The following is a 288,358-nucleotide window of genomic DNA, read 5'->3' as shown; positions in this document are numbered from 1 at the left end:
ACAGAAGAAACTGTGCGTTACCCTTTAGAGTTCCCCAAGGAGAAGCCTTGCCTAGGTTTCAGCCAGCGTGAATGACTTATCTTTGGTCTTTGTCCTTGTGGAAGGCATTTAATCTCTGGCAGAGTGGTGTAAGAGAAGACTGCTCCATTGCCGCTTCCTGTGCTTGTGTTGGCCTGTATCTGCAAAAGGCAGAAGTAGAAACTATGTGTTACCCTTTTAGAGTTCCCCAAGGAGAAGCCTTACCCAGGTCTCTGCCAGAGTGAATGACTTATCTTTGGTCTTTGTCCTTGTGGAAGGCATTTAATCTCTGGCAGTGTGGTGCAGGAGAAGAGTGTACAGTTGCCGTTTCCTGTCCTGGTCTTGGCCTGCATCAGCAAAAGTCATAAGAAGAAACTATGTGTTACCCCTCAGAGTTCCCCAAGGTGAAGCCTTGCCCAGGTCTGTGCCAGTGTGAATGTCTTATCTTTGGTCTTTGTCCTTGTGGAAGGCATTTAATCTCTGGCAGTGTGGTGCAGGAGAAGAGTGCGCAGTTGTCGTTTCCTGTCCTGGTCTTGGCCTGCATCAGCAAAAGTCAGAAGAAGAAACTGTGTGTTACCCTTCAGAGTTCCCCAAGGTGCAGCCTTGACTAGGTCTGTGCCAGCGTGAATGACTTATCTTTGGTCTTTGTCCTCGTGCAGATCATTTAATCTCTGGCAGTGTGGTGCAGGAGAAGCGTGATCCATTGTGGTGTCTTGTCCTGGTCTGGGCCTGCATCTGCAAAAGACAGAAGAAACTATGCATTACCCTTTAGAGTTCCCCAAGGAGAAGCCTTGCCCAGGTTTCAGCCAGCGTGAATGACTTATCTTTGGTCATTGTCCTTGTGGAAGGCATTTAATCTCTGGCAGTGTGGTGGAGGAAAAGAGCGCACAGTTGTCGTTTCCTGTCCTTGTCTGGGCCTGTATCGGCAAAAGGCAGAAGAAGAAACTATGCGTTAGCCATGAGAGTTCGCCAAGGGGAAGCCCTGCCCAGGTCTGTGCCAGCGTGAATGACTTATCTTTGGTCTTTGTCCTTGTGGAAGGCATTTAATCTCTGGCAGTGTGGTGGTGGAGAAGAGTGTGCCATTGACTGTTCTTGTCCTGGTCTGGGCCTGCAATTGTAAAAGGCAGGAGAAGAAACTAAGTAGGAGCAACAGTCCGTCACGCGGGTAACCCCTGGCCAGGGCTCTGCAGGCAGACTGATTTAACTTTGTGTCAGTGCCCTTTGTAGAAGGCATTAAGCTCTGTCGGTGTAGCCGCGTAGAGGGCTGCACGATGGTTGGTCCATTCCCTGTGTGGACTTGTAGCTGAAAGGGCAGAAAGAAAGAGAAGAAATGGCATTAGCCGCGCTTGTTCTCATGTGGAACATCTGCGCCAGGCTCTGCCAGGTTCGATGACTTAACTTTGTGTCTGTGTGCTCTCTGGCTGTGTGGATGGGGACAGGAGTGCACCATGGAATGGTCCATTCCCTGTAAGGTTTGCAGCTGTTCAAGACAGGACAAGAATGCAGACAGCTGACACCCTGGCTCACGATGGTCATTCCTGCCTGTTGCTCTGGAAGAGAGAATGACTTATCTTTGGTCTTTGTCCTTGTGGACGGCATTTAATCTCTGGCAGTGTGGTGGAGGAGAACAGTTCTCCATTGTTGGGTCCTGTCCTTGTCTGGGCCTGAATCTGCAAAAGGCAGAAGTAGAAACTATGTGTTACCCTTCAGAGTTCCCCAAGGAGAAGCCTTACACAGGTCTATGCCAGAGTGAATGACTTATCTTTAATCTCTCTCCTTTCGGCAGTCATTTAATCTCTGGCAGTGTGGTGGAGGAGAAGCGTGATCCATTGTCATGTGCTGTCCTGGTCTGGGCCTGCATCTGCAAAAGACAGAAGAAAATGTGCGTTACCCTTTAGAGTTCCCCAAGGAGAAGCCTTGCCTAGGTTTCAGCCAGCGTGAATGCCTTATCTTTGGTCTTTGTCCTTGTGGAAGGCATTTAATCTCTGGCAGAGTGGTGTAAGAGAAGACTGCTCCATTGCCGCTTCCTGTGCTTGTGTTGGCCTGTATCTGCAAAAGGCAGAAGTAGAAACTATGTGTTACCCTTTTAGAGTTCCCCAAGGAGAAGCCTTACCCAGGTCTCTGCCAGAGTGAATGACTTATCTTTGGTCTTTGTCCTTGTGGAGGTCATTTAATCTCTGGCAGTGTGGTGGAGGAGAAGAGTGATCCATTGTGGTGTCCTGTCCTGGTCTGGACTTGCATCTACCAAAGACAGAAGAAACTATGCATTACGCTTTAGAGTTTCCCAAGGAGAAGCCTTGCCCCGGTTTCTGCCAGCGTGAATGACTTATCTTTGGTCTTTCTCCTTGTGGAAGGCATTTAATCTCTGGCAGTGTGGTGCAGGAGAAGAGTGCGCAGTTGTCGTTTCCTGTCCTTGTCTGGGCCTGTATCGGCAAAAGGCAGAAGAAGAAACTATGCGTTAGCCATGAGAGTTCGCCAAGGAGAAGCCCTGCCCAGGTCTCTGCCAGAGTGAATGACTTATCTTTGGTCTTTGTCCTTTTGGAAGGCATTTAATCTCTGGCAGTGTGGTGGTGGAGAAGAGTGTGCCATTGACTGTTCTTGTCCTGGTCTGGGCCTGCAATTGTAAAAGGCAGGAGAAGAAACTAAGTAGGAGCAACAGTCCGTCACGCTGGTAACCCCTGGCCAGGGCTCTGCAGGCAGACTGATTTAACTTTGTGTGAATGTCCTTTGTAGAAGGCATTAAGCTCTGTCGGTGTAGCCGCATAGAGGGCTGCACGATGGTTGGTCCATTCCCTGTGTGGACTTGTAGCTGAAAGGGCAGAAAGAAAGAGAAGAAATGGCATTAGCCGCGCTTGTTCTCATGTGGAACATCTGCGCCAGGCTCTGCCAGGTTCGATGACTTAACTTTGTGTCTGTGTGCTCCGTAGAAGGAAGTGACTCTCTGGCTGTGTGGATGGGGACAGGAGTGCACCATGGAATGGTCCATTCCCTGTAAGGTTTGCAGCTGTTCAAGACAGGACAAGAATGCAGACAGCTGACACCCTGGCTCACGATGGGCATTCCTGCCTGTTGCTCTGCCAGAGAGAATGACTTATCTTTGGTCTTTGTCCTCGTGGACGGCATTTAATCTCTGGCAGTGTGGTGGAGGAGAACAGTTCTCCATTGTTGGGTCCTGTCCTTGTCTGGGCCTGAATCTGCAAAAGGCAGAAGTAGAAACTTTGTGTTACCCTTCAGAGTTCTCCAAGGAGAAGCCTTACACAGGTCTATGCCAGAGTGAATGACTTATCTTTAATCTCTCTCCTTTCGGCAGTCATTTAATCTCTGGCAGTGTGGTGGAGGAGAAGCGTGATCCATTGTCGTGTCCTGTCCTGGTCTGGGCCTGCATCTGCAAAAGACAGAAGAAACTGTGCGTTACCCTTTAGAGTTCCCCAAGGAGAAGCCTTGCCTAGGTTTCAGCCAGCGTGAATGACTTATCTTTGGTCTTTCTCCTTGTGGAAGGCATTTAATCTCTGGCAGTGTGGGAGTGGAAGAGAAATGTGATCTATTGCCATGTTCTGTCCTGGTCTGGGCCTCCATCTGCAAAAGGCAGAAGAAGAAACTATGAGTTTGCTGATGACACAAAACTGGGAGGAGTGGCTGACACACCAGAGGACTGTGCTGCCATTCAGCGAGACCTGGACAGGCTGGAGAGTTGGGCGGGGAGAAACTTGATGAAATTTAACAAGGGCAAGTGTAGAGTCTTGCATCTGGGGAAGAACAACCCCATGTACCAGTACAGGTTGGGGGTTGACCTGCTGGAAAGTAGTGAAGGGGAAAGGGACCTGGGGGTCCTGGTGGATAGGAGGATGACCATGAGCCAGCAATGTGCTCTTGTGGCCAAGAAGGCAAATGGCATCTTAGGGTGCATTAGGAAGGGAGTGGTTAGTAGGTCAAGAGAGGTTCTCCTCCCCCTCTACTCAGCCTTGGTGAGGCCGCATCTGGAATATTGTGTCCAGTTCTGGGCCCCTCAATTCAAGAAGGACAGGGAATTGCTTGAAGGAGTCCAGCGCAGAGCCACAAAGATGATTAAGGGAGTGGAACATCTCCCTTATGAGGAGAGGCTGAGGGAGCTGGGTCTCTTTAGCTTGGAGAAGAGGAGACTGAGGGGTGACCTCATCAATGTTTACAAATATGTAAAGGGTAGGTGTCAGGATGATGGAGCTAGGCTTTTTTCAGTGATATCCAGTGATAGGACAAGGGGCAATGGGTGTAAACTGGAGCATAGGAAGTTCCACGTTAACATCAGGAAGAACTTCTTTACTGTAAGAGTGACAGAGCACTGGAACAGGTTGCCCAGGGGGGTTGTGGAGTCTCCTACACTGGAGATATTCAAGGCCCGCCTGGACAAGTTCCTGTGTGATGTACTGTAGGTTACCCTGCTCTTGCAGGGGGGTTGGACTAGATGATCTTTTTAGGTCCCTTCCAACCCTTGGGATTCTGTGATTCTGTGATTCTGTTACCCATCCGATTTCCCGAATGAGAAGCTTTGCCGATGTCTCTCCCAGAGTGAATGCCTTATCTTTGGTCTTTGTCCTTGTGGAAGGCATTTAATCTCTGGCAGAGTGGTGTAAAAGAAGACTGCTCCATTGCCGCTTCCTGTGCTTGTGTTGGCCTGTATCTGCAAAAGGCAGAAGTAGAAACTATGTGTTACCCTTTTAGAGTTCCCCAAGGAGAAGCCTTACCCAGGTCTCTGTCAGAGTGAATGACTTATCTTTGGTCTTTGTCCTTGTGGAGGTCATTTAATCTCTGGCAGTGTGGTGGAGGAGAAGAGTGATCCATTGTGGTGTCCTGTCCTGCTCTGGGCTTGCATCTGCCAAAGACAGAAGAAACTATGCATTACCCTTTAGAGTTCCCCAAGGAGAAGCCTTGCCTAGGTTTCAGCCAGCGTGAATGGCTTATCTTTTGTCTTTGTCCTTGTGGAAGGCATTTAATCTCTGGCAGTGTGGTGGAGGAAAAGAGCGCACAGTTGTCGTTTCCTGTCCTTCTCTGGGCCTGTATCGGCAAAAGGCAGAAGAAGAAAATATGCGTTAGCCATGAGAGTTCTCCAAGGGGAAGCCCTGCCCAGGTCTGTGCCAGCGTGAATGACTTATCTTTGGTCTTTGTCCTTGTGGAAGGCATTTAATCTCTGGCAGAGTGGTGGTGGAGAAGAGTGTGCCATTGACTGTTCTTGTCCTGGTCTGGGCCTGCAATTGTAAAAGGCAGGAGAAGAAACTAAGTAGGAGCAACAGTCCGTCACGCGGGTAACCCCTGGCCAGGGCTCTGCAGGCAGACTGATTTAACTTTTTGTCAGTGTCCTTTGTAGAAGGCATTAAGCTCTGTCGGTGTAGCCGCGTAGAGGGCTGCACGATGGCTGGTCCATTCCCTGTGTGGACTTGTAGCTGAAAGGGCAGAAAGAAAGAGAAGAAATGGCATTAGCCGCGCTTGTTCTCATGTGGAACATCTGCACCAGGCTCTGCCAGGTTCGATGACTTAACTTTGTGTCTGTGTGCTCCGTAGAAGGAAGTGACTCTCTGGCTGTGTGGATGGGGACAGGAGTGCACCATGGTATGATCCATTCCCTGTAAGGTTTGCAGCTGTTCAAGACAGGACAAGAATGCAGACAGCTGACACCCTGGCTCACGATGGGCATTCCTGCCTGTTGCACTGCCAGACAGAATGACTTATCTTTGGTCTTTGTCCTCGTGGACGGCATTTAATCTCTGGCAGTGTGGTGGAGGAGAACAGTTCTCCATTGTTGGGTCCTGTCCTTGTCTGGGCCTGAATCTGCAAAAGGCAGAAGTAGAAACTTTGTGTTACCCTTCAGAGTTCTCCAAGGAGAAGCCTTACACAGGTCTATGCCAGAGTGAATGACTTATCTTTAATCTCTCTCCTTTCGGCAGTCATTTAATCTCTGGCAGTGTGGTGGAGGAGAAGCGTGATCCATTGTCGTGTCCTGTCCTGGTCTGGGCCTGCATCTGCAAAAGACAGAAGAAACTGTGCGTTACCCTTTAGAGTTCCCCAAGGAGAAGCCTTGCCTAGGTTTCAGCCAGCGTGAATGACTTATCTTTGGTCTTTGTCCTTGTGGAAGGCATTTAATCTCTGGCAGTGTGGTGGAGGAAAAGAGTGCGCTGTTGTCGTTTCCTGTCCTGGTCTTGGCCTGCATCAGCAAAAGTCAGAAGAAGAAACTGTGTGTTACCCTTCAGAGTTCCCCAAGGTGCAGCCTTGACTAGGTCTGTGCCAGCGTGAATGACTTATCTTTGGTCTTTGTCCTTGTGGAAGGCATTTAATCTCTGGCAGTGTGGGAGTGGAAGAGAAATGTGATCTATTGCCATGTTCTGTCCTGGTCTGGGCCTCCATCTGCAAAAGGCAGAAGAAGAAACTATGAGTTACCCATCCGATTTCGCGAATGAGAAGCTTTGTCGATGTCTCTCCCAGAGTGAATGCCTTATCTTTGGTCTTTGTCCTTGTGGAAGGCATTTAATCTCTGGCAGAGTGTTGTAAAAGAAGACTGCTCCATTGCCGCTTCCTGTGCTTGTGTTGGCCTGTATCTGCAAAAGGCAGAAGTAGAAACTATGTGTTACCCTTTTAGAGTTCCCCAAGGAGAAGCCTTACCCAGGTCTCTGTCAGAGTGAATGACTTATCTTTGGTCTTTGTCCTTGTGGAGGTCATTTAATCTCTGGCAGTGTGGTGGAGGAGAAGAGTGATCCATTGTGGTGTCCTGTCCTGGTCTGGGCTTGCATCTGCCAAAGACAGAAGAAACTATGCATTACCCTTTAGAGTTCCCCAAGGAGAAGCCTTGCCTAGGTTTCTGCCAGCGTGAATGACTTATCTTTGGTCTTTGTCCTTGTGGAAGGCATTTAATCTCTGGCAGTGTGGTGGAGGAAAAGAGTGCGCAGTTGTCGTTTCCTGTCCTGGTCTTGGCCTGCATCAGCAAAAGTCAGAAGAAGAAACTGTGTGTTACCCTTCACAGTTCCCCAAGGTGCAGCCTTGACTAGGTCTGTGCCAGCGTGAATGACTTATCTTTGGTCTTTGTCCTCGTGGAGGTCATTTAATCTCTGGCAGTGTGGTGCATGAGAAGCGTGATCCATTGTGGTGTCTTGTCCTGGTCTGGGCCTGCATCTGCAAAAGACAGAAGAAACTATGCATTACCCTTTAGAGTTCCCCAAGGAGAAGCCTTGCCTAGGTTTCAGCCAGCGTGAATGGCTTATCTTTGGTCTTTGTCCTTGTGGAAGGCATTTAATCTCTGGCAGTGTGGTGGAGGAAAAGAGCGCACAGTTGTCGTTTCCTGTCCTTGTCTGGGCCTGTATCGGCAAAAGGCAGAAGAAGAAAATATGCGTTACCCATGAGAGTTCGCCAAGGGGAAGCCCTGCCCAGGTCTGTGCCAGCGTGAATGACTTATCTTTGGTCTTTGTCCTTGTGGAAGGCATTTAATCTCTGGCAGAATGGTGGTGGAGAAGAGTGTGCCATTGACTGTTCTTGTCCTGGTCTGGGCCTGCAATTGTAAAAGGCAGGAGAAGAAACTAAGTAGGAGCAACAGTCCGTCACGCGGGTAACCCCTGGCCAGGGCTCTGCAGGCAGACTGATTTAACTTTGTGTCAGTGTCCTTTGTAGAAGGCATTAAGCTCTGTCGGTGTAGCCGCGTAGAGGGCTGCACGATGGCTGGTCCATTCCCTGTGTGGACTTGTAGCTGAAAGGGCAGAAAGAAAGAGAAGAAATGGCATTAGCCACGCTTGTTCTCATGTGGAACATCTGCGCCAGGCTCTGCCAGGTTCGATGACTTAACTTTGTGTCTGTGTGCTCCGTAGAAGGAAGTGACTCTCTGGCTGTGTGGATGGGGACAGGAGTGCACCATGGAATGGTCCATTCCCTGTAAGGTTTGCAGCTGTTCAAGACAGGACAAGAATGCAGACAGCTGACACCCTGGCTCACGATGGGCATTCCTGCCTGTTGCTCTGCCAGAGAGAATGACTTATCTTTGGTCTTTGTCCTCGTGGACGGCATTTAATCTCTGGCAGTGTGGTGGAGGAGAACAGTTCTCCATTGTTGGGTCCTGTCCTTGTCTGGGCCTGAATCTGCAAAAGGCAGAAGTAGAAACTTTGTGTTACCCTTCAGAGTTCCCCAAGGAGAAGCCTTACACAGGTCTATGCCAGAGTGAATGACTTATCTTTAATCTCTCTCCTTTCGGCAGTCATTTAATCTCTGGCAGTGTGGTGGAGGAGAAGCGTGATCCATTGTCGTGTCCTGTCCTGGTCTGGGCCTGCATCTGCAAAAGACAGAAGAAACTGTGCGTTACCCTTTAGAGTTCCCCAAGGAGAAGCCTTGCCTAGGTTTCAGCCAGCGTGAATGACTTATCTTTGGTCTTTGTCCTTGTGGAAGGCATTTAATCTCTGGCAGTGTGGGAGTGGAAGAGAAATGTGATCTATTGCCATGTTCTGTCCTGGTCTGGGCCTCCATCTGCAAAAGGCAGAAGAAGAAACTATGAGTTACCCATCCGATTTCCCGAATGAGAAGCTTTGCCGATGTCTCTCCCAGAGTGAATGCCTTATCTTTGGTCTTTGTCCTTGTGGAAGGCATTTAATCTCTGGCAGAGTGGTGTAAAAGAAGACTGCTCCATTGCCGCTTCCTGTGCTTGTGTTGGCCTGTATCTGCAAAAGGCAGAAGTAGAAACTATGTGTTACCCTTTTAGAGTTCCCCAAGGAGAAGCCTTACCCAGGTCTCTGTCAGAGTGAATGACTTATCTTTGGTCTTTGTCCTTGTGGAGGTCATTTAATCTCTGGCAGTGTGGTGGAGGAGAAGAGTGATCCATTGTGGTGTCCTGTCCTGGTCTGGGCTTGCATCTGCCAAAGACAGAAGAAACTATGCATTACCCTTTAGAGTTCCCCAAGGAGAAGCCTTGCCCAGGTTTCTGCCAGCGTGAATGACTTATCTTTGGTCTTTCTCCTTGTGGAAGGCATTTAATCTCTGGCAGTGTGGTGGAGGAAAAGAGTGCGCAGTTGTCGTTTCCTGTCCTGGTCTTGGCCTGCATCAGCAAAAGTCAGAAGAAGAAACTGTGTGTTACCCTTCAGAGTTCCCCAAGGTGCAGCCTTGACTAGGTCTGTGCCAGCGTGAATGACTTATCTTTGGTCTTTGTCCTCGTGGAGGTCATTTAATCTCTGGCAGTGTGGTGCAGGAGAAGCGTGATCCATTGTGGTGTCTTGTCCTGGTCTGGGCCTGCATCTGCAAAAGACAGAAGAAACTATGCATTACCCTTTAGAGTTCCCCAAGGAGAAGCCTTGCCTAGGTTTCAGCCAGCGTGAATGGCTTATCTTTGGTCTTTGTCCTTGTGGAAGGCATTTAATCTCTGGCAGTGTGGTGGAGGAAAAGAGCGCACAGTTGTCGTTTCCTGTCCTTGTCTGGGCCTGTATCGGCAAAAGGCAGAAGAAGAAAATATGCGTTACCCATGAGAGTTCGCCAAGGGGAAGCCCTGCCCAGGTCTGTGCCAGCGTGAATGACTTATCTTTGGTCTTTGTCCTTGTGGAAGGCATTTAATCTCTGGCAGAGTGGTGGTGGAGAAGAGTGTGCCATTGACTGTTCTTGTCCTGGTCTGGGCCTGCAATTGTAAAAGGCAGGAGAAGAAACTAAGTAGGAGCAACAGTCCGTCACGCGGGTGACCCCTGGCCAGGGCTCTGCAGGCAGACTGATTTAACTTTGTGTCAGTGTCCTTTGTAGAAGGCATTAAGCTCTGTCGGTGTAGCCGCGTAGAGGGCTGCACGATGGCTGGTCCATTCCCTGTGTGGACTTGTAGCTGAAAGGGCAGAAAGAAAGAGAAGAAATGGCATTAGCCGCGCTTGTTCTCATGTGGAACATCTGCGCCAGGCTCTGCCAGGTTCGATGACTTAACTTTGTGTCTGTGTGCTCCGTAGAAGGAAGTGACTCTCTGGCTGTGTGGATGGGGACAGGAGTGCACCATGGAATGGTCCATTCCCTGTAAGGTTTGCAGCTGTTCAAGACAGGACAAGAATGCAGACAGCTGACACCCTGGCTCACGATGGGCATTCCTGCCTTTGCTCTGCCAGAGAGAATGACTTATCTTTGGTCTTTGTCCTCGTGGACGGCATTTAATCTCTGGCAGTGTGGTGGAGGAGAACAGTTCTCCATTGTTGGGTCCTGTCCTTGTCTGGGCCTGAATCTGCAAAAGGCAGAAGTAGAAACTTTGTGTTACCCTTCAGAGTTCTCCAAGGAGAAGCCTTACACAGGTCTATGCCAGAGTGAATGACTTATCTTTAATCTCTCTCCTTTCGGCAGTCATTTAATCTCTGGAAGTGTGGTGGAGGAGAAGCATGATCCATTGTCGTGTCCTGTCCTGGTCTGGGCCTGCATCTGCAAAAGACAGAAGAAACTGTGTGTTACCCTTTAGAGTTCCCCAAGGAGAAGCCTTGCCTAGGTTTCAGCCAGCGTGAATGACTTATCTTTGGTCTTTGTCCTTGTGGAAGGCATTTAATCTCTGGCAGTGTGGGAGTGGAAGAGAAATGTGATCTATTGCCATGTTCTGTCCTGGTCTGGGCCTCCATCTGCAAAAGGCAGAAGAAGAAACTATGAGTTACCCATCCGATTTCCCGAATGAGAAGCTTTGCCGATGTCTCTCCCAGAGTGAATGCCTTATCTTTGGTCTTTGTCCTTGTGGAAGGCATTTAATCTCTGGCAGAGTGGTGTAAAAGAAGACTGCTCCATTGCCGCTTCCTGTGCTTGTGTTGGCCTGTATCTGCAAAAGGCAGAAGTAGAAACTATGTGTTACCCTTTTAGAGTTCCCCAAGGAGAAGCCTTACCCAGGTCTCTGTCAGAGTGAATGACTTATGTTTGGTCTTTGTCCTTGTGGAGGTCATTTAATCTCTGGCAGTGTGGTGGAGGAGAAGAGTGATCCATTGTGGTGTCCTGTCCTGGTCTGGGCTTGCATCTGCCAAAGACAGAAGAAACTATGCATTACCCTTTAGAGTTCCCCAAGGAGAAGCCTTGCCTAGGTTTCAGCCAGCGTGAATGGCTTATCTTTTGTCTTTGTCCTTGTGGAAGGCATTTAATCTCTGGCAGTGTGGTGGAGGAAAAGAGCGCACAGTTGTCGTTTCCTGTCCTTCTCTGAGCCTGTATCGGCAAAAGGCAGAAGAAGAGAATATGCGTTAGCCATGAGAGTTCTCCAAGGGGAAGCCCTGCCCAGGTCTGTGCCAGCGTGAATGACTTATCTTTGGTCTTTGTCCTTGTGGAAGGCATTTAATCTCTGGCAGAGTGGTGGTGGAGAAGAGTGTGCCATTGACTGTTCTTGTCCTGGTCTGGGCCTGCAATTGTAAAAGGCAGGAGAAGAAACTAAGTAGGAGCAACAGTCCGTCACGCGGGTAACCCCTGGCCAGGGCTCTGCAGGCAGACTGATTTAACTTTGTGTCAGTGTCCTTCGTAGAAGGCATTAAGCTCTGTCGGTGTAGCCGCGTAGAGGGCTGCACGATGGCTGGTCCATTCCCTGTGTGGACTTGTAGCTGAAAGGGCAGAAAGAAAGAGAAGAAATGGCATTAGCCGCGCTTGTTCTCATGTGGAACATCTGCACCAGGCTCTGCCAGGTTCGATGACTTAACTTTGTGTCTGTGTGCTCCGTAGAAGGAAGTGACTCTCTGGCTGTGTGGATGGGGACAGGAGTGCACCATGGTATGATCCATTCCCTGTAAGGTTTGCAGCTGTTCAAGACAGGACAAGAATGCAGACAGCTGACACCCTGGCTCACGATGGGCATTCCTGCCTGTTGCACTGCCAGACAGAATGACTTATCTTTGGTCTTTGTCCTCGTGGACGGCATTTAATCTCTGGCAGTGTGGTGGAGGAGAACAGTTCTCCATTGTTGGGTCCTGTCCTTGTCTGGGCCTGAATCTGCAAAAGGCAGAAGTAGAAACTTTGTGTTACCCTTCAGAGTTCTCCAAGGAGAAGCCTTACACAGGTCTATGCCAGAGTGAATGACTTATCTTTAATCTCTCTCCTTTCGGCAGTCATTTAATCTCTGGAAGTGTGGTGGAGGAGAAGCATGATCCATTGTCGTGTCCTGTCCTGGTCTGGGCCTGCATCTGCAAAAGACAGAAGAAACTGTGCGTTACCCTTTAGAGTTCCCCAAGGAGAAGCCTTGCCTAGGTTTCAGCCAGCGTGAATGACTTATCTTTGGTCTTTGTCCTTGTGGAAGACATTTAATCTCTGGCAGTGTGGGAGTGGAAGAGAAATGTGATCTATTGCCATGTTCTGTCCTGGTCTGGGCCTCCATCTGCAAAAGGCAGAAGAAGAAACTATGAGTTACCCATCCGATTTCCCGAATGAGAAGCTTTGCCGATGTCTCTCCCAGAGTGAATGCCTTATCTTTGGTCTTTGTCCTTGTGGAAGGCATTTAATCTCTGGCAGAGTGGTGTAAAAGAAGACTGCTCCATTGCCGCTTCCTGTGCTTGTGTTGGCCTGTATCTGCAAAAGGCAGAAGTAGAAACTATGTGTTACCCTTTTAGAGTTCCCCAAGGAGAAGCCTTACCCAGGTCTCTGTCAGAGTGAATGACTTATCTTTGGTCTTTGTCCTTGTGGAGGTCATTTAATCTCTGGCAGTGTGGTGGAGGAGAAGAGTGATCCATTGTGGTGTCCTGTCCTGGTCTGGGCTTGCATCTGCCAAAGACAGAAGAAACTATGCATTACCCTTTAGAGTTCCCCAAGGAGAAGCCTTGCCCAGGTTTCTGCAGGCGTGAATGACTTATCTTTGGTCTTTGTCCTTGTGGAAGGCATTTAATCTCTGGCAGTGTGGTGGAGGAAAAGAGTGCGCAGTTGTCGTTTCCTGTCCTGGTCTTGGCCTGCATCAGCAAAAGTCAGAAGAAGAAACTGTGTGTTACCCTTCACAGTTCCCCAAGGTGCAGCCTTGACTAGGTCTGTGCCAGCGTGAACGACTTATCTTTGGTCTTTGTCCTCGTGGAGGTCATTTAATCTCTGGCAGTGTGGTGCAGGAGAAGCGTGATCCATTGTGGTGTCTTGTCCTGGTCTGGGCCTGCATCTGCAAAAGACAGAAGAAACTATGCATTACCCTTTAGAGTTCCCCAAGGAGAAGCCTTGCCCAGGTTTCAGCCAGCGTGAATGGCTTATCTTTGGTCTTTGTCCTTGTGGAAGGCATTTAATCTCTGGCAGTGTGGTGGAGGAAAAGAGCGCACAGTTGTCGTTTCCTGTCCTTGTCTGGGCCTGTATCGGCAAAAGGCAGAAGAAGAAAATATGCGTTACCCATGAGAGTTCGCCAAGGGGAAGCCCTGCCCAGGTCTGTGCCAGCGTGAATGACTTATCTTTGGTCTTTGTCCTTGTGGAAGGCATTTAATCTCTGGCAGAGTGGTGGTGGAGAAGAGTGTGCCATTGACTGTTCTTGTCCTGGTCTGGGCCTGCAATTGTAAAAGGCAGGATAAGAAACTAAGTAGGAGCAACAGTCCGTCACGCGGGTGACCCCTGGCCAGGGCTCTGCAGGCAGACTGATTTAACTTTGTGTCAGTGTCCTTTGTAGAAGGCATTAAGCTCTGTCGGTGTAGCCGCGTAGAGGGCTGCACGATGGCTGGTCCATTCCCTGTGTGGACTTGTAGCTGAAAGGGCAGAAAGAAAGAGAAGAAATGGCATTAGCCGCGCTTGTTCTCATGTGGAACATCTGCGCCAGGCTCTGCCAGGTTCGATGACTTAACTTTGTGTCTGTGTGCTCCGTAGAAGGAAGTGACTCTCTGGCTGTGTGGATGGGGACAGGAGTGCACCATGGAATGGTCCATTCCCTGTAAGGTTTGCAGCTGTTCAAGACAGGACAAGAATGCAGACAGCTGACACCCTGGCTCACGATGGTCATTCCTGCCTGTTGCTCTGCCAGAGAGAATGACTTATCTTTGGTCTTTGTCCTTGTGGACGGCATTTAATCTCTGGCAGTGTGGTGGAGGAGAACAGTTCTCCATTGTTGGGTCCTGTCCTTGTCTGGGCCTGAATCTGCAAAAGGCAGAAGTAGAAACTTTGTGTTACCCTTCAGAGTTCTCCAAGGAGAAGCCTTACACAGGTCTATGCCAGAGTGAATGACTTATCTTTAATCTCTCTCCTTTCGGCAGTCATTTAATCTCTGGAAGTGTGGTGGAGGAGAAGCATGATCCATTGTCGTGTCCTGTCCTGGTCTGGGCCTGCATCTGCAAAAGACAGAAGAAACTGTGCGTTACCCTTTAGAGTTCCCCAAGGAGAAGCCTTGCCTAGGTTTCAGCCAGCGTGAATGACTTATCTTTGGTCTTTGTCCTTGTGGAAGGCATTTAATCTCTGGCAGTGTGGGAGTGGAAGAGAAATGTGATCTATTGCCATGTTCTGTCCTGGTCTGGGCCTCCATCTGCAAAAGGCAGAAGAAGAAACTATGAGTTACCCATCCGATTTCCCGAATGAGAAGCTTTGCCGATGTCTCTCCCAGAGTGAATGCCTTATCTTTGGTCTTTGTCCTTGTGGAAGGCATTTAATCTCTGGCAGAGTGGTGTAAAAGAAGACTGCTCCATTGCCGCTTCCTGTGCTTGTGTTGGCCTGTATCTGCAAAAGGCAGAAGTAGAAACTATGTGTTACCCTTTTAGAGTTCCCCAAGGAGAAGCCTTGCCTAGGTTTCAGCCAGCGTGAATGACTTATCTTTGGTCTTTGTCCTTGTGGAAGGCATTTAATCTCTGGCAGTGTGGGAGTGGAAGAGAAATGTGATCTATTGCCATGTTCTGTCCTGGTCTGGGCCTCCATCTGCAAAAGGCAGAAGAAGAAACTATGAGTTACCCATCCGATTTCCCGAATGAGAAGCTTTGCCGATGTCTCTCCCAGAGTGAATGCCTTATCTTTGGTCTTTGTCCTTGTGGAAGGCATTTAATCTCTGGCAGAGTGGTGTAAAAGAAGACTGCTCCATTGCCGCTTCCTGTGCTTGTGTTGGCCTGTATCTGCAAAAGGCAGAAGTAGAAACTATGTGTTACCCTTTTAGAGTTCCCCAAGGAGAAGCCTTACCCAGGTCTCTGTCAGAGTGAATGACTTATGTTTGGTCTTTGTCCTTGTGGAGGTCATTTAATCTCTGGCAGTGTGGTGGAGGAGAAGAGTGATCCATTGTGGTGTCCTGTCCTGGTCTGGGCTTGCATCTGCCAAAGACAGAAGAAACTATGCATTACCCTTTAGAGTTCCCCAAGGAGAAGCCTTGCCTAGGTTTCAGCCAGTGTGAATGGCTTATCTTTTGTCTTTGTCCTTGTGGAAGGCATTTAATCTCTGGCAGTGTGGTGGAGGAAAAGAGCGCACAGTTGTCGTTTCCTGTCCTTCTCTGGGCCTGTATCGGCAAAAGGCAGAAGAAGAAAATATGCGTTAGCCATGAGAGTTCTCCAAGGGGAAGCCCTGCCCAGGTCTGTGCCAGCGTGAATGACTTATCTTTGGTCTTTGTCCTTGTGGAAGGCATTTAATCTCTGGCAGAGTGGTGGTGGAGAAGAGTGTGCCATTGACTGTTCTTGTCCTGGTCTGGGCCTGCAATTGTAAAAGGCAGGAGAAGAAACTAAGTAGGAGCAACAGTCCGTCACGCGGGTAACCCCTGGCCAGGGCTCTGCAGGCAGACTGATTTAACTTTGTGTCAGTGTCCTTTGTAGAAGGCATTAAGCTCTGTCGGTGTAGCCGCGTAGAGGGCTGCACGATGGCTGGTCCATTCCCTGTGTGGACTTGTAGCTGAAAGGGCAGAAAGAAAGAGAAGAAATGGCATTAGCCGCGCTTGTTCTCATGTGGAACATCTGCACCAGGCTCTGCCAGGTTCGATGACTTAACTTTGTGTCTGTGTGCTCCGTAGAAGGAAGTGACTCTCTGGCTGTGTGGATGGGGACAGGAGTGCACCATGGTATGATCCATTCCCTGTAAGGTTTGCAGCTGTTCAAGACAGGACAAGAATGCAGACAGCTGACACCCTGGCTCACGATGGGCATTCCTGCCTGTTGCACTGCCAGACAGAATGACTTATCTTTGGTCTTTGTCCTCGTGGACGGCATTTAATCTCTGGCAGTGTGGTGGAGGAGAACAGTTCTCCATTGTTGGGTCCTGTCCTTGTCTGGGCCTGAATCTGCAAAAGGCAGAAGTAGAAACTTTGTGTTACCCTTCAGAGTTCTCCAAGGAGAAGCCTTACACAGGTCTATGCCAGAGTGAATGACTTATCTTTAATCTCTCTCCTTTCGGCAGTCATTTAATCTCTGGCAGTGTGGTGGAGGAGAAGCGTGATCCATTGTCGTGTCCTGTCCTGGTCTGGGCCTGCATCTGCAAAAGACAGAAGAAACTGTGCGTTACCCTTTAGAGTTCCCCAAGGAGAAGCCTTGCCTAGGTTTCAGCCAGCGTGAATGACTTATCTTTGGTCTTTGTCCTTGTGGAAGGCATTTAATCTCTGGCAGTGTGGGAGTGGAAGAGAAATGTGATCTATTGCCATGTTCTGTCCTGGTCTGGGCCTCCATCTGCAAAAGGCAGAAGAAGAAACTATGAGTTACCCATCCGATTTCGCGAATGAGAAGCTTTGTCGATGTCTCTCCCAGAGTGAATGCCTTATCTTTGGTCTTTGTCCTTGTGGAAGGCATTTAATCTCTGGCAGAGTGGTGTAAAAGAAGACTGCTCCATTGCCGCTTCCTGTGCTTGTGTTGGCCTGTATCTGCAAAAGGCAGAAGTAGAAACTATGTGTTACCCTTTTAGAGTTCCCCAAGGAGAAGCCTTACCCAGGTCTCTGTCAGAGTGAATGACTTATCTTTGGTCTTTGTCCTTGTGGAAGGCATTTAATCTCTGGCAGTGTGGTGGAGGAGAAGAGTGATCCATTGTGGTGTCCTGTCCTGGTCTGGGCTTGCATCTGCCAAAGACAGAAGAAACTATGCATTACCCTTTAGAGTTCCCCAAGGAGAAGCCTTGCCCAGGTTTCTGCCAGCGTGAATGACTTATCTTTGGTCTTTGTCCTTGTGGAAGGCATTTAATCTCTGGCAGTGTGGTGGAGGAAAAGAGTGCGCAGTTGTCGTTTCCTGTCCTGGTCTTGGCCTGCATCAGCAAAAGTCAGAAGAAGAAACTGTGTGTTACCCTTCACAGTTCCCCAAGGTGCAGCCTTGACTAGGTCTGTGCCAGCGTGAATGACTTATCTTTGGTCTTTGTCCTTGTGGAGGTCATTTAATCTCTGGCAGTGTGGTGCAGGAGAAGCGTGATCCATTGTGGTGTCTTGTCCTGGTCTGGGCCTGCATCTGCAAAAGACAGAAGAAACTATGCATTACCCTTTAGAGTTCCCCAAGGAGAAGCCTTGCCTAGGTTTCAGCCAGCGTGAATGGCTTATCTTTGGTCTTTGTCCTTGTGGAAGGCATTTAATCTCTGGCAGTGTGGTGGAGGAAAAGAGCGCACAGTTGTCGTTTCCTGTCCTTGTCTGGGCCTGTATCGGCAAAAGGCAGAAGAAGAAACTATGCGTTAGCCATGAGAGTTCGCCAAGGGGAAGCCCTGCCCAGGTCTGTGCCAGCGTGAATGACTTATCTTTGGTCTTTGTCCTTGTGGAAGGCATTTAATCTCTGGCAGAATGGTGGTGGAGAAGAGTGTGCCATTGACTGTTCTTGTCCTGGTCTGGGCCTGCAATTGTAAAAGGCAGGAGAAGAAACTAAGTAGGAGCAACAGTCCGTCACGCGGGTAACCCCTGGCCAGGGCTCTGCAGGCAGACTGATTTAACTTTGTGTCAGTGTCCTTTGTAGAAGGCATTAAGCTCTGTCGGTGTAGCCGCGTAGAGGGCTGCACGATGGCTGGTCCATTCCCTGTGTGGACTTGTAGCTGAAAGGGCAGAAAGAAAGAGAAGAAATGGCATTAGCCACGCTTGTTCTCATGTGGAACATCTGCGCCAGGCTCTGCCAGGTTCGATGACTTAACTTTGTGTCTGTGTGCTCCGTAGAAGGAAGTGACTCTCTGGCTGTGTGGATGGGGACAGGAGTGCACCATGGAATGGTCCATTCCCTGTAAGGTTTGCAGCTGTTCAAGACAGGACAAGAATGCAGACAGCTGACACCCTGGCTCACGATGGGCATTCCTGCCTGTTGCTCTGCCAGAGAGAATGACTTATCTTTGGTCTTTGTCCTCGTGGACGGCATTTAATCTCTGGCAGTGTGGTGGAGGAGAACAGTTCTCCATTGTTGGGTCCTGTCCTTGTCTGGGCCTGAATCTGCAAAATGCAGAAGTAGAAACTTTGTGTTACCCTTCAGAGTTCTCCAAGGAGAAGCCTTACACAGGTCTATGCCAGAGTGAATGACTTATCTTTAATCTCTCTCCTTTCGGCAGTCATTTAATCTCTGGCAGTGTGGTGGAGGAGAAGCGTGATCCATTGTCGTGTCCTGTCCTGGTCTGGGCCTGCATCTGCAAAAGACAGAAGAAACTGTGCGTTACCCTTTAGAGTTCCCCAAGGAGAAGCCTTGCCTAGGTTTCAGCCAGCGTGAATGACTTATCTTTGGTCTTTGTCCTTGTGGAAGGCATTTAATCTCTGGCAGTGTGGGAGTGGAAGAGAAATGTGATCTATTGCCATGTTCTGTCCTGGTCTGGGCCTCCATCTGCAAAAGGCAGAAGAAGAAACTATGAGTTACCCATCCGATTTCCCGAATGAGAAGCTTTGCCGATGTCTCTCCCAGAGTGAATGCCTTATCTTTGGTCTTTGTCCTTGTGGAAGGCATTTAATCTCTGGCAGAGTGGTGTAAAAGAAGACTGCTCCATTGCCGCTTCCTGTGCTTGTGTTGGCCTGTATCTGCAAAAGGCAGAAGTAGAAACTATGTGTTACCCTTTTAGAGTTCCCCAAGGAGAAGCCTTACCCAGGTCTCTGTCAGAGTGAATGACTTATCTTTGGTCTTTGTCCTTGTGGAGGTCATTTAATCTCTGGCAGTGTGGTGGAGGAGAAGAGTGATCCATTGTGGTGTCCTGTCCTGGTCTGGGCTTGCATCTGCCAAAGACAGAAGAAACTATGCATTACCCTTTAGAGTTCCCCAAGGAGAAGCCTTGCCCAGGTTTCTGCCAGCGTGAATGACTTATCTTTGGTCTTTCTCCTTGTGGAAGGCATTTAATCTCTGGCAGTGTGGTGGAGGAAAAGAGTGCGCAGTTGTCGTTTCCTGTCCTGGTCTTGGCCTGCATCAGCAAAAGTCAGAAGAAGAAACTGTGTGTTACCCTTCACAGTTCCCCAAGGTGCAGCCTTGACTAGGTCTGTGCCAGCGTGAATGACTTATCTTTGGTCTTTGTCCTCGTGGAGGTCATTTAATCTCTGGCAGTGTGGTGCAGGAGAAGCGTGATCCATTGTGGTGTCTTGTCCTGGTCTGGGCCTGCATCTGCAAAAGACAGAAGAAACTATGCATTACCCTTTAGAGTTCCCCAAGGAGAAGCCTTGCCTAGGTTTCAGCCAGCGTGAATGGCTTATCTTTGGTCTTTGTCCTTGTGGAAGGCATTTAATCTCTGGCAGTGTGGTGGAGGAAAAGAGCGCACAGTTGTCGTTTCCTGTCCTTGTCTGGGCCTGTATCGGCAAAAGGCAGAAGAAGAAAATATGCGTTACCCATGAGAGTTCGCCAAGGGGAAGCCCTGCCCAGGTCTGTGCCAGCGTGAATGACTTATCTTTGGTCTTTGTCCTTGTGGAAGGCATTTAATCTCTGGCAGAGTGGTGGTGGAGAAGAGTGTGCCATTGACTGTTCTTGTCCTGGTCTGGGCCTGCAATTGTAAAAGGCAGGAGAAGAAACTAAGTAGGAGCAACAGTCCGTCACGCGGGTAACCCCTGGCCAGGGCTCTGCAGGCAGACTGATTTAACTTTGTGTCAGTGTCCTTTGTAGAAGGCATTAAGCTCTGTCGGTGTAGCCGCGTAGAGGGCTGCACGATGGTTGGTCCATTCCCTGTGTGGACTTGTAGCTGAAAGGGCAGAAAGAAAGAGAAGAAATGGCATTAGCCGCGCTTGTTCTCATGTGGAACATCTGCGCCAGGCTCTGCCAGGTTCGATGACTTAACTTTGTGTCTGTGTGCTCCGTAGAAGGAAGTGACTCTCTGGCTGTGTGGATGGGGACAGGAGTGCACCATGGAATGGTCCATTCCCTGTAAGGAATTCCTTCATTCCTGCATTCCTCTGCAGTGTGGTGGAGGAGAAGAGTGCGCAGTTGTCGTTTCCTGTCCTGGTCTTGGCCTGCATCAGCAAAAGTCAGAAGAAGAAACTCTGTGTTACCCTTCAGAGTTCCCCAAGGTGAAGCTTTGCCCTTGTCTCTGCCAGGGTGAATGACTTATCTTTGGTCTTTTTCCTTGTGGAAGGCTTTTAATCTCTGGCAGTGTAGTGGTGGAGGAAAAGCGTGATCCATTGTCTTGTTCTGTTCTGACCTGGGCTTCCATCTGGAAAAGGCAGAAGATGAAACTGTGCATTTACCCATGAGAGTTTCCTAAGGGGAATCCCTGCCTTGGGCTCTTGTAGAATGAATGACTTATCTTTGGTCTTTGTTCTTGTGGAAGGCATTTAATCTCTGGCAGTGTGGTGGAGGAGATGTGTGCTCCATTGTCGGTTCCTGTTCCTTGTCTGTGTCTTCTTCCACAAAAGGCAGAAGAAGAAACCGTGCGTTACCCATCAGAGTTCGCCAAGGAGAAGCCTTACCCAGGTCTCTGCCAGAGTGAATGTCTTATCTTTGATGTCTATCCTTGTGGAAAGCATTTAACCTCTGACAGTGTTGTTGAGGACAAGCGTTATCCATTGTCATTCCCTGTCCTTTTCTGGGCCTGCATCTGCAAAAGGCAGAAGAAGAAACTATGCTTTACCCATCAGAGTTCCCCAAGCAGAAGCTCTGCCCAGGTCTCTGCCAGCATGAATGACTTATCTTTGGTCTTTGTCCTTGTGGAAGGCATTTAATCTCTGGCAATATAGTGGAGGAATAGAGCGCTCCATTGTCTGGTCCTGTCTTAATCTGGGTCTGCAATTGTAAAAGGGAGGACCACAAATTAAGCAGCAGTAACAGTCTCTCACATGGGTAACACCTGCTCAGGCCTCTGCCGTTCTCTATGGCTTATCTTTATTTCAGTGACTCCCAGAGAATGAAGTGACTCCCTGGCTGTGTGGATGAGGAAGGGATTGCACCATGCTGCATTGTCTGTCGTGTTTGTCGGTCCGTTCCCTGTTGGGTTTGCAGCTGGTAAAGACAGGGTAAGATTGTAGACAGCAGGCACCCTGACTCACCATGGGCAGCACTGCCCAGGACTCTGTCAGCCTTGGTGACTTAACTTTGTGGCAATGTGTTTGTAGAAGAGTTTTAATATGTGGTGCGCTGCTGAGGATAGGAGTACACCATGGTTGGTCCGTTCCATATCAGGTCTTGCAGCTGAAATAGCAGATGGGCAAGCCACGGCTTCAGGCACCCTTGTTCACATGAGGAACCCCCACCCAGGGCTCTGCCAGACTCCATCACTTAACTTTGTGTCAGCATCCTTATGGAAGGTAGCAAATCTTTGCACGAGTGGCTGAGGACCAGAGCGCACCAAGGTCTGATCCTGGCCCGTTGGGTGCCTGTGGCTGCAAAAGAGAAGATAACTGCAGAGCAGCCACCACTGCCCACCACGCGCAACCCCTGCGCAGGGCCCTGCCACGCTCCAAGGCTTAACTTTGTGTCCTTGCAGCAGGAGGCGAGTGTCTGGCTGTGTGGCCGCGGTCAGGAGTGCGCCCTGTTCCGGTCCTGCCCTTGTGTGAGCTTCTGGCTCTGGAAGTGAAAGGAGGAGCAGCCACCATCTGCCACGCATGGGGCAGCCGCTGCCTCCCTGCCCGGGCCCAGCAGCCCGGCCCTCCCCTCCCTGCCTTCCTCCTGCCCTCTCACCTCAGCCCTGGCTCACATGACTGCTCCCCTCAAAGCTGGTCTGCCCCTTGTCACCGCACAGCCCTTTACGTGCCCGTCCTGGAACCTGGGCTGCCAACCCCTGTGGAATGGAATGGCCACCACCAACATTCCATTCACTGTGACACAGACACCACCAACATTCTATGAGCTATCATGGCTGCCCCATCACTGCGGCCTTCTGCTGCCATGGGGAAAAGCCTATCATTCTTTGTCCTTGTTATACTCAGTGGGATGGACAAACCCCGTAACTCAGGCCCATAAGGAAAACAGCCAGCAGATAGCCGACTGTCACTCCTCTCTGTGCTGGAACACAGCCTATTGATCTGGGCTCTCACTCTCCTGTTCCCCCTCAGTTCCCCTGGGCCTCCCCCCTGCTCTCAGGGCTGGGGCAGAGCAAAACGGAGCTCAGCATGAAGGTGCAGACAAATTAATGTTATGTCTAAACACCAGGAAGCAATTCAGGTGTTTGCTATACTGACCTAGTGCCACCTGGGCTGTCTTACAGCCCAATATCCTTTGGATCTGCATGATAGTTGCAGAGAGGATGAAGGACCTGGAAAAACACTGTGAATGCTTTATTTTAATTCCAGTCGTAACACGTAGAATTCTGCTGTCTCCATGCTTGAACAGTTCGCTCACACCTGGCTGCACAGAGCATGGTGCTGGCGTCTGGATTTTGTCACTTCAGGTGCTGCGAGGAGACTCACATGGGCTGTAGCCACTGCACCAGGACAGGTCAGGGCTGGTGGGAACATGGCACTGCACTGGCCTGCTCTGCTTGGGGTCTCAGACGCAGTGGAGACCTCCGAGTGACAGTGAGGACTTATGTGTTTGTTAGGACCACTACAGATTAATTAATGTGCTCCGAGTTTGGTCTCCAGTGCACTTCAGATATCCCGAGATGTCTGGCCTAGTCATAAGAGGCCACTTCAGAGACCTCTCATACACAGATCCTGAGTCAGACACGGCAGCTCTATGGCTGGGAGGAAGCAAAGCGGATGAGGGAAGTTAAGTCTGGAAAAGGCGGTGAAGGGGTGGCTTTAGTTTTTGTCTTTTGTCTATTTAAACTGGAAATAAGTTTTCCCAAGTGAAGCCTGTTTTGCTCATGACAGCAACTTGTAAGGGATCTCCCTCCATTTATCTCTACGCAGGAACTTTTTCATCCTGTTTCTGTCCTGGAGGAGTGATTGAGTGGCTGGTGGGTAACTGGCAGCCACCCAAGGTTAACCTGCCTCAGTAGGTTATGTACTGCAGTAATGCAGTTTGGAGTGTGTGTACTGCAGATATAAGGGGTGAGTGGTGGTCATTTTAGCTTATGAAATCTTTTGGTATATGGTTCTCAGATGGTTAGTGTTTCTAACCCTCTAGAAATTTTAACACATATATAAACTGTTTGCTTCTGTAGAATAGCTCATGTGTATAGAGCTGCTCAAGAGTACTTTATAATCATGCACTTTTTTTTTTTTCCTTGGCAACCATCCTTATCTACTGTCATCTAAAGATCTAACTCTCACCTTGCTTACTCGTGAGACTAGGATAAGATCTCAAAGAAAATACTGTTACAACTGTGCATGGTCAATCTGTGGTAAGACCCAGAGATTAATTTTTCCAGGAAAACTTTCATCAGAAGGAGGAGAATGATGCACTTGATTAGACCTGGGACTAATAACCAGAGTTGATGTTAGCTTTCCTGAACATAACTGAGCAGTCCTTCAGCCTAGTTTGTAAAAGGACACATGAACTATCTCTGTAAATATTACTCAATGTGCAGTTATACTGTATGCTGAAGAAATGGTATCTAGGTGGGTTGGTTTTTTTTTTTTATTTTTTGTTTAGTTGTTTTTGTTTTTTTTTTTGTCACTATGTGTTTAATAAGTGGTGCAATATTCTTAAAAGACAAATTAAGAAATTCCTGGTTGTAATCAGGTGAAATTCACGTGGTTGCCCACTTCAGACTGGAAATCCTCAGGCAGAATGACATCAAGCTCTCCTAAGCATTTGCTGCTGTTATTAATGTAGATACAGCCTGGAATTCCTGAATCAGGTAGCATGCCAAACTTGGCAAGGACACCAAAGTTACTGAAAAGTGAACTTTTAACCCATGTCTACTTTTCAGTTGCCACCGTCTTAAAATCTCCAGTCCCTAAAAGCAGTGACAGACGAGAAACTCCTGTTCTTCAGAAGAATGATTAAATCCTATACTGATCATTAGATACATTTTCCCCAAGCACTTCAGATTTTAATCTGCACATTATTCTTTCAGGGAGCACCTCTACCTTATAAACAATACAGGAAGCTTAAAGGGTAAGCAAGACATGGTGTTACTGAAGAATCAAAGTTCAACAGTACTGGCAAATTGAAAATTGTGAAGCAGCAACTGTATTTACGGGAGAAATTTGAAGCCATTTATCCAAATGCTGAATATCAGCTCCATTCATTTACCACTGAACTGAATGTTTCAAATTATAAGTTAAGATTATGGTCCCTTAAGTGTCTTCTTTGATACGAAAATGTCGAAAACAGTTAATTAGTAATTGTTACTTAAAATAACAGCCGATAAGTTGGTAAGATAGCAAAAGACAGGCCAAATTCTATTAAACCTTTCCTTGAAATTTAAGACTTTTATCCTGGAATGTTGGAAGAATCTGTATTGTGGGTGGTTGTATGCACATGCACATTTGTGGGTTTTTTTAATTTGCTAGAGCAAATGGAAATGGAATAATGACTTACATTTAGGGTGACTATTCACATTGCTGAGTTTCAGAGATTTCAGGCTGTGGAATCATCATTCAGTCCAATTCAGTCCTCAGTCCTGGCTCCATGACTGACTAGACGCCAGTATCTGCAACCTCACAAAGTGACTCTCTGCGTGCCTCGCAACCTGGCTTCAGCTCCATTATCTGTGTTAGGGGAAGAGAAATGAGGTCTGCATCCCAGAGCCCCCTCCCACCATGAAACAGCAACATTAGCAAAGCGTGTGCTGGCTTCTGGGAAATGTTCTCAAGTCCCAAAAAATTTCAATGTAGTTTTAAGCTCCTCGCATAGAAAAAAGAATAGAGTGGAGTCTTCAGGGCTTTTCCAGATCAATTTTGGAAGAGTCCAGGACTTTCCATTACCTTTAACAGGGGCAGAAGAAGCCGGGAGGGAGCAGAGACAGTACACCTGACCTGAACGAGCCATCCTCTTACTAGTTAACTACTAACTGCTAGTATTAAGTACGATTTCATACTACAGCGTGCTGTGCTCAGTATATAAAAAGGTAGGTTTCGCAGAAGGAACCAGTCGTGTCAGGCTAGGTACGGTAAGCGGGTGGTGAGCAGTCATCTTATGCATCACTAGTGCTTATAGTTTTGTTTTGTTTTTTTTTTCCTTTTCCTCTTTAGTTGTATATCACTCTCCGTGTTATTCAGCTTATTATTAGAAGTATAGTATTGTACTCTAGTTATTAAAGGGTTCTTATCTCAGACAGCAGGGTTTGCATTCTTTGGATTCTCCTCCCCATCCTGCCCAGGAGCGGGGAAAGGGAGAGTGAGTGAGCGGCTGCATGGTGCTAAGTTACCAACTGGATTTAAACCATAACAAAGAGTCATAGACCACTTCAGATTTTCAGTTTCAAGTCTGTCACTGCAGTTAAAATGAAGATGGTATCATTAGGAGATCTGTTATGTATTCGTGCATGTCACTTACCACAGCCAAATGACTCTTTGTTCTTTGTCCTTGAGGAAGGTATTTAATCTCTGGCAGTGCGTTGGAGGAGTAGAGTGATCCTTTGTCAGGCCGTATCCTGGTTAGGGCCTGCGTCTGGAAAAGGCAGAAGAAGAATCTATGCGTTACCCTTCAGATTTCCCCAAGGAGAAGCCCTCCCCAGATCTCTGCCAGAGTGAATGACTTATCTTTGGTCTTTGTCATTGTGGAAGGCATTTAATCTCTGGCAGTGTGGTGCTGGAGGAGAAGCGTGACCCATTGTGGTGGTATGTCCTAGTCTGGGCCTGCATCAGCAAAAATCAGAAGAAGAAACTATGCGTTACCCATGACATTTCTGCAGGGAGAAGCCCCGCCTATGCCTCTGGTATAGTGAATGACTTATCTTTGGTCTTTGTCCTTGTGGAAGGCATTTAATCTCTGGCAGTGTGGTGGTGGAGAAGAGTGTGCCATTGACTGTTCTTGTCCTGGTCTGGGCCTGCAATTGTAAAAAACAGGAGAAGAAACTAAGTAGGAGCAACAGTCCGTCACGCGGGTAACCCCTGGCCAGGGTTCTGCAGGCAGACTGATTTAACTTTTTGTCAGTGTCCTTTGTAGAAGGCATTAAGCTCTGTCGGTGTAGCCGCGTAGAGGGCTGCACGATGGTTGGTCCATTCCCTGTGTGGACTTGTAGCTGAAAGGGCAGAAAGAAAGAGAAGAAATGGCATTAGCCGCGCTTGTTCTCATGTGGAACATCTGCGCCAGGCTCTGCCAGGTTCGATGACTTAACTTTGTGTCTGTGTGCTCCGTAGAAGGAAGTGACTCTCTGGCTGTGTGGATGGGGACAGGAGTGCACCATGGTATGATCCATTCCCTGTAAGGTTTGCAGCTGTTCAAGACAGGACAAGAATGCAGACAGCTGACACCCTGGCTCACGATGGTCATTCCTGCCTGTTGCTCTGCCAGAGAGAATGACTTATCTTTGGTCTTTGTCCTTGTGGACGGCATTTAATCTCTGGCAGTGTGGTGGAGGAGAACAGTTCTCCATTGTTGGGTCCTGTCCTTGTCTGGGCCTGAATCTGCAAAAGGCAGAAGTAGAAACTATGTGTTACCCTTTTAGAATTCCCCAAGGAGAAGCCTTACCCAGGTCTCTGCGAGAGTGAATGACTTATCTTTGGTCTTTGTCCTTGTGGAGGTCATTTAATCTCTGGCAGTGTGGTGGAGGAGAAGCGTGATCCATTGTGGTGTCCTGTCCTGTTCTGGGCTTGCATCTGGAAAAGGCAGAAGATACTGTGCGTTACCCTTTAGAGTTCCCCAAGGAGAAGCCTTGCCTAGGTTTCAGCCAGCGTGAATGACTTATCTTTGGTCTTTGTCCTTGTGGAAGGCATTTAATCTCTGGCAGTGTGGTGGAGTGTGGTGGTGGAAGAGAAATGTGATCTATTGCCATGTTCTGTCCTGGTCTGGGCCTCCATGTGCAAAAGGCAGAAGAAGAAACTATGAGTTACCCATCCGATTTCCCGAATGAGAAGCTTTGCCGATGTCTCTCCCAGAGTGAATGCCTTATCTTTGGTCTTTGTCCTTGTGGAAGGCATTTAATCTCTGGCAGAGTGGTGTAAAAGAAGACTGCTCCATTGCCGCTTCCTGTGCTTGTGTTGGCCTGTATCTGCAAAAGGCAGAAGTAGAAACTATGTGTTACCCTTTAGAGTTCCTCAAGGAGAAGCCTTGCCCAGGTTTCAGCCAGCGTGAATGACTTATCTTTGGTCTTTCTCCTTGTGGAAGGAATTTAATCTCTGGCAGTGTGGTGCAGGAGAAGAGTGCGCAGTTGTCGTTTCCTGTCCTGGTCGTGGCCTGCATCAGCAAAAGTCAGAAGAAGAAACTATGTGTTACCCCTCAGAGTTCCCCAAGGTGAAGCCTTGCCCAGGTCTGTGCCAGTGTGAATGTCTTATCTTTGGTCTTTGTCCTTGTGGAAGGCATTTAATCTCTGGCAGTGTGGTGCAGGAGAAGAGTGCGCAGTTGTCGTTTCCTGTCCTGGTCTTGGCCTGCATCAGCAAAAGTCAGAAGAAGAAACGGTGTGTTACCCTTCAGAGTTCCCGAAGGTGAAGCCTTGACCAGGTCTGTGCCAGCGTGAACGACTTATCTTTGGTCTTTGTCCTCGTGGAGGTCATTTAATCTCTGGCAGTGTGGTGCAGGAGAAGCGTGATCCATTGTGGTGTCTTGTTTTGGTCTGGGCCTGCGTCTGCAAAAGACAGAAGAAACTATGCATTACCCTTTAGAGTTCCCCAAGGAGAAGCCTTGCCCAGGTTTCAGCCAGCGTGAATAACTTATCTTTGGTCTTTGTCCTTGTGGAAGGCATTTAATCTCTGGCAGTGTGGTGGAGGAAAAGAGCGCACAGTTGTCGTTTCCTGTCCTTGTCTGGGCCTGTATCGGCAAAAGGCAGAAGAAGAAACTATGCGTTAGCCATGAGAGTTCGCCAAGGGGAAGCCCTGCCCAGGTCTGTGCCAGTGTGAATGACTTATCTTTGGTCTTTGTCCTTGTGGAAGGCATTTAATCTCTGGCAGTGTGGTGGTGGAGAAGAGTGTGCCATTGTCTGTTCTTGTCCTGGTCTGGGCCTGCAATTGTAAAAGGCAGGAGAAGAAACTAAATAGGAGCAACAGTCCGTCACGCGGGTAACCCCTGGCCAGGGCTCTGCAGGCAGACTGATTTAACTTTGTGTCAGTGTCCTTTGTAGAAGGCATTAAGCTCTGTCGGTGTAGCCGCGTAGAGGGCTGCACGATGGTTGGTCCATTCCCTGTGTGGACTTGTAGCTGAAAGGGCAGAAAGAAAGAGAAGAAATGGCATTAGCCGCGCTTGTTCTCATGTGGAACATCTGCGCCAGGCTCTGCCAGGTTCGATGACTTAACTTTGTGTCTGTGTGCTCCGTAGAAGGAAGTGACTCTCTGGCTGTGTGAATGGGGACAGGAGTGCACCATGGAATGGTCCATTCCCTGTAAGGTTTGCAGCTGTTCAAGACAGGACAAGAATGCAGACAGCTGACACCCTGGCTCACGATGGGCATTCCTGCCTGTTGCTCTGCAGGAGAGAATGACTTATCTTTGGTCTTTGTCCTCGTGGACGGCATTTAATCTCTGGCAGTGTGGTGGAGGAGAACAGTTCTCCATTGTTGGGTCCTGTCCTTGTCTGGGCCTGAATCTGCAAAAGGCAGAAGTAGAAACTATGTGTTAACGTTCAAATTTCTCCAAGGAGAAGCCTTACACAGGTCTATGCCAGAGTGAATGACTTATCTTTAATCTCTCTCCTTTCGGCAGTCATTTAATCTCTGGCAGTGTGGTGCAGGAGAAGCGTGATCCATTGTCGTGTGCTTTCCTGGTCTGGGCCTGCATCTGCAAAAGACAGAAGAAACTGTGCGTTACCCTTTAGAGTTCCCCAAGGAGAAGCCTTGCCTAGGTTTCAGCCAGCGTGAATGACTTATCTTTGGTCTTTGTCCTTGTGGAAGGCATTTAATCTCTGGCAGTGTGGTGAAGTGTGGGGGTGGAAGAGAAATGTGATCTATTGCCATGTTCTGTCCTGGTATGGGCCTCCATCTGCAAAAGGCAGAAGAAGAAACTATGAGTTACCCATCCAATTTCCCGAATGAGAATCTTTGCCGATGTCTCTCCCAGAGTGAATGCCTTATCTTTGGTCTTTGTCCTAGTGGAAGGCATTTAATCTCTGGTAGAGTGGTGTAAGAGAAGACTGCTCCATTGCCGCTTCCTGTTCTTGTGTTGGCCTATATCTGCACAAGGCAGAAGTAGAAACTATGTGTTACCCTTTTAGAGTTCCCCAAGGAGAAGCCTTACCCAGGTCTCTGCCAGAGTGAATGACTTATCTTTGGTCTTTGTCCTTGTGGAGGTCATTTAATCTCTGGCAGTGTGGTGGAGGAGAAGAGTGATCCATTGTGGTGTCCTGTCCTGGTCTGGGCTTCCATCTGCCAAAGACAGAAGAAACTATGCATTACCCTTTAGAGTTCCCCAAGGAGAAGCCTTGCCCAGGTTTCTGCAGGCGTGAATGACTTATCTTTGGTCTTTCTCCTTGTGGAAGGCATTTAATTTCTGTCAGTGTGGTGGAGGAGAAGAGTGCGCAGTTGTCGTTTCCTGTCCTGGTCTTGGCCTGCATCAGCAAAAGTCATAAGAAACTATGTGTTACCCCTCAGAGTTCCCCAAGGTGAAGCCTTGCCCAGGTCTGTGCCAGTGTGAATGTCTTATCTTTGGTCTTTGTCCTTGTGGAAGGCATTTAATCTCTGGCAGTGTGGTGCAGGAGAAGAGTGCGCAGTTGTCGTTTCCTGTCCTGGTCTTGGCCTGCATCAGCAAAAGTCAGAAGAAGAAATTGTGTGTTACGCTTCAGAGTTCCCCAAGGTGAAGCCTTGACCAGGTCTGTGCCAGCGTGAACGACTTATCTTTGGTCTTTGTCCACATGGAGGTCATTTAATCTCTGGCAGTGTGGTGCAGGAGAAGCGTGATCCATTGTGGTGTCTTGTTTTGGTCTGAGCCTGCGTCTGCAAAAGACAGAAGAAACTATGCATTACCCTTTAGAGTTCCCCAAGGAGAAGCCTTGCCCAGGTTTCAGCCAGCGTGAATGACTTATCTTTGGTCTTTGTCCTTGTGGAAGGCATTTAATCTCTGGCAGTGTGGTGGAGGAAAAGAGCGCACAGTTGTCATTTCCTGTCCTTGTCTGGGCCTGTATCGGCATAAGGCAGAAGAAGAAACTATGCGTTAGCCATGAGAGTTCGCCAAGGGGAAGCCCTGCCCAGGTCTGTGCCAGCGTGAATGACTTATCTTTGGTCTTTGTCCCTGTGGAAGGCATTTAATCTCTGGCAGAGTGGTGGTGGAGAAGAGTGTGCCATTGTCTGTTCTTGTCCTGTCTGTGCCTGCAATTGTAAAAGGCAGGAGAAGAAACTAAGTAGGAGCAATAGTCCGTCACGCGGGTAACCCCTGGCCAGGGCTCTGCAGGCAGACTGATTTAACTTTGTGTCAGTGTCCTTTGTAGAAGGCATTAAGCTCTGTCGGTGTAGCCGCGTAGAGGGCTGCACGATGGTTGGTCCATTCCCTGTGTGGACTTGTAGCTGAAAGGGCAGAAAGAAAGAGAAGAAATGGCATTAGCCGCGCTTGTTCTCATGTGGAACATCTGCGCCAGGCTCTGCCAGGTTCGATGACTTAACTTTGTGTCTGTGTGCTCCGTAGAAGGAAGTGACTCTCTGGCTGTGTGGATGGGGACAGGAGTGCACCATGGAATGGTCCATTCCCTGTAAGGTTTGCAGCTGTTCAAGACAGGACAAGAATGCAGACAGCTGACACCCTGGCTTACGATGGGCATTCCTGCCTGTTGCTCTGCCAGAGAGAATGATATATCTTTGGTCTTTGTCCTTGTGGACGGCATTTAATCTCTGGCAGTGTGTTGGAGGAGAACAGTTCTCCATTGTTGGGTCCTGTCCTTGTCTGGGCCTGAATCTGCAAAAGGCAGAAGTAGAAACTATGTGTTACCCTTCAGAGTTCCCCAAGGAGAAGCCTTACCCAGGTCTCTGCCAGAGTGAATGACTTATCTTTAATCTCTCTCCTTTCGGCAGTCATTTAATCTCTGGCAGTGTGGTGGAGGAGAAGCGTGATCCATTGTCGTGTGCTTTCCTGGTCTGGGCCTGCATCTGCAAAAGACAGAAGAAACTGTGCGTTACCCTTTAGAGTTCCCCAAGGAGAAGCCTTGCCTAGGTTTCAGCCAGCGTGAATGACTTATCTTTGGTCTTTGTCCTTGTGGACGGCATTTAATCTCTGGCAGTGTGGTGGAGGAGAACAGTTCTCCATTGTTGGGTCCTGTCCTTGTCTGGGCCTGAATCTGCAAAAGGCAGAAGTAGAAACTATGTGTTAACGTTCAAATTTCTCCAAGGAGAAGCCTTACACAGGTCTATGCCAGAGTGAATGACTTATCTTTAATCTCTCTCCTTTCGGCAGTCATTTAATCTCTGGCAGTGTGGTGCAGGAGAAGCGTGATCCATTGTCGTGTGCTTTCCTGGTCTGGGCCTGCATCTGCAAAAGACAGAAGAAACTGTGCGTTACCCTTTAGAGTTCCCCAAGGAGAAGCCTTGCCTAGGTTTCAGCCAGCGTGAATGACTTATCTTTGGTCTTTGTCCTTGTGGAAGGCATTTAATCTCTGGCAGTGTGGTGAAGTGTGGGGGTGGAAGAGAAATGTGATCTATTGCCATGTTCTGTCCTGGTATGGGCCTCCATCTGCAAAAGGCAGAAGAAGAAACTATGAGTTACCCATCCAATTTCCCGAATGAGAATCTTTGCCGATGTCTCTCCCAGAGTGAATGCCTTATCTTTGGTCTTTGTCCTAGTGGAAGGCATTTAATCTCTGGTAGAGTGGTGTAAGAGAAGACTGCTCCATTGCCGCTTCCTGTTCTTGTGTTGGCCTATATCTGCACAAGGCAGAAGTAGAAACTATGTGTTACCCTTTTAGAGTTCCCCAAGGAGAAGCCTTACCCAGGTCTCTGCCAGAGTGAATGACTTATCTTTGGTCTTTGTCCTTGTGGAGGTCATTTAATCTCTGGCAGTGTGGTGGAGGAGAAGAGTGATCCATTGTGGTGTCCTGTCCTGGTCTGGGCTTCCATCTGCCAAAGACAGAAGAAACTATGCATTACCCTTTAGAGTTCCCCAAGGAGAAGCCTTGCCCAGGTTTCTGCAGGCGTGAATGACTTATCTTTGGTTTTCTCCTTGTGGAAGGCATTTAATTTCTGTCAGTGTGGTGGAGGAGAAGAGTGCGCAGTTGTCGTTTCCTGTCCTGGTCTTGGCCTGCATCAGCAAAAGTCATAAGAAACTATGTGTTACCCCTCAGAGTTCCCCAAGGTGAAGCCTTGCCCAGGTCTGTGCCAGTGTGAATGTCTTATCTTTGGTCTTTGTCCTTGTGGAAGGCATTTAATCTCTGGCAGTGTGGTGCAGGAGAAGAGTGCGCAGTTGTCGTTTCCTGTCCTGGTCTTGGCCTGCATCAGCAAAAGTCAGAAGAAGAAATTGTGTGTTACGCTTCAGAGTTCCCCAAGGTGAAGCCTTGACCAGGTCTGTGCCAGCGTGAACGACTTATCTTTGGTCTTTGTCCACATGGAGGTCATTTAATCTCTGGCAGTGTGGTGCAGGAGAAGCGTGATCCATTGTGGTGTCTTGTTTTGGTCTGAGCCTGCGTCTGCAAAAGACAGAAGAAACTATGCATTACCCTTTAGAGTTCCCCAAGGAGAAGCCTTGCCCAGGTTTCAGCCAGCGTGAATGACTTATCTTTGGTCTTTGTCCTTGTGGAAGGCATTTAATCTCTGGCAGTGTGGTGGAGGAAAAGAGCGCACAGTTGTCATTTCCTGTCCTTGTCTGGGCCTGTATCGGCAAAAGGCAGAAGAAGAAACTATGCGTTAGCCATGAGAGTTCGCCAAGGGGAAGCCCTGCCCAGGTCTGTGCCAGCGTGAATGACTTATCTTTGGTCTTTGTCCCTGTGGAAGGCATTTAATCTCTGGCAGTGTGGTGGTGGAGAAGAGTGTGCCATTGTCTGTTCTTGTCCTGTCTGTGCCTGCAATTGTAAAAGGCAGGAGAAGAAACTAAGTAGGAGCAACAGTCCGTCACGCGGGTAACCCCTGGCCAGGGCTCTGCAGGCAGACTGATTTAACTTTGTGTCAGTGTCCTTTGTAGAAGGCATTAAGCTCTGTCGGTGTAGCCGCGTAGAGGGCTGCACGATGGTTGGTCCATTCCCTGTGTGGACTTGTAGCTGAAAGGGCAGAAAGAAAGAGAAGAAATGGCATTAGCCGCGCTTGTTCTCATGTGGAACATCTGCGCCAGGCTCTGCCAGGTTCGATGACTTAACTTTGTGTCTGTGTGCTCCGTAGAAGGAAGTGACTCTCTGGCTGTGTGGATGGGGACAGGAGTGCACCATGGAATGGTCCATTCCCTGTAAGGTTTGCAGCTGTTCAAGACAGGACAAGAATGCAGACAGCTGACACCCTGGCTTACGATGGGCATTCCTGCCTGTTGCTCTGCCAGAGAGAATGATATATCTTTGGTCTTTGTCCTTGTGGACGGCATTTAATCTCTGGCAGTGTGTTGGAGGAGAACAGTTCTCCATTGTTGGGTCCTGTCCTTGTCTGGGCCTGAATCTGCAAAAGGCAGAAGTAGAAACTATGTGTTACCCTTCAGAGTTCCCCAAGGAGAAGCCTTACCCAGGTCTCTGCCAGAGTGAATGACTTATCTTTAATCTCTCTCCTTTCGGCAGTCATTTAATCTCTGGCAGTGTGGTGGAGGAGAAGCGTGATCCATTGTCGTGTGCTTTCCTGGTCTGGGCCTGCATCTGCAAAAGACAGAAGAAACTGTGCGTTACCCTTTAGAGTTCCCCAAGGAGAAGCCTTGCCTAGGTTTCAGCCAGCGTGAATGACTTATCTTTGGTCTTTGTCCTTGTGGACGGCATTTAATCTCTGGCAGTGTGGTGGAGGAGAACAGTTCTCCATTGTTGGGTCCAGTCCTTGTCTGGGCCTGAATCTACAAAAGGCAGAAGTAGAAACTATGTGTTAACCTTCAGAGTTCTCCAAGGAGAAGCCTTACACAGGTCTATGCCAGAGTGAATGACTTATCTTTAATCTCTCTCCTTTCGGCAGTCATTTAATCTCTGGCAGTGTGGTGGAGGAGAAGCGTGATCCATTGTCGTGTGCTTTCCTGGTCTGGGCCTGCATCTGCAAAAGACAGAAGAAACTGTGCGTTACCCTTTAGAGTTCCCCAAGGAGAAGCCTTGCCTAGGTTTCAGCCAGCGTGAATGCCTTATCTTTGGTCTTTCTCCTTGTGGAAGGCATTTAATCTCTGGCAGAGTGGTGTAAGAGAAGACTGCTCCATTGCCGCTTCCTGTGCTTGTGTTGGCCTGTATCTGCAAAAGGCAGAAGTAGAAACTATGTGTTACCCTTTTAGAGTTCGCCAAGGAGAAGCCTTACCCAGGTCTCTGCCAGAGTGAATGACTTATCTTTGGTCTTTGTCCTTGTGGAGGTCATTTAATCTCTGGCAGTGTGGTGGAGGAGAAGAGTGATCCATTGTGGTGTCCTGTCCTGGTCTGGGCTTGCATCTGCCAAATACAGAAGAAACTATGCATTACCCTTTAGAGTTCCCCAAGGAGAAGCCTTGCCCAGGTCTGTGCCAGTGTGAATGTCTTATCTTTGGTCTTTGTCCTTGTGGAAGGCATTTAATATCTGGCAGTGTGGTGCAGGAGAAGAGTGCGCAGTTGTCGTTTCCTGTCCTGGTCTTGGCCTGCATCAGCAAAAGTCATAAGAAGAAACTATGTGTTACCCCTCAGAGTTCCCCAAGGTGAAGCCTTGCCCAGTCTGTGCCAGTGTGAATGTCTTATCTTTGGTCTTTGTCCTTGTGGAAGGCATTTAATCTCTTGCAGTGTGGTGCAGGGGAAGAGTGCGCAGTTGTCGTTTCCTGTCCTGGTCTTGGCCTGCATCAGCAAAAGTCAGAAGAAGAAACTGTGTGTTACCCTTCAGAGTTCCCCAAGGTGCAGCCTTGACTAGGTCTGTGCCAGCGTGAATGACTTATCTTTGGTCTTTGTCCTCGTGGAGTTCATTTAATCTCTGGCAGTGTGGTGCAGGAGAAGCGTGATCCATTGTGGTGTCTTGTTTTGGTCTGAGCCTGCGTCTGCGAAAGACAGAAGAAACTATGCATTACCCTTTAGAGTTCCCGAAGGAGAAGCCTTGCCCAGGTTTCAGCCAGCGTGAATGCCTTATCTTTGGTCTTTGTCCTTGTGGAAGGCATTTAATCTCTGGCAGTGTGGTGGAGGAAAAGAGCACACAGTTGTCGTTTCCTGTCCTTGTCTGGGCCTGTATCGGCAAAAGGCAGAAGAAGAAACTATGCGTTAGCCATGAGAGTTCGCCAAGGGGAAGCCCTGCCCAGGTCTGTGCCAGCGTGAATGACTTATCTTTGGTCTTTGTCCCTGTGGAAGGCATTTAATCTCTGGCAGAGTGGTGGTGGAGAAGAGTGTGCCATTGACTGTTCTTGTCCTGGTCTGGGCCTGCAATTGTAAAAGGCAGGAGAAGAAACTAAGTAGGAGCAACAGTCCGTCACGCGGGTAACCCCTGGCCAGGGCTCTGCAGGCAGACTGATTTAACTTTGTGTCAGTGTCCTTTGTAGAAGGCATTAAGCTCTGTCGGTGTAGCCGCGTAGAGGGCTGCACGATGGTTGGTCCATTCCCTGTGTGGACTTGTAGCTGAAAGGGCAGAAAGAAAGTGAAGAAATGGCATTAGCCGCGCTTGTTCTCATGTGGAACATCTGCGCCAGGCTCTGCCAGGTTCGATGACTTAACTTTGTGTCTGTGTGCTCCGTAGAAGGAAGTGACTCTCTGGCTGTGTGGATGGGGACAGGAGTGCACCATGGAATGGTCCATTCCCTGTAAGGTTTGCAGCTGTTCAAGACAGGACAAGAATGCAGACAGCTGACACCCTGGCTCACGATGGTCATTCCTGCCTGTTGCTCTGCCAGAGAGAATGACTTATCTTTGGTCTTTGTCCTTGTGGACGGCATTTAATCTCTGGCAGTGTGGTGGAGGAGAACAGTTCTCCATTGTTGGGTCCTGTCCTTGTCTGGGCCTGAATCTGCAAAAGGCAGAAGTAGAAACTATGTGTTACCCTTCAGAGTTCCCCAAGGAGAAGCCTTACACAGGTCTATGCCAGAGTGAATGACTTATCTTTAATCTCTCTCCTTTCGGCAGTCATTTAATCTCTGGCAGTGTGGTGGAGGAGAAGCGTGATCCATTGTCGTGTGCTTTCCTGGTCTGGGCCTGCATCTGCAAAAGACAGAAGAAACTGTGCGTTACCCTTTAGAGTTCCCCAAGGAGAAGCCTTGCCTAGGTTTCAGCCAGCGTGAATGACTTATCTTTGGTCTTTGTCCTTGTGGAAGGCATTTAATCTCTGGCAGAGTGGTGTAAGAGAAGACTGCTCCATTGCCGCTTCCTGTGCTTGTGTTGGCCTGTATCTGCAAAAGGCAGAAGTAGAAACTATGTGTTACCCTTTTAGAGTTCCCCAAGGAGAAGCCTTACCCAGGTCTCTGCCAGAGTGAATGACTTATCTTTGGTCTTTGTCCTTGTGGAAGGCATTTAATCTCTGGCAGTGTGGTGCAGGAGAAGAGTGTGCAGTTGTCGTTTCCTGTCCTGGTCTTGGCCTGCATCAGCAAAAGTCATAAGAAGAAACTATGTGTTACCCCTCAGAGTTCCCCAAGGTGAAGCCTTGCCCAGGTCTGTGCCAGTGTGAATGTCTTATCTTTGGTCTTTGTCCTTGTGGAAGGCATTTAATCTCTGGCAGTGTGGTGCAGGAGAAGAGTGCGCAGTTGTCGTTTCCTGTCCTGGTCTTGGCCTGCATCAGCAAAAGTCAGAAGAAGAAACTGTGTGTTACCCTTCAGAGTTCCCCAAGGTGCAGCCTTGACTAGGTCTGTGCCAGCGTGAATGACTTATCTTTGGTCTTTGTCCTCGTGCAGATCATTTAATCTCTGGCAGTGTGGTGCAGGAGAAGCGTGATCCATTGTGGTGTCTTGTCCTGGTCTGGGCCTGCATCTGCAAAAGACAGAAGAAACTATGCATTACCCTTTAGAGTTCCCCAAGGAGAAGCCTTGCCCAGGTTTCAGCCAGCGTGAATGACTTATCTTTGGTCATTGTCCTTGTGGAAGGCATTTAATCTCTGGCAGTGTGGTGGAGGAAAAGAGCGCACAGTTGTCGTTTCCTGTCCTTGTCTGGGCCTGTATCGGCAAAAGGCAGAAGAAGAAACTATGCGTTAGCCATGAGAGTTCGCCAAGGGGAAGCCCTGCCCAGGTCTGTGCCAGCGTGAATGACTTATCTTTGGTCTTTGTCCCTGTGGAAGGCATTTAATCTCTGGCAGTGTGGTGGTGGAGAAGAGTGTGCCATTGACTGTTCTTGTCCTGTTCTGGGCCTGCAATTGTAAAAGGCAGGAGAAGAAACTAAGTAGGAGCAACAGTCCGTCACGCGGGTAACCCCTGGCCAGGGCTCTGCAGGCAGACTGATTTAACTTTGTGTCAGTGCCCTTTGTAGAAGGCATTAAGCTCTGTCGGTGTAGCCGCGTAGAGGGCTGCACGATGGTTGGTCCATTCCCTGTGTGGACTTGTAGCTGAAAGGGCAGAAAGAAAGAGAAGAAATGGCATTAGCCGCGCTTGTTCTCATGTGGAACATCTGCGCCAGGCTCTGCCAGGTTCGATGACTTAACTTTGTGTCTGTGTGCTCTCTGGCTGTGTGGATGGGGACAGGAGTGCACCATGGAATGGTCCATTCCCTGTAAGGTTTGCAGCTGTTCAAGACAGGACAAGAATGCAGACAGCTGACACCCTGGCTCACGATGGTCATTCCTGCCTGTTGCTCTGGAAGAGAGAATGACTTATCTTTGGTCTTTGTCCTTGTGGACGGCATTTAATCTCTGGCAGTGTGGTGGAGGAGAACAGTTCTCCATTGTTGGGTCCTGTCCTTGTCTGGGCCTGAATCTGCAAAAGGCAGAAGTAGAAACTATGTGTTACCCTTCAGAGTTCCCCAAGGAGAAGCCTTACACAGGTCTATGCCAGAGTGAATGACTTATCTTTAATCTCTCTCCTTTCGGCAGTCATTTAATCTCTGGCAGTGTGGTGGAGGAGAAGCGTGATCCATTGTCATGTGCTTTCCTGGTCTGGGCCTGCATCTGCAAAAGACAGAAGAAACTGTGCGTTACCCTTTAGAGTTCCCCAAGGAGAAGCCTTGCCTAGGTTTCAGCCAGCGTGAATGACTTATCTTTGGTCTTTGTCCTTGTGGAAGGCATTTAATCTCTGGCAGAGTGGTGTAAGAGAAGACTGCTCCATTGCCGCTTCCTGTGCTTGTGTTGGCCTGTATCTGCAAAAGGCAGAAGTAGAAACTATGTGTTACCCTTTTAGAGTTCCCCAAGGAGAAGCCTTACCCAGGTCTCTGCCAGAGTGAATGACTTATCTTTGGTCTTTGTCCTTGTGGAGGTCATTTAATCTCTGGCAGTGTGGTGGAGGAGAAGAGTGATCCATTGTGGTGTCCTGTCCTGGTCTGGACTTGCATCTACCAAAGACAGAAGAAACTATGCATTACGCTTTAGAGTTTCCCAAGGAGAAGCCTTGCCCCGGTTTCTGCCAGCGTGAATGACTTATCTTTGGTCTTTCTCCTTGTGGAAGGCATTTAATCTCTGGCAGTGTGGTGCAGGAGAAGAGTGTGCAGTTGTCGTTTCCTGTCCTGGTCTTGGCCTGCATCAGCAAAAGTCATAAGAAGAAACTATGTGTTACCCCTCAGAGTTCCCCAAGGTGAAGCCTTGCCCAGGTCTGTGCCAGTGTGAATGTCTTATCTTTGGTCTTTGTCCTTGTGGAAGGCATTTAATCTCTGGCAGTGTGGTGCAGGAGAAGAGTGCGCAGTTGTCGTTTCCTGTCCTGGTCTTGGCCTGCATCAGCAAAAGTCAGAAGAAGAAACTGTGTGTTACCCTTCAGAGTTCCCCAAGGTGCAGCCTTGACTAGGTCTGTGCCAGCGTGAATGACTTATCTTTGGTCTTTGTCCTTGTGGAAGGCATTTAATCTCTGGCAGTGTGGGAGTGGAAGAGAAATGTGATCTATTGCCATGTTCTGTCCTGGTCTGGGCCTCCATCTGCAAAAGGCAGAAGAAGAAACTATGAGTTACCCATCCGATTTCGCGAATGAGAAGCTTTGTCGATGTCTCTCCCAGAGTGAATGCCTTATCTTTGGTCTTTGTCCTTGTGGAAGGCATTTAATCTCTGGCAGAGTGGTGTAAAAGAAGACTGCTCCATTGCCGCTTCCTGTGCTTGTGTTGGCCTGTATCTGCAAAAGGCAGAAGTAGAAACTATGTGTTACCCTTTTAGAGTTCCCCAAGGAGAAGCCTTACCCAGGTCTCTGTCAGAGTGAATGACTTATCTTTGGTCTTTGTCCTTGTGGAGGTCATTTAATCTCTGGCAGTGTGGTGGAGGAGAAGAGTGATCCATTGTGGTGTCCTGTCCTGGTCTGGGCTTGCATCTGCCAAAGACAGAAGAAACTATGCATTACCCTTTAGAGTTCCCCAAGGAGAAGCCTTGCCTAGGTTTCTGCCAGCGTGAATGACTTATCTTTGGTCTTTGTCCTTGTGGAAGGCATTTAATCTCTGGCAGTGTGGTGGAGGAAAAGAGTGCGCAGTTGTCGTTTCCTGTCCTGGTCTTGGCCTGCATCAGCAAAAGTCAGAAGAAGAAACTGTGTGTTACCCTTCACAGTTCCCCAAGGTGCAGCCTTGACTAGGTCTGTGCCAGCGTGAATGACTTATCTTTGGTCTTTGTCCTCGTGGAGGTCATTTAATCTCTGGCAGTGTGGTGCATGAGAAGCGTGATCCATTGTGGTGTCTTGTCCTGGTCTGGGCCTGCATCTGCAAAAGACAGAAGAAACTATGCATTACCCTTTAGAGTTCCCCAAGGAGAAGCCTTGCCTAGGTTTCAGCCAGCGTGAATGGCTTATCTTTGGTCTTTGTCCTTGTGGAAGGCATTTAATCTCTGGCAGTGTGGTGGAGGAAAAGAGCGCACAGTTGTCGTTTCCTGTCCTTGTCTGGGCCTGTATCGGCAAAAGGCAGAAGAAGAAAATATGCGTTACCCATGAGAGTTCGCCAAGGGGAAGCCCTGCCCAGGTCTGTGCCAGCGTGAATGACTTATCTTTGGTCTTTGTCCTTGTGGAAGGCATTTAATCTCTGGCAGAATGGTGGTGGAGAAGAGTGTGCCATTGACTGTTCTTGTCCTGGTCTGGGCCTGCAATTTTAAAAGGCAGGAGAAGAAACTAAGTAGGAGCAACAGTCCGTCACGCGGGTAACCCCTGGCCAGGGCTCTGCAGGCAGACTGATTTAACTTTGTGTCAGTGTCCTTTGTAGAAGGCATTAAGCTCTGTCGGTGTAGCCGCGTAGAGGGCTGCACGATGGCTGGTCCATTCCCTGTGTGGACTTGTAGCTGAAAGGGCAGAAAGAAAGAGAAGAAATGGCATTAGCCACGCTTGTTCTCATGTGGAACATCTGCGCCAGGCTCTGCCAGGTTCGATGACTTAACTTTGTGTCTGTGTGCTCCGTAGAAGGAAGTGACTCTCTGGCTGTGTGGATGGGGACAGGAGTGCACCATGGAATGGTCCATTCCCTGTAAGGTTTGCAGCTGTTCAAGACAGGACAAGAATGCAGACAGCTGACACCCTGGCTCACGATGGGCATTCCTGCCTGTTGCTCTGCCAGAGAGAATGACTTATCTTTGGTCTTTGTCCTCGTGGACGGCATTTAATCTCTGGCAGTGTGGTGGAGGAGAACAGTTCTCCATTGTTGGGTCCTGTCCTTGTCTGGGCCTGAATCTGCAAAAGGCAGAAGTAGAAACTTTGTGTTACCCTTCAGAGTTCTCCAAGGAGAAGCCTTACACAGGTCTATGCCAGAGTGAATGACTTATCTTTAATCTCTCTCCTTTCGGCAGTCATTTAATCTCTGGCAGTGTGGTGGAGGAGAAGCGTGATCCATTGTCGTGTCCTGTCCTGGTCTGGGCCTGCATCTGCAAAAGACAGAAGAAACTGTGCGTTACCCTTTAGAGTTCCCCAAGGAGAAGCCTTGCCTAGGTTTCAGCCAGCGTGAATGACTTATCTTTGGTCTTTGTCCTTGTGGAAGGCATTTAATCTCTGGCAGTGTGGGAGTGGAAGAGAAATGTGATCTATTGCCATGTTCTGTCCTGGTCTGGGCCTCCATCTGCAAAAGGCAGAAGAAGAAACTATGAGTTACCCATCCGATTTCCCGAATGAGAAGCTTTGCCGATGTCTCTCCCAGAGTGAATGCCTTATCTTTGGTCTTTGTCCTTGTGGAAGGCATTTAATCTCTGGCAGAGTGGTGTAAAAGAAGACTGCTCCATTGCCGCTTCCTGTGCTTGTGTTGGCCTGTATCTGCAAAAGGCAGAAGTAGAAACTATGTGTTACCCTTTTAGAGTTCCCCAAGGAGAAGCCTTACCCAGGTCTCTGTCAGAGTGAATGACTTATCTTTGGTCTTTGTCCTTGTGGAGGTCATTTAATCTCTGGCAGTGTGGTGGAGGAGAAGAGTGATCCATTGTGGTGTCCTGTCCTGGTCTGGGCTTGCATCTGCCAAAGACAGAAGAAACTATGCATTACCCTTTAGAGTTCCCCAAGGAGAAGCCTTGCCCAGGTTTCTGCCAGCGTGAATGACTTATCTTTGGTCTTTCTCCTTGTGGAAGGCATTTAATCTCTGGCAGTGTGGTGGAGGAAAAGAGTGCGCAGTTGTCGTTTCCTGTCCTGGTCTTGGCCTGCATCAGCAAAAGTCAGAAGAAGAAACTGTGTGTTACCCTTCACAGTTCCCCAAGGTGCAGCCTTGACTAGGTCTGTGCCAGCGTGAATGACTTATCTTTGGTCTTTGTCCTCGTGGAGGTCATTTAATCTCTGGCAGTGTGGTGCAGGAGAAGCGTGATCCATTGTGGTGTCTTGTCCTGGTCTGGGCCTGCATCTGCAAAAGACAGAAGAAACTATGCATTACCCTTTAGAGTTCCCCAAGGAGAAGCCTTGCCTAGGTTTCAGCCAGCGTGAATGGCTTATCTTTGGTCTTTGTCCTTGTGGAAGGCATTTAATCTCTGGCAGTGTGGTGGAGGAAAAGAGCGCACAGTTGTCGTTTCCTGTCCTTGTCTGGGCCTGTATCGGCAAAAGGCAGAAGAAGAAAATATGCGTTACCCATGAGAGTTCGCCAAGGGGAAGCCCTGCCCAGGTCTGTGCCAGCGTGAATGACTTATCTTTGGTCTTTGTCCTTGTGGAAGGCATTTAATCTCTGGCAGAGTGGTGGTGGAGAAGAGTGTGCCATTGACTGTTCTTGTCCTGGTCTGGGCCTGCAATTGTAAAAGGCAGGAGAAGAAACTAAGTAGGAGCAACAGTCCGTCACGCGGGTAACCCCTGGCCAGGGCTCTGCAGGCAGACTGATTTAACTTTGTGTCAGTGTCCTTTGTAGAAGGCATTAAGCTCTGTCGGTGTAGCCGCGTAGAGGGCTGCACGATGGTTGGTCCATTCCCTGTGTGGACTTGTAGCTGAAAGGGCAGAAAGAAAGAGAAGAAATGGCATTAGCCGCGCTTGTTCTCATGTGGAACATCTGCGCCAGGCTCTGCCAGGTTCGATGACTTAACTTTGTGTCTGTGTGCTCCGTAGAAGGAAGTGACTCTCTGGCTGTGTGGATGGGGACAGGAGTGCACCATGGAATGGTCCATTCCCTGTAAGGTTTGCAGCTGTTCAAGACAGGACAAGAATGCAGACAGCTGACACCCTGGCTCACGATGGTCATTCCTGCCTGTTGCTCTGCCAGAGAGAATGACTTATCTTTGGTCTTTGTCCTTGTGGACGGCATTTAATCTCTGGCAGTGTGGTGGAGGAGAACAGTTCTCCATTGTTGGGTCCTGTCCTTGTCTGGGCCTGAATCTGCAAAAGGCAGAAGTAGAAACTATGTGTTACCCTTCAGAGTTCCCCAAGGAGAAGCCTTACACAGGTCTATGCCAGAGTGAATGACTTATCTTTAATCTCTCTCCTTTCGGCAGTCATTTAATCTCTGGCAGTGTGGTGGAGGAGAAGCGTGATCCATTGTCGTGTGCTTTCCCGGTCTGGGCCTGCATCTGCAAAAGACAGAAGAAACTGTGCGTTACCCTTTAGAGTTCCCCAAGGAGAAGCCTTGCCTAGGTTTCAGCCAGCGTGAATGACTTATCTTTGGTCTTTGTCCTTGTGGAAGGCATTTAATCTCTGGCAGAGTGGTGTAAGAGAAGACTGCTCCATTGCCGCTTCCTGTGCTTGTGTTGGCCTGTATCTGCAAAAGGCAGAAGTAGAAACTATGTGTTACCCTTTTAGAGTTCCCCAAGGAGAAGCCTTACCCAGGTCTCTGCCAGAGTGAATGACTTATCTTTGGTCTTTGTCCTTGTGGAGGTCATTTAATCTCTGTCAGTGTGGTGGAGGAGAAGAGTGATCCATTGTGGTGTCCTGTCCTGGTCTGGGCTTGCATCTGCAAAAGACAGAAGAAACTATGCATTACCCTTTAGAGTTCCCCAAGGAGAAGCCTTGCCCATGTTTCTGCCAGCGTGAATGTCTTATCTTTGGTCTTTCTCCTTGTGGAAGGCATTTAATCTCTGGCAGTGAGGTGCAGGAGAAGTGCGCCCAGTTGTCGTTTCCTGTCCTGGTCTTGGCCTGCATCAGCAAAAGTCATAAGAAGAAACTATGTGTTACCCCTCAGAGTTCCCCAAGGTGAAGCCCTGCCCAGGTCTATGCCAGCGTGAATGTCTTATCTTTGGTCTTTGTCCTTGTGGAAGGCATTTAATCTCTGGCAGTGTGGTGCAGGAGAAGAGTGCGCAGTTGTCGTTTCCTGTCCTGGTCTTGGCCTGCATCAGCAAAAGTCAGAAGAAGAAACTGTGTGTTACCCTTCAGAGTTCCCCAAGCTGCAGCCTTGACTATGTCTGTGCCAGCGTGAATGACTTATCTTTGGTCTTTGTCCTCGTGGAGTTCATTTAATCTCTGGCAGTGTGGTGCAGGAGAAGCGTGATCCATTGTGGTGTCTTGTCCTGGTCTGGGCCTGCATCTGCAAAAGACAGAAGAAACTATGCATTACCCTTTAGAGTTCCCCAAGGAGAAGCCTTGCCCAGGTTTCAGCCAGCGTGAATGACTTATCTTTGGTCTTTGTCCTTGTGGAAGGCATTTAATCTCTGGCAGTGTGGTGGAGGAAAAGAGCGCACAGTTGTCGTTTCCTGTCCTTGTCTGGGCCTGTATCGGCAAAAGGCAGAAGAAGAAACTATGCGTTAGCCATGAGAGTTCACCAAGGGGAAGCCCTGCCCAGGTCTGTGCCAGCGTGAATGACTTATCTTTGGTCTTTGTCCTTGTGGACGGCATTTAATCTCTGGCAGTGTGGTGGAGGAGAACAGTTCTCCATTGTTGGGTCCTGTCCTTGTCTGGGCCTGAATCTGCAAAAGGCAGAAGTAGAAACTATGTGTTACCCTTCAGAGTTCCCCAAGGAGAAGCCTTACACAGGTCTATGCCAGAGTGAATGACTTATCTTTAATCTCTCTCCTTTCGGCAGTCATTTAATCTCTGGCAGTGTGGTGGAGGAGAAGCGTGATCCATTGTCGTGTGCTTTCCTGGTCTGGGCCTGCATCTGCAAAAGACAGAAGAAACTGTGCGTTACCCTTTAGAGTTCCCCAAGGAGAAGCCTTGCCTAGGTTTCAGCCAGCGTGAATGACTTATCTTTGGTCTTTGTCCTTGTGGAAGGCATTTAATCTCTGGCAGAGTGGTGTAAGAGAAGACTGCTCCATTGCCACTTCCTGTGCTTGTGTTGGCCTGTATCTGCAAAAGGCAGAAGTAGAAACTATGTGTTACCCTTTTAGAGTTCCCCAAGGAGAAGCCTTACCCAGGTCTCTGCCAGAGTGAATGACTTATCTTTGGTCTTTGTCCTTGTGGAGGTCATTTAATCTCTGGCAGTGTGGTGGAGGAGAAGAGTGATCCATTGTGGTGTCCTGTCCTGGTCTGGACTTGCATCTGCCAAAGACAGAAGAAACTATGCATTACCCTTTAGAGTTTCCCAAGGAGAAGCCTTGCCCCGGTTTCTGCCAGCGTGAATGACTTATCTTTGGTCTTTCTCCTTGTGGAAGGCATTTAATCTCTGGCAGTGTGGTGCAGGAGAAGAGTGCGCAGTTGTCGTTTCCTGTCCTTGTCTGGGCCTGTATCGGCAAAAGGCAGAAGAAGAAACTATGCATTAGCCATGAGAGTTCGCCAAGGAGAAGCCCTGCCCAGGTCTGTGCCAGCGTGAATGACTTATCTTTGGTCTTTGTCCTTGTGGAAGGCATTTAATCTCTGGCAGTGTTGTGGTGGAGAAGAGTGTGCCATTGACTGTTCTTGTCCTGGTCTGGGCCTGCAATTGTAAAAGGCAGGAGAAGGAACTAAGTAGGAGCAACAGTCCGTCACGCGGGTAACCCCTGGCCAGGGCTCTGCAGGCAGACTGATTTAACTTTGTGTCAGTGCCCTTTGTAGAAGGCATTAAGCTCTGTCGGTGTAGCCGCGTAGAGGGCTGCACGATGGTTGGTCCATTCCCTGTGTGGACTTGTAGCTGAAAGGGCAGAAAGAAAGAGAAGAAATGGCATTAGCCGCGCTTGTTCTCATGTGGAACATCTGCGCCAGGCTCTGCCAGGTTCGATGACTTAACTTTGTGTCTGTGTGCTCCGTAGAAGGAAGTGACTCTCTGGCTGTGTGGATGGGGACAGGAGTGCACCATGGAATGGTCCATTCCCTGTAAGGTTTGCAGCTGTTCAAGACAGGACAAGAATGCAGACAGCTGACACCCTGGCTCACGATGGTCATTCCTGCCTGTTGCTCTGCCAGAGAGAATGACTTATCTTTGGTCTTTGTCCTTGTGGACGGCATTTAATCTCTGGCAGTGTGGTGGAGGAGAACAGTTCTCCATTGTTGGGTCCTGTCCTTGTCTGGGCCTGAATCTGCAAAAGGCAGAAGTAGAAACTATGTGTTACTCTTCAGAGTTCCCAAGGAGAAGCCTTACACAGGTCTGCTGAGGTGAGTAGCTTGAGAGAGGATGCCTGCAACACCGGAGCGGAGAGGGGAGAGATCAGCGTCCAGGAGCCTCACCTCATAGCGACAAGAGCCACTGAGGAGGGAGCCTCAAGTCCTCAACAGGACTTGCCCAGGACTCGGAAGCTCAGCTCCCGCGAGGGGCTGACTCACAGGGGGCGGAGCCAGGAGGCTCGGTGTCAGATTCAAACCGGCCATCAACGGCCACTCTCGATCAGTTGCTGAGGTGAGTAGCTTGAGAGAGGACGCCTGCAACACCGGAGCGGAGAGGGGAGAGATCAGTGTCCAGGAGCCTCACCTCAGAGCGACAAGAGCCACTGATGAGGGAGCCTCAAGTCCTCAACAGGACTTGCCCAGTACTCGGAAGCTCAGCTCCCGCGAGGGGCTGACTCACAGGGGGCGGAGCCAGGAGGAGTGGCACCAGCTGGGAGTGGCTAAAAAACCTTCCCAGGGAGCGCGGCGACCAGGAGCGCGGCGAACAGAGCCGGCAAACAGAGAGCGTCGAGGCAGAGGGTCGAGGCAGTTTGCACGGCAGCCGGCAAACAGAGAGCGTCGAGGCAGAGGGTCGAGGCAGTTTGCGCGGCAGTTCGCGCGGGCAGGCGAGCGGGCAGGGAAGCGTTCCATCCGCCTCATCGAGAGGACTCGCCTGGAGTACAGGAGGGGGAAGGAGTGCTGAGGGACGTAGACGGATTGATTGACCAGATAGATCATGGTTACAACACGATCGAAAGCTGTAGTGAGTACTAATGTGGGTATCCAGACTGAGCCTTCCTGCAGACATGCAGCTGTGCAGGTCTCTGGCTGCAGCGAATGCCTGAGCCTGGCACTTGTATTGGAGGGAGCCAGTGACACTGCTTGTGTTCGCTGTGAGCAAATAAATGACCTGCTCAGGCAGGTGGCTGAACTGAGGGAGGAGGTAGAAAGGTTGAGAGCCATTAGAGAGTGTGAAAGTGAAATAGATTGGTGGAACCACACCCTAAGGCAAGGGCAGAGGGAAGTGGTTCAACAAGCTATGGATCCCCTTCCCTCCTACCATCAGACAGAAGGAGAGAGCTTAATGGACAAGGATGGATGGAGGGAGGTTCCTCCTCGGAGAGGTAAGCGAAAACCCTCACAATCCCTTCCTCCCTCCCAATTGCCCTTGAATAACAGGTACGAGGTCTTGGAAATTCAGGGCCAGGTGAATGGAGATGGTGAGGCAAATCTATATAGTGAGTCACCCAGGGCTAGTCACTCACCCCCATGCCTCAGAACTTCCCCAACCAAGAAGAAAAGAAGAGTAATTGTGGTGGGTGACTCCCTTCTGAGGGGAACAGAAGGGCCCATTTGTCGACCGGATCCACCCCACAGGGAGGTCTGCTGCCTGCCTGGGGCTCGGATTAGAGATGTTAAAAAGAAGCTCTCTGAACTGGTGCAGCCGTCTGACTACTACCCACTGCTGGTTTTTCAGGTTGGCAGTGACGAAATTATTACGAGGAACATAAGGGCGATGAAGAGAGACTACAGGGCCCTGGGACGGCTGGTTAAAGGGTCTGGAGCGCAAGTGGTGTTTGCCTCCATACCTGTTGCAAGCGAGGGTGAAGGGATATATAAGAAGACTCTGCAGGTTAATGTATGGCTACGTGACTGGTGCCAAAGGCAGGGGTTTGGGTTTTTCAGTCATGGGCTGCTGTATGGGACACCTGGTTTGCTGGTGACAGGCGGGATACACCAGTCCCAGAGAAGAAAAAGGGTTTTGGGGCAGGAGTTAGCAGGGCTTATTGACAGGGCTTTAAACTAGTTAGGAAGGGGGGAGGGGATTTAACTGGGCCTGTTGGGGACAAGCCCAAGAGGAACATGCTAGGGATTGAAGGATGGCGGGCTAAGGAGGACTATCAATCTCTTGTTTCACTTGTGGGAAAGGATAGCTTTTTAGACCCTGTCCCGCAGGGGAAAAGGGGTACTAGGACTAGCTCCCTGAAATGCCTGTACACCAATGCACGCAGCATGGGGAATAAACAGGAGGAGTTAGAAGTCTGTGTGCGGGCTAAAGGTTATGATCTAGTGGCGATTACAGAGACATGGTGGGACAGTTCACATGACTGGAATGTGGTCATGGATGGCTATGTCCTTTTTAGGAAAGATAGGTCGGCAAAGCGAGGTGGTGGAGTTGCTCTTTACGTGAGAGAGCAACTAGAATGTATTGAGTTCTGTCCGGGGTCGGATGAGGAGCAAGTGGAATGTCTGTGGGTACGAATCAAGGGGCAGACTGGCACGGGTGATACAGTTGTGGGGGTCTATTACAGACCTCCTGATCAGGATGAAGGAGTTGATGAGGCTTTCTACAGGCAACTGGAAGTAGCCTCGCGACTACATGCCTTAGTCGTCGTGGGGGACTTTAACTACCCCGATATTTGCTGGAAGACTCACACAGCCAGTCATTCACAGTCTAGGAGGTTCCTCGAGTGCATTGATGATAATTTCTTAATGCAAATGGTGGACGTACCAACTAGGGGAGCAGCGCTGCTAGATTTAGTACTCGCCAACAAGGAGGGTTTGGTCGAAGTGGTGACGGTCAATGGCAGCCTTGGCTGCAGTGACCATGAGATGGTGGAGTTTAGGATCCTGTGTGGGAGGAATAGAATACCTAGCAAAGCCACAGTTCTGGATTTCCGAAGGGCCAACTTTGGCCTCTTCAGTCAACTGCTAAGGGAAGTCTCATGGGAAAGTGTACTAGGCGGTAAAGGGGCTCAAGATAGTTGGTTAGCATTCAAGGACCGCTTCTTCCAAGCTCAGGATCGGAGCGTCCCAATGAGTAGGAAGTCAAGTAAGGGATCTAGGAGACCGGCGTGGTTAAACAAGGAGCTGCTGGGCAAACTCAAATGGAAAAGGAGAATCTATGGATTATGGAAGGAGGGGCTGGCCGCTTGGGAGGAATATAGGACAGTTGTTAGAGGATGTAGGGAGGCAATTAGGACAGCTAAGGCCTCCTTGGAACTCAATCTTGCTAGTCGGGTTAAAGACAATAGAAAGGGCTTCTTCAAATACATAGCAAATAAAACTAACACAAGAGGCAATATAGGCCCACTGCTGAACGAAGTGGGTACCCTGGAGACAGAGGATATAAAGAAGGCAGAGGTGCTGAATGCCTTCTTTGCCTCTGTCTTTACTCCTGCAGACTCTCGCCGAGGGCCCCGGATTTCTATAGCCCCAGAAGGAGTCAGGACAAAGGAGGAGTTTGCTTTGGTAGATGAGGATTGGGTTAGGGATCAGCTATGCAAACTGGACATCTGTAAATCGATGGGTCCGGATGGAATGCACCCACGGGTGCTGAGGGAGCTGGCGGAGGTCATTGCTAGGCCACTTTCCATCATCTTTGGTAAGTCGTGGGAAACGGGCGAAGTGCCTGAGGATTGGCGGATGGCAAAGGTCACACCAATCTATAAGAAAGGCAAGAAGGAGGACCCGGGTAATTATAGACCGGTCAGCCTTACCTCCATCCCTGGAAAGATGATGGAACAACTTATTCGTGACTCCATCACTAGGCATATCAAGGATGAGGGGGTCATTAAAAGGCCAACATGGTTTTATGAGGGGGAAGTCATGTATGACCAATCTTATAGCCTTCTATGAGGAAGTGACTAGGTGGAGGGATGATGGTAGAGCGGTAGATGTAGTTTTTCTCGATTTCAGTAAGGCATTTGATACTGTCTCCCACAGCATCCTCATAGATAAGCTAAGGAAGTGTGGGCTTGACGATCAAGTAGTGAGGTGGATCAAGAACTGGTTGAAAGGAAGAAGGCAGAGAGTTGTGGTCAATGGCGCAGAATCTAGCTGGAAGTCTGTGACTAGTGGAGTTCCTCAGGGGTCGGTGCTGGGGCCGGTGCTGTTTAATATTTTCATCAATGACCTGGATGAGGGAACTGAGTGCACCCTCAGCAAGTTTGCTGATGACACAAAACTGGGAGGAGTGGCTGACACACCAGAGGACTGTGCTGCCATTCAGCGAGACCTGGACAGGCTGGAGAGTTGGGCGGGGAGAAACTTGCTGAAATTTAACAAGGGCAAGTGTAGAGTCTTGCATCTGGGGAAGAACAACCCCATGTACCAGTACAGGTTGGGGGGTGACCTGCTGGAAAGTAGTGAAGGGGAAAGGGACCTGGGGGTCCTGGTGGATAGGAGGATGACCATGAGCCAGCAATGTGCTCTTGTGGCCAAGAAGGCAAATGGCATCTTAGGGTGCATTAGAAAGGGAGTGGTTAGTAGGTCAAGAGAGGTTCTCCTCCCCCTCTACTCAGCCTTGGTGAGGCCGCATCTGGAATATTGCGTCCAGTTCTGGGCCCCTCTGTTCAAGAAGGACAGGGAATTGCTTGAAGGAGTCCAGCGCAGAGCCACAAAGATGATTAAGGGAGTGGAACATCTCCCTTATGAGGAGAGGCTGAGGGAGCTGGGTCTCTTTAGCTTGGAGAAGAGGAGACTGAGGGGTGACCTCATCAATGTTTACAAATATGTAAAGGGTAGGTGTCAGGATGATGGAGCTAGGCTTTTTTCAGTGATATCCAGTGATAGGACAAGGGGCAATGGGTGTAAACTGGAACTTAGGAAGTTCCACGTTAACATCAGGAAGAACTTCTTTACTGTAAGAGTGACAGAGCACTGGAACAGGTTGCCCAGGGGGGTTGTGGAGTCTCCTACACTGGAGATATTCAAGGCCTGCCTGGACAAGTTCCTGTGTGATGTACTGTAGGTTACCCTGCTCTTGCAGCGGGGTTGGACTAGATGATCTTTTTAGGTCCCTTCCAACCCTTGGGATTCTGTGATTCTGTGATTCTGTCTATGCCAGAGTGAATGCCTTATCTTTAATCTCTCTCCTTTCGGCAGTCATTTAATCTCTGGCAGTGTGGTGGAGGAGAAGCGTGATCCATTGTCGTGTGCTTTCCTGGTCTGGGCCTGCATCTGCAAAAGACAGAAGAAACTGTGCGTTACCCTTTAGAGTTCCCCAAGGAGAAGCCTTGCCTAGGTTTCAGCCAGCGTGAATGACTTATCTTTGGTCTTTGTCCTTGTGGAAGGCATTTAATCTCTGGCAGTGTGGTGGAGTGTGGTGGTGGAAGAGAAATGTGATCTATTGCCGTGTTCTGTCCTGGTCTGGGCCTCCATCTGCAAAAGGCAGAAGAAGAAACTATGAGTTACCCATCCGATTTCCCGAATGAGAAGCTTTGCCGATGTCTCTCCCAGAGTGAATACCTTATCTTTGGTCTTTGTCCTTGTGGAAGGCATTTAATCTCTGGCAGAGTGGTGTAAGAGAAGACTGCTCCATTGCCGCTTCCTGTGCTTGTGTTGGCCTGTATCTGCAAAAGGCAGAAGTAGAAACTATGTGTTACCCTTTTAGAGTTCCCCAAGGAGAAGCCTTACCCAGGTCTCTGCCAGAGTGAATGACTTATCTTTGGTCTTTGTCCTTGTGGAGGTCATTTAGTCTCTGGCAGTGTGGTGGAGGAGAAGAGTGATCCATTGTGGTGTCCTGTCCTAGTCTGGGCCTGCATCTGCAAAAGACAGAAGAAACTATGCATTACCCTTTAGAGTTCCCCAAGGAGAAGCCTTGCCCAGGTTTCTGCCAGCGTGAATGACTTATCTTTGGTCTTTGTCCTTGTGGAAGGCATTTAATCTCTGGCAGTGTGGTGCAGAAGAGGAGTGCGCAGTTGTCGTTTCCTGTCCTTGTCTGGGCCTGCATCAGCAAAAGTCATAAGAAGAAACTATGTGTTACCCCTCAGAGTTCCCCAAGGTGAAGCCTTGCCCAGGTCTGTGCCTGCATGAATGACTTATCTTTGGTCTTTGTCATCGTGGAGGTCATTTAATCTCTGGCAGTGTGGTGCCGGAGAAGCGTGATCCATTGTGGTGTCTTGTCCTGGTCTGGGCCTGCATCTGCAAAAGACAGAAGAAACTATGCATTACCCTTTAGAGTTCCCCAAGGAGAAGCCCTGCCCAGGTTTCAGCCAGCGTGAATGACTTATCTTTGGTCTTTGTCCTTGTGGAAGGAATTTAATCTCTGGCAGTGTGGTGGAGGAAAAGAGCGCACAGTTGTCGTTTCCTGTCCTTGTCTTGGCCTGCATCAGCAAAAGGCAAAAGTAGAAACTATGCGTTACCCATGAGAGTTCGCCAAGCTGAAGCCTTGACCAGGTCTGTGCCTGCGTGAATGACTTATCTTTGGTCTTTGTCCTTGTGGAAGGCATTTAATCTCTGGCAGTGTGGTGGAGGAGAACAGTTCTCCATTGTTGGTTCCTGTCCTTGTCTGGGCCTGCATCTGCAAAAGGCAGAAGTAGAAACTATGTGTTACCCATCAGAGTTCCCCAAGGAGAAGCTCTGCCCAGGTCTCTGCCAGCATGAATGACTTATCTTTGGTCTTTGTCCTTGTGGAAGGCATTTAATCTCTGGCAATATAGTGGAGGAACAGAGCGCTCCATTGTCTGGTCCTGTCTTAATCTGGGCCTGCAATTGTAAAAGGGAGGACCACAAATTAAGAAGCAGTAACAGTCTCTCACATGGGTAACACCTGCTCAGGCCTCTGCCGTTCTCTATGGCTTATCTTTATTTCAGTGACTCCCAGAGAATGAAGTGACTCCCTGGCTGTGTGGATGAGGAAGTGATTGCACCATGCTGCATTGTCTGTCGTGTTTGTCGGTCCGTTCCCTGTTGGGTTTGCAGCTGGTAAAGACAGGATAAGATTGTAGACAGCAGGCACCCTGACTCACCATGGGCAGCACTGCCCAGGACTCTGTCAGCCTTGGTGACTTAACTTTGTGGCAATGTGTTTGTAGAAGAGTTTTAATATGTGGTGCGCTGCTGAGGATAGGAGTACACCATGGTTGGTCCGTTCCATATCAGGTCTTGCAGCTGAAATAGCAGATGGGCAAGCCACGGCTTCAGGCACCCTTGTTCACATGAGGAACCCCCACCCAGGGCTCTGCCAGACTCCATCACTTAACTTTGTGTCAGCATCCTTATGGAAGGTAGCAAATCTTTGCACGAGTGGCTGAGGACCAGAGCGCACCAAGGTCTGATCCTGGCCCGTTGGGTGCCTGTGGCTGCAAAAGAGAAGATAACTGCAGAGCAGCCACCACTGCCCACCACGCGCAACCCCTGCGCAGGGCCCTGCCACGCTCCAAGGCTTAACTTTGTGTCCTTGCAGCAGGAGGCGAGTGTCTGGCTGTGTGGCCGCGGTCAGGAGTGCGCCCTGTTCCGGTCCTGCCCTTGTGTGAGCTTCTGGCTCTGGAAGTGAAAGGAGGAGCAGCCACCATCTGCCACGCATGGGGCAGCCGCTGCCTCCCTGCCCGGGCCCAGCAGCCCGGCCCTCCCCTCCCTGCCTTCCTCCTGCCCTCTCACCTCAGCCCTGGCTCACATGACTGCTCCCCTCAAAGCTGGTCTGCCCCTTGTCACCGCACAGCCCTTTACGTGCCCGTCCTGGAACCTGGGCTGCCAACCCCTGTGGAATGGAATGGCCACCACCAACATTCCATTCACTGTGACACAGACACCACCAACATTCTATGAGCTATCATGGCTGCCCCATCACTGCGGCCTTCTGCTGCCATGGGGAAAAGCCTATCATTCTTTGTCCTTGTTATACTCAGTGGGATGGACAAACCCCGTAACTCAGGCCCATAAGGAAAACAGCCAGCAGATAGCCGACTGTCACTCCTCTCTGTGCTGGAACACAGCCTATTGATCTGGGCTCTCACTCTCCTGTTCCCCCTCAGTTCCCCTGCGCCTTGCTTTTCATATACCACACCCCATTGCATTTTCTTTAATCACCCTTTTAGTAAGCCTTATAATTTATAAATATATAATCTTGTCTTTTCAGCAAGTGTTTCGTTGTCTACAATATGTATTGTTTTCTTCAATTATACTGTTGCAGTCCACATGATCTATCTAAGAATTCATTTAGTCCTTTTAGCTACATACCGGTGGTCATCTCACTCATTATTATGATGCTTCTGAGTCTCTAAATAATCTGTGCAATGAAATCTCCATGTGAATTGCATATAAGCAGCTGATTGCATCTTTTCATTCTTTAGGAACAACTTGCATGCACTTAACTTTCTCAACTTTCTCTTTTATCTTTGTCTTCACTGTGCTGATTCTTAGAATCACACAATCATTGAATGGTTTCTGTTGGAAGGGACCCTAAAGATGATCTAGTTTCAATCCTCCTTCTGTGGGTAGGGACACCTTCCAATATCCAGGTTGCTTAAAGCCCTGTCCAGTCTGGCCCTGAATACTGCCAGGGATGGGGCAGCCACAGCTTCTCTGGGCAACTGTGCCTCACTACTCTCACAGAAAAGAATTTCTTCCTAATATCTAATCTAAACTTGCCCTCTTTCAGTTTACACCATCCTCCCTTGTCCTGTCACTACATGCCCTTCTAATACTTCCCTCTTTAGCTTTCTCATAGGCCCCCTTTATTTACTGGAAGGCTGCTATAAATATCCTTGGAGTCTTCTCTTGTCCAAGCTGAATAAGCCCAGTTCTCTCAGCCTGATTTCAAAGGAGAGGTGCTCCAGCCCTCTGGTCATCTTCATGACCCTCCTTTGGACTTGCTCCAAAAGATCCATGTCCTTTTTACATTGGGAGCCCCAGAGCTGGACACAGTACTCCAGATAGGGTTTCACTATAGTGGAGTAGAGGGGGAGAGTCATTCCCTCGACCCGCTGGTTATGCTTCTTTTTGATGCAGCAGAAGTAAAACCTGTTCTTCTAACTCCATATAGCACAAATATCCATTTGGGCACTACCATTAAAAATGCAAGCATCTGCCTAAAGAATTCAGGTTATTTTTCCAAAAGGAAGTGCAACACAGTATTTCAATATTACTGTAGAAAAGGTAGAAAAACTGTAGGACACGTAGAAAAAAAATAGCTGTACAGCTAGTGACAGTAGAACCTTCCTAGAATTGCATCTTTTTCTTTTCTTTCCAGCAATCATAGACTATGACTTTATAATATATCTACAGAATGACTCTGTGGGAGAAGATAAAATCTAGAGAGAAGATAGAAATCATTAATTTTCATTAATATACTCCCTAGCCATACATCTACTAATCTGCATGTGAAAACATCCAAATATAAACCTATGATTTAGTTTTTCATTCATTCATTAATTCTTGGTTTTGCTAGATTCTAGACTGATGAGAGCTCTGGTTATTTGCACCTGCATTCATTAGTATTTTCTTTTGTGCCATATAAGAAGCAAATAAACAAATTGTCAGAAACAATCTATCCAATGTTTTTGTGCCCACATTTTCCTTTCTTTTTCCTGCTGATTCCAGTGCCCCTGTGGAAGCCTCAGCTGTAGTGCTCAAAACATAGTACTGGAGCTATTTTAACTTTGATAATATAACCACATATCTGTGGTTGGGCTTTTTTAAATAAATCAGGTATTTGTCCCAGAAAATATATTTCTGCCAATATACCCAACTAGAGTAATATACCTAAACATGGAAGTAATATAAATACGCAGAACAGCAATCCGTACTTACACACAGTATTACAAAAAAGGGCTAATAAGCTTGAAAATTGCACAAAACATAAATGACCAATTGCTGCTACTCTTTCTGTCTGTATGAATTTACAGGCTAATTATTTGAATCAGTTTCAATAGAATTATATATACATGAAAATAAAGGTATTTTTAAAACCTCGTTTGAATAACATTGTAAGAAGAAAAAAAACCTAAGTGTATAATAAGTGTATAGTCCCTAAAAAGAACAGATAAATAGCATAATGGGTTTTCATGTCCTCTTTTCACTGTGTGATAATAATAGAATTGAGAAACCCAAAATTTCACAGAATTTAAAGACATGGAAATTTCTATCTCAAAATTAACATGCTATAGCCTATATCCCCCATGTTTCTCATCCTTTTTCAGACTCCAAGACCCTTTTTCCCTGTACCAAAACTCAAGACTCAAGTCATGTGCACCTTATCCTGTGCACTCAATCTTTCTGAAACTATTAGCAGTGTGAAAAAAAGTCACTGTTCCCAAAACTGTGAGCCCGTAAGATGTTTTTGAAGTTGTGTGGTGTCATTGTAACAAAGCAGTAAATAATTTTTATAAGTCTATGACCAAGCTCTAAAGTCTTCAGGTGTGACTTTCTCACTTCAAGCTGATATTGGTGGGATAAATATAACAAGAGGTTATAAACTGCTAAGTGTGTTGTGCTGCCCTCAGTGCCATTTGGAGAACTTTTATGATGTGAACATATGAAACAATAAAACTGACAGAGAAAACCCTGTTCCCATATGTTTAATTGCAAGTAGTAAAACAATGTAATTATGTCACCTCACCCAAATCATTAGGCTAGTGCTCTAAATTTGCAGTATGGGACTAAGTTATCTGAAAGTTAGGAACACGTCTAAATTGATTAAAATTTCAGTCTTCTAGTGCACAGTGAGCATTTTAGTTATTCAGACCTACATGATCAGGAATGCTAAACCTGCAGCCTTTTACTCTATGAAGGTTACACTTCTCTCTTTGCAACATGAATGAACTGAAATTGTAGATGTATTCTGTGGGTGCGTCTAGCTTTTCTTGTTCAGAAATGTGAATTCATATGAAGATATAGATACATGCCAAAATTAGAGAAGACAGTGGAAGTAAATGAAATGTCAGATATTGCTATATATTATTTAACAGTAGCCACTAGTTGCTGCCATTAATTTTACAAGTGATTTTTTCTTAGCAACTGCTTTACAGAAAGTCTTTTGTGAGATAAGCTGCTGCAAGCAGCAGGAAGATTTTTGTTTACCTTGCTTTCTATAAGCAGAGTTAACTCCTCTTGCCGGACTAATTCACTATAGCTGCTCATTAAACTGCAGGCCAAAATATGTCTGATAATGAAGCCGTTTTAAGGCATGATGAATATTTAAACAATGGTATATATTTTATTGTTGACTTAGTAATATTTCTTCCTTATATATTTTTTTTCTTTTAACTATTGCTTTTTAATATAGCATCTGAAATAATCTGATATGAACCTCTGGAAAACAAACATAATTTTTCATACTTTAATCTCGTTTTATAAAAGCTGTAATGCATTTACATTTTTTCAGACTTCCTAAACTGTAGCACTTCTATTTCCACAGAAAGTGTTGATTATGGGCCAGTGTTTGTACAAGAGCCAGGTGACGTGATTTTTCCAACTGATTCTGAGGAAAAGAAAGTATTTCTGAATTGTCAAGCTCGTGGAAATCCTACTCCCACATACAGGTACTTGTTTTAGAATTATTTTTTGTTAGTTTTCAGAATATTAGCCTCTGCAATCCCACTCTGAGGTTCAATGTGCTTTGGAGAAAAACATAACAGAAACTGTTCTGTGACACAAATGGCTTTCCTAATTAAATGCTTTTTCTGATTCTGAATAAGAAAGAAGTGGTAGTGAATAAAAGCAAAGCAGTATGTGAAGTTACAAATTATGTTCTCTGTCATCATATCTATCTGTGTGGAAGGACTCCTTTTGTCCATTTTTTTACTTGTGTCTGTTACAACCAACAAGACCAAAAACTTCAATTGATTTTTTTTTTCTGAACATTTTTAAAGATATAAAATACTGCCCCATTTTATGAGGAGAGCAGTAAAGAACAGGTACATTAAATGACATAACTATGAAATACAGGATACCATGGCTGAGCCAAATCTGGTGTATTTTCACCCACAAGTCCACAATTTTAAATGTGCATGGCCAGCAGGTTGAAGGAGGTGATCCTGCCCCTCTACTCTGCTCTTGTGAGACCTCACCTGGAGTATTGTGTGCAGTTCTGGTGTCCTCAACATAAAAAGGACATGGAACTGTTGGAACAAGTCCAGAGGAGGGCCACGAGGATGATCAGGGGACTGGAGCACCTCCCGTATGAAGACAGGCTGAGGAAGTTGGGGCTGTTCAGCCTGGAGAAGAGAAGGCTGAGTGGAGACCTCATAGCAGCCTTCCAGTATCTGAAGGGGGCCTATAGGGGTGCTGGGGAGGGTCTCTTTGTCAGGGACTGTAGTGATAGGACAAGGGGTAATGGGTTAAAACTTAAACAGGGGAAGTTTAGATTGGGTATAAGGAGGAAGTCTTTTACTGTAAGGGTGGTGAGGCACTGGAATGGGTTTCCCAGGGAAGCTGTGAATGCTCCATCCCTGGCGGTGTTCAAGGGGGGTTTGAACAGAGCCTTGGGTGACATGGTTTAGTGTGAGATGTCCCTGCCCATGGCAGGGGGGTTGGAACTATATGATCTTAAGGTCCTTTCCAACCATAACTATTCTATGATTCTATGATTAAATGGATGTGATTCATGGCAAACCTCTTCAAGTGGTGCAGGCATAACTAAAACATGTAACATGGGATTAGCAAAGAGCAACCAGAAATTTTTCAAACTGAAATTACATGCACTCCCCACCTTGTAGGATAGAAGCAATGTTGTATTCTTCCTTATTTACATTCCTTGTGAAATTTCTATTATATATTTATTGCTTGTTGATTAAAAAAAAAATCTCTATTATTTTCACACACTGTTAAAGTTTTATCAGTCCATTAAAAATAACACAACCATGGGGGAAAGTCATAAATTCCCACCAAAAGAGGGAAACCCTATGTTCAGCCCTCCCAGACAACCTTATTCTTGTGGAGATTTTCTTTGGAGAGCCTATGTCTTCTCCTTTCTTTCTTGGTTCAACTGTTTTTTTTTCATTTTCCCAATGGAATGCAGTCAACAAATAAAGACTTTCAGTGTATTTTAAAGGGCAGCTACAAAGAGACTGTCTTTCCACAAGAGGCCACATGGAGAAGGCAAGAGAGGTTTCATCTCAAGAAAGAATTTTTTACTGTGAGAACACTCATTCAGTGGAACAACTTCCTCAGGGACTTGACAGAGTCACTGGGCGTTTTGAAGATGTAATTGAACAAAGTGCTAGATAATCTCATCTGGTCTCCCTTTCCCATGAAATGTTGGCCCAAATGATCTTTTGAGGTCCCTTTCAACCTGGGCTGTTTTATGACTTGGTGATATCCATTCCTTCAGTTCTCCAGAGATCCATTGGTGTCAGCTGCCTTACAAACAAAATTTCCTGACTGCTGTTCATGCAAGGAAAGCTTTGACCCAAAAGGCCTAATTCTAACAGCACTGTTTAACTTCTCTTCCTTAAGTTGCTGTCACTTGTCTGTACAGCATATGCAGTACACACTACCATTCAGGAGAAGGGAAAAGAGAGATAAATTACTTCGTGAGGAATTTACTATTCTCAGGCAGGTACAGAGGGAATTTAGCCTCAAAAAAGTCTATAGATAGGCAAAGGTTTGTTGTATGTCTCTGCCTAACCTTTGGCATGTGAGATAGTGAAAAGAAGGGATATTTTCATATCACCCAAGACTCTGTTATCTACAAGCAGAGGACAATAGAGATTTATTTCTATGGGCTATGAGGTCCATGCTGCTAAGAATTATTTTCAGAAAAAAAAAAACAACAAACCAATCAAAGCACAGTACAACCTTTTTTTTTTTTTTAAGCTACATTAATAGAATGTATAAAGCACTCAAAAATTCCAAAATTAAATTGTTTTTGTCTTTGTAATTAATTTCCTTAGTATGTGTAACTTGTGAAACCAGCTTACAAATTCTTTTTTTTTTTGCTAGGATATTACATCATTTTAACAGAGTGGTGAATGCTCACATCATTTAAGATTTTCTTCTTCCTTGGAAACAGTTTTTTTCATCCTGGTCAAGTTCTATTCTAAAATATATAAAAAAAACCTACATAATTTCTTGAATTTCATTCATTAAAGTATCAAGATGCATTAACTTAGGGAATAACTCCCTGAAATAAACTGATTCCATTTGCTCAGCATTTCTGCAAATCATACTTTAGTATTAGAAGTCAGGAACTGTACAATGAAGAGCATAACTGAGACTTTTGATGAGGAATACAGACATTCACAAGCTTCCTGTGGGATCTCAGGAGTGTTGCTGAGTTAAAGGCAGGTGCAGAATTCCCTGAGATGCTGCTTCACTACACTGCTTTCACTGCCTGTGAAACACCATGTTTCCTATTTTATGTATAATGTATACATGTATATATAACACATATAAGCTGATTAGAATTTTTGTCAGCATCATTTCCTCATAAAAAAGACAGTTGAAAAATATTTTTAGATTACTTTCTGTCTGCCTAAGCCAAAATGAAGTATTTTGAAATGTTATCTGTCACTTGCCTTCAAGAAAAAATGTAGCTGCTTTTCCGTATCATCTTGTTACCTTTTAAGTATTGTATTTGGGATTCTGCCCTCCCAGATCAGTCAGGGTGCATAGAAGAAAACATGTCACACAATTCAGTGTTGCTGTTTCTCTTACATGCTTAGATTATATGCAAGGAATACAATCACCCATGATAGACCCCAAGATACATAGGCAGGCAGTCATCAAGATCCAGAGTTTTGGAGTATCGTTACAATAATGTATTTTTACATTGAATTTAACTGAAAACAAAAATACTGAAGAAAGCTAATTAAAGGAATTGAATTTTGTGTCAGTCCCTATCTGGAAATGCCAGACTGTAATTTTTACTTTTTCCTTATCTAAATCTCCCATCATTTTTGGATCAATTGATTATGCATTTTTATTTCATATATATATATATGTAAAAGTTAAATTTCTTTGTTTCATTCAAAATCTTAACTCATTAATAAATTGTTCAAGATGAAAAGTTCCTTATATGGATATATGAATCTCTTTAACAATGTAGTAAATCCTACAGACATTTCCCTAATATCTGTTACAATGTAAAGTCAACAGTGTTTTGTTTCTTACATTAAATGAAACAATGGTCCTTTGTGATTAAAAGTCCAATCATAAGAAAAAGGACAAATAATAGTTCCATAGTTTGTTTTAATTCTGACAATTCCAACCTTTGGATTAAGAAGAATTCAGAGCTGCTTTAGCTGAGTTCTTCTGTCTATACCTCACTCACCATGAATGTTAACGAGGTAGGTTGAACTGATAATCATTTTACTTCATTAGTGTTGCCTCTGGAGTCTAGATGTTGCAAAGTTCTTCCCTTTGCTGAACTCTGGCAAAGTGCCTGTCAATTTCTGGAGGCAGTTTTGAAGCTGCAGAGTAACTGCAAACTAGCAATGAAGGAAATACCTGTGTACCACAATTGCTGTGCTGTACCTGTTTACATTGCTTATCTCTTCTTTGCATTCTTTTAACAGCTTCATGTTCTATACAGTTTGACATGAAAGCCAATCTAAAAAGTGTTCTTAGGTGGATTATTATGCTTTATTTGAGATATTGCACCCCTCCCCAAAGGTTATTGCAGAGTACTGGAGTCTATTAACCTACCACACAAAATCTTTTTTCTTGCAGCCAGTGGACTATAGCAGGGTTTGTTATTTCAGTCTTTGGAGATGAATGAGAGGGGTAAGGCTTTTTGGCAGAGAATATCCAGGGGAAAAAAAAAGCAACCAAAACCCCAAAGGCACTCACACACCAGCAAAATTATAAGACTGTTAGGTCTCCATTTCTGAAACCTCAGAAAAAGAAGTGTGCATTCGAGAATTATTTGGTGCTTTGGCACAGATGTGATACATTCTAGTATGTTTCTTAAAGCCTGGCTTTTTCAACCATATGTTTGCTCCCATCACTGTCACTATTGTTTAGGCTTCTCATTTCACTCCCAAACACCTCTCAAACTTAGTATTTCTGCCAGCTCCTCATCTGATCTTAGTTTCCATTTACCTGGTAGCTGCCAGGCATTACCCTTGACCAACCACCAGCAAATTCCAGTCTCACGTGTCCCAGTCTTCTGAATTTTGTGTATGCTTATTCCATCTGATATTATTTTGCCTTTGTCCGTTACCAATTTCCTTTGTTTCACAGCAGCCTGTGTACATAAATCTGCCTCCGTGCTCTTCATAGTCCTTGTTCTTCTCCTTTCTGTATTTAAATCAGGCTTTTTAATTTCTTGAGCCTAGAAGAGCAAATGCTGGAAGACTGGAAAAGAAGGGTTCTTTGCTTTCATACAGTGCAGACAGCTCTGTTAACTCTAAACTCATCTGGACCTAAGGCTTTAATGTTAGAATATAAATTGAAACATTGATTATCATAAGCACAGTAGAAGTCCTACTTTTGACATAAAGGATGCATTTGCTATACGGGTTTCAAGTCTGAAGCCTTTGTGGATGATAGCATCTTCAGGAGGGCGGGGAAAGAAAAAGAAGAGGTTACTAATTTGATTCGGCACAGGCAAAACAAAGTATACACTTTCCTTTCAGGGCCAGAAGATCCACTTTTACTTGTGGGTTGGGGTTTTTTTTCAGAAAAACTTCTGTCAGGCATATTTTGTGGAATGTCTCCATCCAAAGCTCTGCCAAAGAAATGGGTTCCTTCCCAGGATATCTTTAAGTAGCTGCCATCCTTATAACAACTGGGGCTGTCAGGTTTTGTCTACTAAGCTGGATGCCTTCCTTTGGCCATAAATTACTTAAGTAATTTCTCTTTTTTTTCCTAAGATGGCTTCGAAATGGAACTGAAATTGACATTGAAAGTGATTATCGCTACAGTTTAATAGAAGGAAGTCTGATGATCAATAACCCCAGTGAAATGAAGGATTCTGGACAGTATCAGTGTTTAACCACCAACATGTTTGGCAGTATTTTAAGCAGAGAAGCTGTTCTACAGTTTGCATGTGAGTAACAGTTTTTTTAACATGGATAAATCAGATCTTTACATTGCTTGATAAGGGTCTAAATTGTAATTTGAATACATTACAGAAGTGACACTGTCCACTGACTTTGTTGGGCTAGGATATCTAAATTAGAAATAAAATGCTTCGTGGGAAAGGCTGCTTTTCTGTGTCCTTCTTACTTTTAAAATAGAACAGTATCAGGGAAAATAACTCAAATAAATGATCTCAAATGTTATCCTTTGATGAACACCACTCTGGTAAGATATCTTTCACTCACTTGTTTCCTGAAATGTTTATCGTTTTGCCACAGTATCTGAGCAGGAGAAAGAAATGTAAACTTAGACACAGAGTGGGATAAACTGCATCTGTTTCTGTAGGATAGTCTGCAACTTTAACTATGAGCATAGTTTTGTATGCATATATGTATATAAATGTGCATGTTTTATGACCATGTTTATGCAGACATATCATGCATACATTTCATTATGAGACTGAGATTTATTTTTTTTTAGTTAATGGAAACTAGACATGTCATATCAATGCCTTTGAAATAATTTACTGCAGCATATCTTACAGCAGCTATCAACAATTCATGATCCCAAGTAAATGGTATGGTCTGTCTGTAGCATGCTCTTTTTCAAACATATTATAAAGAAAAACTTGCCAGAATATCAGATATTCTAACCCTGACTTACTTCCAGCACTTTACAAGAAGGCAGCTAACACCGTTTTAGTGCTTTACATAGGCAAAACCCACCATGAGGTGTTTTGGAGAGATGCAAAATAAATTCCAGCCTAATTTCTTGATTCCCGGTGAAAATAGGACATTACCAAGGAAAATGAGGCAGATCTCCATATAATTACAACTGGAAAACAGTGGGGTTAAGGAAAAGTTGCCTACCTGCATTTCTACTAACACACATGGAGGGATGGATAATTCAACAGAGGTAGTGTGGGGTCTGAGATTCTCCACTAATTTACCCCTTCCCACTAAAATCAGACCTCTCAAAGCTATAGCTTTAGTGTTACCTGATGCAGATCCTGTCAAGAGATTTGTTAGCAAGAACACGGAACTAATGGCCCACTTCTGAGCTGGGAGCATGACTGACATTTCTCTAAGTTACTTCATGCCAGGGTAGTATATTTAAAACCTCTAACATCACAACAGTGGTCTCATCACAGCATTATTGAACCTCAGCCTTACAGAATCCCAAGGGTTGGAAGGGACCTAAAAAGATCATCTAGTCCAACCCCCCTGCAAGAGCAGGGTAACCTACAGTACATCACACAGGAACTTGTCCAGGCGGGCCTTGAATATCTCCAGTGTAGGAGACTCCACAACCCCCCTGGGCAACCTGTTCCAGTGCTCTGTCACTCTTACAGTAAAGAAGTTCTTCCTGATGTTAACGTGGAACTTCCTATGTTCCTTAGTTGTAGCTCTGAGAAAATTTTGCTACATTTTATCTTTTAGACAAGAAAACTATGGTAAAACAAGTCACTTGTTTAGAGGACCTGACAACTGGTAGATACAGATAGTTCCAGGGCTCTGAATCTCAAATTTCTGTTCCCATTTCAGGAGCATGGCTAGCAGGTGGCCATTTGACCTTCAGCTGAAAAATAAAAAAAAATACAGAGAAAATAAGAGCTTGAGTTCAAACAGCTGAAGGTTTATTAGTTTCAGTAGCACTTACTAGATCATGCCACCCAAGGCTCTGTCCAGCCAGGGGTAGAGCATTTACCACTTCTTTGGGCAACCTGTTCCAGTGCCTCACTACCCTCACAGTAAAGAACTTCTTCCTCATATCTAACCTGAACTTCTCCTGTTTAAGTTTGAACCCATTACCCTTTGTCCTATTGCTACAGTCCCTGGTGAAGAAGAGTTTGTTTTTATTGGATTTTTAAATTATTGTTAGCCTGCACAGCTGCTTTTGCAGGTATCAAAGTTTTTACATTATAATGGCTTGAATGTGATTTCTCTTCATTAAAGTATTTATTTGGAAATTGTAATGAAAGCTTCTCAGGAAGGTTAATGGAGGAATGCTAGCTGAAAACCTTGAGGTGTAGCTAACAATGACACAAAACTTGTGAGAAGAGACGCTTGTATCGCAGAAATGTCAGATCCAAAGTAAATTTGAAATAAAGATTTTCATTATGATTTCAGCTTTAAAATACATTGAGTTTGACCAGAAAGTTCAGATAAATTTTCTTGAAGAAAAGAATGTAATACCTTCATCCTGTTATCTTGGGTGATATAAAGTTTACAGTGGTTCCCAAAGTGCTAATACTCTTTTATTTCCTTTAGGAAACTAAAATGTGCTTTTCTGATGCTTAAAGGGAATATTTACTCTACAGCATGAAAGATGTTTTTATGTTTTAAAACACAATGGTTTTGATACCTCTTCTTATTTAGGAAAACTTTTGTAGTGTGATCATAATCTTTCTGAAATAAATGAGGAAAAAATGAGGAAATTTTCCATATTAAGATATTTTAACATATACACACATATATACACATGCACATATACATACATCTCATTTATTAATAACTCTTTTCTCTTTTTCTTACATTGAAATGCATTAATTGCCTGAAATCAACCTTGGATGATGCAGTATGCAATTAAATGGTCTTTAGATCAGACTACATTTATTCAGTAATTAGCATTGAGCTCTAAAGCATTCTGTAGGTAGGTAGAGATGCACTAGACAAAAATTAGCTTACATTAACCTGAAATACAATAAATTTTTAAATGTCATGGCTGTGAAGAAATACTGTAAGGTAAAACTTTAGTATAGTTCAAGTAGGACATTTTACAGCATTCATAGAATCATGGAATCTTAGAATCAAAGAATGTTTTTGGTTAGAAGGGATATTAAAGATCATCTAGTTCCAAAACCTCTGCCATGGGTAGGGACACCTTCCACTAGACCAGGTTGCTCAGTGCCCTGGCCAACCTGGCCCTGAACACTGCCAGTGGTGGGGCAGCCACAGCTTCTCTGGGCAACCTGTGCCAGTGTCTTACCACCCTCATAGTGAAGTATTGCTTGTTAACAGCAGGCTTGCATGTTAACATGTCTCCGGTTATTTTCACTAAGACAGAAAGTAAAACACTGAAAAATATTTTTGTAAGTAAAGATCCTAACCTTAAAGTAGTTAAAATAGTTGGTGCCCTGCAATTTTGCTGGGCTCTAATGGCTTGAAGGGTAATTTATAATCCCAAGGATAAACCAAGGCATTTCTGATTCTGAGAACAAAGCTACGCATAATAGCATTCAGTTTCCCTTTTTTCACTGAAAGCCACAGATTCCAGAAACTAAGAAACTTACTACTTTCACAGAAAAGCTTAAAAAATTAAGTTCCTGAACTTGCTTGAATGCTTTTTACTGCTGTGGAAAATAGCTACATCTTTACAGCTTGAAGAGTTGTTCTTCTAATTAAAGATAGAAATGGCATACAGCAAGAAAGGAAACAACAGGGACCATTACAGAATCACAGAATCACAGAATCCCAAGGGTTGGAAGGGACCTAAAAAGATCATCTAGTCCAACCCCCCTGCAAGAGCAGGGTAACCTACAGTACATCACACAGGAACTTGTCCAGGCGGGCCTTGAATATCTCCAGTGTAGGAGACTCCACAACCCCCCTGGGCAACCTGTTCCAGTGCTCTGTCACTCTTACAGTAAAGAAGTTCTTCCTGATGTTAACATGGAACTTCCTATGCTCTAGTTTACACCCATTGCCCCTTGTCCTATCACTGGATATCACTGAAAAAAGCCTAGCTCCATCATTCTGACACCTACCCTTTACATATTTGTAAACATTGATGAGGTCACCCCTCAGTCTCCTCTTCTCCAAGCTAAAGAGACCCAGCTCCCTCAGCCTCTCCTCATAAGGGAGATGTTCCACTCCCTTAATCATCTTTGTGGCTCTGCGCTGGACTCCTTCAAGCAATTCCCTGTCCTTCTTGAACAGAGGGGCCCAGAACTGGACGCAATATTCCAGATGCGGCCTCACCAAGGCTGAGTAGAGGGGGAGGAGAACCTCTCTTGACCTACTAACCACTCCCTTTCTAATGCACCCTAAGATGCCATTTGCCTTCTTGGCCACAAGAGCACATTGCTGGCTCATGGTCATCCTCCTATCCACCAGGACCCCCAGGTCCCTTTCCCCTTCACTACTTTCCAGCAGGTCAACCCCCAACCTGTACTGGTACATGGGGTTGTTCTTCCCCAGATGCAAGACTCTACACTTGCCCTTGTTAAATTTCATCAAGTTTCTCCCCGCCCAACTCTCCAGCCTGTCCAGGTCTCGCTGAATGGCAGCACAGTCCTCTGGTGTGTCAGCCACTCCTCCCAGTTTTGTGTCATCAGCAAACTTGCTGAGGGTGCACTCAGTTCCCTCATCCAGGTCATTGATGAAAATATTAAACAGCACCGGTCCCAGCACCGACCCCTGAGGAACTCCACTAGTCACAGACCTCCAGCTAGATTCTGCGCCATTGACCACAACTCTCTGCCTTCTTCCTTTCAACCAGTTCTCGATCCACCTCACTACTTGATCGTCAAGCCCACACTTCCTTAGCTTATCTATGAGGATGCTGTGGGAGACAGTATCAAATGCCTTACTGAAATCAAGAAAAACTACATCTACCGCTCTACCATCATCCCTCCACCTAGTCACTTCCTCATAGAAGGCTATAAGGTTGGTCATACATGACTTCCCCCTCATAAAACCATGTTGGCTGTTCTTAATGACCCCCTCATCCTTGATATGCCTAGTGGCGGAGTCAAGAATAAGTTGTTCCATCATCTTTCCAGGGATGGAGGTAAGGCTGACCGGTCTATAATTACCCGGGTCCTCCTTCTTGCCCTTCTTATAGATTGGTGTGACCTTTGCCATCCGCCAATCCTCAGGCACCTCGCCCGTTTCCCACGACTTACCAAAGATGATGGAAAGTGGCCTAGCAATGACCTCCGCCAGCTCCCTCAGCACCCGTGGGTGCATTCCATCTGGACCCATCGATTTACAGATGTCCAGATTGCATAGCTGATACCTAACCCAATCCTCATCTACCAAAGCAAACTCCTCCTTTGTCCTGACTCCTTCTGGGGCTATAGAAATCCAATCCTCATCTACCAAAGCAAACTCCTCCTTTGTCCTGACTCCTTCTGGGGCTATAGAAATCCGGGGCCCTCGGCGAGAGTCTGCAGGAGTAAAGACAGAGGCAAAGAAGGCATTCAGCACCTCTGCCTTCTTTATATCCTCTGTCTCCAGGGTACCCACTTCGTTCTGCAGTGGGCCTATATTGCCTCTTGTTTTAGTTTTATTTGCTATGTATTTGAAGAAGCCCTTTCTATTGTCTTTAACCCGACTAGCAAGATTGAGTTCCAAGGAGGCCTTAGCTGTCCTAATTGCCTCCCTACATCCTCTAACAACTGTCCTATATTCCTCCCAAGCGGCCAGCCCCTCCTTCCATAATCCATAGATTCTCCTTTTCCACTTGAGTTTGCCCAGCAGCTCCTTGTTTAACCACGCCGGTCTCCTAGATCCCTTACTTGACTTCCTACTCATTGGGACGCTCCGATCCTGAGCTTGGAAGAAGCGGTCCTTGAATGCTAACCAACTATCTTGAGCCCCTTTACCGCCTAGTACACTTTCCCATGAGACTTCCCTTAGCAGTTGACTGAAGAGGCCAAAGTTGGCCCTTCGGAAATCCAGAACTGTGGCTTTGCTAGGTATTCTATTCCTCCCACACAGGATCCTAAACTCCACCATCTCATGGTCACTGCAGCCAAGGCTGCCATTGACCGTCACCACTTCGACCAAACCCTCCTTGTTGGCGAGTACTAAATCTAGCAGCGCTGCTCCCCTAGTTGGTACGTCCACCATTTGCATTAAGAAATTATCATCAATGCACTCGAGGAACCTCCTAGACTGTGAATGACTGGCTGTGTGAGTCTTCCAGCAAATATCGGGGTAGTTAAAGTCCCCCACGACGACTAAGGCATGTAGTCGCGAGGCTACTTCCAGTTGCCTGTAGAAAGCCTCATCAACTCCTTCATCCTGATCAGGAGGTCTGTAATAGACCCCCACAACTGTATCACCCGTGCCAGTCTGCCCCTTGATTCGTACCCACAGACATTCCACTTGCTCCTCATCCGACCCCGGACAGAACTCAATACATTCTAGTTGCTCTCTCACGTAAAGAGCAACTCCACCACCTCGCTTTGCCGACCTATCTTTCCTAAAAAGGACATAGCCATCCATGACCACATTCCAGTCATGTGAACTGTCCCACCATGTCTCTGTAATTGCCACTAGATCATAACCTTTAGCCCGCACACAGACTTCTAACTCCTCCTGTTTATTCCCCATGCTGCGTGCATTGGTGTACAGGCATTTCAGGGAGCCAGTCCTAGTACCCTTTTTCCCCTGCGGGACAGGGTCTAAAAAGCTATCCTTTCCCACAAGTGAAACAAGAGATTGATAGTCCTCCTTAGCCCGCCATCCTTCAATCCCTAGCATGTTCCTCTTGGGCTTGTCCCCAACAGGCCCAGTTAAATCCCCTCCCCCCTTCCTAACTAGTTTAAAGCCCTGTCAATAAGCCCTGCTAACTCCTGCCCCAAAACCCTTTTTCCTCTCTGGGACTGGTGTATCCCACCTGTCACCAGCAAACCAGGTGTCCCATACAGCAGCCCGTGACTGAAAAACCCAAACCCCTGCCTTTCGCACCAGTCACGTAGCCATACATTAACCTGCAGAGTCTTTTTATATATCCGTTCACCCTCGCTTGCAACAGGTATGGAGGCAAACACCACTTGCGCTCCAGGCCCTTTAACCAGCCGTCCCAGGGCCCTGTAGTCTCTCTTCATTGCCCTTACGTTCCTCGTAATAATTTCGTCACTGCCAACCTGAAAAACCAGCAGTGGGTAGTAGTCAGACGGCTGCACCAGTTCAGAGAGTTTCTTTTTAACATCTCTAATCCGAGCCCCAGGCAGGCAGCAGACCTCCCTGTGGGGTGGATCCGGTCGACAAATGGGCCCTTCTGTTCCCCTCAGAAGGGAGTCACCCACCACAATTACTCTTCTTTTCTTCTTGGTTGGGGAAGTTCTGAGGCATGGGGGTGAGTGACTAGCCCTGGGTGACTCACTAGATAGATTTGCCTCACCATCTCCATTCACCTGGCCCTGAATTTCCAAGACCTCATACCTGTTATTCAAGGGCAATTGGGAGGGAGGAAGGGATTGTGAGGGTTTTCGCTTACCTCTCCGAGGAGGAACCTCCCTCCATCCATCCTTGTCCATTAAGCTCTCTCCTTCTGTCTGATGGTAGGAGGGAAGGGGATCCATAGCTTGTTGAACCACTTCCCTCTGCCCTTGCCTTAGGGTGTGGTTCCACCAATCTATTTCACTTTCACACTCTCTAATGGCTCTCAACCTTTCTACCTCCTCCCTCAGTTCAGCCACCTGCCTGAGCAGGTCATTTATTTGCTCACAGCGAACACAAGCAGTGTCACTGGCTCCCTCCAATACAAGTGCCAGGCTCAGGCATTCGCTGCAGCCAGAGACCTGCACAGCTGCATGTCTGCAGGAAGGCTCAGTCTGGATACCCACATTAGTACTCACTACAGCTTTCGATCGTGTTGTAACCATGATCTGTCTGGTCAATCAATCCGTCTACGTTTCTCAGCACTCCTTCCCCCTCCTGTACTCCAGACGAGTCCTCTCGATGAGGCGGATGGAACGCTTCCCTTCCCGCTCCCCATTAAAAAAGGCCTTTGACAGTCTTACAGGAAAAACATGTGCCATTATGTACCAATGCAAGATATCACAAAGCTTGCAAAAGGAGAACATTTATTGCATTGGCTCTTAGTTTTTCCACAATTGCATGTCCAAAAGTCCAGTTGCTATGGCTATTATCATGTAGTTGAGCGCTGATGGTGCATTACAAGTACAAATGTTTGTGCATTATACTATTTGAATGTGTGCATAATTAAAATAGAACTTTGAAATACTTATACAATGTATTTGAAAGCGAAAGAAATAGAAAATGAAATTCTTTTATACCTGACTGGAGATATAACTTTTGAAATAGCCTCCGGTGTCACTGGCTATTTTTATGGAACAAAGTGGAAGGACCAGCTATATGCAGTCTGCATGAAATTTAAAACTATCATAGCACATATTTATGAAGACTTAAACTCAAAAAAAGTTCTCTTTTTTTCTCTTCTTTGCACTGCCCAAGGTAGTGCTTTTTAATGACATTTTAAGAAAGTAAAGGGGGGAAAAAGAGAAATTAAAACCCCATGCTGTAACAGAAGCTAAGGAGAAATATGTTTTCCAATAAAGGCATCTATTGGCCAGGAATTCCTTTTGTCTTGAATAGAATTTTATGCAGAAAAATTGTGAATAAAATGCCCAGACTTAACACTGATAAAATATCAAGCAAATCAGAATTACTCATTCTTACTTCCTTCGCCACTTTTTCCCTGATGAGAATAATTTCATAGAACCATAGAATGCTTCAGGTTGGAATTGACCTTAAAGATCATCTAGTTTCATCCCCCCTGCCATTGGCAAGGACACCTTCCCTGGACACTAGACAAGGTTGCTCAAAGCACCCCAATTCTTGATTACAAAAATCATATGTTTAAAGCCCCATTTCACACGTTTGGATTTAACAGGTTATTGTAAAGATAAAAAGCTATCAGTTTGGTAGTTTCAAATGTGATTTATACTTCACAAACACAAGTAATAGTTCACATGCAAAAAATATTTTCTTAACTAGATTCTAATCAGCTCATTAAAATGTGAGAACATTAGAGAGATAATTACTGAATTCCTTTAGCCCATTTTAACATTAATGAATTTTGTATTTCTGGGTGTGGCTGTCTCTACGAAAGAGTTATTAAAATCCCAAACACCTCTTTAAAGATTCTGCAGTTAATGGAAATAGAAAACAGAAATATATTTCTTCTAGCTTAACTTTTTACTGCATTATGAAAAAATGTGCATATATGAAGGCAAGAGCACCAGCCAAATAAAACAGCAATAGCAGACTTAGAGCTGCTGCAAGCAAAAACCCAACTTTGTTCAACATCTAGTAATTTTAAAAAAGTGCATGGCATCCAGAATGTTTTGAGGGTATGAAACTTAAAAACAAAGTGTAAGAGTTTTATGAAGTAACTTAGGCATTAAGCACACACACACCTTGTTACATTGTTTTAGTTTGGACTCTGTCTTAGCTTAAGCCCAGGCCCTAAGTCAGCCAACAGCACTCTCGCTCACTCCCCCACTTTTCTTCACCACCCCCCACCCGGCCCCCTTGCTCTTGGAGGGGGAGAAGAATCAAAAGAATGTAACTCCCACGGGTTGAGATAAGAACAGCCCAGTAACTAAGGTATAACACAAACCACTGCTGCTACCTCCAATAATAATAATGATAAGGGAAAGAACAAGGGAAGAGAATACAATGCCACCTGTCAATACACAGCCCAATCAAGCAGTGAACTAGCCCTTCCAGGTAGCTCCCAGTTTACATCCTGGGCATGACGTGCTGTGGTATGGAATACCTCTTTGGCTAGTTTGGGTCAGGTGTCCTGTCTCTGCTTCCTCCTGGCTTCCCCTCCTCCCTGGCAGAGCAAGAGACTCAGAAAGTCCTTGGTACATTTGAGCAGTAACTAAAAACATCGGTGTTATCAACGCTGTTCCCAGGCCGAAAGTCAAAACCACAGCGCTGCACCAGCTACTAAGAAGGAGAAAAATGACTGCTGCTGCTGAACCCAGGGTAGTCTGTCATTTCCTCTCATTCCTGCTAGAAATTTGTGTAAGCTAAAAGGAGAATTTCAAAATTAAACTTTAATACTAATTTCTCAATATTCGCTACTTTGGCATCTGTACATGAGCTAAAAAAGAATAAGTGACTTGAACATGGGAGATGGGAAAAATATGGTTTCCAAACTGACTGAATCTACCTGCCTGCCTATTGTTGTGCTGGGTTCCACAGCCTCGCTTTGGAGCAGTGTGGTACAACTTTGGCTACAGCATTGGGTGTATTTTGTGCTTAATTTTGCCACATGTCCAATCTCTGTATTCCATTAGGTCACAAAACAGAATTGCTTTTCTCTGTCTGTGGATTATTTAACCTTTCACAAGACTACCATGTCTATGATATTTACCTTCTTGGCTAAAAAAAAAGATAGAGAAGTGTTAGGAGAAAATAACTTCTCACCTATCATTTATGGAACTCATCACTGACAATCTGATTGTCACTGGCTTCTTTGTATCATTTTCCTCTTTTCAAAAATTCAATCTATTTTCTCATTTAATCTACAGAAAAGGTTATTGATTAGCTACAATTTGAATGTCCTTTTCCAACTGATGAGCTACCATGACTTTCCAGTGATGTACTGAATAAGAAGTCAGCCATGATGCAGACATATAAATCAATAGTTTTCTGAGGAGACAGCCTGTGCACTCCCCATTCCATCACAGCATACTTCTGACAGCCTGTAAGCAAATTTGGCTCCTTAAGAAATTAGCTTAATGATCCATGTTTTCTTTCTTCTATCATGCTCCCTGGACATCTTGTTAAGTTTACTTTGTAATTTCCTAGTATCTATTTATAAAGACTTTATTTAATTGCAACCTACTAAGCACAGGAAAAAAACTTAATTTCTTACATTAATTCCAGAATATGCAATGTAACAAAATGTTTTATCATGTTACAATATCAACTTTTTTTTCTAAACTATAGAGCAAAACAGTATTAAATACTGTAAAAGATGAGAACCAGCTGAACTGGGAAAAGAAATCAGAATGCAACTAGTCATGCTTCCATTTTTAAGAATGTCCCTGATCATCCTGTAATACAGCCTAAGTTGGGCATTGATATGCTCAGAAACCATCAAAGCAGTATGAATAATGTTACTATGTTGGTTAAGAATAGCTGTAGCTGCAATTGTAATTTACACTATTGTAGTGGTTTAAACCCAACCACACAGCTTGTCCGCTCACTCCCCCCCTTCTTTCACTCCCTCTGCTCCCGGAGGGTCAGAGAGGAGAATCGAAAAGAATGCAACTCCCACGGGTTGAGATAAGAACAGTTTAGTAACTAAGGTATAACACAAATCACTACTGCTACCACCAATGATAATAATGATAAAGGAAATAACAAGGGAAGAGAATACAACACCTCAACACCAGCCGACCGATAACTCGCCCCATTCCCCCCAGCCGAGTACTGACCGATACCTTGTCCAACCCTGCAGTCCCTAGCCCTTCTGGGTAACTCTCGGTTACATCCTGGGCATGATGTGCTGTGGTATGGAATACCTCTTTGGTCAGTTTGGATCAGGTGTCCTGTCTCTGCTTCCTCCTGGCTTCCCCTCCTCCCTGGCAGAGCATGAGGTTCAGAAAGTCCTTGGCCAGACCAAACATTTGAACAGCAACTAAAAGCGTCGGCGTTATCAACACTGTTCCCAGGCTGAAAAGTCAAAACCCAGTGCTGCACCAGCTACCAAGAAGGAGAAAAATAACTGTTACTGCTGAACCCAGGACAACTATAAAACTTTCAGGGTTTTTTCTGCATAATTTCAAGTTGCTGTTTTTAGGAAATGCATGCTTAAGGGACACCTTCAACCCAGGGGTATGTGCCAGGAGAAATTAATATTATGTAGGACTGGTTGCATTTTATATTCATAAATAATTTATTAATTGAAGGATATAATTCAGTGAACCTGATATTAATATGCATTTTTGTCTCACTCTGCAAAGACTTTCATGTAAATGAAGAATGAAGAAATTCTGTTATCTTACTGAAAGAAGGGATCTGACTTCTAGTTCAGATGTGGAGACTCTGCTTAACTCTTCCATTATTTATTTGTTCAAGTTGGGGCATTTTCACAAGATTTTGTGAGATCTTTCTGAAAAAATCAGATTTCAATGCTAAGGTTTTCAGTCACATGGATCAACTGCCCCCCAGACCAGTTTCCCACTTAAATGTTCAAAGACTTGGACATATCTACTTTACAATTCTGCAAATCTAGCCCTTTCTTTTGTTAAGAATCAGAAAGAGTTTTAAACTGAAAGATAGGATAGGTATTGGGGTTTTTTTTTAATTTAAAATTAGTAACAAATGAAGTTTTGAGTCAAATTAGAACTTTTTGTTTAATTTCAACTTTGGAAAAAACAAGTTATTTAAATTTTAACTGTACTGATATTAATCTGCTTATAGAAACATTCAGTTTATACAACTGAGTTCAGTGGTGCAATGTACCAAGAACTTTGGCCCTAGTCTAGCAAAGTATTTAATTTTAAAATATTTGCATGCTCTTTTTGAAGTTGATAGAATGATGAATGTGCTTAAAATTAAGCACATGCTTAAATTCTTTGTTGTTAAACATGAGAATTTCTAAAGCAAGAGTAGAAACAGTCTGTCTGGATTAGTTACCATATTGTCATTGTGACAGACACATAATAGGCTTAATTAAGCCTTCTGCAATTCGTTTCTTGATCTTTTTGTTCTTAAAGTGAGCAAATAGCTTAGAATAATAAACTTCATGCCTTAAAGTAGCAGTCCTTTTATCCAGCAGTTCTCAAAGAAGCTTTCCTGTTGGAAAAGATAGTTATGGGTTCATCTTTGTGGCTATGGTGAATTTTTGATGAAAATCTCCTCAGCCTTGCTTTACATAGGTGAATCTTTTATCTAACCCTGAAATTATGTCTGGAGAAATAAACTAAATCAGCATTTGAGAGGTCACCTAAAATTGTGAAGACAACATCCAGACCAATTGCCTTGCCCCCCCTGTATTAGATCAGTTAAAGAGCAGCGGAATCTCACTTCTTTCCTACTGACAAGAGCAAATGGTTTCTTTCATTGAAAACAGGAGAAAGATGGGCAAATTCTCTTTTATATTCTCTCTGCTGCCTCGAATGAGTATCTTGTCAGTTCCAAAAGGAGTTCTGTTTCTAGGCTAGTAAATTAAATGTTCCCTAGCATTGAGAACAAATCATGTGGATAGGTCCATATCCATACCTGTAAAATCTTTTATCCCCCAAGACACGGAGTCTTTTTGAAATGTCCCGTGTCACTACTGCTGACATGGACAGTGGGATTGAGTGTGCCCTCAGCAAGTTTGACGATGACACCAAGCTGTGTGGTCCAGTTGATATGCTGGAGGGAAGGGATGCCATCCAGAGGGACCTTGACATGCTTGTGAGGTGGGCTGATGCCAACCTTATGAAGTTCAACCATGCCAAGTGCAATGGAGTTCAACCATGCCAAGTGCAAGGTCCTACACCTGGGTTGGAGCAGTCCCAGGCACAGCTACAGACTGGGCAAAGAAGAGATTCAGAGCGGCCCTGCAGAGAAGGACTTGGGGGCGCTGGTCGATGAGAAAATGAACATGAGCCGGCTGCAGTGTGCGCTCGCAGCCCAGAAAGTCAACCGTATCCTGGGCTGCATCAAAAGGAGTGTGACCAGCAGGTCGAAGGAGGTGATCCTGCCCCTCTACTCTGCTATTGTGAGACCTCACCTGGAGTATTGTGTGCAGTTCTGGTGTCCTCAACATAAAAAGGACATGGAACTGCTGGAACAAGTCCAGCGGAGGGCCACGAGGATGATCAGGGGACTGGAGCACCTCCCGTATGAAGACAGGCTGAGGAAGTTGGGGCTGTTCAGTCTGGAGAACAGAAGGCTGCGTGGGGACCTCATAGCAGCCTTCCAGTACCTGAAGGGGGCCTATAGGGATGCTGGGGAGGGACTCTTCGTCAGGGACTGTAGTGACAGGAGAAGGGGTAACAGGTTCAAACTTACACAGGGGAAGTTTAAATTGGATATAAGTAGGAAATTCTTTCCTGTTAGGGTGGTGAGGCACTGGAATGGGTTGCCCAGGGAGGTTGTGAGTGCTCCATCCCTGGCGGTGTTCAAGGCCAGGTTGGATGAAGCCTTGTGTGGGATGGTTTAGTGTGAGGTGTCCCTGCCTATGGCAGGGGGGTTGGAACTAGATGATATTGAGGTCCTTTCCAACCCTAACTATTCTATGATTCTATGATTCTATGGTTATAAAATATATAGGACAGACATCTTAAGGTAGGAGATTAAGTCTTAGGAATCCCAGCTATACATGAAGTCTTTCTTAAGGGTGGCACTCAGGAGTACAGGAAGATGGTAGTAACAAGCACGGTGCTCTGGAGATAATCTGTAAGACAAAGATTTTAGACATTCCTTGTTTAGTAAAAGAGTAAACTTTGCTACATCCACTTGACTTTTCTGCGGTGAAATCACATATTACGTCATCCTGAGAAGGGCATTTTGACAAAGCTGAGAGCAAAAACTCAAGAAGATCTAAAGCAGCAACCCAGAAGCGTTTATTCTTTTGCATCGTAGTATTAGAATGAAGTCAGCTTGAAAAGTTGAGGTCAGATCCCTAATTAGGCATAAACATCAATACAGTGCAAATTTGATTCTCATTATAATAAATTAGTAGCTGCAGAAATGAGTATCAATTCTGGATGTACTCTGTTAAGCAACATTTATTATCTCATTCCATTTGAATTGCACAAAAGCATAGCTTCAACCTCATTGATCTTTGTATTCATCAAACACCAAAAAAGTTATGATTATTTCAAAGTATTCAAATGGAAATGAGATTTATTAATCTTGTCAAGTTCATTTATTGCTACATAAGTTTTGATGCTAAAAAAGTATTCTGAGGTTTAAGTTCTTCTCAGTCTTTAACTCTGAAAATGTACTTTAAACAATACATTTTATATTTTGTGTTCTGTGGAATTATTAATAGAAATCAGTCATGTAGGGAGACACAGTTTGAAATGTAATTACAGCAATCATTTAAAGATGCATAGTACATTTACTGACTTCTCATTTTAGCTTTGTGCATTTTTCTGCAGGACTGGAAGGCTGGTGTTTAACCTGCCTATAACCTATTTACCTCTTTCACAATCTAATCTGTCATGCTAATGAACCATTAGCCTTGACATTTAAATATAGATGACAATACTTAAGAGTAACTAGATAGGAGGAATTTTAAAAGGCTGAAAGAGGATTCTGTGCAAAGACCAGACAACACTTTCAAAATTTCATTTGCAAATTCAAACTCAGATTAACTTCTGCCAATTACCAGATCATCTGTCTACTTACAGCCTTACAGCTGTTGCAGATTGTGGTGACCAGTATCTACCTTCTTTCAAATTAAAGGTGTAGTTTTACTGGAAATTTTTTGCATAGTATTTATGGTGCTACCATAGCATTCCTGCCCTCACTATGCTCCCTTCATTATCCTGACACAGCTATACTGTGGCTTTCCTGAGAAGCTTCTGATCTGGTTGAGAAACAAACTTGTCTGACAGGTTAATCTTGTGTTCATAAACACAGGTGCACAAGTACTTATGATGGCACAAGGCTAGGAGGGTTAGAAAAGTGGACAGGGCATTTAAGCTGACCTACTCAGGAACAGCACTGAATATAAAAGTTTGGAGCTTAGGTGGGAAACCTTCTGGGAAAGAGTTGAGCTCTAGCTGAGGTAATGACAATTCAGAAGAGATACTAATTTTAAGAAAAGACTACAATGAACGAAAGAGATGATTGATCATCAGAGAAAACATCTGGAAGGTTGTGAAACATAAGGATAAAGAGAATTAGCAGAAGTCAAAGCTGAGTTATATGGACAAAGGAAATGAAAAGAAATGCAGATAAGTTTTTCAGCTATCTTAATAAGAATTAATAGGAAAAGATGGTGAGATGGAATTTAAGTTCTGTGGTTGCCTTTCTTTAATTTTCTGTAAGGACAGAATAGTTTATAAAGACATATGAAGTGTGAGATACCAGAAACAGAAAGATAAGCATTCTTTTTAGGGATGGAAGAAGACAAGACTGGTATAAGTAAATCCACACTCAAAATGTACAAGTTAATATAAGATGAGGCTCCTACAATATCCCTGAATTCTGTTCATAAAGTTTAGTATTTCAGTGATATACCTTCAGAACAGTGTCAGTTCCAGGGACAATTTCTCCTTTGTTCTTCTTGATATTTTCACTAGTGTTCAGTGCACAGTGATAAAATCAATCAAATTAATACTACACAGCTGGGAAGCGTTATCAACATAGAAGCTGTATTCTCAGCTTTAAGAGCAATACATTTTATTTGTGCTATTTTGTGCTCTAAGTCATGAAAGTGGCAATATCATTGTTATTTTGCATTGTTTCTTGTAATTATTTTGAGGATAAAATTTAAAAAAAACAACAAACCTGTAAGAAAAATTCCTCACCAGGGGTAATCATAACATCAAAAGAATCCTCTGATGACCACCATGTGAAGATAACATCAAGTCACCAAGCATGATAGTCTTAAATTCAGAGAGATTGGGCAGATGTGTTACATCTGCACACCAGGACACAGAGATTCATAACTTCTTCTATACTGGATTTGAAAGTCAGATATTAGAAGTTGGTTTCCTAGAACATGGCACATATATAAAAAGGAGCAAATCGTCTCTATAAAACATACTGTTGATTGTCTCCATATACAAACACACAGAGCTAAACAATTATAATGATAAAAAAGAAAACCCCAAACCAACCAAACTCTTTAATTTGGTTTCAGCCCTATATCTCATCAAGCATGGAAATATGTAAAAATTCCCTTAGGATTCTATTAATATGTTAATTCTGAGCACACCCATCTACCCTCTCCATACTCCACACTAATTTAAAGGCAATACATTCAGTCAAAAACTTGCATGCTGTTTGTCTAACTGTGCATTAAATATTACAGTGAATTTTATTTGAACTGCAAAGTCAAACATCCAAAGAAATGGGAGGAGGGCTTTGTCGTTGTCTAAACAATTTCCATTTCCCCTTGCATGCAAGAGTCTTACAATATAGATTTGTCACACAATCCCTTTTTTGGTTTTTCACATTAGACCCCCTAAACTCCTTCAGGTCACAGAAAAAATACTGCTGTCTTACCAACCAATGTTCTGTTTGCTATTGTTCAGAACACAAGCCCACCTTCATTAATTCAGAGTATTCAAAACCTTCTCTAAAGACAAAACTAATTTTCTCAGAAGCTTTTTATGGTGTTCATCATTACAGCATCCAAGTGCTTCATGAACATTAATACATTTATTTATACAATGTCCCTGTGAAGTGAGTAGTTATTACTATCTCCTTTTTATAAATGAAAAACTAAGATAAGAGATTAATATAAAATATTCAGTAATTTGGGGAGCTGTACATGAACTCAGGAAGAGCTTCTTTTCCCATATGCGTAGTGGAGCCAGAATTGATTACTTTTCTATTCACCACTCTGACCAATTCTTTTTCTCAGCCTTTATATTAGTCATATCTTAATCCTGCATCTGGTTTCTGATCTCTCTCCTACTATCTATTATGTCGCTGATCCCATTTGTGGTTTCTTTAGTTGCTGAAATCATCTCTGACTAGAAACAAGTGACATCTTTCTAGGTCTTTTTTAGTCTCTCTGCTCATTTTATTTCATTGTCTGCAGTTAATCCATCTCACATTTTCCACTTCCAGGTTCCTAACCTCAGTTCCTTTCTCTGTCCTTTTTCAATACCTTTTGTAACATGATTTTTCCATCCTTAACTTTCTGCATCCTTAGGAGAGTAAATGAACATTTAGTTATGTTTTAATTACAACTGGCAGTAACTGAAACAGGATCTTCTAATGGAAAGCGTTGGCCATCTTATTCACCGTATTTGCTACCTGTTTTGTCTCTAATAATGGATGGAGTTCTTAATAGTACAAATATCCATTGGCAGAATGCTTTTTTTTTTTTTTTTATTAGAAAATTCTATATATCTAGAGGGTAAATAACTTAAATTGCTACTCCATTAGCTCTCATAAGCAAAATGGGTCAAGGCCTTGAATGTCAAACTGTTACAGTATATTGAGTATGAAGTTCTACTGATAATTCAGTATCTAGTACTTTCTCTTTTAAATGATTAAATCATTATTGCAGAACACACTATAATGAAACAGGTACTCCCTGGATAAATTTCTGCCCAGAAGTGCATTTCTACTTAAATATTTACCATTTACTATGAGGTCTCAACCATCTGTCTCACTCGTTAATATAATAGCAATTAACTGTGATGTTCAAGAAGGACAGGGAATTGCTTGAAGGAGTCCAGCGCAGAGCCACAAAGATGATTAAGGGAGTGGAACATCTCCCTTATGAGGAGAGGCTGAGGGAGCTGGGTCTCTTTAGCTTGGAGAAGAGGAGACTGAGGGGTGACCTCATCAATGTTTACAAATATGTAAAGGGTGGGTGTCAGGATGATGGAGCTAGGCTTTTTTCAGTGATATCCAGTGATAGGACAAGGGGCAATGGGTGTAAACTGCAGCATAGGAAGTTCCACGTTAACATCAGGAAGAACTTCTTTACTGTAAGAGTGACAGAGCACTGGAACAGGTTGCCCAGGGGGGTTGTGGAGTCTCCTACAATGGAGATATTCAAGGCCCGCCTGGACAAGTTCCTGTGTGATGTACTGTAGGTTACCCTGCTCTTGCAGGGGGGTTGGACTAGATGATCTTTTTAGGTCCCTTCCAACCCTTGGGATTCTGTAATTCTGTGATTCTGTGATCTAGACTGCGAGATTAGATTTTGAGATTTAAGACAGTCTTTATTCAGTCAAATCTTCTGAATTCCACTGCCATCTTAGTGTGCTACTGTGTTGTTTCCTGACCTTGTCTACTGTGTTCCTTTACAGTTTACAAATAGAAGGCTATTGCTCTATCTAAACTGGAGCATAACAAATACAAAAAAATCTTAATTTATGATCATCATTAGCCATATCAAAATGTTTATATGGATAACAATTCTTCTAAGGCTTTTCTTTGTTCCACTGCTGGTTCTGGAAGGTTTGTAAGGAGTAACGGGTTAAAACTTAAACAGGGGAAGTTTAAATTGGATATAAGGAGGAAATTCTTTCCTGTTAGGGTGGTGAGATACTGGAATCGGTTGCCCAGGAAGGTTGTGAGTGCTCCATCCCTGGCGATGTTCAAGGCCAGGTTGGATGAAGCCTTGTGTGGGATGGTTTAGTGTGAGGTGTCACCTGTAAATGGTGTCTGTCTTATCGCTCTACACTTGCACTATTAATGGTCTTAAAATGATTTAACCCACTTTAACTCATACTGTTTCCAGATTGTAATTATAATTTATATCTTTTAAAGAAAGACTAATGATATGTCTGTGGTTGCTAAGAAAATGCATGCAAACTAGGTCAGTGCTGCAATATGCTGGAAGAAAAGTCCATATTTGTAAATGTTTTAGGTTCCAGAATATTCTGCTTCTGGTTTTGCACGAATCTACCTTAATACTGAGATAAAATATTTATACTGGAGTTAGTTCAATCAGGCAGTCATTTTGTTTGACAAATTGGGTCACCTTTTGGGGAATTAACAGTTTGTGACCTGCAAAGTCATATTAAGTTTTGATACACTGCTCATTGTGAGCACCACAGTGTTGGCACACATTGGCCGATACTGTAACAATGTCACAAAGTAGCTGGAAAGCACTGATTTGATAAATCAGTGAGGTTGAAATAGTTCTATCAGACTTTGATGCTGAACTAAAAAAAAATCCCAAATCGCTGTAGAACTCCAGAAGAGGAAACCAGGTATCACAGAAACTTACTTTCCACCAGTAATGTGGCTTTCTGAAAAGCTTCTCACCTTAGTTATCTGCATATCCATTTTTTTTATTTTATTCTTTTTTATTTAAGTCATTTGCTGTCAGAAATTCCTGGTAAAAAGTAAATAAATAGGCAGAGACCTAAGTACAGGTCATCTATATATTAAAGACATTTCACACTCTTCAGTGATAAAAATTATTGTCTCTGTGAGGCCATAGCTGGAACCATAGACATTGATTTTCAATATGAAAGCCAATAGGCAACATCTTGATAGCTGGTTCCCAACTAAATCATTAGTAAGCATCTCATATCTCAATGTGATCTGTGTTTTTCACATCTATGGGACATGTAATCTGGAATTTGTATTTATGGATTGTTTTGTAATTAGAAGGGTCTCATTTGCTGACTTGATCAGAGTTCTCTAAGGTGCACATCGCTTTGTGAATAAACATTCAGGTTGGGAAAGATTTACATGATTCAATACCTGAAATTTAGTTTGAAATAATTACAAAAAATTGTATTTTTTCTGTATTTTATGGACATAGCCTACAAGTAAAGTACCTACAGGGAGTAACATTGCATTCACTGTGTGTACCTCTCTGATAGCACAAATTACAAGAAGTAGAAATACCTTTCTTTTCCATTAAATATAGGCATTTTGAAAAAAGTCTATAATAAAAGGTTTACAAGTTTCAGTGTTTGAATTATAATGGTTGCAAAGACAACGTTTCTGCTTCAACTCCTCAAATTACTGCTTGAAATGGGAATGCATTTAGGCACTTAGGGTTTGATTTATAAAACTTCTATTTACTTTTGTGCAGGTTCTTTGCATAGTTTACTTGGTAAAAGTAGACATTTTTAGTTTACGTAAATCATATTTTTCTTTTCCGTTTCCATGGAAACTCTTGTGGATGCTACCTCATCATTCTCATCTCATGAGTGCACATTAAGACAAAAAGGGGTTGAAGGTATGGTAATCTCAGGCTCAGTAAGCAGATAGCACTACAGTATATATTATTTAAAAGAAAATAGTGTAAACATTTTACAATGAAGTAGAAGCTAGAGTTGGCTGGAGGAATGTAAGACTCGCATAAATAAAACTCTGACTGCCATCTTAGTGAAGAAATGTTTCCTGATGTTCAGTATGGGCCTCCCCTAGCCCAGCTTTGAACTGTCTCCATTCTTCCTGGATACCAGAGAGAATAGTTCAGCACCTCCCTCTACACTTCCTCTCCTCAGGAAGCTGTAGGGCACAATGATGTAGCCTCTCAGACCCCTTCTTTCCAAGCTAGACAAACACAAAGTCTGCTGCTCCTCACAGGACATTCTTTTCAACTCTTTCACCAGGGTTTTTTTTGCCTTCCTCTGGGTGCATTCAGGGACTTTCTCATCCCTCTTAAATTGTGGAGCCCAGAACTACACACAGTATTCAGGGTGAGGCCACACCAATGCTGAACACAGCAGAGCAATCACCTTTTTTGACTGGCATGTCATACTGTGTTTGACACACCCCAGGATGCAGTTTGCCCTCTTGGCTGCCAGAGCACATTACTTACTTGTATTGAGTCTGCTGGTCAACCAGCATCCCCAGATCCCTTTCTGCACGGCTGATCTTGGAATCATAGAATCATAGAATAGTTAGGGTTGGAAAGGACCTTAAGATCATTAAGTTCCAGCCTGCCTGGTATGGGCAGGGACACCTCCCACTAAACCATGGCACCCAAGTCTTTGTCCAGCCTGACCTTGAACACCACTCCTCTACATGTCTGTACTTGTGCCTGGCAGTTGCCTGTCCCAGGTGCAGAATCTGCATTTGGTCTTGTTAAATTTCACACCATTGATTATTATAATGCTCCGGTCTGTCTAGATCCCTCTTCAAGGCCTCTTGTCCCTCAAGTGAGTCAACAGTACCTCCAGTTTAGTGTCATTAGGAAACTTGATTGGTAAATGGAAAATTGGACATGAGCTGGCAATGTACACTTGCAACCCAGAAAGCCAGTTATGTCCTGAGTGGCATAAAAAGCAGCATGGTAAGCAAATTGAAGAAGGTAATTCTCCCCCACTACTCTGCACTCATGAGACCCCCATCAGGAGAAGCGCATCCAGCTCTGGGGCCCCCAGCACAACAATTACTTGGACCTGTTAGAGCAGGCCCCCTTTTTCCTTTAGTTTCCCAGTTGGCAAGGTCACCCATAAGATAACCTTGCTGGAATAAATGTTCTCACCATTTCACTTGCCCTCATCAACTAATGTGTCTGACCAGGTCTGGTTCTTATCACTGCCCTGTGTGTTTTGTTTATGGCTTACACCTTTTCTTGTTATCCCTTTTTTGTACTGAAAAAGGTCCTTGAGATATCCTTAAAGAAGCAGGCACTCTGCTTCCACATACTTACAAGTATGACTTGAGAGAGAAAAAGTTGCATCATTTCTCTGCCACATTATGATTCTTTCCCACTTTTTCTGTCACTCTTTACATTCATATTCAGAAGCACCAGAAAATATTAAAGGAAGCTTGAGGAAAAAAGTGTTTCTAATAACCCCAATTAAAAACAAAAGCACTATTCTCATATACTTCTTAGGTGTTCATTCTTTCAAGCAGTGTCAGTTCATACTGCACTTTTCTTCAGGTATTCAATAAATATAGCAGTATTGGGAGCATTAAAGTAATGCTAAGCAGTCTGTGAATGTATTTTGCAGTAATTTTCCTTTCATCCTGAACTGCTATGCGTTGTTGTCATAACTATCATGAGAAAGAAAGATCTGATAATCATAAGGAGTATGAACCCTCATTCTATTTGCATTAATTTGCACAACTTAATGTTTTCTGGTTTTATACCAGTGGATTTTTTTCCCCCTGATCTTCAGCTCCTTATCTCACAAACTCTTCCTTAAAAGAATGCAAGAAGCTGATAATTCACCTCTCTGTGGTAATCATAGCGCTTATATCATTTTGTTCACTTCCCTGCAGCTCCTCACAAGTCTGAACTCATCTTTTTCGGCCTACCTGTAGCAGATTTTTACAATGGTGTAATACCACTTTTTCGGCTGTGCTGTAATTTATTAGATAGCCTAAAATTGGCAGTTTACCGCTTTTCTTTTGTATATCATGTTGCATGAACATAGGTCTTGATCTAACAGTGGGAGCTGAGATTAGTGTGGACAGTCTTCCTGTTGAAATCATTGCTAGTCAGCAAATTAAATGTCACAACAGCCATGTGCGTAGATATATATATATTTATACATGCACACGTGTATTTAAAATACAATCATATGCTTATATTTATCTAACTGATAAATATGAATATAAATACACACACATATATACATATATATATATATATACATATCTACATCGATTTATAGAATTTAAAGTTCTGAGTAAGTCATTATTCCCAAACCTTTGTACTTAATACATTTTATATAGGACTGCATTGCTTGCCATCTCTTTATGCTATTAACTGTCTCTGCTCTGTCCAATGGATCATTTTTGTCCGAGGTTTTATAAAGCAGTAGTTGAGCTAGATAATAGGGGCAGATTCCAAGGCTGAGAAGCACATCAAGAACATGTAATGTGAGGGAGATCCAAACCATAGAATGTGTAAAGTGTTGTAGTAGTCATTGCCTACTGTTAGCCTCCAGATTGCTTTTATGAACTTAAATAGTTTGCTCTCCTCAAGAAAGTCACAGGTGAAACTCAACAAAAATTGTGACTGCATCTTGAGGTTACTCTGAACTTTCAAGGGTTTGGTTCCTCCTATACAAATTTGACCACAAACTACTGTCAGAAAATGAATCCTTGATTCTTTTAGAATCTATACTTTAGAACAGATGTAAAATGTTGAATTTAGTAGACCATCTCCTGCCTGCTTCAGCTAGATAAGTTAAAAAACCTGCAATTCTTATGAAGATTTTAATTAGAATAATATTAAAATGTCCCAAGAGTTAGTGGATGCAAGGTCTTCATTCTATTCCTCTGAGAGGAATATAAAAAAAAGTAAATAAATCCACGTATTCCTGCCACACAGCACGAGAGAATTTGCAGGATCAGGAGTTTTCAGCTCCTTTCTCTAACAGGATGAAAGAGATCTTGTATTATTGGCACTCATTAGGTTTAGGATTTGGCACAAAGTTTCCTGGGGTGATGTTCTTTCTTGCTCCTTTGTGGCTCACATTGCACTGTGGATCATCCCCTGGCAGCAGTGTGCCTCTCCTTGGTTGTGGCACTTCTCATCAAAGGGAATGACAATTTTGAGTTATTTTAGCTTCCATTTTATTGGAGTTCTTAATAAAATATCAAAGTTACTCTTTCTATATTTAACATTATGAAGATTCCTGATCTTTCTTTCCACCCTGTCACTTCTGAGGCCTACAAGTTAAAAGCAATGTTGATTCATTGCAGAGGGTTTAGAGGATTGAGCAATAAACCAGGGTGTTTTTCTTAAGAAAAAATAAAATAAAATAATGTTTTGGTTAGCTCTACAAAGGAAGGTTATTGATGCACTGATACATAGACAATAAAAATGCAATCTAGCAATAAGAAAACTCAGCATTTGAAACTTAAAGTTATTCTTATAACTTGGAATAAGCTGCAACTTCACAGGGAGAAAAAATAACCACTGGAAGAACTTGGCTAAGGAAGTAATGCTATTTTTCTCTGTTTTTTCTGTTTTTCTTCTTTATTTTATTTATTTTTTTTTTTAACTCCTAGAAGATGTGTCTATTTTAAACACCATTTAGAGAAATCCTATAGTTCATGTTACACAGGAGTTGCAGTAGATCGCTGCAATGGTCATTTCTATATTTATCACTTAGTGTTTGTTTAAAAATTTCATTTAATATTTTTGACTCTTGCGTTTTCTGTTGAGGGCAATATGGCAGTTATTCACTTGCTGAATAATAGCTGAAGACAGTAAAGGTAAAGCTTTCACAAATGGTGGTTCATTAGAAGTGCTCATGACAACTTGATTTATTGGTATACCTTAGGGTATGTAGTCTGATTAGCTGCTTGACTTTGACATACCATCTTTTTACTCATGGGATATCTGAAATTGACTTTTGCACATTTTCTCTTCTCCAGTCAACTGCATATGAAATGCCTGATCTATTCTCTGTGACAAACGTACTAACCTTGCCATGTCTAACCATATAAAACAAATTCAGACATTTAGACACGAAGTGGTCATTAACATAACCAAATTTACTAGTAATTTATGATTTTCCCTGCACTTTAGTCCTAAATTTTCTGGCCACAAGTGGCAGTTTGCTACCTCTGCTCTTCTGGCAAAGAGGTTCCTTGGAAAGATTCAAAACCTGATCAGGCAGGGGAGCCTGATCAAAGTTGGTCCTGTCTTTAGCAGGGGTCTGTAAATGACCTCCAGATGTCCTTTCTGACCTAAATTATGCTGTGACAGTTTTATGGAGGGGAAAATGTTCTTGGCCAATGTCAGGCAGCAGTTCCAAGTCTGAATTCAAATAAATTTACAATGAATAGTAAGCTGGATACCTCTGAGTCACATTTGGCCATTTACACCTACTGTATGTACTCCAAACAGGAAAACAATGCAGAAGATATAGCTTCAGCATAAGCTGTTGTTTTTCTTCTGTATGAGGACAAAACAATAAAATATGGATGTGTGCTTGAGCTCCTTCTCATAATTGTACACACACAAACAGTGGTCAAAGCCAGGGAAAAATATGGATATAATTTCTCTTTCCAAGGTGGATGGAAAATACAGTTTGGTGGTTTATTTTTGTGAGTATGCAGGTATGAATTCTTATATTCTGCTGCCATGTGCAAACTGAAGCTGGAGCCATGCCTATGGACAAGGTAAAACTCTTCTGTGTTTCCAGTTTCTGAAGTTCAAAACCTGCTGTGTCTCATAAGTGCATGCTGCGTAGAGCAACAGCTCTTGAGTGGTTTTCCTCTGTAGTACTAATTCTGATTGGATACTTTTACATACCCACATATTTTAAGCACTGTTTTTGTTGAGAGTGTTTAAATACACTAACAAGCTATTTCACAGAAAGACTTATGATCTTCTTGTCAGTGTACTTCTACCTAACGGAAAATGCAGAACTGCTCCCCAGCCAGGATGCCCATAGAAAACCTTTTAATCCCCCTTCACAAAGCCTGTTTTTGATGTAGAACTGCAGTATACTGGTTTCTGTACACTGCATACCGCAAAAAGCAAGTTTCGCTTCATGTGGGTTTAAGAACAGTGGCTGAATCTGGACAGACTGGTGAACAGCTGAGTCCCTTCTCAAGTAACGTGTCTGGCTGGCACTCAGATCTGAAACCTAGAAAGTATTTTTGTGTGTGTGTGAATTATTATTCTCTGAGAATATTTTCCCCATTATAAGCATTCCATATATATGTATCATTCACATATGATGGGTGTTTTATACTCTTTTGCTGATTTTCAGTGATACTGATGCTGACACAGAAGTAGAGTCATAAAGTGATAAATATCATTCAGTCTCAGCTGAATATACAGTTGTTGAATTTACCCTTTGTGATACACTGTGATGCTAATGGAATGATACAAGGGATTAATTTGACCCCTTTCATCTACAGTTTCAACAGGCTAATAATTTTAGTTTATTTTCTTTATCACCAGCACTTTTCATCAAGCACATTTTTATCTATGTTATACACTATGCTTTGCACAGCATTAGGCTGTTGGAAAATATTTATATCCCATGTTAACCTTCTGCACCGCTAGGCTTTGCCTATTTAGATAACAAAAGCACAAGGAAACCCATCTGCATATGGGATTATATTTGCATAACTCCATTTTTTCAGTGACATAAAATATACGAGAGAATCAGTTCATAGAGACATGGTACATAAAGGACTTGGTGTAATTACCTACTGACCTGTCAGAACCTTATTAGATAGACAGTCCATGTGGAAGGCCTGTGTGATTCTCATATTCCTGTACCTGGGGGTTTTATTTTCTTGGTACTAATTCAGTAGAATGGGTTGAATGCCCAGAAAGGATTTAGACCAAAACATGACAACAAAATAAATGGACTACTCAAAGCATGATTTCTGAGGAGATAATATTGGTAAGATCCTCAATGATGTAAATGAGAGAAAAATCTAAACTTACAAAGACAGTGTCTTTCTGCATCTAACTGGGACCACACTGTGTCTGTATTAGACAATTTGTCTGATAGAAGTGAAACTTGTCACCAGAGTGTATTAAATGTCACAGATGTTCCCTGAGATCCTTGTATTTACCAACATGAAAGGGTGCCCACTTAAGTTGTAGATGGTCATGCTTTTAGCACCGATTCTGACTGACTCTGAAAGTACCTGAAGTGCAGCATCTTTATAAATATTGAGGCAAGGAATTAATTCTATTTCATTTATTTTAATAATAAGTTCAAATTATTTTAAAGGTTCTTTAAGTAATTACAGCAGTAATAGGGTGTCATGGTTTAAACCCAACCACAAACCTCGTCCACTCACTCTCCCCACTTCTTGCCCTCCCCCTGCTCCTGGAGGGACGGAGGGGAGAACTGAAAAGAATGCAACTCCCACGGGTTGAGATAAGAACAGTTCAGTAACTAAGGTATAACACAAATCACTACTGCTACCACCAATAATAATAGTGCTAAAGGAAATAACAAGAGGAAAAAATACAACACCTCAACACCAGCCAACCAATAACTCGCCCCACTCCCCCCAGCCGAGCACCGACCGATACCTCGTCCAACCCTGCAGTCCCGCCCGCCCTTCCGGGTCACTCCAAGTTACATCCTGGGCATGACGGGCTGTGGTATGGAATACCTCTTTGGCTAACTTGGGTCAGGTGTCCTGTCTCTGCTTCCTCCCGGCCTCCCCTCCTCCCTGGCAGAGCATGAGGCTCAGAAAGTCCTTGGCCAGACCAAACATTCGAGCAGCAACTGAAAACATCGGCGTTATCACCACTGTTCCAAGGCCAAAAGATCAAAACACAGCACTGTACTAGCTCCTAAGAAGGAGAAAAATGACTGCTGCTGCTCAACCCAGGACATTATCCACCCCTTATTCCATACCATTCACGTCATGCTCAGATCCCACATCTTCAATATGCCATCACTCTTACATATATATATACATCTACATATACACAGAGAAAAACATCATTTCTTAGTGCATGGACCTATAAAGCTGCTGAGTCCATCTGGTCCATGATGTCAGGCTCCATCTCTTGTTACAGTCTCTCAGAGCAGGAGAGGCTGTGTGCAGTGTTCACACTCATGAATAACCTGGGCAATAGTGTCCATTGCTAAGTCCACCCCTCGATCATGAGTCCATCTCTATGTTGCATCTCTGCCCTGATGGCCTGAAGTGTCATGGCCCACCAGGCTCAAAATAATTCACTGTCCCCTTCATCAGTTTCTGCAGCTTGTTGCTGGGGACTCCATAGAGCTGCCTTCCATCTCCGACGCTTCCAAAGCACTGGAGGGGCCCAGTGGACCAGATACTCGCTCATACTGTCCCACACACTCTGCCACTCATGGCTGTCCAGCCTTGGGGAATATCTCTTGTACCTCCCATATTGTGGTCTAACCCTATACAAGAAGCAAACCTGAGTCTGCTTAACTTCTGAGATCAGACAAAATGGCCGTGGGTAGAACACCCTCTGTGTGTGTGCCACCATGCTGATCCCCATCACAATCAGCAGGCAGGTCCCAAGGGTACCCAAAGGCCATTCAAACCCTTCAGAACTCTCCAATGCTGCTGCTGTGCTTGTCCCTGGGGCTGGTGCAGCTGCTGTGCTTGCCGGCTCTCCCACCACCGGCTCCTCTTTTCCCGGGTGCAGCTCTTCCTCCTCTGCCGTGCTGGGAAATGCTGCCTGGGCTCCTGCATCCTCCTGCGGCTCGGCGGGCGGCTGCCGGGGGACGCTCTCGGCCGCCACGAGGCTCGGCTCCTCCGCGGGGCTCGGCTCCTCCACGGGGCTCGGCTCCTCCGCGGGGCTCGGCTCCTTCGCCGCCTCCTCCCGCTGCTCAGCAGCCGCCTTCCTCCCGGGCTCGGGCCCCGCTCCCGCCGCCGCCTGGTCCCCGGGGCCACTCTCCCGGGCCGCTTCGGCCGCCGCCGGCTCCCGGGGCCGCTCCCCCTCAGCTCCCCGCAGCTTCACAAAGACGGAGGCGAGGACAAGGGCCAGGGCGGTGAAGAGCAGCGGGACGGCCGGGTACAAGTCCACGGCCACGTCCATCTCTCCTTGCTGCTGGAGCCCAACCGTATTACAAGCCATTGCCATAAAGTACAGTGAAACAAAAACCTTAGCCCAAGCCCCACACTTGATAAACACTACCACAGGGAATACCGGCTCTAAGTAATGTACTACATTCTGAAGCTCTGAGAGCAAGAGAAACAACTTTGAGAGCCAGTAAATCAGCACTGTGACGACTATTAATCTGATCATCTCCGTCGTTATCTCAACCCTTCGTGCCCCACGTTGGGCGCCAAAAAGAACTGTTGTGGTTTAAACCCAACCACAAACCTCGTCCACTCACTCTCCCCACTTCTTGCCCTCCCCCTGCTCCTGGAGGGACGGAGAGGAGAATCAAAAAAGAATGCAACTCCCATGGGTTGAGATAAGAACAGCCCAGTAACTAAGGTATAACACAAATCACTGCTGCTACCACCAATAATAATAGTGCTAAAGGAAATAACAAGAGGAAAAAATACAACACCTCAACACCAGCCGACCAATAACTCGCCCCACTCCCCCCAGCCGAGCACCGACCGATACCTCGTCCAACCCTGCAGTCCAACCCGCCCTTCCGGGTCTCTCCAAGTTACATCCTGGGCATGACGTGCTGTGGTATGGAATACCTCTTTGGCTAGTTTGGATCAGGTGTCCTGTCTCTGCTTCCTCCCGGCCTCCCCTCCTCCCTGGCAGAGCATGAGGCTCAGAAAGTCCTTGGCCAGACCAAACATTCGAGCAGCAACTGAAAACATCGGCGTTATCACCACTGTTCCAAGGCCAAAAGATCAAAACACAGCACTGTACTAGCTCCTAAGAAGGAGAAAAATGACTGCTGCTGCTCAACCTAGGACAGTTTAAGAGTTAAAAATTAAGGGATTGGACACTTAGCAGAAAACAGTCTCTGCTGAAAAGATCCATTTATTCCACAAAATGATGAGTTGATGTTGTGTCCAATTTCAGGCTCACCAAGAGAAGACAAGCATTTGGGGGATCCACCAAGGGGAGGGAGAGGGGAGCTTGCCCTCTGAGAGAATGGAGGAGCTAGGTTTGTTCATGCTGAAGCAGAGGCCACTTCATGGGACCTAACAGTTTCTCCCTGGTGCGTACAGGGAGGTTAACATGGAGATGGATCCAGACTTTTCGCAGTGATGGTTGCCAGGAGGAAAAGAGAAAACAGGCACAAACTGAAGCAAGAGTTATAGAGAAACATTTCCCCTTGTGGACAGCTAGGCAGTAACACAAGATACCCAGAGGTTCACAAGACTTGTGGACAACTTCAGTGTCCATCTTTGGAGGTATTCAAGACCCAACTAGGTGAAGCTCCAAGTAACTTGGTCTAACCCTCCAGATGACCTTCCTTAAGCAGGTGATTGGACCAGCTACCTCCTGAGGTCTTCTCTCTTCTGAATTATCTTCTGATTCTATGATCTTTCTGACTTCCAGCTTCTCTATGTCCCTCCAGCTGTTAAATAACTTTGGTATTGCAATAAACACCACATGCCTATATTGTTGCACTTAGGTGAAATTTACTGCAGGGTAGGGCTGTGAAGCGCGGTATTTTCAGTTTATTCAGAAGGCAAGCAAAGGCATGTATTTCCATGTTCCGAGAGACAAGACCAACAGAAAGCCCTTTGACACCAATTTGGATTACATAGAGAAACTGAAAGTAAAAAAAAAACCAAACCCAAACTCTGTATTGATTTATGTATAGAAAATTCATTTAAGGATGCCTTGAGTTCTTCAATGTAGGAAGAACATAGAATGTTAAACATCTAGTTTTAGATTTTTGAACTTGTTACTAAGGGGATTTTGCTGCTGGCTTAGGTATTTCAGCAACTGATATTTAATTAGGGGAAAAAGTCAAAATAAAGCATGAGAACAGTAAGGATTTTCCCCCCAGTAGCATGAGCTTGTTGATATGACAGAGTATCTAAATGACAAGCTGTCTCTTCGGGTTCACAGAATTTGGCTGAATGTATAGTTAACGGGTAGCAGACATAAAGTATCCTTAAGAAATATCAAATTTATTTTTAAAATACTGGCTTTACATGTGCCCTGGAAAAATGAAAGACAGACTTATGAACTTATATGATGTAAGAGGAAAGAAACAGCTACAAACTGGGACTTGCATCATCTGGTTTTGTGGCACTGTGGCATTTGAAGGTCAAACTGCAATGAAAGCTGGCTTCAGCAGCTATCATTCGATGGAGAGGGACAAAAGATGAAAGCAGCACCATCAAGCCGTCCATGGATCTGGCACAAACACTCTTCTTATCCTGGCTCAAGCCAAAAGCAGTCAGATTCCTCCTGATTTTCCTCTTCTAAACCTTGATGTCTATCATCTCAGGAGAGCGGGTTCTCCCCTGCTAAGCACCTCCTGATCATTGTTGCTACGTAGCATCTGGATCATAAGATTCTCCTCCTACACATGGTGTCTTTCACTGAAAGTGTAAGAACAGATGAATGCCACAGACAAGGCTGGAGGGATAAGAGAACATAGAGGGGAACCTAATGAATTGTAATTATTTATTGCACTTATTCTTCAAGAAGTTCCTTACATTAACAATTGCAGAGGAATTGCAAATGTCCCCCTTTTGATACTGTTTCTGTGATTCGACCATTAAGAACAGGCACATTTTGTGGAAAATTCATACAAGAAATAATAGGCAAATTTCTGTGCTGAAAGATAGAGTATGGAGAAACTGGAAAATATTTTAGTCCACTGTAGTTAAACTGCTTTGCATTTGTATGTTAGCCACAAGACTGTGATTTGCACCTACAGAGGATGTTCTGCTCTTTCTGGAGATAAGAGGAATGTCCTACATTGTTCCACTAGTTTTTGCTGCTATGAGTCACACTTTAAAATTTTCATTCAGATGTGAAGACACACTGAGCTTGACCTTCCATGACTAGCTAAGCAGTTTGAGGCCATATATGGGATAGAATTCATCTGTAGAAAACACATTTTAAAGACTCATGTGAAAAATTGCTGGAATTTACTGCTTCATGAAAATATTCATATTGCATAAGCAAATGAGAAAAACAAGCCAAAACAAAACAGTTTCAGGATCAGTTTGAATGACAGCTCCTAAAAGGTTGTTTGGCTCTGTGCTTTCTGAATGACAAGCCATCATTCCGTAGTAAAGGTGTGTGCCAAACACTTACGTACCGCAGCTCTTAAAATGCTTGCAAAAAAAAAATGCATTTTTTTGTTGTTGATGTAATTGACTAGTGTGGACTCCAGTGTAAAACAAACTTTGAACATGATCTTGAATACATGCATACCCTTCGTATCCTTTAACACATCACCCTTTTTCTTACGTTACACATAGAGATATAAAGCAAGGACACAGTAAGATCTGTGAACCTTTACTTGAGACTTTTCATACCTGAGATAAGATGGATGCCTAGGACAAGGCTAGCTGAGAAATGCACACTTGCCTTTAACCAAAAGTCATTTAAATATTTAGAATCATAGAATAGTTAGGGTTGGAAAGGACCTTAAGATCATCTAGTTCCAACCCCCATGCTATGGGCAGGGACATCTTACACTAAACCATGTCACCCAAGGCTCTGTCCAACCCGGCCTTGAACACCATCAGGGATAGAGCATTCACAGCTTCCCTGGGCAACCCATTCCAGTGCCTCACCACCCTAACAGGAAAGAACTTCTTCCTTATATCCAATCTAAACTTCCCCTGTTTAAGTTTTAGCCCGTTACTCCTCGTCATGTCACTACAGTCCCTAATGAAGAGTCCCTCCCCAGCATCCCTATAGGCCCCCTTCAGATACTGGAAGGCTGCTATGAGGTCTCCATGCAGCCTTCTCTTCTCCAGGCTGAACAGACCCAACTTTTCTCAGCCTATCTTCATATGGGAGGTGCTCCAGTCCCCTGATCATCCTCGTGGCCCTCCTCTGGACTTGTTCCAACAGTTCCATGTCCTTTTTATGTTGAGGACACCAGAACTACACACAATACTCCAAGCGAGGTCTCTCAAGAGCAGAGTAGAGGGGCAGGATCACCTCCTTCGACCTGCTGGTGACGCTCCTTTTGATCCAGCCCAGGATATGGTTGGCTTTCTGGGCTGCGAGTGCACGCTGATGGCTCATGTTCATTTTCTCATCGACCAAACACCATTTAAACACCTTCTTCTTTGGGTTGTTTTTTTGTTTGTTTGTCTTTTTTGGTGTTTTGTGGGGTTGTGGTTTTTTGTTTGTTTCTTTGTTGTTTGCTTGTTTTTTTCCCTTTTCGCCAAAGATTACATGAAGTCAATGATTTTGGAGGTTGCATATGACATAGATGAAAAAGGCAGGACAACAGCTGTTCTACTGTTTTTCCAAACAGCTACTGAGCAGTCTGCTGGAGGCAAACAAATTTTGCATCCCCTTCATAGCTGATGTATTGGACATTCCTTCTCTACAGGCACTGTGCCATGAGCATCTATGCCAGCTCTACTGAAAAGCAGTATCTGTAAGATCTAACAAGACTGACCAGTCACTGTCTTTGCCTACAAAATGCTTTGGGAAAGATTCTCAAGTTTTCTGGACAACATGACTGCAGCACAAAACTAAGCTTAAAAAAAACCCCACCCAAACCTGTAGAGAAAATAGAAATTAATTTATTTTTTCCAGTGATCCCAGTAACCAAGACAAAACTGTTAACTAGAAAACAATGGAACTAAATCAAAACTGGGATAAACAAAAGTAATGTCAAACTAATGAACAAAACCATACATTTTTGGCATAAATGGGTGTTGGTTTATTTTCAGTGAATTTGTAAAGTTTGCTCTGCTGATGGACTTGACCTTATTATGTATTAAGATTAATCATTTTCAAACTAAACTTCTTGAAAGAACTGATTTCTGTTCCCTGATGAAAGGTCACTGTATTATATGATTTTCCATTTTCACATTATTTTACATTATACTTCTTTTTGCCTTTGGTTTCTTGAATCTGCAATTATAGATGTTTGGTTTTGGTTTTTTTTTTTTTTTCTATAATAGTTATTTCTAAATTTCAGAGCATTAATTTGTGCCATCTCTCAGAGATTGCTGTAGACGGCCTTGCACCTTCACCTTCAAGCATTTAGTTCAAATACTTTTAAAAGCAATAGTCGTCTATTGACCAGCTACATATTTCTGTAACATCTCTTCATGACCCACTGAGGAGTAAAGGATTGTTGGTCAGAAATCACTGCAAAATCATTTCTTTCTAACAGATGAGCAATAAGAGTCTATTCAAACAAGCAGAGTTTTCAAACTACTTAACAAGACATTTGAACCTTAGACAATACTGCAGTGCAACCTCATGTATTAAATAATAAGATAGGTTAAGTGAAGTGGTGAAACACTGTGGTGGTTTTATCCTGGCTGGACACCAGGTTCCCACCATGCTGCTTTATTACTCCACCTTCCCAACTGGACAGAGGAGAGAAAATATAATGAAAGGCTATAATCTTTGTCCTTCAGGAACGGTATCTTTCAATACAATTGGTGTCACAATAAGAAATTCTATAATGTTAAAGGCCTTTATTTGGAAACTGTTTGTGTACCTTTTCAAAATTATTTAGTTCTCTGCTGTACTAGTAAGAGAAAAAAACAAAATGTTGCTTCACTAACAAATGGCCACACAGTTAAGGGATTTTAAAATTGCCTTTTGTTATTTATTATGAGAGGAATCCTTTGCCATCTTCTACTCAATTTTATCAGGGCACTGTGGACAAAATAATGATATTAAGGAAACAACTGAAGATCAAGGAAATTGTGAAGTGCCTTTAAATGCACTTTATTTGTGCTCCTTTAATGTCAGATATCTACGCTATAGGCAGCTGCAACTGATGTAATTGTTTAGATTCCCTACTGAATCTATAGCAGTACCAGGATGATATTCATTCATGTCAAGTTGACATCTAAAATAGGTCAAATGAGGCCTTTGAAGTGTCTATTTCTTTGCATTGTCTTTAAAGGAAGATAAGGATGACTGGCTCAGTTGTAGCTATCAGGCAAGGGAACCCCACACTGAGAAAAAAATTAGGACACAAATAATGCTTTTGTGGTGATGTGTTATAAAGAAATAAATGATATATATTCCAAGGAAAAGAAAAATTCTCAAATAACAGGGATAACAATTTAAAATGTTGTTGTATTACATTCAAAATCATTTGCACCAAATCAATTAAAAAAGGCTTTCTCAGCATTGACATTATACTGATACCTTGAAGCATAATCGCACATGCATCTCCTAACCATTACTTAGTCATACTACCATTCATTTTAGGTTTTCTGAGATTTGATCCATATTTAGTAGACCATGAACATTTATGGTATGACTTTATCTGAATCACTAAGTGGAAATATTCTAACATGATGTTTTACTTATAATTAGCTCATTCACAGTTAATTTTAACCTACAATCCATGTTTGTATTGTTAATTGGAGGCATGTAATATTTAGTAGTAATTGCCTTCTTAGATAAAATGAATGTATGCTACCACTGTAGTTCTTGTCAATAATTTGCAATTAGTAATAAAAATCCCATTTCATCTCCTTAGAGTGCAAAATATGTAAAATGGGTTACAAAGACTTAAACAAAATAGTTTATATTAAATTACTTTGCTGCCATTCTCCTCAGGTATTCAGGTATCATGTCTTTAAACATCAGTCCTCATATGAGATTTTTTCAATTGTGTTAAAGTGATTGCACTGCAATAGTCTGGTACCATTTTTCTGTCCACACATCACTGAAAGGCCTTCATCTTTTTTCTCCTTTATCTTTTCTAAGAGTATCTGTTGGCTTGCTATTATTTTTATGTAAACAATGTGCATAAAATCTATATTACAAATCATATTCCAGTGTATACATAACATTTATGCATGTATTTAAATCAGTTCAGTGTACCAACTGAGTTCAAGTGAATTATTTCTAGGAGTGAACTTAATCACGTAATGTTTATTTGTAGGATCAGCTAGACTCACTAGGAGATTGATTCAGAAGCTTAGATATTTTCCTTTAAAAAAAGAAAATTATGGAAAAGTCTGTTTCCTTTTCTCGCCTTTAACTTAATCAAAATATTTTTTCTTAGGTGTCCTGGGTTCAGCAGTAGCAGTCATTTTTCTCCTTCTTAGTAGCTAGTGCAGTGCTATGTTTTCATTTTTTGGCCTTGGAACAGTGGTGATAACGCCGATGTTTTCAGTTGCTGCTCAAATGTTTGGTCTGACCAAGGACTTTCTGAGCCTCATGCTCTGCCAGGGAGGAGGGGAAGCTGCGAGGAAGCAGAAACAAGACAGCTGACTTAAACTAGCCAAAGAGATATTCCATACCACAGCACGTCATGCCCAGGATGTAACGGGGAGTTATCCAGAAGGGCTAGTACACTGCAGGTTTGGATGAGGTATCAGTCGGTGCTTGGCTGGGGGGAGTGGGGCTAGTTATTGGCCGGCTGGTGTTGAGGTGTTGTATTCTCTTGTTATTTCCTTTATCATTATTATTATTGGTGGTAGCAATGGTGATTTGTGTTATACCTTAGTTACTAAACTGTTCTTATCTCAACCCGTGGGAGTTGCATTCTCTTGATTCTCCTCTCTATCCCTCCAGGAGCGGGGAGGGTCTGGGGCGGGGGGAGGAAAGAAAGAGGGAGAAAGAGAAAAAGGGGGGGGAGGGGGAGTGAGTGAACGAGCTTTTGTAGTTGGGTTTAAACCACGACATTAGGCTTTAGGCATTTATCACTGTAAGATGTTCTCTGTAATGCAAATCAATCTCATAACTTTTCTCTAAGCCCTTTCAGATTTGTCAAGCTCCTTTTACAAGTATGGCATCAGAACAACTTATTGTACTTATGTGACAGAGAAATTTTCAAAGGACCTGAATTTCAGACACCAAAAACTTAAGCCCTTTTTTGGTTAAAAATCCCTATAACTCACTGGTGTGGGGATAAACAAACTATGAACAAAATACTGAAATATTGCAGACTCACATATGCAGAATTTCACCTATTCTTTTTTGTCAATGAGGCTCTTTAGCTGTGTCAGGTCGTTTGCAAATTAATATCTTATATTCAGGAACAATCCTTTCAGCACCTCTGAGGTTGCTGATCTGCTTGTCCTAAACCATTCAGTGATCATCTGGCAATATTGCTGCAGAAGTTGTTGTTCTGTTAGCATTTAGTCTGTGATTTTTCCCCATAATTTTCCCTTTTATATTCATTAATATCCAAATAATTCTTTACATCATTACATAATATTAACATCTGACCATTCACCTTTGTAGTCTTCATTTCACAGCTTCTAATTATTTGTTCCACTTCAGTATAAAATCAGGCATTTTTAGCATGTTGCCACTTTTGATTTTCTGAGGTGAATTTTCAACTCCTTCATGCAGTGTATTCACTACAGATGCTTTGATTTTGTCCTTGCTGGTAAAAGCATATTATGTATTTTCTGTGCTTTACTGAATAAGCACCATATTTTGGAAATAGCTGGATTTTTTTTTTAATGTTTTTCTCCCATATCCTCTCTTATGTCTGACTCTCTCTGAATACCTGTTCCAGCTGCTTTATTGTGCCTTCCTACAAGGCCAGCTCTTAGCAGGTCTGATTCCTCTAACAGGTTTTCCTATGACCTGGAGAATTCATGAATTCAAGTCCAAAATTTCTCCAGCAAATAAATAATTTCTGGGAGATTATGACCTTCTTCTTTTCTTGATGACAGACCGCAAGTGAAGGGTGGAGGCATTTATACACATTAGTCTAGTGAAAAGTCAGCATTGTGAAATGATTTTTCTAGAGTTAAGTCAGAATTTTGTATGTCATACCTCATGGAAAAGGTGTCTGCAAGCCTCCAGCTGTAACTGAATGTGAACACCATGCCAGAAGTCCAAGCCTTAGATGTGAACAGCAGTTCTGACATATTTCTCCTAGCTCACTCATATATAACTTGCAATTCTGACACAAAACCTCCATTTATTTAAAATATAATTAAAACAAAAAAAAAAACGCAGTAACAAGGAGCCCTCTGATCATCTTCTCGGCCCTCCTGTAGACTCTTGCTATACTATTTCATGTAATAAATTCCAGCTTTGGCAAAACCAGATTTGGAACTTAAGAGGTATAGGAGAGAGGATCCTTGAGGCTGTATGTTTGCAACATTGTCCTCTGCATGCAGAAATTAAGCATTATGTTCTCTTTTGGACTGGATCACATGATCTTAAAGTGTTAAACATATAAAAGCAATGTTTTAGACTCTAGCATGAATGATCTTAATGGTATGCAGAATATGTTATCCTTCATTACTTGATTACACAAAGTGGTCAGAAAAGTTTTTTTCACTGTACTAGTGTTACAAGATGAGAGTCCTATGAACCACAACACCTATATAGTGATTTTACAAGAGATTAGTAATTCACAATTCTATATGATATCATATGATAAGAAACTGTACTGTGCTAGTCATTCCTTGTTTAATTATGTAAAATCCCAACTGACATTGCTAACTTTAGACACTAATGAAAAGAAGGAAACATCAGATCTAGTTGAAGAAAGTTGAATAAAATGAAAAGGTGTTTAAATATATCCTCGAATGTTTGGAAGTAATTTAACTGAAAAAGTGACTAAAGAAGCAAATAAGAAAAAGGGAAGAAGCATTCATAAGTACAAAGAAAAATGTAAGAAAGTAGAGTTATCAATGTCATGTCCACAGAATTTATACAGGTTAGTATAAGACTCAGTGGCAGGAAGGTGTATTAAAAAGCATGCAAATAGAAATGTGTCTTTCTCAGAATGCAGGTAACATAATGTAAAACAATGTGTTTACAAAAGAATACATTGCATATATTGCTGAGATGAAAATCTATTTGCTCAGAAGCTCTGGAAATAGTACCATCTACTGACCTACTTTTGTTTGGTGATTAAATATATGACAACTATATTTGAAAATCATTTGTAACTCGAGGTTTGTTGTTTATTTGTTTGGTTTTAGCTGTTGCTCCTAAGTGACAGATCATGAATGAAGTGAAAGGATGAAAAAGTCATAACTATAATATTTCCAGTTGCTTCTGTGTTTTGCATTGATATTGCAATAGAAGATATGAAAGACAGCTGAGAAGCATGCTGAAATAGTGCTTGTGAGAATAGATGAGACCTGACAGATACAGAATGATTGTAGTTAATTAATTGTAGCCATCAGCAACTGTAACTACAAACATCCCAGTTCTTGTACAATTAACATGGCAAGCTGAATCATATAGCAGCTCTATGATTTTCAACATAATCTTGTTATTTATTCTACAAGTATTTCTCATTCTATTTTACTTTGATCCAGTACTTCAGGATGTATAAGTGCAGAAATCCTACTGAAGTTCAGTTTTTGATATCTACAGTTTCCCTTTCTTCATCAAGGCTCTGGGAAGAATTAAGCTTTATTGATGATACTGATGGTATTCACTGATGCTACTGAAACTAGGTGTAATAAAATAAAAACTTCTTCAAAGATCCTAATACACATGCAACTCCTGAAACACCTTTCTATGAACCATTAGATTAGATAAAAAATGAGTAGCTGGTCAAGAGAAAACTATGAAAGAAGCATATCAATTTATATTTTATATAAATTCTATGTAGGATCACAGGTAGCGAATATTTTAAATGAAAAGTACTTTTTCCATTTAACAAGTATGGCATAGTAAATAGAGGCAACTTCTGTTTTTCACCTTTTGGAAAAAATTCTAGTGTTTTAATAATTAATAATTTATTTAAAATTAATAATTATTTTGTGAAAGAAAATAAAAATAAAACAATTCTTATACCAGATTTCATGCATGAATAAAAAAATAATTTTAGGAAAGAGTTCTATGTATTTCTTGTTATCACCAGAATAGTTGATTATTACTATAACAAATCGTATTTTGGTAGCAGGTATTAGCCACATTTACAGATTTGTGACTTCTCTGTGATAGGAAATGTAGAAAGTACAAAAAAGATGTTTTCTACTGACAAGATAAAACGGCTAGACATAAACAGCATAATGAAGATGGGCAATTAACAGGATAATACTGACTGCAGTAAACTATGCAATTTTTAATTGTGATAATGTATGAAAATGATATGTATATAAAAATATGTCATTAAGGGCAGAAAAAACCTCAGTGTTCTTTTATTTAACTACTCCATTTCTTTTCATAGTGCAAATTTAGTTCAGGGCTAATGAATAGTGTATACCTTATAGTTCATGTTGACAGCATAGCAGAAAGAAAATTATTTTCTATTTACAAGAACATGCAGAAGGACCATCATTGTTCAAAGATCTCTTAACGACTTATCTTTTTCTCATCTTCTTTGTAGTATCCAAGAAAGATTCTGGAAGATGTTGATCTGAATATGAGAAAATACAGTATCTTGTGTCTTCTTTTCTTCATCTTGTACGTTTTCCAACAGGACTATTTAAACTTTCTCCTGTGCTCTTTGTCATCTTTGAAAGCATGTGTCCAACCATCCCTTTTCTTTAAAACCCTTGTGGTGCTGCAGATGTAGAGACACAGGGTGGCTCATATACATGCTTAAAATACATCACTGCTTCTCTGTACTCTCGCTCTTCCTGTTGTGTTTCATTACATAATTGCATAGGAACTTCTTTCAACTTCTTTGAGAAAAGAAATGACTTTTTTCAGGTCATGTCAGACTGATGATCTGTGAAGGATTAAAAATATTTCTTGTACTAATAACAGCAACAACTATAATAAGCTTGATACATTTAAAAGTACTTGAATCTTGCCTTTACTTTGTCATGTAAAAGTCATATGGTAATGTGATTTTTAAAAGTTCAAGATGTACGCTTTTCCTAGTAACTGTGGTGAGAATGATTCTGTCATGGCAGAAATCTTTATGTCTGAACTTCTTTTCACACCTTTTCTAGTTAATGTCTCAAGTTACTCTTAGGTTCAATAAGTGATTCTAATAGTATGGCTCCACCTAGTTAATCTCATTTTCCTATAATATAAATGTATGCCAATACAAAACGATCTGTTAATTTCTTTGGACATCTTGATATCCTGTGAGTATTGTATTTAATTCATCCAATTGAAAAGTTCTCTATATAATCAGACATAATTTCTTTTTAAAACCTGTCTTTCATTCTTCTATAGCTTGTGTTTATGGGATATTAAACACAACATTTATGTTTACCTTTGTTTAGAGTGTACAGTCAAAACATGTTTTTGATTTAGGCTATAATGGAATTTTGAAAAACATGTTTATAATGGTATTCTTTTACCTGTAAATCCTACTCTTTTTAAAGAGCTGCAATTCCAGCTCAAGGTCTATTTCTTAGTCCTGTCTTTCAGATACAAGAAGAGGAAGGCTATCTGCTCTATAGTGACAATGCAATGAATAAGTTTGCCCTTGGCCTGACAGAAGAATTTTACCTTGTGTAGAGCTATTTTTACCTTATTGGAAAGAATATTGCCTGCCTTATACTTATCTTTAGATATCTTCAACATATGTCTGTAAACATTTTAATACACATCAGACAATACTCATTTTAAACTCTGTCATAAATCTACACATAAAATAGTTCAAACTCACAGATTTGGGCTGGCAGAGGACATCGTTCCGCAGCAATCTAATTTCTACTTTGAAAGTGAACTGACTGTTTTAAAGCATTGATAATGAACTACAGAGCCTTCCACAGCTTCTGTGCTAATTTACCAAGCAATAATTGTTTCTTATTTTTAATTTTATCCTAATTTCATGGCAATCATCAGTGAACCATTGCCTGGGTCACAAAAATCTGCCACTTCACAGCTACCATCAGCTGCAGCCAACTGATGAACACAGAGAATGAATGATCCTTCCTGTGCATGCCAAAAAGGCAAACTACAATGAAGGTGAATTGGAAGACCGTTAAGTGGTAAAAACTGCTTAAACTTTTGTAAAAGTCCTTCTGTCAGTGGCAGAATATTTCCCCCTTTAATTGGTTGTTTATTTTGTTTTTAGTCCTGCAAAGCTTTCCCGTTGCTTTGACTGCCTTGGGATTTTTCCTCATTTATTTTCCATTACATCTTTCACCTTCTGCAGAGGTGTTTTGTTTTCCTTTGGGTCTTATTTAAACTGATAGTCTTGTAGTGGTGGGTGTCATTCTTCCGCAGTGCACATCACTATGTACATACGTGTGCTGAGAGAAACCTATGCTTCATCTCATTTCAGAATAATGATGATATCCACACTACTGTGAGAGACAGCAGAAGTAGTATGACCTTCTGAAATGGTCTGAAACACTAGCTCTGTAAATTCTTTACTGTTTCCGTTTTATAGTGGAGACCACTCCTATGTCACAGGTTGTACTCTAGTGACACTGTATAATATTGTTGAATAAAATGATTTTAGCAATAAAGACAGTTGTGCTACTCCTGGCACACACACTCCATTATAAATGTTCTTTGCATGTTTCACAAATATATTGCTAATACTATCTTTACATTAGATATGGTAACTGACACTTAACTGTACATTTTGAAAATGGTCAAGCCTGTGCCTTATGTTAAGGAGTATGGAAGAGATGTAGCTAAAACCCCAGGAACTGCTTTGAAAATAACATAATAGGCATTATCATCTTTGCCCCCAGCACTACGATAAGAGTAAATAAATTCAATCTTTCAGGGCAGAGGGTGAACACCTATGGAGCACAAAAAGGCATTTTCTTATCAGTAACCCATATACATGATAATAATATGAAGGATAGATTCATTCTGTGTGGGGCTGTCTGACATGTCATACATGTTGCAGGTCTATCATGCAAGAACACTGAGCTGATGGCCAGCACTGCTGAGAGGTTACAGCCCCCAACTCCAAAGATGTCTACCCTTTCTTTTGTATTTTTTTTATAGTTTTAAAAGTAAAAGATAGGGTTTTGAATACTCTTTTTAGTAGCTATCTTTCTTTTGATTTGGTGAGATATGAGATGTCTGAGATTTACAGGAAATTAATTTAATTTCGCTTTCATTTAATTTTTCCATATTGGACTTAATATTTTGATGTGCGGGAACTGCAAGCATGATCCTTCACCTTTCCTTCCTTTTAAGCTTTTCTACATTCAGTCATTTGACAGCTAAATCCTTGCTTTTGTACCTGTTAATCCTTTCTTTCACTGTATGCTAACAAGAAATCCAATTCGCAACCCACAGATAGCCAAATAAAACCTGTTTGTTACCTTTCTTCTTCAGTTTGAAATTAATTGGCTTGAACAAATACACACTTGAGTCATACATAGTACTTTTATTTTTAAATAAAAATATCTTTGTTTTTTCATATGGAGAAAAAAAAAAAAAGAGAAAAACAAAGAGTATTTGCCTATCACATACAAAACAGGAAACAGGAAAAAGTCCTGAGGTTGCTATAGCTAATTGGAAAATTGCATTTATTTACATGAGTTAAAAATATCAAAACTGAGAAAACTTCTACTCCTGCCTATAGAAGTTACAATTTAGATGTCACGGATTTCCCATCTTTTGTGCTGACAGGCTTTCAGGTTGTGCATCACAGGGAGTAAAAACTATATAAAGGATGAAAACAAATAGCCCTAGGAGACAGAAGATTCTAAATTAAAAGTAAAGTATTTTATACTACTGCAGATATATGTAAATTATAAGATTTTTCAAGAAAATAAAATGCTTTTTCCAAAATCCAAGATTTAAAAAAATATATCAATATATCAATATATCAAATATATCAATATATCAAATATATCAATATATCAATATTTCAAATTTTGTTTGGAATTAAAATGAAAAGACTGAAGTACTTATTTTTTTCAAAAATAAGTGTATTGCTACAAATTCTGATTATTTTCAGGCTTAAAAGAAATTGCAGAAACAGTCTGTGAAATAAAATCTCAGAGATTTTTTTAGAAGCAGAAAAGATTGACTCCTTCATTAGATTGTCACTTCAATAGATTGTCACTCTATCTATGTAAATTGCAAAGAATCTCTCCTTACACTAGTATGACTTTTTACTATTGAACTCATGATATTTTCATTTATTCAGCTATTTGATTCCCTGATCCAAATTATTTTTTTAAATAAATGTATCTACTTCTGTAGTGCATATAGCAGACAGGCAGTATGGGTTTCTGATGGCCATTAGTATTAAAGCTCTTTCTCTGATGTCTGCAACATAGATTCTTCTTTTCCTCCAAATGCTGGGGAATTACTGCTATGTTAATGCCTGTTCAAACAGAGAGATAAATGGTCTATGTATTTCTCATAGAGATGTTATTCTGGTTTCAGAGTATCTTCTCAAAACATGTTGAAAACATGGCACATCAGTTCAAGTTCTAGCTGCATTTTAAATTCACGGAGGTTTGTTTGTGCATAGTCTGGAGGTTTGAAGGCATTTGAGGAGTAAATCTAATTTCATGTTTTAGGACACCCATATAGAGAAGATTTATCATATTTTCTTGAGAAGGAAGACTGCAAGAACAATTTTACAGTAATTTAGTGTCATTCTTGCCTGAAAAAAATGACCTTGAAGAAAATTAAGGGGACACACCATTTTTAGGAGGACTCAGCAATAATGCAGTAAAAAGGATTATTGTATTCCTAAATTGTACATTAAAATAAAAGCTAAAAATTGGTTTCTTAATAGGCTACATACAATATTGGTTCATATGTAGCTTCCTTTTAGAAATATGGTTGATATTCAAGGATCTTGGTTGATAATCAAGGATCTTGGTTGATATTCAAGGATCACCTGCTACAAGCTCAGGAGTGCTGCATCCCAACTAGAAGGAAGTGCAGCAGAAGGGCCAGGAGACCTCCTTGGATGGATAAGGAGCTGCTGAGGAAAATTCAAAGGAAAAAAGAGGCTTATAAAAGGTGGAAGCAAGGACAGGCGGCCTGGGTAGAGTACAGGGATGTCAGCCAGCAATGTGCTCTTGTGGCCAAGAAGGCAAATGGCATCTTAGGGTGCATTAGAAAGGGAGTGGTTAGTAGGTCAAGAGAGGTTCTCCTCCCCCTCTACTCAGCCTTGGTGAGGCCGCATCTGGAATATTGCGTCCAGTTCTGGGCCCCTCTGTTCAAGAAGGACAGGGAATTGCTTGAAGGAGTCCAGCGCAGAGCCACAAAGATGATTAAGGGAGTGGAACATCTCCCTTATGAGGAGAGGCTGAGGGAGCTGGGTCTCTTTAGCTTGCAAAAGAGGAGACTGAGGGGTGACCTCATCAATGTTTACAAATATGTAAAGGGTAGGTGTCAGGATGATGGAGCTAGGCTTTTTTCAGTGATATCCAGTGATAGGACAAGGGGCAATGGGTGTAAACTGGAGCATAGGAAGTTCCACGTTAACATCAGGAAGAACTTCTTTACTGTAAGAGTGACAGAGCACTGGAACAGGTTGCCCAGGGGGGTTGTGGAGTCTCCTACACTGGAGATATTCAAGGCCCGCCTGGACAAGTTCCTGTGTGATGTACTGTAGGTTACCCTGCTCTTGCAGGGGGGTTGGACTAGATGATCTTTTGAGGTCCCTTCCAATCCTTGGGATTCTGTGATTCTGTGATTGTCTGGGAAGCTAGGGACCAGGTTAGGAAGGCCAAGGCCCAGTTGGAATTAAACTTGGCTAGGGATGTTAAGGATAACTGGAAGGGATTCTACAGGTACATAGCAAAGAAAAAACAGACTAGGGACAACATAGGCCCCCTGAGGAAGCTCTCAGGAGAACTGGCTACACAGGATTTGGAGAAGGCTGAGGTTCTGTATGACTTCTATGCCTCGGTCTTCACTGGCGAAGGCTCTGACTACACCACCCAAGTCTTAGAAGGCAGACGCAGGGACTGTGAGAATGAAGACCTTGGGCCCACTGTAGGAGAGGATCTGGTTCGAGACCATCTTGAAAATCTGAACGTGAACAAGTCCATGGGACCTGAAGAAATACATCCGTGGGTCCTGAAGGAGCTGGCGAATGAAGTTGCTAAGCCACTGGCCATCATATTTGAGAAATCATGGCAGTCAGGTGAAGTTCCCGACGACTGGAAAAAGGGAAATATAACCCCCATTTTCAAGAAGGGGAAAATGGAAGACCCGGGGAATTACAGACCAGTCAGTCTCACCTCTGTGCCTGGCAAAATCTTGGCGCACATTCTCCTGGGACACATGCTAAGGCACATGAAAAACAACAAGATGCTTGGTGACAGCCAGCATGGCTTCACTAAGGGGAAATCCTGCCTGACCAATTTGGTGGCCTCCTATGATGGGGTACAGAACTGATGGACAAGGGTAGAGCAGTTGATGTCATCTACCTGGACTTGTGTAAAGCGTCTGACACTGTCCCACACGACATCCTTCTCTCTAAATTGGAGAGATATCAATTTGATGGATGGACCACTCGTAGATAAAGAACTGGCTGGCTGTCCACACACAAAGAACTGTGGTCAATGGCTCGATGTCCGGCTGGAGACCGGTAACGAGTGGTGTCCCTCAGGGATCGGTGTTGGGACCGGTCTTGTTTAACATCTTTGTCGCTGACATGGTGTCCTGGTTTGAGCAGCAGCAGTCAGTTTTCTCCTTCTTAGGAGCTAGTACAGTGCTGTGTTTTGATCTTTTGGCCTGGGAACAGTGCTGATAACGCCGATGTTTTCAGTTGCTGCTCAAATGTTTGGTCTGGCCAAGGACTTTCTGAGCCTCATGCTCTGCCAGGGAGGAGGGGAGGCCGGGAGGAAGCAGAGACAGGACACCTGACCCAAACTAGCCAGAGAGGTATTCCATACCACAGCACGTCATGCCCAGGATGTAATGGAGAGTGACCCAGAAGGGCTAGTTCACGACAGGGTTGGACGAGGTATGGGTCGGTGCTTGGCTGGGGGGAGTGGGGTGAGTTATTGGTCGGCTGGTGTTGAGGTGTTGTATTCTCTTCCCTTGTTACTTCCTTTATCATTATTGTTATTGGTGGTAGCAGTAGTGATTTGTGTTATACCTTAGTTACTGGGCTGTTCTTATCTCAACCCGTGGGAGTTACATTCTCCTGATTTTCCTCCCCATCCCTCCGGGAGTGGGGAGGGTCGGGGGGGGGGGGGGGGGGGGGGGGCACACACGACGACCTGTGTGGATTGGTTTAAACTACGACACATGGACAGTGGGATTGAGTGAGCCCTCCGCAAGTTTGCCGACGACACCAAGCTGTGCGGTCCAGTTGATATGCTGGAGGAAGGGATGCCATCCAGAGGGACCTTGACACGCTTGTGAGGTGGGCTGATGCCATCCTTATGAAGTTCAACCATGACAAGTGCAAGGTCCTACACCTGGGTTGGAGCAGTCCCAGGCACAGCTACAGACTGGGCAAAGAAGAGATTCAGAGTGGCCCTGCAGAGAAGGACTTGGGGGTGCTGGTCGATGAGAAAATGAACATGAGCCAGCTTCAGTGTGCGCTCGCAGCCCAGAAAGCCAACCGTATCCTGGGCTGCATCAAAAGGAGCGTCAACAGCAGGTCGAAGGAGGTGATCCTGCCCCTCTACTCTGCTCTTGTGAGACCTCACCTGGAGTATTGTGTGCAGTTCTGGTGTCCTCAACATAAAAAGGACATGGAACTGCTGGAACAAGTCCAGTGGAGGGCCACGAGGATGATGAGGGGACTGGAGCACCTCCCGTATGAAGACAGGCTGAGGAAGTTGGGGTTGTTCAGCCTGGAGAACAGAAGGCTGCGTGGAGACCTCATAGCAGCCTTCCAGCACCTGAAGGGGGCCTATAGGGATGCTGGGGCGGGACTCTTCATCAGGGATTGTAGTGACAGGGCAAGGGGTTAAAACTTAAACAGGAGAAGTTTAGATTGGATATAAGTAGGAAATTCTTTCCTGTTAGGGTGGTGAGGCACTGGAATTGGTTGCCCAGGGAGGTTGTGAGTGCTCCATCCCTGGCAGTGTTCAAGGCCAGGTTGGATGAAGCCTTGTGTGGGATGGTTTAGTGTGAGGTGTCCCTGCCTATGGCAGGGGGGTTGGAACTAGATGATCTTGAGGTCCTTTCCAACCCTAACTATTCTATGATTCTATGATTCTATATACAAGACTTAACACAAACATACCTAAATTTGTAGACCCAAAGTTGCATGCAAGTAAAATCCAGGCATTCTTAAGTAGGGTAACTTTTCCTTCAAAGCTGTTCTCCCATCAAGGAAAAAACTCTTTATGCAGGGATATACCAGACCACTACTTTCTAAACATAAAATAATAACAGTTACATCTGTGCAGAATCTACTATCAGGTAATATTCATTAGGTGACATTGTAAGTGGAATTACACCAGATTGTAGTATAACCCATGGTGTCGTTATTTTAAAGTGCAATGCAATATTTCATTAACTATTGCCTACCAAAATTTTGCACAATTTGTGAATGTTGCCCTATTATTTGTTAAAATTCTACTAAAGCCTATCCACCTTTTCTCTATTCAAACATGGTATCTTCTGTTCAAATCAGAACACTAATTAATTTTGTCCAAAACCAACATAAATTTAGATACATTGAAATTTTAGGCTTCCAGCTATATTCAAGACATGATTTAAAAACGTGAAAAGGCTTTTGGAAAGACTAGTATTACTTTTGAAAAGCAACAAGCTTCAGTTTTATGCATTCCAAGGCGGGGAGCCAGATGTGTAGTTTCAGCATCTGACAAAGAACAGTCAATTGAGTGCAGTTAAGAATGTAACAATTCTGTTTGGTGTTGTCTGGCTCATACTAGCACCTTGGTCTGTATGCAGAAATTAAAATGTATGGCTGTAGTTCATTAAATGTCAATGAGAGATGCACCCACTGGTCCCATTGATTCATATTTGGGGTCAGGTGCCTGCTAAAGCTTCTGTGTCCTTTTTAAAGGTGTCACTGGGTACTCTTATTGCACCTCTTTTCACCTTGATCCATACACATAAGGAGAAATGTCTCTGAAAAATCTCTGATTGAATAGCGGCTTTAAATGGCATTACTGGCACTGAGGAATGGATAAAGGCACCAGTTTGATGGCAGAACTGAGCTGTCATATCTCTTCTGCTACAGATAACACATGCATAGCTGTGTTATCTGCATATATGCATAGCTGACCTCATAGCAGCCTTCCAGTATCTGAAGGGGGCCTATATGGATGCTGGGGAGGGACTCTTCATTAGGGACTGTAGTGACATGGCAAAGGGTAACGGGCTAAAACTTAAACAGGGGAAGTTTAGATTGGATATAAGGAAGAAGTTCTTTCCTGTGAGGGTGGTGAGGCACTGGAATTGGTTGCCCAGGGAGGTTGTGAGTGCTCCATCCCTGGCAGTGCTCAGGGCCAGGTTGGACAGAGCCTTGGGTGACATGGTTTAGTGTGAGGTGTCCCTGCGCATGGCAGGGGGCTTGGAACTATATGATCTTAAGGTCCTTTCCAACCCTAACTATTCTATGATTCTATGTTCCTTATTCCCCTATTCTCCCACTGGAGGGAAACTTTCAGAGGGAAAATAAATTTTCCCACAGCTGGATTGTGTTTATAACATTGAAGAAACCAGAATGAAATATTTAAAAGCAGTGAATGTGCTATAGACCAGAATTGGGTTTGAATTCAATGCAGCTGATTTTCTGTTCTTCTCATCACAATGTGCCATGCACTGTCCAAATGGCGTTAGCTACACCATCAGTCTAGATGTTGGCCAAGGTGTTTGCTTGACTTTTTTTTTTGCAGAGTATGAGTCATTTTTACCTGTGATAAAAAAACAAACAGGATATGAAAAAAAGAATAAAGAGCACTATTTTATTTTTTTTTTTTTTTTCGAAAATGGTGTTTTGTCTGCTGCTTTTCCTTTGATTCTGGATCTAAGTGCACTAAAGAGAGTAATAAAGTGCTGATGCAACATGGATTTTTTTTGTGATGGAAATAGATTTATTTTTAAAGGCCCTTCTATTATAGATTAAGGTATGAAAAAAAGGAACTATCAGCTTTACAAGAGGAAATAAAATGTAAGTCACAGTAACCACAAAATTTAGAATCTTTCTTATGTAACTAAATTGCTCTGTTCTTTTGATAGATCTGGGGAATTTTAGCGGCCGGACAAGAAGCGCTGTCTCTGTACGTGAAGGTCAAGGAGTTGTTCTGATGTGCTCCCCTCCCCTTCATTCACCAGGTACAGTAGGCTGCAGATTGTATGCACACTGGTCCTTTAAATTTTGCTCATTATTGGATGCTCAGTAATTCAGCTACAAGGTGTGTTTAATTGCAGAACTTATGAAATACCCAGCATTCTGCTGCCAGTTTTTTGGGTACCAAAAGAATAATTAAAGCTCAGGTACTGCAAATGCCACTGAATAACAGCAGAATTTCAGAATTTCTGTTACAAGATTGTCTTATTCCCCGTATAAAACTTGAATGTTAACAGTAGTCTCCATGCCACCTATGGTGAATATGCTGCCTTGCGGTCACAGATTTCTTTTAGAGTTTAGAAGCCTTAAGAAATTGTTCCAAATGTCAGTGCCAAGGTACTGTTGTTGAATATAAATCGTCTTTTGTTTTCTGTGGTACAGATGTGATTTTAGTTGCTGATTCTTGCTGTATAGCTTGGTTGGCAGTACAACTTCATCATTACCAGAAGTCAGAAATATCATAAATCCCACAAAATGCCTCTGGATCCCCAAATGAAATTGTAGATATTCTAGAGAGGTTACATTTTTGCTTTTTAAATTGTCACTCCTGCAGTGTCTGCAGAAAGCTAAGTATGCCTTTATATTTCCATACCATATAGCACCTGGAGAGACAATGCTAGCCAGAATATCTCGGTTTTCAATAGATGCAGTATAGCCTATCCTTTTCTTCTTTGGGAAACAAGATCTGTACTGAGGGAAGATTTTCTTCCTCCAAATTTGAGCCCTGAAATAAGGTCACATTGAAGATGGAAGAGCTGCAGAAATGAAAATCTTTGAGTTTCTGTTAGAGAAACATTTTGTTTCCATTTATTCTGGATTGATGACAGTTATCAATGTAATTAAGGCTTGTTACCTTCTGGCCATCTCTCTGCTTTTCTCCCTTCTGAGTACCTTCTCTTTTTATGGTTTTTATTTCTGAACTTGACACTACAGTCTCTGTGTGATAGAATTGAGTGCATGATGTTAAGGCTTGATTATGATAAGTAAAATGAGAGGGGAAAGGCGTAGGCAGAAAAAGAGCTGAATTTGATTCCCCAAACAAACTGAGAATGTAAGGATAGACGAGCATCAATAGTGAGTGGTCATATACCTTTTAACAGCAGTCATTCCACAAAATGCACCTTACATGTCATCAAACTGTTTATACATTTTTTGCTAAAATTATGCTTTTAAACTTATATTTAGACAGATTCCAATGCAGTGTTTTGCCGTAACACACACATTGCCTTTCATGTTGAAAAAATAGTACCTTTCATTTCCATCAGTGAGCTACCAAATCTACTGCAAGTGGTATCAGTTTAGTGGCTGGAGTCTCCTGGGAAAGGGAAGAGCTACTTCCATGGGCCTTCCAAAAAATTCCACATCAGGTGATGTTTCAAGAATAAATCATTCCATGAAGCTCTGGCAATATGGTACAAGACACTAATGAAAAATTACTTCCAGATCAGAGTCAGTTTGGGAAAAATAATTTTGGACAAAATCAGAACGCTAAGGGGGAAGTATGTGAGTTCAGTTCTGAAATTAAGCAATGAACATGGAATTTCTTTTCCAGCTACAAAAATCTTTTTCAGTGCAGAGAAACTTCACGGATTTGTGTGCAGGGACATCTAAAATACATCTTTTAATTTTTTTTTTTTTTTTGGTTATTTTTTTTAACTTCTGGATATTTCGTTTTAGTTTCTATGCCTACATGGCATTGTCTTCTAAATAGTCCTAAGAAGTTTGACCCTTAAAATCACCTAGGAGACAGACTTTCAAGTGAATACTAAACAACTGTAGTGGATATATCTAAGCTAGAGACTATTCAAAGTATGTTCAAGATGTGTGAACATCTGACATTAACAAGACCATGAGTTATGTGAGTGTTTTTGATGATAGAGAAATTTTTGTGGATGAACACCGCAAGCTACGCTATATTGTTTTGAGGTTTAGTTTTTTTCACATTGATCAGCACCTTTAGAAATACTTTTCACTTACTTATCCCAGGAGATAAATCCATGATACAGTATCAAACCTAATCATTCTCCACGACCTCGTAAGTAATTTGTCCTTCAGCAAATTCCTATTTCTCACTCTCTAAAGTCAATAACTAGTTATAAACTTGCCTAAGAATTTCCGTATTGAGACCTTTTAGAAAATCATTGTGGGAAAGGAAAGATGACTTACTGAAAGAACACTGTATTAAGAGATACAGGTTTATTAACATGTTTTCAAATGAAAGATAAAGTAAATGCTTTTGCTGAATAAAACCTGCATTCCATTCTTACAGAACACAATTCTAGAAAAATCAGAAAGTCTTTAAAAAGCACCACTGACTGAAAAAATGCTACACTAATTTCTTTTGACAGGAACTTAATCAGAAAACAAGTTTTATATGTATAATGACTTGATTTCTGTTTATTGATGCTGTTATATATTATCAAGAGGTAATGCAATAAGCAAAAAAACCCCAAACATAAATTTGTGCTACATATAGATTATTCACGTAGGTTTTCATTAGATTGCTGTCCAAATATTTTACAGAAGAAATAAGAGGACATGGCGGGGGGGGAGGTTGGAAAGCGGAGGGGAGGAGAAATGCACCTGAAATATATTCGGAATATTTGCAGTGCATATTCAGATGAGAGAATTATTTCTTGGTTTTAATAAATGAGTTTTTAAGTTATTGTTGTCTTTGATAAGAATGAGCTGAACAGCAAAGCAAGGGAGTTTTAAAGAGATACTTTTTCAGAACAGTGAAGGAAAATATGTTCAATAAAAAGGATTTTGTGCAGATTCCTTATGACAAACAGGTACCAGAGGATTCTCACCTCCTGCTTTTCCTGGACCATCACTCCAAAAACAATGCTGCCTCTGACTTCATTGTGAGTCCTGTATCATTTAAATATGTCTAATCCAGAAGTTTTTCCACTAATCTTTTTTTTTGTTACAAATCCTTAACTTGTCTCTTATGAAATATCTTAATCATGGATAACTTGATCATCCATAAACATAACATTGTATCCTTTTTTTTTTTTTTATTCCATAAATATAACATTTGATTCTTCCTCACCCCCCATTAGTTTTCTCTGTAAGATGGGTTTTCTAGAGGTTAGCTGTTAGGTACACTTGCTAAGCAGGAGTTTCATTAATTACCAGCTGCTTAAATAGCAAGTTTTGTTTGATGTCTCCATTTTAAAAGGCATCTACTGCTTTTTTCTGTAAACAGGATTATGGCTTTTCTTTGTGGTATTTTAAAGGATGTAAATATAGGGTTTTATTCAGTCATTTAATCATCTTAATTACAAGGTTTACCATAGTGAGATTAAAAATAAATGGAATATTTAATCCAGATTTGCATATTTCCCTCAGAATTAATACTTCAGCAGAGCTTTTTAAGGCTTTTATTCAAAGCTTTCAGTATAAGCTTAATAGAGAACAGTGATTCCCGGTGTTAGAATGAGAAGAGTGATGATGTTTGCAGGGGAAGGCAGATGTGTGCTCCCTTCCATCTCAAAGGGATGCTGCCGTCTGGAGGGAGCACTGCCACATAATCTTCCACAACATGTAACATCACTACAGATGTTAAACCATAACTTTATTTTATTTCTTTATGAAGGACAAAGATCTTACCCTGTTTAGAAACTGTATTATAGGCTGCATGTTTTAGGCCTCCTCTTTAGTGTTATAAAACTCTAGATTTCATGAGAAGTGCTTCACCAGAGATGATCAGTTCCAGTACTATGGGAATCACAGTCCTTCCTGTGCATGTCTGGGAAGACATCCATGTTCTGGGTGTTTGAATAGTGTGTTGCTAAACTGGCAAGCTGCTGAAATAAAACTCTTGCTACAGAGGTCCAGCAGGGTTTTTTCCTGTTCTGCTCCCTGTACAACTGTCCTAGTCCTTATATTAATTGGACAAAGTCATGTCAAATAAAGTTTTCTTTATGTTGTTCTGAGCTCGGACATACACAGAAACCTGCTTTGGAAGTAAACACAGACCAGTCATTTCTCACTGCTCAGGTTCTGCAAAAGGAATCTGAAAGCTGAGTTTGCTTTAAAACTGCAGCTTCAGACTGCAGCTTCACTACAAGTAGGAAAGTAATTTCAACTGAAGCGCGATAGCTCTGTAGCTAGAACTCCCTTGGCTAGGTCCATATTCCACAAAATATACATAGGAATAACAAGACAGGCTCTAAACGACCTCATTCAGGTACAGAATTATTAGGAGCAGACTTTTCCAGGCAAATTAGTTATGATAACAAGATGTTATATTGGGCTGGCCTGCCTTCAGTATGCTCATTAGTTTATTTACAGGCAATTTGCTCAGGTATCTGCATGCAGGGCACAGCAAATTCTGTTTTGAAGACATTTATATACCCTCTGGCTCTCCATTCACTAAGCTGGCTTTTGTAAATGTAATTCACAGATGTCTAACTTCATGTATATGAAGGTCACAAAGTTATCTTAAGGCTGTGGATTAAATCCCAGGACCCAGGCACCTGACAGTGGCATTTCTGTACACAACAGTAGAGAGCTTACATATTTATGTGGTTCTAGCCATTACCAGCTTCTTCAAAATCATAGGAAACCTGTGTGAACTCAGATCTCACCATCTCTCTCTAGACATGACTGGATGCTAGTTCATCGTGATAACCTGTCGCTATAGCTGGATATTTCTTCCTGACCATGATTTGTGATATCAATATAGTCCTGTATGTATTAAACAGCAAAGTAACATCCAGGTTTTTTCTGTGATATAGTTTTTCAAATCTGACTTTGCAAATCAACTTTAGCATAGAAAGCTATATAATTTGCTTCCAAGACCAATGTATAGGTAAATGTCATATTTCTCTCTCACCTTGAAAGTAAGTAGGACTGTTTTACTGATTGCTACCAAAGCACTGGCCACCCACAGTATTATGAGAACAACAGCTGGACAGGTCATGTCTCCAACCATGATTCTCTCTTAATCTAAGCAGAACTTATTAATTAGTCAGTACCTTCTATTAGAAGTTTGTAGAGGTGAGCATGTATGAAACTGGTGATAGCAAATAGAACATTTCACATTCGTTGGATATAACTACTATGTCCTAACTACTGAGCTTGCTGGGAAGGTAGAACTGTCCAGTACCCTGATACTTCTCCTTCTACTAGCAGAAGCGAGATTTAGAGGAACAGTGAAGTTCGGTTTTTTGGTTGTTTTTTTGTTTGTGTTTTTTTTGGTGTTTGGGCTTTTTCGTTGTTTTTTTTTTTTCCCATAAGACTTACATTAATGTTAAAATGGAAGTCAAATATGTGTCCTAGCCTTAACAAACAGTCGATCTGTAGTAAAGGATGAAGACATACAGGATATACATATGAAGACATACAGGACACCCATCTTAATCGTGTTTTGATCTCTTGTAATTGCATGCAACTGTTTTTTATTCATTTCAATTCATTGTGAGAGCAGGATGCTGAGCAATGGAAACAGGCCACTTAAGGAATAAGTGCCAAGTGTATAGGAAATAGAAGTTTCTTTAGTAAAATCTGAATAGATCATACATGGAAGACAAAGTAGCACAGCTTCTCTATCATTTCTTTACATGTCCATAACTTCTGAATTATCATAATGTGCATATAAAATGTTTTAAAACCACTATTTTGACAGGCACATGTATCAACAGAATGAGTTAACTGTCAAGAGTTGAAGTGTTCATGTACGTCCCTCTTCGTTTTTACTCTATTTTTATGTTTATTTGACTTGAATGCTAATGAAGCTTGTGTACTTTGCTTTTCAATAGGAGAGAAAAAAAAAAAAAGGTGTTAGAAGATAGGTTCACAGTCAGAAGATAGGTTCACAGTCCTTTAAACTCTATATTCCTGTCCTAATTCTGGGTTAATTCCATAGGTCATCTCATCTTTTCACCCACTTTTTTCCCTGGAAGATGTTTCCCTCTTGGATCCTCTATCAGTTTTAGAAGGCTGCTTTTAAAATTTTCTTGTCTGTAATACTAATTCACATATGTGCTGTCATTAAACGAATGTCCATGGCCTCCAATACAGCTCAGCAGAGGAATCTGTATTCTTTATCTGTGTAACTGATTGATGACTGTGCCTGTAGTTTTCATTATAGCATCATAGAATGCACAAATGCAATTAAGTGTTTTTCCTTCTATGCTCTTTTCATTACTCAATACATAAGCAGTAATTTTGATGCTGGCTTCCCTGGAGCACTTTATGGGGTTTCCTTTCTCAATCTTGTTGAAGCCATGCATCTGAGGCTATGAAATTTAAGAGTTTGTGAATGAAAGAATTTTCTGTAGGGTAGCATTGTTACAAGATATGCTTGCCAATAAGGAAGTACTCCCAGTCTTTTGACAATGTGTTGTTATTAGATTTTAAGCACATTTTGATGCCCTGTTTATGCCCCAAATTCTAGGCAATGTCCATGTAGTAGAAATATAGAAATATAGTAGAAAAATAATTATTATCAATTTGAACTTTGTTAACATAGAAGTCTAGATTTTCTCTTATTTTCTGCTTCTTAAAAATAATTTGAAAAGTAATAACTAGACAGAAATGTGTTACTGGTCCAACTGTAGTAAATTCTTCCATAGAACATGTAATTTTCTGTTTCTAAAAACCACTTTTCCAAATGTTACAACCCCCTTAAAAACACCAGTAATTCTTTAAAAAAATGTGCTGAGCTACACTAGAAACTCGAAGTTCTGTGTCCCTAGACACTCGCTGGAGCTGTTCTTCCCCTCAGGGACTATGAAAATGTAGTGAAAGAAAGCTGGTTGACCTTGGCCAATTAAGGCAGTGCACAGTATTGGATGAAGGGGCAGCCCTGACAGGGCTCTGCTTAAGGGACGTGTCCTGTAGTTTCACAGCCACACTGTTGTCAACAAGTATTAACTCAGCTGCCAGTTCAGGAGAATTAAAGTGAAAAGAGATACCAGGAGAAGGGGGAGGAGGCACAGGAGATACATTAACTTAAAAAATGCATTGAGTATGTTGGTGCTCAGGATCGTGCTCTGTTGCCTATGTGGCTGTTAGTCTACAGCTTGACAAATGGGACAGTACTGATGAAAAGTTTCTGGAGTGGGCAAGCTGCTCTTTCCTAGAGACAAGTTACTAGCCTGTTACAGAGATGTCCCAGCAAAATAGACTTAACAATCAGGAGCTTCTCAGTCTAATGATTAAACAAGACAGCATTGTCATGCCAGGTTTAACAGAAGTGTATATTCACGGTATCTCAACCATATTTTTGGAACTAATATTGCAAAGGTAGCAATTAAAGTGTCAGAAACTTTTTCTGTAGTGAAGGCTACATAACTTCTGAAATAGCAGGAGCCCAACATTAACAGATTTTAGCAGTTACAGTCACAGAGGTACAGGGCTTTTGCAAAATTAACCCTCTCATTGACCTTCTTATTAGAATACATTTGCTATTTATTTCTGATGTTTTACTAAGTTAGTGGCTGCAACAATACCATTTTACAGACATTTCAGTTAGTTAAATGTCAGAAAGCCCATTTTGTTTCAGATAGATAGAAAATTCCTAATTAATCCCAATTACATATCCACTTCACACCACAGAAAAAAAATAGAGTGAGAGTGCACATGTTAATCAATGTAAGTAGGGAGAAGAAGCCAGAAATAAAATACTGATCACATAGCTGAAGCAAGAAGAAAGACAAGAAGGAGGAAGAGATGAGAAAGGATTTATTTCCAAGGGTCTGGAGTCCAGCTTTTTCCCTCTATTACCATTGTGGCAAAATATTAAAGGATAAAAATAATGATGAAAACAGTGGAGTTTTCAGAAAATATAACTCTTACCAGACTAGGCATGACTGACTTAATTCAGTGGTGATTCTGGTAGACATGACTGCTGAAAATGTTAGGAGATTGGTCTGGTCTTGATTTAGGAGGAGGCTTCGGACTGAACTGATCTGAGTTCTGTAAGATGCCATTAGCAAGTTTCCCTATGTAATAAAGTCAGTTATTCCTTGTTTTCTAAGTATGATATAAAAGTAAGCTTACAGACATTTGAGGTGATAAAATGCTTAATGAAACATAGATTTTAATTTAAAAAGTTCAGGAAGATTGTCCTAAATAAATGAAGTGATCTAAAAACTATTCTAGTTGGGATATCTTTCATTTTTGTTTTTCAGAGGGGAAAATAGAAATTGTTTAGAAATAACATATCTGGCTGTACTTATGTTCGTTTGTCCTACACAGTACAATTGTAACTGGCATGAAAGTAGTTATGACTTAACAGTGAATACGTTAAAGGCCATTGCTTGGATTTTTCAAGTAGAAATGACTGAATAGAAAGAAGCATATTATCATAGAGTACAGGACAAAAGAACTGAATGATTAGAGACGAATCCAAGCCCTGTGCAGCAGTACAAGTGGGTCCTTTATCTTCTGACAACAAAAGATGTTTTCCTGAGCAGTAAGAGTGGAAAAGTGACACATTTTTTTATCACAATGCCATCTTTTTAACAATGTAATAACCGATACCACACTTAATTCTGATAATTTGTTTGCCCACTTCTATCTCCTGTGTTCTTCTGCTGTGCTCCAATATTGTTAAAATCTCTGCTGATGACTTCATTAACCAGCTAATACAATTCCTGTTGTGTTGATGCTATTATTATGTGGAAATTCTCATTTCATTTATTGATTTATTGAAATGTTAATTTTCGTCTCATTTCCTCTTTCAATAGTTATGAAAGTCTTCTATTGGAGACTGCAGGGACACAAATTCGTGAAGAAGGGAGAATGAAAAGGACAGAGACAATCTGATGAAGGGCTTGTCTTAATGTGGCTTTTCCTGCCACCCTAAGTCCCATTAGGAGTTTAGCAAACTACCGTGTAGTTCAATCCTGAAGAGTCCATTTTCAGCTGTGCCAAATGAAGATGGAAGGAAAGAGCACTACCAGTTTTATGGAGGGTAACAGAGGGTGATCTACATCATAGAAAAATTCAAGAAAAAACTAAAATTACCCTGATACACAGCCAAGTTCTTTTGACTTTACAGCATTGTGCTTCAAGCCTAAAAGAGAAAGGGGTTTAGGAAACCTAGTTAATCTTCCTAAAACTAAGCATATACATAAAGGAAGCAGAATTGCCTGATGTTGGCATTACTTTAAGAATAAGATTTCTCTTATGTATATGTAAACTGATACAGCAGGTGTCACTTTGCTATTGCTAAGCGGTTGAGAAGGAGAGATTGTAATCACGGGACACTGCCCTAGGCTGAAAGTAAGACAACAGAAGGCTATGTATTGTCTCAAAATAACAACTATGTGAAAAGTAGAAGATGGATGGAAGCAGTTCACTGGGTTTTCAGTAGTACAGAACAATGTACACAGGGACTTAACAGAGTGTTGTCTATGTGTAGAAACAGGTAAGAGTCTCTGCATTGCTAAATTTTAAATTATTTATTGTTGCTGAGGTTATTTCTAGTGATTTATTTGTAAAACATGGTTGAACACCATTATCAGCATTCTATGGCAGTTTGCTAATGTGACTTATCTTTTTCTTCATCTGCATTTTGAGGGTTTTTTTTATGAAGGTGAAAAAAATAATCTATCACTTTAAATATGGCCTAATTCTTGACTGATGGGAAGTCACTTCCATCTTCTTCAGTTTTATTATATGAAAGTGATGATAATGGTGCTGTTTTTGATTTGAGATCTTATGATAATAAATACCATAGGAACAAAGGAGCAGGCCAAAGGAAGATCCAGCAATCATATTGTGCCATGGTGCAATTCACCAAACATTGACCTGCAGATGGACTCAACAAAAGCCTTTAAATTTGTATTAAAACCCCTGCCACCAAGAAAATACAAAGCAGAGAAGTGTGTATCTGAAGTTCAGTATGTACAGCCATTCAAAGGCAACTCTATGGACCCCGAGTACCAATTTTTTGCCAATATGGTATAATTCCTATGACAACAACTGCATGTGAAGAATGGTGAAGGCTGTTAGAAAAGATAGTGTTCTGAAGTATAAACTAGAACTGCATTACACTTTTATTTTCATTTCTACATCCAGAAACCTGAAATTACATAAAATAGGTATTTCTGTTATTATTAATCCTTCCTGGCATTGTGTAACATAAAGTGACAAATCCGTTTTCTTTCTTGGAAGCACAAAAAAAAGCAAGCTAAAACATACACATAAACTCCTTGAGAGACTGATAGTCTGATAACTGGAGTACTAGGATTTTCAGCTAAATTACAGAACCTGCTTAACAGACCTTCTGTTGCTAAATGATGAGTAGAGGAAAGCTAGGGCTGCAGAGATTTTGCATCTCTCAGATGGAAAAGATAAAAACTATTTGCAATTGACAGATTTGAATGATGAATATCCTATAATTAATTTGAGGTTTTGGTGTGGTTTGGGGTTTGTTTTTTTTTTTTTTTTTTTTTTTTTATGGATGTCCTACCTTTGAAGTGCATTAATCTATTAAATGCATTAATCTGTTAAATGCATTACTCTAATTCAAAAGTCATAAAATGAAATTTCCATGTCATGCAGCAGCTCACTTGGTACAAGATTCTGGGATTCACTGCAGGTAACAGTGCTCTGGAGTATGGCTTTTCATTGTGCTCACCCCTGCGGCAAACTTAGCTAAGAAGTAGAGCATGCTGTAGTAACTATAGCACCAGTGCCATTAAAAGGTAGAGAAAATCCAGTATCTTAGCATCATCAGAGAAAAAGAAAGATATAAAGTGTGATAGAAAAAAAAGGAAAAAAAAAACACAGAACTTTTGTTGAACACTTTACCAGAGAAAATAATTCCTGCTTATAATTATTCTATGCATTGATGTGTTTTTCTGAGCCTTAAACAATATTCTCACTATTTTTCCAATTCCACACTTCTCATATGGGTGCAATAGTTTGTCATTACCACAGAATTCTTGTTCATTCAAATTAAGAAACAATCAACTTGTATTACTGCACGTTCAACACGTTCGCATCATTAAAAAAGGTTCTAATAATAAGTTACCAAAATCACAGTTTACAAATGACTCATCCTTCACATTGGCCACTGTAGAAAAGCAGTTGAGATGACAATAAAACTAAGTAGAGCATTTGAAATCATAACTGTTATGGAAAAGGTAGAGATTTGGCTGATCTGGCCTTGAAAACAGAGGCCTGGTATACACAAGGATAATGGTCTTCCATTGTAACTGTAAAAGTTTAATATAGGTCATCAACAAAGCATTTTCTATACTTTCTCTACAGTAAGTTGAATAAGTAATAAACAGTATTGAAAGAATATATGCACAACTATTAATGACAACAGTCAAAGTATTAACTGAGCAATGAAATAGATCATTCTGAAGATCTAAATTTAGGAATATAACTCACTGGACATTTTTAAAGATTTGGCTGAGAATTTCTGATCTTCCCTGAGGGCAAAAGAAAGGCCTGAATAAGCTTATATGGTTTTGAGTTCTTTTTGATCACAATATTTTGATTCTTTCTGGAACAGAATATTAAAAAAAAAAAAATGGAAATCATGCCAATGAACTCAAATATGCTTAATAGTCTAGCATCTTTTCCCAGAAGCTGTATTTTTGCTATATGCTATGTACTTTCTTTAAAGAACATATCTATGAGAAAGAGATTTCATCGGTCTTCACATGTTTCAATGGCTGGCTACATTTCATACGTGTCAGATGTATGAATGAGACTATATTGATTGGCAGAATTGTGTTTCAGGTAAGTGAGCAGTAGATACAGAGCCCCCAAAGCAGAAAAGAAGCAGTTTCATTACTAGCTGGTAAATTGACAATATCTGTTTGCTCTATGTGCATGAATTACAATGCAACAAAAAAATTTTCTTCATTAAGTATTTTCTTGGAGGATTAATGAGTACTGATAATAAGCCACAGCCGCACAAAGAAATGTACCAAAATTATTTATCTGGCCATGGTGGGAGGCTGGAGGAACAATCCATTGCTATCATTCATCTGAGATAAAAATAAGCCTTTTCCCCTTTGAATGTGAAGCATTCTCCATCATTAGAGAGTGATGCATATTGCACCCTAATTCTGTGGCTGGTGCACACAATATCCAGACAGTGACAGTGATGATAAAGGTGAAAACTGGGCTTGAGATAAAACAAGGTTTCATATTTTCAGCAGGGGAGTTCTAGGTATATAGTTTTCTTGCTAATTTATTTTATGTAAACAAAATATTTCTGAATGGTAAAGCAAAGCCAACATGCAAATTTCATGATTTGTAGCTATTTATAGTAAATTCAGCCTGTGATTATGAGTGCAGGTTTTGCTGCTTATTAAAAAAAAAAAAAAAAAAAAAAAAAAAAGAAAAGAAGTAACTTCTCCAGAGTTGCTAAAAATCCCAGATTATCTCAGATTTTGGATGTCATTGGGCATCAGTGCCATTTATTCATCAAATACTGCCATCTTGTGAAATTGGAGTAATCGGAGGAAATCCTAAACAGAGAAAGAGGAATGTATTTTCCCATCAGGATACTGAAGAAGATGTAGTACTGTATCTCCCACTGCATCACAAATAGAATATACAAACCAGTCTTGTTTCTTGTATGAACTCCATAACTCTGCAGAAAACACAATTATGGGATGCGTGTTTGCAGGATTTGATGACATTGATGAAATATTTAACCGTTGTATTGACCGTATGTTTAAGTTTTGGGTGGCCTTAAGGGACTTTCTGTGGCAATTTTCTTGCTATGTCTTTGCTTGCCACCCGGAATACCACTTAGCTCAAAACACTGATGAAAAGGCTGTCCAGAAACCTCATGTTAAAAGGCTGAAACAAGCAATTTCTTAGGAAAAAAAAAAGCCCTGAAGCAAATCTGGGAAACATTCAGGCACTAACAAACACAGGAGTGAATATCTGGTGCTATCTGACTGATTCCAGCACAGCTCTCGTTACAATACTTGAGGGTTTATTTCTTACTGACCCACAGTGACAGAAACATTTTGCATTACCATAGTACTGACATTTTCTGCATCAGAATGATATCTCCAGAAACACAATACAGCACTAACAAAAATGCTGATATGTCAGTATGCCAGCATCATCCATTATGGGAAGTACTTCACATTATGACAGTTCAGAAATTAGTGTTGTTAAACAGAGAAAATAGATCTACAAAAATCATTTAAGAAATTATAGTAAACAAGATTTCACACTATAAATTCATTTTGGCAGGAGATAGATGGTCTCGTCTCACTACTTTATCACCAAGTGACCCAGATTTTCACTTACACAACCCACTAAAAAGTACTTAATAAAACACAGAAACAATTGGACATTTGGAAAGGTTTCCAAATAACCTTCAGAAAATATATACAAAGCTTCTTGGAGACATTCTTCTGCAAACAAGGCTGGTCATTCATAAAGAGAAATACCAGTTTTGCAGTTACCAAAACTACTTAAATAATTTTTTCACCGAGACAGAACTTCCCAGCAGAAGAGTCCTTCAGGCCAAGCCACATGAGAATGCCAATTTATAACTGCTTCTATAATTCATAATTTCTTTGCCTTTTTACGCTCTGTTTCTGTTTGTGTTGATGAATAGTATCTGCATAAAAGTTCCTTTTGTGTTGGCAGTCAACTGTAATTTCCAAGAAGGTCTCTGCATCATCTGGGTGGTTTTGGCATAGGTGTCACATGAAAAATGCAATAGCTGGGCATAAAAATAGAAAATAAAACTCAGCATATGTTTTGTAAAGATATTCCAAATTTCTGTATACTGCAGTATTAGGTTTCATATTTTCATTTCAACTTTTTCCCTTATTGAAAGCAGAAGAGCACAGCATAAGCAATCATTTTTTTCTCAAAAGGAGATAACCGCAGAAGGTTCACATCTAGAATAATTTCTTTCTGATTTTGCAGTTGTAGTTTGTCTTTCTTACTTAGATTTTAGTAGCACTGACTTTTTATCTTCAAAATCTCTTGCAGATCATTTGTTTACCTGGCAGGCTTGAGAAGCAACTCTGGAGTTTAGTTTCCTGTTATGTGCTTTGTGCTTAGCCAAATGACATTGATTCTAAAATATTTTAACATAAACCATTATATGAAAATACAGGCTTGAAGTAGTTCAGTGACAACTGCAGTGAGCTGTGTACAAATAGGACTAGTGTCATCTGTTTGGTCTTAGTCTTCTTGTTCTGAAATTCAAAATGTTTACTCAGCAGTTTACTATTTTGGTAGAGTGGGGCTTCAGATAATATTTAAATGAAAGCTTCTCTTCTTGTAGCTTACATGTTCTCCTGTGCTGAACTGCTGTTGGACTTGTGTCATGTAACTATGTTCATTGTTGATGCCGAGTATTTGACTGTGCGTGTGCTGTAAATGACAGACTTGTCTATAATAGACATCAATGTTTTAAATCTTGATTCTCCATCATTCTTTATTAGTTTTTTTTATACATCATTGCAATTGCTTGGGTATTCTTTTATTCACAATACTACCAGAAGAAAACAAAAAACAAAGCGACCCCTCAGGTTTTGTACTTGGACAGCCTTCAGTATGAATTCTGTGATTTTAATTTTGCTGGCCTATAAACTGGGAACAGTCAGAGCCACAGAGTACAAACACCAGTGCATGTTCCATCCTCTACTACGGCTTCAAATATATAAGTGTGCACTATTTGTGCAATGGGTCAGTGTCAAGGTATACCCGTTTTCCCATAACTGCAGCCATTCTTTTAACACTCTTTTGAAAAATAACTTCTGCAAGATCATCCATCTATTTCTGCCAGCTAAAGACTGTTGGGACCCCAGATCCCAAGCCAGCTGTGGTTGTTTCTGACTGTTGGGCATAGAATGCATTGGAAATTGCAGAGTTTCCCTGAGATATTTCCACTGAAGCCTGTGCATGCTGTATGGACATAACCTTAAAAATCATATTTAACAATTGGCTGAACTCATTAACCAGGTCTAATAGGAAAGGAACTTCATAAAGTGTGTAAGGGGCTTTTTACTTTCAAAAAAGGTGCAGAATTCCAGACCAATTCCAGAGCTGAGCATTCAGATGCGAAGTCTTTAAGTATTTAAAAAATGCATTCTCAGGATGTTGCTGTTTAAAAATGAAAAACAGGAGTTATTCCTTCAATGTCAGTGCACTGACAATGATGTAAAAGTAAACTGTTAGCACTTTTGTCTAGTGGACAAAACTGGATGCCTGGCCAGAACACAGACGGTGTAGGTATGCACAAATAACAGCTTGAAATCTGTTCCTTAGGAGTATTTCTAATTAATAAATGAATTATTAACTTCATATGGTTTTTAGATTACAAGTGGAGAAAATTCTATTCTACATGAGCTACCAATGAACCCACAATGATGACTACTTTGCATTTGGTTTGAACTACTTTTAAGCCAGAGCAGCTAGTAAGGCTGATTACTTTCCATCTGAATTGGTAACAGGTGTCTTCGGTTAAAACCTGTGCGTTTGCTTTGAACTTGTATGTTCATTGTCACTTTGTAGAATTTTATGCAGCCATGAATCATTTCTACCAGGTAAGACATGATAACAGAAGTGGCAATGAAATTTTGGGGCTCACTAGTATTTTGCCTTTGGAACTTTTGAACGCTTGGGGACTTTCTATGGGCCCTGAATTCCTCAGGGTTTTGTGTAACCTCTCAGAATTACAACTAGCTCTGAAAAAGGTTTCAAGCAAAAAGTCAGTGTGTGCAGCTGTCCTGGGTTCAGGACTAACATGGAATGCACCAGCCTCTGGGAAAAATCTCCTGCTGAACCCAGGACAGTAGCTTAATTACCCTATTTTGGAGAAGTCTTTCTCTACTGTCAGGTAAATATGGTTAATCCTTTAACATAGCATTTTTGCACTAATTCCATCATTTTTTCATGAGAAAATTTTCATCTGACTCAAAAACTAGACAGAACTTCTTCAGAATTAATCCAGAACATCCTGCATCTGTGCATCACTGTTGTGATCTACTTAAACTGTTGTCTTATATTGGTTAAAAAGCAGTCATTGTGCTTTGCTGTTACTTTCTGACCATTGTATGAGGGCTGAGGGAGCTGGGTCTCTTTAGCTTGGAGAAGAGGAGACTGAGGGGTGACCTCATCAATGTTTACAAATATGTAAAGGGTAGGTGTCAGGATGATGGAGCTAGGCTTTTTTCAGTGATATCCAGTGATAGGACAAGGGGCAATGGGTGTAAACTGGAACATAGGAAGTTCCACGTTAACATCAGGAAGAACTTCTTTACTGTAAGAGTGACAGAGCACTGGAACAGGTTGCCCAGGGGGGTTGTGGAGTCTCCTACACTGGAGATATTCAAGGCCCGCCTGGACAAGTTCCTGTGTGATGTACTGTAGGTTACCCTGCTCTTGCAGGGGGGTTGGACTAGATGATCTTTTTAGGTCCCTTCCAACCCTTGGGATTCTGTGATTCTGTGATTCTGTGAACAGTACAATGTAAGGACTGAAAGAACAGTTGGAACTTCTACTGCTTTCCGTACTGTTCCAATCAAACCACACTCCTGGCTATGGCATATATTTAACTAGGCTGTTAATGTATTTCACACTTTCTGTACTGTGAACAGCTATACCAGTTCCTCTCCTATGATTAGCGGAAAAAGGCACAGAAAAAAAAAATAATTTTTGAGCTGTTTCCTCTCACTCCTTTGACCCTTTCATTTTCCAACTAACTTTATATAAAGAAAACATTTTGACTGTAGTGGGGATAAAAGTATGACGGAACCAGGCTGACATATGTGCAATTACTGTCTTCGTATTGCTGATGAAGCTGAGAGTAGTCACCTAAGAATTCTGAGCCTAAAAACTTGAAACTATATGAGTGGAGCCCTTTGCAGTGTTTTGGAGTTTTGGAGCAGCAGTAAAGACTTTATATACCTGAACTAGCTTTGTTTTTTGTGATTTTGGAGTCTATTCCATAAAAACTATCATGAGAGGAGATTATGGAAGAAATTCCTTATAGCAAATATGCCAGTTTAATTAGTGAAGAATATATTTTTAAAGTGCAAAGACAAAATGAATCACTGAAAGATAAGATTGAGAGGAGAACAGCATGTATAAAAGTATACTTAAGGTTGCGCCTTTAAAGTCTGAATTGGTGGAACCCCACATGAATAATTCCCTGAAAAGAATTCCCTGCTAAATCAGAATCTCATTAACTTTACTGATACTTCTAATGCTGAGACATTAATGTGTCTAGGTTTTTAATAAATCATGATGTGACCTCATACAGAATAATAGGAAATAATCTTTTTTTCTCAACTAATTATTATGAGTATAAAGGGAAAAACTTTTCAGGCGAACAAAATGATTCATGGGATAAAAATAAGAACCAAGCTACTAGTTTTAATTACCATTTTTAAAAATGACTGATTGATTACCATTTTTGAAAATGGCTTTGATCCATCAGATTATGAGGTGAGGCAGTTGGTAGCTTTGGTTTAAGGAATTATTCATTTATTGTAGGGACTTAAGCTGTATATAGGAAGGGTTCTGAGGTTCTTCAGAGAAGCAGATGTAGAAGACAGAAGTGTAGTGCAGTAATATGACTTATAAAAAAATCTTAAGCAGTTATTAGAATCTGCTGGTTTTAAAAAATGGATGTTCAAAGTAAAACCTCTTTATGCATATAGTTGCCAAAGTCATCCCTAGCACTATAGGAAGCATCTTCATATATTTCTCTGTAAATCTGAACAAGTAAAGAAAAGAATGCTTTTTATATTATTTTTGGCTTGACCTGAATGATTAGAAAAGGGAATTATATAATATTTTATGGATGTTCTCTGAGTCAAATGAATAATTTGATTATTTTTTCTGAACTAAATACTTCTTCCCATGGAAGTGGTGGACTTGGTATTTATGGTATTTGCAAAATTCCAAGGGGAGGAAAAAAAAAAAAAAATCTTCTGTTCAATTTTAAATTAAGTATGAAGTTTAAAGCTTTTTTTTTTTTTCTTTCCTAGACTATTTCAATAAAATTAATTAACTTTATTTATTGGGTGTATCCGTTAAGATGACAGAGTCTTGTTTCCATAATTACTCTATCACTTTTTTTTTTCTCTCTCTCTGTTCTTTTAGAGATCATCTATAGCTGGGTATTTAATGAATTCCCATCTTTTGTGACAGAAGACAGCAGACGCTTCATCTCTCAGGAGACAGGCAATCTCTACATCTCCAAGGTGCAAACATCTGATGTTGGCAGCTATATATGCCTGGTAAAAAACACAGTGACAAATGCCAGAGTTTTGAGTCCTCCTACACCTCTGACACTGAGAAATGATGGTAAGAAAGACATTATTTCTGGGTACCATATGGAAGTAAAAATACTAAGCCAAAAATATTCTATTTAATTTAAGAACCATGATTTTATTGTTTTTCAATATATGCATGCATTTACTGCAGCAACCAGCAAAGGAAAGGTGCTCATAGAGACAGTTTCTTTAAAAACATCTAACAGTTTTGAGACTATTTAGACCTCCGAAAGCTGAGGTGCAATCTCACACCTCCTGATGTATTTCATTTAGAACAGTTACTCCTTGCTATTCTAGTGCTCTGTCACTGACAGAGAGAAGCAAATCTCCTTTCTCAGTAATGTCTATTTCTTTAGGGCTCTGTTCAGTTGCCTCAACACAGGTGGCCCCTGCCACACTGAGACACCATCAGGCACCTGAGACATGCACAGGGGGACTGGCAAATACCACACAGGGCATACAGATCAGCAGCAGGATGCCAAGAGGTGCATTCATGCATCTCAGATGACACAAGGCACACGTGGTTAGACAGCTGAGCAGAGTTTGTATTGCTTAAAACTTTACCTGTTGCTGCCCTAAAGACTTGTAACACTTCAAACAACACTGCAGTTCAATACACTGATTAAGTACCACCAAGAGCACTGCAATAGCTTTGATTATAATAATAGTTACCCAGGTAGTTTGGGATTTCATCAAGGCATATAACTGCAGTATTTTTTTCTGTAAATAAATACCTAAATCTTACTATTGAGAAATGTCTTAGGATTCGCCCCCCCCCCTCCCCCCCCCACCCAAAGCGAAAGAAAATACCTTCCAATAATATTTCTTATGGAACAGTGTGACATTTCAATATAAATGATATGTAACTCCAATTCTTTCAGAATATTTGCCTATAGATACAATTGTGTTATTTGCTCTTTTGCAGCTAAAAGATATATATTTATTGCAATATAATTGCCTTTTGGGTTTTTTTTTCTGTCAACATCATGTTATTTTTGAGAGTAATAATTAATAATTCCGTGTCTATATTTTCCTTTTTCCAAGATGTTCTACATTTAATGATGCTTTCTAGTTCTTCAGAAATACATTTCAGCAATTCAGCATATGTGAATCCATACTTGCATAAATCAGAGAGATTGATCATGGATCATAGAGAGAGGAGAGAAAGAGACTTTGAGGCTTTTGTCTTGCAAATAGCTTTTTCTAGAACCAAAGTTGGTCCTGTGCTGTAGAAGCTGCATATAAACATAGATGACTTCTTAGTTTAACAGAGTAAGTAAAAAATATCTCCACAGATTAGAATGGAATTAAGTTAATGTTCATCATAACAAGTTGAAATTTCTCTCTGCACAGCATGCAGCCTCCGCAGCAAAAAGCTGAATCTTTTACTGTATCATGTACTATTTTCTTTTGCTGGTTTAGTACCTATGTTAATTATTGAGTTTCAAGTGTTTAGTTTTACTGATTTAAAACAAACAAACAAACAACAAAATCGACGGTATATGCTTCTATTTGGTCCAGCTTTGTGCAGAAATTCAACAATTAAATATCCGTATCATACTAACAGTACATAGGCACACAACAGATTTTAAGAAATAGAGTAAATAAGAATAAAGGTAGCAGTCTACATCTCTGAGCTAAGAAACACAATCTGTGAAGGAAAACTGCACAGATTTTTCTAAATGTCAAGTGGGTAGTATATACCAGCCTCAAGCAAATTCGTATTTCACGGCTGGCTGTCATAGAACTGTCATAATCCAGCCTCCTGATCTGTGCTGGAGTATTGGGGAGGCATTTGTACATGGATGAACTGCTCCTCAACAGTTTCGCAGTTCATTTTTTGTCACATGCATAATTTCTACCAGGCTTCCATGCCTTAATTTTTACCTGTTGGAATATCTAAAAAGCCCCTTTATTCCAATTAAGTTATTTAGTACTTCTTAGTAGACTGCTTGATTTCCTACATGACTGAGCAAGTTTCTCAGTGAAGAGACCCAGACTGCCTAACTTTGCAGTCTCCACAAGCCTACCTTGAAAAAACATTCAGGAAAATTCTGGTTGCAAAATCATATTTATGATTTATGACTTCTGCAATCTTAGGAAGTTCTACTTCCTCCACAGAATGCAATAATATGGGCCTTTTAAAAACTAATATAAAAGTTCCGGTAATGGTAGTGTGCGTTTTCTTTGTGATAGAAATTGCGTTAGGTTATATTGTCTTGTTCATTGGCAGATAAAAAAGGGTGATGACAGAATTTTGAAAATACGTATACATTATACTTCAAAATAAGGGATAATATAGCTGCTGAAAGAAGTGCCCAGTAAAGTTAAAGAAAATTAGAGTAATTTGTGGAGAAAGAAACAGCTGAGGATGGACCCTAATAAGGGAGAAATTAAGAACATCTAAGCAGCTGAAGATTTGTTTTAAACAATGTTGCCGAGTTACATGATTTTGAATATGGCTTTTTAAGCTTTTTTATTATTTAAAAAGTAGAAAACAGATTTGTCAGAAGCCACAGGAAGAGCATGTGTTTTTAAACAGCTTTTACATAGCCACAATATAAATAAAACTAGTCTGTATTCTCATATGGACATACGTATCATTAACTCACATTTCAACTTCATGCACTTACTGTCATTTACTGATTTTGATATATAAAGAGTACCTGTACCATGGAGACTGGACAGCTTGTGACAAAAAACACTCTTGTACCAACATTGGTCTCTGTCTATGGGGAAGAAACCAAATGAAATTAAGGCTTTCTGTCAAACTGCAAAAATGTAAGAACTTCCTGGGCTTTTATTAGTCTTCTATTTCTTTTGTATGTGTCTCAAAGGGGAACTTAGCTCCGTGATATGAAGCAAATTAAATAAAAACATCAAGAAATCCTTCAATGGATTCTGAATAAAATGAATACCTCACTTGTTCAGATGTCCTTGACAATCCGTCATTTCATACAATTAGATTTTACTTCAAGTTGGGTTATAAAAACACTCTAAAATTCTAGCTGAGATAAAAAGTTTTAGCAGGAAAAAAAAAAATTACTCATAATTTCATTAACTGCCTTTGTAATGCATTAGAAACTTTGAAGAATTATTTAATAACTGCTTACAAATAATACACAGTTTGTTAAAATGTATCTTTGCAGGCTTGGATGCTGATTTGGAGCAGCAAATTATCTTGACTAATAAAACCTACAGAAAGCTCCTTCAAGTTTAGGAAATAGAAACCTAGAGAGTATAAAACATTTGATGCTTGATTACGTAAGGCAGTTGTTATAAGTTCACACAATTCCATGCCAGTTTTTCTTCCTTTTTTTTTTTTTTTTATTTCCCTTGAAAAGATGGGAATTTAATATTATTACTGTGCAGATGAGAATTAAGTAATTCATTTTATCTCCGTGTAGATACTGCCTAGTGCTTTGCTTCAGTGAAGTTTCCAGGAAAACAAACAAATAAACAAACAAACCCCTGTACAATATCAGACATCAGAGGATATTTTCTACTGTGTTCCATTATACCAAAGTAGTTAGTACCTCAACAGAGGGCGGTGTATCTAACCAGACATATACTCACATAACTGAATGCACACCTTCAAATTTTTTTCCATGTCATCACAGTTGTGCAACCTGAATCTTGTCTGTCCTAATACTATTGATTAATTCTATGTGACTAATAGTCTCACATAATGATAAAATGTATAGTTCTTAAAGAATTAAGGATGCTAATTTCTGCTTTCCCATGATGGAATGTGCTCTGCATGTGTTTATTCAGGTTGAACTCAGGGATATGTTGTTTGGACATCACTGGGTTATCTAAAGATCTCTTTCCCAGCATTAAAAAAGTTTGGGAAAAATCATAGAAATTTCCCCAGTTGTGGAAATTAATCAATAAAAAGGACCAGCATAGGATGGTTAGTTATTAAATAATACATGCAAATAAAGATAGATCAAAATCAACAGTTTCACAGACATAGTCTATTTTCGCCCCCAAAGAGTGCTGACAGTTGTTAATTAACTGATAACTAACATTAAAAAGAATTAAAGATTAACCCTAACGTTTACGGTCTGCCAGTTTTCCCCTTCCAGAAATGCATATATCTTTTCTTTAGTACTTGCATTGCTAGCTTTGTCTTCTAATATGTTTATTCATATGGAGCTGAATTCTAGAAGACACAAACCATACCCATATTATAATGAGAGCTGAAAATACTTACACAGCTCTGACTTAATCCTGCCAGGTTTTCCGGAGTTTCTGACCTTCTATGCTGCCTCTTTTGTGTGGGTTATATTACAATTAACTTACACTTTTAAGTGTCTAGTCACATCTTATAAAATAATTGTTCAAATCCGTAAAAAACATGCAAGATTGGCTAGAAACTGTGGAATCTTCTCCTAATGCTGCAGGACAGAACATAAACCTGAAATGATCCTATTTTGATTTGTTTTCAAGCAGAGACACACTGTCTGGGCAAAATCAAGTTTGATCTCTAGCTGTATACAAAGATGGATAGCACTGACAGAGGCACCAAAGTACACAAGGTCTGCTTTAGGGGGAAGGCTGATAAATTGCCAATGTCCTTGCACAACTATTACTCTTGTAGTAAATATGTTGTTTCTCCACTAAAATTGTAGTAAGGTGTTTTAATGATGGGTCATAGTGAAACTGAAAATAAAAGACTTCCCACAGTCTTTGCTTTTCTAATAAAAATACTTCCTTCAAGGGTTACAGATATTCTGAAGAAACACTTTTTTGTCTGTTTCATTCTGGCTCTTGTGCTTAGACCTCACTACACAGTTGTGAAAAATAATAGGATGAAAGGATTAAAAAAAAAAAGCAACAGTATAATCTTAATTAAAAAAGAAAACAAATACCTAAAGTTGGAGGGGGGAAGATTGTTGGTTTTGCTTTAAAGCTAAAATAAATGAGCTCAAGAAAAGATTGTTCCTCTAAATTCAGTTCAGGATTAGGAATGATGTTGCATCAAACGGTAGATATTTAGATTTCAGACAGACTGTGGTGTTAATGTTATAACTAATGGTGACCAAATTAAAGTTTCAACAAATCATAGAACAGAATCACAGAATAGTTAGGGTTGGAAAGGACCTTAAGATCATCTGGTTCCAACCCCCCTGACATTGGCAGAGACACCTCACCCTAGACCATGTCACCTAAGCTCTGTCGAACCTACTCTTCAACACTGCCAGGGATGGAGCATTGATAATGAAAATAACCTTTATATTTTCAAATGATTTGAAATTACTAAGAATGGTCATAACTAATGTTTTGTATCTTATTGTCTGAGGATCTTAAAAATTCACATGTGACTGCTTGCTTTGCAACCCTGTGGTAAGGCATAATGTTCAAATAAGAATAAGTTGTCAGTTTGGTGATTTTATCAACATAGTATTATAATTTAACTGTGAACAGTAGACTTTTTGCTTGAGGTTAGGACAGAGGTAAGCTTATAACAAGGATGATTTGTTGCTGTTGTGTCTAAAAAAAGGGGTATTTCAATAGCTGTTGTTAATGGAAGAGAAATTAGTGTTGTTTTTTTCTGGGACACTGCAATAATTTTGACACTTTTATTACCTAACTGAAAAGGGGATATTTTGTTTTCATCCTGTAGAAGAATGGTGTATGTTACAAGAAAAACGGAGCTTAAGGTCATATTTGAAGTACAAACAATTATGTAATTTACTGTAGAATAAATAAAGTTCTTTGAAAAATGTGAACATGCCATCAGGAAGATAATTAAAAATCCCATGAAAATCAGGTGCTCCTCTTAATAATTTAGATTAAATAAATATCTTTTGTGAACCCGAACATTGGCCAATAATGCCCCAGAAAAATCTGCTACAGGTTTCTTGTGCCAAGTTCAACACAGTCTCCTCCCCAGTAAAAAAAAAAAAAACAAAAAAAACACAAAACAGTGTTAGATCATATTCTTGGGCCTGTCAAGCAACACGTGCGGTCTAATATGGGGGAGTCCTGATTTTTGTTTATGTGTATGGGTGCTCAGAGAAATTATGTATATACATAGTCTGAAAATGTTCAAGTTATCAACTTTCCATACAACTATATCTGCATAAATCTTCATACTGGAATGTTGTATGCACAAGTCGTTCAGATGCCCTCACTCATCTCCAAATATCCAAAGGGTGAAGTTTGATTTCATACCATGTGTTGGGTTTATAGAAGAGCTTAGTTTCTAAATTACACATATGTGAGAAATTTTAGGGATTGAAGTCTAGGTTATGACTCAATAAAGACTCCTTTACATAGAGAGAGCCAGCAACTTTGGTCATAGTTACTGACTGCTTGATGTTTTCAAACACAGGAAAACAGAGATCTCTGCGGCCCAAACTGTAGACTATTCTGGCCTCTCATTTAAAGAACTAGAGAGAACATCGCTGCACCCTTCATTGCTTATTCTGAGATTACCTCATTACTTTTGTGTCCTTAAGATTTGCCCCAGTTCCCTTCAGTCATAACATAACCACTTACAGCTGAAAATGAAGTGCTTTTAGTTGTATTTACTCTTTTAGACAGGTAGAAAGCTCTTGTGTATATATTGGAAACATACATAACATTTATTAGTCATAAATAACTAAGTTTAAAATATTTCAAGATCAGAATACTGATTCTATAAAGGGCTTTCTAAATAGAGTTCAGAGAGTAACTGCTGGACTAGTGAAATGCAGTGTAATCTTATTCTGGTTTTTGCTCAGATAGAGTTAATTTTCCTCCTAGTAGCTGATACAGTGAGTGTCTGGGTGGTATTTAATTGCTGGTTCATGTTAAAACACGGCAAATATATAGATGAATTTTAAAGTGGAAAGAGGAAAGTTTTGTTTAAGTTTTAGTTAATCATTTTGTTTTGGTTAAATGTGGCCTTCTACATTTATGACTTCATAATTAGAAATACATAAACAAAATATATAAACTAAAGAAGGTTTGCTCCTTTCTTGTGATGTATTATGAGTAACTAATATTTCTTTAATATTAGTACAGATTCTTGAATTTCCATCTAGTATATGTGATTTGCTGTCTGAGTAACATGAAAACATTGTTGGCACTTTACAGTTCAGTGTATTGCAGAATGCAGTTTCACATGATCATCTTTATGCTTTTCAAAGGGTAAATTTATAGCTCAAAACTTGGCTAAGAGATCTCTAAGCGAAAGGAATTCTGTTGGCTGTTATCATAAAACAGCCATTCCCATAGTAAATTTTAGAGACTTGGAGCAGATGCTGGTCCTTCCACTTAGAATGAGGTTAATGGCAAGTGAGTCAATAAATTCCTCCCAATGCATTGAAAATTTCTGCTGCAGTCAGGATATAATGGTGGGTATTTTCATTATATTTGAATTAATTTGGTTTGTGTTGTGAATTTACTGTCATTGTGAATGTGTGTACTTAGGGGTCTTAAAAAAAAATATTTTGAGACATTTAATGGTGCAGATCTTCAGGGAAAATGTTAAATATTCATTTGTCACAAAAAGACCCATACCATATAGAAACCTAGTTTTCATCACAAGTTCTCGACAGGAGAAGAATTTATTCATTAACATGCCTGCCATAGTTTCTTTGTCAAAATTTTCTTAGGTTCGGCTATAAATATTCACACAACAGTTCAGAATTACAATGTGGTAGGAAACTCAATTTCTAATATGAATTTGTTATGCAGCAGGACAAGTTCATCACACCTTGAGAGGTTTCCTAGAAACTGAGAGGAACACACAAACCAATATGAATCCCCAATAATTTTGTGATTAGAGCAGTATCCAGGCTTTAAGAGAACCAGATTAACATTCCTCCACCGTCTGATTTAGATCAGGGACTTCACCCAAAGCTCTCAGGCAAACATTCTTTATCACTGAACTACGGGGGTTTTATCATTTGCTAATAAAATAATGGTAAGTATAAAATTGTGCCTAATTTTTCTCTTAAGTATAGGAAAACTTTAGCTTTCATTTCCTCCCTAGCTCTCTAATGATGTTTGACCAGGAATCCTGTATTCTTTTCTAGCTAGTGTCTAAAAAGCTTATCAGTCACTTATTCACAGAATCACAGAATCACAGAATCCCAAGGGTTGGAAGGGACCTAAAAAGATCATCTAGTCCAACCCCCCTGCAAGAGCAGGGTAACCTATTCAAGTATTCCCTGTAACCTGTTCCATTCAAAATTAGTTTCTGAAGTAAGTTAAAGTCCTATTACTTAAATCAGTTTGGAACAAACCCAAATTATTTTAGCTGAAAGCGTTTAAGGAGCCGTCATGGAAGCTTATGTTCTGGGAGATTCAGGGGGTCGTTATTGTATATGGAAGACTAATGGAACAGAAGCATTAGCCTCTACACAGTTGGAGTAAACTGGAGTAAGATGATGTGTCATGATTTCTCAGCTGTCCGATTTTTTTTTCCCCATGAAAGCAAGAAGTCTTCTTGACTCACTATTTTTTACTTGTCTTCTTGATTCACAATTTTTCTACACTCTTCATCTGAGCTGTAAAAGTCATGTGGCAGGCTAAATGAAGAAGTAGAGCAGTCCTTTCCAATGTGATAATGACTGATATCCTGTCTGTAGCTTTTTTGCTTGTTCTTAGCTGAAAGGACTGACAGTCAGAAAGTGATCTTGTTACTTTATTCCATTCTCCATTACCATTAAATGGCCAAAAGGAAATAGTGTAGTTTTAGCTGTAGCATTATCTCTAAATGTTTGAAATTTTATTACATCTATTCTAGGGGTATGTGAGCACCTCACAATCTGTGTTTGTCACACCGTTTTGATATAGTGAAAAGTATCATCTCTAGTGAGACCCCAGTTGGCGTACAGTTGTGGTGTCCCCAACATAAGAAAATATGAAACTTGGAGCAAGTCCAGAGGAGGCCATGAGGATGATAAGGGAGCTTGAGCACCTCTCATGTGAAGACAGGCTGAGAAAATTGGGGCTGTTCAGCCTGGAGAAGAGAAGCTGTGTGGAGACTTCATAGTAGCCTTCCAGTACCTAAATGGGACCTATAAGGATGCTAGAGTGGGACTGTAGTGATAGGATAAAAGGTAATGGCTTCAAACAGGGAAGATTTAGGTTAGGTAAAAGGAAGTTATTCTCTGTGGGGGTGGTGAGGCACTGGCACAGGTTGGCCAAGAAAACTGTGGATGTTCCATCCCTGGCAGTGTTCAGGGCCAGGCTGGACAGAGCTTTGAGCATCCTGGTCTAACGGGAGGTGTCCCTGCCCATGTCAGGGGGGTTGGAACTTGATGAGCTTAAGGTCCTTTCTGAGTCTAACCATTCTATGAATCTATAATTCTATTTTCATAGAATCATAGAATCATAGAATAGTTAGGGTTGGAAAGGACCTCAAGATCATCTAGTTCCAACCCCCCTGCCATGGACAGGGACACCTCACACTAAACCATGTCACCCAAGGCTTCATCCAACCTGGCCTTGAACATCACCAGGGATGGAGCACTCACAACCTCCCTGGGCAGCCCATTCCAGTGTCTCACCACCCTAACAGGAAAGAATTTCCTCCTTATATCCAATTTAAACTTCCCCTGTTTAAGTTTGAACCCGTTACCCCTTGTCCTGTCACTACAGTCCCTGACAAAGAGTCCCTCCCCGGCATCCCTATAGGCCCCCTTCAGGTACTGGAAGGCTGCTATTAGGTCCCCACGCAGCCTTCTCTTCTCCAGGCTGAACAGCCCCAACTTCCTCAGCCTGTCTTCATACGGGAGGTGCTCCAGTCCCCTGATCATCCTCGTGGCCCTCCTCTGGACTTGTTCCAGCAGTTCCATGTCCTTTTTATGTCTTCTTCTAGTGTGTTCCTTACTAGAAGTCTTGGGACTGATAAAGAGCTCATAGGAACATTTTTGGTCTCCTTTATCTTAAAATTAAAACAAATAATGATAAAAGAACTGGAATGCTTTCTTCTCAGATTCTTGACTGGTAAAATCCTAACAAACAGCACTAATTGATCTGGGTCAGTTTGTACTGCTCAAAGATCCCATAAAATCTTAGAAACATTCCCTGTCAATATTTTTTGATAGAAAACTAAAATGCAGACAACAGTGTAGCGAAAGGGTCATAGGACACTTTGCATAGTAGAGGTTTGAATTCAAGCCACAGATTTGCAGCCAAGTCAGAGGAACAACTTAAATGAAACAACTTATTAAAAATAAATCTGAGTTTATTAATATTTTTTCTTATCTGGGTTGGAGAATATGTGATTTGTGGAGAATTGCTCTATAATATTTGCATGATCGTAAAAAAATATCTGAAGGACCAAATAGGGAAATCAAGTGTTCTATAAATATTGAGAACCATCTCTGCCCATGTGACTAACAAACCATTAATTCTAGTAAGGTCAAGCTGTGCTTGGTCCTGGGATATTTTCAGTGATTTGAATCAGTGCCTTTTTCAGTAATTAGAGATACAGCAGAAAGGTATTTTATCTCAGCTGAACTTCACCTATTAGGGGAAGACTCTGGCTAGACAGGCATGAGGCGAGCTCTCCTCACAGGAACTGAAAGGGCAGAGACAAAGACTGAGAAATGTAAGGTGGAATTGATTCAGAATAAAACACAGGGCCAAGATTTACTTAAACACGAAAATTTCGCTTTTAGCCCTTTATTTCATCCCAGAAGAAAATTCAAGATCTGGTAAGTTAGATTTTGAAGCAGTGTTTCGTACCAGTCTCAAATTCAGCACTACACACGTCTGTACTCAGCTGAAAAGCACAGCTTGTAAAATAAGGAGTGCAATAAACTAACTAAAGAAGCCTAAGGAAGATTGAATCATGGGAGTCTTCTCTAGGAAGGGAAGAGGTTGTCCGAAATGAAATATCTTCATGGGAAGGCACAGCACAGGAGCATTGAGGGAGGCTCCCCGTTCTGCAGTCAGACCACATGAGCTCTATGATTTGTTAGCCACTTAAAAATCGTATATTATGTTTCTATTCTTTGCTGATCAATTTTATTTATTGTATTTCATGTTTGATAACTGAAAATAAAAAATGACTGAGAGAATTTTTTATGGCCTTAGACAAACCTCTGAAAGAGAGTCATGTATATTAAGTCTGAGAGAGATTGATTCTATTGCACATAACTCAATGCCTTGGTATTTCTTAAAAGTTCAGGTTCCTTTTAGCACCCAATACAAATGAACAGAAGTCTTGATGAAAATGCAGATGGTGATTGTTTTACCATTACTGACTTTTAGTGACCATAACAGAAACTGGAAAAGATAAATATCCTGGAGGTACAACAGCCATAGCAAAGCAATTATACTATAATGTGGGAAGGTAAGGCCTTGGTAATTCTCTCGATGTCTATGAAGCTTTAATGGCCTCCTTGGTCTCAAATATCATAAATAATAAGGATGAAAAATATCTCTTTGCAATAATAGACTTTTGTTTCCTAATTTTCATAGGGACACCAAGCAATTGCTCAGTAATTTTTCTTCATTTTTTGGCCAGTGCTGCAGGCGCGTCACTTGCTAATGTAACAATAACCCAGAAGAACAGGACGTGGTACAAAGCTTTAGCAGATAAGAATTTCATTAGGAATATGAAATTATGGCATGGCTCTTGAATATCATTCAATACTTGTACAGATTGCACCTACTAAAGAGAGTTAATGTAAGTTAAAAACATAAGATTGTTTCTCAGATGTGTTCAAAAATACTGTAGTAATTTAAACGCAAGAATACCTTATTTCTATTTCCAAAAAGCTTTCTTTTTCAGGGCTAAAAAAGGCAAATGTTTAGTAGTATACTACAAATCAGCACAGCGATTTTCAGGAACAAACCCTTACACAAAGGAAAATAAACCCCCCTTTGTTTAAATCCATTGACTCACAAAATGTGTCAGCAAGTATGCCCAGTCAGCAGATGCCAGAGATTTAAAAGAAGCACCTCAGGAGTATAAGACTTCATAGCAAAATGTAAATGAACTGTTTTCAGTAGTGTTCACTACAAGGGAACTTAGGGAGGTTCCTCTATCAAGATTGAAGTTCTCCTAACTGAAGATTTAATAGACGAGATTTTAGCCGAAATATTGACATTACAAATATTAACAAATCCCCAAGGGCAAACTCATACAAAAAGAAGCAAAATGGACCATTTTCCTTCACTTGGCCTCAGTCATAGGAGTGTATGTAGAAAAGGTCAATGGCGCAGAATCTAGCAGGAGGTCTGTGACTAGTGGAGTTCCTCAGGGGTCGGTGCTGGGACCGGTGCTGTTTAATATTTTCATCAATGACCTGGATGAGGGAACTGAGTGCACCCTCAGCAAGTTTGCTGATGACACAAAACTGGGAGGAGTGGCTGACACACCAGAGGACTGTGCTGCCATTCAGCGAGACCTGGACAGGCTGGAGAGTTGGGCGGGGAGAAACTTGATGAAATTTAACAAGGGCAAGTGTAGAGTCTTGCATCTGGGGAAGAACAACCCCATGTACCAGTACAGGTTGGGGGTTGACCTGCTGGAAAGTAGTGAAGGGGAAAGGGACCTGGGGGTCCTGGTGGATAGGAGGATGACCATGAGCCAGCAATGTGCTCTTGTGGCCAAGAAGGCAAATGGCATCTTAGGGTGCATTAGAAAGGGAGTGGTTAGTAGGTCAAGAGAGGTTCTCCTCCCCCTCTACTCAGCCTTGGTGAGGCCGCATCTGGAATATTGCGTCCAGTTCTGGGCCCCTCTGTTCAAGAAGGACAGGGAATTGCTTGAAGGAGTCCAGCGCAGAGCCACAAAGATGATTAAGGGAGTGGAACATCTCCCTTATGAGGAGAGGCTGAGGGAGCTGGGTCTCTTTAGCTTGGAGAAGAGGAGACTGAGGGGTGACCTCATCAATGTTTACAAATATGTAAAGGGTAGGTGTCAGGATGATGGAGCTAGGCTTTTTTCAGTGATATCCAGTGATAGGACAAGGGGCAATGGGTGTAAACTGGAGCATAGGAAGTTCCACGTTAATATCAGGAAGAACTTCTTTACTGTAAGAGTGACAGAGCACTGGAACAGGTTGCCCAGGGGGGTTGTGGAGTCTCCTACACTGGAGATATTCAAGGCCCGCCTGGACAAGTTCCTGTGTGATGTACTGTAGGTTACCCTGCTCTTGCAGGGGGGTTGGACTAGATGATCTTTTTAGGTCCCTTCCAACCCTTGGGATTCTGTGATTCTGTGAAAGGTGTGTGGGTTTTTTAGAGACTCCTAGGAACATCTAAGAAACTACAGACTGGTAACTGATTTCTGTGTCAAGTGTTTTGTTAGAAAAAGCACAGAAAAGTACAATTAGGGGGATTGTATTTATCACATATCCATGCAGTAATCTGTCTTACCAGACACTCATATACCATGTACACAGCTTTTAAAGAGGGAAGTCATGCTTCACTCAATATGCAACTTTCCTGAAAAGTATTGGAGAATATGAACAGGAATGGTCAAGTTAATGTTGTGTACTTTTGTTTCAAATAGCTCTTGAGAGGGTCACTCATCAAAGGCTGTCAATGAAATGAAATTCTCAGAAGGGTTGAAGGGCAGACCCATTTTGAATTAACAACACATGGAAGAAAAAAAGTTCATCTGTTTTAGGACCATCTGGTCATTTTGGAGAACAGGGAGATAGCCAGTGAAGCCACAAAATAGAATCATAGAATAATTTGGGTTGGAAAGGACCAACTAACCATCTAGTTCCTTTTCTGGTACTTCAGCATTCAACACAGAAATGATCTGGAAAGGAAATGAACACAGAAGTAGAAAAGTTTGTTGATATAAAATTATTAAGGCTAGTTTAACTGTGAAGAGCTGCAAAAGGATATCATGAAAATAGAGTGGATAGGTGATAAATAATGTCACCCAGTACAAATTATGTAACACCCAAATCTAAAAGTATAAATACCTTTATTATATATTATTGGTAATTAGTGTGCCATTGTGGATGAATATCAGCTCAAGTGCAAAAAAGGCAAAAAGAAATTAATTATAATGAAAACAATATGAAACGAACAAAAACAACAAGAGAAGAAGCAAATATGTGATAGAAAGATCTACAGCTTCATTATTGCTGTGCGGTTCTCATCTTCCCATCTCAAAATGATAGAATGGAATTTGAAATGGTGCAATATAGGCACTAGGAATGATTGCAAGTTTATTAAAGGTTCACTTTAAGGAAGGATTAATAGTCTGAGATTTTTCAGGATATAAAAGGCACAGCTAAAAGGGTATATGACAGATACTGTATAAAATAATGAATGATTCAACTGGTATTCATAATCACACACACACACACACACACAAAAAGGCCAGAACCAGTAAAAGAAGTCACAAGGAGTGTAATTAAATAATGTAATTTATTGACACAGTACAAGCCTATGGGAATAAAATTTTTATGCCAGATTAGACTAGGAAAGATTTCAGTCTACTCTAGGGAAATGGCAATTGACTACAATTTGGTTGATGCCCTGACTTTATTTTAATACCCAGGACACAAAGGTTAATTTTGGTTTTCCTACACAAAAAAAAAAAAAAAAGAAAAAAAAAGCCGTTTAAGCTTTAATGCCAGAATTGGTTCAGAATTTGTCTTTTCAAACAATGGGGAGTATTTTTCCACAAGTTCACAAAGCAATGTCAAAAAAATTGATTTAGTCATGTTTTCTTGGAAAATTACATTACTGTTGCTAGTACATGTAATACTTGCATAATTATTTGTTTAAAAAAAGAAATCTCCTGCTACTTATAAAGCCACATTATTTATGGAATTGCATTCTTTGAACTAAAAGCATTTTGTGATTTCTACTTCCATTGTTTGATTCACAGCAGACACATTCAGATTTTCTAACTAAACTTAAGCCCCTAGACACATGGTTAAATGCATATAGTTCAGACTTCCTCCCAGAGTCAAGCTGCAGGAGCCTGTGGGACAACAGGAGGAAGACAGCACAGCCCCACTGGAAACTCCCGAGTCCATATGAAATACTTGAAGAGCTAGAAATATATGTTTACCTTTTCAGCCTTCTATATTATTTTTTGCTCTAATAGGCTGTGGATTGGTTTTCGTCTTTTTCTGCCAGTTGGTCTTCTCTGAGCTGCAAATCTCATATTCTTCTACTTCCATGTTCTTCCTTATGCTCCTTTCTTTTCTCTTTCTTGAATAAGATATCTGTTGTCTCTCTTTTGCTGTCTTAATTTCTTGCTCTAGAATTCTTTGGAGACTCTTGACTGATTTTTATAGACTCAGGGTAGACTTGTCTTGTTGCTGCTGTGTCCACAAGCCAAATTTTATTCAGTTTTCCTTATCTAAAAATATGAACAACTTTTAGTTTGTTTAATGTTGCTTTTAGTTCCTGAGCATCGCTTAGCCCAGTAGCCCATTTTCTGTCTAACTGAACAGTGCTATTAGAGCCATATTCTCCTGCCAAGTCAATCGTGACATTTCCTCTAAGATGCATCAAATACAAACCTCTCACCTCTCCTTATAAAACCCGCCTCCCTTCCCTGGTCATTTCTCATTTCCTAAACTCTCGTGATTCGCCAAAGCTGTCAGTCACTCCACAGCAAATTCAAGATAACTATATTGATTTCAGTGTATATATTTTTCTCATTCCTAAATGTTTTTCTAGTTGTGTCTTATGGTACTGTGTTGTCCTGATAAAATTAATCATCTCCTGAATTAAAAGGTAGCTGAAAATGAATAACTGGATTTTGTATGTGTTTGCATATCTGTGTTTGTATCTGAGTACACAAATGCCCTCACCTAAAAAATCCACTGCGCAGGCTGGAAGGGTTTACTCTTGTTTGTCTGTATGGACAGGTGAGGTTCGAAACGGCAGGTGACAAGGTGCATGGGAAACTGCAGATCCAACCTTGCATGCAGGCAGACCAGGGCATGGGTCGCTCGCAATTGCCCAGGAGATGTCAGTCCTTGTCAGACACTTCCTGATTGCCTAAGCTGCCTTTTTTCCAACCAGTTTTGCATATCCCACATACTCTTGGTCATCGTGCTTGTAGTAAGCATGGGTAAAGCCCTTCTCAAATCTTCGTTCGCGAAGCCAAGCCATCAATCACGCAAATGCTGTTACATCAGTTGAATTTTTCTTGCTGAGCTTAGAAGGTCCTCAGTTGACTACAGCTGATGTTGATTTATTTGTCATAAATGTGACTGCACCAATAAACAAAGCTTTGGTCTCTGAAAATTCTCACCCCTTTCAAATAGTTTGCCTGCTTTAATCTTTCAAAGTGTAAACATTAACCTGGGTTTGAAAAAACAAATCCTTTTCCTTAAGCTCACTGTTGTGCTGCTGGTAACTCTGAAGAGCATTTTAGAATACGTACTGGACCCAAGCAGAGCATATCAGAACAAACAAGGCTATCTCCATCAGTTACAAGCTTTACTGCTGGGAAGGTTCAAAAAGCATGCCACAGGGTTTTCCTCTGATCATCTCAGCAAGTAGAAAACTGATGATATTTCATATTCTAAACATTCCTTATTTTCCAGGTGTGATGGGGGAGTACGAACCAAAAATTGAAGTCCATTTTCCTTACACAGTTACAGCTGCAAGGGGAACTACTGTTAAGATGGAGTGTTTTGCACTTGGCAAGTAAGTACAGATTCTTTGATAATTAGACATCGTTGTTTATTAAGATTTGACGTGCCTAATTTGTGGTTTCCTTATTTTGCTGGATTTCATTATCGCAAACAGTTTTTACTGCACAAAGTAACCAATTGACTAAATAGCCAATTATTAATTCCCTGCCCAGCCATTTCTGTGGACACTAATTCATTCAAGTTAAAAGCCTGTGTCAAAATGAAAAGTAATATTCTTGTAACAAAAAGAGGAAAGTTGGTGGGGATTTTTGAAAAAAAATTGCCAGACTCTCCCATTTTAATTACTGCGATACCATAAATCAGTAAATGAGAGTTTATTCTGCCAAAATATTATAGTTGGAGAATAAACAAGATGAGTACCTTGCTTTTTTTTTTTTTCTTCCCAAATTCATAGCTTATGTATGAAGCTAAATGCACAATGTTTTAAACATGTCCTAACTCACTCTGGCAGTGCCAATTCTCTTGTTTCTACCTGACCTAATAGCACTACTAGAGAACAGGTATTTAGTATTCTTGTCAAAGGAGGTTTTATATGTTTATTGGTAAAGCAACTTAGGGAGAGAAAGGTTTTAGAAATACTTCTTTGCTATTTCATATAAATTATTTCTTTATTCAGATTACGGAATATAGGATGAAACTGATAATATATCAGTTTTCTTGTGGCACTTACTGTTATTATTGCTGCCAGAAATAAGGGTTGGAAAGGTAGTATACAGTTAAACAGAAAGAAATTATTCTTCCTTCTGTACATATATGTAGCTAAAGCCGGATGTTCAATCAGTGATGTTTCACTAGACACATATACAAAACCAGAAAGGGTTCATTTTTTTTTCCAAAATACACCATCAAATTCTATGTGGGGGTGGGTGTGTTGAAAGAAATCTCACTATATTGAATTCTTTTCAGTTCCTTTTTATAGTGGTGTTCCTTTTGTACATCTCTTGCACCCCACAAAGTCATGCTGCTCAATATCATATATCCTGCTTGGTTTTGTAGTTCACAGCTAGTCAAGGCATATATACAGGTTTCTTACAGCCTGTCTTTGATTAAGAAATAGTGGAATGATTTGTCTTTGTAACATCTGTGGAGGAACTTCACAAATCAATTAGCCTGAGGAGTAGCATATCTTCCACTCTAATTCTTCTTACTTACCTTAGTAGGAGCAAAGCATAAGAGGAAAGGATTTCTGAAACAAGTCTGTTTCCTGAGGATCAGCACTCCAGCTTGCTCAGCAGGTCTGGTTTTCCAAAGCACATATACAAAGCCTGACTCTACTACCCAAGAGGACTTTTAAAATGTTTTTATAGTAATTTTGACCTTCATGTGTCACTGGATTTTTTTGTTCAGATTTTTCTGTTAACAGGTCTTATTTACTGGCTGGACGATACATGTCTTAAACTTGCTTCTGTTCTTGCCTGTTTTTTCTGTTTGACCAATATCTGGATATTCTCAGTGAGCAGGTCAACAGAAAGTGTTAATGAATAATTACAGAGAAATTCTGAGAAAGTATTTGAATTGCATTTGTTTAGGCCTGATGAAGTGGAGGGAGAGACAGAACATAGCCAAACCAGTCCAAACAAAAGGTGGGAGACCTTAGCCCACATATCAGGAGCCATTAGACAGTAACAGTGACTTTTGCAAATTCGTTCACAAGTTAAATGTAAGCAGTAGCTTAGAAAACAAATGTGAGAGAACTTCTGTAGGGTAAAACTTGTATTTTGTGTTATATGTAGTAAAGAAAAGGAAAGAGGTACACGAGAGAGGACAGCAAAGCAATAAATAGAGAGATTCCCTGAAATATATGAAGAAAAGGGCTGTTCTGCAGAGGCTGGTAGCTCCAGGCTCTCTACTGTCAGTGACACTAACCAATTTTCTGCCAGGTCAATAGTTGGCAGCCAGACCCTTTTAGGCTCTTGGCTACGGCTGAAGCAGTAACCAGTGTGTTAGTTTTTATTTTCTTCATTTTGCTGAAATTAAATTCTAGTTGCTGGCAGATTACAAGTCAACTGTTACTTTCTAGTGAAGAGGAAGCATGCCACATGTCCTTCATAACCATAACTGACAGGCAAGAAATGCAGCTACTGATACCTTCCATCATCAGCATCCTGAGATTTAGTAAACTGTCAAAACCAGTCAGTCACTGTTTAAACAGCCACATAAGGAAGGTGAAGGTTAACAGAAAGGCTTTGATTAGCTTATTTCCAAGTTCATATTTAGCATTAACCTTTAATAAACAAAAAACAAAACAAAAACACCTGAACGATCAAGGAATTTAAGGTTATCTAGTAAGTTGACCCCATTTGCTGCTATTGTAATGGGCAGCTATTTTTACCATGCACATTCCTTATCTCCTTTTCACAGCCATTAATGAACAATCAAATCAGCTGAGTTGAAATTGCCTTCAACCTGATATGGTAATAATTACATGAATGACATTTCAGGCCTCTTTTGAGACCTGGAGGCTGAGGTAAAAATGCATCAGCTTTCCCATTCATTTTCATAATTTTCTTTTTTTTTTTTTTTTTTGTTGTCATCTCTTATTCCTGATAGCTTATAAGGATCTTCCTTGTTACACTGCCATTACCTAACTGAATCAGCACTAATTTGTTCATTCTTTATTTAGCATTTTGAGATCTGGTGTTTTTAATTCTTACTGTAAATAACACAAAAGTTGTTAGTCTCAAAACCAATGTGTTTCTGCTTTTCTCATGCTTTAATTTAGCTGTCTGAAACACTCTTCTCTCTCCACTGTAACTGTGAGAATGACAGATGTTCCAGTGAGATTTCCTGAAGTAGACATTTGGCAAATATTCCAGAAAGAGAGTAGTCTTTAGTTACAGATTAATGATTTATTAATAGTGTTTATTCAGAACTGCCAGTCAGTATGTCTGTAGGAATTAAATACATTGGAGCTGTGCAGCTTTTGTCTTCAAACTAAAAACAGATGTCTTAATTGCTTGACAGAAATTCTCTGAGAAAGATTTTATACTGATCCACACAATATGTAGCTGGTCCCCATACAAGTGAAAATATTAGGTTACTGATGCCACTTACAAATAGGCTTTGTTGTTGCTAAAGAATTCAAAGTAATACAAGAGTGAAATCTCTCAAAACAATGTTGTTTGTCTTAGATAATCAGTCATTGGCTAACAAATCCCTGCATGTACCCATGATTTACTGCTGAGGTATAGCAGAAGACATCATAAAGAGAGGACTCAAAAGAAACTAGTTATTGTATTATATATCAGAGTGCACTTTTTGCAATTAGTGATGTTTTGTGATTTGTGATGGATATTTATGCTGGCCCTTTTTTGTGGAAAAGTTGTTTTTGCAGCCATATCCAGTGTCACATCCACTCGATAACTTGTGTTTCACTTGTTATTAAAAAAGATAAGTTTCATATATGTATGAATGTATACAGTTACATATACAGATATATTTTCTGCCACCCATTTAATTATGTCCTTTTTTAACAGGAACACTTGAATTCTTCTTGTTTCCTAACATGACAGACATATTTATAAAAAAAAAAAAATAAAAAAACCCCAAAACCTACAGGAAATAACAAAATATTAATATCTTCTTTTTCTCATAAAAAGATTTACATCTTTTTAATTTACATAATTGTTAAATCCTGATTAAGATTTACATTAAGCATTGATAAAGCAATATGATCATTTTAAAAAAGAGAAAAATGTTTCCTTTAAAACTTACTAAATAGAAGAATTCAAAACATCTACATTAAAAAAAATAAATCTAACCAGCAGTATGGTAATATTTGCTTTTGAGTAACATGATTTTCACTGCCTGTGGCTTCTGTTATTTAAAAAGACAAGCCAATTTATTTTTATAAAACACATAAATGAGCTTATTGATAGGTTATTCTTTGTAGTTCAATAAACCTGTTTTTCCAACAAGTCCATTATTTTAATGTCAGAAATTAAGTTTATTATGTAAATCAAGAAGACAGATCATGACTTTGTTCTTTGGGTAAATTCTGGTGAAAAAGACATAACTTCTCCATCTGATGCGCTTGCACAATTCAAAGCATTGCTGGCTTTTCCTGCTGCAGAAATGCAATTTGTCAGTTACTGCCGTCTGTGACAGCAGGATGTTATTTTCATTTTCTCTAAAATTTTACTGACTTTGCTCCCAAGAATATCTGGAGGCAGCTGTTTAATTCTTTAATTCCTTTTCTGCATGTACTTTTTTAAATGGAAGAATTCTGATGTCTTCATTTAGCTCCTCATTAGAAAGATATGAAAACAACACTGGTAAAAGGACTTTTAAGTCCTCCACCACGTGATATATCCATTAATCAAGCATTTCCAGTGATGGCCATCCAAACATACTTTAACACTTCTTGACTTTGGAGTACAGTTATCTCCTAAGTGATTTTAATACTATTATTTTAATGTGGAACTTAAAAGTAGGCCTGGATGGAAATATATGACTTTGGTAAGAGCCTCATAATGAACAAGTTTTCATAGCTTGAGACTGGTTTGTCAAAGCTCACATGAAAAACTGTAAGTTACAGTCATTGAGCACAATCCCTTGCTGTCAAGACAAAAGCAAGAAAAAGCAAGTGTCAGAAATGTATCACTCTGTTTTTCCTTTAATGTTTTTCTTTTTTCTCTTTTTTTTTTTTTTTTTTCCCCCTGGCATATAACTCTAGGTGGACTTCTTGTTTCCCTTTCAAATAGTTCTTCTACATCCACTCTTTCACACAGATTTTTTAATGTCAAATCATGTATGATGCACACACTCTACCTGACCCTCGCACTTCAGCCTTTTTTCTCACTGTATTTTTGGTCATGCATCACACCATACAGCAGCTTCTATTTTATTCTGCTTATAAACTTCATACTGCTAAGGTTTTCTGGCTCCAGAAAGAAGAAAAGGAGTATATACAGTTTGTATTATGATAGTGCCAACAGCCAATTTTGAACAATCATATTTTATTTTTCATTAGAACAAATTAGAGGATGTGGGCTATTGCTGTGCTTGTAGGTTATTAAAGCTTTCAGTCTTTGCTTTTAAAATAGGATCCCTGGGCCATGTAGACTACCAAAAGGATTGTTTTGCTAAAAGAAAAAAAAAACAACAAACCAACAAATTTTATTCATCCTTTTTTTCACTATGGTTATTTTTTAAAACATGTAGGTGAACAGCTAGAGATTTTAATCAAAAGAGTAGATGGAGAACACTGCTGACAGACAATTTTTCTTACTAACCTATATGCTTGGTTTTCTGTATTTTTGAGAGGGTTTTTTATGCTTGTGCTATTTCTGTAAAATAATAACATCTACACAGTATATTGATATTCTTTCTAAATGCGAGGGTGTTTCACTTTACTAGTATCAAGACTATGCTTATATTGTGAAATATTTTTAGTTAAGACAAGAATAAAATAGAGATATTGACTTCCTTTTATTACTGAATTATGATGAGGCTGTCATCATAGAAGCATCATTCATGCTGTTACAGTTAAAGTTGCTTTAATCATTCTATTGTAAACTTTTGACGAGATTTGTAGCTCAGTCATAAACATTCATCCCATCTGTAATATGGCTTGTAAGAACTCAGCTAATAGTCCATTTTTAATTCTGGCCTTCAAAATAAGGTAAAATAAAAGAGTAAAGTAAAATAACTAAGGTGAAGTTATGTACATTTAAGTCACAGAAGTGAATGAAATTTAATGACTTGTAGTCTAGAAAATATTCTAAAATGTCTTGAAACATGAAACCGACTGAATTTTGATTAATAAATATCTCAATGTTTTAGATCCATACAGTATAGAATTTTAACTTATCTCCTTGACTTGATTGTCTTTTAACAGGTTTTTTAAATTGTTCTTCAAGCTTCTATTAAAAATGCAATCATTTATTGTATGTCACTATCAATATTTTCATTGAAGATTATGTGCATGTAGAGAGAGTTTAATGAAGATTTTAAAATATACAGAAATTAAAGCAAAAAATGGAAAAGTGAATATTAAAGCAAAGATCAGTGTGGTGATACAAAAAAAATCTTCATGATATGGTGAGGGGCACCTGACTATAATATTGGAATACTACATGAGGTATCTGGAGAAGTTATTTTTCCTGGTTTTGATCATTAAGACAATGCTATAGGGTAATGGCTATAAAGAAGACTTCTAGATACTGCAAATCTTTTGGCAGGTGTAAAAAGAAAGACTTTGCAAAGACACATGTTGGATGTTTCTGTGAGGTCTAGTCAGTGTTTGCCAAATCATGTAATGAGGAAAAGAGTAATTTCGGAAAAGAAGGAAGGTTAAAGGCACCCAGGAAGTACATCTTTGGTCAAAGGTTTTATAGTGCCTGGTTCCTTTCTTTTCTTCTTCTGAACTTCAGCTGTATGTGAGTTTTGCCAGCAACACAAAATTCACAAACAATAATCCTATAATGAGTCACAGGTCCAGGTTGCACAGTTCTCTACACATGCAGTTAGCCATCTGGTCCCTCAACATAGTGAATGCAAGTTTCCAGCATTACACCATATTGTTTCTTACCTGCAAAGGACGAAACTTTACCCTCTCTGCTCTTCGGATTTGTGAAATAGGACTTTTTCTTTCAGTCTGCCAGTTAAAGCTATGACCCAGGTTTTCCATATCTTTCTGACTTTAATCCTTTTGTTGGCTGATTTTGGCTAATCAAATATTGCCTAATTTATACTGTTCCAGGATGTTTCAGAACTAGTATCTGGGTTTTGGCTGTAGACAGCAGGATTCTTCTTGCTTTCAGACCTTGCAGGTGGCATCTCCTGCTATGAAGTGACAAGAGAACCTGACAAAAACTTCCCATAACTTGACCCCTTCCCACTAATCCAGTGTCAAAAAAAGGTCTCATGAGGATTTCTATTTTGAGATCAAGTTCTTTTCTGACATAAATCTTTTTAATACAAATCTATGAATTCACCTTTCCCTCCGGCCCTGATATCATGTTAAAGAGTAGCAGACAAAATGTGCAGTTTAAAACAAACGTAAAATTAACTTCTGTCCTACTCTGCATCTCAGGGGCATTGGGATGAGTGAGTGGTCTAGGTGGCAAGAAGCAGCTGAGTATTATTGCATACAAACAAGGGAATATAACATGAGTCATACTGTTACATATATATACACACACAAAATGGTATTAACATCTGTGATATAAAACAGGCTTCGCTGTTTTCAGGGCCAGGTATGACAGTTCTGTTGGGCATTTCTTTGGGATATGTCAGCAAATCTTTTCAGTTTTGTGGCAGTCAAGAGACACTGAATCGTAGTATCATAGAAATATAGAATATTTTGTGAAAGGTTTGTATCCTGAGTGTCATGCAGGATTTGCAGAACAGAGAGAAAAGACTTTTTTTAAATTCAATCCATTTGAAAGCAACTACTTTATCTGAAGGCATTTCCCCTCTGTACATGACATACTGTGGTTGACCTTTGCTTAAATTCAGTGACTGGCACAAGCATAGCTTTCTCTCTGAGTATAAGCTGGTTTTTTATCTTGGGCAACTGTATGTAAAGCCTCAGGGAATGAGTGCCTCTTTGCTAAGTATACAGATACCTCATGGAATGGCCATTTAGCCCCACCAGCTGCTCCTTTCTAGGTACTGTCTTTCAGAAATGATTAAGCCTCCTTGTACTTTTCCATGAACACAGAACAGTTCTTGCTTCTTCCCACAATAATAGTGACACACAGAAACACCTTTGATATTACAGATGACATGATTCTACAGTAAAGGACATTCAGAGCACATTAACAACTCTCATTTCCACTGAATCCTGGTGACAGTAGCACATACATTGTTATCCCCTACACGGAACTGCTGGTCGAAACAAAGTATGAAAGGACATGATGAATTACAACATTGATAAATGAAGGGTTGGAGGTTTGAGGAATTCTAACCAGATTTAATATACAATTTGCAGGCAAAAAGGAAGCTAATTTAGGCTTGTATTTTAAATGTATCATGGTACTCAAAATTTAATGATGTGCCAAGATCCCTGGTGTACATTAAATGGAGAAAATCATTCTAGATGCTATACATCCCATTCCTTGTTGAAACTAGGGATTCAAGTATTCAGTGTTTTTTCTACATACAGGAGGATTACTAGGGGAACAAGGACTGCTAGCATCTTAGTATTGTTGAGTATTAAGCAAATTCTCAATGTAGAAGTCCAGGGGCAGTAATTTGCCTTTACCCTCAAGAACAATTCTTATCATGATGTTCTATTTTTCATCTACAGGTCACAGACACTTAAAATGGCTGTTTTCTCTTTTTAAAAGCAGGAAAACTTGGCATAGGGTATTAAGATAGGATAATTTGCCCAAAACCAAACTGCAAGATGTAGACAAAAACTGGTATAGAAATATATGTTTCTAAATCCTGTAGGAAAAAAAAATCATGTTCCTCCATGTCCCTTCACACCACTTCTTACTTTAGGAGCTTATTAACAAAAGTTAATACCATCAAGTGCCAAACCTGGAAGCTGTGAATCCTACTATTAAACACCTGATAACAAAACAGTTCCAAGAAGGAGATGAACACTCTCAGTAGAACAGCATTTGTCAGTGTTGTAGGCAGGGATCTCTTTTCCCCTGGAAATAAATTTGTGATGGGAGGAAAGAACCTCTTTAAACGTGAACATGGCATCTTCAAGCTGAGTTTGTTTATATAAGACAGAAATAGAACCAGGAGGGTTGTTTTTTTTTTTCTTTTTCCTTTGATAGCACATATTGTTTGTGTCAAATGAATCTTTCTAAGACTTTCATCAATCTAAAGTTCATTTTTAGCTCATACTGAATAAGAATTTATGTCATAAGGTGCTAGACCAGGATTGGATTTTGTTCTTAGTTTTCAGGCTGGATTGATTTCTGCCTTCCTTGAAGTGAGCTTGTTCTTGCATAGACTTCATAATGCTGTTAGAAATATTGCAGTCATTCATAGCAATGTAATAAAGATTCTTTAGTAAATCTCAAGAAGCACTACCAGGCCATGTTCTGCTTCACTCTGACTAAATGCTTCTTATGTACATCTGAAAAATAAGAATTAATTGTTTTTACCATATTGCATCTTGAAAGTGGGGAAATAAACCCACCAAACTGCAAGTCGCTGTCAGTAGAATGTCATTTTTGAAGAAACAGTTTTACCAATCCCTTCACTTTCTCTCACAGCCATCAAAGAAAACTTTTAAATGCTGCTACAAACTTTGTTCAGTAATTCACATAGTTTTGCTTTAGGTTCAAAGATGGAGGAGTGTTTTGTTCTTTTTTCACTCTGAACTTACAATCCAGAAGCACATATGTGTGGGGAGCGAAGGTGATAAGATTTGCATGAAAAAGAGTTTGCGAATGAGCTCTGAGGCCTTGGTGCTTGACCAGCCCTGGCGCAAGGAGTTGGAACGTTGAAGGACAGGAAAGGTAAACAAGCAAGCCTTGGGAGGATGGGCCAGGATGTAGATGTGGCCGCAATCTCAGTTGGAGGCCGGAGGATGTGGGGGTTGTGAGAGGGTCTGCAACATTGTGATTGGACTATTTACCTGGAGAGTTTTACAGGGGCCAATGAGATTGAACTCTGTATGCATGTGCAGGTTGGGAAAGTACCGAACAAGGGGATAAGAAGGGCTTGGTGGTAATAAACGGGAATTTGAGTCTCTGCATGGACTTGAGTCCATGTCGTGAAATGCCACACATATGTAAGCTTTCTGTCTGTGTCAGAGGTAGAGAGGATCAGGAGGAAACATACTCTGTCAATTGTCAATAGTAGTCCCCATAGTTACCATTGTTGTATTTCTCTTCAAGAATTTCCACAAAGAAATAATTGCATATAATAGTATGTGGTACAAGAGCTTTAAATCCAGCACTTTCAGAAATCATCACTCTCCCTGTCTTTGAAATCCGTAGTTGATCAGCAGTTTCAGATCAGCAGCTGATCAGATTGTTCAAAGGTGTCCTGCACCCCCCAAACTGGGTTTACATTATGATTGGTGGCAGACCTTTTTTTTCCTGGAAGTCCTGGACTCATTGTAACTACTCCTCTGGAATTATATCTACACAGGCATTAGCCGTATCTGCACAGCTGATTTAGGAAATCCTCAATTAATGTGCCAGCTACAGAAATTCTGCCTCAACAAAGTTGGGAAAGGACCAAAATGACATGAGAGAAGGCCAGTTATAAAATAGCTTTACACAGGGAAAGTAAACACTGTTGTACTGTAGTATTGTGGATCTGAGAGTCCATATGAACATGTATTATCCATATGAATATATATTATCCTCCATACTAACACAGCAGATGTCATGTATATATTTTGCTTTTCAAATTCCTTCAGATCATCTTCTCAACAGCTTTGATCAAATCACAGGCTATTGTTTGTTATGTCTTTAATACTTTCCAGAAGAATTTCCACTTATTTCAGGGTGACACCAGCCAGCAAACTGATGTAGGATGTCATACAGAGACTAGAAAAGGATCACTGAATGGTGGAGTTAAAAACAAAGCTTACTTGTGTCCTTATTTAATAGTTGTAGTAGCTCAACATCTCCTCCATCCCACAATATAGCATCTGCTATAGGATGGTGACATAAATGTAATATGGAATTTTGTAGTGTGTCCAGTACTGAATCAGCAGGATGTTCAGGTCTTTTCTACTAATTTTTTCGTCAACTAGCTAAGCTGATATAATTTCATTAAGAGTAAATAACATTTTGCTAACTTTTAAATGGAGAAACCAAAGATTGCAGAGTAGCTTTTTTCCTTTGCTCATGACTTTTGAAACCAATACCTCACCTATTGTGAATCTCCTGCTCTATTGATTGATTGATTCCATTGGAATCTGATGACTCTTGTGTTCATTATTAACTTGAATTTAAGAATTTGGAAAATGCTTGAAGTAATTGCTTTAGGCTCTGATCAGTCAGCAGAGGAAAGCTTCTGGATTGTAATTCACTGTGAATAATGAAACCTTATAGGTAACGAATCATTATCCATAGCACTGTTTTAGGTGTTAGAGATGCTCTAATGTGTTAGGACATGAAGTGTGGAGAAAATGACATAGAGTTGGACATCCAGCCAAGCAGGCACACTGTCCTTGATCTGTGCCATAAAGAACAAGCCAGCAGAGAAAGCATATCCACATTAGTATGTGACACTGATACATGCATCGTATCTTTTTAGTACAGTAATAGATGTGTTGACGGGACTTTCAGACCTAGAAAATGTTCCTGCACACAGGCTTCAAACTCATCATCGTTTCCTTCTATTCTGTTTCTATTCTTAATTCACCAGTACTCACTGCTGCTATATTTCATGAGTACTGTCTTTTAGTAACGAAATGAAAGGAAAAGTTATTATCTTGTCTCCCAAATCTCTGCAACTTACCCTAACTGATTTATATGGAACATTCTAAAGGTAAAGTTGTGTGAATAGCTGATGGTCGTTTCTGGAAAGTATGTGATGGAGAGAATTTCATTATACTCCTTGATTTTTTAATCCTATATATTTATTCTGTAATAATTAGAATATATTTAACTGGGCTGCAAGGCTGGAGGGCATAAGGAGCAAGGGTTTTTTTCTAGTGTCAAATACACAGGCATGATTTGGTTTTCAAGATATGTTATGAAGTGAACCTGTGGGTTTGAAGGCACAGCTCAGAACACTGATGCATGGTGGAGAGAAATAGTTTGGAAAGAAACTGAAATTACAGTAGAAGGTAAAATGTTTCAAAAAAGCCATCCATTTTTACCAACCAAATATAGAAAAAGTAACCTATACATTTGTATTTAAGATACTGCTGAAAAACTAGGAGCTGAGATCCATGAAAAAGGTATTTTAAAATTCAGACTTTACTCTTATTTCCACCTCACCCCTTTCTGTAAATAAACAAATGCTTTATAAATCTAACTAAATTATTTTTCAGGTGAAATAAATAAATATAAATTACTTTCAATATTTTTTTCAAAAACCGATTTTTATTTCCAGTGAAACTTGTGAAGAAGTCCCAACAAAGTCAATAACACTTGTCCAAAATAATATACTTACGAAAATGGGCACTTAGAATATTTTCTATATGTAAATGTAAAACTTTAACTCATATTTTCTTCAAAGTGAATAAACCCACAGTAATGTCTATCATAGACACCAGTGACCTCTCAGAACTTACAAGTTTAATGATGGTATTTCTGGAATCGAGTAGAGGGTTTTTTTCTCAATGGTGCTAAGATTTACCATTAGCATTCAACAGATTCTTTCCAAAAGTAAGGAGAAATCTTAAAATCTTATCTTTGAAATCAGTTGAAACTTGAATCAGATTACTCATAGGGTTTGAATGTTAACAGAGTCATAATAAACAAGGAAACTCTATTCCCATAAGTGCCTGCTCAGACCAAAATAAAATGGATTTTAATGATTATAAGTTAACAATTATGCATATTGCATTAAACTCATATTAATGTTAGAGATACTTCTGCTGTTACTCTATCTTTTTTAAAAGATGTGGATCATTTGGAAAGTATGAAAAAATATATGCATACATTAGTTAGTTTTTATGGTGGATTTTATGAGTTTTCTAGAACAGCCACACAATTTTATCGTTTCACATCCTCAATCAGATATATTTCATTTTATTCTCACACAGTTACAGAGGAGAAATAGGTATGGATACATTTTTATTTCAGATGCAAAATTCACGTCTCACTTGTAACTTATACAGCGAAAATAAACTTCATTAAACAGATCTACAAGTTGTTGGTGGATAGTGATTTGCAGTTTGGGAACACTTTCCTTTGATATCATTAAATTTACATGGCTAAAGTAACTTTATCTCTTTGAAAAAACACTTACTACCTCATACTGATGAAGAAAAAAGTTGGGTTTTTTTTTAATATGTTTCTTAATGACTCAGAGAACAAGTTTCCATTGTATTTGCCATGTTATGCACATTTGCTTCCTGAGGCAGACACAAAAGCAAATAAAAAAAAAATAGTTAAATGCAATTTAAAAGAAATTTTCTAAATACTTGATTTTCAGAATAACCTCATAGCAGCTAAATGAGACAATTTTCACAGTTTATAATATCTTCATTATTTCTCAGAAATACAGGCTATGACAAAATTCCACTTACCAGTTCTATTCAGTAGAACCAGTTTTCTTCCATGACAATACAGCAAAAGAATTTTTGTCACTAACCTTTCTAGAAGTAGGGCTGAAGGGCAAATAAACAACAATGGTCAACAAGCATGGCACCCTTATGTTGCGTACCTGCACATCTGTCTATCTCATTCATAAAACAGCAGTTGCTGAGTAGCATTGCACTGCACCATCATAGAGTTCCTGCTGTGGACTTGTGTTGTGATTGATAATGACTAATGAAACACTTGCTTGGCCATGGTTTGTTTTGCAGCCAGCAATCATGACATAATTGTATCCTGTATAGAAAAAGAACAAGCGTATAAGGAATTTATACTTAAAGCTGAATACAAAGCAAAAAACAGATTTACTTACAAAATCTCCAGAAAGGGTATAAATGTGAATATCAAATAAAATATGAGAACTAATAAATGGGAGAAAAAAAAACCAATATTGTTATTTGTACTACTTCTAATATGTACTGTCAAAGTATAATAGCCGTGAATGTGACATGAATATCGTAAGTGGTGGAGCTAAAGACAGTAAGGTTTTTTAGTGCATCAGAGACAGAAATACCCTGTTTATACCTCATATTTAGAATTGAACAGGTTGAAGTACTTGTGTCAAATAAGAATGGAAAGTTCTTTTCATTGTCTAATTGAAAATTATGTAAAATAATTTCTAATAGGAAGCAAAATTTATAAATAAGACCCATACAAAATGCACAGAGGAGTCCTCAAACCAAACCTACGGGACACCAAAATTTTATATCAGTCAGCAAGAAAGTATTAAAATTAAAATTTAATTATAAAATTTAATTATAAAATTATTAAAATTAAAATTTGAGTTTAATAACATGTAAGCTGTCAAGCTTCTATGTGATACAACAGGGGAAAAAAAAGAGCTCATGTGATTCACACCCACCATATGATCCACAACCATTTATGAAAAGAAAACTATATACATGTTTGGAGTTTAGAAGAAAAAGAGATCAATCTGGTTTGTTTATTAAGGAAGAAAAGAAGTGATTTTATTTCTGTACATATGTTTCTTCCATGGTGAACAGTGATAAAGGACCATTTTGCAAAAATGGAGAGGTATTGTAGGGACTATACCTCAGAGATGAATACAGACAAAGTATCTTTTGTCAGGTGAAGTAACCAGTGCAGCAAACTGATAAGGGAAATTATGTTTGCCTCCTCATATATTCAAATAAGTAGTGTGTTCCATTCTATATGGGACTATAAATTGACTTTGTGAAGGTAATTATGTTAATAGGCTCAATGAAATTCAATGATTTGTGATACTCAGGAAACAAGATTAGAGAAACATTCTGGCCTCCAACTACATGTCTGGGAATTTTCTGCATCTCTATAAAGTACAGGAATTTGGAGCATTTTGTCTGGAACTGTGAGGACAACTGCAGTCTCACAGCCTGATTTTAAATGTCTAAAGAATAGCTAGAGCTTTTCCCATGGTTGGTTGCCATGTCTCTATTTGTGTGTCTTAAACCCTGAAATTCTTAGGGAAAGGTGATTTTTTAATACAACTTCATATAGTTACAGTAAGAGGAAGTTAACAAATGATGGTAGAAATTAATAGAACTTTTAATTTGAATTTGTGCTATTTCCCCATCTAAACTGCCACAAGATCCACCTGTGTTTAAATGTAAGCTCAAACTTTAAAGCAATAAACACCTTTTAAGTATCAGTTACATTTTTTCCCCCTTTTTTCCCTTCCCACTTAAGTATCTGCCATATTTAGACAAATGTATATCTATACTGATAAGCCCAATAGGTGCACAATGCATGATGAGTGCTTGGGCTGGAAAAGAAAATTGAATGAGTGCAAACAACATTTAATCCATTTCTTCCCTCAGTATGAAAGACACAGATTCCACACAGACCTCTGTGGAATAGCAAACCACAATGAAAAGCCCTTTCACTCCCACAAGCAGGCATATAATGCTGTGAGTCAGAAGCAGTAGTGCATACATACTTCATACACAACCAGTTTTGTAACTTAAACAATACTGCAGAAAAGGAGTGCAAACTTTCGGTCACCTTCATTTATCCAAGATAGAGTGGTACTGAAATCCCCCACCTACATAGACATTATCACTTACTGATCTCCTGAACTGCAATTTCATTGCAGAAAAATTGAGATGTGTTGGAATTTGCTAAATTCATCCAGATTTTGAAGTTGTTATTTTCTTTTCCCTATTGAGTGTAAGTGTTCAGGAGTAAAACATAGACTTGTAAAGAAGATCTAGAGACAGTATTTCAAGTGATTTATTTGATCTCAATAAAAATTTGGCCTCCCTTGTGGATGAAAGAGACATTCCATGTAGCAAACCATTTAGTAGGGATTCCCTACAGAAAGCAAGGTATATCAAGCATTATATGAACCTTAATTGTGGTTATATTTTATTGCTACTTAGATTATTAAGTGTTTAAACTACCAGATAGCAGAATCTATATTCTCCATAGTGGAAGTGTGCTAACAGTAATTTTACTAAATATTTCAGCCCTGTTCCAACGATCTCTTGGAAGAAAGTTAATGGTCATAATCCAAGTAAAGCCCGCCTGAGAAAATCCCAAGCTGTGCTTGAAATACCTAATGTGCAGCTAGAGGATGCGGGAATGTATGAATGTAAGGCTGAAAACTCTCGTGGAAGAAATGTCTTCAGAGGACAGCTACAAGTGTACAGTAAGTGTAACTGCACACAGTACTTTGCAGCAATGCTTTGTCCACATTTAAGGCTTTAACTACATATGAAGGATGCTAAGGTGCAGCAGAAACAAAATATTGTTCTTTTAAAATAAAATTACTATTGAATTAAGATATATATTTTTATTTCTTAGTAATGCATTAAAGTGAAGTATAAATAAAGTTGATTTTCTCAAAGAACTATTTTAAATACAATTTCATACTTGATGCTCGTGGGGTTTTATAGGATTTTTTTAAAGAGTATCACTATAATTTTAAAAGTCCATTTTTTTCCTCCTGATATGATATATAACAATGACATGCAACCTGAACATGATTTATCTGTCTGAAAAGAATATTAGTAATATCTTGGGATTTTTATCACCGTTTTATTAATGTTTCATGCTTGCCGTGCCTGAGTGCTGAGTTTTGTCAAATTCCTCGTACAAGCATCAGAGCTTGGAGCTTGGAGAAGTGCTTCTGATTTTGTAGAAAATTCTCAGTCTAGGCATGCACAGTATCTGACCGTTCTGATTTTCAGAAAGTGCTGAACATTTTCTCTCTAAGATTGGTCTTTCTAAAAGTTTTTTGAGTACGCATAAAAAAATGCATCAGATTGAAAACTTACATCCCAGTTTCCCTCACTGAATGTGTGGTTGAGACTCACATACTTCTTATCAATTAAAGCTACTCCAATTGCTGTCATTTCATGAATCCTACTAGATTAAATACTTAAGAAGAAAGGTCTACTGCAGGAGGTCATGCAGTGAATCTTTCAGACTGAATTGTTTTCTGTCCTCAAATATCACAGTTAGTGGAATTCCAACTGCTGCGGTTCAGACATGACCTCAGGCTAATAGATACCTTTAAGGAGTCTCTCCTGTTAATCAATTTTATTTTTCTTTTCTTGATCCCAGTCCAATGCTCCTAGTGCTTTCTCCCCATTATTAACTATACACAGTTCTCTTTGTTACACATTTTCATCAAATAACCATAGGCTGGCATCATACATTTGGTTTATTTTCCACATATGTTAATATTTCCAGGTCCATAATCAATTTTCCTGTCTCCTCCACCTTTCCGGTGTCTTTATCTTAGTCCCTTGGTTTTAGTATCAGCATATCTCTGGATGGTGATTCTCACTTTGCTTTTGGTTCTCATCCATCTAGAGCCAAAGGCAGGTGTTTTTGTCTTCTTTTTTTTTTTTTTTTTTTTTTTTGCATGTGCTGGGGAAAGTATGTGATGACAAAGATGGTAGTTTTCATTTTGGACATGCCATCTATACTGCGCTGGCAGCACTGTTTTTATAAGGCTTTTGCTGAAAACAGCAGACAAAGCCCAAGAACTATTTGATGCCTCCTCCTATGCCAATATCCCAGTGATATTTATCTGCTATTACAAATTCCTACTGTCAATTACTTCCCTTGAAGTACAGTAGGTCCTGCTAGGGACCTGGGGCTGGGGAGTTTAACTGCCTACGTAGTCTTTTTCAACAACATTTCTTAAAATGTCTAAATTAAAAAATAATAGTGATTTATTAGGTGTATCCCAGATACACAAATCTAGGAGTCCATAGGAAACATTTTCAACATAAAACTCTATTTTGTTCTACTTTCTCCAAATAGAAATACGTATTTTTAGTTCTCCACCATTGTCAAAATTATATTTTTTACTGTCACTATCTTTATGAATAGTGTGAAATTTGTGCTAGTTGGCATTTTCTGCAAAAATATTAGAACTTCTTTAACAATATAGCAAGGGGGTCTGCTTCAGATTGCCTCATTCCTCTGATTAACAGATACGTGAGACTAATATGTTATTAAGTTTCTCTTAAGTCTATTATTATACCTTAGACTGTCTTAGAGATAAGTCAAAACCAGATCTGAGTCAGAGTTTCACCTATATGCATTAGCAGGGAGTAAGGCCAGAGCAGGTATCAGAGGGCTTTCAGATGGAAGAGACCAGCAGTGACCTCCGGTACAGCAGAAACACAAACTGTTACTAACCCCTTAAAAGTGCCTTTTCTTGGCCTTGATATTAAATACTCCCCAGTGAGCCTCTTGCAGCCTTCAGCGCTCCTGAAGACAGCATTAGTGTCTCACTGGCCTGAATATCTCGGCAACCCTTTCCAGGGATGTAAGAGAGTTTGTGTAGGAAGGTTTTCAGCAGCACAAAGTTTAGCCATATGTTACTTTAAAAGATTCTCATTTTCCTTTGCTGACAGCTGATATGGCAAGATTCAGGGGCATTACTTGAAACAGGGTTTCCTGACGTACCTTTTGTTCATAACAACAGTCAACATGAATTATTTACCTTTAAGCTCATTTTCTTTTCACTGACATCCTATTCCTCCAGGACACAACAATTCTTTTGGCTCAGAAATTCAGATGTAGGCCATCATTCCTTTACAGGGGATTCTTGTAAAATTTCAGAGCAGGCTGGAGGACCAGCTGTGTCATACTGCAGTCTCACTACCTGCATATCTGTAGGAACTCACTCACTGTCTGTTTGAATCTTCTTCATTTCATCTGCTGCATCTGATCTGAGTCACCACAGAGTATTTTGGAGACAGCCCAGGACACCCAGTCTGCCTGTCTGATCACATTTAATAACAAAGCAGTGGATTTTTTTCATTTCTTATCTGCTGCTGCAATCCAGATATACCATGGATGCCTGATGCAGCTGACACTGGATGTTCAGAAAGTGGTATTTCAGATGCTTACAATTTCAGATAGTTGTAGTCTCAGCACTTTATGGCAATTCAACTGTAGAAATGACAGTCATTAAAAACATAATATTGACAATGCGAGACATCCTCATATGCATTGCAACCTATTTTGCGAGGTGTGATTTTTCCCCAGGTGAAGCGTTCATCTTGTAAGTTTTGATTAAATTGTCTTCAAGCTCAAATTGATTAATAAAAGAAAGCACAATTAAAATTTGGGTAGAGAAATTGGCCGTTAACGTTTTGTAATTACAGTTGCACCACAAATCCTGGCTAGTAGCCTTTTCCCAATGGTAGGAGCTGTTCTGTGCAATTCCTGCACCTCTCTCACTCTGAAGCTTTTGGGTGTTTTTCTATGCTACCTACTCACTAGTACCAATTGAGCAGACAGTGATGATACAAAGCAAATCACAAAAACACTTTTTTAGCCTTTTTGTCGGGGGGGGCTCTATCAGTTCCCTGATCCTGCTTACAGCCGTGACATATGAGCAGAACTGCTGTTAACGGCAGGAGGGAAGGTTTGCCATAACAGAGGAGTGGAACAAGCTGAGGGCAGGAGCATTCTGTGATGCAGTGTAATGGACCTTCCTGATTAAAAAAAAAAAATAAAATTAATCACTTCCTTTTGAAAGCCATGTGGAATAAAATCCACAGGTTACCCCCTGGCTTGAGAGGAAGAGATTTCTGTAGTCAGAATTGCACCTTTAGGTTAAATTTGCTATCATTTTTCTCACTGTAATAATTTCCTATTCTTCTACTCCTGTATAGCTCCCAATTAGCCTTATGTCCAGAAAACTTCTTTTTTTCTCACCCCAAACTCTGTACTCACTCACACTTTAGGACACTATCTAAATTAATTTCTCTTTGAAAATTTTGTACTCAATTTTCTCTCAGTCAAAAAGTTGATGAATAATTTGAGGAAGGAGGCTGAGTTTTCTGCATCTGAATTTGATTTTGCACAGAGGGTGTAAAAACCAGCCTGTAAGCTTGCAGATTTATTGCCAATTTGTGTTTGTAAAACATTTTGACATCCTTGAATAAACAGGTGCAGAAATGCAGCATAAAATAAATCAAGGATTGGACAGTGATTTTAAAATCTCAGGAGTGATGTGTAAAGCTGTGGCACGATATCCATGAAGACTACTGAATAGAGAAACACATACTTCTAAAACTTTTTTATACGCTTTTTTTTTTCCCCAAGATAAATGTTGAATTTATAAAAAGGAAAAAAGAAACATGTTGCTTTGAAATCTGTTTAAAAATGCTTCTTAGAATTTATATGTTCTAATTAAAATTAAGTGCAGTCATGGAATGAAGTTTCCTTTGCCTACATGTATATCAGAATTTTTGCACCAAGTTTCACTTTTTTAAGTGTTATGATGTTATGGAGAGTGACCGTATGAGCAGAGAGGGAGCCCTTTCTGGCAAAAGAGCACATAGAGGGAGAAAAGGAAACCCAATAGCTATGAAAATATTTATCTCAGTCATGCATTTAACTCTATTCCTGCTACATTTACCTATTGCTTTGCTACCTTGTTCTCAAAGGTGTGAGAATCTGTGAATCCAAAGGCCATTTAGGTTGTGAAGAGAAAATACAGGGTAGAAATACCCCAACTAATGAAAAAGGTTGCTAATACCAATCAGTCATAGCACTGTGATTTGCAAGTATGTGGTTGCAGAGGAAAACCTGTGCTATGACTATGCTATCAAGACAGAGGATGGGGAATGACAGTTGTGTACTAAGGAGAAAAATTCTGCAGCCAGGCTTGGAAAAACAGTTTTATTTAAGAGAAAGCAGTTGCACACTAGTTCTGAATGCTCTGGTTCATGATAAGATCAAATTCAACATGTAAAATGCAACTAGATATGCTTTGGGTCATATGGTAGAATTATCAGAAAATCAAAATAATAAAAAGAATGAATATACATAGGAACAATTTAGCACCTCTTTGAAACTTCATGATTTTATGGCACCACTGGATAACTTCTATGTTTTTTTAATTACACATTGAACTGTCACATCTTCTAGAATCATATTAGTGTATTCATTTTCAAAGGAAACAATTACTTCTCAGCATGCTCCTTTTGTGAATACCAAAAACATCAAATATAAAACAATAGCATCAAGTATGCAACTGGATTATATTTATAGGACAATTAGTAGACAACAAGTGAGCAGGCACTGCTGCAAGCTGCTTCTGAGGATTTCATGGGACCCTTTGATATAATTTAAGAATCAAGTAATTCAGTGCAGCGGAGCACATATGGAGCATGTCATGAATTGCCTTGACTGTAATAAGAATAATAAGGGAGCAGATGTTTTTCGTCTTGGGTTTGGGAGTGAGATTCAGTCACTCTTATCTCTGTTTTCCTCTACTAAAATGGATATGAGTGATTCTTCTTCTACTGTTTCCAGCTTCTGACAACTGTCTGGTCAGGGACTCTGAAGCAGACGATTCTCTGCTTAGGAATGATAGACACCTCCTTCACTTTCTTTATCATGCATGCACAAAATGTAAGCTAGAAGCAGTTAGTCACCTGTCATGCCTTTTCATATCTCCTCACGTCTTTGATTGGTGACCTGTCAAAAGCCAGCTAGATTCAAAGATTTATTTTTACACTCAGTTCTCCATGTTTAAGTACATTATCAATTATCTGATGTTTGAAGCAGAGACTTCATTGTGACAGATCTGGACTTCTATTCATACCAAGCAGAATTTTACATTCTTTTAGCAGTGAAGGCCTTTTAGCTATTTATTCTTTACTAACTAAAAAAACCCACAACTCAACAGTTAATATCATTAATCAATTTCATTTATCGTTGTCTTTGCTGTAAAAATCAATATGGCTACGGTGTGAAAAAACAGAAGATGGCTTTTAAACATACATTTTTATTCCTGCATATGAATGCTCAGTTCCTCACCGAGTCATACAAAGTGTTCCAAAACTATGAGATTCTACATATATAGCTGTCTGATCAGCTGCTGCATTAAAGGTCTGCTTTTTAATAGATTACTACATGAAATTTAGATACTAATGATCACATACATACTTGCCTACTGTCTGCCTTTAAAAAAGACTAGTTGTTTCATTGTGTATTATATGTTTTTGATGAATGCTAAAAATCTCATGGGTTCTGTGCTTTAAAACATTGCAAGCATTTTCAAATGGATTTCAACTCAAGACACTTTAACAAAAATATGTGCAAATACCTTACCACATGCCCAGTCATTCCTAGCTGAATAAATCATGATTTCCTAGTGAACTGAGAAAACTGCATGAAACAAAGTCTGTGATGATTGACCTGCTTTCCAAATTTTAAGTAGCTTAGGTCTTGAAAAGTTACTAAATACGCTATTGGGACTACCAAGAAAATATTCTTAAATGCAGTAATAATTAATGCATGTATAGATAGTACTGTAATGTAATCCACTGGACTTTATTAAATCAGGAATATTTCTATTCCTTGTCATGATACTGCTCATTTCCTTGTACCATTACAGCATTTCCTTTAACGTTATGGAATTTTGTTAATTTTATGACTTTTGGCTGTTTATTTAAATGTGCTTCGTTCTCAGAGTAAACTAAACTTTATAAAGGCCATAATTTAAGCTTTTTAATTAATTAGGTTTTTGCACATGAGCTAGAGACTTACAGTTTATACCCTTTGTATACAGTATGGTATTTTTTTCTTGCAGCCTACCCACATTGGGTGGAGAAACTTAATGATACTCAGTTAGACAGTGGAGATCAGCTCCGATGGGAATGTAAAGCCACTGGAAAGCCAAGGCCCACATATCATTGGCTGAAAAATGGAGTTCCTCTCTGGCCACAGGTACATTAGACAAGGAGTCACCAGTATGTTGCATGTTTCTCCTTTTATTCAGATAAAGCCTGTTAAAGAAAGTAATGAAAAGCACTTTAGAAATTACTGTTTTCTGTGTTTGTTAGTTTCTTAAGTGTTAGTATACATACAACATTTCTATGCATGTCCCATCTGAGCCATCTCAAGTGATGTAAAATTGCGTTCATCAGTAATTCTCTGTAATTCAGAAATCTTGGGGAGTGGAACCTTCTGAGTTGTGTCTGAAGCAGAATCTGCCATTGTACTCTAATGCACATCTAAGCAATCTCCAGTGTGTGGGTTTGTTTATTCCTTTCTTTCCTTTACATAATGGTATTATACTTTTTTCTTTTTTAGAAAATAGTACTATGCCTCTTTTTTTTAATAAAAGGATAGTAACAACTCAAAAAAGTGCTTTATTTGCTGAATCATATTCCTTCATATTTTCCCCAATGTATGTTATGTTATGTTTGTTATGTTATATGTCATGTCATGTCGTATCATGTCATGTCATGTCATGTCATGTCATGTCATTATGAGATTTACCACATTTTGCTTGTACATAATCCTACTTCTCAAAACACTAACAAGCTAATATAAAGAGTACAATGTCTTTTTTATTTTCACCTGTTTCCAACCCCATTAATTCCTTGTAAGTAACAGGACTCATCATCAAAACCATTCAAATGCTCCATATAAAACTCCTAGAATGTGAAGTCTTTAACTGCAGTCAACTACTGATGTATTTTAGAATTAGGTCTAAATAAAATTCTCATTTCTTTTTAAAAGATCATGAATGGCATGGCTGTCTTTTATTTAATTTTGTTAATTTTTCTCTCACTGAATTGTCAACAGGTCAGCCCACATCATGTGGGGTTTTGCCTAACACCTTTACATTTTTTATAGTGTCAAATTATTTAGAGTAGATAAAAGTTTTGTAGATTTATTTGTTTTTCCAGATTAAAATAAAGCTGTTCAATTCTGGGAGACAGTGTCTTCATTCGGAATTGAATCCACAGAAAGGATTTATGAATATAAAAGATGTAATGATTTCCTTTTCAGTGAATGCCACTTCCATCTCTGAACATCAAGCGATTATGCAAGCAATGAGAAAGGAAACATAAACAAAGCTTACTTTTCAAGTTGTGAGGCATTGAAAATAAGGTTATATGCCTTTACTTTATCCATTTCTGCCTCCATAGATAGAGTTATTAGTCCTGAAATTGAAGCAATTTAAATATCTGTTCTTTTTGGTTTTCTGATTTTTCAAACTGTTAGTTGCGCCAGGCTCTGAAATTTCTTACAACAGAGAGAATTCGTTTTCACAGTTTCCTCTGCATTCCCATACACTTTATTCTTTATCAATTTTTAATTAAACCTCCAACAATTGCAGTAATGAAATCTAGAGATATTTTATAGCAGTTCAAATTATACAGCTCGTGAAGTATACATTTCCTTAAACAGCTTTCCATGCCCTTCCCTTCCAGCTGTGGTAATTGTTTTCTACTCGTGGAATTTTCAAATAATGAATTTGCACTAATGATGAAGACAATTAGGCCCTTTCACTCTTATTCATGCAAACAATCTTACACATATACATATGTGAATGTAATATGGTGACTGAAACCAAACATTTTCTAGAGATGTGAAGATCATCAGATATGTTACACCACAACTGACTTCTTGCCTCATTAAAGTTCCCAGGATGAACTGCTTTTACAAATCATGTAAGGTTAATAGCAGAGTAACAAGCAAACAGACAGAACTGAGCCTTGAAGATAGTGAATTTGCACTGAAAAATGCTTATCTTTAAATATTTTTGGATTTTTTTCTGCCTTCCACCATCTGCTTTATCCTTGTCATTCCTTATATAACAAAAAAAAAAAAAAGGAATCCTGAGGAAATTTGTTGCTCAGTTTTATTTTAGCTTAATAATGTCTTTTGTCCCTTTGCCTGAAGCTAATAGCACAGCAAATTTCCAGTGCTTGTTTGCTTTTATAGATTTTTTTATTATTATTATTCCATTACAGAACAGGATTGAGATGGTTAATGGTGTTCTGGTGATCCACAGTGTGAATGTCTCAGATGCTGGAATGTATCAGTGCTTAGCAGAAAATAAGTATGGTACCATTTATGCCAGTGCCGAGCTGAAGATTTTAGGTGAGTATTTTTGAAATAGAACAGGCCATTATTTCTTTTCCCTTTGATAATTACGCTGTTCTTGGTCTGTTTTGATAAGGAACAGCTTCTGCCAGTCCAAACAGAACAGAGCAATGAAAGTGTGCTCCTTTTTACTCTTATTTATATATCAGTGGGTCCTTTGTTACCCGAGAGCACACAGATCCTTCTATTAACTGATTTATTTTTTTTTTTTTCATACATAGTTGACTTGGTTACATTTTGTGAAAAATTCTCATATAAGGCATTCCAGTTCAAATAAATGAAAAAATAGTTTTTAGCCCCTCAAAAATAAGTGAAGAGAGGAAACTTAGAGAAAGTAAATGTATTTTAGTCTCTGTTAAAATTAAATTATTATTTCTACCAGGGCTGTTATTCAAAGGTAATTAAGTATGATCTCAATTTTAAAGGTTTAAAAATTTCCTATGAAGTCATCAGAACTGATTGTATACTGGAAATTACACACTTTAGCTAATATCATCCATAGTAAAGCAAATGCATTACATAGTGTTACCCAGAAATATAGTAAAAATTTTGTTATTAAAAAATTCAAGTGGGGGCTTAATGAAGAAAACTTGGAGCATGTTTTTTGAACACTGTAGTTTTTCTTAAAGCAAACTACGGTAACACACAATTAGACAATAGTGTCAAGAGGACTTCCCCAGAGTTAAGTTACGTAGACTTAAGAGTCTCATGATCTTTGTTAAAGTGCTGTATAGCTGGAAGACACGTACCTGTCAGAGTAATTCAGTGGCCAAATCAGATATTAGAGGTCTCTGCACTGCTCAAACCTTGCATATTTCAAAACATGCATCTAGAATCATTCATGTAAACTCCCAAATGAATAAGAAATCTGAAGTTACTGAAATAATAATACTACATTTGAGCCAAGATTTGGTTCTTCTGAAGAATAATCTGTCTAGAAGATTTCCATTATTTGTTAGCTGGCAAACTTTAGAATTTTACTGATAGTTCTTCAAAATATTTCTGTCTAGCCATAAATAAAAAACCCACAGACAGTGGTTGCTCTCTTTCCATCACTTTCCTTTGTCATTTGTGATTCAGTCAGCAAATAGGTCCTTGTTGGTTGCAAGATTTTCTTGTTAGTTTTTTTATATCTATTATAAAACAGGTAGTTGTGCACTTTTTCAGTTATTGGAAATGGACATTGTATGTTGCCACAGTAAAATCAGCCTTTGGTTTTGTCACTTGTGAAATTGTACCATTGTTAAATTTTAACCATTCTGTTGTATTAAAGAAGCAGTTCTGTTTGATTTTCTGGATTATTAAAGGGAAAATAACAAAATAAACTGTCCATATAAATAGCTCTGATATGAAAAATACCCAAAGTAACAGTAGAAAATTTCTACATATTTGAGGCAATGGGGTGTAATATGTTCCTATAACTGTAGCTGAGGTAGTTACAGAGGGTGCTTTGATTTTGCAAAACTGGTCTAAGAAAAACACAGACAAATGAGATTACTTGAGAACAGCAGTCCTTTCTTCATGTGAAATCACAGTAATCAGTGTCATTTTGGGATGTGTGTGTTATCTATTGTAATTTTATAGTGCATTTATCATGTATTGTGTGTATTATCATCAGTGGGACTTCTTGAAAAGTGAAATGCTAAGAACAAGACATAGTTAAATATCTTCTACTGTTTTCTCACTTTTCAATTGAAAGTATTCAGAAAAATACTGTGCAATAGAAAAACCAATAAAATTTCTCTAAGTAATATTTTTTGTAAGAATTAACTCTCAAGAGTGCATTTGGTATAGTTGTGGAATTTAAACTTTTCATTTTGAACTAGTACTTCTAAGAAGTTGTCCATGAAATCCAAAGATTTGGAAAAAGATGTAACTAAATCAGCTATAGTATTTAATTTCTAAAGTTGTTGAATGTCATAAGCAATCTTACTTTGGTTCTGATGTAAGGGACATCTCACTAATTCATAACTGGATTACGTTACAGACCTGCCACCTAGTCTTGGCTCCTGCTTTTTTTTTTTTAATATTTTGTAAAATTCCATCAAATCCACAGTGTAATAATTTCCTCCAAACCAAAGTTATTATTCTAATCTTCTATTAAAATTTAATGAAACAGGAAACTGTGATTGTTCTGTGTAGAGTTAACACACTTCTTTTTAACAGCTTCAGCTCCCACTTTCCCACTAAATCAAATGAGGAAAACAATAATTATTACCAAGGGCCAAGAAGTTCTCATTGAGTGCAAGCCACAAGCCTCTCCAAAGCCAACTATCACTTGGAAGAAAGGAGACAAAGCATTAAGGGAGAGTAAGAGGTCAGATGCCTGTTCAGTAAACTAAATACTGTGTTTGCATGTTTGATTCTGTGGTAGGATATGAAAACACAAGTGACAAGAACATGCATATGTTAGCATGTTCTCTATTTTCTGTTACTCATTTCAAAAATGCTTCAGTTACATGTACACTATCAGAAGCATAGAGGCTGAGCTAGTCAGGACTGCATAAAATATCAAATGTGCTTATTAATTTGAAATAATTTTAATAAGGCACATTTGCAGCTTGATCGCAATGGAAGTCTAAGAATAGCTTTAAAATGATTGAGAGAAGAAAAATATGATTTCATTACAGGATTTAATTATAAAAGTAATTTCTGTACTCAGCAGCACATCTGTTTAACAGGATATGTTTAATTAAATAAGGTCTGTCCAGCTCTGTACATTAAACTTACTCTAAGCACTGCAGGTTAAATGCCAGCTGTAACTGCACTTTAAAAGATTGCATGTCTGTGCACTAGACTAGTTTTGCCACCCTGCACATGGTCTTTAGGTACACAGAGCAATCATCTTTCTGGTAATGTATGTGACTGAACCACTTAAAGTGACCTGTATGGCATTAGTCAAAAAGATAAAAGCAAGTCTTGTTTGTTCGTTTGTGCAGTATAGATGCAAGCAGTAGAGTGCATCTATACTTGTTAGCTGCTAAAACCATTTCATTCAGGTGAGTTTTATTTTCATCTCATGACTCTTTTTTTTCTGTTTTGAGAAGGAAAAATGGGTAACATTTCATGCCACATTGGGTTGAGAGGGAGGAGGGCAGAGCAAAATAGCATTACACAACATTTTACTAACAGGTATGAGTTGTATAGTGCATATTGACAAGATGACAGAATGTTATTACAAAGATTCTGCTAATATCAAATATTGTAAGACTGATGTCTCTATTTTGTGGCTACACAGTTAACTGTTTTCACTTCATGGCATGAACTATGGAAGATAAAAAGCTGGCTGAACTGTTTCAAATATTTGAAATATATGGGTTGTATTCAACTTAATTTTTAGTCAGTTGTTCAGGGAGTATCTTGTGTCATTCAGAGCAGCTCCTCTGCATCTCCTGTTTATAGAGGGGTGAGGAACTATCCATTTCAATGTAACTCAGTTTTATCTCTACATACAGTGTGCTTTAAACAAATGGCATGTAAAATAGAATTTGTTTGGAGAGGAGATGAGGAAGCCTATTGTGATTTTGAGAAATGAAATGTAAACCAATGGAGGTAGTGTGTATGTTTCCATGTTTTGGTCACTCTGACAAGGAAACATGGGAAAGGAACTCTGTAAAACATTTTTAAAAAGGAATAATGTGACGTGATGAGCGCATGTAAATACTTTTAAAATGGGCATTCTTCACAGACTGCTGATAAAAATCCCAGCAAAAAGCAATAAGGAACTGTCATCTGATGAGCTTGCATAGAATGCTAAACCATCAGAGATTTAGGGGGAAAAAAAGGAAGAAAAGGCATTTTGAATACATAAAAAGGAAGGGCAAGGATAGAACAGCAGAATGTATCCTTTTTTTTTTTTTTCTGCCACAGCTTATTCTGCTTCTAGAATGGTTGTACCAAGTGCATGTTATGTTTTATTTTTGCTAAGTCTGCAAGCCCAGAAAAGGAATTTGCTTCATTTATCCATATATTTTAGAAAAGGGTCAACATGAAAGAGATCTTCCCCTCTACAGAGAAGAAGAAACTCCATTTGACTAAGTGGGTCTGCTATCATCTACCTCTTTCAAGCTGTTTTGCCTTCTTAGGTGTTCTTCCAACCAAAAGCTCGTTGACAGAAGTATCTCAAGTGAATTTCCATTTGTTACTGATCAGAAGGCTGAGTTCAGTACAGTTTTTACTGCAGTCAGACCTGGACTAGCATCTGGAATATGATGCAGTCTGAAAGCCTCAAATGTTTCAGATTAATTCAAAAGCCTAAAGGCACTTGGCAACATAATTGTGGAAGGAGTCTTCATGCACTCCATCTCTTGGTCTGCTTTTACCTTTGAACGAGTTATCCAACTCAAGGTGTTCATATCCACAGTCTGTCTATGCTAAGTTTGCTCTCCCTGGTGGACAGTCATTATTCTAAGCAGTCAGATCATTTGATTCCACTTGAAATATTATAACAATATATATCTATAACTTTATCATAACAGCTCTTTTTAACTGTATTATACATGAGTGGTAGGTCTATAGAATAGAAAAAAAAATTGGATATTCACAACTATTAGCTGTCAAAAAGTATCATTCTGAGTGTTACAGTCTCATAAATGTTTTAAATTTAATGAGATTACTCCTATAGAAACATACTTATTTAATAAAGATTCCAAGGTATTCACAATTCATTCTAGCAACCAGATGTAAAGATCAAGGCCCACTGCAAAAGCCACGTTTTAATTAAATAAAATATATGCTACTGCAGAACTAATATGCAGATGATTAAAACTTCCAAAGAACAAGGCATAGTCTGTGAAGCTTACTAATATAGGACATTTAGTGATCACTATCAGCATTTGAAAGGAACTATATGTAAAATTCAAATATCTTATATTGTTATCTCAGTGTGTTGTTAATGCATTTACACAAATGTAAGTTCATCAGTATTTTCACCTGAAAGTTAAGAGGAGGGGAAAAAAGCTATTGTTATACTAATGTTCTAATTGGAATTAGAACACGCCTGAGCACAACAGCAATGGGAATTGTGTAGGCACATAAACCGTATTTAAGCTGCATATTTCATTAGTCATCTCACAATAATTAAAATTAACTATCTTTACTAACCACTTTTCCCTGGACTATAGTATCTCAAAGACTTATAGATGACTGTGAGCCATTTGTGGAAGCCTGCAATCAACTATACTCTGGTTATTGATTAGAACATCAAAGTCGTTAGTCCATAAGAATTTTGCAAGTAACTTTTGAATCTTTTAGCTCATAAGTAGTCTTTATTTTATAGGAAGGTGGATTAGAGTGGAATCCAAGTCTGAAAACATAAGTCCATGATTTGTAGTAAAATGTTTTGATGGAACTTTGATTTAGATCCTAAATAGGAAGACCTGGGGCCTTGGGCAAGAGTATGGTGATCAATGAACATTTTTGTGAGATTTCCGAAATATTCCAATCAGATACTTCTTAATTTGTAATCAACTGCTCATTTACTATAGTAGCATCAACTTCTAAACAAGACCCAGGCCCAGACAATTCAGATCAAAAAGTGAGCCAGGAGTTTTCCATTAAATATTTCATTAAACTTATATAATATCAAGCTAAAAGAAGTCAACAAAAGTGATAGTTAATATTATTATTATTTTATGTAGACAGTAAACTTTATAATACGCAGTAGAATAAACTGGAGTCTGTTGTCAGTTGCATCGATACAAATAATGAGCAATGCTAATAAAGTCAATGATTAAATTCTGCACAAACATTTTTTATAAATTATTTTAGTCCCTCTTTCCAGGCTTCCATAAATGCAGGTATTTTCTAATCATTTACTAATACACAATTTTTTGTGAGCCGTTAGTCCATCAGAATCTCTGTTTTCATTGCTTTCTTAAAGTCGCCTGCATTTCTTATATAGCTTATCCAATAGTAGTGACTAAAGCTGGTGTTTAAACATATATGCTTGAAGAGTCATAGGTATTAAAAAGCATTATAAGTCTTTGCTCATCTGTTTTTGTTCTTTCTTCTGCATCTAAAATATTTTCTCATTAAAATTATATTGAATTTTCACTCTAGCTCATTATTTCCATATCCATTAATTATACTTAAAATAAAATCAATCAAAAGCACTCTAGCAGTGCAAAGAGTTCTATTCAGTCTTTGGTTTTTCTTCTCCATTCAGACCACCGAGAAACAAAAAAAAAAAAAAAGAAAAGCTCCATTAAATCAACAAATGGGTAACTGAGGACGCAGGATTTCCATAGTGCTAATTTTGTGCTGCTTTATTTTGCTTTTGTTCCTTTTCCTTTTGAAGCTTATCTAATAACAATACCTATTTTATCAACATTTCTTGTATATCTGAATTTGTGTGCAGATTAATATGTAGTCTAAAAAAAACCCTAAATTCAGTGATGTCTAAACATACATGTATGCATTGGAAATCTAGTTCTGCATTTATTGACTGCTGCCTTTCCATATGGCACAGTCTAAGCTTTCTCCTTTGCATGCCAGAACAAGCTTTGCAGAACATTAGCAGTCTCTGAAGGTCAGATTCACAATAGATCACCATGAGCAGAACAGCAGTGCCAGTCTTTCTGTGTCCATTGTACAATTGCTTATATTCATCCACCTAGGTCAAAGGTTAACTTTTCCTCAGGACCTCAATGTGTTAAACATTTCTGCGAGGAAGATAAATGGTAACAAGACTCCACCTGCCACTTCAATTCAGCCACTTTTCCTATAGAGCAGTTAGTTCCCTGAATTCCATTTCTGTTTGAAGGGTTCTGGAGGTAGGATGAAGAAAACCTTACAGAATCATAGAATACTTTGGGTTGGAAGGGACCTTAAAGATCATCCAGTTCCAAACACCCTGACATGGGCAGGGACACCTTCCACTAGATCAGGTTGCTCAAAGCCCCTTTCAACATGGCCTTGAACACTGCCAGGGATGGGACAGCCACAATTTCTGTGGGCAACCTGTGCCCGTGTCTCACATTCCTCACAGTAAATAACTTCTTCCTTGTATCTAATCTAAATCTACCTACTTAATTTTGGGCAGGTTAATCAACAGAGGGGATTTTAGATAGTTTGAATGCAATAGCCTGGCCTGGATTTGGCCAGGATACAAACTTTAAAATCCTTATTCCTGCAGTATATGTTGTGGTTGCTTTTTTATTGATTGCCAGTTGGTAAAATATTTTTATTCCATATGATGTCAAGGAGTCATGAAACAGCTGAGGGTGTCATGGACCTCTGGATACCACCTGGTTCAACCCCGCTGTTAAGATCAGGTCAGCTAGAACAGCTTGCTCAAGGTCGTGTCCAGTAAAGTTATTAGTGTCTCCAAGGATGGAGACACTGCAGCCTACAGAGGAAACCTGTTCATACTCCAGTTAAACACCCTTACAGTAAAAAAGAAAGATATTCTTATGTTTAAATAGAATTGATGTTTAAATGGATAACCTTTATGTCAGTTGTACCTATTGCCTCTCCTGTCACCAGACACCACTGAGAAGAGTCTGACTGTGTCTCTTACTCCTTCCCATCAGAGTGTGTATTAGTTGATCAGTGTGGCGATCAGCTGGGAGGGTCTTATCTATAATAAATATGCCCATATAATGAAGTAATATCAATATTTCTTCCATGACATGTTACAGTCTCTGTTCAGGTTTGCCACAAACCTTCTCGGACACTAAAATTCATAAAATGGAGCTGTCACTCATACAGAACTTGCCCGGTCGGTAGTGCTGTGTAGCAAAGTTACTGTTTGCTTGACATGTTTTTTCACACAGTAAGGTATGCCTGTGCAGCCGTAGACAAGCCTGTAGAAACTGCACGTTGAGCAATGAACTACTGGATGTCAATAGTATGAGCTCTAACAGTCAGTCTTTAAATATCCCATATCAAAAAAGTGGGCACTGAAAATAGACAAATATTTGTGAAGCTATCAGGCATTAAAAACATGGAGAAATATTAACAAGGAAATCATGGGTTTGTAGGCCTGTGGATATAAGATTTCAAGTCACACATTGACCTATGAAGAACAGGAAGACACTAAATAGTACCCATCAAGTGAGAATCGTTGTCTGTAGGTTAAATGAAGGATAAATTCACTGGAGGGGACAAAGCGTTCAAGCTGTGTGTAACATAACACATGAGGCAGTGAATTCAGCCTGTGAAGTTTTGCCCTTACTTGTTTGCGACATTGTGTGTTCTTTTAGTTATGTTTCTCTAACAATTCAGCAGCTGTGAAAGAAGTCAGAGAGAAGAGATCTGGTATAGGAATGTTAAATTCTGAATACTAATATAGGATTGCTATACTATTGCTAGACAGAGACACAGGGAAGCCTGAAACTATTGCCTTTTGCCTACCTTCAGGTTAATACTGAGATCTTTGAGCTAAAGTAGTTTTCCTGTATGCCTACATATTTCATCTGTCACACTTTGCTATGCAATTAGTGGAAATTCATAGAACACTTAAATCTAAAAAATATCATCATTCAAAAACATAGAAATGGACATGTTTTAATATTCTTCTGGTCTCTCAGACTCCTTCATTTTCAGTTTTGACAGGTTCTTATTACAGTTTTATTCTTCACTCTACTATATTTAAGGATCTGTCAGTGTTTCCATTGTAAGTTCATATTTTAATGGCATTTTAACTCAGTTGCTATGAAAAAAAAGAAAATCAAAGCAGAAAAGAAAAAAGAAGTGTTTCAAAGGAGAAAAAAGAAAAAAATATTTGAGTTTGGAGGTGAAATTTTTATTCAATTTTATAAAATACTTTGGTTAGTGCATGTTGGTTTTAAATGGGAACATGTATTTGCATGTAACAGAAGTATGTCTTATATGTTTTTTCATAATCATGGTGGTAACTTTCCATAAGGATTTCAGTTCCATCTAATTTGTATGTAATGCTTGTTTAAACTGAAACCTGTGCAGTGTGCAGGTTGAGATAAGAACAGTTTAGTAACTAAAATAATGTAAATATTGATAATAGAAAGAATACAAACAATAATAATAATAGGAAGCAAGAAAAGAAATTAAAGCTCAAAAAACACAAGTGTTGCACAATGCAGCTGGTCACCACCCTCCAACCAATACCCAGCCCAACCCAAGCATTAATTGGTCCCTTCTGGGTGACTCCCCCTAGTTCATATACTGGGCATGGTGTGCTGTGGTATGGAATACCCCTGTGGCTAGTTTGGGTCAGGTGTCCTGTGTCTGCTTCCTCCTGGCTTCTTGTGCCACTCTGCACTGGCAGAGCATGAGAGACTGAAAAGTCCTTGATCAGGGTACTGAGCAACAACTAAAACACCAGTGTGTTATCAGCATTGTTCTCAGACTGAAGCCAAAATACAGCGCTGCACCAGCTACTAGGAAGAAAACTTACAGCTGAAACCAGGACAAATGGGCAGTAGATTGCTTTGTAACAATTGTGACAATTGTCTGTTGGTCTCTAATTTGCACCAGGCTCAACTTGCATCTGGCACAAGCTTTTCTGCATCTGTATAATCAGCCACAATAGCTCAGCCCTTCCGCTTTTTTGGTGAAAAAACCTATATTTATTTATTTTGCTGATAATAGAGAAAGACCTTGAGAATTTATCCAACTATAGGAGCGGATTATTAAGCAGTTTGAAGATTTTATTTTTTTTACCCCAGTTAAATAACCAAAGAAAATGGCCACATACCAGTTTAACAAATTAGTTTTGCAAATAACATTTCCCGTAGGCTACCAAATTAATCCTGTTATTATATTCAAGGGAATTGTTATTTACAGGATCCAAAATGATTTCTCGGAACTGAAGCATCTCAGTCTTTCTTCCCAGGAATGGTATTCAGGATAATGCTTCCTATTATTTCGCCTTAATATGGTACTTTATATACTGCTATACAGCTATTTAGACACTTGCTGACTCTTTTTAAGGAAATAATGCTAAATACCAATAAAGATGTGTATGTTTAGGTAACATATCACTGAACTATACATTATTTTAGAAAGTCATTCTATTTACTCATTGGGTTGATATTTGAGGAAGTGTTCTGCCATATCTTGCCAGTTTTCAGTTCAAATAGCATTTAATTGCATAAAAACAGATACAGGGTTCATTACAATAACCTCCCTGGCTGCCAGCTGCTTTGTCAGTCTCACATAATTACTCTGTGGTATCCATCAAGCACATGTGGATGTTTTGGACCACTTTGTACTTCAGGAGCTGAGTCCTACCCTGTATGATTCAGTGTTTGGGTATTTCTATACAGCTGTATTTCTTGATTGTTTCCTCAGTTACTGAACTGTTAGGTATCCCATATATAGATAGATATATATATATCCCACAACCCTACTGAAAAAAAAATAAGCTGAGGAGCTCAACCTTTTAAAGTTGTTAACAACCACACGATATTTGATCTTCTATATATGCCTTGAATATCTGCTTACACAACTAATTATCACTTGAGCAAACAGTTTATGAATTCCGATTCTAACCATGATTCTTTTCTTTGCTGTTATAAATGGCTGCTTGTTTTTGCAGCACACAGGCAGAATATGACAAATCAGCAGTCGCCTAAAGGTTTTTCTTTGCTTAAGGCTCTTCAGGCTATGACTTTCAGCATAATTTGTCCTTAATAGAAACTTAATCTAAAATTGTTGGGAATTTAAACACTTAACTTCATGCCACCAGCTGATCCTCAGATTCCCAAGTCGCAATTTAATGATCAAAAAAGTAGAGAAGATAGAAACTGCCGAGGACATTAAGAAAGAAAACTTCGTGACAGAAACTCTTGTCTTCCTGAGAGAGTTCCACAAGTCACTTCTTTTCAATTTTTGCATAAATCATGGTCTAATTTAGCTGTGGCAGGCTCATAATAGGAATTACAGATCTGGTTACAAAGTATAAAAAGGAAACAATAATAACCTTGACTAAATAGTAAAAACAAATGGCAAGATCATTCCTTCACAAAACAGGATCTTCGTTCAAAAGCAGCACTGTTTTACTAATTGATCATATTACACAACATGAGTTTTGACAACACAGTGATTTTGGCCATGCTCCTAAACAAGTGTTAGTCTTTATGCATGTTCTTTTGCAGGGAACATGGTTAAAGAAACAGTCTTTCCTGCTTTGTGAACCTTAGGCAAGAGATTTGATTTTTTCTCTACCTATGAGTTCAGTCAGGTTTGATTTCAGGAATAAAATTAAATTGCTGAAACTTCCTTCCCTCATCTCAGGCCTCTTGCTTTACAATGAAAAGTTTTAGGAATCTGAAAGATAGTCCCTTATTTCCCAAGTCTGGTTTTTTTGTTAGATCATTTCCCTTGCCAGTTGGTCACACAGATGCAGATATGCATGTGCCAGAGCAGCCCAGAAAGGACTGGAGTGGCTGGCCATGGACCAAGAGAGATTCTTAGAGCAGAGGAGGACAGCACAAAAAGCAAGTTTTCCCTTTTCCTGCCTATATGCGTGGTATACCAGTTAGGGCAGATGATTTACCTGCATGACTAAATTAAAAGCTGCTTTGTAATGCTGCCTGGGATTGCACTGGTATGCAACCAGCTACATTATTAAGCAGTTAGTCCCTTGCTGGATTTTAGCCTGCATCAAGTAGCTGTTCCCAAGTACTCCTTAAACCTTTTAGTAGTTTGTGCATGCAAAAAGCCATTCCTCCTAGGCTGTCCACGAACTGCCAGCATGTTTTAAAGGCTAAGAGCTTTTAATAGGATGGAAACAGTTGTGCCAGCTTGCCCTGGGTTTACCAGTGGCCGTTTTGCTCCTTCTTAGTAACTGGTGCAAGCTCTGTGTTTTGACTTACAGCCTGGGCAGAGAGCTGATAACACCGATTGTTTTTAATTGTTGTTAAGTAATGTTTATTCTGGCCGAGGACTTTGTGAGCCTCATGCTCTGCCAGGGACGAGGGGAGGCCAGGAGGAAGCAGAGACAGGACACCTGACCCATGCTAGCCAAAGAGGTATTCCATACCACAGCACGTCATGCCCAGGATGTAACTGGGAGTTACCGGGAAAGGCACGGTCTCTCTTCAGGGGGGGGTGTCGAACTCGTTCGGCAGTGGTATCGTATTCTCTTATTCTCTTGTTATTTTCTCTTATCAATATTATCATTGCTGGTAGCAGTAGTGATTTGTGTTATACCTTAGTTACTGGGCTGTTCTTATCTCAACCCATGGGAGTTACATTCTCTTGATTCTCCTCCCCATCCCTCCGGGAGCAGGGAGGGTTGGGTGGGGGGTGAGTGAACGAGCTTTTGTGGTTGGGTTTAAACCACGACATGGCTTCAATATATTTCTCCTTAATAAATGGTAGAGAGGAAGCAAGAATTTCAGAATACTTATAAAAGAGAGCAGCACGAATGATCCATCACTGCTTGCAAACAGTAAACCCATTTACCACTGTGAGAGAATTTTTTTCTGATGTGATCTAGTTGTGTGTAACACCAGTTTTGCCAGGACAATTCACTAGCACCAGTGAAAAACAAGGTACTCTAATGTTAATGACTTCCATAGAAGTAGATTTCAGATATGTACATAGAAGATTCCTGTATTTCTCCTTTTCAGTGGCTGTATACAGCTACTGTTCCTAACCCTTGCCCTTCCATTCCACTTTCGTCTTTCAAAATCCCTTTTAAAAAATATCTCTATAGTTTCTGTTTTTAAACTTTCACAAATAATAGCTTCCAAGTTAATTAATATTCTATGTTTATCATTATTAAAAATATTTAGTAAAACTGCACCAACATTAATATCTGTAACACTTCACTGGACCTCATGTAATACTATATTTTTTTCTGCTCCTGCCACCTTAGCCTGTCATCTCTATATAGTCACCAATACACTTTTTATATCATGCTCATTGGCTATGACCTCTTCGCCTGTGTTCACAGCAGCCTAAAGGTGGGAATGTGTAACTTAATTTTTACCACAGTATCATTAAATTAACTGTGCTAATGCCATTGAATAAGGATTAAAAATCTGCAGTTACTAATTAAAACTCAGGAAGACCTATGATAAAAGCGTTATTTTTATATGTGTAACTTAAGGTCACAATGCATAAAATTCCCTCATTACGTAGTCTAATATTGTTTGAAAATGATGATATGGTATAGTACCAGTATAAAAAGGTGATATTTAGGTGGAAGTATGCTTATGTAGGAATCAAAAAATGCACCTTCTGAAGCTGCTAAGTGTTTGATGTAGCTTCTGTAAGCTTTCCAGTTTACTAAGTTCTCAAACCACAGAGCAGAAAGACCTTTCAGTTGTCCTTTTTTCTTTTTGTTGTGTTTTTTTTTTGGCAGGAACAACCTCTTTCAATGTTCTCAGAGGTATGTGTTACTGATTCTTTGGCAAAAACAATTATCGCTATTCAGAGGAATCTCTCTTAGACTTTTGACTGCTTAGTGTTTATTACTCTTACATTTTTATTATTGTATTTTTGCAATTTCATATCAGTATCCCCTTCTTTTTTTTAAATTTTCTTTACCACTTAGTATGTACAGCAGCTACATAGCCCTGTGAACCTCCTCTGGTGTAGTTCATTTGTCACTACTTGGCCAAATGACATATACTTAGTGATAATATATTTTTGTATGTTTTTAAAGAAAACTTTCTCCTGTGGAACATTACCTCTTCATGTTTTTGAGTTAGAATTGAAAAGGTTTTCTGTAGCTTGCTGGAATGTTACCATAATCCAAAAACTCACAAGTCTTTACCCAAAACTTCTTGTCTAGTAACAATCAAAAGATGGCAATCTCCTTACCAAAAAATGCAAAAATAGGTTCCAGACTAGAAAAAACACCCCAAACAACTCTAAATAATTCCAACCCATCTTCATAATTCTATATTCCTCCACCTACAGAAACGAGCATCCTCAAATTTCTCTCACTTATTGACAGGCCTGTTTTTCCTGATACAGTAACACACAACTTTGAAACATGTTTAGGTTTTAATTCCTTTTTTTTTTTTTTTTTTTTTTTTTTCTTATCAGCAGCTTTCTAAAGTTTCCTTTCTACATCTTTGGTACCTCTTTGCTGTGAATGGATCCTTACATACCTTACTAACAGTGCCAAATCCAAGTCTTTAAGTCATCACTCCACAGCAAAATGTGAATCCATGAGGAGCTAGTTAGTAAAGACTTATTATTAAAACAAAGAAATTAATTGTCTGCCCCCTAAAAATACCAAAACAAAACAAAACATCAACTTTTTTCATTATCTTTTTGTGGAATCATGGAATCATGTGGAAGGGACCTTAAAGATCATCTAGTTCCAATCTGCAGCAGGCGGAGGGGTGGGTTCTTCATTTTTCTTTTCTTTCTTTAATTTTTTATTGTTCTGTTGCAATCTAAATAATAAATATAATTTGGAAGTTAAAAACATTCCTTTAAAATCTGTAATAAATAGCTTTAATTTTCTTTAGAAAAAAAAGTAACCTCCATTCTCAAGGAAAAGTAAACCAAGGTGCCAAATTCACATTTTTGTAAGCTGCTAACAGACATATTAAAAATAGCATGCTGTTTAACCCAGTCAAATACACAATCTTTACAACTCAGAAACTGAAACTGCTTATATTGTAAGTAAAATTTCCAAAAGATAAAGCTAAAAAATTATTAACATTGATGTACTTTTAATTTACCTTAGACCTTAACTGGATTCAGGGCAAGCTATGCTAAATGGTTCAGACTCTATGACTGACATCGTCATAGCTGCAGACAACTCTTTCTCAGCCTCTCTTCTTATTCTGGTATTTCTCCTCATGCTGATTTCATGCATCATAAGCTCTGAGCATTCCGTGTCTCAGAGCACACCATGTACTAATTTTGCTCTCACAACCTTTTAATGGGAATACTTACTGCATTATTTTCTAGGTAAAAACAAGAGAAGTAAAAGACCCTCTGTGTTTACATTGCCTTGGTTATGTGACAGCAAAGATGCTGGTTTTCACTGTGAGTTCTTGGGTTTAATGATTATTAGCCATAAACTGCACCATATATTTTATCTCTGTACTGAAGATCCTTCAGATGAAAAGTAGTATTTCTGGGGACTTAAAATTCCTAGTACTTCAAGAACTACATGCAGCATGCAGGATGGTATATCTGTTGAAGTTTTTATCACCATATTCCCCTTTGTGGTGATTCTCTCTTGAATCAGTTTTTCAACATTTCCCCACTTTCAAATACAAGACAAAGAGTATTATTGTGGTGGTGTGCTTGAAGTTTTCATTCTGTGCCTCTTCTCAGGATGAAGGCCAATATAATGATTCTTTGTTGTCCACTGAATACCCACTCAGGGATATTGTACATACTTCTTGATATTGCATTAATACACGGTGGTTTCTAAACTCTAATGTCAAGTTAAAAGACTCATGTGATTCAGACTCTTCTATTTAAGCACATGGGTTTTTTCCTTTATGACATCATTTCTGCCTCTTGTTTGCTTCTGCATTGTGGCTCAACCGCATTTTCATGTGACACTCAGATAAAAGCATATATCAGAAAGTATAATCCAGATTTTGTATCAAAGAGAATCCCTCGTGCCTAATACAAACTCCTATAAAAAGAAATACTTCAACTTCAGCAGTCAGTTAATCCTTATTTACTAAAATTCATTTATTCCTTAGCAAGGGGTTTCCTGTCTTTTTTAATGTAATTTTCAGTAAGATATTAATGAAAAAGATGTCACTGTATAAACACAATATTGAAGCAAACTAATACAGACACTTCCAACAGGACCCCATAGTGTAGAGAACTGTGTAATAAAACTGACAGTACATAGGTCAGATAATAAAATTGTGGACAGTGTCACTTGCCAATCATATTCTCAATTTTCTAACCTTTAGTTCTGTAATTAATCTGTGTTAATTTAGCCCTATCTGTCACTTTTTGTTTGTGCGTGTGCATTGATTTTTGTTTGTGTTTTTTTTGTTTTTTTGAAGTTCAGTTCACACATGGGAATTATTGTGGCCCTTTTTTATCACAGTTGTGTGGCATTTGCAGCATTCATTCAGCTTTGTGAACACATAAAAAGCTTAATTGCCTATATCCAGAAGTCTTGAACTGCCCTCCATCTGTTTGGTCTCAAAGTGTTTGATTGCAGAAATAGCCTAGTGGTGGGTAGCTCTACCTTGCCAGTAGCTCTTCTCCAGGCTACAGCAGAGAGGAAGTTCTGTTCCCCTTGTCAGCTCATCAGTTTTGTAAATATACAAACAAGGTGTTTCTGTTTATGTATCATCTGGTTTCATTTTCAGAGGACCAGTCTTCCATTGCTTTTCTTTCCATGGACATGTTTCTTTTCAAAGCCAGGCATGCTCCCTAGTAGTACATACAGTTAGCTTATTCGTGATGTGAGGTCAGCTGAGAAAATGTGAAAGATAATTTTGGGTATTGTGTCCTATATTCCGAGGGCTCTTTTATTCAGACTAACACACGTTTTAATACTTTGAGTCATTGGCTTCAACATGATTTCAGGGACATTAATTGAGAAAGTACTGTAGTTTAGAGACTTAATTTTGTTTCCCTTTCAAATGACCCAAACAGCTGTTCTTTCTCCCTACTTTAATTCCCTGTGCAAGGCATTATACGGTTTGCAGTGCGTAGCAAAGCTCTGTTTACTTTTCTCTATATTCCCTTTTCCCTCCACCATAGCCTCTTTTCCAATTTCTGTGATAAGTTTCAGTCTGTTTATTTATCCAGTTTAGTTTTGGAGCCCATTCCTACAAGTAAGTTTTACCCTTTGCTTGAGACACAAATTCCCTATAATTTTTGCACCTTTGAAATAATAAAAATCAGTTTTCTGTACATTCAGGTCCTTTGTCCAGTTAGTAACTTCCCAAGGTTTCATCTGTGAAAAAGTCACTGAGTTTTTGCTCCCAAGTCCTGTTTCCAGAATGCTGGAGGCAGTGAAAAAGTAATGTTGGAGAAAGAGTCACTGGTCTGCCATGTTCAGGACTAATTCTATTAACCATGATTATTACTAAATCCAAACTGCTGTCTTCAACTGTGACGCGATTTTAGGAGGCATCTTCCTGTTTGCCAGTATTTCAAAGTTATCTGCTCAAACCCAAATTTGATTCTTCCTGCAACTGCTTCAGACTTACAGACTCCTTTAATTGATCAAATAGAAAGAAATGACCTCTAAGAAGTTTATTATTTCTAATAATAATATTTCAGTACTTGAGCATTATCAGAATGTAATATTGACAATTAAATTTCTCTCTGTTCAGGGCTTCCAGTAGTTCTTAAATTACCAGTCTGCACTATGTTGTGCATAGAATAACAAAGGGTCAGATTTTATGACAGCAAGCAGGCTGCAGACAGACAGACTGCCCCATCAGCCCCATCTGGGAAGAGCTTGGGTAAGAGAACCACTGGAGGGTAGACTGGAAGAGGGTTTGTATGTACTCTCGACCCTCCAGATAATTACTTCAAGATTCTGCTTAACTTTTATGGGAAAACCAAAAGAAAATTAGGCAGATACTTTTGTAAGGTATCAAAACTATATAATCAATTATACTTTAAAGCATCTTTAAAGGAAATATTTGATGACAAAATTGATATCATGTGTTGAACGAACAGAGCTTTCACTTTAGTACAAAATTAACAATTTAATTACTGATGCATTTCTTTGGTAATATTGCAAATGACATTTTCACAATGCATATTTCAACTAAAGAATGGAGTACAAGATAAAAGAATGTTAAGACTGATCAAGAATAGGTCATCCAATAATAAAAGTGGCTCTTCAATAAACACAAAGTGCAGAAAAATGTACTCTGGTTTAAAGCTCTTGATTCTAGGCTTCAGAAGCAGTTTCCTTTCTCCTTAAATGTTGAAGATAGGAACTTATTCTAGATTGCAGTTTAATGTTCTTTAGTATGATGTTGAAACCTTGATAGAAAACAAGAAACACCTGCCATGCTTTTAATGCACATTATGGAAGTTTAAAAATGGCTCTGCAGCTGCTATCGTTCTCATAGCAAGGTGATTTAAAAAATTAGTATCGATGCCCTGAGTTCTTAACAGCACTCAGTGGAGCTCTGTGGTAGATTACTCTGCGGCATTATTATCCATGTACTGTTAAGTTGGATTTTGCACTTAGCAAGTGGAGGATTTTGATTAATAGGAAGGATTTTACACAAGGGACTCTGTGGATAGGCATTAAACTTACTGAAGCAACTAAAAGAAGTCTCAAAGAGTCTTGACAAATTGCAAGCTGCCATTCTTGTCACATTCTTAGAAGTAAACTGACCGTGAGCAAAGAACTGCCATCAGAGAAGGCCAAAATGAGAAATAGTTAAAGCACCACAGACTGGCACCTTTTTCATTTTGCAGGAAATATCAGTTCTCCATTAAAAGATTCGTAGGCTGAGCCCAAAACATGATGAAGAAACTGATATGTCTGACTGAATATTATCCAAGCTGATTATTTTTAGTGTTTAAAACTAACCCAGGGGATTTCTGTCCTATGACAATTGAGAGAAATTGTGTTGTATTTCAATGTATGCAAGTTATTCAAAGCCATGAGAGAAAGATCAAAGAAGGTGCAAATTGAATTCAGGTAAAATCAGGGATCACAAATGTTGAGCAGCCACCTTGTGTGTCATTCCGTCGGTTCATCAGTTTGTAACCAAAAGGTATTGGAACATGACCTGAACTGATCTATATATAATCTTTTAAATTCGTCTACTAGCATCTGAATTGAGATCAACAATTTCATAAAAGGCTATATAATAAGCCAAACAAAGGCAGAAAATTGCATGGAAAGGAACAAATAAAATTGCATTTATTCTTTCTGAAGAACTTTTTTTTTTTTTATTATAACAATTCAGCTACCAAACGTGCAAACAACACATTTGACATGAATGTTGTCTGAGCATCCATTGCACCAGGCAACGCTTGAGCACATGCAGTTCCCAGATGAGAATGCAAGTTGGTACAATGATTGATGGTTATGTAAACAGGTTTCAATCCTTGTAGAAGAAATGCAATTCATTATTTAAATTCCAGAAGTTAAGATGAAAAGCTTATGTTTTCCATATAGAAAAGTTGGCACTTGCAGTTTTTTCCCAGGACACGTTGCTTGTCATGAGATGCAAACATAGCATAATAAAAGACTTTGAAGTATTATTAGTGGTATTAGTGAGACTGATATTCAATATGACACATGAAAACAGCAGCGATATTTTCTTTGACACATGCTGAAGATCCTCTTTAAATGCTAAACAATGTTCATAAAAAAGGGTAGAATTTGAGATGCGTTTTTCCAGTGAGATGATGTAGGTGCATTTCTTGATTAAATTTTAATCCAGAAAAAGTATATCTTAATCTAATTTTTAATCCTTCTTCTAGACTCTAATTTTCTACTGCAAGAGAAAAATTACTTCTGTTTGTTTATCAATAGCAGCTTGAAAAACTGTACACTTAATGAAACATCCACTGGCTGATCTGATCATGCTGGCATATCTTCATAGTTTGTGATTTATAGACAAGGAAAGGGTCATGAGAGGCATTTACCACATTAATGCTGATATATGGGAACAGTCATTTTAGTCTGCAACATTTTATTAAAAATCTTCAGGTGCAGGTTGTAACTATGGTGCAGGTTTATTATCTATCCGCCTTTATGTGTGTTGCCTCTAAAAACAATAAGAAGCTTTGATTTGGACGACAAGATCTGAGGCCAAATCAAGCCCTAAGAAACAGATGGTGTGTGAATGGGAGCTGCATGAAACAAACTAGCAGAAAAATGAGGCTGTAACTCAAGACCGTGTGGTACCCAGGATTGAGTCATATAACATTTCTTCTTTCAAACCAGAAACCTACAAGCAGATGAAACTCATAAATGCTTTACAGAATACAAAGCCCAAATTGGCCAGTCATGTCCCCAGTCACAAGGTTTCTAGTATTTTGTGTCTCCAATAAACCAATTCAATGAGAATGTCTATTAACTGTTACTAGTTTTTAGTCTTCACTTCCTCATCTCTTTTACAGATTTCTCACATTCTCAGCTGTCATCCCCTTGTTTTACAAGTGTATGTATTTTTAGTTAAAGTTACTTGAAAAGCCAGTTCAAAAGCTGGGCTCTTGATTTGTAGCACAGGTAACTAAAGAAGTTCATTGCTAATAGTTTCTTGACTAGAGTTACTGCTTTTGGTAGCTCTCTTTTCACAATGCTTTCTTCTCAGCCCTTCTCCTCTTCAAGGTAGCATAGGTAACTACATTTGTCACTTCTGTCAGGCAGAAGGAACTGCATATGTAATGTATTATACAGGAAAAGCCAGAGGAATTTTAAAGACCTGTCCCATCCCTTCATGCAATTCAGAAAGCACATCAAGTTTCACACTGTTTTGAGACGCTTTTGTGAATGTTAGGAGTGTTGTAGCTAGTGCCACCGCATTTTCCTTTACTCCAGTGTCTTTTTCTCTCATCCTCTGCCCTTGTGCTCAACACAAATTTTGTTCCTTTCCTCTCCATGAAATTCTTTTGTTGTTTTTATCCATTTCAGTTGTTTTGGACTAAATGCCTTGTGTAGCAGGTGTCCCTTCTTCATTCATAAACGCTATAAATGGCTATATTGAGAAGTAATCTCATGAGCTTAATGGTCGCCACAACTCCTGCAGGTGTGACACTCTCAGCACAGGAACTACAATGTCCCTGACTATTCTGTTTCCTCACACTCCTCTTTGGGCAAAATAGGTTTTGTTTTCCCTTTCTGAGCAGTGACTGAGATTTTGATTCACAGCAGGCATTACCAATCCAGAAGATCGGTTCTTTCTCTAAGCTAGTCATCAGTTCTTTTGGTGCGCATTAAAGCAAGAGATGGTCAGAGTGCTGCACACAGGCCAAAATACCCATCCAAGACTAGTGATGTGAATTATCCCCTGATATGCTTATTTCTGTCCACTCACTGTAGGCAGAGACAAGAAGGCATAGTGTAGACCAAGACTGGATAAGACTATCCCATCTGCAAGGTCTCACCACCAGCTACAGTTTTTCTGTGAAAATAAGTGCACAGAATCTGTGAAAATAATTCTGGGCACAGAACTAATATCTTTCTATTTGAAGAGCATTCCAAATTATAAAGACTTTTGTGTCCCAATTACTCAAATAGACCTTCACTTTCATGGCTGCAAACTTACAGTATCAGTTTTATTCACTCCCTAATACTATTTTCTTCATCTCACTCTATAGCAGTGGGACAAGTGTCTGGAGTTCTGGTTTTTTTTTTTCTTTCTCTCTTCCATCTTCCTGGAATTTTATCTACTTTTCTTTTATCTTTATTTAGTTACAGTTTAAGTTTTAATGTAGCTTCAGAAAAAGTAAGAAGCAAGGTTCTGATGTATTGGATGTTCAGATAGAGCTTTGAACCACTGGAAACACTTTTCAGGGCAAGTGAGCAAGTCTTAACTGTCTCCCCTCATGTCTTTGACTGACGGGATTTCTTGTGTTTGGTGGGTCTGTGCGTAGCTCTTACTCTTACTAAAATGGAAAACTGCACTAAACTTCATGCATTCGATACTTCACTTCGGCTTATGCTGAAAGAAGCCAAATATGTCTATGAACCTTGCCTCTTCCCTTCATACAGTGTGCAGACATCTTAATAATCTCTGCAAAAAAATGCTTAGAAGCGTCAAGAAAAATACTTCACTTCTGAATGACGCAGTTCTATGACAGAAGAGATGAAGTGCTCAGTGTCATCTGAACCCGTCATGGCCCATCATGTATGATCAAGTGAAAATTTTACATTTGTGCAAAAGTACGTGTATTGTTACAAACAGCATGGATGCAAATACACATGAAGGCATGTAGCCTACCATTAAAATATATTAGTATTTTTGATACATAGGTTAATTAGCTTTCTAGTATTACGTCTTCTGCCTATACTTATTTTTGGTTCAGTCAAAAGATAAGCAGTTGTTTCCACTGATATGAGAATGAAATATGTTCCAGGAATACTTGAATGTATAGTGCCTTTCCTTTAAATGCTGCATATGTTCTCACTACCTAAATATAAGAATCTTCCACAACGTATATAAGAAACAGGAGTACACACAACTGTATTATCTTTCCATCAGTCAGAAAATCTGCAAGTGCTTTATCATTAATGACCATGTCCAGGACTGATATAAATACAAATCCAATGTCTTCAGTTACCTCACTCCAAACTATGGAAAGGCTGATTAATCTTCTCACATGTTGTTCTTGTAGTGAAATAGCTATGTTAGTTATCACATGCAATCTTCTTGTATTGTTTGGGGTTTTTTTTTTAGCTGTATTTGTTTTTTTCTATATAACCAAATATTAGATTGACTCAATTAGTGTATTCAGTAAATTTTATCACCCTGTATGTTTACGTACAAAGGCAAAGCATACTGACATCAAGTGTAGTTACTGTGTTCAGTACTGCTTTGATTTACTGCAAAGAAATACAGAACAAAGAGCTTTTACCAGCTCAGTATAGATCTGCTTTTCTGAAAATTTAAAACATCGAACAGATCTTACTGTACATTGTAATATATCAAAAGAGCTATTTACTATACAGGTAGATAGCAACTATCAGATCCAAGGAATTATAATCTCTGCTACCTCAGAAACACAGCTAAATGGTCTTAAATATGTTGTCATGAAGTGTGTTCCTGAATGCAGTGTAACACCTAATGGCAGACAAGCATATGCTTCTTTGTCAGTGCTAGTGAAAAGAGCCCAAAAGAACACAAGAGATGGATATTTCTTAGTTTTATAGAGGTTAGATCTGTAATGGGCAGCTACATAATCTAGTCTAAATTGCTTTACACCTCACATCCTCCTAATTCCCTGCCAAATAGAATGTTTGAATATAGGATGTCTTCTTCTTAAAAGAAACCTATATTTAATAAAAATACATAAAAAGATGGGTAACCAGCTCTTTCCTTGGTAGTTTGGGGAATTTTCTTCCAGCAAATGATCTCTCTCATAGTTTGAAATGTATTCTTCTAATTTTGTTTGTTCTTAGCTTCTTGCTATTTGCGCTTTTAATCCATTTCTCTTTTAGGTTATGAAGCCCTTTGGGATCTCGCATTCACTTGCCCCAAAAGATTTATGAGATAAGTCTCTTAAAATAACCAATATATAAATATTGAGTTTTTCAATATATAAAGCTTTCCCTGAGTTTTTCAATATATAAAGCTTTCCCTGCATCTTGATTCACATGGAATCTGAGTTTTTCAATATATAAAGCTTTCCCTGCATCTTGATTCACATGGAATCTTTTTTCTGAATTCTTTCCAAAAATTGTTTGTCTTTTTAAAGCATAATGTAAAAACAACATTATTGCAGTACTCCAGTGTCGTTCTCATAAGTGTAACCTGTTAAAGTAAAATCACCTTTCTCTTCTTTCTTTACCTAAATATCCCACAAGCCCAAAAAGAGTTAGTGAAATTCAGAAATAAGTAATTAACCATTATTTTGGAGGAGATCTGCAGGCTGCTGCAGCAGCACCACTATCCAAATTCAGACTTGTTTTGTTCAAGACTGGGAAATGCTTATACTTCCAACTTCTCTAGCAAACTCCTAGCTACTTTTTAAGGGTAATAACATAGTGCCACATATAATTGCTGTCCAAATGAGAATGGAGGAGCATGTGAAGCTGTAACTTCATGTGATGTAGGAGAGAACACCATGCACTGGTGTGATATGAACGGATTAGGGCTAAATTGTCCATTTAAAATTATTTAATTGTCCTATTTTATTTGGCTTAAATAGTCAATAGACAAATTAATACAAACTCCTAAAAAGCACAGAGCCATCTTTCAAGTTTAGTAGCATGTTCATATGTGGCTGTATTTGTCTTACTCCTTGTCAAATAAAGATGGAATAAGATACCAGTAAAATACATAAGCCATGCTCAGCCTCTGCACTGAGTGATGGATCTCCAGTATCAATCAGAGGTAACAGGGAAATCTCTCCTCCCAGGCTCTAAAATGCAACAGATGCTGCTCTGCCAGTTTTCATTATGCTAAAGCAGTGTCGCAACAAGATTTCTTCTGAATTTTTGATTTTGATGTTCTCAGTTTTCTTGGGAACAATAACCAGTTCCAAATTCTCTTTCTCCATTGAAATATAGCACTTCCTAGCAGCCAGCACCTCTGCCACTCTTACATTTAACAACCCCAAAGGAAAATAGCCTATCTTAATTTTTGAAGAGATTTTAGGACATTAGAAATTATTCTGCAAGTTAATAATAAATTACTGTTTACAAAACATTCGATAGCAGGAGCTTGATTGAAAAGCAAGCAGTTCTTAAGACTTTTATCTAATGTCCTCAGCTGTGCAGTGTAATGAAGGTTTGCAATTACCATGAATTTTAACTAATACTCAGGTTTATTCTTAATTGTTTTGTTTACAAAATGCATGCATTAATCACATTAATGTCATATTTTATTATTCTCAAAATTGCCTGATGGCAGTTGAGGATGGATAAAACAGCTTGTTTCTATCTTTTTGAAATGCATTATGAGAGGTGATGATACAATAAAAATAAATATTCTTATCAATTTATTCTTCTGAAGAGAGTTCATAAGAGATTTTGGAATTAGATATTTTCCCAGAACTATTTTGTTCCAGTATTTTATTACTATAATTGAAATCACAGACCTGTAAACCCTATAGTTAAATGCTCCTGAAAGGAAGTTTTAGGCAATGAGCAATCTAATGTGTTATAAAAAGTTAAACCCTCCCTATGAGTATATTAAAGGCAATTAAGCCACTGGTTTCTATTACTAGAGAAGGTTAGCCTTGAGTACTGTATGGCAAAATGTATATTAATAATACCAATATATACTAATAAATCTGTTATTGAGATTACTGTAAGATTATTTCTAATTGCAACTCTCTTCTTGCGTCTCTCCTTGCATAATTACAGAAGTGCATAGTTACTTTTGACATAATTGATACTGTTTGGATCAATAGCCCTCTGACACAGTGCAGATGAGAGACCTCAGTGTGGTACCCTACAAATCTGCAGAACTGTAGGCATGTGAAACAGAGAGCAAGATCAGGCAGGGCTTCCTAGGTTTCTTCTACTTTAATCCCTTCCATACAAGGCCATAGATGTACAATTACTTTCATAAGCATTTGCATGTGCATTAATAGTGTTTAGTGTAGTTACTGGTGCAGAACCCACCAGCAGTGCACAACAGTATGTGACACTCATTTTGCTGTACAGCTTGGTGTGACAGGGGCAGATGTGAGCTCAGGCTGGCTGCATGGGCATGGTGGGCATCAGGTTGGCTCTGAGTCTAGTTAAAGAACTAGTTTAAAAAGTAACCAGACATTCAAAGCTTTCACTAGTTTTTCACTGCCTTTTAAACTGATGCAGCCAGTGGGACTAATGTACCCCAATACCAACAGAATTGGAAGGTACTACCTAGTGCTGCTACCTCCAGTCTTACATGCTCATTTCTGTTTTCCTCAAACTTCATAAATGCTGAAGTGTATAACTGAGTTCCATTTGAATATGATTAAATTAATTCTTCTTTTACAAGGTTTGTCCCTTTGTACCTCTGTGAGCAGATGAATTAATTTTGATAAAGCAGAAATGGAGCTGCTAGACACATAGCATAGAGTATAAAGGAGTCAGACCTTCTTTTCCCATAATGTGCCTTACTTTTTACCAGGAAGTATTTAACAGAAAGCACTGTTTAATTCTCTTCTTTGTAGACTGGGAGACGCCAGTCAAATGTTGCATGATCTTTGTCAATTAGTGTGAATGTGAAAGAGCTGGAGTGGCAGTGTCAGACAGGAAGACAGCACTGATGCATGCTGCTTTTAAGTCCTTTCAATTCTTTACTTTGGATCAAAGGCAAATTCCATAGCAGTCATCTGAGCCTTGGGGATAGCTAATATCCTCACTAAATGAAGTACATACACTTTTGTGAAGGTCTGACTCTGTGTACCTGTCATTCTTCTGATTTTATGCATCAGGCAATCACTGTGTTTCTGAAGCATAACAAGCAGTAGCAAAATCCACTCCATGACCTTGATAACAGAAGTGGGAAACTGAGAAGCCTTGAAAAATGATGCTTTTAGCTGTCAGTCAGAGCAATTTAATAATTTAGTGGCTAGATAAAACTAACAAAATATGTTTCTTTTTAAAGTTCTTGCTGCAAAATAAGAAACATTTTCAGCCCTCAAAGCAAAAAGTAGATTTTGCCACTGATTTTGATTGGTTTTGCAGGGTTTTTTTTACTATTATGTATATCTTGGATGAAAATGAATTCTTTCCCTCAGTGGCTTATAGATCTACTCTTAATATTTTATGTTGAAGGGGAAATAAAATTCATAAATAATAAATCTAAACCTTCTAGGTGGAATACACAGGAATATAATGAGTTTCTTTAAAAAAAATCACAGATTTAATGCAATAATGCAGTCTTTTAATGTCAGCTATATTCATTTGCTGCTACTGAATGAGAATAAATTATCAGTCATTAATGTACGCATTCAAATGAAGATAATTACTATATTCTTCACTGATTTTTCCTACATCACATTACAGGAAGGCGAATCTTAGAGATTAAAAAATGAACCAGTGTACTGCAGACAGTGGGGTCAAATGAACAATCCATGATAAAAGGTTTTGTATTCTTTCACAAAATCCATTAGGTTATATTTCAAAGCCTAAGTCATAACCACAGTTAAACGAGGGAAGCAATTAGATAAGCAAAAAAAAAAAAAAAATTATCTCAGAATAACATATTGGTGATAAAGGGAAAAAAAAAAACACCCAGCTATAAAGGAACCAAGCTCAGTAGAAGTGACTCAAAACAAGGTTTGTGTAGGAGTAAAATATAGATGCCAGCCAGCACACTCAGGCTGAGAGTTTCAGAAAGACTGGAACACTCATGTCCTGTGTTTAACAGGGCCAAATGAAACATAAGCAAGGATTCATCTACATAACAGGCAGATGAAGTTCTGTTCTTCCTATAGACCAGACCTTTTAAGAACTATGGAGCTGAGTTCCCATAGCTGGAGCTCATAATGGCATTATTGGCTTTGTGCCTCACTGATAGGAATATAACTATAAGAATTTAAGCAACCAAGAGCAAGGAAACAATCCCAGAAGGCTAGACTGTGTGAGCTAGAGAAATCTCATTAGACCCCTCTGAATATGGGTAGAATTTACTTGGCAATACTGTATCTAAACTGCCCCACACTGAAGATAAAGAAATCAAGATTCGATGCGAAGTAGAGTCTCTGGAACGTACAGAGAAGCTGTGAGGAACTCTTCATAGAATTAACACGACATTGAGTCTGACACAAAACACATTGGCTGGTCACATCTTAATTCCACCGTCCTGAACAAATTTTGCACGAAATAGTGAACAAAATTTCACCAGCGAAGAATGCCCAAATTGAGGCCCTAATTGAGGCTACATATCAATGTTTATTATTTCTTCTGTCCCTTGACTTCCAAGGAAGATAGCAGAGCTGACCAAATAAGTAGGTACTTATGAGGTCATTAAACATTTAGCTCAACATCTGTCATTTTCACTTCAGCTGTCCAGTCAGCCAACTGCTGTTGGGATATAGATGTTCTCTGCATGAAATGACTTACCAACAACGATTGTGCACTAAACTGCCGTTAAAGACAGAATTAAAGTAACTATAAGCATGAGCACCTGGCTAATGTCCTTGTCTTTGATTTGTTATCAAAAACACTGGATGATTCGATTTCTTTTTACTTCAAAAAGTTGTTTCATAAAGCACTCAAATGCACTCAAATGTGTCTAGATAAACAGCTATATATAAACTTACCGGCAATGTAATTTTTGAGATTCATAGAAACTTTCTAATTCTGGTTGTACATACAAAAGTGGAGTCAAAATGTTTCAGTCCAAGCTGTTTAGTTGCATTCAGAATGCATTCTGGTATAGTTATCTTTTGTGATGAAAAATCAGTTTATAACCATGCCCACTGTCATGTGTAGTAAATTAGTTCCATTCCAGATGTTATAATCGCAGAGTTTATCACAATAGATTGCCACTGAAGCTAAGGTTATAATAAGATTCAGTGAAAGATTGGATATTTAATTGTATAATAATATCCAAATTGTAAGAACATATTTTTTAACTTTTAAAAGAGCATTCTGACTTAATCTCTTAATGTGGATTCTAGAAATAGACTGTGATAGATTTCTTTGCTTTTCTAAAGAATTTATTGAACACTACCGTTAGAGATAAACTACTGCTTTAGATAGTCATCTACCAGTTATCTTCTTAAAGCAGTGGAGCCAGCAGCATTGTCCTGCATGTACTGAGCCCCACTCCTTCAACTTTTCTGACTGGAATAACGAGGAATGTGTTGTAATATTATCTGATGTTCATCAAGGATTTAGACATGTTAGAAGAGAAAAATTACTAATTTTTCCCTTGTCACCTGGACTGAGATGTATGCGAATACTAAGGGTATCTTGTTCCTATTGTTGTTACGGAGAGTGCCAAATTGTCTGAATTATTCAGATTTTTCTGTGAGGATTTTTTAATTATTTCATAAGACCATTTAAAAATCTTATCTTAAATATTCTCTACATGTAGTGCTAGTCTGAAGATAGATGGTATCATTTTTAAAGTTACTTCAAATACACTAGGCTAAAACTACTTCGGCTTCCCCCTTCCCTTCATTAGCTTATATTATATGTACACAGCTCAAAACTTCTACAGACTGAGGTTCTGTTGTGCTTCTCAGGAGCCTGAAGCTATGCTCTTTTTCATATTTTGTTGATTTGTCATTGGGAAAAGACTCTGTAAACTCAGCGGAATTTACAAAAAGTATTTTCCTGATATCACAAGTTGAGAAATTAAGTTCTTTCTGGTTTGCTTTTGGACAGCATGTGCTGTTTCCAGCAACACACTGTATAATGATAGATCTGGCAAAGTTGAAGACTTATGCACTATGTAAGCACACTGTGAAAAGAAAACTATCTGAATTCAGTGTTTTAGGCAATCTTTTTTGAGAGTGGCAAGAGGCAGAAAGTTCAAGTGAGAGGATTCACACCTAGGTAGTGGAACATTCATACCAACATCACTGGCTGGTGAGGGAGCTAGTAACAGTGCACTTTCTCTATCATTTTTAGTATCAAAAGTCAGAGAAAGTTTCAAGATATGCCAGCACTGAGGCACTCGCATTAGTTGCATGAATAAGTACCAAGTTTGGACAGCTGCTCTCACAGTTCTCATAGAGGGCCCCCACACTATTTTTTATCTTCTTCATATTTACAGGTACATATGGTACAGTATAACTATTAGTCTGCCCATCTGTCTAGCTATCTGTGAGCAGTCTTTGGCTTGCTCCAAAATTCTTTGTTTCACCCCACCACTCCTTCCTGAACTTCAAACTGCCCATTTCTTTTGCATCTGAAATGTTTTTCAACCTGAAGAAGGTTGAACCCATGAATTCAGAGGTAGAGTTGCACCCTTCCAATGGCAGTCAAACATGAAATAAGTTTCAAAAGGGGAAGAAGGATATTCTTTTTCCACACTAAACTTTAAGAATACTAGTGTTAGTTTTACAGGAGTAGCTTTCATGAGATACATCATCACGAGCTTGCACTAGCGTGCAGATTTTTGACAGGTAACTCCCACTGAGTACAGAACAAATCACACCTGGGCTTCAGGTTTTAGATTTCTTCTGTCATTGTTAATGGAGACAAGTAAAATGCAAAAGGTAAACTAATAGAAATAGCTAATAAAACAAAACATGAAGTATCATGGGATTACAGTGGTGTTTGCTGTTCCATGAGAGTAGCTATTACCTGCTGGTTCAAAGGGTTTGGGGCTGCCTGTCTTCAGCACAATAGCACATGGCAACGGAACCTTCCCTTGAATTCACATGGCAGCAAAGAAGAAGCAGGCTGTCACTGGTTGTTCATAATACTCTTATGCTTTCTCTGGGTCCCTGCCACAAGTGTGGTGTTGAAAAAGTGTGGACAACCTGCACTACTGAGATGGGAACATATGTTCCCAAATCTTGAAGGGGAGATAAATGTCTGAAAGGACCAAGGGCAGCCTTGGACCTTCCTTTCCCTTTTCCATTTTTGTTTCCCCACACCCCTATCCCCTTTTTATATATGTGGCTGCATGGTGGCTATCACAAAAAATCCGGTGAACTCATGCTGGGTGGGATTTAACTTTACATATCAGGAGGAATTTAAGTTACTACACAAATTCGTAACATACATGTTCTAATTTCTGAGGCTTCAGAACAAAAATTAATACAGGTGAACTTGTGTATTTTTTAGACATAAATAAGAAATTAGGTGTCCAGCTTTGTCTTGTTTTTTTGATAATGAATGATAGTAGAATTTTCATTAATTGTCAACATTTGAGAAGTATTCTCTTTTTGAAGAGCCCTGTGATACTTAAATACATATTTAGGTTTAGAAATTGCAGAAAGTGAGGAAGAAAAAGAGAAAAATCTCACATTTGCTAATGAATGCTTTGTAAAGATCCAATCTAGAAGCAATCGGTACCTTTTGCTGATATTTCTGCACCTGTTCTTTTCACAGCATGTTGTTATTAGCTTCAGCCTTTTGGGTTCATGGTCATTTGTTTGGGTTTAGTTCAATTATGTCTAACATAATGGCATCTCATCCACTTTGCTGGATATATTCCTTAAAGTGCTATAAGATTTAGTCCTTTGTTCATTACTGCTTGTGATTTATTTGATTTCACTACATGACTTATTTGTCACCATTATATGTGCAGTTACAGATATACTGTTCTATACCCACAGATTTCTCTGTTAACTGAGTTAACTTTATAGAAACGATATATTCAGTTTACTCAGCTGGATCTGCCAAAATCCACCACTGTTGGGAATCTGAATTAGGCCTCTTGGACTGTGAATCTTAGGCTTTTTTTATTCAAAATAATAAATGAAGATGAGACTTCTATTTTCACATTTGAGCATACACTTCATCAGTTTCTTACAGTGTCATTTTTTATTTCTTATCCAATAGTACAGCTGTTATTCATCTGTGCATTGAAGACATTGGAATTCTGGAGACAGCATTTACTTTTCCTTTCATTTTGAGCTTGAATTTGGAATCAAAATGCTTCAGTGCTTTATAGAGATAATACATTTAAAACTAGGTATGACAATAAATCCCATCTCTATCTTCCTTCTCTTTTTATAATAGAGGGTGTAAGATTTTGTTTAAGTGAGAAAGTGGATTGATTTGTCTGTTACCTATAATACATTAATTAAAAGAAAACTAATAAAACCCAATATATTTTTTATCAAATAATTATGAAAACATTGCAGGAAATTCTTAGTCATTGCATGAATGAATTCTTAATCCAGAGTTGCACAATGAAGGTCTAAGGATGGAAATAAGGCAAGGGAAAGGAAAAGGGCTATCCTTTTTAGCCAAAGTGTAGAGTTGAAAATCAAATAAAGTTTTGGCATGACTTTTTTCAGATGTGCTAAAGCTACTGCCAGCTGCTACAAGTTTTGTCTTTCTTGACTTCTCAAATTCATGGGTCTCTGCACATTTATCAGCTGTTGAATTGTTTCAGATTAATAGTTACTACAAGAAACTATGGTTAAATAGAACCCAGGTGCTACTATAGTTATCCCATGATGGATAGCAGTAAATATGTGAACTACATTCACAGGATTCTCTATTTGGTAGAAAGACAGCAAAGAACATGAAGATCATAATGTTTTTTCCATCAGTAGTTTTTTCCAGGGCCTATATGCTGACTTCAAGCTCTACTGTCATTCAGGAGTATTAGACACAGGATGCCGTTCATGTGGTCTGGCTAAACTACAGATGTAGTAGTACCAGTTTTGACAGAATGAGCAGGGTCAGAGGGAAAATATTTTGCATTAAGAGGAATTCTCTTAGATATAAATTAAAAAACTAAATGCTGTGGGGACTGGACGCAAAGCTTTCCATAATATCAAAGTAAACAAGTGTCCATGCCAGCAACCCGGAACTAGGTTTTTATATTCTTTAACAGGGTGATTGTCCAGTACCAGAGGGGGACACAGCACTCAGGGGGACTGTAGCACTCAGATAAATCCATTGTCACTACACTACCCACTGCACTTCATTCTGACTGCATCTTCATGGTACATATTGCAGACATTTTGCATGTCAAGCTCTTTTGTAGTAGAATTGTAATATTGAACTTATCATGATGAAAAAGTGATGTTATGCCAGTGATTTAATTATCAGTGTTTTACCAGTTTGAAACTGAGGAAGTGTCTGTGTTAAAGACAGGTAGATAAAAGAAAAATTGGAAGCAGTTATTGCATTCATGAATTAAGATTTTTCAACTATTACTGAGAAGACTTTCCTCTTAATCTTACATCAAACCTGAAAAGCATGCATTAGGGGAAAATTCTATTAGTATGTTAAAATTAAATAATTTTTCTTCTGTGTTAACATTGATTTTAAATAATACATGTATGCATCCAAATTCTTGTGCTGTGATATGTGAGTAATTTCACTCTCTAAATGCATTGAGTTCAAATCTATTCTGTTAATTAGAAGGTCTGTCAAATGCACAGGAAAGTGACAGAGCTTACTCTGTGGAATCGCTATATCTTACACTGGTGAAATTCTGTTTTGCAGAAACTTGACCTATGTCTGTAACTCACAAGAAAGTAAATACCATTATAGATTGCTTTCTCTGAAACCAAACATGCTGAAGTGCTGTGAAAAAACACTGAAGCCAACAAAAGTAATCTGCTGATTCAGAATTGCTTAAAAAAAAAAAAACACCAAAAAAAGCCAAAAGTGTTGGTGAACTTTGTGTGAATTAAGTCATCTGCCCTCCCATGCCAATGGAAAGCCAATAAAAACATAAAACAGTCATAAACTCTTAATATTTAATTTAAATTAATTGGATGGAAATGCCATTCTTTGGTTCAAAGTTATGATGGAAAATTATCCAGAGTGATTGTAGAATGACAGTGTAAGATCCAGTGACACTAGGAATAGAAAGAGTTCTTAAATCTGTTAAAAAAAAAATACACAGTTCCTCCATAAGTTACAGACCTGAAAATAATAAATTTGGGTTAAATATAGTCCTGTTTTGCAAGGTATTTTTAGCAGTCCACCCTGTTTCCTTTTTAAGTAGATCTGTTTCCAAGTGCAGTTATCTATGTATTAGCTGTCTTTGATTGGGTGTATGAAAATTCAAATTGCATTTCTATATTTGTGAATTTCATTTTAACAGTTTCTTATTAATTAAATCAAATTAAGTGAAATCTTATGGCTAGTGTCCCAACATGAAGACCAAGAAGTAGTGTAACAACATACAGTGAAATGCAAGTCATTATTTAATTGCCAAGATACTCATTGTTTAGACATGGTGATTAATTCATTTGACATTTACAAAGATGGAAATGGTAATTCTATAATAAAGTAATTAGAGAAACATATTGCCTTGAATGAAACAAGACTCAATCTCTAAATTTCAATGAACACAGGCTTAATCTAAATGGAAACCTTTAAAATTCCTAATGTTTTATATTTTCTGATGAAGATGGTGGGTTTTGCCCAGCGGGTGACCTTTTGCACATGAAAATAATACTCCGCTAGCAGTTCAGCAATTTTGTTCGGGCAGCTATGAATTATTTAAACAAATTTCCATACATAGGAATATTGATCTGTAAAACAAGCTGTAAAGAGGAGGAGGTTAGGCTTGGCATTAATTTGGAAGTTGATTTTGTGACTTGCTACAAAGCTTAGTCAGATAATCCCTATCAAATTAATTTTTAAAGAAGTCCCTATTTTTGATCACAAAATTTACTCTTCTCCATTCATGCCATTCTCATAGTGTGTACTTTGACCAAATACCCAAACAGTACTTTAGGTCTCAGAGTGTTCAAGACCATAGATAGTTTACATTTTTTAAATGTCCAGCAATGTAGAAAGTTGAATCTTAAAAACATTTTTTTACGTATTCAGTTCAAAATATGCTCTCTTTGTATTTTCAAAACCCATGGAATTCTGGAAGTCTAGGGTGGGGGAAAAGTAACATTCTGTAGCAAATTAGGCTGGGCTGATTCTACAGAGTTAGCTACCAGAATGTTATCTCTAGAATATTTGAATATTGTCTAAACCTTAACCATCTGACGCTAGAATATTGTCTTAGAATATTGTCTCTTTTTCTGTTGTGCAAATTATTACACACATGGAAAGGAAATTAGTCTAACTTTTATTTTAAACATACATTTGTGCCATCATGGCTAAGAATGTGGTGCAAGGCCAGTGTTGCATCCAATAATTTCTTGTTAGTCTACATGTGATAATGAAGAATCAAGTAGGGAGCTAGTGAATTATGGTTGGGTTTGAAATTTAGGGAGAGCATCAGCCGTAAATTTCCTTTATAACGTATCTACCCCAAAAGTTGAGCATGGAAATCAATGTCTTCAGTGGTCTGTTGGACTTCTGCCCTGCCTACAGCCTGGTTAGATTTCTATAGTCAAAGCAGAAGCAAAGCAGAAGCAAATGTTTGGTAAGTAATGTGTGTTCCAGGAAAGGCTAGCCTTGCGGAAGTATTCTTAGAGTTAGATGATTCCATCTTTAAAGGGAAAAGAATTAGAATTGGATTAAATCTAAGCTAAAAAAGAAGAAAAAATAAAAACTTGAGGAATCACACAACTGTGTGAATTAAAGCGTAGCTGAGACTGAGCAAGATTTCAAGCACTGTATCATAGAAACATTGAATAGTTAGGGTTCTGTCCTGTGTTTACCAGTAGAAAAGACTTTGAGATCATCTAGTTCCAACCCCCTGCCATGGGCAGGAATGCCTCACACTAAACCATGTTGCCCAAGGCTCTGTTCAACCGGGCCTTGAACACTGCCAGGGATGGAGCATTTACCCCTTCTTTGGGCAACCTGTTCCAGTGCCTCACCACCCTCACAGTAAAGAACTTCTTCCTTATATCTAATCTAAATTTCCCCTGTTTAAGTTTGAACCCGTTATACTTTGTCCTGTCACAATAGTCCCTAATGAAGAGTCCATCTACAGCATCCTTGTAAGCCCCCTTCAGATACTGGAAGGCTGCTATGAGGTCTCCACGCAGCCTTCTCTTCTCCAGGCTGAACAGCTCCAACTTTCTCAGCCTGTCTTCATGCGGGAGGTGCTCCAGTCCCCTGATCATCCTCGTGTCCCTCCTCTGGACTTGTTCCAACAGTTCCGTGTCCTTTTTATGTTAAGAAAAATGTCTAATGGGATTAAACCTGTATCTTGATTCGAAACCACTTCCTTTCTTGTTAATTGTGGGCTTCCTTTCTTAACAATGTGTGATATCAACCACATAACCATTGTCATTTTGAGATTAAAATAACTGTAGAATATGTGTTATTAGCTTGCAGCAATAAGGTTCCTTTATAGTCAAATAGGAGCACAAATCTTTCATCTCACCCTTTGGTTTTTATTTTTTTATTATTGCCTAAGGGCTCCAGTGTGTAGTACTTTATTCTTTGATAATTTCAATACTACTTAGTCATTGACGCTCTACTTAGTTTGCAACCTGCTTGTAACTTCTGAATCATAGTGCCCAAATTTTAGAGTAGTTCAGAAGACAGCTTGAATTCCTCCTGAGGAAGCACAGGCTGCAAAAGAAGCTCTGTCACCTTCTCCATCCCAAATTATCCTTCCCCCCTCTTTTCTAATATCTGCTGTCCTTGTGCAAAACTCACAAAAGTGCCTGGTCCTTGCAAGAAATTGCTTGGAAAGTAATAAGAAACTTTCACTTGTATTTGCATATCTTTGCAAGGCTGGCAATAATCTCCCTCTTAATGAATTCATTTGTTTAACAGTTAGCAAGCCTTGAGGTAAGACATGCTTAATAATTTAGACAATCATTATTTTGTTGATTAAATAAATACCAAATGTGGAGAGACAAATTATAAATACAACTAATTCGAGCCTGACCAAGAAAAGCTTTTAGATGCAAATTGTAATTAGGAGGAAACAGGAGTCTGTGAAAAAGCAGTCAATGGACCACTGTTCATAAATGACACAGAGGTCCCAAACTCTTCACACAGGTATAGTGATCACTAATGTCCCCTTTGCAATAATTGCTGCAAATCCATAATTATTTCATGTTTGGCAGTAAGACCAACTGATTAACAAACTGATTTATCTACTGCTTGTGTCACAGCTGAACAACTGAGGAGGAAGGCTGTCCATTTGTTCAGCTTCAGACTTCAGGCATAGAATGTGTCTTCCTGCTTGGATTACAAAAGTAGCGACACTCAGATTGCTGAGCATTTATTCTGCAGTCTTTGTGTCTCCCTTTGTATGAGACAAACCCCATAGCCCTTTATCATAAATTAAGTCAGTTTTCTTCTTTTCCACTAACTGCTCCAATTTTCATAGAATCATAAGACGGTTTGTATTGGAAGGGACCTTTAAAGGTCATCAGTCCAACCCTCCAGCAATGAGCAGGGACATCATCCAACCATTGTTTATTCTTGGACTTAATGATCATAAAGGTCTTTTGCAACCTAAATGATTCTGTAATTCTATCTTCAGGTAGATCAGGGTGCTCAGAGCCCTGTGCAACCTGACCTTGAATGTCTCCAGAGATGGCACATTTACCATCTCTCTGGGCAACATGTTTCAGTATTTCAGCATACTCATTATAAAAATTTCTTCCCTATACCTAGTCTGAATCTGTCCGTTGTTAGTTTAAAACCATTACTCCTTGTCCTACCACTACAGACCCTATTAAAAGTCTTCCCCCATCTTTCTTATAATCACCTTTCAAGTACTGAAAGGCCCTTTTTCTGAGTATGAGGGATAGCTGTGGAAGATTAGTGCTAAAAGACACAAAAAGGTAATATTACTGAATTATAAAAGGATACTGAATTGAGCTAATTTTCTCTAGTTATCTCCCAATTCATACCAACAGTTTGCATCTGAGTAGGAATATCATTAGATTCGATATTTGAAGTTCTAAATCAAAATACCTTCATAATAAAGATAAGCCCAAGGGTTGTTCTAAATAAAAGTGCATATGTGATCTTGGAAGTTGTCAAGCAACACCTTGAATATACAGATATTTCTGGGTATCACATGTTATGCCCTATCTAGGCCAATCCCCCCATTTTATTAGGTTCTAAACTACAACCCATTCTCAGATTAATGTTTTTACCTCATTCTTGTAGCAGACTCCATCCTTCCCATGTTCCCTTCCACAGCCCTTCTGCTAAATGGCAGCTTAGTTTTCCATTTTCAGTAAAAGCAGTAAATAAAATCATCTGCTTTTGCTGATTGTCCCTGAAAGGAAGTGTGAAATCTTGAATTAAAAGAAATGTCATTTTAATGTTCTTTACAGTCTTCTACTTCTGTGCAGTTCATAAATAATGTTATAATCATATCCAATAAACTATATAAGAGCACTGCAAAGGTTCCAAGTTCAAAGTAATCTCCCTTCAGCAGGAATCCATATAAATGTGACAGGAGCGTGAGGAAACCATGGTTTTGAGGATATGTCTGCAACTTCAAATCAAAGTGAGCACCTCTAAAGCACCAAAAGTCTTTGAACCGTAGGAGCTATGTTTTCTTAGAAGTGAAATAAAATCAAGGAACATTTTTTAAATGAAGCAAACTTGGAGACAGAATAGTGAAGCTATAAACAGATTATCCCCAATCACTGTGTCCTTGGAAGGCTCATCCATCCCTTCAGGTTTGCTCTTAGTTCAGTAATCTTTCATCAGGTTTCAAGAAATCTCTATGTAGTCCTCTCTATCCCTAGGAAAACTCACTTTCTTTTCATCACCTGTGATTCCTGACTGTGTCTGTTCTCAGACCTCAGAAGAGAGAGAAAGAGAGATACCTACATAGTGAACTACAGAATGACAGGCAAAACTGATGCCATCTGTCACTATCTGCTGTAAGGACACATTCACACTACTGGCTTTAAATACTTGCTTAGCCTTGCCAGGTCCCTGGGAAGAAGTCACCTAGTCTACTAGATGCAGAGGATACAAGTAAAGTCATTAAAAAGAGATCAAAGTACTTTTGAATAGCTATAGAAAATATTGTGTGCAGAAGTGAGATGTGCTTATGTAGTTAGCAGAGAGGTCTCTGTTGATTCAGTACTCATCTTCACTATCCTGAGAAGAGAGCTTATAAAATGGATTTTTCAGATTAATCTATCTGTATAAATATAGGCCACAATTGCATGTCTTGCTATGGGTTATCCCAAGTGACATAGTAACTTTTTCATCCTGTGTTCTATACTTTATGTTCCTAGCTCCACGCCAGTGTCATTGATAGTGCACTTTGTAGGTAAGGTTGGGGAAGAACAGAGGTGAGGCAACAGTTAAGAAGGCCATACGCTGGAAAAGAGATTTAGGAAAGAAAGATTAAGGATAAAAAAGGCTGAGTTGTGTCACTTAAGAAGTATTATGTTCTTGTTTCAGTGCTGGTGAGAGAAGATGCATATTTATTGAGGCTGTTGATATGAAGAGAGCCAGGAAGTCTTGGAGTTGTGTACTACATGAACTCCCTAGTGTTGCTTTGACTCTCTCAAATAGGAAACAAGACCCATTTTTTTACATTAGAGTTTTCCATTACAATTACAGCAGCAGAGACCTTGGAATGATTGCACAGCTGCTGTGTCACATGTCTGAAGCTATGACAGAGCTAATGCCACACAACAATTCACTGCTGCCTCTAGACCAATGTGGGATCCTCTGCAATGCCCACTGTCAACCGGTGTTGTGGCACTGCAACCATGACAGTTTATGTCTTGAAATTAGCAATCCACAACTGGTCATCTGTATCATCTGTGAATATGTGGTCTCGCCTGCATGATGTAATGATGTGCACTCAAACATACCATGATAAGTAAGTATGAGCTCAGGGGTACTATGTGCTACCCATCAGAGAGCTTGTGGCTGTCAGCAGCAAGCAGAATACAAGAGCAATACAAATCTGTGAAATTATGTGGTCATCCAGCATCATGGCATAAGTAACTGGATCTTCTCCCCAGGTGCTTCTCACTGGTTCTTGCTGGCTCCATAGTCCTCTCCAGACTGGGTGCCTATCACAACTTGCCATCATCACAAAAGTAATTCAGACACAGAGAAGTGAGGTAGAGGCTGTGCATGGATGGTTTGTGCATAAAGGAACGGGCTGAGCCTGAGGGCACCCTGTTTTGCATATAGTGTTTCTCCCAAAGAGGTTTGTGACCATCTCATTGTGCATGATGGAGCATGCCAGTCTAATACAAGAACCATCTTTGGGAGTAGCCTGGCAGAGTAGCACAGATAGTGTCACTGATTTTTTTTTTCCTTGTATCATTATTACATTGTGTCTGATGCTCTATTTCACATAACTTACGTCACTGGGGTAATTCCATCTGTTCTCTTTCATGCACAGTGATACAGCTGTAGATAGATATGTCAGTTTTAAAAAGAAGCACTTCTTAGTGAACTGTTCTTACATCTTGTAATCAACATCTTTTCAGTTGCTCCTAAAGTGCAAGGTATTCCAAAGCAAACTGAAGCTTTTAAGGTTCAAACAACCCTAATCAATAGATTGTGTCAGTAACAACTTTGTACCCTTTTCACCCTTAGTGGCAATGAAGTTCTCTGGAAGGAACACATGGCTTTTTAACTACCTTTTCCAAGTTAGAAGAATGTATTTCATCTTGTGACACTAGAATAAAATAGGTTGGTTTACCTAGTTTTCCAGCCATAGTATCAGATTCCTTTTGAGATTGCAAAGTGAATTCAACTGACCTGAAAACTTGTGTCAATAATATTCATTATGGTCAAAATCCCATTTACAATTCCTACAGTCTAGAAATACTTTTTAGCTGAGCCACTGCTTTTAAACTGCATCTCCACTTAACTGATTGTGTTTCCATCATGCAAGATGTCTGCATCCACAGATCAGACTGGCTCTTTCACAAGATATCAGAAAGCTAATGTAGCTTAGTCAGCTTTACAGTTTAGTTAGATATATTTTCTAACATCACCACCCGAGAAAAAAAGGTGTAAAGATTGCAAGGCCCTGTCAGTATAATCATTAACCTGCGGTCTGCTATCACAAGAGAAACAAAGAGAAAATTGTCGATGATAAGAAACAAGGTAGCATTCTAGAAAATCTGTCTTCCAGATCAAATGCTCCTGTGGTAATTTTGTATGTGTTGCAGAAATAGCACAGCTTTTATTCTGCACTGGTTTCTGGATTCTCAGCTTGTCTTAATAGGAAACCACATGTTCTAAGGAGCTACTGGCTCTCAAGCGCACCAATCATCGAGGATGCAGTCAGGAAGTGTGTTGGATGCAAACAATGTAGAAATCTATAGCTACTGTCACTATATCACAACTACATTAGAGCAGCATCATGGGACTAGAGAGGGAAGGTTGGTTGTCAGGTGTGCACATTCACTTCTCACATTTTTTGTGAAGTCTGTTCTATCACACAGATTTATCCACTTAAAAGCTCCTGTTTCAAAGTGTGAAGTAGTTGAAAAACAAAATGTAGCCATGAGACAGCTTTTTGCCTCTATCCTTTGCTTTCTTTCTGGATGTAGTGACAGATTATTTAGATCTTTCCTGATAGATCTACCTGTCAGTGGAGATAATAGAAGAAAGAAGTGATGGAATTTCCAAGAGTAAGCTCCGAATTATTGCAGAACTGAACAAACAAGTAAGAAATGCCCTTATTGCTCACAGCATGATGATCCCTGATTTGAATAACCAGAGAGCAGGCTGGGACCTCTTACTACAAAGCACAGATAATTATATTATCCTATAATTTTTATTACTATGCTAATCCATGCAATATTTGTTGCATATGATCTAACAAGCTTCTCAATGTTGACAATGCCACAGACATCTCAGGACAACATCTCTGTTTCAAGAGCTAAAATAATCTAAACTTCACATGATGAAACTATTATTTTCCCATTTTCAGAAGTAATTTTTCTTAGAATTACAGAATGGTTTGGATTGGAAGGGACCTTAAAGATCATCGAGTTCCAACCTCCCTGCTACGGGTAGGGACACCTTCCACTGAGCCAGGTGGCTCCAAGCCCCATCCAACCTGGCCTTGAACACTGCCAGGGATGGGGCAGCCAAAGCTTCTCTGGGCAACCTGTTTCGGTGTCTCACCACTCTTACAGTAAAGAACTTCTTCTTTGTATCTAATTTAAATCTACCCTCTTTAAATTTAAAACCGTTCCCCCTTGTTCTATCCCTTATGTCCTTGTAAAAGTCCCTCTCCAGTATTCTTGTAGGCCCCTTTATGTACTGGAAACTGCTCTAAGGTGCCCCCTGAGCCTTCTCTTCGCCAGGCTGAACATGCCCAGCTGTCTCAGCCTGATTTCATAGGAGAGATGCTCCAGTCCTCTGATCATCTTCGTGGCCTCCTCTGGACTCACTCCAAGAGCTCCATGTCCCTCTTTGTTGGGGGTGAGTTGTTCCCATCAACACAACTCTTCTATTCACATGAGAACAGTATCTCTAGCAATAAAATTTTATAGGTAGGTGGGTAAGATTATATTTTATTGCTGTGTTACATGCAAATACCTCTTGCAGTTAGTATTCTAGTAATGTTGCTATAGTCGATTTGACTGGATGTTGTTACAGAGCTTACAATAATAATGCTTTAACTGTTGCCCTGAGCATATGAAAACTTCCCATGTAAACATCTAATTAATGGTCTTAAATTTACGAGAATCTCATTTCAATACAATTAAAGTTTCTGCTGTTCATACTAGTGAATTTCATGTTAACACTTTAAGCACAGCATAGTTTGGCCATTTTGAGCTGTGTCTTAACCTAGCAAAAATGAAAATAGGTCTGTGTAGTTGAACGAGTTCCAGTGAGGCAATGGAACTGGGTGCCAAGGAAGCTGTGAAAGTTTCATCCCTGGCAGTGTTTAAGGCAAGGTTGGACAGGGCCTTGAGCAACCTGGTCTACTGTGAGGTGTTCCTGCCCATGGCAGGGGGGCTGGAACTAGATGATCTGAAGGTCCTTTTCATGGAAAATAGAAATTTCCATAGAATCACAGAATGGACCCTAACTATTCTATTATTCTGTGAAATCATGTCATTTTACAGCTAGCTAAATTTCTGCCCCCTTGAGCACCTGGTCTGTTTGAACTTTACCTCTTGAATATCAAGTCTTCCTTCAAGTACTAATATTGCTTTTCTAGCTAGCAAGTGAAACGTGGAAATATCTTAAAGTAACTAAAGTTTTTCTATGTATTTTTCTTTTTCTGAGTGAATTACGAAGTCCTACAAGCACTTTATTATTTCTAAAGCTTCTGAGGAAAATAGAATAAGTTAAGAATTCATTACTGTCACTTAGGAACATGGAAAAAAAATATGATAAAAAACTTTTCCTTGAAAAGCAGGAATCCTTTCTAATTAGCAGAATATTTCTGGCATTGAAGTAGTGTGCAAAAAAGGAAAACAAATTTAATTATTAAAAATATTATTATATTAAAATAATTTTAATTTTAAATAGATCAGGAGTATAATATGGATTGCAAAAATACAAAAGTATATTTTCATAATTTCAGAGTAATTTCAGCATGTTTAGAGATATACTGTCCGAAAACAAATGGATTTTATAAAAGCTTTTAAAAGTACTTTTGAACTACAGTGCAGAGCAGAAAAGATCTTAAATAGTCTTTCCTACTCTCTGAGATGCTTACCCTGAAATATCGTCTGAGGAACTCTTTTAGCTTTTTTCTTTACACAAGACCAAGCACATTTTGAACCAAAATAGCTGGGCAGAATGAGAAGGTGCCAGTTAACAAAGCAATGCTAAATTTTCAAAAGGTAGCAATTGATGTCTCTTACTTGAGTGTACCAGAGAAAATTTAGAGTAATTTAAGTCTATTTCTGTAGGTAATAGATTATTGATTTGATCCTCTGTCCCACTTGCAGTTAGGCTCTGACTCAGTTTAAGACCATAGCAGTTACTTAAATTTTAGGACCTTTGTATCATCATTGACATTAATGTTATTAGCAGAGTCCTTAAAGCAAACTATGTGCTGACGTACTGGTCTGAATAAAGGCATTAATATGAAGCACCATTTAAACCAATAATGACCAGCCTACTCGTACAGATTAAAAAGCACTCCAAGAGACCATGTTAATTCTGATGTATTGATAGTGTCCAGCCTTTATGGTTCAGCAGCACTGCAGAAATCATACTTATTGCCTGTGCTTAGAGCAGAAGCCACATTTGTTAGCAAAAACTGACTTTTAGTGTCAGCCACTTGAAATTATATGTGCATATGTGTACACCGGTTTACTGACGAGAGCTGTGTATTTTCATGCACAAATGTTACTGCGCACCAAACGACAAGGACAAAATGAGAGACCCTCTTGTAGCTCCTTTGAAAAAAGACTGCCCTAAGACAGTTTGCATAGATTAGCTTAAATAGAGCTGGAAGTAGTTTGCAGTACTTTAATGATAAGTCTTAGCATATTCCAATGCATATAAGAATTGCACCATTATAAATGTTTGAAAATCTGAAGAAAATCCAAGTAATTTTATGCTTTGCCAAGGGACATGGCCAAACATAATCTTGTTTCTAATTAGGTCAACAATATTTAAATAAAATTACTCTGTTTAGGGTGATAATATAAAATATGCATATGAAGTGGATGGCATTCTGCTTACTACAGTGGTTTTACTATAGCAATAACTCATATCCATTTTCTTCATGAGTTAGATGCTTGTACATCTATTATAGAGGAACAAGAGAAAACAAGGGGAAATGAGAGAGCCTACAGCCATTCATGGAGAAATAAAGGTTTCAACTATTTACAAATACATGTCCTGATTCTTTGTAATCTGCATTAAAGGATACTGAAATCCCATACCCAAGCTAATGTTTAATGAAGAGATTGCTCAGATCAGAACACTAGGAGGGGCCACAGGCTAAAGGAGTCAGTGCAGCTTCTCCCAATTTGCATCTTTAAAGTTGGGTTTTTTTTCCACTATGCACACAAAACAATTTCAAGTGGAAAATTTCTAACCACTTCAGTAAGTTACACTTTTACCCATTTACTAGGTGTTAAAGTTTGGAAAGCTTTTAACTAACCCCAGTGCTTCCCTGATTGCTGTATTTTTTTAAGTCCTATAACAATTTACTTTAGTCTGAAAGATAACGTAAAAATAAATAAATAGATAGATAACTGAGAAAAATAAATGTGTATATTGCCTCTTCAAACTACTGACTACTAATTCTTCCTCCCCACCAAAAATGGCCACACAATTGACTTATGGGGTTTGTTTTTTTTAATTTATAATTGGTATTTAAAGAGCTCCAGGTGTAAGCTGTCTGGTATTCATTTTTATTAAGATCCAGACACTGTGTAACTGCCTCTGCTCCAAGACTTCAGTAAAATCCTGAAGGTTGCGTAGCAATTGTAACATTTCCTGCCATAACTGCTCAGCTCCTTCAGCATCGAGACACCAGGGTCCACTGCAGCAGTTTTAAACCATTTGTAGCCACAGCATCAAAATATTTATTTGTGAGAATCCGCTATGCAGCAGACTGAAAATTAGAGTTTCCCCTTCTCATTATCTCTGTCTTGATGGAAGTCTTTGTTCACTGATTTTACATGTGATAGGGAGAACAAATGCAAATCCTTGCCTTGGTGGGTCAAGGTAAAATTGTCCCTGGTGATAAGGAGAGGTGAGAGTTTCCACCATCTAAACCAGTGTGTCCTCTGCTGTCTGTAAATAATATCTGAGACCTATGGTCGGTGGGACCAGAAATTTACAAATTAATAGTTTGTCTATAAGACAGTAGAGCAGTGCAAGTATCTGGACTACTAATATTTTTCATTTATCTTCAAGAATTAATAAAAGGGAAAATAATCACAATAATATGGCAGGCAGAATAAACCTCCCTTTTTTATATCAAAACAATGGTGACAGTATATCCTACTTCTTTATCCTTCCACTCAAAATAAAGCTGAAGATAGTGGTCACTCACAAGTTTTCTGTGCATAAAAGAGCAGGAAGAAAAAAACTCGCTTCTTTTGAGCCAAAATACTGTAAAATAAAGGATACTTCTTTAAAATCCTTCCAAAATCCCCATATGAGCAGCTCCTAAACATCCTATTCTACTCAGTCTTCTCTGAATCACATACAGTCCAAAAGAACCTGAATTTTGTCATTCTCATTTGCAGGGAGCTTCCATCCTGATTCAGTTTAATGTTCATCATCATCAGTACTTTTTCTTACCTTTCGGCCAACACTGGTTAAGAGAAGGCATTTCTGACTTCCAAACTCCATCAAAGCACTTGGTCTCAGAGAGCACCTTTCTGTTCACATCACCATCCCATATTCAAACAGTACAAACTTAAATCCTTTCAGATAAAACAGCACATTCTTTGTCAGGGAACTACTCTCCCTGGTATGTAATTCAATGGTAAAAGAAGAACAAAATTGATGATATGACTGATCTTTGTGAGCTAAAGCATTTTTATTTAAGCAAATGTGTTAAGAATGTTTCCAATTTTAAGTGTTACTGCTGAACTATAGCTTTGAGTAGATTGCAAATATTTTTATAGTAAAAGTAAATACTTGGAAATATCACGTGAAAACAATAATTATTGAGTATTTCGCAGCCTTCCAATGTCATTCTAAATCCAATCCTCAAGCCTTAAAGAAGAAAATTTACACTCTTATTCATGCTTCTATGGTTTTGTAAAAATTCTCAACCTAGTTTACCGTGTTATGCTGTTATTAACAAAAAGAGAATTATAGAAATACCAGTAATAAGAATTTCCAAAATACAGTACACACAGACATCTGATACACTTTCAAATTTGAATTCATTTTCAATGTAGCTTTTTTCATTATTAATCTGTTGGGGGTTTTAACAATAGTTTCCTGTGCATAAAGTACTCAGTGAAGCTTATGGTTAATTGAATTCTGAGAGGTTTTCAAAGACCAGCAACACACTTGATGCTCACCACCACTATTGCTGGCAGACTTTGTATCCCATAATTCTTTAGACTGCCTCTAACACTGCATTATGGGCTTGAGTCAGCTACCCACACAAACTCCTCTGCCCTTTGAGAGTCCTACAGTGGCATCTTTGCTCACATCTAGGCTTCAGAGAGTCACGCTTAACACCTGCTGCAAACATCTGTGTCTCAGCTGCAAGTGGTTAGGTCCTCTCACAGGTCTTGTGTCACATTTGTCAGCCCAGTGCAGCTGTCTTGGATACCTTACAGCTATTTCTATATGAGCAGGTAGTATGGGTTGATAGGAGAAGCAAAAAGTTGACACTGTCCACTTTGTCTAATTCTGAATTTCTCTTTGGAATAGTTCTAGTCCCATTCAACAGACTGGATGCATATTTGTAGCTGAAAACCAATGCTTTCCTAAAGGGTCCCTCACAATTTAGTATCAGCTAAAGTTCATGCGCTCAGACTGCTTCATTTTACAAACCAAAGCCACAAGTGGGGACAATAGGGAACTTAATTTCCAAGTCACACTCTTCGTGTGAAAAACAGCTGGGATTTTGTCCCTCCATCATGTCAGGTCATAACAGGCACTTACATCTAAGTCAAGATTTCAGGTGAGATTTAGTTTCAGGTTGAAATATCTGAATGTAGTGGGAATCAGACAGTGGGAATCAGACATTTAAACTTTTTTACTGTAGATAAAGGTTCCACTGATTACTGAAAAGATCCATGAATTAATATGTAAAGTAGAAACTCATCTCACTTGCAGACACCTTGGCTTTCATTTTACAAAGAGCCTCTAGAACCAAAGATTTTCTTTCCTTCTTGGTCATCCTGATGATTCTCCTGAGTGCCAGCTCAACTGGGATGAGTACTGAATACTCTTAATCAAAATTGTCTTATATCCCATATTATGTTTCCTCAGCACCTTATGAATTAATTCCTTCATAATAAGATTGCTGCAGGTTGTTATCTGATATATCTGATATTTGCCTTTGCTGCATGGTACTGTTAGTACAGAGCCACAATCAGCACCTCTCTATAGTCTGGTGTTCAGTGTCATCAAAGCCCTCCTGTTTGATATGCTGATCTTGCTATGTCAATGAACTGATTATTTCATCAAATTTCTTTTGGCATTCTGGTCATTAAGAAAAAAAAAATAATAGCACAAAGAAAAATTTCTCTTCCAAAAAATATTTTTTCTCTTCTATTCAACCTCTTTCTTAACCATCTTAAATTTCTGTGTGAAACCTGTTTAACCAAGCATGTGAATTTCAAAATGAAAACCATGCTCGAAACCCATGGAAGATCAAATCTGAATTCATTTCCTCTAGAAAATGTTTCTTCTTATTAATTGTTATAACAGTTTAATCTTGTTCCATGTACTTTAGTTATGTTGAATTTTATCCCATGTCAATTTGCTGTCATAACTCAATTGTTCTTTCCTAATAATTCCTGCTGAAATCTTTTTGCTAGTGATCTTAAGCCAACATGTTTATTGACTCCAAGACATTAGCACTCATCTCTTTTTCTCCATGCTACTAGAGACACTTTTCTGCAGAGACATTAAGGTCATGTGCCTATTTTCTCAGAGTCCCTGGATGGACAACATCTACCTCTATATGGGATTATAATGAGTTTTTCTTAAATACAGTAATCATCTCCAAACTGTCACCTTGGTTATTCTCTCCATCCTTTCTCTATCCATTCATCTATCATCATCTTTCCCTCAGTTTCTAATTAATCAAAAATGTATGATTTTTTCTTCAATTATCCCTAATTCTATCCCAACCCCTTTTCTTGTCTCTTTGCTTACCTTTTGTTTATGAAGCTAAAAACCCTTTTGCTATGATATTTTCTTATTAAAATATGCAGGCATACGATGCAGGTGGTCTCTCTGTGACTGAGAGATATTGGCAGGAAGGAGGAGAAGTCTATGTTCCCGCTGTGTGCAGCAAGTGTTATGTGAATAAAGTATTTCAGTTTCCATCATAACCAGCCTCTGGCTTTTTTCCCAAACACACACAAAAATAAAAAAGGAGAACAGATGAATGTGAGGCGTTTTAAGTAAAGTATTAATTTCTGAGCTAAATAATTCACCAGCAAATGTGTTTGCAAATCCTTTGATTGAGAGATTACTCTTTTTCTCATGGATAGCAAGAGCTTTTAGCGAAATAGAAATGTAGCTGATAATATGTATAAGATTCATTAGATAATCTTCCATATGCATCTTTCTTTTCCTCCGAGCTCAGAATGAAAAACAGTTTTATATCAGGACTTATGCTGCGTATAAGCTTTTATAATTTGTAAGCACTGTAGGAATGTCCTTTCGTTTGTCTGATGCTGACAGTATATTGATGAAAACTATTACTGTTCTGCAAAGGGTATTGTCATACTAATGATACAGTGTCCTCAGAGCATTGATCGAAGAGCATATTGATAGGAAAACAAAACTTGCACCAAAAGGAAAGAAAGGACTTACATTCCTGTCAGTTCCTAAAGCAGATTGTTTGTTGGAAGGTGTGACATATTATGACAAAATTTCAACCTTTCTTGTTTATTGGAAAAAAAATTCCAATACTTCAGAACTCTGATACAAAGGCATTTTCTTAATGCAACTATGTTTTCTATGAAATTATTTTTAGAAAAATAATATGACTGAAGTACTGATATGTATTTGCTTAGGGCAAGATGGGAGATACATCATCAGATTGCACTGGGGAATTTGAGAGCTGACATGTCCTTCCTCTGCCCCATTCACTTTTGAAGCTATTATTTTTTTCTGTCTCTCTGCTGAAAGCAGTGAGTGGTTTCACATCTGAAGTGAATAGAAGTACATTTTTCACTGGAATGAAATTCTGTTATCTTCACCACAATGTTTATAAACCTCACATAATAAACCACCATTTTTTCACAGAGTTAGAGAATGGGGGTACTTTTCTTTTTCCAGGGGAAAAAAAAAATGCGGTCTCATATTAGTGATTTAGTTTGAGCACATTACTTAATCTTTAGCCTCTGGGAAATCACTCCTGGTTTAAATCAAAGGTAGCATCTTTGCATTTTAACATGTCTAGCCTAGAAAGGAAATTCCTTTCTTTGGCTGCTGAAATGCCCAACCCAGACCTGTTAATCAGGATGATCAAAGCACCTTATTCCTGGTTAAATACTTCTCAAAAGTAAACAACAGCATTGTACCCTCCATGATTTCTGATCATAGACTCAATAGGGGACTCCCAGCAGAAGGAGTGCTAGCAGTTACTACATTAACATATAGAAAGCCCTCTCTGGAGAGGTATGTCTTAAAAATCTATCCATCACTGGGAAAGAGCCACTCATCTACTTAGTTAAGACTCTTTCTCTAACACAGAGAGAGGTCTTTCAGTGTCCATGCCTGCCAAAGAGCTTCCAACCTACATCTCCCAAGTACTTTGAGAGAGCCAGAACCCAGCCTGAGAAAGGATGTATAACATTTGCACGCAGGGCTTGGCTTAAATTCACTGTAAGAGTTGCCATGTTCCTTTTAGGATTGTAGTTCTCTGTCAGAAAGCAGCAATGATTGTTTAACTGTCTTCCAGGGCTGCAGGTTTAACATATAATAAGTTCAGGGGTTTCTCATTTTAGAACAGAAAAAAATGTGCTAATTTTCACTTCTATGTAGCTTCATGATCTTCAGGATTAATACTGTGTAAACCAAAATCTGAAACTCCTAAAGTAAATGATTGAAGAACATTTCTCACAAGTGTGCTTCAGTGAGGTTACTTACCTAGAGATGTAGTGGAGCTGCAATCATACAAGACTCACGGAAAAAATAAAAGCTGAGCTACAATAAAGCAGAGCTATTTAAGTCCCTATGCTACACTGTATAGTGATACCATAAATCATATTTAGACAAGATACAATTAATTTTATGGATTTTTTTTACCTTGTCCTCTTTTACATTTTGCTTCCCATTCTTCTCAGATTTAATTTTTAAGGTCATCTTTTTCTAAATTAAGTAGCCTGTGCTTGATACTGAAATGTGATTTGACACTAATATAGCAGTGAAACTTTAAAGACAAATTATGAAGAATCACCTTTTTTACTTTTTACAAAAAGATTCATTAAAATTCACCACTGATAAGTGTCAAAGGATACTAATCCACTGTTGCTTCCCCGAAACATTTTGAATTAAGGAAAGAGAAGGAGTAAAATAGGTTTATTAGAACCTTTTTGAAACAGAATAGAATCCAATTATCATTTTGATCATCCATTGCTACAGAGGCAGCAGTCCTTAATCCTATTTATTAGCTCTAAAAGATATTATCATGGAATTTGGCTGCTAGTATGGGAGATATTTATATCTCCCATAAGAGATATGGGAGATGAGTGAGCTGGGTGCAGGGTGGTGAGGCACTGGAATGGGTTGCCCAGGGCAGCTGTAAATGCTCCATCCCTGGCGGTGTTCAAGGCCAGGCTGGACAGAGCCTTGGGTGAGCTGGTTTAGTGTGAGGTGTCCCTGCCCATGGCAGGGGGGTTGGAACTAGATGATCTTAAGGTCCTTTCCAACCGTAACTATTCCATGATTCTATGATTCTATATATTTATGTATTTATGTATTTATCCTTTTCAGAATAACTATACTTCCACATGGGAGCCTGCGAATCCTTAACGCTTCCAAGTCTGATGAAGGTCGGTACTCATGCCAAGGTGTTAATGTATTTGGATCTGCAGAAATCATTGCATCAGTATCTGTTAAAGGTATGAAAAAATAATGGTAATGATGATTTCTCTTTACCAACATTTCATTATTGCTTAAAATCCCCTGCCAACCATACAGAAGCACTGTACAGGCAGAATAAAGTATTTTTAACAAGCTGGGGGCACTAACCTCCATCTGATTAAACATCCTGTTCCTGCATCAGAAAGTAAACCCTACCTGCTGTCTCACAGCTATATGTCAGAAGTATAAGTATATATGGTAAATCACTAAGGTTATAAATAATTCTATATGCAAAAGTATCAATATCCCTTTTAGCATATTTTAGCTTTGGGAACTCACTTATCCCTACCTCTTCCTGCATGGGAGCAAAGATTAGGATTGAAGCAATAATTGTATCAATATAAATCTAAGGAAAAGTAGTTATTTAGGACAGTGATAAAAATCAAAACAGTGAGTCGTAGTACATCTCTAAACCACATTTTTAACACTTTTCAGATGAATTCTTATGTGATCAGAGGTTTTGTTTTAGGTGTTCAAGTCTTCTGACTTTATTTTTCAAGCTTCTTATATTTAGTGTGCCTGGAAGCACCTTTTTCTATTTTAAGTAACAAAACTGAGATCTTCATGCAATCACAAAATTCCAGGTGCTTTTTCTGACTTTTTCTGAGTCTCATAAAATCAATTAATTAATGCATCTCAGAAGTCCTATAGATTGTGTTTAGGATCCTGCCTTACTGCTTCCATGAAACTGGCTGTACCTTCCGTTCACCACTGCCATGTGTGCATTCTGAATACGTTTCAGTATTTGAGACTATGTATTTGAAACAAACAGTAAGCTCTTAGTAGACTAAACAGAACTCAATCATATTATTTTTGCCTTGCACTATAACTAGACTTCCATCTAAATGTTCCTAATCCATCTATACTTTAAGAACCTACAACAATAGAGCTTCATATTATTTTTGCCTTGCACTATAACTAGACTTCCATCTAAATGTTCCTAATCCATCTATATTTTAAGAACCTACAAGAATAGAGCTGACTCCCAAGAAGATAGAGTTAACGGTTGGAGAAAGCATTGTCCTCAGTTGCAAAGCCCTTCACGACAGCACACTAGATGTCACCTTCTATTGGACACTCAATGGGCAGCCGATTGACTTTGAAAAAGAAGGTGGACACTTTGAAAGCATCAAGGCAGTAAGTGATCATGCGTTCGGCATCTGTATGCAGTGAACTGATAGAAAGTTGCATGCTTTTACATGTCTCCCATTTACCAAATTCTGACCAAATTGAAATATAACTGGTTTCATTAATGGTTGGAAAGAAATACTAGCTGGAGGAGGTGCAAACTGCAGGTCACTAGAATTACTGCAAGTAGTTCTAATCAAGAAGATATTGAATGTAAAGTTATCCATCCTATTATTAGTGAGGCATCTGATGATCTTTGTGAGGGAACAGAAAGCAGTTTGAATGCAATTCTCCTTACTTACAATCTTCCGCTGATTTTGATACAGAAAGGATGCTGCTATAAGCATTGATGTCTTTCTGACAGATAAAATGGCTGCTGGAATACCTTCAGCTCCCAATGCTTTTTTCTGCCTAGTATATATTTTAATGTCTGAATAGCAAAGAGTGTACTTAATTTTCCAACTGCCCTGCATGAGGTAAGTTCTAGCTGTGTAGTCATTATTTAAGTCAACAAGAATCATATGGAAAAAATACGCATACCAAATTCAAATATTACCCCTTGATTCAAAAACAATTTAATATGACCAATTCCGCTTTGGCTGTTGAATGCAAAATGGTTTGAACTTTTCTTAGTAGAAAGAAATCTCATGGTGTGAACAGGTTTGGAGATAGAATCTACAGTCATTTAACTCACTCTTCCCACTAATGAAATGTAAATCAAATGTTCATGCTGTGTTAACAGAAAAAAAAACGAAGCTTACAAAGGTCAGGAAATTTTAAAAGTTAATGTATCTAATATTAGTACAATTTACTGAAGGTAACTTAGCATTAAAAACCTTGTCAGCTGCAGTCAATTTATTCTCCTGCTTACCTCTACGGAAGTTATACCATTGGGGTTTTTTTAGTTTTACTTCAACAAGTTTTCAGTTGAAAAACATTAGTAAAGTGTATCTTAGTTTCAAGGTTCTTGGTGTACTTAACTTCATCTGAGGAAGTGCGATACTCAAAATCCATCACTAAATATATAGGAAGGAAACCTATATGAAGTTTGTTACATGGTTCCTTCAGTGCATTTCAGCATCTTCTGAGCTGAAGAGAATTTTTAATCAGTGGTAAAATTCATTGGGCTAGGAAATTTCCAAAGTAATTAATTAGAGCTAATTTAATGTAATTTTATTCATTTCATGAAAACAGGACTTTGTAGATTTTTCATTCATTAATTTCATTTCTATAAGAGAAAGCCCTCAAACTGATAGAAGACTCAAAGTGAGAACCTGGTAGACGACATACTAGGACTATTCTCAGACAAGTATTAATGCAAAACTCACTGAAATTACCAATTCATTTATTGTCCTGATATGTCATTGTCATTGTTACAACTAAAATTTTGCCAAAACCTAGTAGGTTTTACCAGCTATTTTAGCATGAGTTTAGGACTTCCTTCTCCCTTTGTTGCTAAAGAGTCACCGCTACTTTACTAGGTGAAACTGGTATTAACCACTCATGACAGTCAATGCTCAATGTCTAAATGACTAAGTGGATTAAAAAAAAAAAAAAAAGTTTAGTAAATGTATGGCATCCTTCTTTTTAGAGGCATACAAGAAATTTTTCTTTTATCCTAAAAAAAAAGTTTTTTCCAAATAGCAAACTTTGAAATAAAAAACAAAGTCAGGCTGAAGAGACGGCATTGCATATTTTGCAAAATATTACAAAATTAGATCGTATGTCATCACTGTTAAACCAGTGCTGAAATAGTGAAATACTGTGCAACTCTAAAGAAATACCAAAATGAAGCATAAGACCCTGATATTTTTAGGCTGGGCTATCTTTATTTGCCTTTATAAGATTGCTCATACAAGAGATGGTCAGGCCATGCTAAATATACTTGCATTCCTAACTCATTTAAGTGTCAAGACATTCCTTTTCTGTTACGGGGGGGTGAGGAAACCACTCTTTTTCAGAACAGAGCTAACAAAACATGACCTGCTTTTATGAATGCTGTTGGGAACATAATGTGACACATCCTTCTCCCTCTTTGAAAAGTAGCAGTGAAAATATATGTAGATTTCCATTCACCAAAAGGCATATCTTGATTTTTACATTGTCCCAAAATAAAGATGAATCAGTTGAGAGACACAAAACTCAAAAGTAGCAATTGTGGTATTACAGGATTTTTTTTTTTTTTTTTCGTACACAAAAGCTCTATAATTCCCATAACTACTCATCTGTGGAATGTTGTCAATTGTATCTCATTATCATTTCCGTTAACCATGTAAGTATGTGAAATTAATCACAAGGACGAAAATGTATTTCTTTACTTCATTAAAACCTAACGCATGACCAAGTACTAAGGGAAAGCAAGGTAAAATGAAACTCTTCTATTCTTCCAATCATGTACCTAGTTTCAAAGGAGTGATACACAATGTGATAAAGACACGGGTTTAAGAATGCAGAAAAAAGGAACTAGAAGAAAATTCTAAATCTGATAGAATTCCATCTATATTCTTTATTTTGCATTTCTGGATTAAATATTTTTTAATTGCACGACCTAATCCTGAACAAAATGTTTTTTTATGCAGTACACTTAAGAAAAATAATATCCCTTCTGTGCATGAAGATATGCATCTGTTTTGTTCTGCACGCACTGACACTTCATCAGATAAAAAAATGTTCAGGTTTCTTTGGGTTTTGCTCATTTTTTTGAAAGCCTAACAAATTGAACATTTGTTGAATGTGTTTTGTTAATAACAAAACTGTTGTCAACCTTTCACCATGGGTTGCTTTGCTCGTACTCGCACTGTGGGACACGCAGGTGTTAAGTATGATGAACATTTTGATGCTTAATGCAGTGTTATAAAAGCTATCATTAAAATAACATTTATTTGGGCTGTAGATAAATTTCCACTTGCTAAAATTGCACACTCCCCAGAAATTGCAATTAAAAGGAAAAGCTCCTCCTAATAATGCATATTGCTTTGCTTGTTTATAAACTACATCTGTAGACTTTTTGCAAAAAATAAAAAAATGTTATCATTTTTCATATGGAGAACTGATTTTTATACAAATTGAAGGCATTTTTGCTGTTATTTACTGAGCTATCAAGGATTTAGTACCTGTGGCAATTTAGGTACTTCAGGGACTTGCCTGACAAAAGGATAAGTGTGGAAAGGATGTCAAGTAGAACAAAACTGTGCATGAGAGGAATATTAAGGAAAAGAGACCAAACTCCATTGCAGTGATAGCTGCAGACTGCACTCTGTGAAAGGAGAGCATCCCAAAGGTTGTGTATGCTTAACTGCACAATACACTTACTTTGTAGCAGAACAGTAATGCAAAGGGTTGCAAATGCCCAGAGTCTTTTGGCACTCAGAAAGTCTTGTTTTGTCTGCCAAAAGGCTTGATAACATTTTAGGTTCTGTGAGGGCAATTTTGCATGGAAGCCTGAATTGCAAAGATTTTGTTTCAGCAACAGTGAGTACTTAAGCACAGAAAATATAGACCTGCTTGCTTTTATTAGGTTAACTTTGATTTTCTGTCCATTGTGCCAAATCCAGAAGTCCTGGAGAATTTTCTTATTCTAAGATCTCCCCTAACTTAATTTTGTCCTATGGGTATCCATTTTCTAGCTTAAGACATCTGATTTTGTAAGGAGGTTTTCATTCAGCTATCATCATTCCAACTCTCTGTTTGAAAGCCAATACTGTTTTTATGGCAGCCAAGAAAAATGATTTATTGTGGTTATCCACAGATTGGTAAGCAGCAGCATTGCTCTTAGTGTCTCTCACCTTCACCCACATGAGTACCTTTCAGACTAAGAAAAGTGATTTAGTCTCAATATCTTCTTGGTCTTTGATCTTAACTGAAACTGCCACCATGGGAAGCAATAAGCACAACTTGTCATGTTATATTTTACAGTGGTCATTTTTTCACATGGAATTGAATAGAAATCTACTGTTTCACTTAGAAAAGGCCAGTAGATATAGACCAGTGAGTACTTTAACTACTCTCAAGCACTGGAGACTTCATCTGATACCATAGAACCTGTGAAAGAGCAGAACTTTTCACCTTTTCTTACATTTTCAAGTATCTCCTTAGCTTGTTGAAGTACTTTGATCATGTTTTAGAAGTTACAATTAAAATTTCCTAAGCAATTTCTAAGTAGGCTGCACTAAGTTCTACACTACATGGAATTAATTAAAACAGCAGGCTGTTAATATTGTCTCTCCTTTTTATTTGACAAAAACTAAATAAGGCTAATAAAATAGGTGTTTTATTTAACACCCTTCTTCCTCCCCACCTGAGGAAAACAGCGATAGTCACAAGTCTTGTAGAAGATATGTGTTTTTCTATTCAGGGTAAGACTGCTCTATCAACCTCATCACTATCAATTTGCTTCATTGTTTGTCACAATACTTCCCTGCTGATGGTAGAGGCTGAACACAGCCATCACTGGTATCTCCAGGTATTTCAGCCTTATGCTCATTACCAGGTTTTGCCCATTTGCACGCTATAGCAGTTAAATATTCGAGTAATCAGAAGCAGTTTCAAAATAATAATAAAAAAAAAATCTTCTCTTTTGGTAACACAGATTTGTCTTAAACTAGGGAAGGTACAAAATGGTATAAAGATTTCTGGTCAAAGAACTTTGAAATGTGTGTTTTTTAACTAGTAACTACAAACCAAAACCTGAACACAACGAAGGCCACAGTCTAATAATGCACTTTACCATAGGTTGCTTCCGGGATATAAACAGTACCAGAGAACTGATTGAGTTTATAGACCTACCTGCATGCTGTGTTAGAATGGGACATGCTGGATATTTCCCAGAATCAAAATTGTACATAAAATTGGTGTACTCAAGTGCTCGTGGCTTTGGCTATGAATAGAGAGCAAGGGAGAGAGATGATAAGTAATACCTCCTCTACTTAATTTTACTTTGGAGAAGGGAGACAGATGAGCATTTTTGAAAATCTCAACATTCCTGAATACCGATTATTATAAAAAAATATTTCTTTTTATACCAGTTTATTCTATTAAGCTATTTTGTATCTTTCAGTGTTTACAAGAAGAATTCTAAATAAAAAAAAAAATCTTGGGATAAATAGAAGCCTTTTCATGACAATCCATTATTTCCTGTTTGCTTGCAGCTGATGGATCATTTAACTGCTTGGCACAGTGTTAACCTGGGTAATAACAGCACAGCCAATTGTTCGAATGCCTGATCAATACCTGCCTTCCTAATACTAAGCCCTTCTGTTTACAGCCCTGCTGTCCATTTTTCACTTGCAGCATTGCAACCTTTCTCCTGTGCTGTTGTAGCAGTATTTCTCTCTTGCAGTTCTTATACTGCTGATCTCATTTTGTTCTTGTGGTCTTGCAGCTGCAAACCCCAATCATATTGCTATGGTGGGGTCACATGGGACAAAGCTCCCACTGGCTCAAAACTAATGAAATTTAGGATTTCACTAATGAAATCCTAATCATGTGTCTGCTTTTCATTCTTCCTGTTTTAATGTCTTCTCAAAATGGCACGTGTCCCATATGCGTTTTGCTCTCATTTCTGCTGTTTTCACTCATCCCTGTCACCACCTTTCCACTCAAATCATATGTGTAGCTTGATGCTCTCTTTTTCCCTCTTGCTGCATCTTTGAACAGGGCACAGGTACCACATATTGTTCAGTCTTTTCTTCCTTTTTTTCTTATGGTAAAAACAATTCAGATACAGAACATTAATTCAGTAACATGGGTATAGTGGTCCTCTCTGTCCTAAAGCTTGCCATTTTGTATCCCCTCTTTTTCCCCATTCCTTCCCACTTTCAGTAATTTTTCTATGCTTTCTTTAATCCATAGACTTCACAAAACTACCCCAGTACGTGACATACTACCTGACATCTGATACTCATTTAATTTCATCTCTTCCTCTGCCTTCTCTCAATAAAATGAATCAGTCATTTGCAGCAATTCAAGTCACACTTTAGAGTCTTCCCTATCCACTCCTAACACCCGAGACTCCCTGGCATCTGTTGCCAACAACCAGTGCTCACCCAAACCAAATGTTTTCATTATTCTAGCATTCTCTATGCAAAATGCTCAAACATGCTGCCACTGGAAAGGGCCCACGCATCTCCTGGAAAATTCTGATGGATCCACAAACCTGAAAACTTTGAAAATCATCTTACTTCTTACAGATGGGGAAAATGCAACTGGTGTATTATCAGGTATCCCTCAGTGAACCTGTGTCAGCCTGGACACTACCATTATAATAGTACCACATACCATTAATCACAATAAAAATGATAATAAAGATTTCAGCTTCTTTTTTCCAACTGTACTTATATGATTAAAAGACAGAAATCAGAATATGATTTTCCATTATCACTGTATCAACAGAGAGATCTGTTACTTTTTAACAGATTAAATATTTGCAATTTGTAAACATCATAAAGAATAAACAGGCAAGTGGCTGATGTGTTCAAACCTGAGAATTTGCATAAAATGTCACTTAAATTTTCCTGAATATATTATGAACAGAAGTTGGCTTGAAGCCAACAATCCATCATAATGCACATACAAATTGTCAGCATAATTTAAAAGAACTTTATTGCATTGCTGGTTTTCATTTGCTGTTAATGGTACAAAGATAACATTCCTATGAGGTTATTCTGTAATATCATTACTTTGCTTCAGATAAATTCACCAAAAATCAACTCCATTGATAATCAAATATGTCAAACAATCAAGATGCTAAGTGTGAAATCTTTTTTTTTTTTTTCAATTTAATTTGACTGAATTTCATTACTAAAGGCTATTTTGCTAAATAACATTATGTGTGAGTCAGGAGTTAACCTATGTGTTATCTGTAAAAACACTCATGTGTTTTAAATAATCATTTAAGATGAATAAGATAGCATCAACAATCCAGGTCATTCATGTTTAGAATCAGATCTCAGTCACATTTAATTAGTGACCATTGTATTACTGTTATCAGTTTATACAGAATATGACCTTACAAAATGTTTAGGTACTTTTCAAGCTTTCAACCTCCCAAGCATTCTCTTCTGTATGGAAACCACTGTATAGAAACCACTTTGCAGGAAAGCATCTTCACCTCTCATTATCAAGAGATTTAAATGACAGCCAGCAAGCCTCGGTAAACCTCTGTGGTCCATAGTAAAGGCTTTCATCATAAAAGTCTTTGTGCCGTGGCAGTCAGTTTTTGCCCAGTTTTTTTTTTTTTTTTTTTGCATTGATTTAAGCTCATTTATAATAGTCTCAGTCTTTTTTAGACATATTCTTCCCAAGCAGAAAGATAGTTTCCACTGCATGTTGTCCAGGTTGAGTTCAAATCTGAGTCCCTGGTACAATAGTAGGCAGCCTTTCTAGACCCCAGGCCTTTGCAGTGCGGAAGCTGGGAGCTGCAAACCACCACATTATCTCTATTGACTACTCAGTATTTTGAACTTCCTTGCCTTTTTGTCTCTCTTTTCAAGATAAATCAGAGCTACATTCACAGAACTGCAGTTGGTGTGTGGAAGGGAAATATGATGTTCAATGTGTGAAATGAGCAGAATTACATTAATGAAAGATAGGATTGATATAATGGCAACAGAATGATTTAAGGCTCCTTGGTTTCATATATATTTTCCACACGAGATCCTGTAGTTTGAACGTATGTGGTGAACTGTGTAATAATCAAACCAATGTTTAATTCTTCCATGGAAGAAGTAGGGGGAGTAAACAAGAGACTTACTAGATAAAAAAATGTGCTATGATATAACTGTGAGCTCCAGTTCAAATGCTGGCAGATTATAGATTTTTCTTGTGTAAAGACTTCAAAAAAAATGGCTGGATACTGAATGAACCACTTTGGTTTAGAGATAAAAACTAAGTAAATGAATGGACAGATTAACAGGGAGGTTGCCTAGCAACTGGCTCAAGATAACGAACTGACTCTCATGGGAAGAATAAGTGTAATTCTCTTCACTTGAGGAACCATATGTAAAAGTTACTCTTCTCCGAAGCAACTCACAACCTCTTAGGATTTATGAAATGGAAAGGAAAAAATCCACATACAACTTCTCTGTAGGGATGTGGGATGGCTGAAGACATTAACTCACTAATAGTAACCCCTGCAAGTTAGCTTTTTTTTCCCCCTTCTGCAAATGCCCACCACTATGGCAGTGGGTGCAAAAGACAAATGCCACAAGGTGATTCTCATTGAGCAAAGTATGCATATCATGTGCCTCTTGGAATCTTTTTAAATTTGGGGAAGTATCTCCACATCAAAAGCAAATGCTATGTGTAGGTGGCACCAATTCTTGTTTTAAATTGCTTCAAGCAAAACACCCTACAAGTAAGGCTAATTAGATACACTGCAGACACTACTATGACCTCAATAACTTCCCATGCTGGAGGAGAGACAACAATAGATTGACACAGCACTCAGCACCGAAGCTACCAAGAAGCTGACGAATGGGATACATGGTAGCATAATATGGACTAGACAATAATTTGTGGTCCTAGAGAAAACCATTAGTCATGACAGATAGTATTGATAGCTGTATTATTATTTATTCACTGCTTAATGAAGACCAGAAATGTGTTCATTGCTACACTAAGTCCATAGCTGATGCTGGCCTTGAAGGTTACATTTAGCTTTCCTTAAAATCATTAGAAGTTGGTTGTTAAACCTGTTTTGTGTTCTTTTGTATTGTTTTGTTTTAGGACTTAGCTTCAGTAAATTACAAAATATATTCCACACAGAAGAAGTTTATACTGAACAAATATAAATACTTTTGATATTTTGCTGAATGGGTAATACATGATATTCAGAGACCAAGGAACATAGATTTTTTTAATAAAATGCTGCTTGGCACTAGTGTGATTATTGCAAAATGCAGCCTGTCAGACAAGAGCATAAAATTAGTGGACTAAAAAGCAGCTTTTAAAAACATACACTTAACAAAGTTGAAATTTGTATATAAACACCTCTTATTTCAGCTTTGAATGTCATTGAGACCGCATAGTTGCTGATACACCAGTCTTTTAGTCTAGATGAGAGATCTTTCTATACTGATTGCACCCGTGTCACCCAGTTTTTGACTTCCCCAAAGGGGAGGGTATGTCTCTGCTTCTACTGAAGCATTATGTCTTTTTCCACTGAGAGAAGACTAAAAGCAAAAGACAAAGTTTCTGATCTTAGATACTTTTCTTCATGGAGTGTCTGCTGCATTCCTGCTTAGCAGTTGGGGTTTCTTTAAAACTGACAATTGCTCAAGTTTAAGCAGCAGCTGCAATGACATGATGTGGAGGTTTTCTTAAGACCTGGAAGACCAGCACACCAGTTTAACACCCCAGGCCGTCTTGTGGCCTTGAACCTCCTATTGCAGTATAAAGTGATGAACAAAATTATCTGTCTTCTGAGACTCGGAAAAGCCTGTAAAATTGATGAAGACCACTTCATAAGTACCACTAAACAGCAAATAATATGGTAATTTTTAGAGGTCCAGGTCAAACGTAGCTCCTACTTATATAAATGGAAGCTAAAATGTCTTGTTTCCCAGGATCAGAAATCTTATGTGTGAGCATATATCCATTTGTATTAAACACAGTGAGATTAATTTATTTCCACTCACACATACTAAGCAATGCTGGCTGCACATCCTGTTATGCTGTAATAAATGTGTTTCATGGGGCTCTATTGTACTGCACTGCTCTCCACTTACAGCAATGATTCTTTCAATTGCTGCTTGTCTGACCAGTTACAAAGGTGTAGAGATGAAATGAATACATATTTTCCTGATAAGAAAATTAGGATTCATACAGTCATGAACCCTTTTGAAGACAGTGACAGCCAAGATTTTTAACAGCTCCTGAGCAATGAAACCAGACAGTTGCTATCCATTATGCTTTTCTTCCCATTTAACAACAAAATACACATTAAATGAAATTACCCTTGAGAGGGGACAAATGTGGACTGATTCTGGTCTTATCCTTGTAATAGCTGAGGCTTTGTACCAGAATTACTTATCATCTTGAGCAACCCATGTTTCAATGGCTAATAAATGCTGCAATGCTGGACAACTACAAAAGAACTTCTACCCTGAAGCTGACTCCTGATAAGAGTTTGTGCTCTTCTTTTGCATTTAGAAATGTAAAGTACTCATATATTGTTTTCCACTGCTGTGATTTCTGATACGCCAGAGCAAGAATATTGGAATTTCAATATACCCTGACTGGTCTGAGTATCTTCCCTCCAGCAAAATCATTGACAAGGCCACTTCAGGAGGCAAAATACTACCTCTGGATTCACACTTTTAGATCCAAAGGTGCAATGGATCAAGTCATTTAGATCTTGACACATTCCCTATGGTCTCAATGGCCCACTTGATGTCCCACCTGTCTTTCCCTTCTTTGCATGTGAATATGCTTCAGCAAAGATTTTGCCTTAGTGCTGCATTGAATATTATGATAAATTCAGTTCCAAAGATGCAAATGAAGAGAGCATTGGCTGAAGAAGGTATGTGAAAGATGTGATGAAAAGGAATTCTTCTGCCTAGAAAAAAAAAAAAAAATATATATATATATAAGATTGGATCTTGGAACCAATCCTAATTCATCTTGTCTTTGATGACCTTGGCATAAGAGATAGAAGTATGCAAATGACAATTGTATGGTACAAAAAATTGGACATGTTACCAATAGAGCAGATGATGAAAATAACACATGGGGACAGACAAGAAATGTAATACTTTAAAGAACAAGGTCATGTACATATGGACAACTGGTTATAAAATGGGAGCTCATAACTTTCAAATGATTAAGAAGGATAAAGATCTGATTTTATCTACCTGAGCGCAGAATAAGTATGTGCCAAAAAGAGGCAAATATGAATCTGGATGAAGTCAATGACATATTTGCAGCACTGCTTGAGAAGTATCAACTTGTACAGCATTTAAAGAATTTCTTTTGAATGCAGGGAACAGTTTGACTAATTCAGGATTGAAATGACTCAAATTAGAACTACTGCACAGGAATATTATTACACAGGGAAAGACTGCCAGTCTTTGCTTGGTTAGCAAAATAAATAAAAATAGATAGATAGATGATAGATAGATAGATAGATAGATAGATAGATAGATAGATAGATAGATAGATAGATAAATAGATAGATAGATAGGTAGATAGATAGATAGATAGACCTGAGAAGGGAAATGCCAATACTCATTAAATGTTTCTTAAAGTAAAACACAAACGAGATGCATATAACCACTTGTATATAATACGTATCATACAGTAGTTTGTATTATACTATAATAGCTGTGTAGTAATCAAGTATTAATATGTAATGTATAAAATGCAATATAGGGTATACTGTAAATATAATTAACTTTAAAAATATATAATGTCATATGTAGTATTCTACTATATTTATTACATGATACCAGATTATATTATACTATATACTACACATTATATCTTTTATATATATATTATATATGCATAGTATTATATAAGCTCTAGATAATAGTGGAATAATAGAATAGTGGTTTATGTAATACAATGCTATTTATAATATACTGTTATACATTATAAGCTATATTGGTTTTTTAATTATTAAAAATATGTATTATATATCATAGGTTGTGTATTATATATTCCATAATTATATTATAAAAAATATTATGTGGAAGCTTAATGAATGTCTTTGTACTAGTTTGGGATAATTGTCTTTGAGCATTCAAATATGTACAGTGTGTTTTAAGCAAAGTCAAAGTTATTAAAAACCTGAAATCCTCTTCTTTAATCCCTATTAATAATTGTATAAATGCAGTGTTCTGATAATCCTCAAAAGAGAGTATTAGGGCACATATATTTTTAAGATGAAAGCTGCAATGATGAGTTCCTCACACTGTACGAAACACCCTCACTACCATATTTACTGAATTTTAAACTGGCACTTCATCCCTGTTTCAGCAAGCATCCTCTGCAGATTTAATGATCAGAAACATCCTCCTGATGCATGCTGGGAGATACGGCTGCAGGGTTCAGACGACAGCAGACACCGTGTCAGATGAGACAGAGCTACTTGTTAGGGGTGAGTATGCTTGTAGTGCCACCTGAAAACGCAATCACCAGAAACTATTGCACTAGGAAATTTAAATATGAGGGTTTCAGGGACACCTGTGCTACGCATTAATCTTCAGGTTTTATATTATTAAAAACAGTTGTGATTATCTTCCTGTCCTTGAAATTAGTTTCACCATACACTGACCTGCAGACCTGGCAGTGAGAAAAAAAGGACAGTTCATTAGTGGACATACAGTAGAATCGTAGAATCATAGAATAGTTAGGGTTGGAAAGGACCTCAAGATCATCTAATTCCAAACTCCCCGCCATGGGCAGGGACACCTCACACTAAACTATACCACCCAAGGCTCTGTCCAGCCTGGCCTTGAACACTGCCAGGGTTGGAGCATTCACAGCTTCCCTGGGAAACCCATTCCAGTGCCTCACCACCCTTACAGTAAAGAATTTCCTCCTTATATCCAATCTAAACTTCCCCTGTTTAAGTTTGAACCCATTATCCCTTGTCCTATCACTACAGTCTCTGACGAAGAGTTCCTCCCCAGCATCCGTATGGACCCCCTTCAGGTACTGGAAGGCTGCTATGAGGTCTCCACGCAGCCTTCTCTTCACCAAGCTGAAAAGCCCCAACTTTCTCAGCCTGTCTTCATACGGGAGGTGCTCCAGTCCCCTCATCATCCTCGTGTCCCTCCTCTGCACTTGTTCCAACAGTTCCATGTCCTTTTTATGTTGAGGACACCAGAACTGCGCACAATGCTCCAGGTGAGGTCTCACAAGAGCAGAGTAGAGGGGCATGATCACCTCCTTCGACCTGCTGGTCACGCTCCTTTTGATGCAGCCCAGGATACGGTTGGCTTTCTGGGCTGTGAGCACACACTGAAGCCGGCTCATGTTCATTTTTCATCGACCAACACCCCCAAGTCCTTCTCTGCAGGGCCGCTCTGAATCTCTTCTTTGCCCAATCTGTAGCTGTGCCTGGGATCGCTCTGACCCAGGTGTAGGACCTTGCACTTGGCATGGTTAAACTTCACGAGGCTGGCATCAGCCCACCTCACAAGCATGTCAAGGTCCCTCTGGATGGCATCCCTTCCCTCCAGGATATCAACTGAACCATACAGCTTGGTGTCATCGGCAAACTTGCTGAGGGCACACTCAATCCCACTGTCAATGTCACCAGCAAAGATGTTGAACAAGACCGGTCCCAACACCAACTCCTGAGGGACTCCACTCGCTACTGGTCTCCAGCCGGACATTGAGCCATTGACCACAACTCTTTGCATGTGGCCATCCATCCAGTTGTTTATCCATCAAATGGTCCATCCATCAAATTGATGTCTCTCCAGTTTAGAGAGAAGGATGTCGTGTAGGACAGTGTCGAACGCTCTGCACAAGTCCAGGTAGATGACATCAACTGCTTTACCCTTGTCCATCAGTTCTGTAGCCCCATCATAGAAGGCCACCAAATTGGTCAGGCAGGATTTCCCCTTAGTGAAGCCATGCTGGCTGTCACCAAGCACCTTGTTGTTTTTCATGTGCCTTAGCATGCTGTCCAGGAGAATGTGCTCCAAGATTTTACCAGGCACAGAGGTGAGACTGACTGGTCTGTAATTCCCCGGGTCTTCCATTTTCCCCTTCTTGAAAATGGGGGTTATATTTCCCTTTTTCCAGTCGTCGGGAACTTCACCTGACTGCCATGATTTTTCAAATACGATGGCCAGTGGCTTAGCAACTTCATTCGCCAGCTCCTTCAGGACCCGCGGATGGATTTCATCAGGTCCCATGGACTTGTGCACATTCAGGTCCTTAAGATGGTCTCGAACCAGATCCTCTCCTACAGTGGGCCCAAGGTCTTCATTCTCACAGTCCCTGTGTCTGCCTTCCAAGACTTGGGTGGTGCGGTCAGAGCCTTTGCCAGTGAAGACTGAGGCAAAAAAGTCATTCAGAACCTCAGCCTTCTCCAAATCCTGTGTAGCCAGTTCTCCTGAGAGCTTCTGGAGAGGGCTCACGTTGTCCCTAGTCTGTCTTTTATTTGCTACATAGTAGAATCCCTTCCTATTATCCTTAACATCCCTAGCCAAGTTTAATTCTAACTGGGCCTTAGCTTTCGTCACCTGGTCCCTAGCTTCCGGGCAACATCCCTGTATTCTTTCCAGGCCACCTGTCCTTGCTTCCACCTTTTATAAGCCTCTTTTTTCCTTTGAATTTTCCTCAGCAGCTCCTTATCCATCCAAGGAGGTCTCCTGGCCCTCCTGCTGCACTTCCTTCTAGTTTGGATGCAGCACTCCTGAGCTTGTAGCAGGTGATCCTTGAATATCAACCAAGAGTCTTGGGCCCCCCTGTCCTCTAGGGCTATATCCCACGGAACCTTACTAAGCAGGCTCCTGAAGAGGCCAAAGTCTGCTCTTTTGAAGTCCAGGGCAGTGAGCTTGCTGCACGCTCTTCTCACTGTCTTGAGGATCTTGAACTCAACCATCTCGTGATCGTTGCATCCAAGGCTGCCCTAGAGCATCACATTTCCAACCAGCACCTCCCTGTTGGTGAGCACAAGGTCAAGCATGGCACCTCTCCTTGTCAGCTCCTCTATTACTTGCAGAAGGAAGTTGTCTTCCACACAATTGAGGAACCTCCTGGATTGCTTGTGCCGGGCCATACCGTCCCTCCAACAGATATCAGGGTGGTTGAAGTCCCCCATGAGAGCAAGGGCCTGCAAGCATGAGGCTGTTCCAACCTGTAGAGTGCTTCACACATTTCCCCAGATTCACACATTTCCACATTCACGTTTTCCACAGATTCCTCTTGACCAGGCAGTCTGTAACAGATCCTCACAGTAATGTTTCCCATCACTGTTCTCCCTTTAACCCTGACCCACAAACTCTCTGTTGACTGCTCACCTGTCCCCAGACAGAGTTCCATACTCTCCAGCCTATCCCTAACATAAATAGCAACTTTCCCTGCCGGGCCTGTCCTTTCTAAAGAGCCTTAAGAGTATTAAGAGAGGTAATTGCACAAAAGGTATACTAGATTAGATAAAATGTAGACAATTATCATTTACATGCTAAGGTATGTGTGGTGAGTTCTGTGCTATTTTCTGTGATTCTTTTCATCTTATGGTCAAGCCATTCTCTCAGACTTAACAGCTTAGGGATATTTATTCACTCCTTAAGAGAAGGAAACCTGCAGCATCTTGATGCTGCACGATAGGTATATGATATATGCATGTATGATACATATAGAATGATAGATAAGAACAATGAGCAAAAAAACCCATAATATGACAGGGCTTTGGTGTTTTTTTCACACATGGAATTGTCACCACCAAATTTTGACTGTATCTTTAGACCCAGTCTTTCAATCTGTTAAGTTGCTTTACCTATTATTTAACATTTTTGATTATACACAGGAATGCAAAGTCATTGTCTTGCAGGATCACAGATCATATCTGGGACACCAACTTGCTTACAATAAGCAAGAATGCTTACAATAAAGGCGAGCATAATGTGCATTCCATTAAGCAGAGTATTTTTGCATTCTGCTTGTGTGTGCATGCACATGTGTGTTCAGTGCCTGATGGGACTTGAGGACTTATAGTCCACTTACTAGCATTACAAATAGTGGGTCCTGCAATGTCAAGATTAGTGGGTCCCTGCTAGGTGGCACAGCTGGTTGAGCTTACTGTGGATTTACATTTTGTGAAAAAATAAATCAAGGTAGATATTTTATTAACATTTGAAAAACTCCAGATAAAAAAAAAAATAATCAAACCCATTTAGAGATAGTATTTTAAAAATATTTATTCTGCCACATTCCTCCATATCCTTAGATTTGATACATCCATATCCATCATTTTTAGGACAAATATATGCTTTAAATGTAAAGAATGTTTCTGGCTGACTGCAGGGCTCTTCACATTTTGATGAAAGTAGCTGTTAAAAATTTCCATAAAGTCACTTTGAAGTCCATCAGATTTCTGTGAGCTATGGCACTATTGGGATGGTGGTATTCAGTTGCCTCAGCACAGGCATGTAATGTGATTTCAGCTGCCTTATGAAATCTGATTCATCCTCGTGGGTTATGCAAGACCTTACATGTTACCTTTACCTCTCAGGCAGCTGGAGGCTCTATGGAGAGGCAAGGCTATCTCAGCTTTAATGCTTACTATTAGTTAGGACACTGCAAATGGGCTACAGGATTATTTTCTAAAAAATGGAGGTTGTATAAATGAGTTCATTAAATTTGATGTAGAAAATAAATGCTATTCTGAGGAAGAGATTTGAGATTAAAAACAAAGGGTGTTGTAAGCAGAATCAGAATGTATGTATGTGGGTGTCTCATTACCGTGCCACCTTGCTGATGAAATGAAAACTAAAACTGCTTTATAATGGATTTTAAATTCTTGTTTCAATGACTGGATAGTTATAGGATACAGTAAGAAATATTTGCATCGCTTCCACAAAATGCTTTAAACTGTGTGACTGCTTTTGTCCTGATGTAAAATTCGGTTTTCATGAAATTATAGGATGCGGTTGGTTTGCTGAAGTAGTTAATTTCCTTAAGATATCTGTGAAATTTATGCAAAAACAGGGCAATAAGATCCTACAGTATCAGTATTTCTTTCACTAAAAAATGGTTTTGTTTTGTATTGCAGAAAGTTTAATGCACATTCAGTGCAGAGTTGCTAATGATTACTCTTTATAGACTTCAGCATTTCAAAAATCCAAAATATTTAGAATTTATCTCTTTTACTGTTACAGCCATTTCATTTTCATTTCAATATCTAATACTTTTTTCTCCCCCTATCTCAGTATATAGACTGAACTCAGTAGTCTGCAGTTTGACACTGTGTGATGATTCCAGATTGCAGCACCTTTCGAGTTTGTTTAGGTTTAGGTTTTGGAGATACTGGACTTTACTTAGGAAAAGAGACCAGCAGCAGCAATTTCAATAAATATTTCAATAAACGCTGAAGAATTTCACCTGACAGAGGAAATCATCATCTGTGAAGAAAACAAATTGCCACTATGCAGTAAAGTCTGAAATCCAGAGCTATGTTATTCTTTCTTTCCAGAATAGTTTCTAGGTAAAATAATTTCTTTTTAAGCATATTAGAAAACATCTTAATGTTTTAAATGTTACAGCACATGGCCAAAATGAGATAGCAGAAGCTTTGTTATGAACTCTTAGAAGTACCAATATAAGCAAAGTTGCAGTACATTCTTGTTCTGACCTTGCTCTCTCTCTTTTTGCCTCTGCAGAAAATGCCAGTCTGGAATGCTGATAATATCATACCAGCATACAACAGCATTTCAATCATTAGTTATATTGTAAGGTTCATATGGTTTTTTTAATATATCATTGTAATTTTTACTCAGTATTCTGCTTACACCATTTCTACAGAAAATAAGTTGGATATGCAGAATAATTAAAATAATCTGATTTTCCCTCCTTTAGATATTAATGAATATCAGAATTATTGCTATTAGTAAAATGACTAAATTTATACTGAATTATGTATTCAGCTGGTGCATTATTTTTAAGTCAAAGGACAGATTTCTAGAACTTTATTACAATTGGCTTGGAAGACAACTATGACTTGCTGCAGCCTCTTCAGATGGAGGAAAGTGAAACAAACTCTTTGCAGACTCCTGTTGCATATAACTAACATGCTGATCTTCAGCAGACATTCACCACTGCATTTTCAAGCAAGTGCGATGTCTCAGTATCGGTTACTGTGGACAAAGAATGGAGTATTCTTAAACCATATGTATCTTTTTGAAACCGTTCTTGCTGGTTGCTCTATTTCAATGTCCCTTAATATACGCCGGGGAACTGCGTCACTATTTTTGCCTTTGTTCTTTGCTCTGCATCATACAGTAAAAGTTAAATTACAAAAATGTCACCAGTGAAAGGCAACTTAAAGAACAGAGAATGAATCCAAGTAAATCTCAAATATTTTGAGTCTAATTACTTACAAGAAGGCAATTAATGGTGTAAGAAGACTTCTGAATTTGCTACAAATATGTGTGTGCATGTGTGTGCGTGTGAACAGCAAAAGAAATTAAGACAGCGATAAATTTCTATTCTGCAAATTTCTACAATAGGTTATAGATTTTTTTTAAACCATTTTCCATTTTCAAGCCATTTTCAAATTTACTAACTTGCAGTTCTTGATTTTAGGTAAGTTGCAGTGAAATACATGTCTGATGTTATTTCCATAATTATTATTATTATTTAATGAATCTCTTTCAGGAATACTTCAAGACTGTATATGAAAGTATACTGTGTGTCATGTTTAGTCAAAACCAAGATTCAAGTCCTGTACACATCTACTAATCAAAACAAAGCCTAAATACTTTTCTAAGTGCTTTGAAAATATGATTAAATTCTGTATATTAAAGTAAGAAATTACTTTTTAATAGCCCATATTAATTTCTCAGCTCCTTAAAGGCTGTTTTTCCAGCCCAAGTTATTTATTTTTACCTTTCTATTTAATTTTTCTAATGCTACCAATAATACGGATTTCATTAGGAAGAGAGATTCTCCTGGCAGCTGGACCTGTCAGGCAGTACATTAGCTTACCAGCTTACGTGTCTTGCATTAGAATCTTGGAATGGGTTGTGAATTAGAAGTATTTCAGAAGTCTCATGCTAGTCAGAAGTAACCTTCAGAGATCTGGTGTCCTGACATAACTGACATCATCTGTTTGTGTTCAGGGAGGCTACTAACTAACTTGCAAAAGCATTTTCTCTCCAAATTACAGTTCTACAAAATTCTTTGCCATTCATCATCACAACTTGTTATTATTAGCTACCTAAAAAAATAAGTCACAATCTTTTATTCATCCATCTGAACTCCTTGACTCTATGGAAGTCCCCAGAGTCTCTGAACCCTTCACTCTCTGAATAACGGTAGGATGAGAGAGAGGATCCAGCTCAAAGGCTTAGCTCAGCAACTGCAGGGCTCATCTATGAGGTAGGATACCTCTTCTTAGATGTCACAGACCCAGCCTCAATATCACACTTGTCTGTCCTCAAGTGCATTCTATACCTGCAGGCAGTACATTAGGTAGGATCAGGATGTGTTCAACCCTCTTTCTGAGGCAGAGTAACTAGGAACACAGAATTCAGGAGACATTGACAGCACAAGTTAGGGTGTCTCCAGCAACCCAAATATTTGCTTCTTACACTGAGTTTACTAGTGCCCAAAAAATTAACACAGTCCTCAGGGGAACCACTGTCAGCAGCTGAAGCTAAAACGTTGAAGTGTATGTTGGGAAAAGTAAAAGCTAAATAACAGGCATGGGTCCTCCGCCCCAGATTTGCCCTCCAGCAGGAAAATGACACAGACAGTGGAAAAGCCTTAAATGCTGCGGCAAGATTTTCTGTAAACTAGTCATCAGAGCTCATAGCAGCGTAAGAAGCCCTATAGGACAGGCTGATACAGCTCAAGGACATCCAGAAGAGAAAATAGCATTTCACATAGGGTGGCAACTGTTCTGGCACGAGGCCTGCACAAACGTCCTGCGTCAGTGGAATCCCATAATAAGAATTATGTATGATAGTCAAAGAAATAGTGTTAGTGGAGTGAGTGAATAAAAATAAATAAATAAATAAATAAAATCACAGTTATGGACTCACATTCCTAACACCCAAGGTACTGCCTTATTTCACTTCTGTTTGCTCACCCAAGGAAAATATGTGCAGAACAGCTGTTTGCCATGCAAACAAGGATGTTTACAGGAGAATATGGGTACTCGCTACACAGTCAACAAATGTTTCCCCAGAACATGAAGTCATCAGCCATTTAAGAAAAAAAATTGATTTATGTTTTTTATGAATGTCATTCCTGTTCCTGACATCAGTCTGAGAATAGTTTTCCCATGTCACATGCTTTGCCTGGCTACCAGCCTTTATTTATCCACACAGATCTTCAGCTTTCAGTGAATACTAAATAGCAGAGAAGCAGAATAGCAGAATGCTTCAGCTTGGCTGGTTTTCCATCTATCATTGGCACAGCAGTAGTCGAGCTGTCTCTATACTGTTTTTTCACAAAGAAGTGATTACTAAAGCAGAATGCTCTAATACAAGATAAATATGCATGTCATGTTCTGACACTAATGATATGATCACAAACATGGTTACCAAACACCCAAGGACCAGCCAGGAGGCTTGCATCTCACAGATGTCTCAGGTGATCTTATAGTCAGCAATATGTCAGGTTTCCTCAAGACAGTGACTCCTTGGTAAATTAATTTGATTTTTAAAGCCTGTCTTCCAAAAAGGGCTCATTCTTATTTTCCCATTATGTTGCAGAAATTTGAAGCAATCTGTGCATTCAAATTATCATTAGAGGTTGTTTTTGTGATTCTGTCCTTCTACCATGTCTCACTGTAAAGGCATTTAATGCACCAAATACTTCTGTCATAAAAAAGGTTGACACTACAGAGGGGCTAACCTCTATTACCTTATGTGGTCTAATCAACTGCATTTAAAAAAGGTCAACAGTGCTTTTCATTTTGTGTTTATTTAATTCATCAGTACAAAATCTGTTACTCATAGGGAGATTTTGAAGGATACCAGCAGAACACATAGCTAAGAGCGGAAGGCTACTTCTTACATCTGCTTTTGGCAGAAAGTGTTCCTTTGCTCTTGAAACACACAGTTTCTAATGAACTCATTTGAATCATGGGTTTCCCAAAGACTGCAATAAGGAAAAGTGTTAGTATAACATTTCCTACAAAAACCAGTTTTAAATTCCTTGCTGTTTCATCTGCAAGTTTGGAGGGATGGCTTAGAAAAGCATCTGTACAGTTCAACAAAGGAAAATAGTTTGAGTCGGGAATGTCACATGAGAGTCTAACATGCTTTCACAAAGACCAGCGTGAGGCTGCCCTGTACGCTCTAAAGAGTAGAGATTCCTTTTACCTGCACTGAGGTGAGTTGGACTTCTGGTGAAGCAGCATTTTCTGAGAATAGCAGTTTCCTGCAGATTAGAGGATCACTGCAAAATTTACCATGATACTCTTATCTAATGTGGTTGGGACAGTGCTTCAAGCATTTAGAACTGAGTGATCTTTCCTAGGTAAACCTCTGTATTGCTAGTGATGATAGTGACACCACAAACACCGGTGTAGGTTATTTTCCGTGGTTACCCTTTTCCTGCATCGCATTTGTGTTTAGGAACATCAGGATCAAATTAGGAATAGAAGGTTATGAAGTTGAAGATTTTTTTTTATATCTGTGAAAGCTTCAGTGCCTAGTCAATGGTACCAAGTGTCCAGTATTTTAATATTTATTTAATCAAATGAAAGATTTTTATCATAATAAGTTACTAGGTTCAGTAACTTTAAGTCATCAAATGAATACCATTGCTTAAGTCCTGTTTGTAAGTTACTCTTGCAAAGCTGGTTTACAATATATTATAGCCAAAAGTACAACATCAGTATCTTCTCTTTCTTCCCTTCCAACCCTGAGTCTAACCTCCATGTCTGTCCTGCTGCTGGTTGGCGTATAACCTCTCCATCTGCCCAGGACCCTTACATAGCTATCTTACAGAGATTACTCAGGTACACCACACCTGGAGGGGCTGGGGATGCTGTATATCCACTAAAGCCATAATGCCTGTCACATTTACTGCACATTGAACTTTCCGTACTCTTTTTCCCCTCCGTGTGCAAACACAACATCTGCCATAGGCAGGCACATCAACAGAAAATTATGCAACAACAGTCAAGCTCCCGTTTTGTCAAGTACCCTTTCAGTTATTCTGAAGTTCCTGCCTCTTCCTTTTTTTCTTGACCTTTCATCTTCTTGATAACAAGTCAGTACACTTCATAATTCAGAAAGCAAAATCTTCAGGTCAAGAAATCTGTGTTCTTGAACTTTTACATTTCAAACTTTTAGTTGTTTGGTAAAAGTAAGAATTAACCTGGTCAGGCAGCAGTGGAGTAGCACATGTTCTGCAGTACACATTCTGGGATTCACAGGAAAGTGCACTGCCTCACTGAATGGCAAAGGCAATTGTCAGTAATCATCTTTCAAGAACTTTCACATTAATGTTGCACCATGGCAAGTAATCTAAAGGACCTCTCAGGATGATCATTCCAACAATAGAAAGACACATATAAAACAAGTTTGCCAAAATGCAGTCACATGTCCTGAAATGAAGCATCAATCTATGGAATTGCTCTGAAAGAAGGTAACTGGTTAATATCCTTGATGCTGGGTTTCCAGTGCTCCGAGAGCCACATAAGAGCCTATTGCAGCCCCAAATGTCTTCTCTGTGAAGGTCGACTGCCCTGTAGTGCATTTATGACCAGTCATTTTCTGTGTCGTTTCCAGAGAAGCATTTGAGCAGACTGTGCATTTATTCCTCAATTGGCTATTCTCAAATAAAAATTGTTTTAGAGATCCTGAACAATAACACAGCCCTTGGGAGAAAAGCTTCTCTGCATTAGCCATCAGGCTGACACCATGAATGATTACATCCAAGCATAAAATTTAATGAGATTTCTACAAAAATGAGTGACATCTGCATAGCACTCAGGTCCTGGCTAACTGTCATACATTTGTCATCACCGAGGCTTTTGTCCTTTATTAATCTGCTTTCAAGAACGCCTGCTGTTGGAAATGAAAATGCTTTTTAGCAGTCATCCTGCAGACTGTCTCAGAGCACACATCTCGGAAAGCATAATGACACATTGTCATGCCTAAGAATGCACTTAAAAGGCTTAAAAAACATGAGAGAACTCCGAAAACAAAACGTATGGAGAATTTAGCAGGAGATGTCTGTGTAAGTATACTTTACATCCTTTAATATAAGCAAGATGCTTGTTCTTTTGCCTATAATACAGTGGCTAGAAACTCTTTAACAAGATTCAATATGCATGGGAAAAATATTATTGTAGAAGAAAAGTAAAAAAAATATTTCCCTTTAATCTTGTTTGTGCTTGGGACCAAGGTATAATTCTGGGCCTAGGGCTCCAACCCAGTAAAAGCGTATGATTGTATCAAGATTCCAGCTTTCCTTTAAACTTTCCCTCATGGCTACAAGTAAAAATTTCACTAGTATTTTCCTACATCAACAGATAGCCTGAAACAATAGATGATGGACGTTGAAGATCACCCTATTTTATTAAACTAGCCCCAGGGCTTGCTATTCTGAGATGAAGGCCTGACCTGGTGCTTCCCATCAAAGAACAAAGGCAGGAGTGCAGAGGAGATGTTTACTCCTGGGAAGAAAAACAAGACATTTCAACTGCAAATGAAGATGGGAATCCAGAAGGCCAAGTCACAAGGTGTCCAAAGCCATCTACAGCATCAAGTCTGATAGCACTCAAAGCAAGGGAAGAGGAGAGACTCCCAGCACTGAAGCTGCTCACCACCACCCATGGAAGTGGAAAAACTTGCTTCCTGGGCTTCTATGAAGCAATTGCAGCGTGTGATGGAGCCAGTCTTTTTCCATTATACATCCATAATACTAGACTTCACTGAATTCCTTCCCTTCCAGGAATGGAAGGAATTGAATCCCTTGAATTTCAAACATTGATTTGTCTTTGTTGTTATTGTTGTTATATCTAAACGCCATACATTTCCAACATTTTAATGTCAATTAATTGTTTGTAGATCACTGTCAACCAAAGAGAGGTAAAGTGGCTAATGTAAATTGCTTTCTCATTTAAAGGATTCAGTGTCTCTTTCAATTCTGAAGCTACTGAGCCCAGCTATTACAAAACTCTGATCATACTGTTATCACAGTTCATGTAAACATGCTTTTGTTAAAGGCATATCAGAGGAAATATAAAGCTGCTTGCAGCTGCAAATGCAAAAACATCACAGGAGCTAAAAATATTTCTGTTAATGGGGATTTTTAGCCTTTGTTTTTCAGATAAACTTGGTTCTACTCATGGACTAAGGATTTTAGCCAGCAGAATATTTGATTGCACGAAATAGCACTAAAATATAATAATGCTGATCTCAATAATCACAGAATCACAGAATCCCAAGGTTTGGAAGGGACCTCAAAAGGTCATCCAGTCCAACCCCCCTGCAAGAGCAGGGTAACCTACAGTACATCACACAGGAACTTGTCCAGGCGGGCCTTGAATATCTCCAACGTAGGAGACTCCACAACCCCGTGAGCAACCTGTTCCAGTGCTCCGTCACTCTCACAGTAAAAAAGCTTCTCCTGATGTTCGCATGGAACCTCCTATGCTCCAGTTTACACCCATTGCCCCTTGTCCTATCACTGGACATCACTGAAAAAAACCTAGCTCCATCATCCTAACACTCACCCTTTACATATTTGTAATCATTGACGAGGTCACCCCTCAGTCTCCTCCAAGCTAAAGAGACCCAGCTCCCTCAGCCTCTCCTCATAAGGGAGATGTTCCACTCCCTTAATCATCTTTGTGGCTCTGCGCTGGACTCTTTCAAGCAATTCCCTGTCCTTCTTGAACTGAGGGGCCCAGAACTGGACACTATTCCAGATGTGGCCTCACCAAGGCAGAATAGAGGGGTGAGTAGCTTTGAGAGAGGACGCCTGCAACACCGGAGCGGAGCGAAGCGAGATCAGCGTCCAGGAGCCTCACCTCAGAGTGACAAGAGCCACCGAGGAGGGAGCCTCGAGTCCTCAACAGGACTTGCCCAGAAGCCGGCAGCTCAGCTCACTCGAGGAGCTGACTCAGCGGGGATGGAGCCAGGAGGCTCTGCAGCAGCTGTGAGTGGTTAAAAACCTGCCCTGGGAGCGCGAGTGACCAGGAGCGCGGCGAATGGAGCGGGTCGAGGCAGTTAGCGTGGGCAGGAGAGCAGGATAACTGCCTGATCAAGAGGACTCGCCTGGAGCGCAGGAGGAAGAAGGACTGCTTGCTTGTGCAGGCAAATCAGGTGTCTCATATAGCAGCCCATGATTAAAAAAGCCAAAACCCTGCCTTTGGCACCAGTCACGTAGCCATATATTAATCTGCAGGCTTTTTCTTATTTATCTCTTCACCCTTGCTTGTAACAAGTATGGAGGCAAACACCACTTGCGCTCCAGCCACAGCTACACCAGACCTGAGTTTTTGCCACCCTAATCTGCAGTTGTTGAGCTCTGACAGTTCAGCAAGTGGGACTGCGCCACTCATCGCAGGTTGTGGCAATGGAGGTATCCAAAAGGCCTGCTCCACTACAGCTCATGCTACATGCAAGCAGCATTGGGCTTCTGCAAATGTGTAACAGCAGTTGCTTTCTATTACTAAAGTTGTTTCCGTCACCACCCTTCCTGCAGCTTCATTCTGGGAGAAAGTTTCCAGTAGTGCATTTCTGATTTCACAGTCCACCATCTGTGTAGGAGCAGAAGCAAAACTTCAGCCTTCAACAACAGGAGGATGGAAAAGAATCAGAAGGATTTTGGATGCTAAGAAAATCCGGATTTTTCATAAATAATTATAGCTATTAGTAATATTAACATTTTACAGAAGTTTTAAGTCCTGTCCTTCAGTACTTATATAAGCTTTTACGTAAAAGAAACCAGAAGAAAGATGTTTATTCTGCTTTTACCCATGACAGAGATGCACATTTTCCCCTAAACATCTGGTTACAGCAACTGTGGAAGAGGATCCTGAACCAGGAGAACCTTGCCACTGATTTAGTTTGTCAAGTGCAAATGAACGTTTTCTAACACCAGTAATATCAATATCAGAAAGAATTAAAGAATAAAATCGGGGTGGGAATGGGACACTACAGACACATTTTAATTTGTAGTCGTGGTTGTTACCACGTGCCTCACTTATTGGATGAGTCACATGGCCTGTACAAATGGTGATTAGCATATTCTCATTTGGTTCAGCTAAATAGAATAAATAATCCTTTAATTTCTTTAAAGCAAGAAGTTGTTGTGGGTTTTTTTGCTTGTTTTTAATGGACCCATAGTACTTATCAGCCTTCAAAATATTTGGGTCTGGGTTTTGTTTTTGTTTTAATAGCTCTAAATCAAACAGTTAAATCAAAACAGCTGTACTTCCAGCAGGATAGTAATTCAGGAGGTTTCCCTGAATGAGTGAATTTGAGAAGGATGAATGCTGCATTCTTGATTCAGTTATTATCAATATTATTGTTCTTCAAGAAGCAATCCACCTGTGCTTCATTTCGATCACTGTTTGTCTTTCCTGCTGACAAGGAAATGCTGACAATCTTCATGCAAAGCGAGGATGTGATTGCAACTGTTCAGTCTAACCTGGATGCTTTTTAAAGTTGCTCATTTTTTTCCTTTAATTTCAGGTTCAGAACAATTATAATGGAGGATTGGAGGATTTATCTTTTTTTTAATCTGTTTCTATTTCTAGTTCTGCCACTGTCACTCTGACAAGTTAATTGATCCTCATCCATGCAGCATTTAAACAGTAGAAACAATCACAGTTTACCAGCAGAAATCATGGAAATGAGGTATCTCTGTGATGTAGTTGTATTTCATGGATATTGAACTCCACAGAGTCCCTACAGAATGCATCTCCTCTATTATTACTGTTCATCTGTGATGATGGTGTAGTCTGTTTGATTATTCCACTTTATTTCTAGGTCCTCCTGGTCCCCCAGGGGTTGTAATAGTGGAGGAAATTTCAGACACAACAGCAACACTCTCCTGGAGTCCTGGGGCAGACAATCACAGCCCTATCTCCCTCTACAACCTGCAAGCACGCAGTCCATTTTCTCTTGGCTGGCAGACCGTAAAAACAGGTGAGAAAAACTTTCAAACAGAACAGCTAAACTGTTCAAAACTCCTGCTCATCACAGTAATAACTACCGGCAACTACAGGGACAGATAGAACAATGATAAATAAAAAGCACTGATTTTTTTTTTCTTTCTTTTTTCATTCCTTTTATGTTACTTAGCAACAGCTCTGAAAGGACAACACAAAGACACCTGCCATGCTGCATCTGTGAATAAGCAGAAAGCTCTCCACTATATCCTTCAATCTGTGTCTTTTCAGGAGTACCACAGTGCCAAAAACCTAGCTGTGATTTATGACATATTAGATCCTTGATGTTTATCACTTCTAATGGCAATATTATGTCACAGAGTCCACTTGCCATTGAGACACTGCATGTGAGCCTCAGATTTCTGAGTGACCTACACATTTCTTTACTCTCTGCAGTTCCAGATGTGATAAGTGGTGACATGGAGTCTGCTATGGCTGTCGAACTGAACCCTTGGGTGGAGTATGAGTTCAGAGTTGTAGCAACCAACAAAATTGGGACTGGAGACCCAAGTACACCATCGCGAGTGATCAGAACCAATGAAGCAGGTAAGAAGAGGATAAAAAAGTTAATTTTCTAGGACTATCAGAAACAAGAACTATTTAAATATGATAATAGGCCTATGTTCTTCTCCCTGGTAAGCCTCTGTGTGTTCCGTAATCACTGTTCCAGGGTGACATTTTTGTAATGAGGAGCCATTTTGTTTTAATTACAAGAATAATGTTTAATTATTTTAAATAATCTATTATTTAAATTATTATTTCAATATTAAATAGAAATTTCAAATAAACCCATTCTCTGCTGTCTTACTCCATCCAGTCTACCTTACTTTTCATCTGGCTTACACTTAAGCCATTGCTGCCTGCCCTGTAGCAGGCTTCCACTGCTCTTCAACTGTTGGCTGTTTCTCAGTCTCTTCAAACAACTGCTTCCGATCAGTCTCTCCCTCCTTATTTTTCATAACTTCTTTCCTTGAAGGTGCACAGAATTTTTTTCAGCAAGATAAGAAAGTCATGAGAAGCAGCTCAATATGAAGTATCTTGTGCTCTGTTTCTTTGTCATGCACACTCTACCATGAACTGTTACTGCATTTAAAGAAATTTCATTGTATTTCTAATTGGGATGGTACTGTGGGAGCCCAGGAAAAATGTTTTATATCCTATTTGGGACTCGGGAAAATTGCAGTGGTCTCACAGAGCTTGGAATCATTGTCAGTAACTGGGGCAGAATGAAGAGACAAAGAAAGGGATTGGGAATCTGAGAAAAATCCCTAGGCAGCTTGAGAAACACAGTTTAAGAGGCAGAAAGAGATAGAGAGAGGGTTTGAATAAAGCCTCAGAAGAGAACTGCATCTCAGAAGACTTTCAAATTATTCTTTATTCTTTGTTATTTAGGAGGCCTAGAGAGTTTTGGTTTGATTTTGATGTTTCTTCAGATGAATAATTTGTAAGTATTTTGTTGATCATACCTAATAGAAGAGTGCCAAGTTCAAAGATTCCACTTGAGTTTGAAAGTGTAATTGATTTTGTAGTTGTGCATATTCTGGACAAATAGAGCAGTTGTGTTGCACTCTTTCTTCTCATTAAGGCAGATCGTAAGAATTACAAGTAGCAATGCCAAAATGTGTCCACTTCTTGCATTCTGAAGTAAAATTCTTATCTTTTAAGGTATGTTAATCTTGTGCCTCAGCTCTATAGTTCACCAGTCTGTGTATATGCCACCCATAAGCATTCACAGCAGAATTTTCAGGCTGGTTTTCTTAGACAGGGCCACAGAATTGACTGAATAATCAGGGCCGGAAGAGATCTTGGGAGATCTCTAGTCCACCCTTCTCCTCAAAGCTGGGTAAACTGGCTTCAGAGCAGATTGTTCACGTCTTTGTCCAGTGTAGTATTTGTAACCTCCAAGGAGGGATATTGCACATCCTTTCTGGACAACCTGTGCAAGCAGTTAACTAATCTCATTGTGATTTTCATTTCAATATATCTGGCTGGAGCTCCCCATATATCGACTTATGACCACTGTCTCTTGCTCTCCCACTCTCCCACCCTGCACCACTACGAAGACCCCATCTCTGTCTCCTCAATGACCTCCCCATGCGCACTGGGAGCTAGCGTTAGGTCCCCCAAAGCCATCCCTGCTCAAGACTGAACAAGTCTGAAACAGCTTCCCCAGCCTTTCCTCACAAGGCAAATGCTCCAGTCCCACCATCCCAGGTGGCCTCCTTTGAACCTCCTCTAGTTGATCAATGTCTTTCTCATTGTGACACCCAGAACTGGCTGCGCTGTTTCAGAAGAAGTCTAACAAACCTATCTTCAGTTGTATTAACTTTTTTTTTTTTACTTCAAATAACTGTGTAGTTGCTGGCTGATATTAAATTTCACTGTGCAATCACAGAACTGCACTGAAGTGATTTGATTCCCATTCATGCATGTGGAAGGATGCTTTCTTTCCAACTATCCTCCTCATCTTCTGGAAGCTCCACACAGTGTGAAACTCGGTAACTGTATAGAAGAAAATTCAGATGCTACACATATTGTTCTGTAAGAAAAGAAGGAAAGGGAAATGAAATAAAAAACACCAGCTACTTTCATGTCAAATGATTTAAAAAAAAAACCCCTCTTTTTCTTTCCTTGACTTTGTTCCATATTTCATTGGAAATGAAAATACTGCTAGACCCAAATGTTTGAATGACTGTCTATTTATTCAGGGGGTACTTACCACAGAGAACAAAAATATTGTGGAAAAAGTTTATCCTCTAGTAGTTTGCACCCCTGGGATTATGTTTTTTCACATATATGAATATGTTCCCTGTGTTTGAAAGGATGGTTCAGGATTTTAATCAGCCAGATGTATTTAAGATGTGAGTGAATGTTCTTCTTATAAACTGAGGTTTTAAAATGTCGGGTTTCCTCTAGCTGTCATGTTTTTAGGTTTCTTCTTCTTCTTTCCCAGTGTTTAACAAAGGCTGTATTTACTAAAACACATTCCTACAACACTAATGAAAGTTGTCTTCATGCACATCCAATTTTAGCATTCCTTTGGACAATCACCGCGACTTCACCTCTGTAAAAATGAATTACAATGATAGAATAATAGAACAGTTAGAGTTAGAAAGGACCTTAAGATCATTTAGTTCCAACCCCCCTGCCATAGGTAGGGACACCTCACACTAAACCGTGTCACCCAAGACTCTGTCCAACCTGACCTTGAACACCATCAGGGATGGAGCATTCACAACTTCCCTGGGCAACCCATTCCAGTGCCTCACCACCCTTACAGTAAAGAACTTCTTCCTTATATCCAATCTAAACTTCCCCCGTGTAAGTTTTAACCCGTTACCCCTTGTCCTGTCACTACAGTCCCTAATGAAGAGTCCCTTCCCAGCATCCTTCTAGGCTCCCTTCAGATACTGGAAGGCTGCTATGAGGTCTCCATGCAGCCTTCTCTTCTCCAGGCTGAACAGCCCCGACTTTCTCAGCCTATCTTCATATGTTATTCATTAAATAATAATCCTGGGACAGACAAAGCATGCAGTGTACAGTGTTTTCACTCAGTGATTGATATTCATTTCTGGGTAATACTCCATCATTGCTGCTACCAGAAGGAACAGTACTTAACTCAAGTAGCAATGATCTGCACTCCAGTACCTGGGGGTCTTCCCTGATAAATGGCAATGTAGCTGATAACAATACAGGCCTTCCTGAATAATAGAATCATAGAATCATAGAGTAGTTAGGGTTGGAAAGGACCTCAAGATCATCTAGTTCCAATGCCCCTGCCATAGGCAGGGACACTTCATACTAAACCATCCCACCCAAGGCTTCATCCAATAAATCAGCAACACATTAATTCAAATAGGAAAAATGTCACCCTAGTTGTTTACTTGCACTTTCAGCTTCCCAGTTAGCAATAGCTTTTTCCTACCAGATTTACAGCTGCACAAATGTCATGTTAGAAGGGAGCATTTTGTAGTATGACATTGAAATCCAGACAGCTGCCAGTAAAACAACTCAACCACCTTCAGAGAAATTGAGACTGAATTTATTTGGTGTGCCTGCTTAACACAGCATGGAACAGCAGAAGTCTGTAGCCATCACCTCAATTTCAAAAGACCTTTCTGTAAGAAAAGATTTGGTTTCTGTTTCAGTTCTGAATGGTTTAGGGGTTTGTGTTGATTCAGATTTTTTAATAGAAAAGGTATATGCAATATTCTATAGAGGGAATGAGAAGATGGGAGTTACAATAAGACATAATCTCCCAGTTTGTTAGAATCTGCAGAGAGCTATGAAGTCAGAACACAATGGACTCTGCTTTAAACAAAGAACCATTAACAAAAAAAACAAACTAATAAACCAAACAACACATATAGTTCTCTGCAAAATAGCATGCTGCTTATAGCTTTTATGGCACTCTTGAAACGCCAAAGGCTTCATAGAATTATAGAATAATAACCTGTTTTAGCAGAAGCATTTTTTTACAAAAAAAGAAAAAAGAAGCAGCTACTTTTTCCTGATCTCAGATATTCCCAAAGTGCAGATCCTGTTTAGCTCTGTCCTCTGAGACAGACTGTGTGAATTATCACCCTTGGTATAGTTTTCAGATGCCGACAGGAAATCTAATAATAGTTTTCACTGGATTTCGTATCTGGTTTTCCAGATTAGCACATTAATATCTGTCTTGGTGCACCCAGTGATCCATTATTTTTCAGAATGCCTCTAATGCTTATTTTTATCTTAAGGCTTCAAGGGAAAATTTCTATTAACATGGGATCCAGTTCTAATATCGTAGCATTCAAGCTGTAAAAGGCTGTCGTGGTTTAAACCCAGCCGGTAACTCAGTACCACGCAGCCGTTCGCTCACTCCCCCTGCTTCATCCCCCCGCTCCCAGAGGGATGGGGAGGAGAATCAAAAGAATGTAACTCCAATTGGGTTGAGATAAGAACAGTCCAGTAACTAAGGTATAACACAAACCACTGCTGCTACCACCAATAATAATGATGACAAGGGAAATAAAAAGGGAATAAAATACAACCACTCACCACCCACCAACTGATACCCAGCCTGACCGACCAGTGATCCAGCCCTTCCGGGTAACTGCCCCCAGTTTATATAGTGGGCCTGTTGTGCTGTGGTATGGAATACCTCTTTGGTTAGTTTGGATCAGGTGTCCTGTCTCTGCTTCCTCCCGGATTCCCCTCCTCCCTGGCAGAGCATGAGGCTCAGAAAGTCCTTGGTCAGAGTACACATTACAGAGCAGCAACTAAAAACATCGGTGTTATCAGCGCTGTTCCCAGGCCGAAAGTCAAAACCGCAGCACTGCACCAGCTACTAAGAAGGAGAAAAATGACTGCTACTGCTGAACCCAGGACAAAGACATATACGTGAAAGGACATATTTCAGAGAGAATATGGCATCAGTCTCTCTACTTATGACCCATGCAGAGCAACCTGGCTGTTTTCAGTGATCATAGATGTGCCCCACAGGTGAAAACAGGAAGGCTGCCCTGCACTGGGTAAAATTCCAGGAATACCAGTCTCCCAGCGGAGAAGGTGACTGTGTCTCATTCTTAAACGAGAGTTGAGATCCACCAGGCTGAATGATAGCTGTGTAGACAACCCACAGAGACAGCAAATTTGTGATTCTGCTTCCCGCATTTTATACTTAAGTGGAAACTGGCATCTATAATGGCACAAGCTAATTTGACTGGAGACTAAAGTCTTTTCTCTCCCCACGCCTCTCTTATCACTTCTTCCCCATGATAGGAGCAACATCTCATATTAGTCCATTATCTAAAAATACCCATGAAAACAATACTAGGGATGGTATAAGGAAATCAACAGAATAATAAACAGGTTTTCACTTGCTTTAATTTCTAATTAAACTCTAATCTTATTAGTTCATATTTAGTTAACATAATTGCTTTTCATAACTACTTTCATCAGAATGGATAATACTGCAATTTTCTGGCACATCTAACTTTTAGCCAGCTGCTGCATTTCTGTCATTTCTAGCCTTGATACATATTTTACAGGTCCACAAGGTGAAAAGAGCCAATAACATGAATTTAAACATGTCTGGCATTCCACTAAGGCAGTCGGTCATTTGAAGCCTGGGGGCAAAGCATCAATTACATTATCTATTCATGGGAAAACATGGGGAGAGAGAAATTGAGTAGAATCAAAGTTTAACCTGCTAATCATGCATGCAAACTTGATTTTACGAGGTAACAATGATGTAGTGCACTCTATTAGTAACAGGTTATACTCAGGCTTTATCTTTAATAAGTTCTTATTTTCCATTATGTCACACTTACTTTCAGATAGAATTTCTTCATAGCATAACAAGAAATGCCTCTGTCCAGGGAACAAAAAAGAAAGATACCTGTTTTAGACTGGCTTTGTTTTAGGGTTTTTCTGTTGTTGGCAGTGGTGCTCTATTTGTTTGTGACCTGTATAAAAGAAGCTTCAGCTTTTCCCATTATCATAAGTACTTTTTGCTCTAAAACAAATTAATAACCTGCTGTATATGTGACATTTGGAGATGATTACATGGGCTACTAAAGGCTTTGTGGAAAATTTGCTTTTCCATAGAGAAAAACAAAAGGAGGATATGCCCATGACTGCATGGGTATATTTAGAACCAATAGGCTGCTAGCACATACTATTGCAGGCTCAATTTAATATGCAGTATATATTGGCAAACAATCAAAATGTGTGCGATGCTAAAAGAATAACAGGAAGGCTAAGGAATTGGTTCTCTGGCATATATATAATAGCATTTGAGATTTCAGTCCTGTATGTGGTGATTTGGGGGCTATTCAGACACAGATGACACATGACAGTATTATCAGTGAATAGAACTGAATTCTATCTCCTACTAAACTACCAATATTAAAAACACAGATAAAGTGAGAAAGGAAATGTAGATCCTGAGACCAGTTGAGGCATCCTTGTTTTCCACTAGTTGAATACAGTGTATCATCCACTTCCGAGATGCTAGGACGTTTTGCATACCTGAACAGATGAGATGTGAAATGTTTTGTGGGAGGATGTGAACTTCAGGGCTGGCCTTTCGCACATTGAAAGGGTTTTCATTTAACATCTCTGTGTTTCCAGATGTGTACTACAGGAGACAGATACACACACACACATATATGAAAAATCTATATAGAAAGGAAAAGAACTGAGAAGAAAATACTGATGAATGTGCTGTTGCTTTGGTCCTCACATTAAGAAGTGCTGCAACAAACCCTTTCCTTCTAAACCATATCTTACCCACAACTAAGAGGGTTAGTTTTAAAACTACATGTACTTTAAACTCTGCATTCGTAAGGTTTGGGTAAAATTTTGGAAGTGGTAGTTAATACCATAGCTATGAAACCATGAATATTTGGGATGGATGTTAGCTTCCCTTTCAGTGTTCCACTGTGTCCAACATTTTGAAAACTGCTCTCTGCTTAATTGTGTTTAAACTAGTTCTAAAAGTTCCTCTCTGTTCACTCCGCCCTTATTTTTATTTATCAGTGGAAACTGTGGATTCTGGTAGACCATAAAGATGACCTTATTCGAAGATTTTGGGTACTGACTTTTGGGCAAAATATTGGAAATCATTATATATTTCATTCTGACATTATAACAAATGAAACATAGCCATTTATGTTTTCAAAACAGGTACAGTTTGGATTTTACACACAGGTTGAATTATCGGCACTTTTCTGCACTTTATAACCACTGTTCCCATACACAAAGCCCTCAGCAACACTAGTTCTGTGCATACATTTTGTCCTAAACAAACACCACTGTTTTTCATGCATAAGATATGCCTGAATTATTAAACAACTGGCCTCAGCTTCATATATAAGCTTTACCTTTCCATATCACTTTTCCATCATTAATAGTTTAAGCATATTGTCAAATGCTTCATAGGACTGCTGAGGGCTACATTCTTTGTGCCTGCTCTTAGACAAAATTTTGAAGGGTTTTTTTTTGTTTGGTATAGGGGTTATAAGTTTTAATAGTGTTTAATTTCACTTTCATTTTCAGCATATCACGGTACTTCCATGAAAATGTAAACACAATAAAAAACCCTGCTGTTTCTGTTTAAATCAAACTCTGGGCAGAGTCATTTCAAGATTTTTGTTTGTTTGTCTCAAGTGGATGTTTCAACATCAGCTTGTGCCAGCATACACCATTATTTACTTTGACCTACATCTAGTAACCATGTCTTTCAGAACACAGGTTTTAGTAACTGTTTGTTGTTCTCATTACCGTAACAACAAAGAGACCTGGATTTTACCTCCAAACATTACCAGTGGTTGCAGAAACAAATAAAAAGAACTGACCTGATCCCAAAGAGCTTATGATCTAAGAATAAAACAGGAGACAAGTGAGAATAGGTAGCTGACAAAGGGGCTTATGAGAAGGCTTTGATCAGAATTACAGGCATATGATCAAGTTAAGCATAGTCATATTTTATGATCCTAAGGACCAGTTTTAAGCAAAGGAAACATTCATTTTCCAGTTGGTGATGTTCTCTCATCTTCTTGTTAAATGAGACATACTAATACACAAAGAGCTCTTTGCTACTAATTGGGGTGTATTTATCCAGAAGAAACAATACTGAATTTCTCAGCTTTGATAAACATTAAAGAAAAGAGTTCCTAATGTCCTCATTCCCCAGGCTGAATGGATCCTGTCCAGGAGCCAAGTTTGTCATCATGCCTGGGTGCAAGTGCATCTCCATGAGTGTCACTGCTGAGAATTAACAACTTAAAGATTGGAAAGTCACTAATTGCATGGCAATAAACGTAGGCTATGAATAAGTAAATTCAGATATAACACTGATATAAAGGTGATGCCGCTGAAAGGTTTACTAGTATATAAGCTCAGTTCCTTGCAAAAAATGTTTTAATAGTTTTCTTCTCTTAATAGTTACTTATTTCAAAATGTCCTCCTCTAAGTGTGTATAATCTGCTTTGGTGCAGTGCAGAGGAAATTTATTCCTTTGACACATTTATTCTTTTAATGGTTATTCATTTGAGAAAGTTTCACTGTGTGAATATACATTTTAGTTTGGTGCAAAAGAAATTCATCGTTTTGACAGTTTTATTCATGTAACGTTTATTCATTTAAATAGGGCTTCAGTCTGCAAAACTGTTAATAAGAAAACTCTAGAAAGAGGACACTGCAGGTTAAATAAGCCATCATGTTGGGTGCTTCAAAGGAATACAGCATACTCTCTCATCAGGAACATGGCACTTACATAAAAACTTCATTTATCTTTATAACTTGCCCAAAAAAATCTCTTAAAAAGGCAAGAGAAAAATGGGTGCTACACAAGGTTTAAATATGCTCCATTACAGGTGGCGTCATAATTTTTTCTTGTTAAATAACTGGCAGATGATTCTTCATCTGCATATTTTCGCTATAGAACATTCATCCTGGTGTTGCACATTGATTATTTTTATTTATTTATTTATTTAAGGAAGGAAAAGAACACAGATAAAGTGTAAATCAGAAGCAGTTCATAAACTTTGTGGGTTTGCAACATTTATGTGAAAAAACAGAATAGGGCGTAGGTTCTTTAAAGGGGAGTTCAGAGTTCAAAAAGATAATGCACAAATGAATTCTGAAATTTTATGTGAACTTCCAGGATCTAGTAAAAACTGCACTTTCCTTGATCTTAATTTGCTAATGATCAACATGGAAAATAAAGAGTACTGTGTACATTTATTTAAATGTATTTTTCTTTGTATAGTTCAAAGGCACAGTGCTGCACAATAAATCAGCTAAAGAGAATGCTCTTTCTCAGTTAATGCCTCACAGTGTGTTTCTACCGATGACCTATGTATTGCTGTAAAGAAGAAAAGACAAAGTTTTTCTCTTAAGACATACGTAATCAAATAAAGAAAGCAAATGAAATCAAAACATTAATCATTTGGAAAGCACTAAGTAAGATAAAAGAAATTATACAGTTCCAGTGGAACAATTAAGATTTGTAGTTTTGCAAAATATGAAAACCAAATTCACACTGTTGATGATAATTATAATTTCTTTTAAAGGATTCCATCAGCTGTTCATATGTGCTTTTAAAACCATAATGGTAGTCTCGATTCCAGCCTTATGAAATAAATGATAGGGGATGTTTAAGTATGGTTACTTTAAAATTTCTGAAAATTGCTTTCCTGATAAAGCATACAAGATTTGCAAGAACTGACACGTTCAAAATCCCTAATGACCTGGGAAACAGTAGAGACATACCATTCGTGGCCTAAGACTTTATAAAATATGTCTAGTTCTTCCCTGACTTTGAGTTGTGTTTGAGTTGTCTATTCAAAAAATACAAATATTATCAGGATAGTTCCTGGTTACCTCTTAGATGATATGTACATTGAAATTCTGACTAATCTGCAGAAGACATTGTACTTACACAGCTTTTCTTTTCAATATTATATGTCTTCTCAGCTGATGCTTTGTTTGAGTTTACCAGCTTGACTATAGCTCTGAAATGAAACTTGAGCAAATTTTCTTGACCACAGACTGCTATGTTTGTTATTTCTGTTCTGATTTAACAGCCTTATGTCTGCTGCAGCAACTTATTACTATGGGGAAAACTTTAATAACTTGGACATTTTGTTTTGTTTAGCTTTGTTTTTTTTTTTGTTTTTCCTTTTTGCTCACAGTTCCAAAGACACCTCCAGCTAATGTAAGTGGCAGAAGTGGAAGGCGACATGAATTAGTAATAGCATGGGAGGTAAGGGACTTTTCTGATTAAAGGTTTTGTTTCATGTTTACTTCTTTGAGGGCAAAGTAAGGAGTAGTGTACTGGGGTTTCCTTACAGCAAGTCTTGTCAGGACATGAACACAAAATACTGTTCTCTAAATATGTTCTAAAGTTTTGAAGTAATGTGCATTTTCATGAGGTTTGAGTAGACGGCACTATAGCAGCAGCTCAACAGTTGTGCTAATTCTTAAATCTTTTCTTCCTGTTCTACTGCTTGGGTTGATTTGATTTTTCTGGATCTTCTGTAGATGCTACATTAGATGAAATAGTTGCTATGGGAATAGAAAGAAAGCCTTGTTTTGTGCTTTTTGTTTTGGTTTTGTTTTTGTTTTTTTAACCTGAGAATTACTTGTTTTAAGCATTTACTAAAAATATAAAACTAAAGACTTGAAATAAACCTTTATTTTAAGAAGATATTTGTGATACAAGATAAAACGCAGATGAATGACTGTGTTAGTGGGCAACTTCAGGAGCTGCTTTCTCTGCTAATCGTAAATGATGCAGGAGAACAGAGACTTTTCTTGAGGACTTTTCAAAACTTCTAGATTCATAATAAAGTTTCAGATTCAGAAAATGTACATATACATACATATAAACCCAAGAACAATTACATCAAATAAGGACATAGGGTTTTAATGATAGACATTTTAGCCTAGCCAACTTTAGGAGAGATTCAGATGGTAAGAAACACACAGAATTCTAACTGCTTAAAATGGTGAATTTTAGGACATCTTAAAAGGCTGTATTCCATTGGCATGTCTGCCTTCTCCTACACCAGCTAGCTGAAACAACTGATAGAGCAGATTTGCTTTATAGTCTATAACTATAAACAGCAGCAACTCTCCTAGTGGAAGAGTAAAACCCTATAATGCAACTGTAAGGGATCATTCTTGCACAAGCAGCCAGATTATGGGCAGCCACTCTGTGGCTTCTTTCTAAATCTGATCATTACCTGAACTTTATTTTTTAGCCAGTGTCAGAAGAGTTTCAGAATGGACAAGGATTTGGATATATTGTAGCCTTCAGACCCAATGGAACACGTGGCTGGAAGGAAAAAATGGTGACATCTTCAGATGCCTCAAAGTTCATCTACAGAGATGAAAGTGTGCCACCTCTGACTCCTTTCGAGGTGAAGGTTGGTGTTTACAACAACAAAGGAGATGGTCCCTTCAGCCCTATTGTGGTCATCTGCTCAGCTGAAGGAGGTCAGTTCAACATGAAGTTAGCTTGTATACTATGGACTACACTAAGCTATTTATATATAATGTGTTCTGTTATACTATGCTTTTTCAATCTTCAATTTCAAAATACTTTGAAGAAGTGCATGTAACATTAAGCATGCTTTACAGAGAAGGAGATGAACTAATTTGCCAAGGTTCCCCAGAAAACAAGTGAGAAAGGTTAGGAAAAGGCACCAAGGCACATCAGTCCTAACCAAAAAAACAAAAGGTTTAATGAAATTTCATCCCTAATATGAAATCTGTAGTCTTAACTTTAAGATGGGCTTCTCTAACAATGGGCAAAGAAAGGCTGATATTTTCTAATGTTTCTGCAGTTCATGATAATTTTTGATGGGTTAATAAGAGAACAGCTCAAAGACTAAATAAATTCACTTATCAATGTTCATTACCTGGTTAACGGATAGCAAAAATTGCAGAGTACAATTTTTTTCTTATTTTTGTTTTTTCTATTGTTTTCTTTTTTTAGTTAATTAGTATAAAAGTGCTGAATTTGTATTAATGTCCAAATATTCAATGTGAATTACTATAATAGTTCAGAAGAACAAATGAAAAATATTTCTTATATTTCTTGAAAATTTCTATTTTAGCTTGATATGACACTCAACAGGATTTTGCAAAAAAATAACAAAACCAAAAAACAAGCAAGAAAAACAAACAAACAAAAAAAACCAAACAGACAAAACAAAACAAATTTATACTAGCAAAAGAACTTATTCTGTATTGACTATTAACAGAGGCCAGTGTTTGGAAATTTCCATACACAAAAATGGTAAATAAATGTCATCCACAGGAACATTTTAGCAGTTCCATTGCTGCAAGACATATACTTTGGTTCTTCTTTACTATGCCATCTTTGAGTTATCCTAATGTCTCCTGTTTAAGAGTAAGTACAGATAGATGGGGTGAATTTCATAATATATCTACAAAAATGTAGTGTCAAGATAATGGCATTTCATGTGAAGCTGGAAACCATTAAATGTTGTTTTATATTAGCCTACAATAAATGTGTCATTTTGGAGCCATGATGAAGTAGAGATTATATACTGCTCTTCTCTCACAGTAATTACAGAGGTTGAAAAAGCTGTTTTAGCTAAAAGCAGTTCCTGTAATTTGTTTGTGTTCCACTGTTTGGATCAGCATTGCCAACTATTCATATTACTTTGAAAACAATTACAATTTAAAATGTAAAAATTGCCCCCTACAACTTGGAAATTTTACAGCTGACATCCCTCATTGACGTACCTCAATGGAAAATGATATTGTGATACCAGTGGTGATGCTTTTATTATTTAACAATTTCATACTCTAATCAGAAAGTTCAATAAAGACAAAGTTTTGCAAGAGAAGGGAGACAAAACCTTAATGAATTTCTTTTAAATAGCAAAAGCTATTTTAAGAAATGTTGAATGCGTAATTGTACTAAGTAGTCCTTTGCTTGTGTTTTGGACAAGACTGGGGAAGGAATAATCAGTAATATATATATAATTTTTTTCCTAACATTTATTTTAAAAATATGAACTTTACAAATTATGTTAATAGAATTATTAAAATTAACCTTTGACGCTCTCAGAGGCTGTCTCTAGAAAACAAGTTTCCTGATTATAATTCAGTTATTTGAAAGTACCTATCTGTCATAGCTTTGCTAATTCAGTTTTTGTATGTGTCTGTACATTAGACTTTCCTTTGGTAAGAGGAATTCTATGGGGCTAAATATTTTGTAAGACTTGTATTTGAGGAAAAAATCTGGGATGCTGTGACAATACACTGCAAAATTAATTTATAAAAAGTTTTCTCCAGAATAACTCTAGGTGATAGACTGGAAATTTAAAGGAGTGACAGAACAGTTTATTATAGCCGAGTTCTTGGCAATATGGACACTGAGGACAATAGGCATTTCAGCTTGCTATGTATAAGAAAAGGGAGAACTGGTTTTGAAGGAGGCATGGACTTTCACACTCAAGCAGCTAAACAACTGAAGGTATTTTTTCCAAAGGATTTCTGTTGAAGAGGAGATATTAAATAAAGATTGACAGTACAATATATTATGATTCTAGGGCTGAGCTAGCAAACCCTGAGTTTACTTGCTGTTCATCATACACTCAATTCACTCCTCTGCAAACATCTAGAATAAAGGCCTAGGATAAAACTATTAAAAGTTAAGGAAACTTTATATTACATATTAAAATGTTCCCACACTTACAGATGGATCTGGAGCTGTTTACTGGCATAACACATTTGTGTAAGGAAGTCTAAAACCTGTTGCCTGTGCACACAGGAAAAAAACAAGAGTTTGCATAGGACAGGCTCTGGACAAGGAAAAAATTCTCTCTTTTCTGTATGACTGTGACTAGATATTGTATGCTCTGATCTACATTGAGAGCCCATTCATGGTGGTGTTGAGCTGTGCCTAGGCAAGCAGCTTGGCAGGTGGTATTGAGTAAGATGTTTCCCTCTCTGAATACAGCTGGCTTCCCTCTGATGATATAAAGTGTCTCTGACTGGGGCAAGAGGCTTAAAAATCAACCTCAGAAAACATGAGCCAAACACTGAGCGCTTTTTCAGAAGTAAATAGAGGAGCTAACACTTTTACCTCTGTCTCTAAGTCAGATATTTAGACGGTAATATGACACAAATTGTTACAAATATTACACAAATCGATCAAGGATGGTGGTAACCCAGACTTAAAGTGGGGAAAAAATATGACTGGCTATAGTTGGCTTAAGACATGTCTTCTCTTTCACTGGCCTTTTGACTTCATAGGAAACATCACCAGGATACACCTCACAGGAGAGTTTATCCAGGAGCTAAAGATGCAGATGAATGTAACTGAAGAATAGAGAACAGAATGGAGAAGCATTCTGTTGTACAAAACTAGTTAGATAATTCAGGAGGAAAAAAGGCAAATGTGACCCTCTGGAAAAGATAGCTTAGTGCAGTAGAAAAGCTGGAAGGAGTCTTCCCTGGAGACCTTAGCAAAGGAAGGAAGCGAACAATCAAGGAGAGAAGAAGAAAGGCAGAGGTCAGATGTTTTAGTGAAGTAAAAGAGATAATGAGAGCCAGGGACCAGTTCTGAGCAGGGAATGAGGATGATATACAGAAGATGCAGGATAAAAAAAAAAAAAAAAAAAATGTGCAATTATCTTCAGTAAGAAAGCAGAAGGACACAACAGACATGTTAAAGCACCAGGGAAAGACAAGCCTGAACCTTTCATGAAGGAACCCTTTAATAGAAAGAGACACCAGAGCACATGGGGAGCACAGCAAGCTAGGCTGCCTGCCAGAAGAAAGGTTGCAATGTACAAATCTACACTGAAAAGGATCATAAACAGCAGGGACAAGTCTTCTGGCTGTACTCTCTGCCAGGAAAATAATGGTATCAGGCTCATGCTAGAGTGTACTGAAACAAAGCACTGCTGTGCAGGCACAGATGAGTGTGATCCATAGAGAATGAAAATTGTAAAGGCATAAGATATTGAAAATAAAACCATTAACAAAAGCAGTGTTAGGTACTGTTTGTTTTAACATTTATATATTCTTTGGAGATTTTTTCTTGATGACTACATTCCATTTAAATACTGAGCGGCTAAGAATGCCGAGACTACAAGCTTTCAGTGTCAGGGAAATCATATGGAATATCTATGTGTGGTTTTAATTCACTGGAAGAGGAAAACTGGAAAAATTGGAAATATAGCAATGGAAAAGAAAATATGAGACTGTGAAAGTGTACTTGCAAGAAGATGGAAAAGGCTGTACTGATGTCTGGTAGGCTTGCTTTAGCAAGCATGACTAGACAAAGCATGAACTACATAGGAAAGAAAAGAAAGTAAAAATGTCTGGATGCCATAGCATGCTGGTGATGTGATAACATATCAGGAAATAGAAAACCAGTGTTTGGATAAAAAAGACTATCCTTGGGTTCTATGTCATTTCAGAAAAGGGCATTTCAGAAACTGGGAGTTGAAGTAGAGGTCAGTTGCTGATGGCCCTGATCAATTTGGATGCTGAGAAAGACCTTTCTAATTTTAGATAATTATTACATGACACCTTCATTTATGAGAGAATTTAGCTGCTCAGGGTAGTTTGGGTAGTAAATAAAACTAATGACCTTGTGTTCTACTGTGATAATTATCAGATTCTTTATCCAGTACTGACTAAGAAGAAACAAAGGTGCTATAGTCTTATTTTGATGAATAAGTAAGACATTATGGAAAAGCTGATCATAACAAAAACAGTGGAACAATTAATCAGAATATTATTTAACAAACTCAAATTAGCAGTTGAGACTAGACATGAAAGTGATTTGGAAAGTCTCTGAGCCAAAGGTGTAAAATCTACCTGAAGTTTATACTGTAAGAAATGGTACATTTCTGAGGCAGTACATTATATCTGAGGATCTAGAGGTGTACCCACTAGAGGTATTCATAATAAGTAAAAAGTACACTTAATAAAGTCTACAAAAAATAAGCTGAAAAAATATTCTTTAAAAGTTAGGCAGGTATATAAAGCAGGACATGATGCGAAGTATGTAAGTTATTGATATTAAAGATAATCAAGGAATAGATGAACAATAATGAAATACTTTATCATTTATTTTTAATAAATAAGATGATATAGGTAGGATAATAAGAATGAGAAAATCTGCAAATTTATATACCTATAGTGAAAATTTCTGGTATTTTCACCTGCTCAAGGACCTGGGGCAGGATCTTTTCTATCCCAAAATAATATAAACAAGGAACAGTTGGGAAAAAAAAAAAACAAACAACCCAAAAACCAGTTAATTTATTAAAAAACTAACCCAAATATTTCAGAATACAGAAAAAAAAACCCCAACAAAAAACAAAACAACAACAAAACAAAAACATTTACCACCAGACTTGCAAAAGGCTTGGAAGGTTAATAGCAAAATTCCTTAAAGACCATTCTTAGATCATGTATGTTTAATATTCATAATGCCAATAAGAAAGCTGGTTATGATACTGCTGTTACTGCAACCTTAGGACGTACTGCAAATACAGGGAAGGATATGAACAACACACAGGAAAAATATCAATTGGATAACTAGAAGAAAGAAATATGAATAACATATGAGTGCTACGTCAAGTACATAAGGAGTAGTAATAAGCCAATCCATACAAAATGTGAACCCAACAGCTAGAACCTACACATAAGAAAGACACAAATGTTTTAATTTCAGTCAGGGCATTGTTCTGATAAAACTATCATAAAGCTTAGCTAAAATCTTATCAACAGTTCTCGTTGCTTAGGATCAACAAAGAACTCAAGATGATACAGGTTCAGAGGACTAACAGGATCATCAGCAAGTGAATAGAAACCAGAAAAACTTGACTATTTTGACCTAGTTAAAAAAAAAAAAAAGGGGCTGAGTTTGGGTAGGATGCTATCTGCAAATCAGGGAAACTGTTAAGAATGATAAAGAGATTTTAAAGGTAAAGAACAAATAAAATATAAAGAAATAAATAAGGCAAATAAAACAAGACAGATATTCTTTATCCTTGACTCCAACTGGCCAAAAATAGTTCACATCTGCACAGTTGAACACTATCACTCTCCAAACTGTGGCTGCATTCATATACTTCCTGGGAACCATCCCTGGCCAGGCATCAGTATATTCCTGAGCATATTTGGTCCAGAGTCAATACTTCACCACAGGTCATGCTATTATTTAATGCTATGGACAACTGTATGTCCATGCTCAGGCTGGTTCCTTGTCTCTCTATCCCTATTTAGTTAACAAGTATAGAACCATAGAATAGTTAGGGTTGGAAAGGACCTTAATATCACCAAGTTCCAACCCCCCTGCCACAGGCAGGAACACCTCACACTAAAGACTGTATAGACTGTATAGACACAGCCTATCAGTACAAGAATAAATATTAATTAGAATACATGTGGTATAGAAATAGGTGAGAATATAAAAGGAAATCAAAATAAGCTTCTGTGAGGAAGAGAGTACCGAACTGGTTTCAAGATGAGTTAGGTCTTTTATAAAGTTTTTTCTTTAATGATTGCCACCGTGGGTGATACAGAATCAGTTCTGTTAATTTCAGTGTCTGTCTTCTCTTTCAGGCACCTAACGATATTATCTTCACAAAAATTGAACCTTCTATAATTTTGATAAACAGTGCAGTAAACACTACTAAAAACTTTTCGATATGAAATAGATAGCCCTGAGCAGTACAAGGTAAAGCCTTAAGACTCTCAGTCTTGCTGTTTAATACCTCATAAGGGACTCCCAATTCACTTCTGTAATACATACAAGATGTAATGATACTGCACAGAGCTTTTGTTCTTGCTTTGGATGGATTTGTACTAACTCATTGAGATAATGGAGAACCAAAGATCTCAGTTACCTGAAAGGTAGAGACATGTAACAGTCTTTGCAATTTTGTTCCTTTATGACTCTAAGAAGTTCTGTGTCAGCCCAGCTAGTGGATGATATGATATTAAACAAGACACTAGAAACTGAAGGATTGTTCTGGTTAGGCCCACTCCTCACTTTTCACCCTGAGCTCTTATTTAAACAAACACATAAATTACCCTGTCCTTTTCATTTAAAGGAAGGTATATGCAATTACACAATTTTAAGTACAGCCTCCACGTCTTTAATTAAAATTTTACATTCATGAAGTGAAGTGTAGTTCATTTCATAGCTAAATCTTAGCTGCTTGAGGTTTAGGTGAACCTGAAAATTAATAAATCAGCATATTAACTGTAAAATTCACTGGATTATTTCCTGTTTCTGACAGGTGATCCACGTGGAGAGATCCTGTCAAAATCCAGCTAGAGCTGTCTCCACTGATTTTTCAAAGAATGAAATCACAATCCTGACATGCAAGGGTTTATTGAACATTCATTTGATTAATGCCACTAGCCTCCATGGGAAGTCAGATGTAGGTACATCCCCTCCTCACATGCTCAGGATAACTCTGGCTGCCATGTCTCTTGGTGGAAATGGCTATTCATAGTCATGAAAATGGCAACACTCCTGAACATTAAATCTAACAAACCATGAACTTTATTAGTCCGCTTGTACAGCTTCTACTCACTTGCTAAGGTCAGGAAGTCGTGTGTAGGTAACATGCTGGTGCAGCCTTCATGGAATAAGGCAGCTCTTTATCCCACATCACACTCCACTGTATAATAAATCTGGGTTATTCCATGGAGAAGGGACAGCCGCAGTAGGTTTTTTACTGAGAGCAAGTGTGCGGGAGAGTATATCGTGGATGAAATAATGCAATTCACTCATAAAAGAGAAGCGACAATATGTGTATTGATATAAAACAGCAATTTAACAAAGTTTTATAGTAAATGCAACAGTGATTTAACAAGATTCAGTGGCAAAATACACTTGATTCTTTACTGCATGGAGGATGGAGTCAGACAAAACTGCCAGGGAAAGCCTCCCTCTGAATTACAAGTTTCAGAAAGGATGGCCTTGCTTTCTAAACTCCTCTCAGACAGGAGACTGGATGCAGCTAGATCCAGACTTAGCCTCAGACTTAGTCAGCAGTTTATGTCTAAAGGATTATACATGTACAATCAATCCTTTGTATCACTTAGCTAAGATTTCAAAGTTTAGCATGCTATTAATCACTAGTCAGGAATCCATTGTGGCAAGGAATATCTCAATCTCAAGGAGTAGCCTTGAGAAGTGTCCCTGCTCAAGGGAAGATCCTGGTGTGCAGCTGCCTGCCATGCAGGATTGCTCAATGGGCCCTGGGCTGTCCACTGTTTATGGAGTAAAATGGTTGACCCTTAGTCATGTTTGCATACCCATTTGGAGCTTGACCAGCACAGGGCGGGACATGGTACACAATTTTCAGATTTGCCCTTGGCCATTGTTATTTGTCCCCCCACAAACTGAGTTGGATGTGGCCATCACCACACAGACACGTCTGTTAGCACAACTGCTGATGGTTGTCACTTGAGCAGAGTTATGAAACAAAGGGCGAGGCAGGGGAGCACACCACAGATCGACATTACAGGAGTAGGCTTCAGAAGTTCAACCTGACAAGTAAGGGCATTTCACCACTAAATAAAAGAGGTCCAGGGCAGAGGTCAGCACTGCAGGCCAGATCACTGCTTGACTGCAAGCTCATTTCCCCTCCCTTCATATTTTAGTCTGTTTTAAAGTCCTCTGCAAAGACGCTGAGAAAGAAGATGAAAATAGAAATTACTTGAAGAAAAGGGAGAAGTTGAAGTTCATTGTTTCTGGTCCAGGAAACAATGAGTCATCTCATTTTTGGTGTTTTGGAACTCGAACATCGTTTCTCTTTGTAGCACAAGATTCCAGACAAAGTCTTACCCTGCAGGTAGCAATGCCACCACAGATGTGGCGGAGTCCACAGACCAGGGACACACAGCAAACAGGCCGAGGGGTGGAGTTGAGCAGAATGTCTCTTGGCAATTCTCAGGAATAGAAACAGGTTACTGGAAGTCTTCTGATTTGCAAGATAGTCCCTGTGGCTATCTCCAGAAAGGGAGAAAATGCTACCGCTTTCTTTACCTACAGGTTGACATGAGAGGGATAACTCCTCATGGTTTTCTTTCTAATAGATCTCTTTTGTGTATTTTTCTACAGAAAGGAATTATTGCAGACATGGGTCCTGGCTGAAGTCCCAAAATCTCAACTATGTGGAATTACCTCAAATCATAATGTAATTACCCAGGCTGAGGTTCTTAGCTTCAGAGAGCTCAGATTTTGAATTAGGGAAGTGTATAAAAATCCTTTTTGTACTCAAAATGAGAAGTGAATGGGTATTAAGTGATTGGATGGGGTGTCCTGACTGATGCTCTGTTCACAGAAGAGTTAAACAACATGAACTTGAATAGGCTCTTGGGCTTCTTTTTTAAGTTAGGTCATGTGGAAATTTTTAAGGATGAATATTTCAGAAAAACAAATCTGTTTACTGTCAGAAACAGGGAGAACACAATGAGGGCTAGTAACTAATTCTTCTTTCCCTTATTTGCCAGTACCAAAATTCAGGATTCTCTCTCTGAACTTTAGACCAATGCAGTTAAGTATAATATCTTGTCCTGCTTTATTATAACCAACCCAAAACCATACAGATTGAACATGTTCCCTTAAAGTGTGATTGGAGCACATGGAAAGACAGTGTTTTGTAGACATTGCATGTAGCCTTTTGAAAACTTGCCATGGTGCATCTTTAATTCAACCAGGGAATATTAAAGTGACCATTAAAGATGTTGGCTCTTTTTTTTTTTTTTTAATCCAAGCAGTATGACCTCAGGCAGACCTATAGATTTAGCATAATGCCAAGACACTAAGAAAAAAATATGATTATAACATCAGTGACCATTATAGAAAAACCTAATGAACCTGTCAAACTTATGATTAGTTTTAGACACACAGAATAAAGCATGACATTGGAGTGAACCACAGACTGTATTATATCATCAGAAACTCTATGGTCTTCATCTTACCTAAATCAATAAAAAATGCCATTTAGTCTCCATAAACTTTCAGACAGTCATAATATGCTTTATTCCTAAATATATAATTTCTCTTCTTTTGCTGAACACTTAAATTCTCCAGATCTAATACCAGTGAGATTGCAGTGAATAATTTCTGGATATGTAAGAAATGCATTTTCTTCACATAAACTCCCCCAAAACTATTTCTGCTCCGTTTGTTGAAAACAGTTTTTAAAAGTATCGGAAAATATTCTGTTTTTCTATTCTGAGCAATACATAAACCACCCTTAGTGAATGCTGTGAAGAGGAAATGGTATCTACATTTATACAGAGTGTGAAGGCTGCCAACCAACATGTTCTGTACATCGCAAATTATTTATCCCACTGCAATCTTTTCTGACAGCAAGGTAATTGCTTCAATAATACAAAAACTAGAAAACAGCTTTTGCCACGCAAATCTTAGTAGTACATAAAATAGAAAGCAGGGTGTAACTATTGAACAGAAAATCATAGGATGGGGAATATATTTCTTCATAGCACAATTCATTCAGTATTGAATTCAAAAGATCATTTCACTTATTCCTGCAGATTTTTTTATTCTTTGCTGCCTGAAAAGTTCCATACACATTTTATACTTATTAGTAACACTTATTGTTGGTGAACATAATTTTGTGTCACGTCAGAAATCATTCTTTTCTTTAGAAGTAAACAAAGAAGATCAAAAAGAACTGCAAACATTAAGAATCTGACAACAGACAGGATGGAAAATTCATACAAGCCATGTCAGAGAAAAAGTGTAGGGCAGAGCAATGCCTGCAATATGATCAGAGAAAGGATGGTAGCTAATGAGTCAAGACTGATCTTGAGCATCTTACTCAAAGGCAGTTTGATCACTAAGAAAAATGTGTAATTTTAACTCAGGCTGTTCTGTAAGGAAACTCCTTTACAGAAACCCTGTTAAATGAGCCCCCCCAAAAAAAGATTTTTACAAAGCTTTTTGATATGCTACTTTATAGCATAAAAGCCAAGACCTCTGCCTGCCCTTCAAGAGCAGATCAACACATTAGAAATGTAGTGAGGAACATTAGGCTTAGGAAGAAATCACAGGCTCTGTGACTGCAGGGGAATGTGAATTCAGCTTTTTGCTGAGCAAGTGGAATAGAGAAAACCAGTGGAGAAATGCTGCTATTGTGTGCTCCACTGTCTGTGTTCAAGCCCTGTCTCACAAATTGACTTAAGGAAATTTTCAGTAATATTTAGGTAATAAAGCAAAAGATTCGAAAGATTTCCTTGTGTCACAGTTTGATAAGTGACAGTTTTTTGGACTCTCTTCACTCCCAATACACTAACTTGTGGTATTCTCAATGGCCTGTCATGGCCGAACTCTGTATACATTTACCCAACTTTCTAGCTACTGAAGAGTTAGACCTCCGTAAAATGTTCAGAGATATGACAGTAAAATGGGTCTTTGGCAGTACTGCTGGGCAGGTGTGATACTGAAAACATTCTGCAGCCCTAAGCCTCCAGTGTGTGCACCCTGGGCATACCTGAAGGACACATGCCCTAGCTGGTGGGTAAGGTGGTACGGATAAGCAGGAGGTCAGGGCTGCAGAATGTCCTATGAATAGCATATAGATAGAAACATGGACATAGGGACAATGGTAACAAGAAAGGTAATCAGAGGTACAAATCCTAGGTCTTAGCACCTTGCTTAGAAAAGTGTGCATCCCACACCTAAATCAGTAAATGCTTCACAGCAGAGAGAAGATGGCATGCCCCAAACACTATTGCCTGTGACTTCAAGGTCATAATAATGTACTCTTAAAAATTCCTTTTTCACTACAGCTCTGGGTGTCACTTCTGACTCAGTATAACCCTGGAGCAGGACTGACTGAGCACCCTAGCAAGGTATTGCTCATCCTGAGCTGACAGAATTGCACTAAAAAGACAGGAAGAAAATGAATGCGTCGTTTACTGCTGAAGTTAGGTTGATCAAGGGCTATGAAAGCGGTGTGTGGAGGGGGGGCATTTACAAATATTAAAGGTTTATTTTTTTTAAATCATAAGCAACTGATTCTGTCAGTTTGCTGCACCCGTCATCAGTGATGAGATACTGATGTAGCATGACACAAATAAAGAAATACAACAATAATAATCTCTTAATCTTGTTCACTTTTTCATGTTCCCCATAAGTGTCATATCTTCTTCTGAGTATTAAGGTAGAATAAAGGAAGTAAATGACAGTTTCAGATGGAGTGTTTTTTGATAAATACAAGCTGTTACAGTGGAGGTTTATTGTTTCAATTTTTCTTAATACAGAACCCACTGCTGCTCCCATCGATGTCAAAGCTACAAGTTTGTCTGTATCAGAGATTCTTGTTGCGTGGAAACATATTAAAGAAAGTCTAGGAAGACCGCAGGGATTTGAGGTATGAACACAGAATATCATAATGAGAAGTCTTGTTGCTTTTGCTAGCGTTGCATTCTGTTAATATGTGCAGTAGTGAAACTTCAATAGAAATTATGCTCGGTTTAGCATACGTATGACTAGCTGTAGAACATCGGTCACAGCTGTAGCATCAGAACATCTTTTATTTGTTTGTGCTTGAAAACTGTTCAACACCAGTTCTTATAACATCTCTTTCACACTTCAGTAAGAGCAGAAAGAAATTCAAGTGACCCAGCATACCCCTTTCACAGGCTGGGAAGATCAGGTATTGACTGTTTCCATCTCTAAGTGACCAGTTCAAACTTGTTATTTACTGAGAGCAATCAACACAGAGAAAGGAAAGAGCCTCTGCCATCCATGTGCTCACATGCCACAGGGGCTGGAGGACATCTGCTGGGCAGATCATAGGAGGTCAATGTCAGGATGGGAAGCAGCAGCCGCACTCGATCTCAAGCTCAATAAAGCTTACAAGCAGACAGCTCTTCCTGACTTGGGAAAAGAGAACCCACCACAGCAATAGACTTTCTCACACTTTTTGATCCATTTGTAGCTTTGGATTCAGTTTACAATCCAAACCTCCAGGAACAGATCATATTTAGGACTAAAGCTATCCTTTGGGGCCACTACAACCCATCCTGACCTTGTGGTTCAGGATGTCTGATTCTCATTAAGTATTTCAGCTAGACTCAATTTACTGATTTTGGGGTGCAGGTTGTTTGGCTTGCTTTAGTCCCTTAGAGAGTGCTGACTCCTGTTTCTCTATAGTAACAATGATAAGCAGATAAATGTGTAGATCTGGGGCAGATACCAATCACATGAATATTTGAAGATGTCTTGTGACCTACTAGCTACTAGTGGAGTGCCTCCCTTACAGCATGTCTGGACAAGACCTGGCAGCTGATGACCATCACTTATGGCCTTAGGAAGGAAATGTAGGTGCTTGGGCAGCATCAGAGTCACCACAGTCTCCAGTACACCCTCAGGCTGGACAGTCATGACCAGGAAAGCACATTTACCCCACAGCTCAGACACAGTCAGCATTTTTTAACCTGGTTGCAGTAGCCTCTTGATACTTAAGATATTCCTGTATTGCTGCCCAGATTTACTCTGTTTGTATCAGAGGTGGTCTTCCTGATTTGGAAAGTATTTAAACCTTTAGAGTTCAGCATACTCTGACACTAACTGTATCTGTTGTCTCTGTGTCTCTCATGGACTTCTTAGATACAAAATTGGAAATTGTTATTGATACAGCAGGGATTATTATCATTGAACCTTATTAATAAATTGGCTTCTTACTGTGCTGTACACCAATTTTAGGATTTTAGCATGAAGATTACAGAGTAAATACTTCAAGACAGGGACCTGCAGTTGACAGAACAAAAAATGAAATATATATAAAACAACACTTACTTTCTACCTTGTCCATGAGTGTATTGAGGGTATTAGGGGAGACTTCAGAGGTACTACTTTCATCTGGGCAGAGGAGGGTGTTTTCTCCCCTGCCCCACGTTTTCCATCTTTGTTCATTTAGCCAGAATTTCTCTGCCCGATTTCTGACAGACAGATTTTCCAGGGTTTAGTTTGCTCTTCTCTGTCCTCATTCCCAGGAAGAATTATGAACAGAGCAGCCCTTAATAAAAAAAAATGGGTAAATGCTGCTCTCCTGCGTAATTCAGCAGGACAGAACACCATCTGAGGACAATATTGCTAGATCTTTTTAGTTCCATTTTTCGGAAAGATTCCAATAAAAAGGAAATAATGACTTGTCGGATCAGTATAGTGAGTCAGTGTGTTACAATATTCACTTAGGAACACTAAGTCCACACTGTGAGATGAATTTTGCTAACATACTGACAGTTTCTCTTTAAAGCATGCTCTCAATGCAGAAAAAGAAGGACCTTGTATAGTGAGAACTGGGGTTAAATTGCCTCCCCCGAAGAACAAGTTTTATGTTTTCCGTATGATTCGCTTTCTTCAGCTTCTGTGAACACTATTTTAATTTAAAAACTGACTCTGAAAGTTTTATCGTATGTGGAACAGTGCATAAAATAGCTTGTAATACTCCCTTAATCCATAAATAGCAAATAAATAACATACAGAAATACAGTGACTTTGATAAAAAGATTAATGATTTTTATTTTAGCAATCATTTCCTATTGTGAACTGCAAGTAAAATGTTGCCTTAGATTCAAATTGAATGCAGAATAATCTGACTAGCCCCTCTGTTTTTACGTCTCAATTTGTATTCTGCCTGTGGTCACCACAGCAGTGACAACCTCCTACATGGTCTTCACATTTCCTGGCCTTTTAGCAACAGCACTATAAAAGGGAGGGTGGGGGCATATTTTTTTTTACCATTTGAATGTTTGGGCTCTAATCAACAAAAGTGACAGAATATTTACTACATACGGACAAGCTCACAGTGACCCACTTTCACTCCAGCCCTGTTTGCGTTTTGCACTAAGGAGTAATGAAAGGCAAAGTAACTTAACCAATTTCATGTTGTCATCCCTGAAAGGCAATGTTAACTGTTATGTCACATGAGTTTTATGCAAGGTTTCCTGTACTCATTTGCATCTTCCAAAGCACATATTATTCCTGACTTCAGTACAGGTTTGTCAGCTGTCTGCCCAGCCTTACTAAATATATGCCAGCTACATGCTGATAAAGTAGAAGTAGCTTGAAAACTTTTGTCAGAATAGTAGAAAAATACAGTGTGTAGTTCATACTAACAGTTTAGGATCCATAACCTGAAGGTTATAAAATCTGTTTTAGCCCTAGGCAATATTTTCCTTGTCACTCATACTGATAATGAAGGGAAAGAGAAAGAGCTCCTGGCTGGAAGACAAGATATTTTTGTTTTCTTTTTTCTTTTCCAGAAAACCAAGGCTAATACTAAAGTATAGATCACAAAGCTCATGTCTTTTTCAGTGGAACTCTCCCAAGGGGTATGAGCTTGACTCGCCTAATCAAAAGATCAAGATGCAACAAAAACATTTGAAAAGTAGAAAATCTCGAATGCCACTTTGAGAGAAGATTACTTGACATAATAATTTGTTTATGTCATATTCTGCCTTTTCAAACAGAAATATTCAAGTTTTTGCTGTTTCTTAGATATTTGTTGTATATTTTACAGTGGAACAGAAAGATATATCTACTGGAATTTTAGCGTGGGTTTTGTTTTATTTTTATAGAATCACGGAATAGTTGGTGTTGGAGAGGACCTTAAGATCATCTAGTTTCAACCCCCCTGCCATGGACAGGGACACCTCACACTAAACCATGTCACCCAAGGCTTTGTCCAACCTGGCCTTGAACACTGCCAGAGATGGAGCATTCACAACTTCCCTGGGCAACCCATTCCAGTGCCTCACCAGCCTCACAGGAAAAAACTTCTTCCTTATATCCAATCTAAACTTCCCCTGTTCAAGTTTTAACCCATTACCTCTTGTCCTATCACTACAGTCTCTAATGAAGAGTCCCTCTTTGGCATCCTTCTAGGCCCCCTTCAGATACTGGAAGGCTGCTATGAGGTCTCCATGTAGCCTTCTCTTCTCCAGGCAGAACAGCCCCAACTTCCTCAGCCCATCTTCATACAGGAGGTGCTCCAGTGGATCACTCCCTAGATCTGTAATGTGAGCCTCAAGAGAAGCATACCATTTGCAAACATCTCTATCACAAATAGTTTGTTACAAGACTACTAGCTTACCTAAAATCAGGAATGTAGATAATTATTGATTTTTTATAAGAAAATATGATTATATATTTATGATAGTCCTCAAGATTGAGGTACAGTATCAGTTTTCATTCCATGTGTATGCAGGACAATGTGGTAGAAGATAGTATCTGAGAAAAGAGGTGGAAGATGTAAGCTACTCCAGAGAATACTCCAGAACCTAGGAGTATTGAAAACTGTTTTCTTTCTTCTTTCAGTCAACAATTGTTTTGGTGAGAGGGAAGGAACTGACGTTGATTGATAGACTTTTTTGCAGGAACCTGTCATCTTGTCACACCAGTGTCTTTATATGATATGAAAAGTACCTCTTCTCCTGTCCTAAGTGCTTGGTTCCCCTGCTGCACTAACATTTACTTCATGTGCCAGTTCAAGACAGTTTTGTGATAATGATATTTAAAATAGTTTTTATGAAATCTGAATCATGGTGTGGTTTTTTTACAGGGCTAGTAGCAGTTATTTGATCTCACCGCACTTTCTCCCCTAGCATTTTCAGTATTCTGAGATCTCTTTGAGTTCATTTTCAGTTATGTCAGTACTGTTGATGTTGGTAAATACTCAGTCGGAGAGCACAGGAAAGTTTGTGTCCACTTCTATTCATCCTACCTAATTTAGGCTTTTATTTGATATGCTCAATTTGTAGCTTTAAACAGAAGAGTATCCAGAGAATAACTCCGACTTTACTGAATTTAGAGAAGAGGGCCTGCGGTTAGATCACATTAATTTATATCAAATTATGCATACCCTAAGAACCAATTTGGAGAAAGAGTAATATTATGTAAGATACCGTTTAACCTAAAACTTCAGTGAAGTGGTCTGTAAATATTACAGGCAGAAAAATTTTACACAGAAACAAATTCTTAACATGATGATTTAACAATTTCTTAACCCACAGTTAAGACAAAGCAGGCTGCACGTTCCTGCATCTCCTCTAGTCAGTTGTTTAAACACTATTGCTTTCTCTCCAGCTCAAAGTTCCCCCACCATTGACCTCAGTCAATAATTATCTGAGTTCTCTTTTTTTAATAACCGGTTTTTCCTTTAGTCCATGCAACAAATGGATATTGCATTATGAAAGAAAGAGAAATGCATATTTTAAGATCAAAGTCCAAACTCACCTGCCAAAACTTTAAGTGGATTTTTAAAAGCAGGGACCAAACATGTAAGGGCTTTGAAGTACAGAAGAAATTGAAATAGAAGCATTGACTAATTGCATTTCATGCTTTTGGTGCTTGATACCATGTATTAATTCCCCTAAGAATATCCCTTTGCCATGTGGTGCAGCAGAACTGGTAGGGAACATCACATGGCTATTTTTTCAGATTTAACATGTGCAAAATATAATTAGTATATTAATATGCCATATAAGCAGTGGTGCATTGCATTTCAAAATGGGAGAGATATATCAAAAGGGCTGAGTTATACTTTTTTCCACTCTCATCAGGCTTTAATACCTGTGTAGTCCTAACACCAATATTTGGAGAATCAGTTTTTCACAACTTCTTTATACAAATAAACTTCCATGAAAAAGCTGGGGACTATCTACTGTGTTGTACATTGCATTCACATGAGACATGGTGTGCCCTGTAAATAAATGAGACCTATTGAGCTACCTACAGCTGTGCTTCTGGCTTTCTAGAACCAGCATTTCACTACTTCAGTTACATTTCCACCCCTACTACTGTCCACTTGTGTAACCCTGGGAAAGTATCCTTTCCTTTCTGACCACTTCCCCATTGGATCCTCAGCAGACTTCAGTTACTGGATGATAGGGTCTCCAGGACACCTCACTTTGTCTCTCACTACGTGTTTGTACAGTGCTTAATACATGTGCTTAATACATCAGTGTAGTGTTAAGTTTGTAAAGATGCATTGCAAGTAAAACCAAAAGAATCTGACCAACCAAGAGATAATAAGCATTCAATCCTAGTGTGTGAATAAATGGTTGTTCATTCTTTTTTCCTTCCAAGAAAGCTGTAATTAGGTATTACTTCAGATACTAGTAGGGTTGGTCAAGCATTCAGCTAGCTAAATACATCAGTGAATCACACTTTTCAACGAGTGGTGACTACAGATAGATAGATTAGTTATCTGAGCTGTACTTAATCTAAGAATTAAAGCAACAGCATTTAAACATGAGATAATGCAGGCACACACACACACAAAGAGATAGATACTTATATGAATTTTACAACTGAAAGAGTAGGCTTTGAGTTAGCACAAACTGATATACCCTTGATCAAAATTAACAAAGCCACTTTATTCAAGTGAGGATATGACCTCAGATGTGCATATTTTGCAGCCAGGTCTTTCTAGATTTTATTTTTTACTAATAAAAGTCCTAGTGCAATTATAAAAGGTCAGCATAGTACTCATTGTTCTTATTTCCCTATGAACCCCTTGGTTTTTAAGGTTTGCCATTTTGGGGGGGATACATTTTGCAGGAGTGCTCTATTGTCCATGACCTTTTTCTCAGCGGAAAAGTAATCCAGATATAATATGAATAACTTATGAAATAAGCAACTTCACAGAAAAGGTCAAAATGTGGAATAAATGCAAGTAGGTCTCAGCATGAATAATGGTAAGCTGAATAGAGGTCTTTGAATGGTACATTAGTGACATCTCCTGTTAAGGAAAATAGGGCCCCATGAGAACTACCTTACTTGAGTAAGTCACCTAGATACATTAAAAAGGTACAGCACTGCATTTTTCCAGTTATTCCCTGCAAATACCTGGTCCCTGAAGAAAGAGACTAGTCAAATTCCTAGCTCAGGTCTATACCTTCTTTGAGATTATGAGTGCAGGTATCAGAAATATGGACTAAGAACCACCAAAGATCATTTACAGGGGGTTTATGCCTGAAAAGGAAGGACATAAGAATATCAAAATTGTTTACTAGAAACCTGTTTCTATTCAAGAAACAAAATTGAATCCACTTCCTTCTTTTTTTTTCATATAAGATTTTTCAGATGAATGAAAGATTCCCTTTAGTGTTCTGTTACTTCCTATTCATTACGCTGATAGGAAATCTCGTGGCTCTCAGTTGCAAAGGACCAGGAAAGGAATGTTTCTCACAAAACTTCCTAACTGCTGTGGTCACAGCTTTCCAGATATTCTAGTGACATAGCAGAGGTTGAGCTTTCCTTGAATTCTCTGAAATGTTCATCTTTTCTGACTTTAGTGAAATCTTCTTGTGCCAGTACACAGCAATTCAATGAGCTTCAGGTAATACTGTGATATTCTGAGTCTTGCCATTTTGGAGAAGTAAACATTGCTTGGCTCTGAGGTTAGGCTGCAAATCCCACTGGTTTAAAAAGGGCCTGATGATCAGACAAAAAACATAAATGGCAAAATGACTCTCCACAGGATAACAAGTACAAGCATCTGGACCTTCCCAGTTGCCTATATTAATCCTTCATTCGGTTCCTTGTTGGCAGGTTGGTTACTGGAAGGACATGGAGCACGAAGAAGCAGCAGAAAAGGTCAAAACCGAGGGAAATGAGTCATCCATTCTCCTGACAGGATTAGAGGGAAACACATTATATCACCTAACAGTGAGGGCGTACAATGCTGCAGGGTATGGACCACCTAGCACTGCTGTGCAGGCAGCGACCAAGAAGTCCCGTAAGTGATCTCAGTACCTTTGCTCAAAGGGAGAAGTCAGGGATCAGTCTCTGCCCTCTTCAGTTCTCCTTTAATAAGAGTGAATAATAATCAGGAATGATTCATGGCTTTCCTTTGATATTTAGACATGAATTCAAATGACTTTGCATTCATAAAAAAGCTTATATTAATGGAAAACAAGTCATTTTTCACAAAGAAGGGAGAGCAAAGAGTTCAAGTCCATAAGCTCCACAGAGTTTATGGGATGGGCAGAGTAGATGCACCACAATCTATTAAATGACAATTATGATACCAAAAAAAAAAAAAAAATCATTAAGTATTCTTGCTAGAGCTGGGACCTTCCTAACACAACGAGTTGTAAATGTAATGAAAGATTACATTTAAATTATATGTTACATGTATGTTACATTAATAGGTAGTTTATTTTGATTTTCAAGAAACTACCTATAAAATGTATTTATGTACATACTATTTTTTCTCCTCAGCTCCCAGCCAAGCACCAGGCAATGTTATGTGGATACAGGATGGCTCTCATGTTTCTCTTGGGTGGGAGCCAGTCAAATCTCTAGCTAATGAATCTGATGTAAAGGGATACAAGGTCAGTGCTTCCCTCCCTTGCTCACCTTTCTCTCTTCCAAAAAATTCCTCTTTGTTGGCTTTTTACCACTTTCTTGTTTCACTCTGTAAATAAAGTAGGTTATACAGATTTTTTGCAATCAGTTTTAACCATGAAAAGCAATAAATAAAATTGAAAAGAGCAAATTGTCCCAACATTTTCTGTGTTGTGATTTTCAACTAGTGATTATAAACTGAGTAAACCCTGAGAGGATCAGATCATCATATCTGACTCAGAAGTGGCTATTAATATGACCAGCCTGCAATGAAATTCCTACTAACACTTCAATTTAACTGTGTTTGCAGTAGGATTTAGAGAAATGCAGCAGAATAAGGCATATTAAAATGACATTAACATTTATATTTTTATAGAGCAGAAACACAAATAATTCAGTTTGTTTTGTGATCATGTTGATGGTGTTCAACAATTGGATGGCAACATCTGGCATTTAAAGTTTTGAAGTTTTAAAGAGTAAAATCCAGATTAGCTCTTAAATATCAAATAATAACAATGGAATTCGCTTCCATCTTTTAAATCAAAGCATAATGATTTTGAAGTTTTTTGGGGGGTGAGGGGTTGAAGAATATATACAATCATTTCTATAGACTACAATTTGACATTCCCTCTGATACATCAGGAAATATCAACAAAAAAGTATAAAATTGTTCAAATAAAACAGAAGCTGCTCTAACCTTTATCAGAATAGTTGAGATTCTGAAAAAGTTATGAATAGTTGAGATTCTGAAAAGTTGACTGCTTTGGATTTTTTACACCACTCTGACCTTATCAATATTGCCTGGGAACAGAAACTTATACAGAACCAAAAAGACAGGTATATACTCACTTGCTTTTCTCCCATGTGCTATAAGCTTGCACTGAGTTTCACAGGAGATGCAGGGACAGATCTGAGCTAATCTCAGTTAACTTAGCCAAGGTAAACACAGTAAGGACATTATTTAGGGCATTTTCTTTACATTATAGTTGGATTCTTAAGCTAAAACTACAAATACCTACTTGAGCTTGGGGATAAGAATTTGAATCGGAACCCAAAATGCATTTTGAAGACATTTTTTAGAAAACCATGTGAAACACCTAATGTTGAACAGGGCAGATGGTATATCTTTGGTCTGGGTCATAATCCATGTCCTTTCACATTCATTAATTGATAATATACTTTACTATTAATGTTTTGAAATCACTGAGGAGAGGGAAGACAGCAGATGGCTGTTGTAACGTCCAGAAACTTTAATGATAAATCATGAAGCAGTTCACATTTCATTGTCTGTGCTATCTACACAAAATGTCTGGGATATAACTCGAAAGAGCATTATAACCATCTACTTTATTGACATAGGTATTATTTAGGCAAGAAGGCCAGAGCAACAGTCAAGTTATAGAAACACAGAAAACCTCTGCAGTGGTGCTTCTTCCTGATGCTGGTGTGTACATCATTGAGGTCTGTGCTGTCAGTGAAGGAGGAGATGGGACTGCGAGTCCCCAGATCAGAGTTCCATCTCTTGCAGGTAAGGCTACATTTATATTAGGAAGAGTGGTGATTATAGCAGTGCTCATTAACTCTATTATTCTCTACCTGAAAAAAAAACCAACAACCACCCAAAAAATCAAAAAACATTCTCACAATTCTCTAGCCATTAGATGAAACCATTAATCAGTCTTCAGCTCTATGCTGAAACAAAATCATCTAGTGCCATTTCAAATGCTCAAGAGTATCTGAGGCATTCATGTGGGGCTGATAAACAAAGCAGAGGATTTACAGGAAACTTTTCTCTTTCTAGGATAACATCTACAAACCTAACAGAGCTGTAGATGTCTGCATGTGTACTAGGTGTCTCAAATAGCATTGTAGTCAGCTGAGATGTAATTCATACAGATCGACAGTGGAGCCTAGACAGCAATTCAGCTGATCTTCTGAATTTAAATAGTTGGACATAGGCACATAAGGACACCCTAAGGTATCCCAAACATTCACACAGAACTCACAGATACTATGTGGGACTTAGAGGATATACACATCATTCTGGACCACTAGTCAGAGGCCAGAGGTGTACTATTTAACACAGCTAAACTGGCATGCATTTAGGTAGCTGAACCCCATATATGTGCCTGTTTTAGAATAAGCTGAATTTCTCTATAGGTTCCACTGACCCAGTTGAGTAGATATTAATTTATTAAATTATTAATGTATTATTATGATGTTAATTATAATGTCTAGCTTCTATTTCCTCAGTTACTGCAATATACTGAAAGAATTTAAAGTATCAATATTACACAGGTAAGAAAGGGATGGAAGGACTAGTGGCAAGAACCAGAAAATAACATTGTCTTTGCCTAAACATAGTGAGACACCTTAACTCTAACTTTCTGCTAACACTTTAAAATTCTACCAAACATTGCTTTTCAGGGGTCCTTAAGGACCGCTATTGAAAAAGTATGAGCCTGAAACTTCAATCTTCACCCAAATTTCAGCTCTACTGTAGTCACAAACTAGATGCAGTGCTATCATCAGAATGCAGAAGGCACCTCCATGGAATATGGAGTTTCATGGTTTCATGTATCTTTTGAGCCATAATTCTAGGATGTAAAACCTTTCATTCCCTCTAACCTGGTATTTTTTATTAGATTATGCACAACAGATCAGTTCCACTTAGAACAACTGTTGTCCAAAGAAACCCAGTCTGGTTCCCTTCCCATCCTGCAGTCTGTTGCCAGCACCAGCCCATAGCACAGTTACCATTAGCATGGCTTTATAAAGGACTGCTATGATCTAATAATGTCACTTGGCTGAGCAAAAGACCACCTTTTCCTCTGGATAAACATCAAGATCAAGGGCTAGCTTTGATTCCTTGTTCGAGGAAGATTTGTGTTTGTTACTCAGGGCATCTTATGCAGTCTAATACTTTTTGAGGATTAAGGCATAAAATCACATACCGTTTTGGAACTTCCTATTCATTGTTCCTTTGCTTTTAATTTTAGGAGGGAAAGTAACAAGTGCTCAATCCACCCTACATGTGTTGTCTACTTCCTCATCCTCTGTAACACTGATTTTGGCACTGATGGTTCCTTCAGCTTCATGGTGAAGACTGCAGATTTTGTTGTTGTTGTTATTTTTTTGCTTTACCTTGATGACACCAAGGGATGGAGTTTTACGTTCGTGGAGTAACTGGAAACACAAGCTAATGCTTAAAGACCCATAGAAAAGCCTGTGGTGCACTTAGATGAGCATTGGAAACATGGTCAATAATTCATCAGGTTTTTTTCTCTTCTTTATTTGTAAAAGTCCCCTGGGGAGGGGACACTTCTTGGCCCAAAAATATGCAGATTGTATGTAATAAACTTTTGTAAGCAAAGGTAACTTCTGTCAAAGGTACTTTACTTTTTTAATACGCTCTATTTTGGTGACCCCAGTCATGTATCATTAAGTGTTTAAATAGTGGTGTCTAGTACAGTACATCTGTTTGGTTTGGAAAAAAATCCTTTTTAAAATATAGAACAAAGTTTGATACAGCTTTGTCAAATACTTTTCTTGCATCCCCTATGGCTGGTAGTTCCTAATGATTAGAGAAAATTATAGTTTAGATACACAGCCCACTGCAAAAGTAGAGAGAATTTGTTGATTATCTATTTAATAAAAATTATGTATAGTTATGTATTTAATTAATAAAAAGAATCTCAATAAAATATTAGGCAGCACACCCAGAAAGTAGCAAAATGGAGCAGAAAAGCCATTTATTTTATTGCAAGGTAAATGGAAAATTATTAAACAGAAACAGTCTGTTTTTTATCAAATCCCACATGATTTGATGTCAAATGAATCAAATATTTATTTTCAATAGCCAATAAAAATTCATAATGCATATGACAATGAAAACACTGGGAATTTAAACATTAGGGTGCTAAGTACACAAATAAAGCAATGCAAGGAGATAAACCTACTTTTTCCAACCACTTCTCAGTTGTAACTTTTTGTTTTCCTCTGGGTCCATTTTTAGTAACATTCTGTGCTTTATGTATTTGATAATCAAGTTGAAGTATGTATGAAAGCGTATTATGGAAAGAATATTAACGTTGTTTGAAATGTAATCTTTCACATACATACAGACTCCAGTAGGATATATTTTGGAGAATGCTGTGTCTGAAAAAAATACTTGGCTAAGTGCTACTGGGCATCATTCCAGTTGTTTAGCTAATTGGCTCTATTTCTGTAGCTCACTAGATATTATTCTTGTAGTGACTTTGTGCTATCAGTTTTAATCCCCACTTTTTGCTGTACCAAACAATTTTTCACTTGGCAGTGAACAATTTTTCTACATTGGAAGACCTTTTCACGTATTGGCACCTGAATCAAAATAATCCCCAGGATATGTGGCATGTGAGTTTGTACAGCGATGGTGGTGTGCACAGTATTATGGGGGAGGGTGTTTTACCACCATGTATCTAGAGATCATGCGTAGGATGAACAATCCTTTGCCTTGGAAAATCAAGTCAAAAGAGTTCAACAAGCATGTCCTAACAGCATGGTTCTACTGGCTGTCCATCCCTCTAAATGTTTTGAAGCAAATCTATTTGGGTTGATGGGTTCTGGGTCTAAAATTCTCTAACTGTGCCCTTTCTTAGCAGCTTTAAAGTAGTAGCCAAGAAGGCAGAACTCAGATTGAGTGCTTGGTAGGTAAAAAGCTGACTGATCTTTTTTCTTTTGAGTATTTTATCAGTAAATTTTTTCAGAGATGGTTCAACTCATATCTTTATTACCCACTAATATTTTAAATAATTTTCTAAAAAATAGGTTTTAAATTTACTTAATCACCACATTGCTAGGAAAACAAAGGCAGGATAAATAGCAGAGCAAAGACTATAGATAGAGACAAAAAGAGACCTTCTACATCTCTGCTTCTGGAAAAGCCTTTGAGATCAAAGAAAGGAAGGTGAAATGTACCTTGAGCAAACTCATAGAAAATACCCACCTGCTGTCATTTGTAAAACAGCAGCATTGCTACTGTGCAAAGAACATGCAACAGCAAACCATGATTTTTCAAAGGATTAAAATAAAACAAGAATCAAGTGATGAACCAAAAAGCAAAATGGCTATTTTATAAATTAGTTAAGCATAATTTCCTCTATTTTTTTATACAGTTGCTTGCCAATGCAGTTTATTTCAGAGTATTCAAAAATGTTACAGTCACTGCTGGTGGCATTTTGGTTTAACAGCTTTCTGAATACAGTAAATGGCTATCCTTTATATGGAGAACAAAAGTCTGATAAGGAGATAGAGCTGCATCTGGACATATCCATCTCGATCTCTAGTATCAAGATACAGATAGAAAAATTGAACATAGCATCAGATAATGTAGTTGTATTACAGGGACAAAAAAAGGGGTACGTTTTATATTCAACATGAACAGAATATGTATTTTGCATCTTAAATATATTAATAAACATGTTTTAAATGTTTAAGTATCTATGTATTACCTATTTGTTACTTTGTAG

General features: G+C 39.6%; 1 protein-coding gene across 1 annotated transcript; it reads left to right on the top strand.

Annotated features, from left to right (window-relative positions):
* Positions 1-51,770: 51,770 nt before the first annotated feature.
* Positions 51,771-286,318, top strand: CNTN5 (contactin 5). Its single transcript, XM_065678713.1, has 22 exons — positions 51,771-51,838; positions 57,289-57,408; positions 62,683-62,858; positions 112,754-112,849; positions 130,935-131,138; positions 147,595-147,697; positions 163,367-163,548; positions 169,972-170,108; positions 172,148-172,277; positions 174,447-174,597; positions 222,850-222,977; positions 223,961-224,136; positions 236,104-236,224; positions 250,767-250,925; positions 251,345-251,494; positions 261,631-261,701; positions 262,702-262,936; positions 274,751-274,860; positions 282,051-282,237; positions 282,723-282,835; positions 284,208-284,376; positions 285,848-286,318. The coding sequence occupies exons 1-22, from the start codon at positions 51,771-51,773 to the stop codon at positions 285,949-285,951; spliced, it is 3,090 nt and encodes a 1,029-aa protein (XP_065534785.1). The 3' UTR covers positions 285,952-286,318.
* Positions 286,319-288,358: the final 2,040 nt, after the last annotated feature.

This window comes from Lathamus discolor, chromosome 4, assembly GCF_037157495.1.
Source record: "Lathamus discolor isolate bLatDis1 chromosome 4, bLatDis1.hap1, whole genome shotgun sequence".
NCBI classification, from domain to species: domain Eukaryota; kingdom Metazoa; phylum Chordata; class Aves; order Psittaciformes; family Psittacidae; genus Lathamus; species Lathamus discolor.
Note: the sequence above shows the minus strand (reverse complement) of the source record. Positions and strands in the feature narration are given on the sequence as shown.

What these genes read in the sequence shown, in the direction of transcription:
- CNTN5 (XM_065678713.1), top strand. Translation starts at nt 51,771, where the DNA reads ATGACTTATCTTTGGTCTTTGTCCTTGTGGAAGGCATTTAATCTCTGG. An exon ending in CCCTCCCCTTCATTCACCAG is followed by an intron (nt 112,850 to 130,934) that starts GTACAGTAGGCT and finishes CTGTTCTTTTAG; the next exon opens with AGATCATCTATAGCTGGGTA. An exon ending in GAAGACCGCAGGGATTTGAG is followed by an intron (nt 274,861 to 282,050) that starts GTATGAACACAG and finishes CCTTGTTGGCAG; the next exon opens with GTTGGTTACTGGAAGGACAT.